The 283,175-nt window shown below is 38.7% G+C and overlaps 5 protein-coding genes across 12 annotated transcripts; 2 read left to right on the top strand and 3 right to left on the bottom strand.

Annotated features, from left to right (window-relative positions):
• The first annotated feature begins 1,149 nt into the window (after positions 1-1,149).
• CMTM7 (CKLF like MARVEL transmembrane domain containing 7) lies at positions 1,150-20,915 on the top strand. 3 transcript variants are annotated; one of them, XM_081344437.1, is made up of 6 exons: positions 1,151-1,459; positions 7,478-7,651; positions 11,835-11,933; positions 12,815-12,836; positions 13,123-13,204; positions 14,466-20,915. In XM_081344437.1, exons 1-5 carry the CDS (start codon positions 1,316-1,318, stop codon positions 13,188-13,190), a joined length of 507 nt encoding a protein of 168 aa, XP_081200563.1. In that variant the 5' UTR covers positions 1,151-1,315; the 3' UTR covers positions 13,191-13,204; positions 14,466-20,915. The 3 variants fall into 3 exon arrangements, with proteins under 3 accessions (XP_081200564.1, XP_081200563.1, XP_081200562.1); XM_081344436.1 differs by lacking the exon at positions 12,815-12,836 and having other exon boundaries at positions 1,170-1,459; XM_081344438.1 differs by lacking the exons at positions 11,835-11,933; positions 12,815-12,836 and having other exon boundaries at positions 1,150-1,459.
• Positions 20,916-57,390: 36,475 nt separating this feature from the next.
• On the bottom strand, positions 57,391-77,351 carry DYNC1LI1 (dynein cytoplasmic 1 light intermediate chain 1). 2 transcript variants are annotated; one of them, XM_081345078.1, is made up of 14 exons: positions 77,222-77,351; positions 76,924-77,029; positions 76,552-76,625; positions 71,541-71,657; positions 69,956-70,186; positions 67,149-67,318; positions 66,599-66,692; positions 65,473-65,608; positions 64,932-65,043; positions 62,645-62,704; positions 62,485-62,529; positions 61,117-61,237; positions 60,769-60,927; positions 57,391-58,786 (listed from the first exon to the last, which is right to left on the bottom strand). In XM_081345078.1, exons 2-14 carry the CDS (start codon positions 77,025-77,027, stop codon positions 58,674-58,676), a joined length of 1,536 nt encoding a protein of 511 aa, XP_081201204.1. In that variant the 5' UTR covers positions 77,028-77,029; positions 77,222-77,351; the 3' UTR covers positions 57,391-58,673. The 2 variants fall into 2 exon arrangements, with proteins under 2 accessions (XP_081201204.1, XP_081201203.1); XM_081345077.1 differs by lacking the exon at positions 77,222-77,351 and having other exon boundaries at positions 76,924-77,202.
• A 16,785-nt stretch (positions 77,352-94,136) lies between these two features.
• On the top strand, positions 94,137-128,273 carry CNOT10 (CCR4-NOT transcription complex subunit 10). 3 transcript variants are annotated; one of them, XR_014028649.1, is made up of 19 exons: positions 94,137-94,354; positions 96,313-96,404; positions 97,083-97,244; positions 99,091-99,241; positions 99,589-99,731; positions 101,945-102,028; positions 103,032-103,115; positions 106,690-106,807; positions 108,600-108,749; positions 109,649-109,851; positions 111,808-111,929; positions 112,684-112,857; positions 114,736-114,816; positions 118,628-118,741; positions 119,801-119,931; positions 122,581-122,616; positions 123,197-123,293; positions 123,925-124,000; positions 127,987-128,273. XR_014028649.1 is itself a non-coding variant. In XM_081345562.1 (19 exons), the coding sequence occupies exons 1-19, from the start codon at positions 94,333-94,335 to the stop codon at positions 128,139-128,141; spliced, it is 2,223 nt and encodes a 740-aa protein (XP_081201688.1). In that variant the 5' UTR covers positions 94,137-94,332; the 3' UTR covers positions 128,142-128,273. The 3 variants fall into 3 exon arrangements, 2 of the variants coding, with proteins under 2 accessions (XP_081201688.1, XP_081201687.1); XM_081345562.1 differs by having other exon boundaries at positions 114,739-114,816; positions 123,197-123,324; XM_081345561.1 differs by having other exon boundaries at positions 123,197-123,324.
• A 7,543-nt stretch (positions 128,274-135,816) lies between these two features.
• TRIM71 (tripartite motif containing 71) lies at positions 135,817-182,838 on the bottom strand (the record flags this gene model as incomplete). Its single annotated transcript, XM_081345713.1, has 4 exons — positions 135,817-137,268; positions 140,518-140,652; positions 152,104-152,271; positions 181,930-182,838. 4 exons carry the CDS (start codon positions 182,836-182,838, stop codon positions 135,817-135,819), a joined length of 2,664 nt encoding a protein of 887 aa, XP_081201839.1.
• Positions 182,839-243,661: 60,823 nt separating this feature from the next.
• TCAIM (T cell activation inhibitor, mitochondrial) lies at positions 243,662-268,324 on the bottom strand. Of its 3 annotated transcripts, none has more exons than XM_081343643.1 (11): positions 268,231-268,324; positions 266,938-267,002; positions 266,228-266,351; positions 263,526-263,679; positions 260,036-260,288; positions 257,292-257,414; positions 253,455-253,552; positions 252,658-252,749; positions 251,507-251,739; positions 246,213-246,344; positions 243,662-245,734 (listed from the first exon to the last, which is right to left on the bottom strand). In XM_081343643.1, the coding sequence occupies exons 2-11, from the start codon at positions 266,964-266,966 to the stop codon at positions 245,509-245,511; spliced, it is 1,464 nt and encodes a 487-aa protein (XP_081199769.1). In that variant the 5' UTR covers positions 266,967-267,002; positions 268,231-268,324; the 3' UTR covers positions 243,662-245,508. The 3 variants fall into 3 exon arrangements, with proteins under 3 accessions (XP_081199769.1, XP_081199770.1, XP_081199771.1); XM_081343644.1 differs by lacking the exon at positions 268,231-268,324 and adding an exon at positions 267,159-267,349; XM_081343645.1 differs by lacking the exon at positions 257,292-257,414.
• Between the last annotated feature and the right edge of the window lie 14,851 nt (positions 268,325-283,175).

Raw genomic sequence — 283,175 nt, 5'->3', positions numbered from 1 at the left:
AGGTAAGGCTCTATAATTTTTGGCACACCTTGAGAAATTCATTTCTTGAATTCTCAGCTTTAGTTTTAGCTATGTCAGAGTCCTGAAGCTTTCAGATGCCACATACAATGTAGTGAAAATCAGTAAGGGAGCATTGCCAGTACATATGGAGTTCCATGACAGTAAGATGGGCAGGTGAATAAATTTAATAAATAAACCCCTATAGCTGACCATACACATTCATTGTTCTATCTTTCTGCAGACTGGCCACTTCCAAAAGTATGACTGCAATTCCCAGAATCTGTAGCTATTATGTTCTTTATAATTGGAAAATCCAAAGCTGGAGAAGGGGCAGATCTAATTTGCACTCTGTGGGATCTGCTTCAACATTGGCACCTAATTATATGATAAATCTACTCTTAACTTATACTGACTTTTCTTTTAAAATAAAGGGCACCACTTGAAATCACTTCTAGATTTCTTGGTATTCAGAACTATTTGCTTTAGATATCTGATTTGTACTTATATTGACAACTTCTATAAGACATTTAGAAGAAAGATCCCTGTTAACATCTGCATTATAATTAACTTTTATATGAGCTATTCTCGTTTATTTGTCCCAAGAGGCTTAAAGATACTCTATAGGACAGTCTGAAACTTGCAGAATGCAACTCCAACCAGCAGTTTCTTTTGCTCTGAAACTTGCAGAATGCAACTCCAACCAGCAGTTTCTTTTGCTCTTCGTTTTGCTTTGCACGAACATGAAGAATTCTTTTTTAAAAAGTGTTTTCATATCTTATTAGCCTAATAATGTACTTCTAGTTTTTATTTCTCCCCAGCTCTTGCTTTTGTAGAATAGGTGGTGCCCATCCTCTTTCGAAAGCCTTTCGTAGCAGCAGCAGCCCCAAAGCATTTCACCACCTCTTCCCTCGCCACCAATTTAATGGACTTCCTGTTTATCGTATATGTGTGCAGAGAGAGGAGGGGGCCTTTAATCTGCCACCTCCTCCTTCCTGTTTTACCTTCTCTCCCTCTTCGCTTACCGAGCACCGACGCACCACTGGGTTAAGGCTCCAGAAGCCCCCTCCCCGATATGATCTCTTCCCCGGAGTAGCATCTCCGCCCTTCCACCTTATTCCCGTGGCTTCAGTGAGGCGCTGGCCCGGGCCTGTCTTCCCGCCCGGCTCGAACTGCACAAGAGGATCCTAGGCAGAGTTGCCGGGCCCCGCCCCGCACTGTCCCGCCTCTGGAGTTAAGGAGTGTCGCAATAGTTCTGGAGTGGTGGGGGGAGTAAATTGCACCCATTCGTTCAGGAAGGTGTCGGATATACCACGGCATGCGGGTCATCCGTACAGATGCCAGCAGTGGGGGCGCTCCCAGTTCTTCTGCTCCGCCACCCGTTTCCTACGGGCCGGACACAGGACTGTTCGACCGAGGCTACGCGGGCTCTTGCTCTGCCATGCTGAAAGTGGCCCAAATGGTAAGGATGAGACGGGACAGGCGGTCCCAGAGACGGGTGGGGGGAAGTTTGAATGTTTCGCCAAACTGCGGGAGCAACTGCGCCTCCTGTCCGAGTTTTGCTAGGATTTGTTTGCCTGTTGGGCGTTCCCTAGGAAGATTTTGCGTTGCTCAGCCAACTACAGCTGGCCCTGCTGGCTGCGTTTCTCAGGGCGGGCAACGCACTGCACGTGTTACCCCAGTTCCCGCCTGGAATTGATTGGCGACAAAGTCCCCCTGAAAGCAGGGCGGGTTGAGGCGAAGAGAGGCTCCAAGAGAAGCGCGGCTGGGCGATCTGGGAACGGTCCCTTCCGACTCTTCAGAGAGAGAGAGGCAGCGCTGCTCCTTCGTGTAGATTTTGGCCAGTCAAGTTCTGTTTTAATTCTATCTTGAGTCTCTCCGGGCAGCTCAGAACAATGTGCCAGACTTAGCTCACCCACTTGAGAAGAGGGCCGCTTAAGATTTTTAAAGGAAAGCTAATAGAGACATTGAATAAATAACAAAAGAAATCGCAGCAGAGGCAGAATTCCCCAATTTATTATACCCTTTTTTAATTATTGCAGTCCTCTCAATATGAGTTATTATTTGTAGCCTGCATAGATTTGTTATTTGTTTATTTGACAAATTCATCTTGAGAACTACATTGAGCTTTAGAGACTTGTCTTTCAGGAGCTGAAAATATAATCTCTAGGGTTGAATTACCGTAGAAATATAACAATTTTGAATGAATGAACCTTTACAGTCAAAGTACAACCATGTATACGTTGAGATTGGCTGAGCCTCCCTTCGTGCCCCCACCCCCAACTTACAGTGACACAAACCCTCCGCATCTTATTATACCATGTGAGCTAATTGCACAACACACCAGCCTCGCAAGTCAATCATGCATAAAGTTTATAAAATTATATCCTGTTCAAAAGCCTAACAGCCCATGGATAAAAGCTGTTCTTCAGCCTGTTGGTACGGCTGGCTATACTCCTATATCTCCTACCCGATGGTAGGAGAGTAAAGAGATACTGTCCAGGGTGTGAGTCGTCCTGAGAATTTTCCTCACTCCCAAGGCAGCGAGCCCTGGCAATGTCGTCCAGTGGTGTCAGGGAACAGCCCACAATGTCTTGTGCTGTGCTCACCCCCCTCTGTAATGCTTTCCTATCTGCGGCTGTCAGACCAGCATACTAAACCACAATGCAGTACGAGAGGACGGGTAAAAGAGGGTCATTAGCCGTTGTTCTACCCTGTTCTTCCGCAAGACCCTGGACAAGTAAGTAACCACACAAATTGCACACTAAGGAGTATTTTAAAAAGGTGTTCAGCCATCTCTGCTTGATTATCCTTATTTACCAATTTCCTTCATTTAGATCTGAAATAAATAGGGCATTTTAGTATTCCATTAACATTTCAATCACCTGCTTGAAGAAAGGGCCTGTTAACTACTTCCATGCTGCAGAGGCTGTTCCCACTTCTCTCTGGAAAACGTCTGGACCTGCACACCCAGTGGCTTCCCAGCAGGAAACAGAGAGGATTGTTCTAGCCCAGGGGTAGGCAACCTTGGCTCTTTTATGACTCGTGGACTTCAACTCCCAGAATTCCTGAGTCAGCATGGATGGTTCAGGAATTCTGGGAGTTGAAGTCCACGAGTCATAAAAGAGCCAAGGTTGCCTACCCCTGTCCTACACACTGGAAAGTTCATACGTCATTCTAAAATATGAACTGCTTAATTATGGTTGATTGAATAAGCTTATGCAATATTTCAAGCAGCATCCAAACAAATACAACTATAATTTAAGTCTGGGATAGGCAGGCAACTCCGAGGCCACAGGGGCGTATGGGTCCCTTCATTGCATGCCTCATAATCTTCCATTCACTACTATTGAAAAGTGATGGCAGTTTCCCACTATTTTATGATATAGAACTCACCTAGAGTTTTTATTTTCTAATTGATTAAACATGATTTATGAAAGAAACCCTATACAAAGAAATACTGTAGCTGACAATGGATTAATCTTCCAACAAAATGAATGGGAGATGGAGTGTAAGGGGAACGGATGTGAAAGTAAGTTTGAGTTTATATCAGACAAGTAGTACACAACCTACACTTCTTGTTTTTCAGGGAATCACTGAAATGTATTACAAAGATTCATGTATATAAGTAAATTTTTATTATATCATGAAATATAGTAAAAATAAAGATTAAGGTGGGTGCAGGAGGACAAGAAAAAAATAGTAAACAAAAAATGTTTTCTGACTATTTTCCAACACAGTAAAATATTACTGAATTACGACCTCGACTTTTTACACTACTTAACAATTATTACAAACCAGTTCTATAACTACACAATTATTAAATCTTCAAGTTCTGATTTCATTTTTTATTTTAAGCCTAAAAAACAGAAGCCATATCCCATTATAAAAATATATAAATAAAAATAAATAAATAAATAAATAAACAAGACCAAATAGAATAAAATCTCTTTCATTGAAACAGTTTGCCATCTTAACCAAATACAAACCAATTTTATTATTTTTTTAATTTTTGTCACAAACCTTAGTTCATTTTGAGCCTTAGCTTTTCTGATCTCATTTTTACAGATTTGGGTATTTGTTGCTATTTTGCCTTAGTTATGTGGTCTTTCCACTTTTTATACTTGCCCTTTTTGTCTTTCAGTTTATCAGAGAGTTCTTTGTGCAGCCATGCTGGTTTCTTTTGAGATCTCTTATTTTTCTTCATTGGAATTGTGATAGACTAGGATTTTATACTCTCACTTTTAAAGTTTCCCAAGCTTCTTGGATTGTTTTCCTCTTGAGAATTCTCATCCATGCAATCCTTCCCAAGCTCTCTGTAAGTTTATTGAAATCAGCTCTTTTGAAGTCTAAGACTCTAGTTTGACTTTGTTCTATTGCTTGTGCTTGCATAAAGTTGAATTCCAACATTGCATGGTCACTCCTCCCAAGTTTCCTGTAACTTCAACGTCTTCTATTATTTCATCTCTGTTAGTGAGAATTAAGTCCAGTATGGCTGACCCTCTAGTTCCCTTTTCTACCTTTTGGGTGACAAAAGTTGTCTGCTATGCTTGACAGGAATCTGGTCTTATTTACAGCATTTGAAAACTTAACAACATTTCAAAGTTTCTGCATTACTATCCCAAAAGCTAAGACTTTGTCAGTAGAGTAAAATTCCTGATAATTTTCTCTGATTGTTATCAAGTTCAACTTGTGGTTAAAACAAGAAGCTTGAATATGTGTTTCCTGTTGTAAAGAAAACTAGAAAGTGAGAAATTTTATATTCAGCTACTTTCTCTAAAACTAAACAAAAAAACAAATGGCATTGCAAAATCTAAAGAAACACCATACTTGGCATTTTTAAGAATTCAATCTCTTATTACGGTCACAGACCAGGCATTTGAAGATCTTGTAATTATGTGTTGCTGAAAATTATAGTTATCACATTATTACTGTCTTATTGAAAATCCACATTACTATGTGTCCTGAGTTACGTTCAGCCTCTTCAAGATTGAAGGAATGAGTGAATTTCTCCAAATTCCCATCTCTTTCAATTGTTTTAATTCCTCCAATAAAATGTGCACAGCAAGTGACAGCATCTAACCAACTTTACTTATCTTGAAAAAGTTCAGCAGGATTAGCGATGATGGCCCTTGAATGAGAACATCTGAAAATCTCATTGTTGTGAATTAGATGGAGAAATTTAAATAACAATTTTGGAAGAGGACAATGTCACAATATATGAAAATATGTCCATCTAGTCACTGGGATCTCAGTGGTTCTTGGGTAGAATCTTTAATAAAATAGAATAGAATATCCCACTTTTTCTAAATACCTTTGTTCAAAGAGGAAAAAGAAACATTTTGCATCCCTATCATGTCAATTGAGAATTAATTAAACATCATTCTTCACTAAGTTGAATTTTGTTAAATTTGCAGGATCAATGAATCTTAAAATCTCATATAAAAATCTTAGCAGTTAACTTAGGATTTTCCATGAACTTTATTATACAGGTACTTCTCGATTTACAACCACAATTGAGCCCAACATTTTGGTTGCTAAGTGAAACAGTAAGGGTGTTTTGCCCCATTTTATGACATCATAAAATGGGGCAAAACTATTTAACAGCAATGGAAAATTTGGGCCCAGTTGTGGCTGTAAGTCCAGGTTTAACTGTAATCAATTTAAAAATACATTGAATTTCCATATTTCCCATCACCCATCAGACTTTCTAAAAACTTAAAAGGTGTTTGGAGCCAATACTCCAGGCCAGAAGTATTGGATATCCCCAAACTTATGGATGGTATTAGATTTGGGAAAGCTGGATTCATGATATTCCATATTTAAAACAATGCAGTTATGTCTTGGGTTAAACCAGTAATTTCTTAACTAGTTTTTTAATAGATATTTTATTGGTTTTTAATTATAACAATCTCCAGTGCCAGGTGTACAGTGTGTTGTCTTGGTTTATATTTTAACAAGAAAAAAAAGGACAGTAATAATTAATAACAGTCAGTAATGATTAAATTTGATAATTCCATAATTAATGTATTAATTAATAATACATTTCTTTGATCTTCCCTTCTCCCATTTGTATTTTCCTTCTTCAACCTTAGCCAAAATATAATTCTTAATATTTTCAATATATAAATGATTAAGTAGAGGCACTTTTTATATTTATAGAAATAATAATTTCTGTATATAACATTTTTTCAGCTTATATTATTCTCATAGATCACCATACATCCTATTTTTATAATTTTTGTTTGCTTAGATTCCCTTATATTCAATCCAATTCTTATCAGTCATAGTTTCTTCATATTAGTCATCTCACTGTCTAAATTTTCCCCTTTAGGTACATCATCTCTTTATTTTATGTCATGCATTATAAAAATACTATACTTTTTATCTGTGTTATAAGATCTACATATAACATCCTTTTAAATCAGTTTATATTTTACTTACATATTAAAAGTTACATCAGCCTACTATTTTAACCTTTAATATATTATAAAACATACTATATTACTTAAATCTCATTATCCTTGTTATAAGGCCCCTTTATGTTCAAAATTCTCTTAATTTTTTTAGCCATATTCAAACAAATGTTTATTCTCGTAATAGTCCATTTTAAGAAATGTATAAATACCAACTTGAGTTTTCATCGTCTTCAACAACCTTATTCATCCTTATTATGTTGAGCTTTTTTATTTTTATTTTATTACTTATTCACAAAAATAAATATTCTCATTATTGCTTTCTAGGAAACTCAAAAAAATTGCTCACTGCATTGAGTCCCTATGACTAATTATGTATTTCTTTACTTCTAACTTATTATTTCCACTGCAGGTAGTCCTTGATTTACAATTGGTTGTTTAAGTTACTACAGGCCCTGGAAAATGGAGTTATAACCTGGATTCAAAGTTCTGACAATTACACACCTTCACATGACTATATTTTGGTCACTCGGCATTTGGCCATTTGCAGTGACATAGCTGCAATTTACGGTGTTATTCCCAGAGATCTGAATTTATTTTCTGTTGCTAGTGAAAAATGCCCCATAGCAAATAATGTGTCTGCTTAGTGATACTCACAGAAAATGACAAAAAATCAGGCACGATCATGTGATGGTCTGCTTTATGACTATCATAACTTATAACCAAAGACGCAGGCTCAGTTATGGCCAAGGACCACCTATATACCGATTATCACATAAGAACATCTTATAAGTAGATTACTTTTTATAGCACACTCTTTTTAATCCAGAATGAGAACTAGTTAGAATGAATTCTCTAAACGTTTAAAAATCCATTCTGATTTGGAAGTATCTGAATGATTTCTCTTCTCCAGTCCTGAATATTTTTAGTCTTTTACCTGGAATTGGGTTTTTTTTTATTTTTAAAATTGTTAATTCTAAACAATTTATTAGTCTTGGAATGCAGTCTTTCATGCCATCTTCACACAACCTTTTTGTTTGTTTGTTTTGCTATTTGTCTTATAGTTACTGCTGCTGATTGGATTCATTTGTATAAGATCTTCACAGTGGACCGATCACAGTGCATACAGCTACTTTGAAATTGTCTGCATATGTGACTTAATTATGATCTTCATCTTTTACATTATCTACATCTTTAGAGCCTATCGAAAGTTGACTTGCATTAGCTGGCCTCTTGCGGTAAGTTCCTATCCATAATTAAAATATTTTTTGTCAACTTCCAGAAAAATTACTGTTTACATTAAATTGTTCTGTTACACTTGTAACTGAACCGCAGAAAATCCTATGTAGCATTTTTACTTCAGATTTCCACTAGAAGCTATTATTTAGGATTTCAGCATCTGATGATACATAGTTTCCAGTATCTAAAGAAAATAGTAACATACAAACAGGAACCACTGAATGTCTTCTTTTCCTTATAAAGTTGAAATGGCTGAATTTTTATCAATCTCTGCAACCTGCATTTTTAGCAAGGTATTGGGAATAGATATAATACACACTTTGCTACTCATAATCTGCTCTGGTTTAGTTATCATCCTTTCAGCTTGCTGAACATAATCGCTTAGATGTGTAATGGCCTCTGTATTTCCTGATTTAGTTCTATGTTTTCCACTCCTACCTCTCTGCATTAGGCAGACATACCCACCCACCAGGGACAAGAGACACACTCACTGCAGTGGAAGATCACCAAATAAAAGGGGCACTGTATCTTGCAGTACAACATGTAGAATATCCCAGCCTTAGACCCATACATCTCTAGACAGAAAAACCTGAAAGGCATCTGGCCGTGACTATTAAATTCTTAGGGACGCGGTGGCTCAGTGGATTAGGATGCTGAGCTTGTCGATCAGAAGGTCGGCAGTTTGGCGGGTCGAATCCCGAGTACCGTGTAACAGAGTGAGCACCTGTTACTCGTCCCAGCTTCTGCCAACCTAGCAGTTCGAAAGCACATAAAAATGCAAGTAGAAAAATAGGGACCACTACGGTGGGAAGGTAACAGCGTTCCATGCGCCTTTGGTGTCTAGTCATGCCAGCCACATGACCACGGAGACGTCCTCGGACAAACGCTGGCTCTTCGGCTTTGAAACAGAGATGAGCACCTAGAGTCGGAAACGACTAGCATGCATGTGCGGGGGAACCTTTACATTTACTTATTAAATTCTTAGCCATCTCACCATCATAGAAAACAATGTTCTTCCAGGGTGTTTTATCCAAGATTTATTGAAAGAGGGTAGGAGATAAATCTCAACACCTGTATTGTTTCACTTCTTCCCCCCTCCTCCTTTCCATTTATTTTCAAGGTTCCTAAGGCATAAACGTAAATATCTGACCGTTTCTTACTCCTGGTTCCTGGTTGAATTGGTGAGGAGAGCGGTATCTTAACTGATAAGGGAGGAATGGCCTACTTGTTTGAAAGTGAATGTCTATCTCCTTATAAAAATACAGTTACATTTCATCACTGGTCAATAGGCAAATCTAAGACAGATACACCAAGTACAAGACAACTTCATATTTTCTGAAAAGTCTACCATGCTGAATGCATAACTTTTAATTTATATACTACTAAAATCTCATATTTGTAACCTTTAACTAGGCAAAACATTCTGAACCAAGGCACCTCAAATGAGCTAACTTACAGAATGCTTCCAAAATCTGGGACCCATGACTCCTGTGGAACATTTAACAACATAACAGTATCATAAAAGAGTTTTTATGACATAATACAAAATATCATAAAACATTTCTTGTAGTTAGCTCCTGTTGTTTGCTATATAGTTCAACATGGGCTATTTCCAAGGCATACATCTTTGAATATTTCCTTGAATCTTAAAAAAAACACTTTTCAAATAAATAAGAAAACATGCTATTTTTGAAGGCATTGAGGAATCTTGTAAGGAAATATCTCTGCAGTGATGAACCAAGGGAACATGGGTTGTTTGATGATTTCATAGAGTAGTCATTGGCAGAGGCCCAGTAGTAACTGTCCAAAAAAAGAAAAGTGGTGCATGCTTCTATAATTTTTTTAAAACTAGGCAGTGGGGTAACAATCATATCCATTTTATTAGAATGGCATTTTTTTCCTCCCGTCTTTCATTCGAGAAAGGTTATCTAGAAGAAAATGAAAAAATAGTTTCAAATTTGCCTTTTTAAATTTATTTGCCACCTATCTCACTGTGGAGCTACACCAGGAGACTTAGAACAGTAAAAAGGAAGAAATGAAAAGAGTGTAAACAAAACAGAAAACTAAGTAAGAGAACAAGAAAATAAACAAGAGGGGGAGGCAGAATTTGGCGGGTCTTCAGGCTCCTGAAGAAAAATAGAGGATGGGGCAGATATTACTCTAGACAGTAGGATGTTCCCAAGGCTAGACGCTAGCAGAGATGGTGCAGAATTCTTTGATTGACAGTATCCAAAGTAGGCCCTCTCTGCCAGCACAAGTAGGAGAGACTTGTCTTAGTGGGATGACACAGTTCATCAGGTATCCTGGATCTGTGCCATTAAGGACTTTAAAGATTACAATCAGCACCTTGAACTGTACTTGGAAGCAGACCATTATCCAGTGAAATTTGTGGAGCAGAGATGGATCATTCTAGGGGCCCTAAAGACTGCTTTTGCTGCCGCTCTTTGCCCCAAATAAAGCTTCTGAATGGATTTCAAGGGTAGCCCCATTTAGAGTACATTGCAGTAGTCCAGATGAGATGACTAGGACTTGAATAACTGAGCACAGGGATTCATGATCCAGGAAAGTTTGTAGCTGGTGCACAAACTGCAGCAAAAGATCTCTTAGCCAGGCCTGCTACCTGCTCTTTGAGCAGGAGATGTAAATCCAGGAGAAACCCTAAGACCCAAGTTACGACCTGGATCTGAATAGATAGTGCAACCCCGTCCAGAACTAAAGATGACAAAAACTCAGATCCTGAGGATCTATTCACTCCAAAGGCATTCGGTCTTGCCAAGATTCAGTCAAACTCTGTTATCCCCATCCAGGTCACTTCAGGCATCATGAGAAGGCAGAAACAGCATAATTTGAGTCACCAGGTGTAGAGCTGACTATCATCAGCATATTGATATCTAAACCCATGGTAACTGATGATCTCACCCAGTAGCTTCATGTAGATGTTAAACAGGAGAGGAAAGAATACTGAGCCCTTTGGGACATACCAAATGAGCAGTTGGGGGCTGGATCTTAATCCTGTCAACACCAATAGGGACCAACCTTGGAGAAAGGAGATGAACCAGTGCAAAAGTGTGCCACCCAGCCCCAGCTCACATGGCTGGCCCAAAAGGATATCATGGTCAGTAGTATCAAAGGCTGTTGAGGTCAAGAAAAGCAAGAATGGTTGTTCTACACCCATCCCATTCCTGCCAGAGATTGTCCATTAATATGGACAAATCTGTCTCTGTCCCAGAGCCAAGCCTGACTGAAAAGAGTCTAGGAAATCTGTTTCATCCAGGATCCCCAGAGCTGCCAAGCAACTACCTTTTCCACTACCTTCTCCTAAAAAGAATATGGGAGACTGAATAAAAGTTCTCCAAGCAGATGGGTTACGGTGAAGGTATTTTAAGGAAAGGACAAAGCAGGGATTCCCTAAAAGGTCCTGGGAATGTTTCCTCTTGCAATGAGGAATTTTCATTGCCTGAACCCATTTGCTGATCACCATCCTTCAGGCTTTCACCAGCCAGGAGGACAAGAGTCTAATTGACCAGAGGTTGCACTGACAGCACACAGGGTCATATGAAGAACCGTTGCAGGAATTGGGTATGTGTAGTTCATGGGTAGGCAACCTTGGCTCTTTTATGACTCGTGGTCTTCAATTCCTGGCTCAGGAATTCTGGGAGTTGAAGTCCACAAGTCATAAAAAAGCCAAGGTTGCCTACCCCTGGTCTAGTTTAATGAAAAGAAGGACTAAGGGTGACATAATAGCAGTGTTCCAATATCTCAGGGGTTGCCATAAAGAAGAGGAGGTCAACCTATTCTCCAAAGCACCTGAAGGCAGGTCAAGAAGCAACGGATGGAAACTAATCAAGGAGAGAAGCAAATTAGAACTAAGGAGAAATTTCCTGACAGTGAGAACAATTAATCAGTGGAATGACTTGCCTGCAGAAGTTGTGGCTGCTCGAAAATGGAGGTTTTTAATAAAAGATTTGACAACCATTTGTCTGAAATGATGTAGGGTCTCCTGCTTGACCAGGGCATTGGACTAGAAGACCTCCAAAGTCCCTTCCAATTTTGTTACATGAACTCATTAGCTATACCTGGGGCTTCAGTCACACTGAAATGTTCCTGTGATAACCTTCTGATGGAAAGTACAGACTCTATGTAGCTTTTCTTCTAAACTGCATTGTCTTTGTTTCATTTTAGGAGTTTCTCCATTACCTAATAGGTACTATTCTGCTTCTTATTGCATCCATTGTGGCAGTTGCCAAAAGCTCCAATTCAGCAGGCCTGGTAGCTGGAGCGGTGAGGCTGTTTGCCATTTTTTCTTACATATAAGCAACATTATTTATCAGATCTTAAGATATATTTCAGGGGTTTTTTTCCCCATAGTAAGCACACTTTAAAAAAAGGAGAGTTCATATATTCAAATGTACGTATTGACTGAGGATTGGGTATGATAAATCTTAAAAAATAATGGCAAAGATATTTAACATTGCTTTTTCCCATTTTCTAATTCTCCATTATCAAAACCTATGTGTATCTTTTTTATTATGTTATTTTTACATAAATTATAATAACTTAAGCAAGCAATTATTCAGCTTAACGTGCTGTAGGTTGAGGAAAGCTTTATTAAGTTCAGTGGAATCTGCACAAGAATTCCGAATAGATTATTTTCACATTGCTGGCCTTATACTATACATTGGGCTGTAATTTTGGCCCAAATAAAACAAAGGCATTCTTTAAAACTCCATTCTATTACCAGATTCTGCAATATTGCAAAGGGTTTCTGAAGTCATGAAGATTTCAAAATTTCTGAGTAACAGCTATTTGTGGCTTGCTCTTTTACCTCAAATGTTGTTTAATAGCAGAGTACATGCAATATTCATAAAACAGCTAAGTTTGAACTCTACGCTTAATGTTTAATGAATCAGCTTGCTGACTGCATGCTAAGTAATCATTGGTACTGGACACATTTTAAAAACAGATTTACAACAAGAATTGCTCTAGTTGCTGAGCAGCCTGTTACAGGGTTCTCATGCCCTCAATTTTTTACTCATCCCAGATAATGGAAACAGATTAATGGAAAGAAATTTCTCTCTTGTCTTCTCCCATCCCTCTTGATCGCTGTGTTTTCATTACATTATAATGAAAATGCATTCTGCCATGCTTTACACGGAAAAAAGAAAGAAAATCTGTCTTGGAAAGGTAATGGTGGACAAAGCTCACTTTTTCCAATTACTACTGTACTTAAAATCATTTGTTGTAAATTGCAAACAGTGATTTGCAAGCAGATTTCTTCTGGTTGGAATAATAGAGAGTGGGAGGGCAAAGAGGTATGCATTTGACCAGTACCTGCAGTAAATGTCTATTTGGGTTTCTATTACTAACCTCTTATTACAATTGATCACAATATTATTATTTAGAATCTATAGAATTTTAATGTAATATATTTTTGAGTATGACTCCATTGCTGATGCTTTTTTTAAAATAGGTCTTCGGATTCTTAGCTACATTTATGTGCTTCCTAAGTATATGGCTTTCTTACAAAGTCTCTTGTAACACTCAGTCAGCAGGTAAGATCCCAATGAATCAGTTTCACCAACCATTTTCCTTACATTATTTAGTCCATAGACAGATCCATTATGTTATTTTTTTCAGACTGTGATCTATTTATATTTATCATTTAATCTGGGGAATGGTGGGGAATTGTAGTGATCTGTTCCACTTACATATTTATTAGATCTATAGAGCAAATGAAAGTAACATGTTCTTTGCTCAGGCAGCTAAGGGTGGCATGCACAGTATTTTCTCTTTCAATTTTAAAACAACCTGATGGGAAATATTGAGCTAAAAGACAATGACATATATAAAGCCATCCAGTCACTTCCATCATGACTGTGTGATATGTATCTGGACTTACTAAATTCTGACTTGGGATCCTAACCATTATTCCAACTTTGCTCTTAGGATAATAATCAATGGAAGAAATACTTTGGCAATGTTATATAGATTTTCATTGCTGATTTGGCCAGAAAGATTTTCTCTCTAGGTTATATTGTAGTCTGGCAGTGACACTATAAACTGTTCTGGTCTAAGAAATTTGTTCCTATTTCCTTCTACTCTATGCAGAATTCTGCAGTCTTCTTGTATGTTCAAAATTTACAAAACAAGATTGAAGTAGGCACCCTACGTTTGATGGCTGTAAAATTCAAGAAGTAGCCTTATTGCCAAGCAAATTATACTTCATTTGTTGGTTATTCAAAACATTTGCAGTTTCTTCACTGATATCCTTTAGGTTAAGATTTTCTTGACTGACCAGGATTAACTCATATCCCAAATTTCCCATCTCACATATAGCTAGCATTTTTTTTTATTTGCAATAATTCAGCAAGTGATTATTTATTTTATCAATTAAAGTATATTTATGCATCAGATGTATTGAGCCAGGACAAGTGGTCCAAAAAGATTAATTTAAAAAATTGATTTACAGCTAAGTGGCTAATCTTAGAACTTTAAGATGCATTCATTTTGTCTTCTCGTAATATTAGAGAAAGCCCCATTATGTTTTACTAGTTAAATATAGTAAACATTTCAGGTGCAGACATCACATTTCTATCGCATATTTATGGGCTCATCACACTCCAGATTTTAATGCAGGCAAAATTCATATTTGGCTGATTATCTTTCACCCACCCTCCGATTTGATGGAAGGCATGTATGCTACTCTAAAGTTTTGCTATATGAGGTAATTTGGAAGCCTTAAATTTAATGAGACATTTACCATTAAAACTCCAGTGTGTTGATTTTAGTCCTTTCTCTTTTCCTATTATTTAGATGCTACCGTGTGAGTCTTTTCTACTTCAAAATGTGCACACCTGTTGATGGAAGAGTTTAGGAAAAAAAACACGCAAGGTGGAATGGTATACTGAGATACAATGTCTGATTTCAGTGGCTCTGAAAAACGTTCTTACTGGGCATAGAGTGCCCTCTTCTGGCACCTTTGAGCTACTCCTTGGGCTACCGCAGCCTGTTCCATCTGCTCGTATTTCTTGGATCCTCTGAGATCTCTGCAAGAAAAGATCCTGTGGGAAGGAAAGGTTGCGTCTTTTAAACAAAGAAAAATGATCCTCTTTTAATTCCAGCTGCCAATATTTCATGTATTGTAGACCAATTCCTTATGACCACTAAGGGGAATCCAAATTAAAAAATCAAAATGGAAAATATATTCTGCGTCAATCCAGCTATGACTGGAAAAGTTGGAAACAGTCACCATGAACCAACAACCGTTGCATGTCAGAAATTATTTTCTTACCTCTTTGCATTTCCTGCCTTTTTTTTCTAGCTCTTAAAATGGGCCTCTCATTTAACCAGCCGTGAATATGAGTTTTCTTTTTATGCTTAATAATATTGTTCAAGATGGTTCCACCCCAATGTTTGGATTGTGCTGCCCATAATTAGTATGAATTTCTTTTTTGGTGTGAAATTTTAAATGTTCTTGTTCAACCATACAATTTAAATTGTACATTCTTTTGATTTGTTTGGTTAGTTTTCATTTCTCTTACTATGTACAGTATTTTTATTATATTTTTATAACCGGATGCCTATCAATATAAGATCCATTGAGAATGAAGAATGTTTACTAAAAATCCACTACGTTCTAGTCTTCCTTTTTCATATTGTGATACACTATAGTCAATTTATACTTATTTTATTACTAATGTACATGAAAATACAATTCTCTATTATGATCACAGAAGCAGTATCAAATTATCTAGAGTGGGTGAAAGAAGAATTCAATATATATTAGTGGAGCGAATGAAAAATAGCTATATTGATTTATTTTTTAATACTATTATGCATTTATAAATCTACACATAATACTTAGGGAAATTTCTAGTATACCTATCTTAAAGAAAGTACCGTAACTCTTCTGCAAAATACAATTTTACTAAGAATGCTGAATGCATGAATGATTGTTTTGGCATTAGGATGTGTAGATTAATTAATTTTCTTTTTCTAATGATTTCTAATGATGAAATTCTTTAGCTTTGGAATAAAATAGCACAACGTATAGGGAAGACTGGGTAAATGACAGTCTGCAATATGCTGGGAGAAATTTAAATTTTTCAGTAGATAATTAGCTCCACAAAATTTAGAGAGCAATACATGAAAAAAGAGCCATACATAAAACAATCCCTGTCTGAAAGAACAGAAGCATCCTTCCATCTTTCCTTACAGCTTTAAAAAGGGCCTGCCTAACCTTGAGGCTTTGGGAAGAGTCAGGCTTTTAAAGAATGATTACCTGCACCAGGGTAGTCAAGTCATTGCCTTTTCTCCATTCAATACAATTAGTATTTTGATTCTGAATGGCAATAATCCTAGTTTATATTTTTATATAGGTCCAAAAAAAATTCTGACAATTGAAGCACCAGGTGCCTTAACTAAATGTAGGATCTCTTTTTCTGTGTGTGGCTGCCTAAGTAACATACAATGCAAAATGTGTAAAACTGTTTATTCAATTTTATGCTAACTTTATTGGTTAACAGTTAACTGGCCAAGTGCTTTTACATATTGTGAGTTAGCCAAATGCTCTTCAAAGCAGATAACATAGGTCCTACCTGATGACCTACAAGTTAGTTTGATTTAGATGAAGCTGAGGTCATAGGTTATAGAACTGGATGCCTGATTAGGATTCCAGAATATCGATAATGGGACCAAAGGTTTTATTTATATCACTAAAAACTTACTATCTCTGGGAAAGCATTGCATTCCAGAAGCTAAATTCCATCATTCTGAAGGAAGATTTTAAATTGGAGCCCAAGAGTATTTCAAGGATAAATAATATTTCAGCCTCAAATATCCTTTAAACACTTTTTGATAGTAATTTTATTAGACATTACAAGTGGAAAAAATAAATAAAAACTATAGATGAAAAAATAAATGAGCAAAAGAAAAATAACACAAAAAAGAAAAAATGGGAAAGGATGAAAAAAATATAATAAAGAAAAGAAATATATAAAGAAATGACCTATCCCTTCATCACAAGATTTAATAACTGATAAGGTTCTAAGCTATTAAGATACCTTAGCTCAAAAAATATGTATAGTTCGTTAATTATTTGAGCAACCAGGGACCTACTATGTATTTAACTTTACACCTGCCAAGCAAGTTTTATGTAAACATGATTCACAAGTAAACTGAAACTTTATAAAGAAAAAGATGGATATCCAAATAAACATAAAGGGGGAGGAAAAATTGATTAAAAATTCTGTTAATATAGCTAGATTTTATTAGTGTACATTATTAAATATCAAAAGCAGTAGCACTGTTCCATAATGTTTTACAACACTGTGGGCAGTTTACAGAGTCAACATATTGCCCCCAACGATCTTGGTCCTCATATTACTGACCTCAGAAAGATGGAAGGCTGAGTCTACTTTGAACCCATCAGGATCAAACTCCAGGTTATGGACAGAGTTTGCCTGCAATACTGCATTTATCCACAGCTCCATTTAGTGCTTGGTCACTTCATATATAGATAGAAATACAATAAGTCTACAATAGACTTATTGTAAATAGATTTTGCATTATGCTTGTATAATAATAAAATATAATAAAATTCACTTCTTAGTTATGAGATTTTGTCCTACACATACTCCCCTTCTAAGACCCCAAAAAGCGCACTTCATTTATTTAATTTTCTTTATTTTTAAGTAATTCATTTTATTATATCTTATTAAAGACAGATGCATTCACAAAATGGTGGCTTCCCATTTTTCTCTAACAGCTATTATTCAAAAGGCTGATAATCTTCCAAATGAACAGACCTATCTAGTAAAAGGTAGGAAAATGCTCTCTGTGGAAGAAAAGGCAAAGCAAAAGGCATGAAATGTAATATGCTAAAAAGACTGCTCACTTGTCATACTAGAACAGACATGCCAAACTTGTGACATCACGTGACATCACGCAACATATCAGATTTGTCATTGCCGGCAATGGGGTGGGTGCAGCTTCTGGATGACGTGTCTGGCCTGCAGGCCGGCAGTTTGACACCCCTGTACTAGAATGTTTCCTCTCTTGATAAAGTGGTCCAGCAAATATTCACACACACAAAAAGAGAATATAGTACTTTTGTTATTGTAGACATATTGCTCTGGAGTCCATAACCACATAGCAAAACAGGAGGTACAATATGTATTTTAGGATTACAGTATTAACAGAAAATTTGATGGAAACTACCAAGATTACAAACAGTGCCACTCTCTTGACAAAATTGTATACAAAATGTACAATGTAGCCTTCTGGAATTCAAAACAATTGAATCCTGCAGGAGTTTATTGCAATGTTGACAAGACTTTCATATTAAATTTCAGCAACATTAATTCCAGTTTTATTACTGGCTGGGAATTATAGAAGTTGTATGCACAGGAATTCAGATTTCAACAGTTTGACAAACATTTGTCCCTAAGAACTAAGATGCATTGATCTGCAGGAATCCAGTAGGTCTTAATCCTGAGTTAACAGTTCAGTTTTGCACTACCAGCTGATTTACTGTAGATGGTCATCTTGCTTCCAGAATAATTAAAAAACTGATTTGAAAAGTTTGGGACTATGACAGAAAAAATGTCTAAAAATCCCTAGGGCAAACAACGTGCTGTGCCTTAGATGTTCGTCACAATTATAACTCTTAATTTCATCATAATGCAAGAAACATTTTAAACAACTTTATTAATAAGCTCTGATAAGTTCAAGGACTTCTAACTTTTGGAGGCAATTTCTTTTGGAGGCAATCTGTAACAGCCCTGCCCTTGGAATCTTACCAAAGCTAAAATAAATTGTCACAAGTAAATAATGATTATTGATTTCAAAGAAATAATTCTAGCAGCTTTCCTTGTTTTTGGGAAGAGGAAATGTGTAAACATTTTGTCCTGGTTATTATAATTTTCCTATTACAAAATATTGTAAGACCTTTACCTTAGCGTGTTCTAATACTGTACACTGCCATAGCCCTCTTGGGAGATACTAAATAACTAGAAAAGTTTTGTCTCTGTTTGGAAACATTGAAATTGTGTCTTATTTGTTGATGCACTTCCATCAAGTTCTAATTTTTATTTCTCCTCACAAACCATAAGAATGATGTCACTTTTAAAGTTTCCAGATTCTATTCCAGGGTTTGTATTAGTAGGAAGCAGATGGAAAAACATTATTATGCAGTTTGGCTCCAAACAAAAGACATAATATGACAACTTTACTCAAGTTTATGTCATTTTCTTCCACTTTATTTTATAATTATGTGTTCTTTTACACTTTTGCAAAGTAGTTTTACAATGTTTAGCTTTCTAATTCACGTTACAGTACTCCATTTTATTTTAATTTTTTCCTAACTGATTTTTTTAATGTATTTCTTTTCAAGTTCTGTAAATTCTTTACATAATTTTATACTTTTCTGGTTAGTTATTTTGATAAATATGGTTTATTTTGATGTAATTGGGGAAGAGCTTACTACATTATACCCTATGCCAGGGCTTTTCAACCTTTTCACAGTGTATCACTTTTAGAACATTACAATATTCGACTACCCCCGTGCTTAGCAAGGTGTCAAAAACTTGATGACTAAAAAAAAGGGGGGGATTTTGGGCTTTACTGGTTAGATTAATTTGTTATAGAAATGGCTTGTTTATAATATTATGGAAAAGTAAAAAGTTGAGGTTCAATGTTAATGCTTCCTACTGCAACAGTGGAACTCAGAAGTCAATGCCTTTTCTTTTTCCCTTCTCCAACTCACTTTTCCCTTTTTCTCTCACCCTTCACTCACAACCCTCCTCACCCTTTGCTAACAAAAGCCTCTAGCTTGCTCTCATTCACTCACACATTGCTCATACAAGCTTCTCTCTTGCTCCATTCTCTCACACATTGCTCGCAAAAGCCCCTCGCTCGGGCTCTCCTCACCGCTTCACTAACAAAAGCCTCTCCTCTCCTCTCCTCTCTCTCCGTGTGTTTTTTTTTCTCTCCCCCACCAAAACCTGCTCTTTTTATAGCTTCTCCTCTCTCCGCCTCCTCTTCCTCCTTTTCTCTTCTGGGTGTGCCAAAAGCTCCAATCAGCATGCAGCCACAGCATGCAGATCCTGGGGCTTCTGCCCCTGCAGCTTCATCTGGTCTCCTCCAGGTCTGTGTGGTACCGCTTTAGCTGGTTGCCTGCTACACTTGGCTAGGGGTCGCGTACCACCTGCTAGGTGCTAAAGTTGCTGTGTCATTGTTCAGTATGGTTATTTCTTTTCACCCAAAACATATATGCTGCATTCCTACTTATTTGGTGGAATGCTTTTAAATGTATTTGGTTTAACTGTATCACAAATGAGATTATTTTCTTTCTTCCTTTTATCACCCAAAAAGCTATGGGATAAGTACTGTAGAAAGAACAATGATTACTGACTCACAGTCCATAACTCAGCTGGGAACTGAACTTGAGTCTATCTAGATCTACGATATGTTGGGTGTTTACTGCACTAGTTGTCAATAATAATTTTATTCTGTAGCTTAAATGGTCATGCTTTCCTTTTTATCATATTGATCGCACTTGTGTTGATATCCTTATAAACTATCCTGTATGCTTTAGTGGAAGAGACAATTTTAAAACCAAACATACATATTTTAATATCTATAGAGTCATCTCCACAGCTGTGGAAGCTGTCGCTTCTGTAATGAGACTCAGATCGAACAGGTATAAATCTGCTAGAGATAATAGTATGATAATAATGCTGAATCAAATCCTGACTCAGCTGTTTATAATGATCCTTCCCCACCTGGTGCTAATCATAATACCTTACCAACCATGCTGGCAAATTGAAATCTAAGTAATTTTGAATAACATTTAAAGTGTGGAAAACTACTATTATTGTTGTATAAGTAATATATGACATACAGAGGCCTATTGATAGCTTTATACATGTTGTGGACAAGAACCATTAGACCTTGAGTGATTGCTAATGTGGACCCCCAGATTGTATGTGAAGTCTATCGGTTCAATGTATCTATTTGGAATCAGATCATATTTATTCATAAATGAATGTAATATTGTATCTTTTTAATTTTTTTCATTTTTATGACACATTTTAACGCAGATTTCATTATTCTACAACAACTTTTATTTCTGCAGTTATGGATTTATGGATTTAGTACTGAAATTGTGAAATGTATCTCCTCTGGGGAAGTGTAGACAGTATCCAACATATGTGTGAAGAAACCTTTAAATACATTGTTATAATAAACCCACCTTTATCAAAATTTCAGTGATTTGTCTTCATTATTCATTTGTGTTCATTTTGTTGTTTGGATGTTTGTGGGTATTATATGCATTAAGATTACACTAGAAGAAAGTCTGAATGCAAAAGATTTAGGAACAACTGGTTTAAACTGAAGGAAAAAGATACATTGCAGAGTTTGGCATATAAATCCATAATCACTCCAGTATTCTTTGTCCTCCATTTTCACCTTTAAAAATACCTCTGCAATGGGAAAGTTGGAATATCATAGGGAATACAGCAAATATATCCTTGTGAGTTTATTCTTCACTGGTATTTAATTCATCTTTTATATTCTGCCTTTGGGGTCGAGGCAGTTTCTGTTTTTCTCATCATTTGCACCATTGGAGAATTCAGCTAAGCACTTATTAAAATTCTTGTAATTGTAATTACCTGGTGTCCAGTAATAGCTATTCCCAGTCAGTGGCGTAGCGTGGGGGGTGCAGGGGGGGCCGGCCGCACCGGGCGCAACATCTGGGGGGGCGCGCTCGCACTCGCAGCTCTCTGCCCCTGCCTGGCTCACTCACTCTCTCTCACTGCAGTGCTGGCTGTGCGAATCCGATCCGAGCCGCCGGATCGCCGCCCACTGTGGAGGGGGGGGGTGCCAGGCGTGCGGTGTGGTGCGGAGAGAGAGCGAGGGACTATCTGGGGGAGGGACAGTGCAGCGGCCGCCCAGCGCAGCGCTGAGCGCGGGAGAGAACCAAATTACTTGCCTTGCCCTGGGTGCTGACAACCCAAGCTACGCCACTGTTCCCAGTTAAGTTTTAACCATGGTAATTTTGTGGAAGATAATAAAGAACATATATAAATTGAATAGTGAGTGAGTTCCAGATTGCACCATTTTTGTATTAGATAACTGCAACCCTAAAGCAAGAAAATTTAGATTCCTTATAATGCTTCTTACCCTACATTGGTGTCTACCTTCATTCCAGCCTACAGGAAGAACTGCTTTAAGTAATATTTTCCTTCCTGGCATTTTTTTTCTTGCAGGCGCTGGGGATTTTTTTTTTTAAATCAAACATGAGCACCCAGTGCTTCCATGCCTAAAGAAGGAAAAGAAATCATTTCCTGGTCTGTAGTTTTAACCACTGGACCAGCCACAATACTGATGGGAATTTGAACTGGAATCAACAGAGTTAATTAAAAACTATTTTAATTTGTTAAAAGTTCTTAAAAATAACTCAGAGTTGTTTGTAAGACATTCTACTGTATGCTGTTGCCATAGGTAGACAATTACACTGCAGTATGTTACCTTTTAGGATCTTGTAATTTTTTCCAACATAATTAACACATAATTATAACAGAAAAATAATTGTGGTCTTTAAAAGCCTAGTCACATTTATACCGTTCCATTTAATTTTAATTTATTTATGCAGCTCTTTGATGATATTTTTAAAACATTTAAGCAAGATTACATTCTGTAATTCTAGATGGAATTTTCAAATCAATGGTGCTCTGAGAATTACTGGAAGATCCTGGGAATCTTGGGAAATAAAATTCTAAAAGAATTAGGGGAGTTTCTATAACAAGCACCAAATAACTCCTCCTAAATGTATGCAAGATCAGTAACTGTTCTGCACAAGGTTTTCAAGGCTGCTTAGTCTTTCTACTTCATTACTTTTAATGGTGAACAGAGAACATCAGGAATCAAATAATCTCTAAGACAGAAAGGTCCCAACTACAACCAGCAGGAAATCCTGAGGCACCAACTTCCAGGATTCAATTCAATTTATTATTACAGCCAAAGGCCAACACATAAATTAAATATTCAAATAAAACAAAACTAAACAGAACAAACACAAGAAGACATAGCAATATATTACAATTAATGATGTAATCAGTGGGTGAACAAAGTCTGCCTAGTTTTACAGACAGTTTAACAAAAACTAGCTACTTTCAGAAAAACTGAATCATACTGACCTGACAATAAAAATACATTGAGTATAGTCTAATGCTAGATAAAACACGTAATAAAATTAATTATAAAAGATTATTAAAAATATCTAAAATGTTTATTTAAGTTTCTGGTGAATCCCCAATGCTGCTGCACAGAATCTAGCCACCTGCGTCTTGATAACTGCCTGCTCGTCCTTAAGCAGCCACTGGAGATAAATATTTTCTGAATGACCAGGATACCTATCAATTATGGGGAGGATATGGTTTTTCCGAATAGCTCTATAGAAGGAACATCCAAGGAGTACGTGTCCAATGGTTTCCACCTCTCCTGAGCCGCAGGAATAGAATCATTTTTTTTCTAAGTTTTATAATTCTTGCTTTGTAGACAGTCCACAATGTTTTCTTTTATTGCAGCTGTTCTTTGTTTAGTTAAAGCTTTGAAGGTCACAATAAGTTTTTTTTCTGGGCTGTATATTTAGGGCAGTATTTTCATCCACCACTAGATGTCAGCACCAGTTCATTTTTCAGTTTTCAAAACAAATAATTACCATTTATTTCCATCAATAATCTTTTGCCAGGAGAATCTTAACAAAATCCATCGATTTCACACTTTCCAAGTTTAAGTCTTATATTGATTTCATTTCTGTATAATTCTATTCCCCATAAGTTTAATTTGCCATTTCCGTCTAGAGGAGGGTGGAGCAGAAATCCCCTCCCCTCACTTTCAGAGGATTTTTACTTCTGGGTTGTTGTTTTTTCAAGATATCAATCAGGTAGAAGAGAGAGAATCAGTATTCTTACCCAGTTCAATCACGCTATTTACGATCATGCTTAATTTAGTACTTTTTGGCTTCGGCTGCATGTAGCCTAGGCTAGACTCACAAATGACGCTAGCCTTTCTTCTGATGGTTTCTGGAGAGCTTTCCCCAAATGTCCAGATTTACCGCTGTCTCTCCATGACTGGCAGGGCTTCTTTCCTTCTTTGCCACCTCTTTGGGGTGGCTTTTGGCCCGTTTAGGGTCCCCAAACAGAGAAATCAGTCATAGGGTGCGGAGCCTCACAATTCCTCAGCTGTTGTGCTAACTGCACAAAAGCCTCAGTAATTAACTTTCATAATCAATTGTATTAATAAAAATATTAATTAGTATTTTTGCTCTAGAAAGTTCAAGCCATTCAAAATCAAAATGCTAAGTATATTGAGTGGAAATAAGGCAAGGAGTTGGCTGCATTGCTGCAAGCTAATTTTGATGCCTTTCCTCAGCCTGAGACTATTTAGGCAAAATATACTGTAGCTTTGGATGCAGTGCAGTTCCTAGTTTAGGCACAGGGATCTTGTTGTGCTTTGGAACATCATCCCCTGGATATTCATATAGGCCCCACCTTGCCTGCCTTTAACCACTCTTTAAAAGCCTGACTCTTTTCCCAAGCCTTGAAACTGGGCAGGGCCTTTTAAACTGGAAGGAAAGGTGGGATGATGCTTCTGTTCTCTTGGACAGGGGTTATTTTATGTACAGTTCTTTTTCTATGTATTGCTCTGTAAATTTTGTGAAGCTAATATCTCCTGAAAAATATAAGTTTCTCCCAGCATATTGCAAACTGTCATTTACCCAGTTCTTCCTTATATATTGTGCTGTTTTATTCTAAAACTAAAACATTCCATCATTAGAAAAATAAATTTATCTATACATTCGAATGCCAAGGATAGTCATTCATGCTCTCATGTAATAGTCCAGCAGTGAAGTAGCCGAAGGACCACTCGGGACGACAGGCTACTTAACTAAAGGTTTATTTAGAGCAAGGCAAAAACAGAATAACTCGCCCGGCTTTTATAGCCGGCAGCTGTCAGTGAGGGCCAATCAGGAACGTTCATTTTGGCGCCGCGTCTATCCGGACCAATCCGCGTCGTCTGCTCTTGACAGTTCAGGCTTCCGCATGGTCCGGTATTTTGACAGCCGCGAGCTGTCAGTGGTTGCGCCTGCGCCGTGCGGGGAACTTTGACAGCTGTCAAGTTCCCGCGTGTTCTCCTGTCAGATTGTTTCCCCTCATTGAATAGCCAGAATAACTTGTTAACTTATATACATTCATGCTGTTTACAGATATAATACACCCCTTACCCCTCCCCTGGAGCGTTCCCTCCCCCTTGGTTGTTGGAACCTGCCCACTGGTAGTCCTTTAGGTAGGCGGGGGCTCTTCGGTTCCTGTTGGAACGACGTGGAAGTGGGGGGATGTCTGGTTCTGGTAGTACGTTTCTTTGCTCCTCTTCCTCTTGGTTTGGTATTGGTAGTATTTCTGGGGGGGGGTTGCAGATCGTGTTCTTCTGGTTGGGGTTCTGGGTTATGTGGTGGTTGTCTGGGTCTGAGCTGGTCGATATGGCGGCGTAGATTGCCGTGAGTTTTTGTGGATATTAGGTAGGAAATGGGTCCTGTTTGTTTTAGTACTGTCCCTTGGACCCATTTGTTTTTATCAGTGTATGACCGTGCCCATATCATTTGCCCTGGTTTGAGTGTGCGGTTTGGGTGGGGGTGCTCATTTTCTTCCGGGTATGTGTCAGGATGTAGTCTGTCGAGCCGCGTTATCAGCCTCCTCCCCCATCTTAGTTCCGCCGGGGATTTGCCCGTTGTTGTGCATGGAGTTGCGTGTTGTGACATGAGGAACTGGCTGAGTCGCCGCTGCCAGTTCCCCTTGACGAATTTTTTTAAAGCTTCTTTTGTGGAACGCACCATAATTTCAGCCATCCCGTTCGTCGATGGGTGGAACGGCGCAGACGTGACCAGCCTAATACAATTCTTCATAGCGAACATCTGAAATTCACGAGAGGTGAATTGAGGTCCATTGTCTGAAACTATGGTGTCTGGAAGGCCGTGTGTGGCGAATATTTTCCTTAGGGCTTGTATAGTGGCTCCTGACGTTGTTTTTCTAAGGGGAGTGACTTCTAACCATTTAGAAAAGCTGTCCACTACAATTAGGAAACTCTGTCCCTGGATAGGTCCTGCGAAATCTAAATGTATGCGTGACCATGGGTTTCTTGTAGTTTCCCATTTGTGAATTGGTGCTTGGGGTGGCTCGTTCCGTGTTGCTTGACAGGTGTAGCACCCTCCCACATATCTTTCTATCTCTTTATCTATGCCAGGCCACCAGACATAACTCCTGGCCATAGCTTTCATCTTGACAATGCCTGGATGTCCTTCGTGTAAAATGTGTAACGTTTGATTTATGTTCTTATCAGGTATTATGACTCGATTTCCCCATAGCAGGCATCCCCTATGAGTAGATATTTCATTTTTCCTGCTAAAATATGGCTGAAATTGGGAGTGTGGGTTTTGTGCTGGCCACCCTGTTGTGGCCCATCTGAGAATTCTGCTAAGTATTTTGTCCTTAGCTGAATTGTTAGCTATAATCTTTGCAGACAGGGGACAGTCTGGAAGTTGAGAGATGGCTAGAATCAGTCCAGCTGGGGCTGGGTCTGAGTCCTTGCTTTGAATTGGCAGTCTGCTGAGGCAGTCTGCGTGTCCTAATTCCTTCCCTGGTTTATGTATTAACTGATAGGAATAGGCAGATAAGAATGTGGACCACCGTAGGATTCTCGGTGAGAGAATCTGTGGTGTTGTTTTATTCCACGTGAATATTCCCAGTAGGGGTTTGTGATCTGTAAATATGGTAAAGGGTCTCCCATAGAGGTAGTCATGAAATTTTTTAACCCCTGCGACTATTGCTAGGGCTTCTCTGTCTATTTGTGCGTAATTCCTTTCTGCTTTTGACAGAGTGCGTGAATAAAAGGCTATGGGTCTTTGTGTGCCGTCCTTGTATAAATGACTTAACACTGCCCCGATTCCATAGGGAGATGCATCGCAAGCGATGCATATTGGTATGTCTTCTCTGAAAAGGGTGATCGTTGAACTGTTACAAATAATCTTTTTTAATGATTGGAAGCTATTTTCATGTATTTTGGTCCAGGACCAGGCAGTTCCCTTGTCCAGGAGCCTATGCAGAGGCTCTGCGATAGTGGCTTTATGGGGAAGGAAGGCATGATAAAAGTTTAATAATCCTAAAAAGGCTTGGAGTTCTTGTTTATTCCTTGGGCTTGGCGCTGTTTGAATAGCCCTTAGTTTTTCTGTGGTGGGGTGGATGCCTTGGTCGTCTATTTTGTACCCTAGGAATTCTGTGGATGTGACTCCAATGGAGCACTTTTCCCGTTTAAGTTTGAGACCGGCTTCTCTGAGCCGGCTCAGCACAGCTGACAGCCTGTCAGCTAAGTTTGCTTCATTTTCTCCGGCGATGAGAACATCGTCGAAATAGGGGCAGACCCCGAGTATTCCCTTCAGGGTTTTCTCCATGATACCCTGGAAGATACCCGGGGCTGCCGATATGCCGAATTGGAGCCTTTTTACTTTAAAGGCACCGTGGTGGATGACAATTGTCTGGGCTTCCGCGGTGTCATTTGTGACAGGCAGTTGCAAATACGCCTGCGTAAGATCAAGTTTAGCAAAAATGGCACCGGAGCGGATGGAAGCAAATACGTCCCTTACCGCTGGCACCGGGTAAGCGTGGGGGCTGAGAGCTAGGTTGAGGGTCGCCTTATAGTCCGCGCATAATCTTATTTCCCCGTTAGGTTTAATAGGGGTGACTATTGGGGTCTCCCAGCTTCCCCCCTCCGTAGGTTCGAGCACCCCGAGACCTATGAGGCGTTCAAGTTCATTTTCTATTTTTTCTTTAAGGGCAAAGGGTACTCTCCTAGCTCTTATCTTTATGGGTTGGATTGCTGGGTTTAATTGTAAAGAGATGGGGGGACTGGTGTATTTTCCTAACGTGCCATCGAAGACGTCTGCATACTTGTTGCAAACGGCTTCTAGGCTGGGTGATTGGACTGTATTTACCCCCGTTATGGCGATCCCTAGGGGGCCGAACCAGTTCAGCCCTATCAGGTTGGTGCGATTCCCTGGCGTTACTAGAACTTCTAAGGGACCCTTGAACTTTTTGTACTCCACGGCAACCTTAGCCCTCCCTTCCAGAGGAATAGGGGTTTTTTGGAAATCTGCTAGGTGGACCTGGGTTTGCCTCAGAGAAATTTTTTCCTTGCTTTGTCGGCAGATCTCCTGATACGTTCCAAATGAAATTAAGGAGACTGCTGACCCTGAATCCACTTCCATGAGGCAGGGCACTCCCTGAATTTTTACCCTGATCCTCACCTTTGAGCTTAGGCTGTGTACCCTGTCAATTGTTTCTACTAGGGCCCCTGGCGTTTTCCCTCTGTTGGCCCGGGTAGCTGGCCTACCTGGGGAATTGGTCTCCAGATCATTGATGTTGTCGCGGCCCCGGCTGCGGCACACCGGTTTGATGTGGCCGGTCTTTCCGCAATTGTGGCACTTAGCGTTTCTGAACCGGCAGCTTCCTCGGGCATGATTGCCCCCACAGCTGGCGCAGGCGGCCCGCTGCTCGTAACGCGGCGGTGGCGGAGGGGGGTTCTTGGTTCTGCGGTGATCCGATGAGTCGCTTCTCCTCTGTTGTCTGCGTTCCATTTTTCGCTGGAGGGCTTCCCCGTCAGTGAAGTCCACCGACTCGTCGCTGTCGCTGAGCGTTGCGCTCTCTTGGTATACCGTCGCTGGGCTCTCAGGGGTCGTGGTGGTCGGTTTCTTCTTGTGGCTATACTCGTATGCCATGATTTCTCGGGTCAATTCTGCCAGGCTCATGTCGGGTTTGGATGTCAGCTTCTTCTGTAGCCTCTCGTCCCTCAACCCGATCACCACCTGGTCTCTGATGCGGTCTTCGAGGTCGGGGAAGCAGCAGTTCCGCGCGGCGTGTCTGACCCCAGCGATGAACTCGTTGGCGGGTTCGTCTGGTCGCTGTTTCTTCTGGGCGAATTGTACCCGCCAGTACAGTTCTGAGCGGGCCGGCATATAATACTTATTCAGCTGGTCTACCAGGTCCGCGTAGGAGACCTCTGTGATGGGCACCGGGCTAAACAGCCCAACGGCAGCGTCGTATACTGGGGGTCCGCTGATGTACAGTAGAGCGGCGGCCTTTGCTCTGTCGTCGGTGATTTTGCTGACGAGGAGAAATCCCTCGACTTGCCCCAGGTGTGATTGCCATCTCTCGGGATGGCGGGTATCGAATTCCCTCACACGCCCGAAGTTTGCCATGTCGTCCGGTCCTGGGTTGCTCCTTTGGAAGTTAAAACTTCCAGTGACAGCTCTTGCCGGGAACTCTCTTCCTCGGCCGTGACTTCAGCTCGGGAACTCTCTTCCTCGGCCGTGACTTCAGCTCAGGAGCGATCCCACCTTCGTCGCCAGTGAAGTAGCCGAAGGACCACTCGGGACGACAGGCTACTTAACTAAAGGTTTATTTAGAGCAAGGCAAAAACAGAATAACTCGCCCGGCAGCTGTCAGTGAGGGCCAATCAGGAACGTTCATTTTGGCGCCGCGTCTATCCGGACCAATCCGCGTCGTCTGCTCTTGACAGTTCAGGCTTCCGCATGGTCCGGTATTTTGACAGCCGCGAGCTGTCAGTGGTTGTGCCTGCGCCGTGCGGGGAACTTTGACAGCTGTCAAGTTCCCGCGTGTTCTCCTGTCAGATTGTTTCCCCTCATTGAATAGCCAGAATAACTTGTTAATTTATATACATTCATGCTGTTTACAGATATAATACAAGCAGCATCATTTGAGGGGGTGAGCTCCCATTACTTGGCCTAGCTGCTGCCCACCTAGCAGTTCAAAACTTGAAAATGTGAGTAGATAAATAGATAACACTTCGGTGGGAAGGTAACAGCATTCCATGCACCTCGGCATACAGTCATATGACCATGGAAGCATCTTCAGACTATGCTGGCTCATTTGGCTAAGAAGTGGAGATGAGCACCGCCCCCTAGAATTGGACATGACTGCACAGAGGAAACACTCACCATTTTTAAAAATCCCTAGTAAAATCGTATTTTCTTTAAAACAGATGTATAGAATTTTCCCTAAGTATTATGTGTAGATTTATAAATGCATAGTAGAATTAAAAAATAAATCAATATAGCTATTTTTCATTCTCTCCACTACTATATATTGAATTATTCTTTCACTCATTCTAGATAATTTGATACTGCTTCTGTGATCATAATAGAAAATTGTATTTTCATGTACATTAGTAATAAAATAAGTATAAATTGACTATAGCAGACATGTCAAAGTCACAACGTCACATGAAGTTGCATGACATATAGGGACTGTTTTGCCATTGCCGGCAATGGAGTGGGCGTGGCTTTAGCGTGATACGTCCAGCCTGCAGGCCGGCAGTTTGACACCCCTGGACTATAGTGTATCACAACATGGAAAAGGAAGACTAGAATGTAGTGGATTTTTAGTAAACATTCTTCATTCTCAATGGATCTTATATTGATAGGCATCCAGTTATAAAAATATAATAAAATACATAGTAAGAGAAATGAAAACTAACCAAACAAATCAAAAGAATGTAAAATTTAAATTGTATGGTTGAACAAGAACATTTAAAATTTCACACCAAAAAAGAAATTCATACTAATTATGGGCAGCACAATGCAAACATTGGGGTGGAACCATCTTGAACAATATTATTAAGCATAAAAAGCATATTCACTGTTGGGTAAATGAGAGGCCCATTTTAAGAGCTAGAAAAAAAAGGCAGGAAATGCAGAGAGATAAGAAAACAATTTCTGAGATGCAACGGTTGTTGGTTCATGGTGACTGTTTCCAACTTTTCCAGTCATAGCTGGATTGACGCAGAATATATTTTCCATTTTGATTTTTTAATTTGGATTCCCCTTAGTGGTCATAAGGAATTGGTCTACAATACATGAAATATTGGCAGCTGGAATTAAAAGAGGATCGTTTTTCTTTGTTTAAAAGACGCAACCTTTCCTTCCCACAGGATCTTTTCTTGCAGAGATCTCAGAGGATCCAAGAAATACGAGCAGATGGAACAGGCTGCGGTAGCCCAAGGAGTAGCTCAAAGGTGCCAGAAGAGGGCACTCTATGCCCAGTAAGAACGTTTTTCAGAGCCACTGAAATCAGACATTGTATCTCAGTATACCATTCCACCTTGCATGTTTTTTTCCTAAACTCTTCCATCAACAGGTAAGCGCATTTTGAAGTAGAAAAGACTCACACGCTAGCATCTAAATAATAGGAGCATGAACCAAAATAGCAGTCACTTCAGCAAGGCCATTATGCTGCCCAGTGATGAACTGCTCCATTTGCTTTCTTAATGCTCTTTGCAGAAAACTCCAGAACGTTTCACAGCTCTGTGCAGATTCCATTAGTGAAGCAGAATAGGTCACTTTATTGCTCATGGAGCATGCCATGGGGCATGATTCTGGAAGCATCCACCATATTTCCAGCTACCAGAATTCAGTTTGGCCACTGAGAACATGATGGCTGCTTCCAGAATTGTGTCATGCCGCTGTAGGAAGAAGCGATCTGTTCAAGCACTGTGGAAGACACTGCAGCCCTTCAAAAAGTAAGTGAAAGGGAGGGTGTGGGGCCTGGTGAAATGGAAATCAGGCCTAAGAACTGCAGGGAGGCCCTGGGGAAGGGAAAGGTATGCAGGGGCCTAGCTTGAGGGGAAAAGGCCTGTGGGGATTCAGTGGGAGGTTGGGGAGGAGATAGGTTAGTGAGCGCTGCAGTGGCTGTGCAGTCCATTTTTAGGGGAAATGATGGTAGGGGAGCTCTAATGACCATAACTTCAGCCCTGGATCATAAGTAATTTTTCAGGGAGTAGGCCATAACTTTAAAAGGCCATTAAATGACCAGTTGTAAGTTGAGGACCACTTGCATAGATTTTTAAAATTGATTAGAAGAAAAGGAATAGCATAACATAGCTCAAATCATAAGTTCCAGAAGCAGATTACTTCATGATTAGTTTAATGCTGATTGAGTTTTTAGTACTATGACCTAAATGGATAGAGTATGTGCCAAGAAATATTTTTGACTCTTATCGATAGATAGATAGATAGATAGATAGATAGATAGATAGATAGATAGATAGATAGATAGATAGATAGACAGATAGATAGATAGATAGATAGATAGATGTGTGTGTGTGTGTGTGTGTGAAAGAGAGAGATGAGAGATAGATCACCTTCATTAGTTTGTTATATATTGTAAATAAATTGGCAGCATTTAAAGTGCTAAAATCAGATGGAGTTGGAATGAGAATTAGGTTCTGAAGAGATAGTCTCCTGTCATTGCACACTGCCCAGAGGCTACCATAATTTGTGCAAGAACACAATTGAGCAGTCAAATGAGGAGACCCCAAACTCATGCTAGAGCCCATCCTCAAGGAATTTCTCTGTACCAGAATGTGTATATTGGGCTATTCTATGCGTAGTATTTATGTGGTGCCTGTTGATTGGGATGTTGATGACCAGGTATTATATTGGATCCTGTCCTTCCCTGTTTAAATTACAGTCCAAACAATCTCTCAAAGAACTGGCTTATCTGCAGTTGTTTGGGAAAATGGTTTGCTGAGATGACTGATTTCATTCACCACCTTTCCAGTATAGTACACAACCAGGATTCAGATGCTTAAAATAAAGGCACTGCGCCTGGCAGATTCAAAGTCCAGCACACCAGGTGCACCACTTTGTGGCTTCTTCAGAAACAAAGGTTAGGAAGGAGAGGAAGTGTTGGTAAAGAATAAAAATGATCAAGGACTCAATCATTTATTGGATGACTCAATTCTATGTAACAAATACTCCTTTGTTACCTTAGAAGGTACTTTTAAAGAAGTACTTTGTTTTAGATGCTGGGCTTCAAGAGAGGAATTTTTTTTTTATTACATTTATATCCCGCCCTTCTCCGAAGACTCAGGGCGGCTTACAAGCTTTGTACATATTTATTGAGAGTTCAGAGGGATGTGGTGGCTCAGTGGGTTAGGATGCTGAGCTTGTCGATCAGAAGGTCGGCAGTTTGGCGGGTCAAATCCCGAGTGCCGTGTAACAGAGTGAGCACCTGTTACTCGTCCCAGCTTCTGCCAACCTAGCAATTCGAAAGCACGTAAAAAATGCAAGTAGAAAAATAGGGATCACTACGGTGGGAAGGTAACAGCGTTCCGTGCGCCTTTGGTGTCTAGTCATGCCGGCCACATGACCACAGAGATGTCCTTGGACAAGCACTGGCTCTTTGGCTTTGAAATGGAGATGAGCACCGGCCCTAGAGTCGGAAACGACTAGCACGCATGTGCGGGGGAACCTTTACCTTTACCTTTATTGAGAGTTTAAGATTATGTCAACATTTATGTCAGGACTTGAATGACTGAGTTATAAATATACTTACTCAATGTGATATATTCCTTCCATTACTATCAAACTACAGGCATTATCTTTTCCCTTCACCAGGTTTTACTTGAATCAAAGTGAAAGTCAGAATACAAATCTCTTAATTAAGTTGGCTTGTCTCTTTCAGGCACACAAACAAATAAGTATTTGAAGGTGACGTGCAGAAAGAAATACTGGAAAGAAATACTGTTCATCAGAACAGGTCCGTACAGCAAAAAAAAGTTCATTTGATCAGTTAGGCAATTAGAGAAGAATAAACAATATTTATCCTTTCAATTTTATCCCTACAACAGCCTGACAAGAGAGGCTGGGCTGAAAGGGAGTGGCAGATGTAAAGTCACCCAATCACTTCTATCATCCTTGTGTGAAATTTGAATCTGGGCTTTTTAGATTGCGGTTTAGGATCCTAACATTTGCAGTTTTTCTCTTAAAAATAACATTTAATGAAGGAAGAAACACTTTGAGAATCTTACATATGTCATCATTGCTCATTTTACTAATGTAGAGGATAACCGGAAAGATGAAGGTTTTCTAGCTAAATTATGCCTATAGTATGATGGTGAAATTGCAACTTGGTTCTGTCCCTAAGAAATTGGGTTTTATTTCTTTCTGCTCTATGCAGGATTCTTCAGCCTACTTGCATATACAAAGTTTATGAAACAAGACTGAAGTACGCACTGTATATTTGATGACTGCAGAATTCAAAAAGTAGCTTTATTGACAAGCAAGTGTTGCTTTCTCAAATCTGCAAGAGAGAGACCTGAATTTGTGCTTGTTCCCTGCTTCAATAACAATTCTGGCAATTTCTCAAAGAGCTGGTTGATAGGGAGAAAAACCTGCATTGGTTCAGTAAGATAATTGACTTCATTCGCCATCCATCCAATAAGAGCTGCAGCATGGAACAATGCTGTACTGGCCTTGCTGCACAAAGCTGACTAAACAAGGGGCCAGAGTAAGTGCAAGTGGCATGTGAGATGACCATGGTATCAAAAACACTCAAATTTGGATAATTTATTTCTGTGTTTGTGCCTTCAAATCAATTTTTGACTCCTAGCAATTAGGTTTACTAGTCCCTGCAGGTGTTTTAGCAAGATTGCAGAAGTGGGGGTTGTCATTGTCTGCTTCCTAGACTGAGACTAACTGGCCCAAGGTCACGCAGCTGCTTTTGTGCATCAGGTGTGCTAGGACTCACAGTGTCTCACTTTGTAGCCTGATGCTCAAGCAGTAGAAGGAAACGGTTTTGTATATGGGATTTAGGATTTTTAAAAATGATCTGGGTCTCATATTTTAAATTGATAGGGCAAAATATATTTGCACAATAAGAGTTTGAAGCATAAATATTTTTCTTTATAAAACGTCATTGGAAGAAAATGTGTAAAAAGCAAGAACAAGGACTCGACCATCAGAGGAAGATAAGATGGCAACTGCTGAAAGAGACAAGACACAACAAGTGGGCCAGTGTTACAAAGCATACTTGGGTGGAAGATGTATTGAAGGAAAACAACTGCCTCAAATGTATTCTTAAATTTAGTCACCCAAGATTTTGCAATGGATCACAAAGTATGAAACAAGACCAAAATAGGCAGTCTATATTTAATGGCTGCAGAATTCAAGAAGCAACTTTATTGCCAAGCAATTGCATTTCATTTGTTGCTTTCTTAAATTATGAACTGAAGCAAGAGAAAGTTCTGTAAGTTATCCTTTCCTGCTTCAGTAAGAATCCTGGCAACCTGGCAAAGAGCAGGTTGATAGGTAGAAAAATCTGCAGTGGTTCAAGAAGATGATTTCTTGAGATGATTGACTTCATTCGCCATCCATCCAATAAGAACTGCAGCATGGAACAAGTGCTTTGCTGTGCAAAGTTGACCATACAAAGGACTTTGCTGCGCAAAGTTGACCATACAAAGGACCAAAGCAGATTACAAGTGCTTGTGAGATGACCATAGTGTCAAGACACTCCAATGTACATAATTTATATTTGTGTGTTTGTGTGTGTGCCTTGAGATCAGTTTGTGACTACTAGCAACTACATGAATTTCTCCCACAAAGTGTTTTAGCAAGATTGCAGAAAGGGAATTGTCATTGCCTGTTTCCTAGGCTGAGAGTTAGTAACTGGCGCAAGGTCAAGCAGCTACCTTTGTGCTTCAGGTGTTTTAGGACTCACAGTTTCTAGCCTGATGCTCAACCAGTAGGAAAAAAAATGGATTTGGTTCTTTTAAATAGATAGGCCACAAAAATCTGCAAAACAATATTTTGAAGCATAAATATTTTTATTTTTATTTATTTTATTTTATTAAATTTATATACCGCCCTTTCCCGAAGGACTCAGGGCGGTTTACAGGGTACTTGAAACATTGATACAAAAATTAAAAACAATTAAAAAGATTAAATTTAATCCCTGAAAAAAAATATGTTAGAAATTCATAGAAATATGTTTCTATGAAACATCATTGGAAGAAAATGTGTAAAAAACAAGAACAATAACTTGACCATCAGAGGAAGATAAGATGACGACTGCTGAAAGAGATGAGACACAACAAGTGGGCCAGTGTTACAAAGCATCCTTGGGTGGAAGATGTATTGAAGGAAAACAACTGCCTCGAATAGAGTCTTAGATTAGGACCCAAAAATCATCCAAGGTTTTGCAACGGATCACAAATTTGCAGTAGCAATACTAAGCCTTTTCCACAAACTTTCACAAGTCTGGGTAATCAAAGTTAAAAATCTGAAGCAACTGTCCATAAAGATTCTACGTAAAAGATATGCAAACCAGTAAAAATGTGGAACTAAAGAGCAGAAAATGGTTATGAATTTACAATTGCAGCATTTTCAGTTGTGCTTGTAATTGGTTGCAGAAAAAGAAGGGGGGAAAAAGATAACCTGGCTGAATGTCGAAGATGGAGCAATGGCTGGAGGCAACTGAGAAAGACCGGCTGAGCACAGAAAGGCAGTCAAAAAAGCAAGGCAGAGAGGATAAGTAAGGAACAAATTAAGAAAAAGAAGGATAGGGATGAATTTTTAGGCAGAGAGCAGAAAGCTAAAAGCAAATCCCTTGTTGAGGAGAAAGCAGCCTTTCTCTTCGTTAAATAGCCCTATCTAACATTAACTTTTAACCTCAATATAAACTGGAAATTTTTTCTCTTAAAACCAAAGGGCATACTACCACATACTTTTATCTCTACCAAAATAACAAGGCACAAAACCAAGCACGAACAGGCAGAAAAAAGGACAGAAAAAAATAGGCCTAACTACCTAGAACAGGGGTAGGCAACCTTGGCTCTTTTATGACTCGTGGACTTCAACTCCCAGAATTCCTGAGCCAGCCATGCTGAGGGGAAAGGGAGAGGTTTCCATGCTTAACCATGCTGGCTCAGGAATTCTGGGAGTTGAAGTCCATGAGTCATAAAAGAGCCAAGGTTCCCTACCCCTGACCTAGAACAGAGAAGCTAGAAACAAGGCTAAGAGCAAAGCACATCCACCAACCAAAAAGAGGGATTTTCAAACAACAAACTCATGGAACAGGTGATTGATACTATTGTGGTATGCAATACATTTTCCATTTATGAACTTATGCTCAAAGAACACTCAAACTATAGATGCATTAGATGTAAATTATGTGAACTACTACAGGAAAAAGTAAGGAACTTATAGGCAATTCTAGCCAAACCCCAACATACAAAAGAAAGTTCCACCCAAACCGAACCAAATAATGAACAAATAACTGCCAGAGGATTTCACCCTACTGATGAACCTTTGGAGGAAGACAAATAGAGGTATGTCACATATAGAAGGAAACACAATACTCAAAGAAAGAAGAAGCATACAACTAACAAACCCCTTCTGCCCAATCCAACCCAACCAGAAGCAACCCCACTAAAACTGAGTAATTGATTTCTCCCCTAGATGGAAACACGCAGACTTATAACCTCCCCCTCAAAGAATACATGCAGACGCCTAGCAAAGAAACAACTTCAAATATCCCTAAAAAAGTCACTCCAAAGATCCCTAAAAATGTCACATCAACAAACACACCTTAGATAAATAGAAAACCATCCCAAACTGCAGCCCCCCAAAAAGTAAGGCAAGTTTTGGTAATAGGAGATTCTATCCTCAAAGGAACAGAATCATCCATCTGCAGACCAGACATATGATCCAGGGAGATATGTTGTCTCCCTGGAGCAAAAATCAAAGATGTGGCTGAGAACCTAACCAAAATAATTAGGCCCACAGATTACTACCCCTTCCTCCTCCTCCACATTGGACAAACAACACAACAAAGAACCTGAGTACAATATGAGAGATTACAAACAACTAGGCAATAAAGTTAAGAAGCTAGGACCACAAGTAGTGTTCTCATCAGTACTCCCAATGAAAGGTCAACATCCATTGAGGGAAAAAAGAATTTTAGAAATAAACCATTGGCTAAAGGGTTGGTGTCGCCAAGAAAACTTTGGTTTCCTGGATCATGGACTGAATTTCCTGCGTGAAGGACTCTTGACAAGGGATGGGCTGCACCTCATGAAAAGGGAAAAAATATACTCAGAAAAAGACTGGCCCAACTCATCAGGAAGGCTTTAAACTAAAATTATGGGGGAAAGGTGACAAATCTCTAGAACCCGAAACCAATCACAAATCCCAAGAAAACAAATCAAACAACGAGGTAAGCATTGATGAGAAAAAAACCTCAAACAACAATCAGGAGATGCAAGAAACATACCCACAGACAGGCATAAAAGTCTTAAATGCTTATATACAAATGCTCAAAGCTTGGGGAACAAACAGGGTGAACTAGAAGTGATAGTACCCGAGGGAGGGTATGACATAATTGGCATTACAGAACCCTGGTGGGACGAAACCCATGAATGGAATGGACTTATGAAGGATACAAATTGTTCAAAAGAAACAGATCTATGTGAAGAGGAAGGGGAGTTGCACTATATGTAAGAGAACACTGCATATTTACAGAAACGCACATGATCAAAAATAAAATCTCTCCAGAATGTATATGGGTCAGTATAAAAGAGAAAAAGGGACATTACCATAGGTGTATATTACAGGCCATTCAACCAATCAGAAGAAATAGATGAACTCTTTGCCAACCAGTTAACATGTATGTAGGAAGCATACCACAGTAGTAATAGGAGACTTCCACTATCCAGATATCAACTGGGAGACAAACTCTGCAGTGACTGGGAGATCAAACAGATACCTAACCAACCTAGCCGACAACTTTGTCACCCAAAAGTTAGAGGTGGGAACTAGACGTAAAGCTATACTGGACTTAATCCTTACTAATAGAGAAGAAGTGATAGAGGGAATTGCCAGAACCTTGGGTGAAACTGACCATGTCATACTGAAATTTAACATAATGTAAACACTAGCAATAGAAAACAATCCAACCAGTGTCTTAAACTTCAAAAGAGCTGACTTTAACAAACTCAGAGAGAACCTAGGAAAGATCCCATGGATGGAAATTGTAAAGGGGAAAACAACCCAAGAAGACTGGGAAACACTGAAAAATGTGATCATAAAAGCCCAGATCAGCACAAAACCACTAAAAAAACACAAACAAGAAATTCAAGAAGATACCATCATGGCTGCACAAAGATTTCTATGACAAACTGAAAGACAAAAAGGATAAATACAAAAAATGGAAAGAGGGGCACATAACTAACACTGATTATCAGCAGACAGCCAGAAGATGAAGTCAAGAAAACAAAGGCTCAGGAACGAACAAAGACTTGCAACAGAAATCAAGGATAATAAAAAAAAAGTTTCTTCCAAAACACTATCAACAAGAAAAAAGTAAAAGAAACTGTAGCTCCACTAAAGAGAGAAGCAAAGAAATAACAGGCAACAGGGAGAAAGCAGAGCTGCATAATGCATACTTTACATCAGTCTTCACACAAAAATAAACTATAGCCCAACATACCAAAAAAACAAACAAACACTGCAAAAGATAAACTAGAAACAAAAATTAAAAGCAAGAAAATGGTAAGAGGATACCTATCCAACCTTGACAAGTATAAATCACTGGGAACCTGAAGGAGCTGGCAGATGTTATCTCAGAACCATTACACCACATTTTTCATAAATCCTGGAGCACTGGGGAAGTACCTGAGGATTGGAAAAAGGCTGATGTGGTTCCCATCTTCAAGAAAGTAAAAAAAAAACCAGACCCAGGAAACTACAGACCAATCAGTTTAACATCAATACCTGGGAAGATCCTAGAAAAAATAATAAAAAAACAGATCTGCAAACAACTAGAAGGAAACAAATTTATAACTAGTAGCCAGCACGGGTTTGTTAAAAACAGATCATGCCAAACCAATCTTACTTACTTCATTCTTCAATAAAGTGACTAAACTAGTAGACCAGCGAAATGCTGTGGACGTAATATACTTAGATTTCAGTAAAGCATTTAATCAAGTAGACCACAACCTACTCCTTGGTAAGCTAGAAAAAGGTGGAATAGACAATATCAACAAGAGATGGATCTGTAGCTGGCTGGCAAACCATTCTCAACGAGTAGTCCTCAATGGCACCACAACCACATGGAGAGAAGTAAGCAGTGGGGTACACAAAGTTCCATCTTAGGCCCAGTACTCTTCAATATCTTCATAAATGACTTAGATGAGGGAATTGAAGGGGAACTCATCAAATTTGCAGATGACTCCAAACTGACAGGAGTAGCCAACACCCTGGAAGACAAATTCAGGATCCAAAAAGATCTTGACAAACTTGAGCAATGGGCCCTATCCAGCAAAATGAGTTTCAATGTGGAGAAAAGCAAAGTTGTACATTTAGGCAGGAAAAATCAAAGGTACAAGTACAGATTGGGCGGGACCTGGCTCAAAAACAGTAACTGTGAGAGGGACCTTGGAGTCCTAGTAGACGATCACTTCATTATGAGCCATCAGTGTGCAGCAGCAACCAAAAAAGCTAATACAATCCTGGGTTGCCTACTTGCATATACAAAGTTTATGAAACAAGACTGAAGTACGCACTGTATATTTGATGACTGCAGAATTCAAAAAGTAGCTTTATTGACAAGCAAGTGTTGCTTTCTCAAATCATGAACTGAAGCAAGAGAGAGACCTGAATTTGTGCTTGTTCCCTGCTTCAATAACAATTCTGGCAATTTCTCAAAGAGCTGGTTGATAGGGAGAAAAACCTGCATTGGTTCAGTAAGATAATTGACTTCATTCGCCATCCATCCAATAAGAGCTGCAGCATGGAACAATGCTGTACTGGCCTTGCTGCACAAAGCTGACTAAACAAGGGGCCAGAGTAAGTGCAAGTGGCGTGTGAGATGACCATGGTATCAAAAACACTCAAATTTGGATAATTTATTTCTGTGTTTGTGCCTTCAAATCAATTTTTGACTCCTAGCAATTAGGTTTACTAGTCCCTGCAGGTGTTTTAGCAAGATTGCAGAAGTGGGGGTTGTCATTGTCTGCTTCCTAGACTGAGACTAACTGGCCCAAGGTCACGCAGCTGCTTTTGTGCATCAGGTGTGCTAGGACTCACAGTGTCTCACTTTGTAGCCTGATGCTCAAGCAGTAGAAGGAAACGGTTTTGTATATGGGATTTAGGATTTTTTAAAATGATCTAAAATGAAATAACCACTTAAGAGAATCCAAATTAAGATTCCAAATGGAAAATATATTCTGGATCAAACTAGCTGTGACTGGCAAAAGATGCAAATATTCACCATGAACCAACAATCATTGCATTTGATAAATCTTTTTCTTACCTCTTTGCATTTTCTGCCTCTTAGTTTTACTCTTAAAATGGACATCTTAATTAAAGTATTGTGAATATGACAGTGCTTTTTATGCTTAATAATACTGTTTAACATGGCTGCATCCCAGTTTTTCAGTTGTTCTCCCACTGTTAGTGTGAATTTCTTTTTTGGTGAGAAATTTTAAATATCCTTGGTCAACCATACAATTTAAACTTTTGATTTGTTGATTAGTTTTCATTTCTCTTACCATTAATATACCTCTATAACTATATACCTATTGACATAAGATCCATTGAGAATGAAGAACGTTTATTAAAAATCCACTATATTTTGGAGTTCCTTTTTCATTTTGATTTCATTTCATGAATGTTGCCATTTTTCAATAGATATTAGCTCCACAAAATTAAGAGAGCAATACATGAAAAAAGAGCCATACATAAAATAACCCCTTTCTTTCCACCTTTCCTTCCAGCTTAAAAGGGCTTGGCCAGCCTCAAGGCTTGAGGGAAGAGTCAGGCTTTTAAAGGATGGTTAAAGGCAGGCAAGGTGGGGCCTATATGAATATCCAGGGGATGATGTTGTTCCAAAGCATTGCATCCAGACCTACAGTACATCTTGCCTAAATAGTTTTAGGCTGAGGAAAGGGATTAAAATTAACCCGCACCAGCATAGCCAATTGCCCTATTTCTACTCAATATACTTATCATTTTGATTTTGAATGTCTTGACTTTTGTATAGGAAAAAATATTAAGATTTTAGGTGAATCAAAACATTTCTAGTATTCTAAACACCAGAGGCCTTAATTAGATATAAGATCTCTTTCTTTTCTGACTGCATAAGTAATAAACAATCTAAAGCAGACATGTCAAACTTCTGATGTCACATGACGTCGCACAATGTATTGGGATTGTTTTGTCATTGCTGGCAATGGGGTGGGGGCAGTTTGACACCCCTGATCTAACTTTGCTTATGTAGTTAACTGGCCAAGTGTTGTTACAGATTTTCAGTAGGCCATATTCTATGCAAAGCAGATTACATATGTATGGGTACAAGCTAATAAGACTTAGGTGAAGCTCAGAACATGTCATAAGCCACAATAATGCACGATTCAGGATAATTTTAATAGTTTAAGCCAGACCTTTTCAACCAGTGGTTCATGTGTGCAAGTGGCGTGTTTTGGGGGGAAGGGCTAGCAAGCGAACGGCTCCTGCCCAGATCACTTGTGGAAAACATGCTGCTTGCTAAGTGAAGCCCCAGGATCAGTGGGCTAAGGCTGTATCAACTGTAGCCCAGGATCAGCGTGTGCAGCTACAGCTGAGCCACGCTTCTGTGCCCAGAGCGTGGCTTCTGAGTGCTGGGCGGCTTCTGAGTGCAGAGCGGCTTTTGAGTGCCCCACATGGGCAGCTTCTGAGTGCCAAGTGGCTTCTGAGTGCCAGGTGGCTTCTGAGCGCCAAGAGGCTTCTGAGCATTGCGGGCTTCTGAGTGCTGGGCGGCTTCTGAGCACAGAGCGGTTTCTGAGCGCCCCATATGGGCAGCTTCTGAGTGCCAAGTGGCTTCTGAGTGCCGGGTGGCTTCTGAGCGCCGAGCATGGGTGGCCTCTGAGCACCAAGAGGCTTCTGAGCATTGGGGGCTTCTGAGCGCCGAGTGGCTTCTGAGCACTGGGCAGCTTTTGAGCGCTGAGCATGGGCAGCTTCTGAGTGCTGCACATGGGCGACATCTTAGCACTGAGCAGCTTCTGAGTGTGGGTGGCTTCTGAGCGTAGCTCAGCTGTAGCTGCACACACCAAGCCAGGTTTTGGCAAGCGGTGGCACATTCTCACCACACAGAGCGGCCAGTGAGGTGAACCAGCGACATCCCAGCCCTGCCTGTGTGCGCACAGAGGCTGAGGCGCATGCATTCTCCTCTGCCTCTGCTCACGCACAGGCAGGGCCATGATGTCACCAGTTCACCTCACTGGCCACTCTGTGTGGTGGGAAGGAAGGAAGGAAGGAAGGAAGGAAGGAAGGAAGGAAGGAAGGAAGGAAGGAAGGAAGGAAGGAAGGAAGGAAGGAAGGAAGGACAATGAGAGGGAGGGAGGGAAAGAGGAAGGGACAAAGAGGGAGGGAAGGAAAGGAAGGAAAGGAAGGAAGGAAGGGACAATGGGAGAGAGGAAGGGAAGGAAGGCACCCACCCCAGTCCCATCCCCCTCCACCAGAGACCCACGGATTCCCCCCCACAGGCACCCCGCAACCTGAGTGATGAGGAACCACACACACCCCGGCCTTTGATCACATGACCCTGGGACACTGAACATCATAAGTATGAATCAGTTGCTAAGCATCCGAATGTAAATCACATGACCCTGGGGATGCTGCAACAGTCATAAGTGTGAAAATGGTCATAAGTCACTTTTTTCAGTGCCATTGTAACTTCGAACAGTCACTAAGTGAATTGTTGTACGTTGAGGACTACCTGTACTTTATCATTTTTTTCCTTTTTTTTGATCATCAGGTTTTTGACACCTTGCTGGGCGACTGGTGGTACTCAGATATTGCCTTATCCTAAAAGTGGTACAATGGGTGAAAAGGTTGAAAAGCCCTGCTTTATAGGACGGAAGTACTTGCAAGTTCCACCCCTGCTACGGCGAGGAGAAGCGTCTGTGTCTTTGCCCAGGGGACCAGGAGAAGGAACCAGAAGGGTGCAGTGGCTGGCTGCCTTCTGGCCCTCTGGATTCGTGGTTTTCCTTTGATTGGGGGAGTATGGCCTGACCCTGGCTTAAATGCAAATTCCTCTCTAAGCAGAGATTGGGAGGAAAGGCCTCTGACTTTGTGGTCATGAAGTTCTGAAATCCATGGGCTGCTGCTAGGGAGGAGAATCAGTATAAGGCAAAACAAGAGGAGTCCACCATGGTTTTTTGATTGCAGATTTCCTTGGGTTTTCCTTTCCTGGGCTATTAAAATCACATTGGCAAGGTCTGTACTGAACACCTGGCTACAAACTACTCAGCCGGATTTTAGCCTAGCTCCCTGGGCAATCCCAGGCCACATTCTGGAGGTAAGAGGATGTAGTAACAGGAGAGAGCTGCAAAATTGATGTTATTTATTCTTGCCTTTAGCAGCAATAACTACATTGTATGACAACTTTGCTAGCAACCTGCAGGCTGTGAACTTTCCCCCTTGGGGCAAGAATTCAGGAGTGCTAGATTTATTTTTCCTGCCAATTACAGTATACCTTGTGGGTTTTTTAAGGAGCTTATGAGAAAAAGATGTATCTGAAAATTAAAGGATGTATGGATTGAGTTGTGAGACAGGGAAGAGAAGTCCATGGACTTATGCACTTCCAGTTGCTGACAGGTGTGCCACTAATAGAGCACTATTGTGTGCCACTAAGAGCCTTGGTGGAGCAGTGGGCTAATGCCTCCTTAAGTAACACCAGCTGCCTGCAATTAGTGCAGGTTCGCATCCCACCACGCTCAAGGTTGACTCAGCCTTCCATCCTTCTGAGATAGGTAAAATGAGGACCCAGATTGTTGGGGGCAATAAGCTGACTTTTTAATAATGTCGCTTGGGGGGGGAGCCCTAATAAGCAGGCATATACATAGAATGAAGGCTATTGCTAAGCACATTGATTTGTGCTTTAAAATTGTAAGCCGCCCTGAGTCTTCGGAGAAGGGCGGGATATAAATGGGATTAATAAAAATAAATAAAAAAAATAATATTCTGACTGGATACTTGCCTGGTCTCAGGGCCCAAAGATTATCTTCATTCTTCATAGGGCGATACTGTGGATTAACTAAACCATTCTGATTTTAAAGTGAATGTCCTGAGCTATGAAGGCCTTTGTTCTTCTTCTTAAATACATAATAAAATAATGAGAACTAAAGGCTCAGAGGGAAGGCAGATTAGAAAGAATGAGAAGTTTTGGGGTCTTCAGTTCCCTTCCTGTTAAGAGTTCATTAATAAGGTTTGCTCTTCCTTCCTAAAATCAATAAAGGCGGGGGTTTTTTTCCAGAAAATATGTGAACAGCTGTAATTAGTAATTTAACTACGTTTTATTTTTGGCTGTGTTTTATATAATGTATGTTTAACTGAGGTAAAAGTAACCAATATGGAGATTGCACCTTGCCCTCCAGATCTCTGTCTCCCCTGCAGATCTCTGGAGAGGAGGAGGGGGTAGCAGGGGAGCTGTGTGAGGGAAGGCTGCCCCCAAAAGCCAGCATCCTTATACCACACGATTGGAAATGGGAATTCCCTTTCAAGAAGGGCCAGCCTTGTGCAGGACCTGGGAGCACTGCTCCCCTGCTGCCTCCTCTTGCTTTCCAGAGATCTGTCAAGACAGAAGTTGGACTTGGAGAAAACTGCTTCCTGCAAACATCCTCCACTTCCTGCTTTGCCAGGAGGGGGCACCAGACAGGGAAACACCAACTATGTCTGGGATTGGGAAAAGAGCATCTCTAGTGTGCTATCACACACACACACACACACACACACACACACACACACAGAGAGAGACACACATTCCAAGGTTGGAGACTTGTATCCATATCTGAGCTAGTAAATTGGCAATCATGCCTGGGCTTGAGGAGAAGGCCCTCTCCTTCCTCTGTGGATAAAAGTCCACAAACCTGGAATGCGGTGTGTGTGCATGTGTGTGCATGCACTTGGTTGCTAGCAGTTTGGGGAGGCAAGGAGTTTGTGGGGCACTGAATTGACCCATCGAGTTAGCCAGTGCGACTTGTTTCGTTCCAACCCAGCTGTCTTGAGTCAGCTGTGTACAGTGAGTGGCGACAAGCAGGCCACGCCCACCTGCTAGGCCACAAGTGATACTCGAATATTGCCATATCCTAAAAGTGGTACAATCTCTGGCTTAAGCTATGATTAATGGAAGCTGAAGGCTATCAAGAACTGGATGACTAGTGACAGAACCAAAAACCTAGATGCATACATTAAAAATCCTAGTTATGAAGAGAAAATGTCTAATTATTGGGAAGGTAGAATGGACATACTTCCTGGAATACTGAACAGGATATACCCTGCAATTTTTGATGCAGCTTCCATTTGTATTATAGAAATCTTACTTTTCAAAATATTGACCATAAAACCCCATTATTTTTTTAAAATTTTAAGATGACTGATGTGATTTAAGAAGGAATAATAAAATATTTAGCGGGTAAAATGTGGGAACATCTATAGGTACAGTAAGGTTAAAAAAATTAAAATATAAATTTGAATATGAATGACTACACCAAACTGTTCAATGCATCTTCTCTATATTTATTGTGAAAAGCAATGCATGCAGATTTAACAATCTGTTAAAAATTTTATTTTCCACAGAATATATATATATGAAAAGTAAAATGAGTCCAAGCGTTCAGAAATTCAGAAATATGAATATAATATAGTATAGTATATAGTCTGTTGAATAAGGTTTATACAGATTAAGCAAATACAAAACTGAAATAAAATTCAGTAATCTAGATACAAGTAGTCCTCAACCTACAACCAGAATTGAGCCCAAAATTTCCATTGCTAGGCAATTGTTAAGTGAGCTTTGCCCCATTTCGATATTTTTGCCATAGTTGATGAATGAAATAATATAGTTGTTAATGGCTTCCCCATTGACTTTGCTTGTCAGAAGATTGCAAAAGGTGATCATGCGCAAGCAGCATAAATACATGCCAGTTGCTAAGAGTTGGAATTTTGATCCCATGACTGTGGGGATGCTGCAACGGTCATAAATCTGAAAACGGTCATACGTCAACTATTTTCAGCACTGTTGTAACTTTGAATGGTCACTAAGCAAATGGTTATAAGTTGAGGACTACCTTTACACCTTAAAGGACAGTATCTCTTCAACTATGATCAGCATGCAATATAAAGCCATTGTGGTTTATATCTTAGACCCGCTGATTATTTAACATTCGAATCTCGCGTCGATCACGATCGCGTCGATCATGTCGATTGTGTCGAACTGTTGGAATGGTCTCCAGCAGTTTCTCTTCAACGATACGCTTCATGATTATTTGGGCAGCATCCACAAGAAATAATGTACTTGCGCAGTAACCAAATGTCTGTTGAATAAAAAAAAACCAATCACCTATGCATCATCCCCTTATATTGGCTTGCACGTACACAGAAACAATCCAATTCTTGGTCTTTTTCTTTGAAAATGTTTTGCTTCTCATCCAAGAAGCTTCTTCAGTTCTAACTGACTGGTGGGGAAAGGAAGGAAGTATATTCCCTGCAGTAATTTGATTACTGCAGAGTGCTCAGGCCTTCAGAGTGCTAAGGACCAGATGACTGCAAAGAATATAAATCCTTCCATTCCTCACCACTCAGTCAGAACTGAAGAAGCTTCTTGAATGAGAATTGAAATGTTTTCAAAGAAAAAAAAACTAAGAAAGTCCATTTGCCATTTGGTATAGAAAAAGAGAGAGAAATCAGAATTTAATTAAAGCTTGTAGGTACAGGAGGGAAGGAAAGCGCCAATTTCAGAATGAAAAAGGTTTTCTAACCTTTTCTAAGTGCTAAGGGTCAAAATAGACCACCTGAGATTTTTCAGGTTTGTTTTCATTGCCGTCAGCCCTGGGAAGATGCCTAGCTCTATTCTACATGAATGACAATAATTTACTACTATTTTATCAAACTACAGTATTGTTCACTCATTGACTCTTTTTTTGTTTCGTTTCATTTTTGTACTCCTATCATCTTCCTTTATTCCTCTTTAAGACTTACGGCCAGAACTTTCCCAAAACAACCCCAGCTGCAGCATTTACAGGAGAAGCTCTGGAATATAGATGAGTTTCCTCTCCATACCAATGGCAATACTGTACATTTCCAAAATGTACAAAATTCATTGTGATATGTATTTGTGGTTCTCTTTAGGCTGCAAGCAAATCTTGTACAACTTGAGTTACCCTATAATAATTTTTTCCCTGAAAAATCTCAATTTTTCATTTCCTTACATACATTTTGTAGTGCTTCAAACATGCTTTGATCTTTCATTTGGCTTCTTTCCTCATTTTCATTGCAAAGGACCAATAAATAGCTTTGCTTGCTGCAGTGCCAGACTACAGCGCAAATGAATTTCCATTTCTCTTACATAGTAATTGGTTTTATATTATATGGGAACAAATTTATTTTTAAAAACAGGTGAAGATTTTTTATAGTGCCAATTTTATTCAAAGTAAGATATGTTCACACTAGTTTAAATGCTGAATTCTCTATTTGTATGTGCAATAGCGTTAAGAAAAAAAGGAAAAATTTTAGGGGCACAAACACCTAAATATATCTGCTAATGTGGCATTTTAAAAATGATTTGAAGAAAAGGAGTAGTATAGTACAGCTTAAATCATAATTAAATCATAACAGAGCCTTGGTGGAGCAGTGGGCTAATGCCTCCTTAAGTAACACCAGCTGCCTGCAATTAGTGCAGGTTCGCATCCCACCAGGCTCAAGGTTGACTCAGCCTTCCATCCTTCCGAGGTAGGTAAAATGAGGACCCAGATTGTTGGGGGCAATTAAGCTGACTTTGTAATAATGCCGCTTGGGGTGTGTGTGAAAGCCCTAATAAGCAGGCATATACATAGAATGAAGGCTACTGCTAAGCTTGTAAGCCGCCCTGAGTCTTCGGAGAAGGGCGGGATATAAATGGAATTAAAATAAAAATAAAATAAATAAAATTTCCAGAAGCAGATTACTTCATGGCTTGTTTACTCCTAGTCTTTGAGATTTTAGTACTACCACCTCAATTGTTAGAGTATGTGCCATCAAGTAATTTTTTATTTTTAGTGACAGATGATAGATGATAGAAACACACACACACAGACAGACAGACACAGACAGACAGACAGATAGACAAGACAGACAGATAGGTAGATAGATAATCACCATTAGTTTGATGCATATTGTAAATAAATTGGTTAGATATTAAGAATATACACTGTGAGTATATACTACCTAATGACAAGCTGAAATAGTGATGAGAATTAGGTTCTGAAGTGATATTCTCCTCTCATAAAAATGCAAGCACCATTCTTCCCCATTTCTACTTCACAAGACAGAAGTTATTTTATGCCTTTCCACTTCAAAACCAATTAATTGAAGCAAGAGTAAGACCTGTAACTTGTCCTTTCCTGCTTTAATAACAATCCTAGCAATCTGTCAAATATGAACTCACAATTGCAGTATTTTCAATCAGTTCCTTCTCAGCAGTTGCAGTAAATATAATTGAAGCCAGGAGGAACAGCAATCCTACTATTGCAGCAACAAAGAAATCCTACAAAAGAAGAAAAAGTAAAAGCATCATACATGTCAATTTTTCTCCTTCATTTTTATCATATTAATTACAGGTAGTCCTCAACTTACCACAGTTTGTTCTGTGACCATTCAAACTTACAACAAAAAAGTGACTCATGACTGTTTTTCACACTTACAACCATTGCAGTATCTTCATGGCCATATGATCAAAATTCAGATACTTGGCAACTGATTCATATGTATGATGGTTGTGGTTTCCTGGGGATCATGTGATCACCTTTTGTGCCCTTCTGACTAGCAACAGCAATGGGGGAGCCAGATTCACATAACAGGGCTACTAACTTAACAACTGCAATGATTCACTTAATGATTCACTTTTACGACCTGTGGCAAGAGAGGTGGTAAAATGGGGCAAAATTCACTTAAGAAATGTCTTGTTTAACAATACAAATTTTGGGTTCAGTTGTGGAAAACTGAGTACCTATATTCAAGTAACATTTTTATAATCTAAATTAATCAACACCACATATTGCTGGTTAGAAAGTTACAATAATGATATAAGTGTTTGCCCTAGCTCAAAATCACCTCTCACTCATTTTCTACCGAGTATCTTTTTTATTGACGTGTGAGATAAGCTGAGCATAGATGTGAAGCAATAATTCCTTGCAAGCAAAATAAAATAAACTTCTGTAGGTCTAGCCTTGATGCAACAAAGTTATGAAAAGAATGGAAGGAAAGACAGTTGTTTGAAATCTTTAAAATGAATCACTGCAATTCTTCTCTGTCGACCATATTCAATTTTGTGCTTCTAGTTTCTTACAAAAATGAAAAGATGCCTCTTTACCACACAAGTTACTCTGTCTTCTCCAGCCTTTTGATAAAGAGCAGTACAGTATAAAACCAGGATTGAGATGCTTAAAATAAAGGCACTGCAGCTGGCAAACTCAAAGATATAAAGTCCAGCACAGGAGCTGCACCTCTTCACAGCTTCTTCAGCAACAAAGGATAGAAAGGATAGGATCTGTTAATAAAGAATAAAGATTATTATTATTATTTATTAAACTTATATACCGCCCTTCTCCCGTAGGACTCAGGGCGGTTCACAAGGTTTTTTTTAAAAAACTACAAAAATTACAAAAATTAAAAACAATTAAAATGATTACATTAACCTTGAATAAATAAAAATCCCAATTAGAATCCAATTAAAACCCCAATTAATACTCTCGGTCCAGGCCAGAAAGCTCAAAGAGCCAGGTCTTCAGGTCCCGGCGAAATGAGCGAAGGTCAGGGGCAGTCCTAAACTCTACAGGCAGCTGGTTCCAAAGGGCAGGCGCACCCACAGAGAAGGCCCTCCCCCTGGGTATTGTCCGCCGGCAATCTTTTACCGGTGGTACCCTGAGAAGACCCTCCCTGTGGGAGCGCACAGGACGAAGGGAGCTTGATGCCGGCAGCAGGTGCTCCCTCAGATATCCCGGACCCAAGCCATTTAGGGCTTTATAGGTCATCACCAGCACCTTGAATCTCACCCGGAGGGCAACCGGAAGCCAATGCAGCTCGCGGAGCAGAGGTGTTACATGGGAGTATTGGGAAACCCCCATCACAACCCGCGCGGCTGCATTCTGCACCAGCTGAAGCCTCCGGGTGGTCCTCATAAAGATGATCAAGCAAGCAATCATTTATTGGATTATTCAATTCAATGTAACAAATCCTTCTTTCTTATTTTAAAAGACACATTCTTGTAAAGAAGTGCTTTGTTTTAGATCCCAGGCTTCAAGAAAGTAATCTGCACATTTATTGATAATTCAAGTTTATGTCAAAACTTGAACAAGGCTTGAATGACTGAGTTATACACATATCTGCTAAACTGTATGTTTCTCTTCTATTACTATCAAACTATAGCCATCACCTTTTCCTTTCAGCGGAAAGGAAAACAAAACAAATATTTGAAGGTGATATGATATGGGAAGAAATACTGCTCAGCAAAATATTTCAGCACAACAAAATACTTCTTTATTTAAATTTATTTAATTTATTTAATGGATTATTATTTAATCCATTTATTACTGATAATCAATCACCGAAGCCACCCTAGGTGACATGCCGGGTAATAAACAGTTAAAACTGAAGCAAAATCTGTACAACAATAATTAGAAATATAAAACGTTATTATCAGAGAACAAGGAATGCAACCTAACATTCACCAAGCGAGTGGATGACAGGACTTCACTGCTTCAGGTTTATTTCAGAAATCGCACTGTAGTGGATTTATGACATAGCATTTAGTTACTACTCTTTAAAATAGTTGTATCTTTAAAAAGACTGCACAGCTGGTTTAAGAAATAGCAGGCAGCTGCTATATTCACACCTTTGTGCATTCTGAAACAATTTTCCTGAGTATTGCAGAAATCTATGATTTGTATTACTGACTGTGTAGAATGCCTATGAAATCTATAGAATGTGTGACTTTTTAAGCAAAGTATGAAATGTCTGTGTTATTTCAACATACTGTATATTTTCCCTAGGCACTGTATATATTACCTAGGCATTATGCAGAGTGCAAAGTACTATTTAGGTGAAATATGGACAACGCATAGAAAAAAATCAACTGCCTAGCGCAGCTTCTCAGAACAATGTGAAAACAGACCCAAATAAGCCGCACGAACGGCAACTTCAGATCTGTAACACCAGCGATGGCATAAACGGCCCAGAAAGTGTCACTTGTCTCAGAACAAAGCTATCCAGAATCAGGCGGACAAGAGTTTGCAACTTTACAGGTTTACAGTTCACATTTTAGATATTCGATGAGGTGCCAACAGGACAGTAGCTGTTTTCTCTCCAGGGCCCTCTGTGTACACATCGATAGTGAGACGGTGAGCTCCACCAGAATTAGTGGAGTTTAAAAGGCACAAAAGGGTCAGTTTGGTCTGCTGGTTAAAGCACCAGGTTAGAAGGGAGGATGGTGAGTTTAGTCTAGCTTTAGTCCTTAAGGTCAGCTGGGGGGACTTTTGGGTCAGTCACTCTTTCAATCCCAACCCATCTCATAGGGTTGTTGTGGGGAAAGGAGGAGGAGGAAGGTGAGTTACATGTGTTCATTTGCCGCCTTAGTTGTTTGTAAAAATAAACGTAAAATAAATAAAATTCCGAAGTCTTCCTTGCCTAAGAGCTGCTGAAAACAAAGACAAGATAAACACATAGAATGGAAGACGGCGCCAAAGGGAAGGTCGGCTTCCCCCCCTGCTCGTTCGTTTCCTTCCTCCCTCTGCCTATTCATAAAACCCAACTTACCACTTGCGAAAACTTGAGGGACAGTCGCCAGTTGCTCAAGTTCTTGAGAGTGCACTGCTCCATGCAGGGCCACTTGCTCGTTTCGGACAATGCCCCTGGTTGTTCGTAAAACGGCACCCCGTTCTCCATGGTCACGAAACAATGGAACGATCGGACGAAAGCAAATTCTGCAAAAAAGTGAAAAGAAAAAAAGTCACGGCCTCAAACTGTCCTCGGGCTGTTCTGCGCCAAACCTTGAGAAGGAGGAGGAGGAGGAGGAAGAGGAAGAAGAAGAAGCGGCGTGGAACGCACCTCTGTCTCCAAACTGGGCGAATAGCCCCAAATTTCTCCGCGCCTATGATAAAACTGCACCGGGGGAAAGAACAAACTTCCAGCCAATCAAAGCAGCAGGGAGGTCCTAGCCAAGTTCTGCTCAGGACCAAATGCTCCCCTCAAAGCTTACAGCGCTGAAGCATCAATTTGGGAAGGGGATTGTGCCCAGAGAAAGAGGAGGAATCGCCCCCCACTTCCTCCTATTTTGCAAATTTCTGAGTTTTTAATTATCTTCCATTTTGAATAGCTCTTGAAACTGAAGACACACAACTGTAAAAAGTTAGCTTTTTTAACTAGGGCAAAGCACATTTTGTACAAGTCTAAAGGAAAATAAACACTTTCATTGTAGAAATTAATTTAGATCAACTAATCCACAAGTATTTAAAAGGCTAACAAAACAGTAATTCTTTATTGTGACAACACTGCATCTTAAAGTGGCTTTCTATTTTCCATATCCTTTTCAGCATCTGAAATAGCCATATATGATTAACACGTTTATATTTGAATTACAACCTTGGAAAAATGCAAAAAATGAAAAAAGGACCCTTTTTGTTTTAAACAGCTTTTAAGAGACAGTTCATTTGCAAGAGTTTAATATTCACTATGAAAATGACTGGGAAAGATATATTATCAAGGTCCATTTGCTTTAACAAGAATCAGTCGTACTACTTAACTTTGGAGAAAACAGAATAACAGATGCAATTTACTAATACAGAATTATTTTCAGTCAAGAATATATTTATATTATTCATGCATCACTATAGTTCCATTGTTCTTCATTTAAAATATGAAACTTCATGCTTCCATTTCAGTTTAATTTCTAAACTATCCTTTTTACATTGTATAATTATATAACATCCCTGCTGCTTTATTTTTTTTAAAGCAGGAATAGAAGTGTAGCAAAAATCTCTAATTATCAAAAGATATAGATAGTAAACAATTCTTGCATACATATTAGTATCTGACAAACAACTATCCATAACCACTTTGAGCAATTACAGATTTGTTTAGTCATATTAATCTTTAAAACTGTACTTTCCATGAATCCCTCACAGCACTGAGGATGAGTTGATGAGTTATTTGTTGGCCTTTGAGAAAGTACCACAGTGACTTAACTACAAAGTTTTATTCAAAGCATGCTCCATTGAACTGCAGTGTAACTCACTGTCAGGCAAACATATATGTAGAGCATAGGATTAGTTCACGTCTGGATCCCTGAAGCTAAAACCAGGCATTCTACAAAGAGGCTTTATCATTTATATTTCATAACTATGCCCACAAAGCATTGGAAAACTTTCCTAGTATTTAAATGTTGTTTTAATACATTTTGTGCTAAATCAGATTTTAAAATCATACTTTATTGAATTAGCTGTAAAATTTCAGTTGGTACATTCTTACGTTTCAGTGGCTTTATACAGTGTATGCATCTAAACCATTAATATGGTTTTGTTCCATGCTTCAATGTATGGTAATCTAAGTTACACTTGCCTATATAACATGGGTACAGATTGTATTTATATGAAAGCTGGTGGGGGTAGTTTTCTGGTGGCAAATTGGGTTCAGTCTGAAAAGAAATATGCAAGTAATATGTAGGATATTTATGAAGTAAACTATTGAAAAAATAATAGTTTGGTTGTTTACTATTTCTGACAGTAATTTATACAAAGATTGCTTACGAACTTAACAGCTAGATAGGTAATTCTTATACACAGGTTATATGTGAAGATAAGGTATTAAAACGTTATCTATTACTGCCCTCTTGTGCTTACTTTGGAAGGTTGCAGGGAAGCTTCCTACTGCTTACAAATTCTCAGGAATAAATTTAACATCAATAACTAGTTAATGAGCACATTAATCACTTTCAATTATTATTTTTTTCGTACAATTGCATTTGATTCTTGGAGACTGCCTGGTCAGATCCCTGCAATTTTCTTGGCAAGATTTTTTCACATGTGGTTTGCCATTGCCTTTTTCCCAGGGCAGAGAGAAAGTGATTAGCCGAAGACCATCCGACTGACTTTGTGCCCAAGGCAGGACCAGAACTCATGGTCTCCCAATTTCTAGTTTGATGCAAAAGGGCTACATCAAACTAGCTCTAAATTTCTGTTTACTTGCTTTTAAAGAAAATCCCTGATATTTGGGAATTGTTACTTATTTTTTATGAAATTATTAATTTAAGTTCAAAATGTGCTTTCAACCTCCACTAGAGTAAACTGCAACAATTAAAATGCAAAGTGCTAATCCAGATAGTCATTTGTACCACTTACTAAGTCTTACCATTGTAATGCTGCATATCTGTTTGTTTTTGGAATTTTTACTTGATGTAACTGCACCACTAAGAAAAGCTGTTTTCTCTGGCTGCCAAATATGATCTTAATATTTATTTTAAAACACTGAACAGCTAAAGCCCACTTGAAAGATTGCCTCTGCTCTTAAATCTCACAGCAAGCTTTGATTAGACACAAACCACACACCAAACTGAAAGGAACAGAGAATGACATTTGCAGTGGTAGCTATACAGTACATTTCCCAAAAGGGCAAGCAGAACACATAAATGTCCATGTAGTTGATTTTAAGTATATGCTGTATATAAAAATTAAGCTACTGCACTTTACATTAGTGTGTTATCTACTTTGATTTTCAGGTTTTTTTTTAGGGCTATTTCCTAATCAATCCAGGTCTTTTCTTCGTGAGATTTCACTTCTGGCATTGATATGACTTCTCATCTCTTTGCCTTTTTAGACTTTTTTCCTATTAAAATCTAATTAAATATATGAGCATATAGCACAGAAAATATTTTTGCTGGTACCTCTCTATAAGACAAATATTCCCTAGTTTAATATATTAGCCTGTTTCATTTGCATATTCTGTCAAATTATAAGGCTTTTTCTGTATATGGCTGTCTAGTCATATATGACTATATAGAACAGTGCTCATCTGTTTCCTTGCAGAGGGAGCCAATGTTGTCTGAAGATGCTTCTGTGGTCATGTGGCCAATATGACTACAGGTAGCCCTCAACCTATGACCACAACTGAGCCCAAAATTTGTTGCTAAGCAAAACAGTTAAGTGAATTTTGCCCCATTTTACAACCTTTCTTGCCATAGTTATTAAGTGAATCACTGCAGTTGCTAAGTTAGTAACATGGTTGTTAAATGAATCAGGTTTCCCCGTTGTCAGGTCATAACAGGTGATCATATGACCTTGGGACAGTACAATCTTCCTGAATATGAGTCAGCAGCCAAGTGTCCGAATTTTGATCATGTGACCATGGAGATGCTATAATGGTTGTGTCATATTCATTTTTTTCAGGGCCGTTGTAACTTTGAATGGTCACTAAATGAACTGTTGTAACTTGAGGGCCACCTATATGCCGAGGCGCACAAATTCTGTTCATCCCATCATGTAGTGTTTGGGAGCTGCCTACCTTCCAGTTTGCAAGCCCAAAATCTCAACCACAAGGCCACCATGTCATCTTTTCTAAAACTTTTGTTATAAATTAAAACAAATAATAAAATTAAACACAAACAATTCAACTTTTAATATATAAATGACTGGAAAGATATATTACTTACCTCTTCTGTAGTATAAACTTGTGTAAATCTTAAATGCACATCCAAATGTTAATACTGTGTTTATTCTGTTCAAAGGTTCAATTTATTTAATGTTTTCATTATAAATGAAGAAAACTTCTTTAAAGAACCTTCTGTAAATATGTTCGTTGTTGGAATGAGCATTTAGAGTTAGATCTTAATGATGTAAAACAACTGTAGTTTGAGTTTACTTCCAAGAAAAAGCCTTCAAGCTGATTATCTATTCAAAACATTGTCTAAGAATGTGGAATATATTCGATAAAGATCTTAATGTTATATGAAGTTTTTAAAATAGCACTTTCATGTATGCTATGATGTTATGTAAGAATTTGTATTTTTCTTACCTTGCTGACATACTGGCCAATGACCTGAGTTTAGCTATCATGTAATTATTTAAGCATGCTTTGGATTTGTTAAACATGAGCCCCAAATATTGCATGGCAAATTACTTGTGACAGTAGAATTTCATGAGACAATGTTTAAAAGCTTATGGATGGACCCATAGTATTCAGAGTACTTCTACACTGTATAAGACCACCAAAATCTAATCAACAGTCTAGAACAGGCATGTCAAACTGCTGGCCTTTGGGCATATGCGTTACGGCAAGTGTGTCCACTCCACTGCTGACAATGGGGAAAGTCGCAATACGTTATGTGACATCATGTTATGTTGCGAGTTTGACATGCCTGGTTTAGAAGATAGCCTATTAGAATTTAATTTATCAAATTGAAAGAGCCAGTTTGGTGACTTTAGTCTAATGGTTAAGGCACCAGGCTAGAAAGCAGAAGATTGTCATTTCAAGTCTTCCTTAGCCATGAAAGCCAGCTGAATAACTTTGGGCCAGTCATTCTCTCTCAGCCCAATCTACTTCACAGTGTGGTTATTGTGGGGAAAATAGGATGAGGAAAGTATGTTGGATATACAGTAGTGGCCAAAATTGTGGAAACCTTTTTTGGGAAAAGTGTACAGTAGAAATGCCACCTTTGGTTAAGTTTCCACCAATTTTTCTTCTAATTTCTTTAAACTGTAGCCTTGTTCACTTAATAATACTATTTTACATCGCTTTCTGGGCAACAAGTCAATTTTTCGCACCATTACTTTATTACATTTTACAAGCTCACTAAATGAAAGAACCCCCAACAAACTTGATAAGAGATCACATAACACACTGACAAATGTCCTCCTCTCAGCTTCAATACATGACATCAATAACTGAATCCTGTGTGATCTGATTGGCTCATTGCCAAAACAAGATGACATCTGAATGGCTCTCTAAACACTCATGCTCATTGGCTACAATCAGATGAAGGAAATTTACCTGATATCAACCTAAGCTGTGCTTCCTTCTTCTGGTTATTTGGCTATAACTTTTCATAGAATACAGTACAGATAATTGAAGAAATTATGTTGCATTACATTCTTGATTAAATTATCCATTGATATATAATTTTATGGTACTACTCCAAAAAAGTGGTATTGTTAGCCATCAAACCTCAAAAATACACTTTTCCCAAAAGATTTCCACAATTTTGGCCACTGCTGTATTTGTTGCCTTATTTGTAAAAATAATAAAGGTGGGATACAAACAGAAAGACAGATGTGACTTTCCCAAAAGCAAAGAAATGGGCACTATAAAAACATGTGGAAATCTGTATGAAAGATTTTAAATGAGATTTCTACCTAAACACAAAAATGAGTATTAAGGTTTTAGATGCAAAACAGATCTAAGCATTTTATTATTATTAATTTAAGAATAATGTTCACATGTACATCATTTTTCAGAAATTTAGAATTCCAAAGTGCCCATGCCAAAAATTTGAAATGAATCCTTAATACTGTAGCACTCCTTAGTTCAAACAGTGTAATGCAGTTAGATTTCAAATGAGATCAGCATAATCTGAAGTCATATTCCAAATAGTGTTAAAATTTGAGTTAATTGAAGGTGCACAAAAGAACAATGGTCGATTAACGTTTCTCCAACAAAATTAGATCTTTCCCCATGAGGATTTGTAAAACTGAATTAAGCTAAAATGGGAGTTCAGTATAAATTAAGTGCCCATGTTTCTTGCATATCATTTTGCCAACTCTTCAATCAGCTTTATGATTTCAAATGATTAAGTGGACACTTTCAAATTTACAGAATGGCACTGACTTTAAGGAGTAAGCAAATCTGAATATCACACTGAATAGCAGTATTACATTGTGTAATAATTTTATCTATACAATTCCCTTTTACAATGTTCAGCAATACAACAGTTATCATCTGCTTGTCCTTTTCTGAAAACATTCCAGTTTTCCAGTTCCAGTCATTGGATGCAGAGACAGAGTCAGTTAAACTATCCCATAAAACTGAATAAATGGCTTCATTTGGTGACTTCAAGATGCTCCACTTTCTGTGGGGGACGTAGGTGTTGTTGGAGAAACTAAATCTGGTTTTTGTGAGATTCTATCCAATTCAGCTTGAACATCAGTCAAAACAGGTTTTTGCCCTATAAAAAAAGCAATAATTTTTAAATAATTTTTCACGCAAGCATTATATGCCAAGCATGCTTTTATTACAGAATTTAACATTACTTCTATTACATATTTTAATTAATACTAAAATGCATTTCACATAATTTTTTTCAGATTGAAAATACATGCTGTGGACTTAGTTTCATAAATGTTATCTTGTAATGGTATCTTTACCTGATTTCTTTTGGGTACATTTGTTTTTTCCCCTCTAATTCTCTTTGGTGAAACAAACTGCTTTCCCAAAGTTGTGTTCTAATAGCCATATTCAATTTAACAATTTATCTTACTATATTTTTAAAAGCCAATTTCATCTCTAAGGTACTGTCCGTAATGTTTGGTGATGTTAAGATAAGAATTGGGGAGAGAACATTTAAAGTAAAAAATTAGTAGTATGAGATGATTTTTAATGTCATTACCAGTTATGGAATGAGGAAACTGACAAAAAAGAACTGGCAAAATCTTAGGATGAGTGTGACAAGAAAAGATATTGCATAAAAAGTCTAAAAAATCAGTATCACAAATAGACACATCTATACTTATATATTAGAAAACAATGTATTGGTGACAGTAATTTCCTATACTAGCTTCCTATCAATGTACCTTCAAAATATTATAAGAAAACAGAAATATACATATTCTAGGCTGAAGGAGAGGGAATCTGCCTGTAAAGATAATCAATACCTCACTTATTCCCATTAACACGCAAAAGAAAGGTAAGAGAGACAAATATCTACTTATGCTGTAGCAATAATTTAGTTCATGGCAGAGTATAGAAAAATATTGAACAAATATAACTGGAGCATTAACAATAGTATAACTTTACTGTTACAAAGATAGTACATTATTCATCTTGATGTCAGTTTGCCATAATGTATCTCTCTCTCTCTCTCTCTCTCTCTCTCTCTCTCTCTCTCTCTAACTGTTATCTAAGCAGTCTTTATAATATGACTTGAAAAAAACATAAACAACAGGGAATCAATATGCACATGTCCTTTGGAACATAGTGCGCCCAGGAATGAGGTCGGCTCCAACCCTCCTGACCTTCCACAAAAGCCTAAGGACCTGGCTTTGCCAGTTACCTTGGGGCTCTAATGCGAGAATCTTACAGTGGAGGGAGTTGATAGATTAATAACAGATTCCATCTGCCCCGTATCCTACCCTGCCTTCCCCACTTTTAATTGGGGTGCAGTGTTTGGTTCTTCAAAGTACTTTATTTATGTCTTTTAGCTTTTCTTCAGGTAGTTGCCGACTTACAATAATTCATTCAGTGACCAAAGTTACAACACTGAAAAAAGTTACTTATGACCATTTTTCACCCTTATGACAGTTGTAACATCCTCATGGTCATGTGATCAAAATTCAAATGCTTGGCAACTGACTCACATTTATGACACTTGCAGTGTCCAGGGTCATGTGATCACCTTTTGGAATTTTCTCATAAGCAAAGTCAATAGGGAAGCCAGATTCACTTAACAACTGAATTACTAACATAATAATTGCAATGGTTCATTTAACAACTGTGGCAAGAAAGGTCATACAATGGGCAAAACTCACTTAACAAATGTCTCACATAGCAACAGGAATTTGAGGCTCAATTGTGATTGTAAGTCAATGATACCTAAGCCACCCATAGTTACTTTGTAGTAACATGGTGCCTAATAATTTTTACAAATAAAGAAATAGTTTTTTGTTTTGGCAAAACCACATGCAATAAGTTTCCGAAAAAACATCCTTTTAGACTTTCATAAATCCACAAGTTATAGGCAAGAAAGGGTCAAAGTTAAAGCTCTGTAGAAGAATTTATGAGCTTGTACATTGGACTATTTGTAACAATGAGGAAATCAGTCAAAATACAAATCACTAAACATAAATGTTAAATCATTATATGTTCTTATACTGTATTTACAGTAGTTGATTGACTTTAGTTAATCTAAATTCAGTTGAGTTAAATTTTTACCTGACTTCTTTGCAGACGGTGGCAGATTACCATTGCTACCACTTCCAGTGCTTCCTACTCCTGGACTACCAATGTTACTGGATCCACCAGGTGTTCCAGTTTTCTTACTCAGCAAACTGTTGAAGAAGTTTGCCAATACTCCCTCACTTGTGGCTCCAGCTGAAAAATTTCCATGACACGGTGATAATGTATTGTAGTTCAATTTTAAATGTTTAAACATAATTAAACGTTGTTATACAATGGATACAAATATAAATGTTGATTATATAGAAAGGCTTGCCTCACCAACTGAGTATTAAAAAAATCTCAAACAATTACAATAAATTAATAATATCTTCAGTGTTTTACCTTTCATACTAGGATCTATTTTTTTAGATCCAGCAGGGATGGGTGTAACACTGGTAACATTGGAGGTTACAGATCTGTTTGGTGTCCTGGGTGATCCTCCAGGGACCCTTGGTGAGGTGTCCTATACATAACATGAACCTAATGTAAATTACTTATCCCATGGACATAAGATCATCTGGAAAATGTTAAGATGTTAAAAATATTCTGCTTAGATTAGCTGCCTATAGAAAAAAAAATCCTTTAAAGTTACGAATTAGGTTATCTATCAATGATTAGAATAAATGGCATTTCATCTCAGGTTAGCAACTTGAAAGGATGAAATTAATCAATTCCTTCTTTTTTCCTACAAAACAAGTTTTCTAAATAAAGTTTTTTTATCAGGTGTGTTAACAAAGATTAGGAAAAGGGGGAAACCTTATGTAAATACAAAAAAGAAAAAGAGATTGTAATTTAAGGCATATAGATTGATAGAATGAACAAGAATAGACTGATGATTACTGAATCCTACTACAATGGATTAGGTAACACTTTTTAATGTAATACTTATTAGGAAGAAAAAAAATATGAGGTACATTATAAACTTCTTCGCTGGTCTATGACCAAAATAAAAATGTGAGTGATTTACTGAATATTAACTTCCACCATCAACACCTGAATAGCATTCACAACATTGGAAAACTTTGCTAACTAAACATCTCAATTTTGGCATATATCTCATGTCCTCAAAATCTAAAAAATTAAACTTATTTTTTTTCATCAGTGGTATTCTGGGGTTATTTTTTAGAATAACAAATGATTCATAATTATATAGTAAACTAGAGGATAAATGAAGACATAGAGTCCTTTTAAAATAAAATTAATCTACCACATATAATAATACACCAAAATAACTATTATTTTCTCCACTATCTGAGGTAGAGATTAAACCAGTAATTTAAAAAATGACAAAAAGTAAAACCCAGGATTAGATGGGTTCCCCAATGAGTGGTATAAAGCATTTATAGATCTATTGGTACCAAAACTTTGTCAAGTTTGAAGAGGTATCTGATAAGGAAAATTTAGAAATGGCTTATTAGTTATACCAAAAGCAAGAAAAAATCACATACAGTGATCTTCATTGATACAAAGAATTAAAAAATGTAATGAAGAAAAGATAGGATATACAATTTAGCAGAGGTCCCACTGAATTCAAAAAGTTGTTAGGTATGTAGATTTACAAGATATATACAGTCTAAAAGAATCAAAAGGTTGAAGATTTTGGGTACAAAATGCAGAGACAGTGAAATACTTTATTAGAAATGTGCCACTCTATCACATTAGAACAAAATCTTTGTAAATTATGAATAAGTTAATTTTATTTTTACTAACCACTGGTCGTCCAGGTGTAGAGGGTGGCTGTTTGGCTAACAGAGTCTAAAAAACACAATCAAACATGCAAGAGCATAAACATTTCACAAACACTAAAATATATATGAAATTAATTCTAATTCAAATACATTTAATGATTATGAAAAATACAGATTAATACCTGTTGCTTCATAAGAAATACTTGATCATCTTCTGCTACTATCTCCTTTTCATGTACAAACTGTAACAACAAAAACTTATTAAAATGAGTGTAGCAAAGTATGAGATACATAAATATCAGAAAGCCATCTTCCCAGCGTTATTGTGACCTTTTAACATTCTTAAATAGCCTAGGTCTCATTTAATCAATCAAATCTCCTAAATAATCTCTTATCTTTTTGTTGCTTATCATAAAATACTTATGACTCAGGGATGAATTTCTCAAAGCAGTGGTTTTGCAAGTTCCAATTGCTAAAAATTTTATCAAGCTATCATATAAATTCACAAACAACTACCAACTTCAGTATGAATTAGGTATCTAGTATAAAATAAGAACTTTCATATTCAAAGATAGCTTAACTCTGACAACTAATTTTTGGACAGAAATGAGATGGACTCATATCTTCATGCTATGGTATGATCTTTTATGAGTGACTGGGCTATTAGAAGGAAAATATGATTAACACCCAAGAGAGCTCTGTAAAACTGCATTATTAATTTTGCTATTTAAGCACTATTATAAAAATAATAAAGGTGGTATTAAAATCTAATAAATAAATAAATAATAGAATTGGAGTTAAGCACTAATTACTATAGATATTCAAGAATAGCATCCAAGAACACTTCCATGCTTCTGTTGCATTCATGCAGAAAATGTAGCCTTTTGTATAGTTATCTGCAATGTTGCCTTTTTGAATATGTCTGATTTAGATATCATCTTGATTACAGCAGAAAAACAATATATTTTATAAGATAAAAAACCCATTCAATTTATGTATTTATTAAAAACTTTTGCAAAACCACCATCTATAACCAACTCTGGGTGGCATTCAACCAACATTATTTGACAAGCTTTATTTCTTTGGCAAGCAGAAGTTCATTCATTTATCTGAAATGACATTTACATTAACAACATAGGATAGATTTTGTGTCTTAAGCATGATATCAAGGCAGCCAACAGATATCATGCTAACAGAAGAAATAACTATTTAAAAGCAACTTCATCATAAAATATTCCTAACATTAAAAGATGAGAAAATTTGTCTAAAACAATTTTATAAGTAAAATTTATAACTTTAATTTTATATCCTACTGAAAATCTAGTTTTAAATGATATTCCCAATTCTACTCTTGAAATATACCACAGCTATGGATTAAATGATTGATAAATGAACTGATTTTATGTACTTCTATCCTAGCAATTCAAAAAGATTTCTCTAGTTTACATAGAATAATTAATACAATTAAGACACCCATAGGACAATTTAAAAACCCAACGTTCATAAATAACAATAATAAACAGCACAAGCCAAAAAACATAATACCAAGAAAGTAGAAAATACAAAAATAAAAATGGAAAAGGGTCTCTAAAACAGCTCAGTTTTCACCAACTTTTTTAAAAAGATCAATACTGTAAAGAGGAAGCTTGCCTAACCTTGGAATTAAAACCACAGCTTTATTAAATGATACCGTATTTTTCGGACCATAAGACGCACCGGACCATAAGACGCACCCAGTTTTTAGAGCAGGAAAACAAGAAAAAAAAATCTTTCTCCTTCTCTCTCTCTCCCTCTCTTTCTCTCTCTCTCTCTTTCTCTCGCTCCCTCTCCCATTGTCCCTTCCTTCCTTCCTTCCCTCCCTCTTTGTCCTTCCCTCTCTGCATTAGAGCAGTACCCCCAGAGGCAGCCCTGCAACCCGGCTTTCTCTTGCAGAAAGCAAGCTGAAACGGAGTGAGGGAGATTGCCAGAAATGCGAATCGGCCGATCTCGCGCTCCTGCAAACTCCCTCGCTCGGTTTCAGCTTCCCTTGCTACAAGAGAAAGCAGGCTGAAACAAGGCAAATTGCAGCAGCGCGAGATCAGCCAATTCGCATTCCTGGCAATCTCCTCACTCCGTTTCAGCCTGCTTTCACTTGTAGCAAGGGAAGCTGAAACCGAGCGAGGGAGAGTGCAGGAGCGTGAGATCGGCGTTTCTCAGCACGTGCCGATTCGTGCTCCACTTGCAGAGGTTGGGGCTGGCCATACGGATCACCTTCGGACCATAAGACGCACCCTCGTTTTCCCCCCCACTTTTGGGGGAAAAAGTGCATCTTATGGTCCGAAAAATACGGTAATTAATTCTAAATATGTTAATTACAATCAAAGAAGAAATTTGAGTTTTATTTCAAATAGATCACATTATTCTTGCTTAAGATTTTCTAAGCTTGCAAATAAACCAATATACTAATATGACTTTTAATTAAGCAATTACCTTTCTGACAGGTGGCTTTATAACAATATCTTCAAAGTTGTCACTGACTTTTAACGTCTGAAAGTTCTCATGTAATATTCCTATCTTTTTTTCATTGTCCCATCCTGCAGGACTGAAAGCAAAACTCTATCACACAACAATTTTTCACTTTTCATTCTCTGCCAAACAAAATAACTGTTCTTTTCACATTAAATCTCTTGAGACCCTTTAGAAATTTAAAATAAAAAATTCACATACAAATGCACACACAGTGTTTATTTATTACTCTTTTGAATATACTTTTCCCCCTTAACCCAATATAGAGTAATGAAATACTGCAGTTGTAAGTCTTTTATAACATAGGACAAAAATTGGAGGTTTCAGTGCGACAAGAATAGTGTTCTGCCTTGATGTTCCCCTCCCAATGAATTCTAAAAATTACTTCAGTGCTAGTATTTCAGAAAATGGAAATACTTATTTAAAACTCATTTAAAACACTGAAAACAAGCAACAATATTTTAAAGGTGTGATTATACAGAAATCCTATTACTAAATAACTTACATAAATACTGCATCTTTTTCCACGACAATAGGAGGTATGTTGAAAGGAAATCCATACAATTTCTGGACAATATATTTATAAACTAAACCAATATTCTTATTCTCTTTTACTGAAGTGTAAATAAGTGCTGCACCATCTGAATTATTTGTTAAAGAAAATCCTAAATTTTAATTTTTGCAAATCTACATACTTTGAAAATATTACCTTAGATATTTATTTATTTTATTTATTTATTTATTTGTTTTTATAAACCGCCCTTCTCCCGAGGGACTCGGGGCGGTGTACAGAGTAAGGTAGGTAAACATAATGAAACAATACTGAAAAAACAATAGTCAAAACAAACTGGGACCCCAATTAGAGCTATATGCTAATATCCACCAAGTTTAAAAATCTAAAATTAGTTTCATTAGTGTCATAATTATGCCAAATCTAAGAATTTAATAATTTGCTATAAAACATGCTTTTATCATATAGATAAAAGTGAGTGTCTCATTCAGTGACTGTTCAGAATTATGGCATGAAATTATAGTGAAAAAGTAACTTTGGGACCAATTCTTGCATTTACAACCTTCTCAGATCTTTAAAGCAAAAAAAAATCTGAAGTAGGATCATAATTTCTCTTAGTGATCAATTAATTAAAGACTGAGTTGCTGATTCCAATTGTGGTCACTAAACAAGAACTGCTGATATTTACTTGTATACCACTGTGAATGATTATGTCACAACTTAATAAAACAAGAAAAAGCCATCTGGCCACTCATATAGACCCTTTATTCCTTCTTTTATAACACAGGCAATTAAATATACAATTAATAGTTTCCTGCTTTTCTTACATAAGACTCGATAGCAACTGTCTTTAGAATGAACATAAATAAGGCCAACTTCAAATTATTCTTCAACAACTTTTCTCTATTAAGATGATTAAAAAATAACTCCTGGTTTGATTGTTTGGAAATGGAAGGAAGAACAAAGGCTATATAAAGGTGAAACATTTACTGATATTTCAGTCTATAAGATCAATATAGAATGTTATCACCTTAATCATTTTTCTTTCAGCAGGGAGGGTGCAGAATGACCTTTACAATAATCTAAATTTAAAGTTAATACTGTATCTCACAAAGGATACACGGTAAACAAAATCGGCGGATATATGACTGAATAAAGTCAAAGTGTTCGTCTCTGTAATCATGTTCTTTTTCCAAAAGGTTAATGGCATCACACTGGAAAATAAGTAAAATAATTATTGTTGGGGTTAATAATTGGTTGTTGGGGTTGGGGTTAATGTAAAATATTGGGGTTGGGGTGTAAATAGTTGTAGACATTGAGCTAATGTAGATAGTTGTGTTTAATATAAAATTCTATTTTTATTTGCATGTCTAGAAATTCTGAATATATAAAATAAACAATATTTACATTAATAGTCTGGAGTTCTAATGTTTCCAAAATCATAATTAGCAATGTAAAATACATTTAAAACCTACATGCAAAGATCTACACATTTACTAGTTTACAATATACTGAGAGTAAAAGAAATAAGAAATGACTAAAATAAGAGATTTTTTTTTAAAAAAAGCAATATATTATTTTCTCTTAAGGTGTTAATGAACCAACCAATTAATTTAAAGGTTTAATTAAATTATTTGAAGGCATATAGCTTTAACCAAAATGGAACAAACCTTTGTACAAACTACTACTACAGGAATGCCTAAGTTACATGTTAGTGTATCTGCACCCAGAGGTAAAATAACACTATCATCTTTGTTTTCTTGTGATGAAGTATTTCTCCTTTGCGGAGAAGCTGGAAAATCTTCTCCTGGTTCTGTATATTCTTGGAAATCTCTAACAACTGGAAAAAAATAAAATAAAATAAATTACTTTCTTTCTAAATAAACTTTGCATTTCTATCAGAAATATTACAAATAGTCCTTGACTTATTACCATTCACCTAACAACAATTCAAATAACAATTGACCTGGAAAGGGTGTTTTACAGCTTGTAAAATGTCACATCTCTATCATGATCTGAGTGTTTGACAACCAGTTCATATTTACAAAATGTTGCCATGTAATCACTATCTGCAATCCTCTCTGTTGGCTTCCATAGAATATCAGTGAGGAAACTGACAGGGAAGATTGCAAGTTGCTGCACTTGGCAAGAGGACTCCCTCTGGTGTTCTGGACTGGCTGAAAGAGTTGCCTGCTGAAGGATTTCAGCTCCTTGCCTGCTGGGATTTCAGCAATCCAAGCACGTATGGCGCTGAAAACCTTTGGCAGGGAATCCTTTTGCTCTGTGGGCTGACTGAAAAAAGCTGTTTGCCAAGGATTTCGGCTCTGTGCCTGCATGGATTGTTGAAATCCAAGGAGGTAGGGAGATAAATTCCTTTGGCAGGCAACTCTTTCAGCCAGTCCAGAGACAAGAGGAAGTCAAAATCCAAGTAGGATTTTCCTTTATGGAAGGCATCACAGTAAGGTAAGAGGGCTGGGGGAAGAGACGCTGTGAAGCTGTGTGCAAGTGTCTCTTTGCTCAGTGGCTTGCTAAAGCCTTGAAGAAGCCTCTGAGATGGTAAAACGAAAAGCAAAAGCAAATCCTACAAAATATCTGAATTAAAGATTAAGATGGTTAGAAGTAAAAGGAAGAAATATAAAGCTGGTTTGTTTGACCATGGTTAAAATAAAACATATTACTATAAAACTCTAGTAGCCCTTTTTGTTGACACCTGGTTTAAAAAGTTGAGGATATATAATTTGCATATAAATTCAGTATGAGTTCAGTATGAGTTACAAGAAGAAGAGATATTTGTTTATAGGGGATGAAGAGGTCTTAAATTTGTTTATACAGGTAGTCCTTGACTTATGCCTGATCACTTATTGACTGTTCAATGTTACAACAGATCACTTCTAAACTACTTACAATCTGATTTCAAAGTTACAATTGCTGCAATACACCTCCATGGTCATGACGGCAATTTGGGCACATGGCAACTTGCTCACCTTTATGATTATCTATAGTGTCCCATGGTCATTACTACTTCCCAATTTTCACTTCTGGTTTCTGGCAAAAACACCATTGGGTAAAATGGATTTGTTTAACAACCATGGTGTTCACTTAATGACTGCATTGTTTAACAACTGTTGCAAAAAATGCTTACAAATTGGGTCCAGTCATGTGATGTCTCAACTTATGACCAAGACAACTTATAACTGTAATTCCAGGCGCAATTAGTCATAAGGACTACCTGCACTGGTGATGAAGATCAGAAATCACATCTTTAAATATTTCTTGTCTTTTTCTTTAAATTTCTTTCTTTTTTCTTTCTTTGAGCTTTTTATTCTATTTCTATTTTTCTTTCTGAGTTTAGTTTGTATTTACTTTTATTAATGTAAAATTTTTCAGTTAAAATTATTAAGAAAAACAAATAAAAGTATCCATAGTCCTAATTAAAATTAAGCATTATTTTTTAAAAAATGAGTGATTAAAAATATGAGGTATAAATAAATAAATGAATTATCAACAGAAAAGAGTAGTAGACTTTGAACTGAAGAATCTAGTCTATTGTTTAGAAACATCCTTTAATCCAATAAGTTATCTACTCTTTCCTATAACTCATAGATTAGGAATAACCTGCACATTCAAATCCAAAATCAGTCTCTAGGACTATCTTTAAAAAAGGCCAAGCTTCTATCACTCAATCAGCATCGCTAACACTTTATAAGCTAAACATCTGAAGAGCACCAAATTATTGATTCTTGGTTGGCAGCACATTAAAGCTGATCTAGTAAAACAAGATACCACAGCACCTTCTTTATAGTTAAGAAGTTCTTATTTATATTAAAAGTAGGATTTAGTGGATATAATGGAGAAGTCACATCTCTGAGTAACAATGGAGTTCATCATTATGGAGCAGGACACTAATATCAGAAGTATATTTTAGTAATCTTTATTTTCAGATGTTTGACCCAATTGCGTTTCCTTAAGACCATTTTTAGAAACAGGTGAAAAAAAGACATACACCTGCCTTTAAAGATTTTTTTTAAAAAAATTCAATTAAATGATATGTTCTGAACAGACACACTGATTCTACAGCTTTATAATGAATATAACTATTTTAAGAATATTACATTGAATTGTTTATATGCTAAACTTACTATTTCCAGGAGAGACTGTAAAGATAATCTCACATATAATGGCTGGTAGGCTTTTTAATTATAATAAAAATATAAATATATTTAGAAGGTCACTATAAAATATTAAAAATCTTAATTTTCAATTAAAAGATAAAATTTATATTACCTCTTAAGACAAAGTCTTCTCCTTCAATTAGTTTTTAGTATAAAAATGGATGCTACATCTAAAGTCACCATTAGATTTTGATAGAGAAGACTGACAATCATAATAGCTAATATATTCAGAATGGAAAAAGATGCCTTTATAATTAAGGCTATAGATCATGTATTAAATACCTAAGCATTTATATACTACTTACTTTTTTGCTCCATTTCTTTCATTTCTTCAGGAGGAATTTTTAATTTGTCAATATGTTCTCTTACAACACTTGCCCACTTTTGTAATGAATCTAAAGCAGTCCATGGTTTAGACATATCTACTACCAGCATAATTAAAGTATCCTTTAGAGAGGTGGCTTCTATAGCAAATTTCAGCAGGCCTTTATGATACAGATCACCATCCAAAATCCATACATTGCATCTTGTCTGATCTGGAAACAAAGCAAAAGTCAAGTAGCACATTAACAGAAATTATAACAATAAACCATAGACCTATACATCACAATTATTACACTGAATTTTAATAGCAAATATTTTCTAAAATAAAAGGGACGTGGTGGCTCAGTGGGTTAGGACGCTGAGCCTGTCGATCAGAAGGTCAGCAGTTTGGCGGGTCGAATCCCGAGTGCCGCGTAACAGAGTGAGCGCCTGTTACTTGTCCCAGCTTCTGCCAACCTAGCAGTTCGAAAGCACGTAAAAATGCAAGTAGAAAAATAGGGACCACTACGGTGGGAAGGTAACAGTGTTCCGTGCGCCTTTGGCGTCTAGTCATGCCGGCCACATGACCACGGAGACGTCCTCGGACAAGCGCTGGCTCTTCGGCTTTGAAACGGAGATGAGCACCGGCCCCTAGAGTTGGAAACGACAAGCACGCATGTGCGGGGGAACCTTTACCTTTACCTTATTTTCTAAAAAAATTTCTTACAAAAGAAAACATGATAGCACCTTTCATTAAAAATAAGGTATGAATTCTTATCTGATCAAATATATTTTAAGTAGCTAGAACTAAAAACTTCATTATGATTCACAACGAAATAGTTTTTGTTTTGTTAGCAGGATGCAAAATGTCAGGTGAATTTTGACACTGGCCACTTTGTAAGAGCTTTTGTTTGAAAAACAGACAAAAACAAGAAAAAAGAGACAAAACAAAAACAAGTAAGAAATACAGACATTGAAGGAAATGGCACACTTTAATGTTAAAAGCTCAGTATGAAAGTTAAACAGTTGGAAAAATAATTAGAAACGATGGGGGAAAATGATGCAGAAGTTATAGGTTTTATAAATGCTTTTTGAGAGAAAAAAATAGCAAGTAGCAGTAATTAAAGATAATGAAAATGTCTTACCTCGCATAGTTACCTTCAACCAGTCATCACATTTTCTACAGTGTAAACCATACTTTCAAAATTCACTTTATTTCCTACCAACTCCCATAGATATGCAGAGAGCCTAATATATAATAGACGAGATACTCTAAGGCAGCAGTTCCCAACATTTACAGTTTGGTGGCCTGGTATGTGTGGGGAAACCAGCTCGCTCAAGTTGAGTTCTGCATGAACATGCATGCTGGGCTTGAACTTGAACTGCGCATGTATGTGCACTGGCCAGCCGCTCATGCGGCCCAGTTCCCAACAGGCCACAGCCTGGTAGTGAGCCATAGTCAGGGGTGTGTGGACCCATGTACTAAGGAATAATTTAATAGTTGATTAATGAAGATGACACACATTTTAAAATACGCAAGGTACCCCAAATAAAAATATAGTATATTCATGTCTCAACTGTACTTACCATCTCTATCTTCATCATGAACATTTAGGTACAGATATTCCATTCCTCTTCCTTTCTTGTATTCCTCAATTCCTTGAAGTTTTCCAATTAAGCTAGTTTTACCTGCTCCATCTTCACCTAAATTTAAAAAACAAAAATTGAGCATTTATTACCATTACTTCTAATATATTTCACAAGAGTTTACAGAAGCATAGCAGCCTTCTACAGCAAAAATAGTTTTCATGTTAGATGCCAACAATAAATAAACTTTTATATATATTACAGTCCATTTCATGAAATGTAAAATAATAACAATATAACATTTCTTCATGCTCTCCATCTTTTATCTTTATTTCTTATATTTTTTTGGTTTTATGATTTCTTTGATTCGATTGTGATGAGCTCATCACAATCAATCAAAAAAATCATAAAACCAAAAAAATACAAGAAATAAAGATAAAAGATGGAAAGCATGGAGAAATGAAGAGTCTCAGTATCCCTTGATGATGTTCTTCACAGCTCTTTTAAATAGCTGTCAAGTGGAGCCATCCAGATCTTAAGTGGAACCTTTTTCTAGAAAGCAAACATAACATAAAGAAGGTATTTATTTGACTGGAGAATACTAATCTTGTAGGATTGAAAGAGTTTGATGGATATTATGGAAGACTCAAGTAACTAAACTCTATGCTATGTAGGGCTTTATAGATAACAGCCCATCCTTTGAAACAAACAGCTTGGCAAAGCAGAAATATTATATGGCATACCAAGGCATGCCCATTACTGCTCACACCACTGCATTCTGGAAAACCTAATGGTTTTCAAGGTCAGTCCCATGTAGAGAGCATTGCAACAGTCAAGTCATGAGATGACTAAAACAAGTCTGACTGTCTAATGGGTCTCCTGATGCATCAAGATGGAATTGTGCAAACACTTCCTGGCTACAATTGACACCTGCTCTTCAAGTTGGAGCTGCAAGTTCAAGAAGACTCCCAAATGTATACCACCCCATCCGAAGTTAAAGATGGCATATCATCAGATTTGGGAAGTCCAAACACCCACATCTGGCTAAGATTGAGTCAAAGACAGTCCTTCTGATCCATACCTGAGAAGAGAAAGGATTTATTTTTCTCCTAAAGATGAGATCTGTATGTCTACTATACCCAAATACAAATCCTATGTCTCAAAAGATAGTATACCATATAATGTTTGAATTTTTTTTAAAAAAGTTGGCTTATGGATATTATTTCAAGGCTACTATGGAAAAGAATATAGTTAATAATGGCAGTCCTGTGCAGTCCCACTTGCTACTGTAATCCCAATATGGTTGTTAAGTAGGAAGAGGCATGGTTAGTTAAGGAACATAGGAGTGGCATGGTAGGGTGGGGAAGGCCTGGGAAGGCTGGTGCAAGCAATCATGAGTCATATATAGGAGGATGCTACGGGCAGAAGAAAAGTGGGAGCAATTTACTGGAGTGATTTGCAACCTTTCCTGCTGGCTTCTACATTGAGGTTGCTTATGGGAAGCTGCTAGGAAAGGAAGCAAATGCCTAGGATTCAAACTATTATTACTGTTATTATTAGATTTGTATCTTGCTTTAAAAAAAGATCAACCAATTCAAGCAACCAAACATACCTACTATTCCTGTCTCTTATTTTCCATACAACAATCCTGTGAGGCAGATTGGGCTGAGAGAAAGTGTCTGGTCAGTCATGCAGCCGGCTCTCATGCCTGAGAGAGGCCTAGAACTCACAATCTCCTGGTTTCTAGATGAGTACCTTAATCACTATACTACACTGACTCATATTCGAGACATACAGAATATTTTTTTCCAGTTCTCTTTATGACATTCTCTTAAGTCTTCTCCATACAGTTGACTGATGTTGCAGAACAGCAGTCAACAAGGTACAATTGTCTTAAGAGAATGGGGGATTAATATACAATATAAGGATGTGTACATTTCTCAGAATGTCAGGTAAGACTATTTAATATGTAGATAAAATATCAAAAATAAAGAGGTGATATGCTTTTAAACTATTTTTTTATCAAGTAGCCTTCTGCATTCCATATTCATTTACTTGATAAACATTTATAACTTATCTTTTAGAGTACAACTACCAAAAAAGGTCTATGGAATAAAATATGAAACAATTAAAACCAAATTTGCATTAGCCAAAAATAACAGTTAAATAAATTGATTTAAAATAAGTAACAATGTAATACTGTAAAGGATGAAAACTGTAAAGAACTTCTGTATTGGCAGCAGTTTTTGTGCAAGTCTGCAAAAAATATTACTGTGTTTCCCCTAATATAAGCCCTCTTCCAAAAATAAGCCCTAATTTTGGGGCGAGGCACACACTGAAAAATCAAGCTAGGATAGGGGTGGAGGTGTGAATCTGCCCCATATGCCCCACAACCCCTTACCTTGCAGCCATCTCTCCTCGCTGGCCTTTTTCTGAGGCCTCATCTACAGCCAGGACTGCATCTCTCAGTCACAGGCCTTTCCGGAAGGCCACTGCAGCCAAGAATTCAATCCATAGTTTGGAACTTGGCTGCATAGGCCTTCCAGAAAGGCCTGACTGCAAAATGCAGGCCCGAATGCAACTGCAGAATGTAACTGCTCCTTAGGCCCCAGAACAAATGGACCAGCTGGGCGGGGCTGTTGGTGCCGGAGGTGAGTATAAAAAACATCCCCCGAAAATAAGATCTGGTGCCTCTTTTGGAGGCAAAAAAATAAATAAATAAGACCCTGTCTTATTTTCAGGAAAACATGTAAAAGATTATCTAGGACAGTAGTCCCCAATCTTTGCAGCTTGGCAACCTGGCTGGGGAGGGGGAGAGGGAACTGGGCCACATGAGCAGTGAACTGGCACATACAGCTCCATTCACCCAGGACTAAATAGAAGCCTTTGGGGCACGGTCTCGACTCCTTCAGGCTTCTCCACACCAAGTTTTTGCAAAGGGACAGAATGCCTGAAGCAGTGCAAGTTTGCTCCAGAAAGCCTTTCTTCCATTTCAAAAGCTTTTGGCATGGAGAAGAGAACCCCTTGGGGGCGCTCTCTAGTGCTCCTTCAAATTCACCAAGGCTGCCTGATGCTCCAAAAGCAGATTGGGTGTCCTGTGCAGGTAGCCTTGGTGAGTCAGCAAAGCTGAGCAGGGCATGCTTGTGCCACTCAGCCTCTGCTCTCACCGCTCTGCTTTTGGAATATCGGGAGCAGGTAGCTTGGTGGCCTGGCTGGGGGGAGAAGGGACCCAGGCTGTGTGAGTGGTGGGCTGCCGCATGCACAGCTCCACTCAAGCAAGACAGAAGTCTTTGGGGCTTCACAAGTGCAAGTGGGGCAGTGAGAACCAGGACTCGCTGCTTGTGGAAGTGGGATTGCACATGCGCACCAGCCCACCAGTCAAGCTACCCAGTTATGAATAGGCCATGGCCCAGAGGTGGGCTGCAGCCCACAGTTTGGAGACACTTGCATTAATAGTTTATTATTACAGATAGTCCTTGACTTATAACCATTCATTTACTGACTGTTTGAAGTTACAATGGCACTGAAAAAAATGACTTATGACTTGTTTTCACACTTATGACCTCTGCAGCATCCCCACAGTCATATGATCAAAGTTTGGGTACTTAGCAACTGGCATGTATTTATAACAGTTGCACTGTCTCATGGTCATGTGATCACTGTTTGTAACTTTCCCTGCTAGGTTCTAATAAGCCAAGTCAATAGGGGAAGCCAGATTCACTTAGTGAACACATTATTCACTTAACAACTGCCATGATTTGCTTAACAACTGTGGCAAAAAAGTGGCAAAAATGCAGCAAAACTCACTTAACAATCATTCAATGAATCCATTGAACAAGCAATGGCTGTTTTTGCTGGAAACCAGAAGAAAACCCTGATTTCTAACAAAAAATGTAAGTCATAGTCAGAGACTCTGCAAACAACCACAAATGCAGGCCCGTTGCCAAGCATCCAAAATGTTATCATAGACAGAGAAGCCTTTGACAGAACTTCAAATCCAAGTAGTAAGTAGTCCTGGTAAGGTCCATCATAACTTTGAATATTTGTTGAGCAATCAGTCATAAGTTGAGGACTACCTGTAAAGAGACAGAAACCAGAGCACATACAACCATATATGCTGAATGCTAGATTGCAAAATAATTATTTTTTAAAAGCCATTTCCATATGGTTGCCAAATCAATTTGAAGAATGCATTATTTTTTATCTAGTAATTAGAAGCCCAAGTGATCTGTGTCATTCATCTTTACAGTCAATATTTTCATCTATCATTTCTACAACTTAAATTAACTAACCTAAAAACTATTTAAAGTAGCCATTTGAAAGCTAACCCAGAAGGGTCTTGATATCCAAGTTTGTATTTCAAGAAACAAGTTTACTGCATCATCAAAATAGTAAACTTCCATCAGTAAATAACACTAATTGTTCTAGGACTTTATGAGGCTCCCCACACCCCAAGACGTAATTGCTGGTTCAGATAAATCTTGACAACCTGAAGTATCAGTTACTATCAAGCAATTCAGCTATTTGACTATTAACAAATAGCAAAAAAAATGTTAAGATAATAACTGACATCTAAGAGTTATAATGAGCATAATGCTGATAAATCATTCATCAAACATATTTGACAGGTCTTAGACAAATATACAAAGCTTTTTTTCTCAGCTTCCCCATCAATCAAGACATACGAAGACCACAAAGCAGACCCTAAAAAACAGTGTTAACATTTACTTCATACATACTACTACTGTTTAAGGAAGACAAACACGCTCCAGCGACGCATTTGCGTTTAACACAAGAAAATCTGTTATATCATGCGAGGGGCCGAGGATGAGGACGAGAAAGTAGAATGAAAGATCAGCGTGAATCACTGGCGGCATCCACCTCTCTCTTCGACACAAGCGGCGTTCTGAAAGGAAGCGTGAAGCGGTCCAACCCCGATGAATAAGGAAAAGCCACGAGAGAATAATCCAAGTACAGAATAAGCAGGAAATAGAAGAAAGGGACCACTCACCCAACAGCACGACGTTTTTCCCAGAAGGTAGTTTAGATCGGGAACGAGTAGACACCTCGCTGAGAATGCACGACCTGCCGCGAAACAAGGAGAGCCGTGAGGAAGGGCAAGGCCCGGGAAGAAAAGGATCCACTCCTGTCACGGCGCGGCAGCAGTGCTGGGCGAAGGATGCGGGAGGAAAGACAGAACTTCCCTGGGACAGAACATAAGGGATCGGGACGACGGTAACATGGCGGAGGACCTTTCCGGCGAGACCCCCAGCCCACCAAAGAGGAGTCCGTGAGAAGGAGCGGCGCAGGGGCAGCTGCTGGGCGACCGAGAAGAGAGGGGAGATCTGGAGCCGGCAAGGAAGAGGGAGACGGGTTCAATTACCAGAGATTCTGTCCGTCGTCCTCGTCCACTCCGGCGCGTGTGTCTGCACCGCTGCTGTTCGTTGTGCCGAGAGCGGCAGCGGGAGCCCCGTAGCCCGAGCTCATCCCTGACGAAGAAGAGGAACGCAAGGAGCCGGCTCGCCCTCCCACCACCGCCGCCATCTTCGCTGCGCGCACACACACACACACACACAACACCGGGAGGGAGGCGGAGACAAGCCCGGATCCCCCTCCTGTCCCTTTATGGACGCCACCCAGCAAATCGCCCTTACTGCTGGCGCCGCCGCTAACTTCTTCACCTTTCTCTTCAATGAGAGGCGAGGCAGAGAGCCACCCGGGCGAGCGGCAACGGCAGGCTTAGAAGCGTGGTCGAAAACCCGGATGTTGAGGCCGAGGCGCGAGGAGAGGGAGGGCTCCCTAGCGCTTGCACGCGCCCTATTTCTCGGTGCTTCCTCAGTTCTCGCTGTCGCCTTGGTCTGTCCGTTTTTCCTAGTTCCTCTCTATTATCCCCCCTTTCATGGGCCGTAGGTATTATATACGGTTGACGAAAAGCAAAAGGGAAAAGGTCGCTTGACACGTTAGTTGCAAATGCTCTATTATGACGATAATCTCTCACCCCACCCACCGCAGCTCATTACCAGCCACGCCCATGGCAGGTTAACTGAGCCAAATCAGGTCAGTAAAAGGAGAGAATCGCGTTTTTTCAACTATGTGCCTGCAAGCAAAATTCTTCGATAGCCAATGATTAAAAACTTCTTCAAAGAAACCTGTTCGGGTCGTAACTGTCAGTTTCAGCGTGTGGCCTTTAAAAGGAAGTTGTTACACCTGATAAAGTAACTGTATGATGAATGTATTTTCACGATGTCTTTGATCATGATTTATCAATTAAAGCTTTTATGCACACTGAGAGCTTATGCACTGAAGACAAATTCCTTGTGTGTCCAATCACACTTAGCCAATAAAGAATTCTATGTTCTATATACTGTAAAACATTTAACAGATTGATTAAAATGATACAGTTTTATTTTTTTATTTTATTTTAATTCCATTTACATCCTGCTCTTCTCCGAAGACTCAGGGCGGCTTTACAAACTTAGCAGTAGCCTTCATTCTATGTATATGCCTGCTTATTAGGGCTTTCACACACCCCAAGCGGCATTATTACAAAGTCAGCTTAATTGCCCCCAACAATCTGGGTCCTCATTTTACCTACCTCGGAAGGATGGAAGGCTGAGCGGAAGTAAAAGAAAAGTTTCTTTCGAATTGATCTCTGCTCCTAGTGGCTTAATGGAACAATTACCACAGTAAATCTACCGTGCACATGTAGTGGGGATTAAATCCACATCTTCCTAAGCAAACAAGCAAACAACTTTCCCAAAAATATCCTTGAAATGAGAGAATTTATCTTAGGTTAGATAAGAATAAATGGCAGTTTTCTGTGTATAATCTCTTGAGAGGTTGAAGCTGGGTTTAAACTCAGGAGGATCTTTCAGGATAAATGCATATTTTTGTCTTTATGTTATGCAATTGCTACTTCGTTAGTGAAAGACTAATTTTGTAACTCACTTGTCTTTGAATAAACTTCATTGGTGTTACTTCTCAATGGACATACAAAACTTATTGGGAACTATTTATCTGGAAATATATGTCATATGAAATCATTCCTTATGTCTGATATCTGATATACAGGTAGTCCTCGACATACAACCATTGTTTAGAGAGCGTTTGAAATTACATCAGAAAAAGTGACTTGTGGTTGTTTTTTCCACTAATGACCATTACAGCATCCCCTAATTTATTTATTTATTTATTTAATTGATTTTATATACCGCCCTATTCCCGAAGGACTCAGGGCAGTTTACAGGACGAATTAAAACAATACAAATAAATACAATTAAAATAGAATTAAATTAAGACTAGCCCACAATTAAAACAAATTAAAATTTAAAATTTAAAGTTAAATTAAAAGCCCCTCAGTCCAGGCCAGAAAGATCAAATAACCAAGTTTTCAGGTCACGTGATCCCCTTTTGCGACCTTCTGACAAGCAAAGTCAATGTGGAGGCCGGATTCACTTAACAACCGTGTTGCTAACTTGGCAACTGCAGTGATTCACTTAACAATGGTGGCAAGGAAGGTCGTAAAAGGGGGCAAAATTCACTTAACGACTGTCTCTCTTAGCCACAGAAATTCTAGGCTCATCTGTGGTTGTAAGTTGAAGAGTACTCTTATAGTAGTGCAAGAGTAGGCAACCTGGGCTCTTTTATGACTGGTGGACTTCAACTCCCAGAATTCCTGAGCCAGCCATGCTGAGGGGAAAGGGAGAAGTTTCCAAGCTGAGCCATGCTGGCTCAGGAATTCTGGGAGCCGAAGTCCACCAGTCATAAAAGAGCCACGGTTGCCTAACCCTGTAGTAGTAATGCAGTAAGCCCTAATGCAGGGCTTTTCAACCTTTTCACCCATTGTACCACTTTTAGGATACGGCAACATTTGAGTACCACCTAGCAAGGTGTCAAAAACTTAGATGACCAAAAAAAAAAAAAGGAAAAAAAGTGATGAAGTACAGGTAGTCCTCGACTTACAACAGTTTGCTTGGTGACTGTTTGAAGTTACAATGACACTGGAAAAAGTGCCCCCCAAGCCACAGCCGAGCAAGACACCTGCCTGCCCATCCGGCGGCGCTCTTCCTCCTGTCCAAAGTTTTCATTGTTGTGAACATTTCTGTTGAGGATTGACAGCGGGGGTGGGGTGAGGGGGTGTTTGGTTTTTATTTCCACCCCTCTGCTGGGTGGTTGCAGCAGGTTTTGGTTACTTCACATGACCCTGGATCACTGTGACCATCATAAATATGAATCAGTTGCCAAGCATCTGAATGTAAATCACAAGACGCTGGGGATGCTGCAACATTCCAGCTGATTGGCGCTTCTTCTGGGCTCAGCAAAAGCACCCGGATCAGCGCCGAGTTCCAGCTGGAGCCTGGCGCTGATCCTGGGGCTTCTGCTGAGTTCTGACAGCCCCGAAGAAGCGCTGATCCTGGTACTTCTGCTGAGCCCTGACAGCCCTGCAGCTCCAGCCATCTCTCACTCAGGCTTGTGCAGTGGTTCAGCTCATTCCTTTCCCCCGCTACCACTTTTCTAGGATGGTCGCGTACCACCTGCCAGGTGCCAATGTACCACAGGTGGTACCCGTACCACTGGTTGAAAAGCCCTGCCCTAATGACCATTACAGGATGTCCATAGTCACATGATCAAAATTTGGATGCTTGGCTACTGGCCCATATTTGTGATGGTTGTGGCGTCTGCAGAGTCATGTGATCATTTTTTGAGATCTTCTGACAGGCAAAATCAATGGGGAAAACAGATTCACTTTACAACTGTGTTACTAATTTAACAGCTGCAGTGATTTACTAACAACTGTGGCTTAAAATGGGGCTAAATTCACTTAACAGACATTTTAGTATTTGAGAAAATATTCCAAACAAACCATGTTCCACCTCCTTTTTAAAACCCTCTGACTCCAAGACACTATATCATATTTTCTAGAGGATATAAAGAGCCTTGGTGGGGCAGTGGGCTAATGGCTCCTTAAGTAACACCAGCTGCCTGCAATTAGTGCAGGTTCGCATCCCACCAGGCTCAAGGTTGACTCAGCCTTCCATCCTTCCGAGGTAGGTAAAATGAGGACCCAGATTGTTGGGGGCAATAAGCTGACTTTGTAATAATGCCACTTGGGGTGTGTGTGAAAGCCCTAATAAGCAGGTATATACATAGAATGAAGGCTACTGCTAAGCTTGTAAGCCGCCCTGAGTCTTCGGAGAAAGGCGGGATATAAATGGAATTAAAATAAATTAAAAAAAATATTTCATAGAAAATATAAAAGGGGAAATCTAGGTATATCATGCAATTACTTTCAGACAGTGGAATCTGGGATGAATCAATGCAGGGCAAGATGATGGTTGTGGCATTATACTTGAACCCCTTTGTACAAGCATTCAGTGTCACAATATAAGAATGATGGTTTGGATCACTATTTTCAATATGAGCTTATAATGATTGAAGAAAGAATAAGACAATCAAATTAAGTATCTAATATAAGAAAGGGAAATATAGCTAACAATAACTCTCCATTCCAGAGCAGATTAAATTGGAGCAGCATATAAACCTTAATATTATCCTATCCTTACAGTGCAAATCCTTACTTCCTTCATGTCCACACACTGATTCAAATATAGACATTTCTTGGGCTTCTGGTTTGTGTGCACGGTGCTTCCAGACATGCAGGGACAGTCTGTCTCTTGCCGTCCGATCTTTCTTTTTTGGAGGACCCTGAAAAGGGTCCAAAATCGCCCTGGAGGGGCGACTACCATGAGGAGGACCTCCCTGGGATCGCGGAAGGGCGGCAGCCCTCTGCTGGAATCCGGGATCATCTCCTTTGGCCCGAAGAAGAGACCGGCCATAAAGATGGCAGATCACTAAGCTGCTCCCTGCCGAAAGCCAAAAGTACTACCTAGCACTAAATATAGACATTTCTTTAAACTTTCATTTTCAAGATTTCATAAATTTCAGTCAATCATTATGAGCTAGCAGTGTACAGCAGCAACCAAAAAAGCTAATACAATTCTGGGTTGTATAAACAGGCACAGAATCAAGATCATGCAAGGTATTAGTACCACTTTATAAAACCTTGTAAGACCACACCTGGAATACTGCAACCAATTTTGGTCACCATAGTACAAAAAAGATGTTGAGATTTTGGAAAAAATTCAGAGAAGAGCATCTAAGATGATCAAAGGCCTGGAGACTAAAACATATGAAGAATAACTGCAGGACTTGGGTTTGGCTAGTCTAAAGAAAAGAAATAGGGGAGACTATGATAGACCCGGTGGCTCAGTGCATTAGGACGCTGAGCTTGTCGATCAGAAGGTCGGCAGTTTGGCGGGTCGAATCCCGAGTGCCGCGTAACAGAGTGAGCGCTTGTTACTCATCCCAGCTTCTACCAACCTAGCAGTTCGAAAGCACGTAAAAATGCAAGTAGAAAAATAGGGACCACTACGGTGGGAAGGTAACAGCGTTCCGTGCGCCTTTGGCGTCTAGTCATGCCGGCCACATGACCACGGAGACGTCCTCGGACAAGCGCTGGCTCTTCGGCTTTGAAACTGAGATGAGCACCGGCCCCTAGAGTCGGAAACGACTAGCACGCATGTGCAGGGGAACCTTTACCTTTTTTTATGAAAGCAGTATTCCAGTATTTGAGGGGCTGCCACAAAGAAGAGGGGATCAAATTATTCTCCAAAGCTCCAGAAGGCAGGACAAGAAACAATGGTTGGAAACTGATCAAAGAAAGAAGCAACCTGGAATTAAGGAGAAACTTCTGACAATAAGGACAATTAACCAGTGGAACAGCTTGCCTTCAGAAATCGTGGGTGCTCCATCACTAGAGGTTTTTAAGACGAGACTAGACAGTCACTTGTTTGAAATGGCATAGGCTCTCCTGCTTGAGCAGAGGACTGGACTAGAAGTCCTCCAAGGTCCCTTCCAGCTCCTATCCTATCCTATCCCATCCCCTCCCACCCCACCCTACCCTACCCTATTTTTTTTCTTTATCTTCACCTTCCACTCAACTCTTTCCTCTTTCTTTCATATGCTTAGACTGACTGACCCAAATGTAATCCACATCCATCTCAGGACTATGCCTATTAGACCAGGCAGTGAAAGAGTCTCCAGCAGATGACTGGATGAATAGTAATAGAGAGGTGTGTTTGGTTGATGATTCATGGTAATGTTTTAGCGCACCCCCTCCCATTGTTAAGTGTTTAAATGCAGGAGCAGCAAGCAAAGTATAGTATGGTGTATTATGGGAATAAGAGTGGAGATTATTGGATTATTCAATATCCTAAAATTGGAGCAGTGCAGACAGGATGGAATGGGAATGGACAGACAATTCTATCAAAGGCAGAAGAATGGTGGGAAGCTGAGGGTGGTTAATTCCTGTTGACCATGACACCAAGCATGACACCAAGCATGTTATCCTTGGTGTCCCTGGAATCCAACTGCTGTTACTGAACATACTGTATATAGTAACACCACTTTAATTCTTGGCCAGATTGTGAATGAGACAGCTCACTTAGTGTCTATTAAGATTTAGGTGGGCCCAGGAACTTCCCTTTAAATTTGGCATTAGTTGCAAGCGCAAGATGAGGAAGGGGGTGGCAGTTGTCATCTCTAGGAGACTGCTTCTTTCAGAAACTGCTGCAAGAAACTGGGCTTGAAATTTTCTGGCTGAAGCTGACCTCCAGGGTACTATTGGGTTGTTGCTGCTGTACCAGCTTCCCATCTGTGCAACAAAGTCTCTACCTGAATTGCTAGATTCTGTCATCAGACTGGCAGTGAAATATTTGAGATTTATGGCTCTTGGGAACTTTAATCTGACCTCAGGTAGCATTTAAGTCTGGTACAGCTCAGGACTTTATGGCTACATGGACCTGGCTTTAGTAACTGGGGTTGGGATTGGACATTATCTGATTTGAGGTTGCACATTATCTGATTTTGGGGTTGCACATTATCTGATTTTTGTCATAGGGCAATTGCAATGTGATTTGAGAGTAGAAATTATAGGTCTTTTGCTATAAACAGATTATTAATTTTCAAAATATGAAATACAGAAATTCAAAGACAAGTGAAAATAATGGTAAAATAGGGAAGGGAAATGGGAAGTGAAAAGTGTAGGGTAGAGGGGATAAAGAAAAAAAGCATTGACTTCTGACTTCTTTTGGTGCAGTAGAATAAAGTATTAACAAAATCTCAACTTTTTATTTTTACATAATATATGCCAGCTATTTCTATAACAATAAACCTATTTAATTGGCAAAACCCAAAATCAAAATTTCAAGCACAAAGCACAAAAGCGGTTTCCAAGTAAAAACAAAATTAATTGTGTTCTTTTCTTTAATCAAAGCAGTCAATTTAGGCATCTCTGCTAATTCCATCAAATTTTGCAGCCTTTTTTCCATGGTGGGGATCACAATGTCATTCCATTCTGTGCATAAAGTAATCTTACTGCTGTCAACATATATAACATCAAAGTTCCTTTTTTTTCAAGTTCTTTGTCCATTAGCCTAAAAGAAAAGCCTCTGGTAGAATAGAATAGAATAGAATAGAATAGAATAGAATAGAATAGAATAGAATAGAATAGAATAGAATAGAATAGAATAGAATAGAATAGAATAGAATAGAACCTTGGAAGTCTTCTAGTCCAGCTCCTTGCTCAAGCAGGAGAACCTATACCATCTCAGACAGGTGATTGTCCAGTCTCTTCTTGAAAATCTCCAGTGATGGAGCACCCATGATTTCTGGGGCTAAGCTGTTCCACTGGTTGATTGTCCTCACTGTCAGGAAGTTTCTTCTTAATTCCAGGTAGCTTCTCTCTTAGATCAGTTTCCAACCATTGTTTCTCATCCTTCCCTCTGGTGCTCTGGTGAACAACCTCTGACCCACCTTCTTTGTGGCAGCCCCTCAGATATTGGAATACTGCTATCATGTCTCCCCTATTTCTTCTTTTCTTCAGACTAGCCAAACCCAAGTTCCACAGCCATTCTTCATATGTTTTGGTCTCCAAGCCTTTGATCATCTTAGTTGCTCTTCTCTGAATTTTTTTCAAACTCTCAACATCTTTTTTTTTTATACGGTGACCAAAATTGGCTGCAGTATTCGAGGTGTGGTCTTACTAGGGGCTTTATAGAGCGGTACTAATACTTCGCTGATCTTGATTCTATGTATCTGTTTATACAACCCAGAATTGTATTAGCTTTTTTGGTTGCTGCTGCACACTGCTGGCTCATAGTTAAGTGATCATCCACTAGGACTCCCTCTCACAGTAACTGTTTTTAAGCCAAGTCTCGCCCAATCTTTATCTGTACCTTTGGTTTTTCCTGCCTAAGTATAAGACTTTGCTTTTCTCCACATTGAATCCCATTGTTTTGGATAGGGCCCATTGTTCAAGTTTGTCAAGATCTTTTTGGATCCTCAGTTTGTCTTCTGGGGTGTTGGCTACTCCTGACAGTTTGGGGTCATCTGCAAATTTGATGAGTTCCCCTTCAATTCCCTCATCTAAGTCATTTATGAAGATGTTGAAGAGTACTGGGCCTAATACGGAACCTTGTGGTACCCCACTGCTTACTTCTCTCCATGTGGATGTAGTGCCATTGAGTATGGTTTGTCAGCCAGCTACAGATCCATCTAGTGGTGATGTTGTCTATTCCACCTTTTTCTAGCTTACCAAGGAGTAGGTTGTGGTCCACTTTGTCAAATGCCTTATTGAAATCTAGGTATACTATGTCCACTACGTTTCACTGGTCTACTAGTTTAGTCACTTTATCAAAGAATGATATAAGATTGGTTTGGCATGATCTGTTTTTAACAAACCCTAGCTGACTACTAGTTATGACTTTGTTTGCTTCTAGTTGTTCGCAGATCTGTTTTTTGATTATCTTTTCTAGGTTCTTCCCAGGTACTGATGTTAAACTGATTTCTCTGTAGTTTTCTGGGTCTGTGTTGTGTCTGTAAATAGTTGCAAACAAGGAGAATAGCAGATTGCAATATAGCTGGGTTTAGAGCGGGAGATTCCGGTGCAATCATTGGTTACAATAAACAAGAAGCGGGAAAATAGACTCCGATGATTGGTTACAGTTCAAACAGTTCCACTATAAAAGCTTGCAACATTTGACAGTTGACAGTTGACTTATGTGTATTCAATAAACTCGTTCATTGTAAAACCACTCTGAGTCCTCGTCTATCAGAACCAAACAATTGGCGACGAAGGTGGGATAGACAGAAGACCAGAGAATCGGCGAAATTGTTGCGCAAAGGCGGCAAATTCGAAAGTGTGTCACAGTCAACCGAGCGGCCGCGGCGGAATAAGAAAAATTCTCCGAATGGCGCAAATAGGGTCATTGAAAGAATTCGACCCAAACTTTCCAGAGGATTGGGAAGAATACATCGGACAAGTCGAAGGGTTCCTGCTAGTGAACGGAATCACAGACGACCGGAAAAAGGCGGCAGCATTATTGACAATTTGCGGCACACCGGTTTATCGAATCGCTGTCGGACTGTGTCAACCGCAGCCGGTCTCAAGCGTGCCATATGCCGACCTCCTAGCCAAACTAAAGGTCCACTTCACACCTAGGAGATCCAAACTCTTCTGGCGGTGCATTTTTGAAAAAAGGAACCAGAGACCGGGAGAATCCATACAAAAATTCGTTGCTGCCGTCAGGGAAGCCGCAGTACGATGTAAATACGACAATTTAGAAATAAGAATTCGGGACCGAGTAGTACTGGGCTTGCGAGACGAGCAGCTGCAAAACAGAATAATCGCCAAACCCACCGGCGATCTGCAGGGAGTGCTGGATGAACTTTTAATGTACGAATCCACCGGGTATCGCGACCCCCCCCCACAGTAGCATGGCAGTGTCGGCCGAGATCAACCAAGAAGGCTATGTGGACTGCGGGGAGGTGGACCAGCAGTGGGAAGAAGATATCGCTGAAGTCTCCAGACGATTCGGAAAATTGGCGCCTAACCCATCCCGAAGTGAGGGGCCGGAACCTAACCGCCGTCACCAATCCGCAACACCGCAAAGACAAGCGATAGGGGCCCAACGACCATGGAGGGACACCACAACCAGACCGCGCGACAACGATAACCAAAACCGGTGTGGCAGCTGCGGAGGCAACCATCCCCGCGCCTCTTGCCGATTCCGTACCGCAAAATGCAGAGCGTGCGGGAAGACCGGCCACATCCAGGCCATCTGTAGGAGCCGTGCTCGCGACAACCGCCTTCACGAAGTCGATGTGTGGCCCGAAGGTAAGGTAACCCCTTACTTTAGTGGCAAAGAGACCCCTAGACCCAGGGTTAAAATTCCAAATCTAGGGGAGGTGGCGCGTGTCAATCGCAGTAGGAGAGGAAAAAATAGCAATTTTCCAGAAGGAAAATTAAAAATCATAGTCCATCTGCAAGGGGTTCCTTGCAGAATGGAAATAGACTCAGGGGCTTCAGTGTCAATAATATCCAGTGAAACCCTTGAAAGGATTGAACAAATAAGTGGAAGGAAAATTCCACTTAGTTCAACAAAAATTCAATTAACCGATTTTCAAAAAACCCCAATAAAAATAAAAGGAAAGATTAGCCTTAGTGTTAAATTTAAGGGGTTTAAGGGGGTTTTAGATTTAATAGTCACTGAGGGACAAAGGACTAGTTTAATTGGCCTTAACTGGTTCCCAGCCCTGGGCATTTGGATCGGGGGAATAAATTCAGTAATTAAAAATAAGACCCTCGAATCAGTCTGCAATGAATTTGCAGACGTATTCGATGGATCTCTAGGTAAATACAAAGGGCCCCCAATTAAATTTAATCTAGACCCCTCAGTAAAACCTATCAGGCTTAAGGCCCGAAGGGTACCTTTCGCCCTGAAGGGAAAAATCGAGGCCGAGCTCGACAGGCTTGTAGGCCAAGGCGTCTTAGAACCTGTTGAGGGTGGTTTGTGGGAAACGCCGATTGTCACACCCCTCAAACCCAATGGGGATGTGAGAATCTGCGCTGACTACAAGGCCACCCTGAACATTGGAATGAAAAAACATGCTTACCCGGTCCCGACGGTGAAGCAGGTCCTCGCCACGATCCAGGACGGCGCCATGTTTGCCAAGCTAGACTTGGCGCATGCGTACTTACAATTGACTGTTTCTGAAGAGGCTGCAGAAGCACAGACGATTGTTACCCACAAGGGGGCGTTCCGAGTCCACAGACTGCAATTTGGTATTGCAGCAGCTCCAGGCATCTTTCAAGAAGTGATGGAGAGGACCTTAAAGGGCATACCTGGTGTATGCCCTTACTTTGATGATGTCTTGATAGCTGGAAAAAATGAGGAAATGTTAGTGGAGCGGCTTGAACAGGTATTGGGAAGATTTAGGAGGGCTGGATTGAAACTAAAAAGGGAAAAATGTTGCATTGGGGTTAAGTCCACTGATTTCTTGGGGTTCAGGATAGACAAAAATGGAATCCATCCTACCCCTGACAAAATTAAAGCAATTAAATGGGCTCCTGAACCAAGGAACAAGGCTGAACTACAAGCCTTCCTTGGCTTAGTAAACTTCTACCATACATTTGTGCCACACAAGGCTGCCATTGCAGAACCCCTCCATAGACTCTTAGATAAAAAGACTCCTTGGCAGTGGCTGAATAAACATAGAGTTAGTTTCCAAACTTTAAAGGACATTCTTTCCAGCCAATCAACAGTAACCCATTTTATCGAAAATAAACCAATTTATCTAGCGTGTGATGCTTCACCTTATGGTGTGGGGGCTGTTATCAGCCACTTAGACAACCAAGGGATACAAAGACCAATCGCATATTATTCCCGGACGCTAACCAAAGCAGAGCGGAATTATGCTCAGATAGACAGGGAAGCATTAGCAATCGTGGCAGGAGTAAAAAAGTTCCATGACTACCTTTATGGTAGGAACTTTACCATACTGACTGACCACAAACCCCTATTGGGACTGTTTACCACGGATAAACAGACTCCCCAAATCATGTCACCCAGAATGCTGAGGTGGTCCATTTTCCTCTCGGCATATTCATTTTCTCTCCAATACAGACCGGGCAAGGACATGGGACATGCTGACGCCCTTAGCAGACTGCCATTAAACATCACTGAGGAAGACCCTGCCCCTGTGGGACAAATAATGTCCCTACAGGACATTCCTGACTGGCCTTTAACCGCTAAAGATATAGCTGTGGCAACAAATAATGACCATACTTTAAAGAGAATAATGGCCTGGGTCCTGAGCGGGTGGCCAAATGCCAACCCTGATGCCAAGTACATTCCCTATTTTAGAAGAAAAGATGAACTGTCAGTTCATTTGGGATGCTTACTGTGGGGAAACCGTGTGGTCATTCCCGAAATCCACAGACCAGCTATTTTATTAGAGTTACATGAAGGGCACCCAGGAATAGTACGTATGAAGGCGTTGGCTAGGAGCCACTTGTGGTGGCCAGGACTGGACAATGACATTGAGGAATGTGTTGCCAATTGCCATTTGTGCCAACGTTCTAGGCCGGAACAACAACACACTCGTACGCATAAGTGGGAGTTAGCTAGGAATCCTTGGTCCAGGATTCATATTGACTTTGCTGGACCTTTCCAAGGGTTAACATTCCTGGTAGTAGTGGACAGCTTCTCTAGATGGCTAGAGGTAGTACCAGTCAGTTCATTGACTTCAGGTAGAACAATACAGGTATTAAGGGGCCTCTTTGCCACTCATGGGTTACCGGATGTAATTGTGTCTGATAATGGGCCCCAATTCACCTCTGTTGAATTCCAGGATTTCCTCAAGGCCAACTCGATTAAACACAAGACATCAGCACCCTTCCACCCATCCACCAACGGCTTGGCTGAACGAAATGTGAGGACCACGAAAGACGCCTTAAAAAGAATCATTCGGGGCGACTGGCACCAAAGACTGGCCGAATTTTTGCTGACCCAACATACGACCCCATGTACAGCTACCGGCAAAAGTCCAGCTGAAATGAGGTGGGGAAGGAGACTAACCACCAAATTGGACAGATTACACCCTGACAGACTCCTACCAAGTGCTGAACTGGACATTCCAAATAGAACATTTAAAGTGGGGGATTTAATCTGGGCCAGGAACTATGCACAAGGGGACAAATGGATCCCAGGGGTGGTTACTGAAATATTGGGTCCCCTGTCTTACACTATTGAGGGGGAAGGGAATAGGATCAGCAAAAGACACATAGATCAGCTGAGAAAGAGAACTAGTGGATGTGTGCCAGTAGATGGGGATCAAAGTATATTTGGGGGGAACTTTACATCCAGGTTCAGTGATAACAACACGCCAGATAGTGGGGTAGCAGAAACGCAAAATAACTCATCCCCTGGTAACCAACAACAACAATTTAGTCAAATTGACTGGGAAATACCCCTGCGGAGTAGGCCAGCGATAGCTGATCTTCAAACACAAACAAATCCACAAAACAGCTACAGGGAAGCGTCAGAGTCAGGTAGCCAAGAGTCCAGGTCCAACAGAGGCAATCAGCCACGCAGACAATCAGAAAGAAGTGATCCTAGCAGCCAGAGCAATAGATACCCTTCAAGAGTCCATAGGCCACCAAAATATTTAAAGGATTTTGTATATAAATAACAACAACTGGGGGGTAAGGGGTGTTGTGTCTGTAAATAGTTGCAAACAAGGAGAATAGCAGATTGCAATATAGCTGGGTTTAGAGCGGGAGATTCCGGTGCAATCATTGGTTACAATAAACAAGAAGCGGGAAAATAGACTCCGATGATTGGTTACAGTTCAAACAGTTCCACTATAAAAGCTTGCAACATTTGACAGTTGACAGTTGACTTATGTGTATTCAATAAACTCGTTCATTGTAAAACCACTCTGAGTCCTCGTCTATCAGAACCAAACAGTCTGGTTTTTTTCCTTTCTTGAAGATGAGGACCACATCAGTCGTTTTCCAATCCTTGGGTACTTCCCCTGTGCTCCAGGATTTTTGAAAGATGTGGTGCAATGGTTCTGAGATAACATCTGCCACTATTTCAGAACTCTGGGATGTAATCTGTCAGGTCCTGGTGATTAATAATAATAATAATAATAATAATAATAATAATAATAATAATAATAATAATAATAATAATAATAATAATAATAATAAAAATAATAATAATAAAGTTGGAAGGGACCTTGGAGGTCATCTAGTCCAACCCCCTGCTCAGGCAGGAAACCTTATACCATTTCAGGCAAATGGCTGTCCAGTCTCTTCTTAAAAACCTCCAGTGTTGGAGCATTCACCACCTCTGGAGGCAGGTTGTTCCACTGGTTAATTGTTCTGTCAGGAAGTTTCTCCTTAGTTCTAGGTTGCTTCTCTCCTTGACTAGTTTCCATCCGTTGCTTCTTGTCCTGCTTTCAGGTGCTTTGGAGAATAGCTTGACTCCCTCTTCTTTGTGGCAGCCCCTGAGATATTGGAACACTCCTATCATGTCACCCCTCACCCTTCTCTTCATTAAACTACACATACCCAATTCCAGCAACCGTTCCCTATATGTTTTAGCCTCCAGCCCCCTAATCATCTTTGTTGCTCTTCTCTGTACCATTTCTAGAGTCTCTACATCTTTTTTACATCATGGTGACCAAAACTGGATGCAGTATTCCAAGTGTGGCCTTACCAAAGCATTGTAAAGTGGTATTAGTACTTCACTTGATCTTGATTCTATCCCTCTGTTAATGCAGCCTAGCACTGTGTTGGCTTTTTTGGCAGCTGCAGCACACTGCTGGCTCATATTGAAGTGATTGTCCACTAGGACTCCGAGATCTCTCTCACAGTTACTACTACTCTCACAGTTACTACTATTGAAGAAGGTACCACCTATACTATACCTGTGCATTTGATTTTTTCTGCCTAAATGTAGAACCTTACTTTTTTCACCATTGAATTTCATTTTGTTAGATAGTGCCCAGTGTTCGAGTCTGTCCAGATCCTCCTGTATCTTAAGCCTATCTTCTGGAGTATTGGCTATTCCTGCCAGCTTGGTGTTGTCTGCAAATTTGATGAGTTCCCCATCTATCCCCTCATCCAAATCGTTGATGAAGATGTTGAAGAGCTGCACAGACCTCTTCTAGGTTTTCCTCTTGCCTTTCCGAGTTAACTCCTTGGTCTGTCATTGAGCAAGAATTGACTTTGTAGGGAAGCATATTATCATTTGAGGTATATTTTAACATATGTTCTACCTTTATTTACCAATTATATAATATTTGTATGCAATCCACATGGTGAGGTTTGGGGAAACTTACAATAGAAAAAATATATTTTTAAAATCATAAGATTAAAACATTGCCTGGCCCGCACCACCTCCGCTGCCCGCATTGCGCAGCCCCGCCATATAGTGGGCTCTGCTGCTCCCACAGCACCAGCCGCGCTGGCTCCAGCCCCAGGGAGGGGAGCCCGCCGCCAACACCCTTTGCACCTGTGACTGCAGCAGCACCACCACCCCACCCCGCCTCCTGCGCCCGCCAAGATGAGTTCCGGCACCTTTTTTTTAGAAAAAAAGCACTGTGTGGGAGTGTGGATCTATACATATGTGTATATAGTATGGTTAGGTGTGTGTCATGTATGTGTTCCACTTTGAGAGCGGACAACTAAATTTCATTTTTGATGTGTGCCCACAGTAAAAAAATGACAATAAAGGTTATCTTAGGTCTTAGGTCATAGTCCTGTATTCTTTTCCTACAGCTGCCAACCAGAAACCTCTGAGCAGGATATAGATGTGCTAATATCTACCCAAACCTAGGCAATTTTGGCTCTGAAAATGCTAAGCACAGTCAAGTCTTATTGATATCTGGAAGGAAGACTATCAGAATATCCCAGGTTATGAATTACAGTTTACAAAAATAAAGTAAATGTAACAAAATACAAAATCCAGAAGGCACTATTAAATCACTCTTATATTGTGGCCAAAGAATTACAAATATGTGCCTCTAAAGTTTTTTTTAAAAAATCCCATTTATATCCCGCCCTTCTCCGAAGACTCAGGGCGGCTTACAATTTAAAGCACAAATCAATGTGCTTAGCAATAGTTATCAGAAGTTGAGCTCCAGTTGAATACGGGTAGTTATAATCACAAGTGAGGCCAAAATTTATGTTGTTAAGTGAAACATTTAAGTGAGTTTTGCTCCATTTTATGACTTTTCTTGCCACAGTTAAGTGAATCAATGCATTTGTTAAGTTAGTAATATGGTTGGTAAGTGAATCTGACTTTGCTTGTCAGAAGGTTGCAAAAGCTGATTATATGACCCCAGGACACTGCAGCCGTCATAAATGTGACCCACTTGCCAAGCATCTTCAGCTGGTGCAGAATGCAGCCGCGCGAGTTGTAATGGGAGTCTCCCGATACTCCCATGTAACACCTCTTCTCCGCGAGCTGCATTGGCTTCCAGTTGCCCTCCGGGTGAGATTCAAGGTGCTGGTGATGACCTATAAAGCCCTAAATGGCATGGGCCCGGATTATCTAAGGGAGCACCTGCTGCCAGCGTCAATTTTCCATCATCCTGTGCACTCCCACAGGGAGGGCCTCCTCAGGGTACCGCCGGTCAAGGATTGCTGACGGGCGATCCACAGGGGGAGGGCGTTCTCTGTGGGCGCGCCTGCCCTATGGAATCAACTGCCAACGGAACTCCGGACTGCCCCCGACCTTCGTTCATTTCGCCGGGACCTAAAAACCTAGCTCTTTGAGCTATCTGGTCTGGACTGAGGGGTTTAATGTTTTTAAATTGTGATTTAATTTTTGTAGCTAGACTTAATTTATTTTAATTTTATATTGGATTGTTTTTAAATTTTGCCTTGTAAACCGCCCTGAGTCCTTTGGGAATAGGGCGGTATATAAACCGAATAAATAAATAAATAAATAAATAAATTTTGATCATGTGACCCTGGGGATGCTGCAACAGCCATAAGTGTGAAAAATGGTCATAAGTCACTTTTTTCAGTGCCATTATAACTTTGAATGGTCACTCGGTAAACTGTTATAAGTTGACTACCTGATCAGGTTCCTCTAACTCGTGCTGGCTATGTCACACAATGTACTTAATTTAGAACTGATCAACTTTCTGGGTTGACGCTGCACCAAGGTAACCAACATAAGCTTAGAATGTTGTGCAAGCATTATATCTTCGTTAAACATGCTGTCTGAGTACAGCTACTGAGTGACATACTAATATACAGCGTGCTAATATGCAGCCATTGTGATTGATAGCCATGAACAGGCTCATCCCCCACAAACGGGCAAATCGCATTTTATTTGCAACCAGCAGCCGTGAGGATCACCATACCGGTTTCTATCCGAGATTACTTGGTTATTTCACCGGGAAAGAGATCCCGAAGCCTAATATCCAAAGGGCATTCCTGGCAACGGCATCCATATGGGGCAACTCATTATCTCAATATTTCTCAACATTGGCAGGCAACTTTTAAATCTGTGGACTTCAACTCCCAGAACTCCACAGTCAACACTACATCCTTCGCTGGCTCCGCCCCTTAGCGTGGAAGATGTCCTCCCCCTGCGTGACGTCTCTAGGCTGAGGGCAGCGAGAGGACGCTTGGGCCCGCGGTTCCTTTTCCTGTCACCTAACCCGGAAGCAAAAGTAAAATCCCATCGGAAGGTGAGGGAGCCCGCACTAATGTGTGCGTTTTTTCTTCTTCCATCCCTCTTTTTTCTCAAGCCGACGCTTCTGAGGCTGGGCTGTTGAGGTACAGGTGGAGATCGCGCCTGTCGGGAGTCTTGCCAGTATCTATATCAATATCTGCAAAGGTATTGATAGATTGGTTCCCGCGGCATCAATGGCAGCGGACAAAGGCGGAGGTGAGGACAAAAGAGCTGTCTCGTAGGGCGAGGCAAGGGTTCTCAGCTAGCCGCTCTCTCCGATGGTCCACTGGAGGACTTTGTGCCGCCATTGGTTGGAAGGTGTATCTCCATATATTTTTCTGCACGTTGAGTGGATGCCGAAATGCTCCTTTGCTTAGGGGCATCAGGAGACGGGTAGAGTGGCTTCACTCTGTGGAATCTCACCTTTCTAAGAGAATGGGTGCAGGAGGAGGACGTGGCTTCTTTTTTCCTCTAAAAGGGTTGTGTGTGAACATTTTCTAAAATTTGCATGTGTGCATAGGTAACCTTATATCATTGATTTTAGGCTAGGATTTAAATAGCATTCCCTTCTGTGTGATACTGAGATCTTTTGTAAGGGGGACTGATTTCCTCTTGTGGCAAGTTTTTAAAAAGCCATAATAAAATAATATTGTTTCCATGTCTCATTTGCCTTCCGTTGTGGATTCTGTAGTGGTGGGCACTGACTTAATAGACTATCCTGATTTCTTCTTGATTGTTGTAATATACACGTAGACTATTTCACATGATGAAATGTCTGGTGCTTGGCAACCACCATGTATTTACAAAGGTTGCAGGGATCTCAGGGACTATGATTTTCAATAATTTGCAGGGAGCTTCTGACAAGCAAAATCAATAGGGTATGCCAGATTTGCTTAACAACTTTATGATTTACTTAACAACCCTAATGATTCAATTAACTATGGCAGAAAGGTCGTAAAATGGGACATGATTCACATAACAATTGCCTTAGCAACAGAAACTTTGGGCTCAGTTGTAAATATAAGTGAGGACTATATTTTCAGACAGGGCAATAGGAGTCTCTCCATAAATCTCTAATTGCAGCGTGACTTTTTTCATAAATAGAAGGCTAATATAAAGAATACAAAGGACTAGTACATTACTTTTGTCTTTCATGTTACTTTTTGTGAAACCAGCTCTCTATGGTAGTCTATGAATTAGCAGAATATGAATTATTTTCTTCTTGGTATCAGTAAATGCATTCTATCTTTATGTCTCATATATTCCCAATCTCTAACTGCAGTACAGAAAGACTGTTGATTTTTCCCTTGTGTCTATAGACTGAATTATCTATAGAATACAATTATCTATGCAATGAACTAGATTATTTTAAAAAAATATTCAGTATGTCAAATAAAGAATTTTATGTAAACTGAAAATCCAAGCAAACTCTTGCCCTACTCCATCCACATTATACATAGCATAGTTGCAGAGCAAGCTAAAATGAATATGAGCAGTATCAGAAGCAATTAACCTATTGTCCTGTGAATTTTAAAGTTGATGTGAGCAAACACAGCATACGGGATCTATGTATTTAGAACTCTGAAATCTGTCAACTAATCAGAGTTGCTTATTCTTAGAATAAACAACTCTCAGCCCAGAAATTTCTTTTGGTACCACTTACTTCAACTTCATTGTGAGAAGAGACAAATAGCTATTGCTTTTTTCCTGGAAATCTTCATGCTATTGCCAGTCATTCAGTACATTTAGCTAGATGCCTTTTTGTCTGCCCCAGATATTATATGCCATATACACTGTCCCAATAAATTTTAGTGTCATCTTGGATAACTTGTTCAATCTTATCTAAATACTGAACTGTTTACAAACTGATAATATTGAAAATATTATCAAGGAATAGTCATTTAGAATCTTCACAGGTTTAAAATATTTCAGTATAGAGTCAGTTTATTGTGGTTATTAAAGACACTAGGCTAGAAACTGGGAAACTGTGTTTTAGTTCTGGCTAAGACACACAAAGGATCTTGGGCCATTCCAACTCCTAGGAATAAAGCAATAGAAAATTTATTCAAAAATGTTGCCATATGAAAACTGGAGAAGTCTGACTGAATAGTGAATAAATAAGTGGCTTGACATTTCAGGTAGATTTACTGTTGTTTCTAACATTTATTTTGTAGATCAGGGAACAGAGAAACATGAAGGAGTAGGTACTTCTGGAATTACGGATCAAGAGAAAGAGTTATCAAACAATGCACTACAAGCCTTTTTGGTAAGATAATTCTTGACATAATATAGATCCCTTACTGCATTCTAAGGGATTATTTAGCACAGATTAAATATCTTAAGAGTATTGATAGGAAAATAAAAATGTGGTATCTAGCTTTCATTTACAAATTTGTTTCTTGTGTTTTATATTTTTACGTGTGAAGGAAAAGGATGATGTGTGGGGAGGGCAAAGGGAAGAGGTGTTACCTAGGAAACAATTGGATAAGAAAAGCAGGAGCTCCCATTGGATTAATAGTCAGAGGAAGAAATTTAGGAAGGGCTCGCTCTAATTGTTAAGGCAATTAAAAATAGCCGTGGGAAGTGTGTACCTTCAGAAATGCAAAAACGTGTTAATGTAGCCCTATAGTAAAATAAAATTAGCTTATCTATTCTTGTTTCCTGTTTGATTTATCGGGGAAAACTGACAGATGCTGTGCTGCTTTAATTTTGACATGTCTTATTGCAATGTTCCACCAGCTTGTATCTTATTTTAATGGAAGCAGGTAAGTTGTTGCTTTTTTAATGGAGCAAGTATAATATGCATAACATCACTATGGATTTAAATCCCATTGAAACAAAATTAATTTCATGCAGTGTATGTACTTAATTAGCATTTCAAATTATTAATTGATATTAAAATATATATGCTTATGTCTTGTATTTTTTAAAATTGATTTTACAGGCTGGAAACTATGATACTTGTCTACAACACCTTAGCTGCTTACAAGAAATAAACAAAGATGATTACAAAATAGTTTTGAACATAGCAGTAACAGAATTCTGTAAAAGTAATCAAACAACAACTGATAATTTGAAGCAAACACTGAATCATCTTAAAAACCAGGTACTGTTTATTTGTTGAGTTAATCACGTATACTAATCTTTAGTGCTTGGTTTCTTGTGTTAGGCAGAGTGTTATTTTTCTTTTTCTTTTAAATTGTAATTTCTAATTTATATTTTTCCTTTAAAAAAGACAGGAAAGACAATTTTCTATTACCACTCTCAAAAAATTTATTTTCAAGGCTGGAGAATATTTAGTTGATTATGTTATCTGGCTATAGTTGAACAAATAAAAAAAATTAAATGGATTTCAAATAATAATATCAGTCAATGTAGTATATTCAACCACTGTGCTTGAAGTTACCAGGCTAGAAATGATTGGTTTTAGTCCTGCTTATGCCTTAAGCCAGCCATTTCTGAAAATCTTGCCATAAAACTGCAGTGACTTATCCAAGGAGTTGCCAAGAGTCAACTTGAAGGCACAAAAATACATGAATGATGTGTAAGTAAAATCTATGGAACATTAAAAAATAGTCATGGATATGGCAGGCTGCATAGATTGAAACCCTCTATTCTCTCATTTTCTAGTCCTATTAAGGTCTTAAAGTTTCTTAAGGACTTAAAGGAATTTGTTAAGGGGAGTAACTACATATCATTATCCGTAATGATTTGTACTTGCAAGGCAATAATACTGTATATCCTGACATGCTATTCAAAGGCTGTCTGAAGAATGTCTATGAATTTGATTCTGCATGATGAATCTTAAGAAGAAAAATTGAGTCTCAAACCTCTTGATATTTATCTTAAAATATAGCTGAACTGTCCCAAAGGTGCTTTTTTTAAACGGCAACTGGACTTTCTTGTTCTTCATTGAAGACATTATGCTTCTCATCCAAGAAACTTTTTCAGCTCTCACTGGCTTGTGGGGAATGGAAGAATTTATATTACTTGTAGACAGCTGGTCATTTGCATTTTTTTAGAGAGTCATCTGGAGGTTTATCTGTGTCATAAAGGTCACCTGAGTCATTGAGAAATTGGAGCTTGGATGAAAAGCAAAAAGGTCTTCAAAGAAAAACAAGAAAGTCCAGTTGCCTCTTGAAAAAAAGAAGCACCTTTGGGACAACCATAACCTGGATGACTGAGAATCTCTATAGATACTTGAATTGTATTCCATTCTGTAGGAAATGGTTGGGTCTTAGTTTATTTTGTTGGCAAATAATTTCTTCTCCTAGCAGACAATATCAGTATTTTATGATCAAACAGCACTTAAAGGTAAAAGGTAAAGGTTCCCCCGCACATGCCTGCTAGTCGTTTCCGACTCTAGGGGCCGGTGCTCATCTCCGTTTCAAAGCCGAAGAGACGGCGCTTGTCCGAGGACGTCTCCGTGGTCATGTGGCCGGCATGACTAGACGCCAAAGGCTCATGGAACGCTGTTACCTTCCCACCGGAGTGGTCCCTATTTTTCTACTTGCATTTTTACGTGCTTTCAAACTGCTAGGTTGGCAGAAGCTGGGACGAGTAACAGGCGCTCACTCTGTTACACAGCAGTCGGGATTCGACCCGCCAAACTGCCGACCTTCTGATCGACAAGCTCAGCGTCCTAACCCACTGAGCCACCGCGTCCCTTAAACAGCACTTACCATATGCTAAATGTTTATGGTATTTCGGTTAGTTAAGCAGAGGGGAAAAAATCATTCATAACTTGCCCTGTCCTTACTTTTAAACAGGTCTTTTCAGCAAAATTAATGGTTAACCAATGTTTTAATTATACAGTTATATTTACAGCACTTGGGTCCGTTTGTAGTAGAGTCTGTTGCATTCAACTTCATTGTCATTTGATAATCATTGTTGAAAAATAAGTTAACAGGGATATATTTGGATCTCCTTCCTTTTCTTCCCCCTCCCAACAGGTTCATTCCGCTGTTGAGGAAATGGATGGTTTAGATGATGTTGAAAACAGCATGCTCTATTATAACCAAGCTGTTATTTTATATCATCTGCGGCAATACACTGAAGCAATAATAATTGGGGAGAAACTTTATCAATTTATTGAACCTTTTGGTAAGATTATAACTGAAAAGGTCTGTTTGTTTATTTGTTCATTCAGTTTATATGACTATTTTTCTTCCTCCTTTACTGATATTATACAAACTTCTGTTATGACAATTGATACATGCAATTCATTTAGAATAATTACTTTAGTATAAATATATGTTTAGTCACAAAAACTTCAGTAACATAGAAGTTGTCCTAAGCATCTTGTTCTCCAATTCTTATAAAGATGCCATTTGAGCAATTAATTAACTATATAACACTTGTATGAAAAGCCTACATTTTTGCAAGGGTAATTTGCAAGAAATATATCCCATATGTTGACATGTTTGGAATATCTTTTGTGTGTTTTTTAGAGGAAAAATTTGCACAGGCAGTGTGTTTTCTACTAGTTGATTTATATCTTCTGACTTGTCAAGCTGAGAAAGCCTTGCATCTTCTTGCTGTGCTGGAAAAAATGGTTTCACAAGGCAACAATAACAAAAATGGGAAGGCTGAGGTATTTGTTTTTATTCGTTTTATCTATGTTCAATTTATATGGACGTCTATCTCAAACTCTTAACTTGGTGGCTAATGTTAAAGGCATGAAAACATAAACAGTGAAAAACAGCAGTAAGTATATGATCTTTAGCTGAAGTAAAATTAAATCACAACACAAATCAGCACAGCTATTGCATGGCAACATTAATATCCAAATCCCCAGGTTTAGTGACAGAACAGTGTTTCTATATCCTTACAAAAATCCAACAAGGTGAGGGCCAATATGACTTGTAGAAGAAGGACATTCCAAAGGGTGACAGAAAAGGCTCTCTTCCTGAGCCTTGCCAGACGGCACTCCCTAATAGATGAGACCTGGAGTGTGCTATTCCTGCTAGACCGAATGGGATGGGTAGATATAATTGGGGGAAGGTGGCCTCTCAAATAACACAGCCCCATGCCATGAAGGGCTTTATAGATTACTATGAGCATCTTGAGTTCTCTGGAATTGTTGCATAACCACCTTCTTTACAGTCTTTTCTTAAAAAAAGGGAAATTAAAGACTGGATAAAAATTGTTTAGCACTATTAGCAATGATTTCTCTAGGAAGGAACAAACTACTGCCTTAAGAGATAGGAAATACAACTTTGTCTCTCAAAATATTTACCACTAATTAAAGCCCATGTGGGTTTTATGTCACCTCCTGAGAAGCATAATTAACCAGTAAGGACATGGAACTAACTAATAGAAGCTAACTATTATGAGAACCTTACTCACTTCATCAAAACCAACAGGGTCAAACGTCTCCCCGGAATCAAATTACATTGAGCCTTAGCCCACCTCCATAACTCCTACAGCAAGCCTAAAGTCCAATTTAGGATAAATCCAAGCAACTTTATCCAGCAGATGTCTAGCACATAATTCACACAATCTTTGCAGATAGGCTTTGGTACTAACCCTTCCCAAGAGGTTGTGGATTCCCCTAAATAAAACTGCTGGACAACTATCAACCAATGCAATAGGGTGAAGAAATACTGACATTTTACTTCCCTTACTGCTATTAAAGCCTACTTAATAGAGGAGGCGGTTCGGGTCTGGATGGGGAGGAACAGACTTCAACTCAACCCTGACAAGACTGAGTGGCTGTACATTCCGGCTTCCCGAGACACCTGGGATGTTCCACCTCTTTCTATGGGGGGTGAGCTTTTACCCCCTGTGGATAGGGCTCGCAACTTGGGAGTCCTCCTAGATTCACGACTCACTTTGGAGGATCACATAGTGGCCGTGACTAGGGGGGCTTTTGCCCAGGTTCGCCTGGTGCGCCAGTTGCGGCCCTATCTGGACCGGGAGGCCTTGTGTACGGTCACTCATGCGCTCGTGACCTCTCGCCTAGACTACTGTAACGCTCTCTACATGGGACTTCCCTTGAAGACTACTCGGAGGCTCCAACTGGTACAGAATGCGGCCGCGAGAGTTGTCTTGGGAGTTTCCCGGTACTCCCATGTTACACCTTTGCTCCGTGAGCTGCATTGGTTACCAGTTGTCTTCCGGGTAAGGTTCAAGGTTTTGGTTATGATCTTTAAGTCCCTACATGGCATGGGTCCGCGATACCTCGAGGACCACCTGCTGCCGGCGTCGACTCCCCTCCGCCCTGTGCGCGCCCACAGAGAGGGCCTCCTCAGGGTGCCTCCTGTCAGGGAATGTCGACTGGTGGCCCCCAGGGGGAGGGCCTTCTCTGTGGGTGCTCCGGCGTTATGGAACCAACTGCCGGTTGAGCTCCGGATGGCATCAGACCTCCGATCCTTCCGTCGCGGGTTGAAGACCCATTTATTTGAACTAGCGGGTCTGGCCTGATGGGGGTACTTGGGTTTTTTATAGGTTTGTTTTATTATTCTGGTTTTAACTTGGGCATTAATTTAATTATCTTTTAATGTTTGTACTGTTGTTTATATTTATGCCCTGTGAACCGCCCTGAGTCCCTTTGGGAGAAGGGCGGTATAAAAATCTCAATAAATCTAAATCTAAATCTAATAGCAGATTGACTCTTGCTTGATCACATAGTTGGGAACATATGTCATAATTTGAGCTTCTGAGTAAGACTTATGCTATTTCTTTAGTTATGCAAAAAGGAGAGATAATAGAATGTCAGTTTCAGGGATTTCACAATATAAGATCAATTTAACAAATACTGGTTTCTAAAACAGGCAGCTATTTCATTTTTTTATTTGTAATCAGACAGGTAATAATGCTAGCAAGGAAGCTAACAACAAGTCTGAAAGTGGAACTCTAACAGAAGCTGCAAAATCAAAAATACATCAGGTAAAACTAAAGACTGGGTTCTATTTAAATATTTCTTTTAGAAACTTTGTCCATTTTCAAACTCACCCATAGTTAGCTGGTATATATGAGTTTCTTTTTGTAGATCTCTCTGTAATATTGTAATAGTATGTGGAAAAACCTTGGGAATGGGGCAGAGATGTTGCCAAGGGAAAGATCAGATAAGAAACAGCATAGTTCACACTTGGATAGTGGGTGTAAAGGAAACCATAGATGAGGAGGACAAATGTAATTTCAAACTTGCAAGATTCTGTCCTTCTAGCTTTACAGTAAAGTAGGATTAGTTCATTTGGTTGTGATTCCTGTCTTGTTTACCCTGCAAAGTTGCAATTGTTTTTCAAATAACCAATGTCTTGGAGTGTGGTGGCTCACAAAGTTAGAATGCTGGGTTGATGATTAGCAGGCAGAATGGATCATTAGTTGGCATAAAAATGTTAATATGCTATTTTAATTATTAGCATTGTGTTGGACATCAGCTCTTAAAACCAGTTCTTTTACAGCTATATTGTTCTTTTAGAACAGACATGTCAAACACAAGGCCCAGGGGCCGGATCTGGCCCGTGAAGTGGTTTCATGTGGCCCGTGAAGCCATCCTGGAAACAGTGAGGGAATGGTCCCCACTGCCTTGGCCCTGGCCCAGAGACCCTCCTTCTGCCAGAGAGCCTCAGATCTGTCCCACTCCTGCCCAGGCCCCCATAGGCACCCTTGATGTGAACGATGTAGAGCTGGCCACGCCCACCCAGTAGGCCACGCCCACCCTGGCCATACCCACCCGGCCCCCTGAGGGCAACCGCAATGCTGATGTGGCCCTCAATGAAATTAAGTTTGACACCCCTGTTTTAGAATAATTTTAAAGTTTGATCAGTATATCATATTACGTCCAAATTGTAATGATAACATCTAATGTTTATATTGGGACCAGTATAGTTTCTGAATAGTGAAATATTTTTATTGTATAATGAAGTTTTATGTTCGTTTTTACCAGTATAAGGTTCGAGCTTATATTCAAATGAAATCTCTGAAAGCATGCAAGAGGGAAATCAAATCAGTTATGAATACAGCTGGAAATGTAAGTACTTAATGAATGGATAGTTCTATGATCTGAACTATCTGATATTAGCATATTTTTCTTCAGATAGTAGAATTCTGCTTTATTCTTATATCTACTGTATAGATCTTAATTTGTTTTAATAGATTCCCCTTCAGATCTAAGGTGAGGTGTGGAAGGATCCATTATTTTGATAGATGTTGTTCCATAAGCATATAAACAGGTTTAGCATTAGGTACATCCTATTATGAAATAGCTCTACAATAAGAGATTAAAATAGTTAATTGTTTTCCTTAATTCTCTTGCAGTTTTTGGATTGTTATGCTACTTTTCATATTTATCATGTCTAAAAAATCTGTTCATTTCAGCCTTGAAAAATCAATTACTTATTAAAAATATTATGTAGAAGAGCCTTGTGAGCATAATATGGCAAAAGAATCAGGAGTCTGGTTGAACCTTTTCCAATTAACTCACAATTATTTTTAAATAAAATTATTTAGTTTGGAAAGGTGTATCCAGACTCCTGATTAAATATTTAAGCAATTTTTACTTATTTAGGTTTATAAATTGTTTTGGACCATATTATTTTAAAAAATATACAGGGAGTGCAGAATTATTAGGCAAGTTGTATTTTTGAGGATTAATTTTATTATTGAACAACAACCATGTTCTCAATGAACCCAAAAAACTCATTAATATCAAAGCTGAATATTTTTGGAAGTAGTTTTTAGTTTGTTTTTAGTTATAGCTATTTTAGGGGGATATCTGTGTGTGCAGGTGACTATTACTGTGCATAATTATTAGGCAACTTAACAAAAAACAAATATATACCCATTTCAATTATTTATTTTTACCAGTGAAACCAATATAACATCTCAACATTCACAAATATACATTTCTGACATTCAAAAACATAACAAAAACAAATCAGTGACCAATATAGCCACCTTTCTTTGCAAGGACACTCAAAAGCCTGCCATCCATGGATTCTGTCAGTGTTTTGATCTGTTCACCATCAACATTGCGTGCAGCAGCAACCACAGCCTCCCAGACACTGTTCAGAGAGGTGTACTGTTTTCCCTCCTTGTAAATCTCACATTTGATGATGGACCACAGGTTCTCAATGGGGTTCAGATCAGGTGAACAAGGAGGCCATGTCATTAGATTTCCTTCTTTTATACCCTTTCTTGCCAGCCACGCTGTGGAGTACTTGGACGCGTGTGATGGAGCATTGTCCTGCATGAAAATCATGTTTTTCTTGAAGGATGCAGACTTCTTCCTGGACCACTGCTTGAAGAAGGTGTCTTCCAGAAACTGGCAGTAGGACTGGGAGTTGAGCTTGACTCCATCCTCAACCCGAAAAGGCCCCACAAGCTCATCTTTGATGATACCAGCCCAAACCAGTACTCCACCTCCACCTTGCTGGCGTCTGAGTCGGACTGGAGCTCTCTGCCCTTTACCAATCCAGCCATGGGCCCATCCATCTGGCCCATCAAGACTCACTCTCATTTCATCAGTCCATAAAACCTTAGAAAAATCAGTCTTGAGATATTTCTTGGCCCAGTCTTGACGTTTCAGCTTGTGTGTCTTGTTCAGCGGTGGTCGTCTTTCAGCCTTTCTTACCTTGGCCATGTCTCTGAGTATTGCACACCTTGTGCTTTTGGGCACTCCAGTGATGTTGCAGCTCTGAAATATGGCCAAACTGGTGGCAAGTGGCATCTTGGCAGCTGCACGCTTGACTTTTCTCAGTTCATGGGCAGTTATTTTGCGCCTTGGTTTCTCCACACGCTTCTTGCGACCCTGTTGACTATTTTGAATGAAACGCTTGATTGTTCGATGATCACGCTTCAGAAGCTTTGCAATTTTAAGAGTGCTGCATCCCTCTGCAAGATATCTCACTATTTTTGACTTTTCTGAGCCTGTCAAGTCCTTCTTTTGACCCATTTTGCCAAAGGAAAGGAAGTTGCCTAATAATTATGCACACCTGATACAGGGTGTTGATGTCATTAGACCACACCCCTTCTCATTACAGAGATGCACATCACCTAATATGCTTAATTGGTAGTAGGCTTTCGAGCCTATACAGCTTGGAGTAAGACAACATGCATAAAGAGGATGATGTGGTCAAAATACTCATTTGCCTAATAATTCTGCACTCCCTGTAGAACACTATTTTTAATATTGGAAAACTATTCTGAAATATCCCTTTGGACTAGAATCCCTTTAGAAAAATACTTCTGCACCCCAAGAAATGTTTCTATTAGTGTCTATTAATTTATATTTCATTTACTTCCTTATAATTCTGAATGAAGATTTCTCCTTCAATATTTCTATTTATTTCTGTACTAATAAACTCTTGTTGTCATGACCTTTTAACTGGCGAAACGATGCATCATACAGCAACCCTTTTTGAACCAAGGTATCTCAAATGTCCTAACATACAGAATGTGTCCAAAATCTGGAACACATAACTCCGAAGGGAATAAAATGTGGGAAGGTTGTGGCTATTTCAATGTTATTGACTGTTTCTGGGTTGTGTGAGCTTGATTTTTCAGGTTCTGTGACAGTTTCCCAGCCAGTCTTACAATCCTCACTCCTGCTGTACTCAGTAGTAGCTACTTATCAGCCTGCTGGAAAGAGAAGGGAAAGGAAGGGAAGGGGGAAAGGAAGGAAGGAGGGAAGGAATATTTCCAATGTTCTTGGTCATTGCTACCTTCAATTGGACAAAATGATGTATCCTGGGGTAACAATTTTTGAATCATGTATTCAAATTGATTAGGGACGCAGTGGCTCAGTGGGTTAGGGCGCTGAGCTTGTCGATCAGAAGGTCGGCAGTTTGGCGGGTCGAATCCCGGGTGCCGCGTAGCAGAGTGAGCGCCTGTTACTCGTCCCAGCTTCTGCCAACCTAGCAGTTCGAAAGCACGTAAAAATGCAAGTAGAAAAATAGGGACCACTACGGTGGGAAGGTAACAGCGTTCCGTGCGCCTTTGGCGTCTAGTCATGCCGGCCACATGACCACGGAGACGTCCTCAGACAAGCACTTTGAAACGGAGATGAGCACTGGCCCCTAGAGTCGGAAACGACTAGCACGCATGTGCGGGGGAACCTTTACCTTTACCTTTATTCAAATTGATTACAGAACACATTCATGATTCTGGAGCCGTGACTCCTGTGGGACTAAAACTTGGCAAATCTGTGGCTGCTTCAGTGCTACCGAAGCCACTTTCACAATTAGAAGCAGTTACATAGTTGTAATTTCGAGTGCTCCCTGCTAGCTTCTTACAAGGAAAGTCAATTGAGAAGCCAGCAGGAAATTGGAAGTTGCTTTTGTTTCCACTGCTTTTTGCCTGCCTGTGGTCATTCTGTCTCTACTAAGGAAATATTTCTGAAATGATGACTCAGTGGGACACAGGTTGTCTAATATTAAACAAACTGCTTTCAGAGCTATTCAGACCACTAGAAATTGTAGATTTTAGTGGTACTTTTCTGACAGTCAAAGCTTAGACGTTCTGCAACTTTTTTTTCCAGGTGTTATTTAGTCTTCTAACTGCTCCTACAAGGTGCCAGTAACTTATTTTTTTTATGAATTTCACAGTCTGCACCTTCACTTTTTCTGAAAAGCAACTTTGAATATTTAAGGGGCAATTATCGGAAAGCTGTAAAGCTCCTAAACAGCTCAAATATTGCTGAGCATCCAGGATTTATGAAAACAGGTACAAATCACTTTTATAGTTTGATATTTCTTTCACTGATTTGATATAAAACATTGTTTGGATGACTGTATCTCTGAGTTTCATATTTTCTGTTCTTGGAATTATATTTATTTCTATTTGCAATATGTAAGAATATTTTATTGTTGAACATCTTATAAATTCCAAATATTTTATCCGGGAGAGGTGTCACTTCCATTGATTTATTAAGCAATCAAATACATTTATTTATTTATTTATTTATTTATTTATTTATTTATTTATTTATTTATTTATTTATTTATTTATTTATTTATTTATTTATTCATTCATTCATTCATTCATTCATTCAATTTATATACCCAATTAATACTCTCAGTCCAGGCCAGAAAGCTCAAAGAGCCAGGTCTTCAGGTCTCGGCGGAATGAGCGAAGGTCAGGGGCAGTCCTAAGCTCTACAGGCAGCTGGTTCCAAAGGGCAGGCGCACCCACAGAGAAGGCCCTCCCCCTGGGTATTGAAAAGTTTTGTCATACATTTTATCTTTGACAGTCCCCCCTACCCCTCCCCTATCCCTCCCTCCTTACCCCTCCCCCCCTCCCCACCCCCCACCCCGACTTCCCAGAGCTAAGTACAAGGTATAAAAAACAAAAAAAGAATCATAAACAACCATATGCTAACAACCATAGACTCTAAAATCTATCACTCTCTAGCTCACATAGGATAACTACAAACACTATTAATATAGAATATATATAAAAAAAAACAGAAAAAAAAGGAAAGGAAGACTTATTCAAATACTACCTGAAACTTCTTAATCCCATATTTGTTCTGGATATACTCAATCCATTCCTCTTAACAGTTTAATAGCCTCCTTAGACTTCACAACCTCTAAATTCAAAATCCAAGCCTTTTCTTTTTCCTTTATTTCATTCCCCAATTCTTCCCTCCTAGCTTCCACAGCACATCTATGTTTATTGTTCATATATATCAACACCCCTCTCAAATAGGCCTTGCTAGCATCCCAAACCATATCCATAGAGGTGCCCTTATTCATATTAATTTCAAAAAAAAAAAACCCTTCATCAGCGGATGAAGGCCCTCCCCCTGGGTATTGTCCGCCGGCAATCTTTTACCGGCGGTACCCTGAGGAGACCCTCCCTGTGGGAGCGCACAGGACGAAGGGAGCTTGATGCTGGCAGCAGGTGTTCCATCAGATATCCCGGACCCAAGCCATCCCGGACCCAAATACATCTTTAATTAATTAAAATACATCTTTTAATTAATTAAGTCTTGTAAATGTGAAAAGGTTTATAGTATACTGTAGGTGTCAGGAGTTTCACAGTGGTTAAACTATCAGCTCCAATTACCTTTTAAAGCCATATGAGGCCTGGTTAAACTAAGTCCTTTTTATAACAACAATTTTAACTTCATCGTTAAAATTAATTGCATCCAGGTTAAATTTTGTAACTTACATTGTTGTTGCCTTATCTGTTCAGGTTAAAGTGTTTCATTGAGTCAATATGAATTTAGTTGAAGTTTTCTCTTCACAAGTAATGCAAAAAAGCTTTTGAAGGAAAGACAGAACATTTGGAGTTTGAGAAAGAACACTGGGAGACTTTTAGTGGTCAAAGCAGGGCTTAGTATTGTTGGACATGAGGATGAACTGTCACTGCTGGTTTGCGAAAGACAACGTGAATGAAAGAAAAGAGAATTAAATGGTAGTCTTCATAGTTGAAAATAAATGCACAGGAAATCAAATGTTGCCCATCTCCCTTAGAAAGTCCATAATTTCATTTCGGTATTGCTTTTTCTTAGGAGAATGTTTACGGTGCATGTTCTGGAATAATCTTGGTTGCATCCATTTTGCTATGGGGAAACACAACTTAGGGATTTTCTATTTTAAAAAGGCTTTGCAAGAAAATGATAATGCCTGTGCACAGCTTGGGACGAGTGGCACAGACCCAGGTAAAGTAAGCAAGTAATAAATACATTGTAAGGACTAATGAATAGATTAATAAGATATAAAATAAATTCATAATTTTGACTTTCTTAATTTTTGAAATTATATTGTTAGGTTTCTTTTAATATGCATGGGATGCCTTAGAATTATTTTTCTATCTGTCTGCAAATAAGGAATAAAATACAAAAAGTAGAATTATATGTAGCATAATATATTAATTTCTTTAAATATAAATCTTGAGTGATACTAAAATGATATATAGATCATATTTTATGGTAAATCACAAGATCCCAAGAGCTTTGTTTGTTGAATTGACTTCATCAGCTGCAAAAATATTTATTAATGGGTAAGTTGAAAAAGGCAGTAATCATAAACCTCACGCTTAAAAAAGAAAATATACAATGGTGACACAGTTCTGCTGGATTTAAATTATAAATTTTAGAATAAGCTTTGTATGGATTAGAATTTTTGAATTGAGTTTATATAATCAGAAAGGACACACAGTAGAGGAGAACAATAGAAAAAAGGAATAATATAGCTGGTGAGCATATTGATACTTCAAGAGAAGGCAGTTTTTCCTAGAAATTGTCCTGTCTGAATCTGATAACATTTGAGTTTCTACTCAAATAAGAAAATTTCAATTTTTTTATAAGAAAGGGATTACTAGGAACCAGGATTTTGAACTCTTATTTCTTATACTACATTTTTGATCTATAAATTTTTTTGATAACATTCCAAATAAAGCAATCAACCATAAAGGAAGTGATTGAATTGTAGTGATGTTCATTACTGATATTTGTTAGCTTCTCTGAGTAGAGGACAAGTTAAGTGGTTCTTGTCTAATAATATCCCTTTGTAGCTGTCCTCTTAAATTGCATATTTAACATTCAGTTTTTAATCACAGGTAAAAAGTTTTCAGGACGACCAATGTGCACGTTACTCACCAACAAACGTTACGAGTTATTATATAACTGTGGCATTCAGCTTTTACATATTGGGAGGCCACTGGCTGCTTTTGAATGCCTGATAGAAGCTGTCCAGGTTTATCATTCCAATCCTCGCCTGTGGTTGAGAATAGCTGAATGTTGTATTGCTGCCAATAAAGGGGTAAGATGGTTTTTTTTCCCCCAGTGGTCTTTTTCTACTGAAAATTAAATTTAACTTTACTGCCTTTTAAAATTAAGCATGGATTTTTAATAACCTGGCTTTTTGATAACCTGGCTTTTTACTATTGAAATTGTTCGTTTTTTAAAAAAAAGAATTCAGTTTTTTCCTTTAGCCCTGCCTGAACAGGAGCTCAGGAAACTGCGGTGTGATTGTGAGTAGGGAAATCAAAAGTATATGTTTTTAAATTAATTAGAGTTGTTCCTGTCTGAGCTATAAAAAGTATAAATGAAGAGCTCTGAGTGGAAGGTGGAAATGAAAGCTAGCCTGATTTTTCCTTAAACCTGTGCTAAAAGAAGAAAGAAGGGAACAACCCTTTTTGTTCACTATGGCCATATATTACCGATATCTAAAGATTCGGTAACTAGAGGGTGAAGATGCCTTCATTTTCTCCTTTGGCCATGTCTCCTTTTCTTTCCCCTAAGAAAGAAACACATCTCTATGGTTTGCAGTAAAGCAGGGGTGTCAAACTCAATTTCATTGAGGGCCACATCAGCATTGTGGTTGCCCTCGGGGGGCCGGGTGGGTATGGCCAGGGTGGGCGCAGCCTACTGGGTGGGCACAGCTGGAGTGCGTATGGCCTACTGGGTGGGCATGGCCAGCTCTACATCATTGGCATCAAGGGTGCCCATGGGGGCCTGGGCAGGAGTGGGACAGATCTGGGGGTCTCTGGCAGAAGGAGGGTCTCTGGGCCAGGGCCAAGGCAGCGGGGGCTGTTCCCTCACTGTTTCCAGGATGGCTTCATAGGCCACATGAAACCACTTCGCAGGCCAGATCCGGCCCCCGGGCCTTGTGTTTGACATGTCTGCACTAAAGAATCCTCCCATACATTGGCACCTCCCAGGTGTAATTTTATTTGCCTAAAAGAGAGGGAGAGAACGACTTACTACTACTGCCCCTACGCAGAAGAAGTTGACAACACCTGCTTTGGTGAATTGCAATATACCTATACCTAGGAGAGATTTTGAATAATGTAACATAAAAAATGCAACTTCATTTTGTGCTTCAGTGATCATGAAAAATTGCTCAGTGTGAGAGTTTATCCAGGATGATAAGCTTTTATGTTACATATTAGAAATGCACCACCTGAAATCAGAGAAAAACCAATCACTGTTCTGGCATCCTTCAACTCAAAACTAGAGAGAAGCTGAAAAAGCTTTCATTGTTTTGGATTTTCTTTTTTCTCTCTGTAGTCAGCAGACATAGAGCTAAAATAAATAGGTATGCACTGATACTTCAGCCTGAATCCACTTTGCCAATTTCTCTTTGAGAAAGTGCATGTGTGAGACAACATAATTCGCTGATGACAATATTATAACTGGTTTGCATACATTTGTATAAGCACAAATTATAGCCGACAGAGTCAAACATTTTATATCAGAAGCAAACACCTAGCAACTCCTGATTGACTTCTCACCATACTAAAGGCAATAAATGATATTATGCAGCCATGATTAAATTGTGTCTCAGATCAGAAAAAGTTAATGACTATTGATTTTCAGTTGTTATAATTTTGGGGGAATTTCCTTATGATCATATGAATTAATAGGGCAGCTATATTTGGATGGCATTTTAAGGTGAATTAAAGTGGTGATGTTGAATGTAAGCAACATAAGAAACTCAAAACTTAATTTCAGACAGGAACAATCATTACCTTTCTTCAGTTGTGGTCAGTTGTGTAGGAGTAATGGAGTGAGCCCCTGACTGTAGTTTTAACTATGAAATTGGTGGTTAATGCAGGCTGGCCTGCTTGGAACATCAATTAGCAATTAGCCCTAGTCCTAATTGCAGCCATAATGTTGAACATAAGATTCCATGACCTAGACTGGAAATAAAATTCTGGATAGCAGCAGAAAGAGAGTACATCAGCCTCTTGATGTCCTTAATGTTTTTTCCTAGAGTTTGGAACAAGAAACAAAGGGCCTTCCAAGCAAAAAGGGGATTGTACAGTCCATTGTAGGTCAGGGCTATCATCGTAAAATCGTCTTAGCATCACAGTCTGTGCAGAACATTGTTTATAAGTAAGTACTTTGAGATAGTATTTTATTTCATTGTAAAGATGAGTAATTGGTTAGAAAACTTATTAACTGTTGTTGTATTTTGCTATTTTTGTTTATTAATCTTAAATCATTGGTTTTAGAGGAAATGTTCAAAATCATGGGATTCAATTTTTGGCTTGCCTGGGCCATTTTGAGTGAAGAGGAATTGTTGTGGGCCAGATATAAAATATGTAATATAGTTAATGTATATAAATCACTTAATAATGTTAAAAGTTTACCATCTTGTGGGGCTGCATTACTAACTGTCCAGAGCCGCATGTGGCACATAGGCCATGGGTTGGACACACCTTCTGTAAATGTTTGCAAAAATGAATGTAAATGGGGAAAAACAGGCCTAACATGTTTATCGTAAGACTTTTTAAATATGAAATGGAAGTATATCAAATTTAGTTAGTTATAGGATACTCTTTACAATTAACTATGAAAGTAGATGCATTTTGAAACTGTCTTTAAGCAGTGTTGTGTAGTGGTTAAAGTGCTAGACTAGGGATACAAGAGAATCAGTTTCTAATCCTCTCATAGGCACAGAAGCCATAGGATACCCATGGGCCAATCACTGGTGTCTCAACTTCAAAACAGTGTCAGACTCTGTGACAACTAGTTGAAGAAAAAGCATCATGTATTGCTGATTTCACTGTGTGAAATAGGTATAATGCAAACAAATGAGATAAAAACGTGGAGGGAAAATTAATACATCTTTTTTTTTCTTTTCAAGTGATGGCCAATCTTCAGCTATTCCTGTAGCCAGCATGGAGTTTGCAGCAATTTGTCTAAGAAATGCTTTGCTCTTGCTTCCTGAAGACCAGCAGGAGCCGAAGCAAGAAAATGGATCTAAAGTTGGTAATCAGCTGAGTGGGAATGAAAGCAGTGAGAATAATGAAGCTTGCAGGTAAGTGACAAATGTGGATAGAGTTTGAGGGAAAAATTACTTTGTACAGAAACAGTAAGCAGAAGTGCTATTGAAAGGAATATATTTCAACTGAACATTGAATGATGACTTAGGAAAAACATTTTTGTTCACAGTATGAAAAATAAATGCAAGATATGCTTAAGAAGCCATTACAAAAGAAATGCATGAAAAATTGACCAACAATTTATCTTTTTTATCAATTGTATTGAAAAAAAAAGGATTCTAGCTTATGAAAAAGAGAATGGGAAACATCTCCTTGAAGTCAGGTTCAGTTCCTGGAAGTTTTATAAAAACAAATATTTTTCTTCGGCAACAGTAGAGAAATGGTTTGTTGTTTTTTCTTGGATATTTTTCCAATTTCCCAATCTAGTCTTCAGCCTGGGGATTTCCTAGTGGTTCCCCATCCAAATACTCACTGGATTCAATCTCCCTAATTTTTCAGCAAATGTCTGCTACGTGCAGCCAACTAGTTGGGTCTCAGTCAAAGACAACATTATATATTTTTCTGGCATGAAGAATGAAATCTGTTCAATTTTTTTCCTATCTCTTACTTTGGGAAACTGCTAGTTGTAATACAGTAAATTTGTAAATTTGGAATCAAGGTCCTGAAACATCAACTTCATTTTAAAAAACTGGAAAATTATCATAAAAATGAGTTTTTAAACATTATAGTTAAAAATTTCATTTTTTCCCCAAGCATTTTCGCTGTTCTTCCCTTCACATATTGGTATTATGTCATTAGTAAAGCACAGGAATGGTTCAATATTTTTTTTTTATTGAAAAGTTTTAACATACAGTTTATCTTTAACAGTCCCCCCTCCCCCCTCCCTCCCTCCCTACCCCTCCCCCCTCCCCCCCCCCCGACTTCCCAGAGCTAAATACAAGGTATAGAAAAAAACACAATCATAAACAACCATATGCTAACAACCATAAACTCTAAAATCCATCACTCTCTAGCTTATACAGGATAATACAAACCTTAATGATATTAAATATAGGAATGGTTCAATATTTTAAAGACTTTGCTATTTCATAAATGTCAGTAGTATAGAATATACTATAATCTTAGCAGGATATTTAGTGCCATAAATTTGTTAAAAAATACTTGAATGATGGTTTGTATATTCTGAACAAAGACCTAAAGACTTAAGAAGTTCAGTGTCAATCAACATTGTTTTTATTTCATATTTTACATTTTGTTTTTGGAGAAAAAGCTGCTGAATGGTTTTTAAGGTGTATAAAAGTTTAACAAGCTGTCTTGGACACTTAACATTTTAAAAAATATCCTTTTACTCATTTCAGTTTTAAATTGGCTTGATGGCATCTCTCTTTTGACTTCAAAGGAAAGGGGAAATTCTTCTACCATATAGAATCATCATTCACTGAAAAATTAAAATACATCTTCTTTGGATGATATTTAAAAGTGTGACAGAAGAATGAAGAATTTTTAATCAATTTGCATTTGTAGAAGAGTGTTTTGGATATAAGTGTTTATTGTAGATATTTATGTTTTGCTTACTTAGGCTTAGGAATATATACATATTCAAAATTGTATTGGCTTTTTTGTATAGATTTTTTGATGCATATATAGCAGATTTATTCTATTTTAGTGCTTTGCAATGAATATAAATCAAGTTCCAGTTTTCTACAAAGTGCCTGTTGTGATATTAAGTTTTAAAAATATTTTTCTACTAAAATTCATTTTTAAAAGCTGTTGCATCTTTTTTTACTGTGATCATAAAGCTAACCCCTTCTTATTTGTATTTAAACATGCTCAATTTGGGTTTACTTAGTAACTAGAAAGTGCTGAACTTGTTATGTTGATCCTTGATACTAGTCATGATGTCTTTATTTCAGTAGTAAAAGTCATGAAGGAGACAAATTTATCCCTGCTCCACCATCTTCTCCCTTGAGAAAGCAGGAATTAGAAAATCTAAGGTAAGATTTTTATCCAGGATGAGCTAAAAAGCATACAATTCGTTTCTGATAAATAGTCATGAAGTTCCTTTTTTGAAAAAATGAACTTCTATCTTTCATGTCTATGAAGAGATGACAATAAGATAATTAAATTTTAGTTTGTTTTATATTAAACAGCTAGTCTTTGTTCAATGAGTGCACATAATTGCAGTGAGATTTTCGTACTTGGTTGAAATTAAGCAGGAGGACAAGTTATGATTTAATAGCACCCATGGTAGCTGGAAATGTAACAGTCCAAAACATCTGAAGTCTTGTTTGGAAAATGCTAAATCTGCAGTTAGAAATCCTAGTCACAAACTTCTAGTTTGTAATATCCTAGTTCTCCTCTTTGATACAGTTCATACTGCTGCACGTCCTTTTTCAGTCTGCTATGTGAATAATGACAAACAAAATCTCAGCTATATTCCAATATCTTCAGGGTTTTCAAAGATTTTTATTGTCACATATGAACTCTCTTATTTGGAGGTATAATTCAGTAGTTCCATTGAATACTAATGAATGTTTTCAAAACCCAAAGAAAACCTTTGTGAACTGGAGCTGCTGATAAAAATAAAAAAATAAAAAAGAGAAATATTAATATTTCATCAAAAAGAGCCAAATATGCTGTATCTTCTTAAGGGAAAGCTAATGGTTATTCATTTATAACATTTATATTATGATTGTTTCTATAGTATGTTATGTTTAATAAGCATTATGTTAAGTTTATAGAAGTCTGAAAGTTGTTTCATGCAACTGGACTTATTTTTTTGTTAGTTTTAGACCTTTCACTGCCCAAACAGTTTCTTTGGTCAGAGCAAATTGGTTAGGGTGAGGAGGCAGAGAGCCATTGGAATGTACCAACTGCTTTTGTATGGATTCTAACCATGCCTTTTGTCGGGTCCTAACATTTGGGATTACAAACAGCCTATAACAGACATGTCAAACACAAGGCCCGTGGGCCGGATGCAGCCCAACATGTGGTTCCATCCAGCCCGGGGACCTGCTCTGAAAAGAGCAAAGGACTTGCCCACTGCACCTCGGCCCGGCCCAGGCTGACCAGGCACTGATCTACAACCTGGTTGCATCCATCAAAGCCAGAACGCGCTCAGCGTTAAATCCACAGGGCAGCCCTGCCCCGCCCCCTGCGTGCACGCGGAAGCAGAGTCCAGTGTCCCTGCTGGCTGTCTTGTTATGCATGCTGATTTCACCCAGGGTGCCGGCGCTGTCTGTCTGCTGTGTGCACACTCGGGGCGGGACAGAGGTGGCAAGGCAGCTCCTTGCTGATTCCAGTGGATCTCAGGCTGAGTGCGTTCTGACTTTGATGGACGCAACCAGGTTGTAGATCAGTGCCAACCCCCACCAGCACTTCCAGCCTTGCAGCCATGAGGCATCCCTTTCACTGGGACAGACCCCCCCCCATGTGGGATAACAAGACTGGCAGCAACATGGCAGCGCTGGCAATCTCTCCCCTTCCCATCACCCCTTCCTGAGCATGGAGGAAGGAAAGAGATGAGAAGGAAGGAAGTGTAGCGGAGAGGGGAATTGGGGGGATCGGCACTGGCTGGGAGGCTTTGCCAGAGCTCTGATGTTTCGACAGAGAGATCAGCAGCTCCAGAGGCCTCCGTGGAGGCTGGGGGTGGGGCAGGGCTCTTGGGGAGGGATTTTTAAAAGGGAAGAGAAGATTGACTGGGGGAAGAAGGTTTTAGTTTCTCTTTTCCGAAGAGACAAGACAGAAGGAGGGAGAATGAGGTAGAAGGCAAAAAGGCTTTTTATTCTCTCTCCAGAGAATAAACTTCCTACCTCGCTCTCCCTCCTTCTGGCTTGTCTCTCTGGAAAAGAGAAACTAAAATCTTCTTCCCCCAGTCAATCTCCTCTTCCCCTTTAAAAATCCCTCCCCAAGAGCCCCGCTCCGCCCCCAGCCACCGCAAGGCCTCTGGAGCTCCTGACCTCTCTGCTAAATCCCCAGAGCTTTGGCAAAGCCTCCCAGCCAGCGCTGATCCCCCGCCCAATTCTCCTCTCTGCTACACTTCCTCCCTCCCTTCCTTGTCTCCTCATCTTTCCTTCATCCATGCTCAGGAAGGGGTGGTAGGAGGGGGAGAGATTGCCAGCGCTGCCTTGTTGCTGCCGGTCTTGCTCTCCTGTGTGGGGAGGGGGGTCTATGCCAATGAAAGTGATGACTTGTGGCTGCGAGGGTGGAGGTGCTGGTGGTGGGGGGGTTGGCGCTGATGTACAACTTGATTGCATCCATCAAAGCCAGAATACGCTCAGCCTTAAATCCACAGGGCAGCCCCACCTCACCCCCTGGGTGTGCACACAAGTAGAGTCCGGCATCCCTGCTGGCTGTCTTACCCTGCAGGTTGACTTCAGCCAGGATGCTGGCACTGGCCGTCTCCTATACGCACACCCGGGGGGCAGGACAGAGGTGGCAGGGCAGCTCCTTGCTGGTTCCAGTGGATCTTAGGCTGAGTGTCTTCTGGCTTTGATGGACACAACCAGGTTGTAGCTCAGCACCCCCACCCACCCCCACCAGCCCCTCCATCCTTGCACCCACGAGGCATCCCTTTCAACAGGACTGCCCCCACCCACCCACATAGTATAGGAATGGCCAGCAGCAGCATATTAGTGCTGGCAATCCTTCCCCCTCCCATCACCCCTTCCTGAGTGCGGGGGAAGGAAAGAGATGAGAAGGCAAAGGAAGGGAGGGAGGGTAGGAGGGAAAAAGGGAGGGAGGAAGGAAGGAACAGGGAGGAAGGAATGGAGAGTGGAAGGGAAGAAGGAAGGAAGGGAAGAAGGAAGGAACAGAGGGAGGAAGGAATGGAGGGTGGGAAGGAGGAAGGAAAAAACAGAGGATAGGAGGGAGGGTGGGAGGGACCATGTCCCGGCACTTGCCCCGGTCCCACCCTCCTCTGCCGGAGACCCTCAGATCTGCCCCAGTACTACCCAGGAACCCCTGAAGCAAGTGATGTTGAGCTGGTCACGCCCACCCAGTAGGCCACGCCCATCCTAGCCACACACACACACACACACACCCCGAGGGCAACCACACTGCTGATGTGGCCCTCAGTGAAAATGAGTTTGACACCCCTGGCCTATAATGCTATGATTCTTTGAACATTTCCGGACAGTGGGAAAAAAAGACTGAGAAAATAATAGAGCTTACTTGATTTGCATATTTGTTCCTGCAGAATATATCTGGCATAATAATGGGTCTATTGATATAAAATACAACAAAAAGTCTATTAAGAAATGTGCATATGAAACTGTGAACTTGATATGTTTGGAATTGATTCACTGCAAAATCTTTATGGCTTGGTTTCTATTGAATATATCTACAGGAACAATTAGCCCCCAATACATAGCCCCTGTCCTATTCCTTTGGGTATTTGCAACTACTGCATGCCTCTTTTCCATGGTAAGCTTTTCAAGAAAGAGATTTGAAATTATATTTGGGTATGGTACAAAGGAAATGGGGAGGGGGCAGTGGAGAAGCTTCTCATGTTGCTCGTCTATAATTAAAGAACATGTCCCCTGGGACCCGGAAATAAAGAAACTCCAGATCCTGCCATGAATTAATGTAACTTATTACTGAAGCTAAAGTGGGCTTGACAACTGCCAAAAGCAATATAATTATCTAGTGTCTAGAGAGTTTAAGTTCTAGAAAACATCAGATCTGTTAGATCAGGTCTAATATAAGTGTTTTCTTTTGCAAATTTTCTTAAAATATGTTAAAATATAATCATCCTGGTAGCTATAAGTATACATAAAATGAATATCCCTTCTTTTTCTCTGTCAGATGTTCCATACTTGCCTGCAGTGCTTATGTGGCTTTGGCCCTGGGGGACAACCTTATGGCTCTTAGCCATGCAGATAAACTTCTTCAGCAGCCCAAACTCTCAGGATCACTTAAGTATGCTTATCCCTACTGTTACATATTATTACTGCTGTTAATATTAATAGGATATTTTTATATATATATATACACAATATAGGTAAAAGGTAAAGGTAAAAGTTTCCCCGCACACGCATGCTAGTCGTTTCCGACTCTAGGGGCCGGTGCTCATCTCCATTTCAAAGCCGAAGAGCCAGCGCTTGTCCGAGGACGTCTCCGTGGTCATGTGGCCGGCATGACTAGACGCCAAAGGCGCACGGAACGCTGTTACCTTCCCACCGTAGTGGTCCCTATTTTTCTACTTGCATTTTTACATGCTTTCGAACTGCTAGGTTGGCAGAAGCTGGGACGAGTAACAGGCGCTCACTCTGTTACAATATAGGCATCGCCTTCAATGTAATCAACAATGGATAGTGAACAGATGCTTTGATAAGAAGCTGTTTTATTACCATTGTAGACAGTGTTTCCAATTCAAAGGCAGAAAGTACTTTGCAGTACATAAGGAAAGTCACCTAGCTCCAGTCTGCATCTTGTTCAGACAGCCACTCTTTTACTATTATTGCTGTGTTACCCTCTTCAGCTGTAGGATGATCTTTAAAAAGACATAGGACAATGTTATGTTCATACCGCTACACCTTTTGGGCGTTTAAACCACAACCCTGGTTTTTATTTTCTTGCTCTTTCATTTTAAAGTAAAGAAGAGTTTACAGTGAGGGAAGTGAGGAATACTAATTAGGCTTGGAATTTGCCATTTGATATCCAATAATGTATTTAGCAAAACAATATTTTGACTGGCAGCTGATCTTTACCAAAGCAGGCAGTTAACTCTAGTCATGATTAGATTTGTAGGGATAGCTGGGGACTAAGGAAGAGTGGTGAACAATGCTTAAATATATGAGCAGTTGCCATTTCATGCAGGTATCTCTTTCTACTGAATTTGATCTCCAGATTAGATACCACGAGGCTTGTAGTAAGAGACGAGTCCACATTCTCTGCTTTTCATTAGTTACAGTAGTTGCCTGTATGATGCACCTTGTTACCAGGTTGATCTTTTTCACTGTGCTCTTGGTGTTTTAGGTTCCTTGGTCATTTGTATGCTGCAGTGGCTCTTATTTCTCTGGACAGAATCTCTGATGCTATTACTCACTTGAACCCTGAGAATGTCACTGATGTGTCCCTGGGAATTTCTTCAAACGAGCAGGATCAAGGTTAATGAGTTTGTAGTTTATTAGAATCAGTTCTCTTTCAATTGACTTTCCATGTTACTTGCAAGGGTTCTTCCTTTTAGTAGTACATTGTTATAAAAAAAACATTACTTCTTCCTATATTTTTTTTAATGTAATGCATTCATGTCAATCATTAGAATAAATATTGCCTTCTTTGGATTAAGTTTGTGTTTGTTAAATACCAAATTAAACAGAAATTAATGTGATCAGCTTGTAATTCTAACGCAGGCATCCTATAAAAACATACAAATGTATGTAAGACTGAAAAATTGATCTGCAATTCCTTCAAATTAGAGGTGTGCAAAATGTTCCAAATTAGAAATGTTGGTGCTCATAAGGGGGTATTTTAAATTTGAAACAAATTAGCTACATTTTTAAAGTTTGTTCCAATAAAACAAAATGCAGTGATTGATTCAAGTTGTTTTAAGCATTCTTGCTGTTCCTAGTGCTGTGAATGCAGGAAGACATTGCTGTTTTGAGACTTCTTCCAATCTATCCAATGCGAGTAATCCTTGACTTGCAATCTAGCCAATCAATGCAAGTTGTCTTTGACTTAATAGCCATTTGTTTAATGATTGTTCAGATTTACAGTGGCACTAAAAAAGTGACTTATGACCGGCCCTTGTAATTATGAACATCACAGGGTCCCCACAGTCATGTGATCAAAATTAATCCTGCATGTACTTAAGAATAATTGCATTATCCTGGAGTCATGTCATTGCCACTTGTGACTGACGAGCTTTCAACAACTAAATTCATTGGGAGAAGTCAGATTCACTTAGCCACTATGTGATTTACTTAATGACCACATTTAAAATGGGTGCAAAATTGGATATGACTCACTCAGTGATTGGCTTGCTTAATGATGGATATTCCAATTTCAATTCTGGTCATAAGCTGAGAACTACCAATATAGGAACAAGCTGATCATGTGTCTCCTTCGATTGGATGGAGTAGTGGCAGAAAGCAGCACTTATTTAAGCCCTTACCTCGGGACCTGAAAAGCTATTTATATCCTACTGTACTTCAGCAGAGAAAGGATTGCTTCTGACAAATTTTACTAGAACTGACATATGCTGCTGCTGGAGCTTCATTGGTGAATATCTGGCTAAATGCTTTGGGCAGTCCCCACTCTGCATCTTATTTTAATAGTCATTTATTTATCTTATTTCCATGCTGTTAAATCTCTGAAGGACACACTGATAATTAAAAGATTCATAATACAAATTAAATTTAAAATATCAATTGTAAATCAAGTAATTTACAACTATTAATATTAAATCTACCTTACTTAACACTGACACCAGTCTAGAAACAAGCATAACCATTCCGTCTTTGCCTCCTTCTAAAATCTAATTGGAAAATGATAATCTTATTGTAATCAAAGAATATTCCATAGAACCAAAGCCATATCCCAAAACTGAACCTTCTAGTTTGCCACCTGTACTGTGCTTTAGTTGTAGAAAAAATACTGGAAGAATTTCCCTCTTCCCCCTTGTTTTTCAGTTCACCTTCCTTACGACTCATCTTCCTTCTAACCAAAGTCTACATGCTTATTTGGGAGAAATTAATTCTCACAAGTAGAAGTGGGTATATCCTAATCCTGATAATACTGCACATCTATTAAATTATTACTGCCTTCTCACTTTAAATCAGAGTTCATTTTTAGAGTTTTTTTATGCCATCCATAACGAAGATTATTTTATTTATTTATTTATTTATTTATTTTAATTCCATTTATATCCCGCCCTTCTCCGAAGACTCAGGGCGGCTTACAAGCTTAGCAGTAGCCTTCATTCTATGTATATGCCTGCTTATTAGGGCTTTCACACACACACCAAGCGGCATTATTACAAAGTCAGCTTAATTGCCCCCAACAATCTGGGTCCTCATTTTACCTACCTCGGAAGGATGGAAGGCTGAGTCAACCTTGAGCCTGGTGGGACTCGAACCTGCACTAATTGCAGGGAGCTGGTGTTACTTGAGGAGGCATTAGCCCACTGCTCCACCAAGGCTCTGTTATGGCTAGCTAGATACATCCAACATTTCATTCCACCAATTGTGTCTTTGGAAAGGTAGAAGAATCAAAGGCTCGACTGGGAAGAGGGGAGGGCAGCAGCTGTTACATTCTGTTATCAGCTACTAGTGATCACGTAGATGTATATCCTTCATGATGTTCTATTCTTAAACTGGCCCTTCAGCTCTTCCAATGGTGCCCCATTCACCATAGTAACTGAATCCTTCCACTTTGCTATTGGTCATTCTCTTTCCTTCCACTTTTTCTAGCATTACATTTTCCCCCCAGAGAGCTGGATCTTTGCATAATGTGTCTGAAGTAGGATAGTTTAAGCTTGATTGTGCCTTGATTAAGTGCATTTATGCATGCGAACGCACACACTCACACGTGCGCATGCGCATGCACACACGCACACGCACAAACACACAAAACTAATGGATTTGGATATGCATCATCATGTCTTAAATATTATGCATTCTACACGATTACTTTGGTTGCTTTAGTTTCATTTTTTCTTCAAATTAATAGTTAGCCCCTCAACCCAGATTATATTTTTGTCAACATCACACTTTTAATGCATTAAGTGCTTATTCTATCTTCTGATTTTTCTTTAGGTTCTGAAAAAGGAGAAAATGAAGCCATGGAATCATGTAAGTTTGTGCACTTCTGTAAATTTTCCATTTATTGTGTAGTGTGAAGTAATTGAAAAATTACTATTGTATTGAATTTATTTAGAGTGACATCAGATCACAGCATTTTATCATTTTACCAGTGGGTTTCATAAAGCTGTCAGCACTTAACTAATAATAAGTTCAGATTGAGATATTCCACCTTTTTAATAGCTTTTTGCATTTACAAATGCAGTTTTATTAAGCGTTTTTAAATACTTTTAAATTTGAATGAAAACTGTTTCTACAAATACAAAACATAACAATTTTTGGGCATCTATAGCCCATACAGGTGATCCAAATGCTGAGCAATGTTTTTTCTTCATATTGTTAACACTGATTGAATCTATTTATCAGTTTAGCTACAGTTTAAAAACCCATCTGCATTTTTTGAGAAGCTAATACTTTCTGCTAGGTTACTCTTCTATTTCTGACTGTTGATTAGTCTGTAGATTTATTCCCCCTTCTCACATAGTTATTTTGTATGAGATGGGGGGCAAATAAATGTGATTAATAAAAAAATTGTATTTTAATGTCAGCAATCTTATTAATTTTAATCTAGCTGGCAAGCAAATACCCCAGTGTTATCCCAGTTCTGTTACATCTGCACGAACCATGATGCTGTTCAATCTTGGAAGTGCCTACTGCTTAAGAAGCGAGTATGACAAAGCCCGGAAATGTCTGCATCAGGTTAAAAAAAAAGGGTTTCTTACATAATTTATTGGAAAAACTTTTAAAATATGGCCAACTGCAATATTAAAGCAAGATATAGAATCACCTTTGCTGTTTTCATTGGAGCAGTGTTTGATCCTAACAAGTTGGAAGACAGGACTCTTTCCTCAACTGTGGAAGTTAAGCATTCTCTTGCAGATTTTTGCAAATATGTATTGTCCTCTGTGCAAGTCCCATAGACCAAACCAAAGAAATACTGTCATAATTTGTAGGTTAGAAAGCTTGAACAATGTTCCCTGTTGAACACACTACGTCTTTGGAAAAATCTCATTACAGTATAGAAATGGTCTGTTTAAACATTTTCTTAAAGTTACTTAATTTAAAAGATGTTTTGAGAGGGAAGAGATGCCCAACTGCATCTTTGTGTCAATTTATGTAAGCACCAGTGATGTAGATCAATGCAAATGATGTAATCATATTAATTAACTTAGTTTAACAACTTGTTTGGGGGATGAAATCTGACATAAAATACTTTGTTGCATCAGAGGCTTAGTGTGTTCTTTTCTTATTTTTTTTTTGTTAATTTACCTCTTATTTCCTTTTTGGTATTGATACAAGGCTGCCTCACTAATTCATCCAAAAGAGATTCCACCAGAAGCTATCTTACTGGCTGTATATCTTGAGCTTCAAAATGGTAAACATTTGCTCTTTTTTTACTTATATTTTTATTAAGCATTTTTAAGGCATGAAGAAAGGGGAAAGAAAAAAGACACACAAAAAAGGAACATAATAAAAGGAAAAATAAAACACAAAATAAATAGGGAGTTTACAGGTGTCATAGAATTATGTTAGAATTTTCAGGATTTCATTAATTGGGTTTAGATAACTGAATAAATTACAAATCATTAGTAATATCCATTATATCCAATATATGACTATCAATAGTAGCAGTCAACACAATATATATCATAAAAGGAGATTAATAATAATAGTAATTTCTATCCAGGCAATTAAAGATTTGGTGTCAAGAGAACACAAATTTTTTTACTTCTACAAACCTGTAAATAGAGATGGTTTTCAAGTTGGAGTAAATTCTGTGTCAGATTGTGAAATAATGAAGTTATTTTGGACATCGAGGCTTACAAAGAGATTAATTAGCCATTTTTCTGCAGAAGGATTTATGAGTATCCTCCGATAAGAGACGAGATTGCAGTTAACTACATATAGACCTAGTTCAGTATACTTGGTGAGAATATCAGATGTAGCAATATTTAATATAAAAAGAGGTTGGAAAGGAAATTTTATTTTTTAATTTGTTTCTATTGCAAATCATTTTCCAAAATTGTTGAACTTTATAATATTGCTACCAAAGATGGAAAAATGACCCAATGAGATCATTGCATTTCCAACAATTTTTATAAAATCTCCCCCTCTCCCTCTCTCTCTCTCCTTCATCAAAATTCCTTTATTGCATAACAATTCTTGAATCTAAATTCAGCACCCATTTAGTTATAGTCTTAATCAGTTTCAGATTCATATTTCACTGTTGCGATACATGTTTGTGATGAAAGCATTTACTATGAATGTTGATTTCTTGTTCTTTATTAAAACTGTGTCCATTTAAATAATTTAGAACCACATTTCATCTTCGGGATTGTTAAGCATGAAAGACCATTCCAGATTATCAAAAGTGTTCAGTGCATTATGGTTGCCCTCTCATATTACTAATACCATTCAAGATATAGCTGACATTGCCTGTTACCTATTTCTTTGGGACAAATCCAGTTTCATCAAAAAATATTAATTCAGTTTTTAAAAATTCCTCTTTTTGCAAGTATTGGGATCTCTATTCGTTAATGAAGTACAGAGAGGGGGAAAATTATTTGATCCCTGCTGATTTTATACATTTGCCCACTGACAAAAAAATGATCAGACTATAATTTTAATGGTAGGTTTATTTGAACAGTGAGAGACAGAATAACAACAAAAAATCCAGAAAAACGCATTTTTAAAAAGTTATAAATTGATTTGCATTTTAATGAATGAAATAAGTATTTGACCCCTTCACAAAACATGACTTAGTATTTGTTGGCAAAACCCTTCTTGGCAGTCACAGAGGTCAGATGTTTCTTTAGTTGGCCACCAGGTTTGCACACATCTCAGGAGGAATTTTGTCCCACTCCTCCTTGCAGATCCTCTCCCAAGTCATCAAGGTTTTGAGGCTGATGTTTGGCAGCTCGGACCTTCAGCTCCCTCCACAGATTTTCTATGGGATTAAGGTCTGCAGACTGGCTAGGCCACTGGCTAGGACCTTAATGTGCTTCTGTTTGAGCCACTCCTTTGTTGTCTTGGCCGTGTGTTTTGGGTCATTGCTATGCTGGAATACCCATCCATGACCCATTTTCAATACCCTGGCTGAGGGAAGAAGGTTCTCACCCAAGATTTGACAGTACATGGCCCCGTCCATCGTCCCTTTGATGCAGTAAAGTTGTCCTCTCTCCTTAGCAGAAAAACACCCCCAAAGCATAATATTTCCACCTCCATGTTTAACGGTGAGGGTGTTCTTGGGGTCATAGGCAGCATTCCTCCTCCAAACATAGCGAATTGAATTGATGCCAAAGAACTCAATTTTGGTCTCATCTGACAACACTTTCACCCAGTTCTCCTCTGAATTATTTAGATGTTCATTGGCAAACTTCAAACGGGCCTGTACATGTGCTTTCTTGAGCAGGGGGACCTTGCAGGCGCTGCAGGATTTCAGTCTTTCACGGCATAGTGTGTTACCAATTGTTTTCTTGGTGACTATGGTCTCAGCTACCTTAAGATCATTGATAAGATCCTCCCATGTAGTTCTGGGCTGATTCCTCACCATTCTCAATGATCATTGAAACTCCAACGAGGTGAGATCTTGCATGAAGCCCCAGACCCAGGGAGATTGACAGTTATTTTGTGTTTCTTCCATATGCAAACAATTGCACCATCTGTTGTCACCTTCTCACCAGGCTGCTTGGCGATAGTTTGGTAGCCCATTCCAGCCTTGTGTAGGTCTACAATCTTGTCTCTGATATCCTTGGACAGCTCTTTGGTCTTGGCCATGGTGGAGAGTTTGGAATCTGATTGATTCTGTGGACAGGTGTCTTTTATACAGGTAACGAGCTGAAATTAGGAACAATCCCTTTAAGAGAGTGCTCATTACCTGTATAAAAGACACCTGGGAGTCAGAAATCTTGCTGATAGGGGATCAAATACTTATTTCACTCATTAAAATGCAAATCCAATTTATAACTTTTTTTGAAATGTGTTTTTCTGGATTTTTTGTTGTTATTCTGTCTCTCACTGTTAAAATAAACATACTATTAAAATTATAGACTGATCATTTGTCAGTGGACAAACATATAAAAACAACAGGGAATCAAATATTTTTTCCCCTCACCGTATGTCTATACGATTCTGAATAGATGTCATTTTCTTTCCTTGTAGATCAGAGAAATGAAAGCTTGTTTCCATAACATAGGGAGTTCTTGACTTCATTAATTACCTAGGAGAGTGAGCTAACCAACAATTCCTAGAAAATCTTGTAGTATATTATGGAGATATCATCAAATCTGGGAGCTTTATTTAATTTCAGCCGATTGCTTCCATAGTTTTGTTTATGTGTTAAGAATTTCATTTTTGTTGATCTATAAATTGTAATATTATATTCAAGTATTCCTTAATCTTTCTGGATCAGATCTGTTTACTATATAATCTTTAATTATATTTAACAAATTGCTCCATCATATCCTTGTTTAGTTTGCATTTCTAGTTCAGTACCAAATAGAAATAATAGTTGTTTGGTACTACTCATTTCTCAGTTTGGCAAGTCAACAATTTGCTTGATTAGGTGCCTTGATCCTGTTATTGGGAAAAAAATCAGCTTGATGCCAAAGTTCTTAAAAAAATACTTTAGTAGAGTCCCTGTGGTACAAACAACCTTAAATTGATTTTGAAGAAACTTAATTCCTCTTGGCACTTTAAGTCGAAGTCATTCTGTAATAATAAAAGTTTAAGTCTCCACTTCTTTAGTCTGAAGGGTCCTCTACTTAATCTTACAATTATTGTTATTATTTGCATATGTAGGCCTGTAACTTCTTGTCTAGGAGATTAATGAGTTAATAATCAAGCACATATCTATTCTAAAATAAGTTTATGAACAGAAGACTAGGATGTGTATTTTTATCCATGTTTGTTTATTGGAGGTCATCTAGTCCAACCCCCTGCTCAGGCAGGAATCCCTATACTATTTCGGACAAATGGCTGTCCAGTCTCTTCTTAAAAAGTTCCAGTGTTGGGGCATTCACTGCTTCTGGAGGCAGGTTGTTCCACTGGTTTCATAAATAACTCAAGGCGGTAAATGTATCCCACATGCTTTTTTCTCCTATTTTCCCCACAATAACCCTGTGAAGTCTATTTGTATCTTTACAAATTGAAACAAGATAATAGTGACATATTCTTCATATTTTGAGGCAATGGTTCCTTTTAGATAAAACAGATGTGTCTATGGGAAAAAGTAACCCAAGAAATACAATTATTCCCTCTGCAATTTCACAAATTTACTGGAAGTTGAATTTGGTGAAGTGTGCCTGATGTTTCATAGACGTGTCACATATCAGATCTTAATAAATTTTGAAATTGTTTTAGGCAATACTCAACTGGCATTGCAAATCATCAAAAGAAACCAGCTTCTCCCTTCAGTGAAAATGCTCTCTGAAATACGAAAGAAACCTGTATTCCAACCTCCCCACTTGGTTCAACCTATTCAGATGCCAACATTCACCACTGTTCAGAGGAAGTGAACCTCTATAAATAGAATGGCCCTTTTGAGGGAGCACTTAAGATTTGTTTTGTAATTTTGAAAAAAAGTTTTAACTGCATATATCATACATTGGTGTTTTTTTTTTCATTTTAAAATAAAATCTGTAGAAAGACACGACTCATTTAATTTTGTTTAAGATCGTTACTTATGATATTCATTCGTACTTTTCTTTCGAATCTCTTAGCAAAATGGTCCAAAATGGTATGGCATTTTTGCATTGTTGCCAAGAAATCTGCTTGGATTTTTTTCTGTGAAACAATTAAGTTCAGTTTGAGGGAGCCATTGCACAACTGTAGCAAATATAGTTATACTGTAATAAAGATAGCCCTCAATTTACAACCACAGTTGGGATTAGATTTTTGGTTATTAAACAGTGCAATCATTGAGTCGTCACATGACCTAACCCAATTTTATGACCATCTGTAATGTGGTCATTAAGTGCATCATGTGTAAATCTTGTTTCCCCAGTTGACCTTACTTGTCAAGCCAACTAGGAAAGATCAGAAATAGCAATAATGTGACTGAAAAACATTGCAACTGACATAAGTGTGAGCCAGTTGCCAAGCACTTGAATTGAGATCACGTGACTGGGGATGCAGCAACAATTTAACTTTAAGAATGGATCACTTTTTCCAAGGCCATCATAACTTCTCACCATTGTTAATTGAACAGTCATAAACCTAGGACTACCTATATGGTGACAACTCTCTCAAAATGGTGACTGGCATGTAAAAATAACTTCTAATAAAGCCAAACTTTGGCACTATTAAAAAGGATTTTGCAAAAACAAAAAATAAAAATCTGATTTTTCATTGTACTGGATCTATCCTTGTCAGAACCAAATATTCTGCCATGTTTAGCAGTAAAAATCAGCAGAAATAGCATTCTTGAATCATTTCAGAATCGTAGGATATCTAAATGCTCTGCTGATTCATGGAAAGAAGCTTTTGAGCGTACTAAAAATGTTGCCCAGACAAGAGTGAGGAAAAAACAGACACATCACCAGCAACAGCTACAGAAGTGCTAAGAGGATTAGAGCAAGGGCTGTAGGGAGAAAAACATGTACCGGTTGTACCCTACCAGTCCATAAAATGGCAGGTTCCCTTTATCCAAAACCCAGAACCACAGCTGATCCAAAATGGCTTGGCAAAACTTCAAGAACATGGTTTATTCTACAACTAAAACAGAAGATTTTCTATTTCATGCAAGCCCCTACTGATTTGTTGAAATTCAGTCTAGTTACATAGAATTTATGGTCAAAATTTTAAATGTTTTAACTGATGGTAGTTAAGCATATACTTCTTTAACTATAAGAAGCAAACTTTCATCACTTTGTCATCACAACCTCATACAATTGCAGCTTCACATAAGAAGTACAAATACTTCAAATTAAAAAGCGCTGTAATTTGTTCCAAGTTATATCAGGCATGAATAAAAGCATTAACAGGGAAAGAAACAGGTGTTACCTATCTCCACAGAGATGAAAAGACACGGGCAACTACTTTTGGAGGAGGAAAAAATGACAAACCACATTTGAAGTGAAACTCACATTTATTTAATTAAACAAAAATAAAATAAACTGCATAGAAACATTTTAAAGTCCATGGAGACCATGACTTTGTTTTAAGGCTGCTAGTAGCTGATACATCGTCTCCTTGCTACATCCTTCAGCCTTCTCCATGGACCACAAAGATACATTCAGAAGCCCATTTGAAAAAATCACAAGTTCTAACATTTTAGCTTGTCCAAATAAAGCTTGTGCCTCACCTTTCTCACATCACTCTGCAGTCCAACAGCAATAGTTGGAGTGACCAAATTTTAAAAATTAACAGCTTTCAATTGAAAAAATAACCTTGGCCAATCCAGAAATTACACAGAAGGGGTTTGTTCTATAAGAATCTATATTTTCCTCTAATAAAATAAAACCGATTTGTGTTTGGCAGTATTTGAACCCCTAAAAATTCAACTTGCTTTTAAAAAATAGTATATTTTTCAAAGCTGGGCAGAATCTTAAGTAGTTCTGCAAATAAATGAATTCTTTTAAAAAAAGGGAGAAAATGGATTTATAAGATGTTAAGGCTAATCAATAAGAGGATTTGGTCTGCAGAGTTTCTATGCTGATTTTTTTATATATATTTTTGGTCTTGGACCAACCACAGGGTTTAGGCACGGAAAAATACTGGAAATGCTTTTTTCAAGAAAATAATCACCAAGGCATGTCGTACTACTGCTACTTTAAAAAGAGGGGTAGGGAATTAGCACTATATAAACAGATATGTAATAGGTGAGGCACAGTACAAGGAATATCACATACAAGAAACAAGATCTCCCTTGGGAAAGAAGCTACATGGACTTAAGAAATCTATAATGCTACAAAAAGAACTTACAGGTTTGGTGACTTAAAGAATAACACACCCTACTACATACACTAAACACTCAGTGACCAAAGCTCTGCAAGGAGCTTCCCAGAAAGTAAAAAGTCAACCTGAGTGTGAGTTGATACAATCATTGAAGCGGTCTAAGACCATGCAGGTACACAGACATTTTTTAAAAAATTTTTTCCTGAAGAATCATTACTTGGTGGTGGTGGTGTGTGGGGGGGGGAGGGGAAAATGGACCTAATGTTGTCAAGCTATAAAATCACTTAGAGGAATCCCAAAGACATATTCCATTCAAGCTCAACTAATTGCAAATAGTTTTCTGTGCCCATTTCTCCAACTTCACTTATAAGCAAGTTGAGGAAATGGTGGTAATCCACAAGGTGTCCACAGTGTGCTTTCATTGTGTCTTTGCAGCATGTGGGAAACAATGGATGAAATAATCCAATCTAAGCTGATTTGGGTGAGAGCCCTTTCTGCCTAAATAAGCTATGTGAAAATTTGCAAAACAAAAAATCAATATAAGAACCCTAAATCTCCTTTCACCCTGTGCTAATATAGGAGAATGTCAATTTCCTTTCATAAACTCAACTGCTTTGGACAATTAACTAGGCATTTTCAGATCTCCAGAAGATGGCTTTTCTATCAGCTTGCTATAAATGAAATGTATTTTCTTTTTGTCAGAGAGAAGGCCTATAACTACAGTGACACCGTAAATAGAGTTAATTCATTATGCCAACCAGATAGGTTAAGTATTGAAATAGAGGTAGGGTTGTTCCCTAGACATAAGGTCATAGAGAAGGATGATTAATAGATTTCCTTGAGGTGTCCATTTTTAGTTCAGATGGCCTAACACACACACACAAAACAAAAACAAAAACAGCCAGGTTAGATTCCAGGATGTATTGCTCTTTGGAGCAGGAACTAAAAAAAATGCTACCTGACTTTTCCAGTGGTTTTCCTGCCATGCTGAATACCCAATTTCTCCTTTGACATCTGGAGGCTAACTTTGAGGTAGATGCTGTGCTTATAAAATTAACAGTGAGGTAGGAATTTAAAACATGTTTATTCAAGCATCCTGTACCACAGCAAATTGGGGCTTGCTGATTTCCCAAGGACTCAAGGATTATGAACAGTATTGTCTAAGTACCAATGTTTACTTTTTATACAGCTTAAAACTATGTGTGGAGGTAGGGTGAGGTATCTAAACTTTTTTTAAAAAAACATGACCTTTTGACACCATCTGGATATGACCATTTAAAAGAAAAAAAACCCAATACATAAAATGCTTTGGAACTTATTTTGAACCAGAATAAAATATAAGAATCTCCTAATCTTCAAAAGAAATTAGAGATGTGGGTAAAATCAAACAGAGGTTTTTCTTCAATAAATTAATTTTGAACTTAATTACTTAAAAGTGACAGGATCAAATCATGCAATTCCAGCTGGATGCCGTAAGGAAGTACCTCCTTTAGTATCAGTTCTGATTAATCTTAGACAGAGTATCATTCATAGGATTATCAAATGCCGTTAAAGTTTCCCCAAAGTTTATCTGAGAGTACACTGGTTCAGTTTACTGTTGAAGTGCCTGCTATTTAGCAGCACCTTTTGACTTCCTATTGGGCTCTCAAGAAAAAAAAATTAATTATAAAATTACATAACTAAACAGATTATTTCTTAGCCAAATTCAAATATTTATAGCACAACCAGTCCCTAAATTTAGGTTAACTTTTTAAATATTTTGTAAATGAGATGTATTATAGTTTATTAGCCTTAAGCTGAACAATAAACACATTTACAAGCTTTCAAACCTTTGTTCACTTAGTATTAATTTGTACTCAATTTCTGCCAGTCAGGAACCCAGTAAGTCCATCACAAATAAAACCAGGCCCCTAGGGGGCATTTTACATTGACATTTTTTTTCTATTATACTATTTAAATTCATTGTATTATAAATACTCCTGTGAGAAGCATCCATAAAACTTTAAAGTGAGATAACTTGTGCTTTGCATTACCTATTGCAGTAACTGAACAATGTAAATCTGGCAGTGAAGCAGCAACATATAAAAATTAAAAGCTTAATAACACTAACAGGAAAAATGTACGAAGATGCTATTTTTTTTAATTGTTTGCTTCGTGCCCAAATAGCAGATATGTATACATCTGTAATAGCAGTGAAGAAAGTATTTGTGGATGAAGAAATACAAAACATATACCTTCTTCCCCTGATAGGGTTCATGTCTTTGCAATCTTGCATAGCCCCTTAATGTAAGCAGGTAGGTGTGCATATAATATGTCTTTCAAAAAGAGAACTACATTAATCATCAGTTTTATGAGGTTAGAAAGAATGGCTGGCACACTGTTACTGGACAAAAACTTCTAGAAATAGTGTACTTTATGATAAGCCTAGCAGAAAATAAAATTGGAATCAATGGAAATAACAGCTTCCATTAGAAGAACATCAAGAAGTCTGTCAACAATAAAGCTTTTAACCAGTTATCTTTGGTAGCTATTTTGGAGAAACTAACATTACGGTTTCAAGTGCAACCAATCTGAAATGCCTTCATAGGTTGTGCACTGGTCTTACATTAGGTTTTGCATCAGGATAGATAAACTTCTATTTCCAGTGACAATGCTCAAACATTAACCTCTTCATCAACTCCAGTAACAGTTTCTGACAAGCACAATGTGATTTATATGGGACAAAACTTTTTTATGTTGTATCCTGCCTTTATTATTTATTAAAGGCAGGGGAAGTAGAATTCCCCTCCCCCCAAAATAGAATGAATCCAAGAGAAGAACATCTTTTCAAGCATCACGATATGTAATCTTAAAACATTAATACCACCTCCATCATATATAATATTGGTCTGCCCGTGGTTAAGAAGGCAGTCCTTAGTTTCAGATATCGTAGTCTTTCCTCCCTTAGCATTGAAGCTCCTTGGCAACTTAGCTTTATATCAGTTGCGGCAATATTAAATATTGAAAGTAGCTTATATTCTATCAACTCTACCCCAAGCCTTATTTGAATCCTTGTACTCAAGAGATATTGGTGGTGACTAAAAGGAGACCATTGGGTCTGCCCAACTGACTTATATAGCATAAGACATTAGAAATGCTAAGATTGTTCAGTGAAGGATTATAAAATTGAAAGATGGTGAACTCCCTGAATCTCTGGGAGAACGATATAGTAATTAATTATTCATTTTATCAATGTAGCCATCCAGCTCAAGGATGAACTCAATTTCATCACATCTAGAAGGTAATGCCTTGGAAAATGCAAAAAAGTGCAGCCATAATATCTTGTTCTGGTCAAAACATTCAAGGATAGATCTGCCAGTAATGAATACGTGGTTGGGTAGGAAGCATTATTTTTCATTAAAGAGCATTTCAGTCACTACATGAAATGTTCATATTATCCCCTTCTGATTATTCAGTTCTAAAAAGAGGAGGAATCTCTTTGAAAATTCTCAGATTGCTGATTGCTCTTTCAGTATCAGATCTCCGAGCAGGATCCTAAATAGAAGACATTAGGTTACATGACAGACATGACTCCAAGCACAGCCTTAGCATAGAGACTAAGCACCATAGCAACTCAGCATACATTTGCTCAAATATCAGTAAAGGTATATAAGGGTTAATGACAAAGCAGGGAAGGAATTACATTCCTGTGATTTGATATAAAACTTGAGTTACAGAGCTTCTTGGAGAAGTATAAATATTCTCAGTATTTTCAGTGCTAAATGTGGCTGATTGAATTCAAGATATTTATTAGTTTTGGTTTTAGATATGCACCCCCATTTTACATGGCATTCTTTGGCGCTGGAGCAAATGAGGTAGGGTTTAGGGTGGTTCACTTTCCACAGTCTTTATCCCAAAGAGGGAGGGAGCTACATGGCCATCCTGTCAGGATAAATTTACCATGTAAACGTTCCATTTAATAGGGAGGGGGTGCCTGAAAAAGGCAGGAAACCATCCACTCAGATTACATACTATAGTCTATTTTCCTTCCTTATCACTAACTTCTGATACGCACCCTGAAATTCCAAATTTCAACTTCCTGTGATATATATATATATATATCTTGATAATGCTACATTACAAAAAGCTAATTTCTTTAACACAAACTTTCAAAACAGAAATAATGTATCATGCCTAAACATTTGACTCATTGTAATGGCAATTCCCATAGTCATGTTTGTTACACATATCTAAACACATACCGTCAATATGTAAGGGAAGTGACTTAAAAGAAGAAAGAAGAACCAGAAGAAAGGTTATGAGAAAAAACACTAGCCTAAGAGGAAATCCTCATTTGCCTTGAACATCCAACTATATCAAAGCTACATTCGAAACATATATTTTTGAAGTCAGAAGCTACTTGGGGAGACACATTCTCACCCATGTAGCAGCTCCTTAGACAACAACAGAGGTAACTTCTAAAGTTTCCAAGTGTAGAGAGCAACTTTGCCTAGCAGATAAAATAGCTGTTTCCAGGAGCTAGTAGGCTCTCCAGGGCATGGATGGGTGGTTTTGCCCTGCGGCCCTTTGGGCCAAAGTCCAAACTACCAAAATAAGGTTGAACACATCACAACATATTGTGCATTCTCAAACATTGTTTTGGTGTTGTGAAATTACTGCATTTTTCAAAATGCACATGCAGAAAAGTACCAGTGACAAAGAACCTAGCCTTTTTTTTTGGCCTGGTGATTTCCATCCCACTTCAAAAGAAAAGATGCTACGTGGAACAGTATATCAAATGCACTGAGGTATAAAAAAAAGAACAAAGAAAAGATTTCTCTGCTGCAGCAGCATCTAAAAATACAGCTCCCTTCACCTTCTCCAATTTTAAAAAAAAACACAGTACAATCTGAATATAAAACAATTAAAAATCTAAAACTACTGATTTTTTTTCTTCTTTTTTAAGATGAGTGTGCCTCTTTGGCAGAATCTACAAAATTTATCACACAACCAGCTAATGTGCACAGAAACAAGCTTGTGCATGAGTGTCCCATTTAGGGAAAAATAGGCTTAATTTTATACTGCACCGTGTATACTGTGGAGGTAAAGGAACATAAAGATAATGAGGTAGATTAAGAGTTCATATAATCACAGGTTCAACCCCTGCAGATATAAAGGGAAAATACATTCATCTATAAAAAAATTAAAGATGAGGTAGGTTTGAACTATCATTGGAATATTTGTGTGATTATGTGGGGCAAGATCTCTTTAAAGGATTTTCCCTGAGACAGTTTCTTCTTAGTACACATACACAGATTAGAATATGAGAATTCGATTGTTTCCAAAGTCCACCACAACTATCATGCCATCTGGGGTGATGGTAATACCTGAAGGACGGTCCATCTGACCAAAGCCACTTCCCTGAGTGCCAAATTTGCATAAAAAACTACCATTCGGCTCAAAGATCTGTACTCGATGGTTTCTGGAATCTGCCACAATAATACGACCTTCCTGATCCACAGCCACACCCTGTGGGCGCAAAAACTGGCCATTATTTGTGCCTTCGGACCCAAGGAAACGGGCTGACTGACAGTCAGGACGAATGACTAGAAGACGATGATTGTTGAAATCAGTCACGACAAGATGGCCCTCGTGATTGAATGTCACACCTCGTGGGGAATCAAAGTGCTTCCAGAGTGCTCCTTCAAAACCATATTTATTCAGGAACACTCCGTCAGGTCCAAACAATTGAACCCGATGATTCCTTGTGTCGGACACCAGGATTTTTCCCTCAGAGTTAACTGCTACATCCCATGGATAATTGAACTGCCCATTCTTGGTTCCCTTCTCCCCAAACTTGAGAATGAACTGGCCATCAAAAGTAAAGATCTGGATGCGATGATTGTCCTTGTCTGCCACAACAATCCTTCGAGAGGAGTCACAGGCAACACCAGCAGGCCTATCAAACTGGCCAGGTCTGACGCCCAAGGTGCCAAACTTGTGGTGAAAAGCCCCACAAGGTTTAAAGATCTGAATGCGGTTGTTGCTACGATCAGCAACAATGATATAGCCTTCCTTGTCTACACTAACACCCCAGGGGCGGCACAGCTTTCCATCACTATCCCCCTCACTAGCAAAACAGAGCCCCGGCAGTCCAATGCCAACATAACTGCGCCCTGATTTGACCATGACTTTAAATGGGCTGCTTTCTATATGCTGGTTGCACATCATGACTGAGATCAGATGTTCCCCTTCCATCTGTGGCCTGTAATTTACCAGATAAGTTCCATTCTGCTGGTCACAAATATCACCACCAAAAAGATTTCCATCTGGCCCCATTACAACAGCTGAAATCATGTCTCCCCCAGAAAGGCGAGGCTCACCATCATGATCATAACCTATCACTGAGAAAGAGGCTACTTTGCCTTGCAATGCACGTTTGAGACCCTCCCCAGTGGCTTTGGTCAGAGGAGCAAAGGCCCCACTGCTGACAAACCCCATAGACTTAATGGCCAAATACAGTGCCTGATCAGGAGGAGTAAACATGACCCTGTCATCCTCTTGAGGCTGCAGGAAGCCTCTTACATTCTTCATTTCCTGCATCTGTGCAAGCATCCGATCCCGTGCCAAGAGGATATCCATGTTCCGGCCCTCTTCTAAGACTTGCTGGACTGCGCTGATGGTGTTATCTAGCTTATTGAGATTTTGACGTAATTTCTCAACTTGCAAGTAGAGGGACTTGGCTTTCACTTGGCGGATTTTTTCCACCTAAAATAAGAGCAAGCAAACACATTTAGAATTATCAGTTACAAATACTGTAGAGGATGGGACAGAATATTTGAATGTGCAAAAGTAAAATATGCAAAACTGTTAAAATTAATAAAGAATTTTAATACTCCTCCCAACTTAACATTTACCTACTTTATTTAGATGTTTATTTATTTATTTATTTATTTATTTTATTAAATTTCTATACCGCCCTTCTCCCAAAGGACTCAGGGCGGTGTACAGGGCAATAAAATGCAACATACAAAAGTTAAAAAGAAAATTGAATTAATTGGCCCTAACAATAAATAGTTAAAATAAACTCAAACACTTAGTCCAGGCCGGCCTGTTCAAACAACCAAGTCTTCAGGTCATGGCGGAAACAGCAAAGGTCGGGAGCCGTCCGGAGCTCAACAGGCAGTTGATTCCAAAGGGCTGGCGCGCCCACAGAGAATGCTCTCCCCCTGTGGGCTGCCAGCCGGCAATCCCTGACCGACGGCACCCTAAGGAGGCCCTCTCTGTGGGAGTGCACAGGACGAAGGGAAGCTGACGCCGGCAGCAGGTGCTCCCGTAGGTAGTCCGGACCCATGCCATTTAGGGCTTTATAGGTCATCACCAGCACCTGAATTTCTACCTAAATATTCTTGGAAAGCCAGCCCATAATTGTTTACAACATAGTATTATATAATAAAGTAACTAATAAAGTTGATATAACTACAAAATAATATATATAAAAATCATGTAAACATTGCTAAAAATAGCCATCAAGCAAATTGATGTATTTTTAATAGGGAATGCACTATTATCTCTTTTAATGCAGATGCTATTATCCTAGAGAAAGGATGTGGTGAGAATAGAACATATTTAATAGACATTTCCCAACCAGTTCTATGTTCAATAAACATAGGCAATAACTCTTTTTCAGCCAAGCGCCTTGTCAATTGTGAGAGGTCTCTGGTAGTTATAAACCTCTGAGACAATCTGAGAGATTGATCACAGCCAAGATGTTGAAGTTTCCATATGCCAACAACTTAAGAGACTCCAACATTGGATTAAAGACAACTCCAACTATTCAGGTACAGAGAATATTGGGCTGAGGGCTGCCTGGTACACAAATAAATGTTCTCTGAATTCGAGATACACTCACACAGTTCTGTAGCCTGACGAAATTGTGGTCTGTCGCATCATGGTCTGGAAGAGGAATGGAATCCTTAGCAATGAGGGCAGGACCTTTTCCCTGCCTTCAACCCTTCAAATCTGGGCTTAGATGCTGTTAACTAGCTCATCAAATGAAGTCTCTATTACACAACCAAGTTAGCTTTTCCAACCTGAACACAATCCCAAGAAGTTAATTTTATTAGCCACCAATAGCAAAAAGGAAAGACTTTGAGAAATTACTAAAGTGTCTGGCTGTCCAAAATAGGTTGATGGCTGGCTTTAAAGAAGTAACACTACCTGCTTAACTTACTCTCTCCTGGAATAGCCTGCTTTAGCTGTATAAGAGTAACTCCCTGTACCTTTAGGACTTCAACATCTGTTGCACATTCCCCTGAAAATTCCTAACTAGATTTTCCTAATGTCAATCAGGCTTATTTCCCAAAACCCATCTCCAAAAATTTATCTGAGTATAACCTTTCAATATACAACTAACCTCCCTGTGATTACTTGAATAAATTAATATAGTATCCTAGCTCACAAACTTAGATCTTACAAGAAAACAATGTTGTAGCATGAGAACAATTCTTCTCAATTAGGGGTGGGGGGGCAAGCTTTAACTAGCCAGCCCTACACAAGTATTGCAGCAAAAAACATAGGTGGGCAATCAAATGATTGTTATAAAGCACCAGTCAGCAGCAATAATGGTAATTAATAATGGTAGCAAGTGACCAGCAAGACTCTCAACAAGATATTGGGCAAATAGACACTTCAAGAATAACAATCACAGTGGACAACGATGCAGGATGAACACCTGAATAAGAAATAGTTACTTTTCCTAGCATCATTGCTTATAGTCTGCCACTTCCTTCTACCTTTGTATCTTTCTTCTCTGCTAGAATTCCAACATTTGATATCCTAAATCAAAACTTTATATAATACTTTCTTCTTCCACAACAAACTCAGTCTGCTATGTCAAACTTTATCATTGTATCAATTCTTCTTTGATTTACTCCTTCATATCTGTTTTCTTCACTAACAATTAGTGCTCACTCTCCTTCACAGAAATTTCTTCATACATTCTCCTTTTCTGGCACTGTCCCAACACGAACTCTCCAGTATCATCCCTATCCTGTTCTAATAGTGACACAATATCCAGCTCTATTTCTAGTTGCTGTTCTGACCCAGTTCACTAGTTTTTTCCATGCAACTTTCATGCATCTTTTTAATTAGATCTTCCACAAATTATCTTTCATAATAACAAGATATTTATAGTTTAATTGCAAAATTTTATCCCAGATGCCACCATTTAACTTGTGCCATTTTAAAAAATACTTCCATACAGAGATAAGTTTAGGGATTTCTCAAACTGTGGGATGCAGTCATTTTCATTTGACTCTTCGTATTAAGATGTATAGGGACGCGGTGGCTCAGTGGGTTAGGATGCTGAGCTTGTCGATCAGATGGTCGACAGTTTGGCGGGTCGAATCCTGAGTGCCGCGTAACAGAGTAAGTGCCTGTTACTCGTCCCAGCTTCTGCCAACCTAGCAGTTCGAAAGCACGTAAAAATGCAAGTAGAAAAATAGGGACCACTATGGTGGGAAGGTAACAGCGTTCCGTGTGACTTTGGCATCTAGTCATGCCGGCCACATGACCACGGAGACGTCCTCGGACAAGCGCTGGCTCTTCGGCTTTGAAACGGAGATGAGCACCGGCCCCTAGAGTTGGAAACGACTAGCACGCATATGCGGGGGAACCTTTACCTTTATTCAAATTGATTACAGAACACATTCATGATTCTGGAGCCGTGACTTTACCTTTTTTTATTAAGATGTATAGCTAACAAGCCATACAACTCCAGCTGGATCTGTTTAGACTTCTGTTCTAAGCAGGAATTCTTTGCTTTTTGTAAAAATGAAGTTGAAAGAACTTTGTTTTAAGGGATTCCCAATTATAACAACTTTTGTTTGTGAAGACAAACAAAAAAATTAATTCAGAATATGGAAAAATTACCATCTTTTACAAGCAACTTTCCTTCCATAGATAATTTTTTTAAAAATATAGTATGCCACTGAAGTTCACAGATGTACTTTTTACCTTCCACAGCAGCTCACATTCTCTTTCTTCTAAAGCCTTCTTGTGTCTGGAAGTCACAGCCTTCACTTCAGATTGTACCATTTTTGCCTTCATTTCAACTTGTTCTGCTACAGCTTGGGCTTGCTCAATACTCAACTATAACAACAACAAAAATAAATACTTTTTAGTCAATTAATTGTACAGAGCATTTATTAAGCAATTCATTTTATTTTTAGAACTGAAGCACAAAATAATCCAGTCTACCAAAAATACAAACATAAGGTATTTAGAGCATGTTCAAATCTTGACCAATATAATCAGCCTTTGAAAGTGGGCTGGCAATAGCCAATTGAACACTTCCATTATTAGCATCAGAGTAGTATTAAAATCTTGTGTGAATTAGGAACTAGTAAAACAGACTGTTTTTCTCAGAAACAAAGTGATTTATCCAAAATGGTATATTTCCCCAAATCAACATCTCTTGCTCAAATAATGCATATATCTTCTACTGCCATGAACTTTGATTTAAGCTACTATGCAGGAATCTCCATTCACATATATTCAGGGCTTTTTTTCTCATAGAACACTCAGAACGGCATTCCGGCACCTTTTTGTTGCAAAAAAAAAAAAAAAAAGCTTTTGCAAAAGCTGTGCTGCTATTGGCTTAAGCCTATTGCAGGCTTTGCTCTTTTATGACTCATGGACTTCAACTCCCAGAATTCCTGAGTCAGCTATGCTATTGGCTTTTGGAAGCCAATAGGAATTGCTGCTGAGCTTGCCAAAAGACCCGGCAGGCAAATATTGTAGCGAAGGCAGGAACATTGCACTCCATTGTACAAATACAGAGCCTATCATGCTTTTATATTTATATGGAACAGATACATTACCTGAAATTTTTAGAATGTGCAAAAATTTTGAACCAGCCCAGAAACTCATTTCCCATTGTTTGTGTATATAGAAAGTAAACCCTGAAATAGATTTGGAAAGAGCAAGGACTTTGATTAAATGGAAATGTTGCTAAGCATAGAACTGTTAATTTGCAGCTGTTTCTGCTGTTTTCTTTTTATGTGCTTATGATTTTACATCACATTTTAAAATCAGCCAAATTGAATAGGAATAAGATTGTGACTGAAAGACTACTAATTCTGAAATATAGTATCTTTAGTTAAATTTAGCTTTAGTGTAATTTGCTTGTTTACTGTAGCTAAAACTGGAAATTATATTTCTAAAGCATTAGTTTGGATCATTGGAAAGAAAAAAGATTTAATATTTATGATTCAAAAATATAAATATGTGAGAAACATGGTGGAGCAGTGGGCTAATGCCTCCTTAAGTAACACCTTAATGCCTCCTTAAGTAACACCAGCTGCCTGCAATTAGTGCAGGTTCGAGTCCCACCAGGCTCAAGGTTGACTCAGCCTTCCATCCTTCCGAGGTAGGTAAAATGAGGACCCAGATTGTTGGGGGCAATAAGCTGATTTTGTAAAAATGCTGCTGAGGGGGGGCGAAAGCCCTAATAAGCAGGCATATACATAGAATGAAGGCTATTGCTAAGCTTGTAAGCCGCCCTGAGTCTTCGGAGAAGGGCGGGATATAAATGGGATAAAAAAATTAAATGTATGTTAAGAATTGAATATATAATTGTTTAATTATATAAATATATAAATAAAATTATATAAATAAAAGATTAACAAGATGAGAGTTCCGGCACCTTTTTTTTTAATAGAAAACCCCCCCTGCATATATTAGACCTTGCTTCTTTTAATCCATTCACACTATGTATAGTTACCACATCAAGTTTTGTGAAAAAGAGAAGCCTTGTACTTGCCTATCAAGTCATATCCCCATCAGCCTACCTCATTCAATTCAGTGAACTACTGGAAATATCTGTACTCAACATAATAGCATGGACCAGCCTCTGCCTGCATCCCAGCAGGACACTTTACAGTAGATTAAATCCAGCCATTCAGGATTTTGAGTGTGTTCCCCTTCAATATGCCTTGCAGTTCTCTGCTCTTAATTTCTGTTTGTTCTTTCTCTTCTGTACCACCTTTCAGTGGCAGCAAGACTTAAAGTAGAAACGTCATGAATCCAAATTCAGTCTTCCCAATTTCTTAATACATTCAATAATATCATTGATGATTTCATTTAAACATGATCAGCACATGTTGAAAACGTTTCAAAATAATTTCATTCTTTCTAGCATTGCTACATCTTATCAACTAAAAAACATGTTTTTGGACTGTATGAATACACCCACAGGCATTTTGCCCTGCAATAACTGAAAACCATCATGAAGAAAATGCTTTTAATATTTTAGTAAACAACCATCCGTTAATACACTTGTGAAAGTGCATAATTTATTACCGTATATACTTGAGTATAAGCCGAATTTTTCAGCCCACTTTTTGGGCTGAAAAAATCCACTTCGGCTTATACTCCAGTCAACAAAAAAAAAAAGAACTTACCGAGGACTTGCGCGCGGCCGAGCTACTTTGCCTGATGCTGCTGGGGTCGCCCGGGCGCCTCTGCTCGCCCTCAGCAGCACCTGGCCCGGAATCACATGCGAAACAAGCCCGGCAGAGGAGCCGGAGCGGCGAGCAGAGGCGCCCGGCCCAGATCCTGCAAGGCCCGGCCGAGACACGCCCCCAGCAGCGGAGCTGCTCCGGCTCCTCTGCCGGGCTTGTTTTGCATGTGAGCTACTTTGCCTGACGCTGCTGGGGTCGCGTCTCGGCCGGGGCCTTGCAGGATCCGGCCCGGGCGCCTCTGCTCGCCCTCAGCAGCACCTGGCCTGGAATCACATGCGAAACAAGCCCGGCAGAGGAGCCGGAGCGGCGAGCAGAGGCGCCCGGCCCAGATCCTGCAAGGCCCGGCCGAGACACGCCCCCAGCAGCAGAGCTGCTCCGGCTCCTCTGCCGGGCTTGTTTTGCATGTGAGCTACTTTGCCTGACGCTGCTGGGGTCGCGTCTCGGCCGGGGCCTTGCAGGATCCGGCCCGGGCGCCTCTGCTCGCCCTCAGCAGCACCTGGCCTGGAATCACATGCGAAACAAGCCCGGCAGAGGAGCCGGAGCGGCGAGCAGAGGCGCCCGGCCCAGATCCTGCAAGGCCCGGCCGAGACACGCCCCCAGCAGCAGAGCTGCTCCGGCTCCTCTGCCGGGCTTGTTTTGCATGTGAGCTACTTTGCCTGACGCTGCTGGGGTCGCGTCTCGGCCGGGGCCTTGCAGGATCCGGCCCGGGCGCCTCTGCTCGCCCTCAGCAGCACCTGGCCCGGAATCACATGCGAAACAAGCCCGGCAGAGGAGCCGGAGCGGCGAGCAGAGGCGCCCGGCCCAGATCCTGCAAGGCCCGGCCGAGACACGCCCCCAGCAGCGGAGCTGCTCCGGCTCCTCTGCCGGGCTTGTTTTGCATGTGAGCTACTTTGCCTGACGCTGAGAAGACCCGCTTGGGCACTCGGGTTGGTGTCAGTCTCCGCAGGCCCTTCTCGTTTCCAGGAACGTCAAGCGCGCTTGGCTCCCCACCCCCACGGCAGGGCAGGGCAGAGACTTGCTCGCCCTTCTGACGGCCCTGAAGAGAAACGAAGGGCTTGCAAACTCCCCGCGAGAAGCTGGGCGAAGCGCGCGGCTGGGCGAGTGTGTGCCTGCGCGCGTATTTACGAAAGAAACGCTCCGAGACTTCTTCTTTCTCCGCCCCCTTGGGGGGAACTCTAGCGACTGCTGTAGCCGCGCTTCTCTTCTCGGCTCCGAAAATAGGGATTTCTACTCTCTCTCTCTCTCTCTCTCCCCTCCCCACCCCGCATTCTCCTGCCTCTTCGATTGCGACAATAAAAGGGCGAAGGGTGCGCTGGTTTCTTCCTCCTTCCTCCCCCCCTCCCCTCCCCTCCCCTCCCCGATTGTCAGGTGAGGCAGCTGGAGGTCTGGCCGGGAGATTGTAGCCGTTTTGAAACGCCGCGTCTTGAAACGCCCGATCAGCTGATTTTCGGGTGGAAGAGCCGCGGCTTGAATCTGTTTGCATCTGCCTGAATTAGACCGAAACGGCCTGAATTTGACCAGAGTTGCTTTGTAATGGCTGGAGGAACTGCAGAGGAGGTCTTGCCGGGAGATTGTGGCCGTTTTGAAACGCCGCGGCTTGAAACGCCCGATCAGCTGATTTTCGGGGCGGAAAGAGCCACGGCTTGAATCTGCTTGTATTTGTTTGAACTTAACCAGAAACGGCTCGTAATGGCTGGAGGAACTGCGGAGGGAGTGAATGCTCCAGCCTGGAATATTTGGAAAGGCTGGGGGAACCGGATGAACTGCAGCTTAAGCGACTGTTGCCGGAGGAGCCATGGCTTGAAACGCCCCAGTTTTGGGGCAGCGTTTGCTTGTTCCGGGTAGAAAAAACGCTGTCGACCCCGGCATCTTTTGCGGGGATTTCCCATTTCCCGTTGCGAAACCAGCCGAGCCCAAGTCCACCCTTTCTTTTTTTTCCACGGCACGCTCGGTGCCTTTCCCACGATCGTGTCTCCTTCAGATCTTACGCAAGCTCCTCGATTTCCTGGTGTGTGTGTGTGTGTGTGTTTCTTTCTTATTCCTCCCTTCTCTGGTGGTTGGAAAGGCGTGTGACGCGCTTCGACAACAACTCTGCTGGCTCTCTCGGTGGGAACCTCCCATCCTCTATATACCCCCATTTCGGCTGCTTCGCAAACTGCTTCCTCCACCCCACCCCACCCCACCTCACCCCTCCCCGCAAAAGATGCCGGGGTCGACAGCGTTTTTTCTACCCGGAACAAGCAAACACGCAGGCAACCCTGCACTATTCAGCTCAGTGAAGTCACGCTTGGTTAAAAAACAGATTTAATAATAATAATAATAAGAAGAAGTTGGGCTGATCAAATGTTTCAATAATGACTGAAGGAGAGCTGCTTGTACCTTGGTCTTTGTGCTGGTGTCTTGACATGCCAGTGTTTTTATTTATTCCATTTATTCCATTTGATCAGCCCAAAGTACAAAAAAAAAACCCAAAAACAAGGTCTAGTTTCACGGCGATGAGCGACCGGAGTGCCAATCAATTAGTTAACAGACTTCATCAGTTCCAAAATCAAGATCACACCGGCAAGCTTTGTCAGTTGTCACTCGCGGCAGTACAAATACACTAGTACGGAAAGCTGCCGTTCACTTTCGGGGGGAGGAAAAAAACAACAACACCGCATGCTTTCCGCCCCGAAAATCAGCTGATCGGGCATTTCAAGCCGTTTCAAGCGTGACTTCACTGAGCTGAATAGTGCAGGGTTGCCTGCGTGTTTGCTTGTTCCGGGTAGAAAAAACGCTGTCGACCCCGGCATCTTTTGCGGGGAGGGGTGAGGTGGGGTGGGGTGGGGTGGAGGAAGCAGTTTGCGAAGCAGCCGAAATGGGGGTGTCAAGCCCTACGGGGACCAGGGGAGCACTTCCAACAATGCCCGCGCAGCACCGAAGGCCCATTGGCACCCGCACCCCCCAACTGTTCGGCGGGCGAACGCCAGACCCGCTGCTGCACTTACAGCTGATCGGCGGCCGGAGGAGATTGTGGACGGGCGCAGAGGGTCCGCGTCAGCACAGACAGCTGATCGGCGGCTGAAGGAGACTGCGAGCGGCTGCGGAGGTTCCGCGCCGGCACAAACAGCTAAGGGGCAGCCGGGGACGTCTACCGGTGGTCACGCAGCGCGATCAACTGAGCGGCAGCTAGAAACAGCCGCCGACGGTCGCACGGGCCTCACGGGACTTTTCGGGTCCGATGGCGGCTTGGAGAGTGTGGGTGGCTGCTTCGCAGACCTTGCATGCCGCTACAACCGCCAGGTCTGCGAAGCAGCCACCCACACTCTCCAAGCCGCCATCAGACCCGAAAAGTCCCGTGAGGCCCGTGCGACCGTCGGCGGCTGTTTCTAGCTGCCGCTCAGTTGATCGCGCTGCGTGACCACCGGTAGACGTCCCCGGCTGCCCCTTAGCTGTTTGTGCCGGCGCGGAACCTCCGCAGCCGCTCGCAGTCTCCTTCAGCCGCCGATCAGCTGTCTGTGCTGACGCGGACCCTCTGCGCCCGTCCACAATCTCCTCCGGCCGCCGATCAGCTGTTGATGTGGCCGCGGAACCTCTGCAGCCGCTCGCAGTCTCCTTCAGCCGCCGATTAGCTGTTTGTGCCGGCGCGGAACCTCCGCAGCCGCTCGCAATCTCCTCCGGCCGCCGATCAGCTGTAAGTGCGGCAGCGGGTCTGGCGTTTGCCCGCCGAACAGTTGGGGGGTGCGGGCGCCAATGGGCCTTCGGTGCTGCGCGGGCATTGTTGGAAGTGCTCCCCTGGTCCCCGTAGGGCTTGACACCCCCATTTCGGCTGCTTCGCAAACTGCTTCCTCCACCCCACCCCACCCCACCTCACCCCTCCCCGCAAAAGATGCCGGGGTCGACAGCGTTTTTTCTACCCGGAACAAGCAAACGCTGCCCCAAAACTGGGGCGTTTCAAGCCATGGCTCCTCCGGCAACAGTCGCTTAAGCTGCAGTTCATCCGGTTCCCCCAGCCTTTCCAAATATTCCAGGCTGGAGCATTCACTCCCTCCGCAGTTCCTCCAGCCATTACGAGCCGTTTCTGGTTAAGTTCAAACAAATACAAGCAGATTCAAGCCGTGGCTCTTTCCGCCCCGAAAATCAGCTGATCGGGCGTTTCAAGCCGCGGCGTTTCAAAACGGCCACAATCTCCCGGCAAGACCTCCTCTGCAGTTCCTCCAGCCATTACAAAGCAACTCTGGTCAAATTCAGGCCGTTTCGGTCTAATTCAGGCAGATACAAACAGATTCAAGCCGCGGCTCTTCCACCCGAAAATCAGCTGATCGGGCGTTTCAAGACGCGGCGTTTCAAAACGGCTACAATCTCCCGGCCAGACCTCCAGCTGCCTCACCTGACAATCGGGGAGGGGAGGGGAGGGGGGGAGGAAGGAGGAAGAAACCAGCGCACCCTTCGCCCTTTTATTGTCGCAATCGAAGAGGCAGGAAAATGCGGGGTGGGGAGGGGAGAGAGAGAGAGAGAGAGAGAGTAGAAATCCCTATTTTCGGAGCCGAGAAGAGAAGCGCGGCTACAGCAGTCGCTAGAGTTCCCCCCAAGGGGGCGGAGAAAGAACTCTCGGAGCGTTTCTTTCGTAAATACGCGCGCAGGCACACACTCACCCAGCCGCGCGCTTCGCCCAGCTTCTCGCGGGGAGTTTGCAAGCCCTTCGTTTCTCTTCAGGGCCGTCAGAAGGGCGAGCAAGTCTCTGCCCTGCCCTGCCCTGCCGTGGGGGTGGGGAGCCAAGCGTGCTTGACGTTCCTGGAAACGAGAAGGGCCTGCGGAGACTGACACCAACCCGAGTGCCCAAGCGGGTCTTCTCAGCGTCAGGCAAAGTAGCTCACATGCAAAACAAGCTCGGCAGAGGAGCCGGAGCAGCTCCGCTGCTGGGGGCGTGTCTCGGCCGGGCCTTGCAGGATCTGGGCCGGGCGCCTCTGCTCGCCGCTCCGGCTCCTCTGCCGGGCTTGTTTTGCATGCGAGCTACTTTGCCGGCCGCTGCTGAGGGAAGATCTCTGGAGAGGAGCATAAGGTGAGCTGCTGCATTTCCCAGCCTCGGCTTATACTCGAGTCACCAACTTTTCCCACTTTTGGGGGGTAAAATTAAGGGTCTCGGCTTATATTCGAGTCGGCTTATACTCAAGTATATACGGTAATTAAGAGGAGAGTAAAAATACATGTTCTTTCCACCACAATGTCAAATGATTTCCATGAATATACCAATAATAACCTAAAAATAACAGGAAGTTATGGGTCAGTATCATTCCCATTTAGCCTAATGTATCCCCAAAAGAATCAGGCTTATGACAGAAAGAAATACACATTCTTAAGCATACATTACATAGCTCAGGATTTTTAAGACTATTAACATCACTGCTGAAAAAGACCAAAGGTTGTGCTTTAACATATTTTCCATTGAAATCTTAAGATTTATGAACAAAACATGGTTAACATGGATATGGTAGTGTTTCTCCCTTTTCCTCCATTACCCTAAACTGCTTAACAGAGAGTTCCCTTTGCCTAATGCAGGTAAAACCTGCACTTTAAATGTCCTTGCTGTGACTGAGAAATGGGTTCAAAGAAAACACACTTATTGAGCAGTGGGCTTCAGTAGACCAGCATAATTACAACTTTATTTATTGACTCAAACTAGAACTGGAGAACTGCAGGCAATTGCCTGTAATTTATACTCTGAGCCCACAGGGCCTTAACCAATCACAATACTTGAAAAACCTGCCCAAATATGAATGTTCAAAGTTTCCCTCCAAAACAGTTGGAGTTAACAGTCAGGGTCATCTAAAGGTTAGTTTCATTTTAGCTTTACAGGCAGTTGGAGTTAAGTTAGTTTCACTTTAGCAGGGAGATACACAAACACACACACACACACACACACACACACACACACACACACTCATTCAATACATAACACACTTTTGGGCTTCTATTGTGGATGAGTTTTCTAAAAGAATGATTTACTGGGATAGCAACACATCTGTTTGCATTATGGTAGCTGTAAGACAAGGGTGTCAAACTGCCGGCCTGTGGGCCAGACACGTCATCTGGAAGCCACGCCCACTCCACTGCCGGCAATGGCAAAACTGTCCTGATATGTTGCTCGACATCACGTGACGTCACGAGTTTGACATGTCTGCTGTAAGACATGGATAAGATGCAGGGGTGGGAAGGAGAGATCATCAGCAATGGAAGCAATAAGTCCTGGAGGATATCTCCAGATTTCAGATTATACTACTTTGTAAAGTTGTCTTACAAAAACAGGAATTTCGTAATGTTCATGTAATATCTCTTGTCCATCAGTATAAGCAACACACATTTTATTGTGGGCCCAAGCTAAATTTATTCTTCCACTTCCAAAAGATAGGGCAACTGGCATCCAGGCAACCACTCTTATTCTTTTACTACCATTCAGCGACCAGGTAGGCTTTTATAATAAAAGGTCAAGATCTTCTACATGAATTTCTGCCTTTCTTTGTATTGCTCATACCAGGCATAAACAGATTTCTGATTTATTGTTGCCGTTAAAACACCTGTTTTGTCTCTGCCAGTTACCTAATTAGGTATAGATGGTCCTCACCTAACAATCCTAATTGGTATCAAAATCATTGACAGTGGGGTGGAGAAAGAGCGACACTGAAGTGGATCAGATCACATTACCACTTGCTCAGGGTTCCTGAATGAATGGTTAAAGGATGATTACCTGGAGTTGGGTTTGGTCCAAATGCATGGTTTTCTGGCAATAGGAAGCCAATAATTCATTTGCTCTCAAATATTCATTCAATCAGAAAGGAGGAAAGATTGCATATATAAGTCTAGGAATCCTAGAAGACTCAGCTGTCTTTTAACCTGTTTATAAGCTAGTGAGGTTGTTCCCTGCTGCCTACTTTTTTTTAATTCATCTTCTGTCACAGACGTACTTATTGTCACATTTTTTCTAGGTAGACAAGACTCAAACATAAAAGAAGCACCAATACTGGAGTACCGTATTGAGCACAGAGGATTTCCTGTAAATAAAGATGATGCTACATGCTATTTTCTTGTACAAAGCCATTTATGTATTATTTTACCAACAACAAAAATTTAAACAAAGAAAAATTTACTAGCAGCCTTAATTTTTTAAAAATAATAGTTTACTTCTATGGCAAGTAAGCTCTTTCTTTTTTATCTTTCTGATATCTTTTTTTCTTAAAAGTTTTTTTATGTCTTAAAATCTTCAGAAAGGTTTTTTTTTAAAAAAAAAAAGACTTGGATGCACGATCCAAATTTGTAACATCTTTCAAAAATCAATCTGCTAGCTGAGGATTTTTCAGAAAGATGTAGGGTAAAGTATTTAAAACCTGACAGAATGCCAACAATCCAAGAAGTAATGCTTCTGTGACATTCCAGACCAGGAAAAAGACCCACAAGCTTAGCAAAAGACTCTCCTAACAAAATTTGATTTTGAGATGAGCTGGACTTGCTTAACTGGTTTAATGGCATCTCAGAAAATGCTTGTCCAAAGATAAACATCTGCCACCTTGTGAATATTAAAAACAAGTTGTATTTTTGGAAATGGTTATCATGCACCAATTATTGAGTCACTGATGCTATTAGATCAAAGCTTTTAAGAAACCACTTTCTAGTAATACTTTTTCCCTTTAGCCAGAAGTACCAATTTAATTTAACTGACCCAGCAATGAGAGTGGCTTATGTAAAGTTTTCAGAGAACTTATGAAATCTTAGATTATAGGATGATAAAAACCAAACAAAGCAGCTTGATAACATTTGTGTAATGAAGAACCAAAACTGAAATTTTAAATATCTCCCTCATTTTATAGAAAGACAGAAAGATCAGTCTAACTGTGACCAAATGTCCAAAGACTCTCAAAAGCAAATATATATGCTTATATGTACATGTAGACCTTAAGATAGCTTTAAATGATGCATTGGGGTAAAATCTTGAAACAGCCTAAGGAAAAATAAGTTTTAGATACTTAACTACCAAAATTTAACGTTAGGAGTCTTTCCACAGAAATTGTAAAAGGACATAACCCCAGTTGCTACTTTATAATGGCTTGTTCCAGAGTGATCCTCACCCTAAATTCTGTTTCTCTGCCTCCCCCCTCTCGCACGCACACACACATTTCTATATTTGGATTTTTTTTCTTTGATTTTTTTCTGTTTTTCCCCTTCTTTTAAGGAAAAAAGGACACAATAGAATGGCAGATTTTAAAAACAATAATGTATTTACATATATTTCATTAACACCTCTGAAGTAGATTTAAAACCTATATTCATGAATCCAGGTGTCACACAACGTGACACATTTCTATATCATTCAAGAGAGAAGGGCATTGCAGAATGTATACAGAAATGTTTTATAGCAAATCTAGTAGTTTAGCTCAGTGTTTAGCTCAATATATCAACTTAAGCTTTAGCTCAATATATCAACTTAAGCCTAAGGAAAAATAAGTTTTAGATACTTAACTACCAAAATTTAACGTTAGGAGTCTTTCCACAGAAATTGTAAAAGGACATAACCCCAGTTGCTACTTTATAATGGCTTGTTCCAGAGTGATCCTCACCCTAAATTCTGTTTCTCTGCCTCCCCCCTCTCGCACGCACACACACATTTCTATATTTGGATTTTTTTTCTTTGATTTTTTTCTGTTTTTCCCCTTCTTTTAAGGAAAAAAGGACACAATAGAATGGCAGATTTTAAAAACAATAATGTATTTACATATATTTCATTAACACCTCTGAAGTAGATTTAAAACCTATATTCATGAATCCAGGTGTCACACAACGTGACACATTTCTATATCATTCAAGAGAGAAGGGCATTGCAGAATGTATACAGAAATGTTTTATAGCAAATCTAGTAGTTTAGCTCAGTGTTTAGCTCAATATATCAACTTAAGCTATATTGACTCGACTTCCAGAATTCCCCAGCCAGAGCTGAAGTCCACCCATTGCTGAGATTGAGAAACAATGGTTAGCCTATCAATGATGATTGTCCCACAATAGACTGAGAGACTTCAAAAAATATCAGTCCCTAGTTAAGCTACATATTTACCTGAATAGCTTGGCGGCCCTGTTGTGCATCTGCTAGCAGCTGAATAGTAAGGGTTCTGGAGTCTTGCAAAGCTTCTTGGAGGTAGATAAAGCTATGGCCGACATGGCGTCCCATGGTGCATTCCCGACAAATGGGAACAGAACAAGCATCACAGTAGAAATGCAGCACCTGAGACAGACAGAGTATTGAATAATATGCATGTCAACAGAGGATTTAAGATATATTTGTTTTAAAAGCTGTTTCCTAACTGGGCAATCTGTAAAGTACACTGCAGAGGGGACAGCAGAAGTTACTTATTGTTTTAATTCAAGGTATGAGAACAACTTTTTTCTTTTGTTTATATTTTTTTATAAATTATATACTTTGAAGTGCCATTAGATTTATATAATTCCTTCCAGTTAAGCTCTTAATTTACTATTTATTTAGATAAAATGTTTTAGTTAATAACCCTCAAACAGACTCCAGTGAACTTTGCCAAAATATTGTGTCAAGGGATTACCTGATTTATTCATCAGCAAATAACAAAGCTCTTTTCACATTTTATCCAGCAGAGGGAAGCAACAGAGAGCTGAGAGTGCTTCTCATTTAGGTATTAAGAAAAAACTCAGTATTTATACCATCTTTTACTACTCCACAACAGTTTTATATGTTTACCTCTGTAGAACACAAATAGTTCAAATTACAAGAAATGTAATACTATAATTGTGTTCTATAATTATGTAAAATACTAGCATTCATTGTTTCTATTTTCTTGGCATATCCTCCTTCGTTATTCTGTAAAAATAACCATGATATTCAAATGTTCCAATTTAACAACTCATATAAACATAACAATCCATCAACAAAAATAATGAGTTTCAACATTAATAAAACTATGTTTGAATGTCACTTCCAAAATCGTTAGTGTGCCTTTCAAACAAAATGGAATATGCAGTTTGTATATCCAAGCCTACTGTCAGAATATTGGGCAATTCAACTATTAATCACGCACACATTAAAATCCACATGACAAAAGTTGGGTATCCATAAACTAAAACTTTTTTTTAAAATGAAGACAATGAATCTGTAGAGTCAAAAATAACTATCAGTGTTGCTATTACCTGGGATCCCGTAAAATTCAACATTTGTGCTTTAGCAGAGCACAGCCACATCCCTTTATTTTCTATCTGGTTGCATTTTATTCCCAAAATAAATAGTGTGCTCATTAAAAAAAATCCTACACAGAAAAAATCCTAAAAGCACAGAAAGATCATGCAGGCCACCTATGGAGTCATGTTAATATCACAGTTGTTGTGGTGGTTAGAAGCATCGCCCCCCCCCCCACCTTTGGCTTAAAGGGGCCAGCAACCCACAAAGAAAATGGCGTCAATAGGAGCAAGAAGTCTGCTTCAAGCTAAAACCTACTATTAACCCTCTGAAACAGTTAATGCCAGAAGCAAAGCTAGGTCAAAGGCCAGAGAGCAGTGCTGTCATGCAGATCCAGATGCTACTTTCCACAGGAATACAATGTGGGAGTCATCAGTGCACACAAACCACAAAAGAGAGGAAAAAGTAATCAAACCAATTAACAGATCATTAAAGAAAGCCTCTAGTTCAGCTGACTATAGTTTAAAAAATGGCTTGGTAGCAGTAGGAACTACCTAATGCCAAACAAGTCATTTTTTTATTATAGAATACAGAATTGATATGCAAAATAATATTTTTAGTTTTTAACAAGTAAGATTAAGCTTACAATTGAAAAAATTTCTACCCAAACACTATGTTGCCAGAAGAATCATTAATGAAATGAAGAGCCATTCTTTCCTTTCACTAGTTTGAGGATCTTGTGCTAACAGATGTTGATGTTAAGATAATCTTTGGATTGTCTTTTTCATCTTTAAACTGGTTGATACTCTTTTTAGTAGTGTTCTCTACTGTTAGTCCTTGAATTACAACTGTAATGGAGCCTGCCTTTTAGGGTCGAAGTGAGGAAAAAACATTAAATGAATTGCCTCAAGTAATGACCAGCCATCCCTGCTCTTGCCAGGGCATTCGTTAACTGAATGTGTGAATCATTAAATGAAGCACAGGGTGCCTCAGGAGAGATCCTGGGAGGTCTAGTGCCAAGCAAGCTCACCTTCCTCAGGGCTTCAAGGCCTCTTCCAACTCTGAGATACCCCATGTTGTCCCCATGAAGTCCTAGCTGCCAGCTTCTATCCTGTTTTTAGCTGTATGTGGCTGCAAAACTTTCTGAGATGAATTTTTTTCTGCAGCTGCTAAAGTCAAAAAACTACAGAAAGAGTTTCTTTGCTTGCATCCTTCCTTTACTCTTCAGCCTGGAGTAAAAGTAAGGTTTTTAAAAGGGATATTGGTTAGAAAGCAGAGATGGGAATTTAGTTTTAGCACCTAATTTGGGAGAAGGGGGGAGAGAAAAAGATCAAGACATCTTTCCCCTTCCAGCTTTGTTTTCTTTATTGAAGAAATGTGGTTTTTTTGTAAGGGGGGTTAAAGCAAGGGAAAGCTTTTGGGAAACTCATCCTGAAGCTGCTGCCTTAGTATGCAGGGTCTGGTTTCCCAAAGCCAACAAGAAGCAGAAGTTTGCAGCTGATCTAGGTAGAAAGCTCTGAAAGCAGCCTCCATTTTCTTCAAGAAATTGTCAAAGAGCTGAAAATGGTGGCATCGATAGCAGGCCCAAGCACTGAGGTTGTGTCAAGGTGGCAGGAGAAGAGAGGTGGGGCTGCTGCAGCATCTCCATGGTCGGTTGTATGGGCGAATGACCATAGGGGTGATGCAGCCATTGTAATTTTGAAAGAGAACCATATATGTAGTTTTGGGGTGTCTGTCATAACTTTGAACATTTGTTAGTTAAACTATCTTATCTAGAGGATTACCAATACTGTCCTTTGTCAATATGGGTTTTCCAGTGGGCAGCACCAGTGACATGAGATAGGAATTATAGTCTAAAAGTTGTGCAAGGTACCAGTCTTTACAGTTTTACCTGCCTAGTGTGAGGTAACAAAATTGTCCCTTTTCTTTCCTTTGTTCAATATACTTCCATTTTTGGAGTGGTGGTGATGGTTGTGTAATAATCAGAGCTTTTTTTCTCATAGAACGCTCAGAACGGAGTTCCGGCACCTTTTTTGGATGGAACCTTGTAGAGTAGGCAAGGTGGGTTGTATGACATGTGTGAGTTCCGGCACCTTTTTCTTTTACAAAAAAAAAACACTGGTAATAATAATACTACTTAACTACTTCTTACATTAAAAAGCATGAAATATATACTGGCTATTGTCCTATAAAAATGTATTCTGTCTATCTGCTGCCATATAACACTAAACAGTTGTTGCTTGCCAACGCTTCTTCTCCCAGCTGTTCCTTGCCATGTCCCTCTGACTAAGAATGTGCAGTTACACACACAGACTGACAGCAGCTTTTCACTCCCAAAAAGGAATTCAATCTGACTGGTATTTTGTTCTGCCTAACAGCATTCTCTCAATTTCCAGTTCACCTAATCATGGTTTATGATGACACCAAGCTGGCAGGATGACACCAAGCTGGCAGGAATAGCCAATACTCCCGAAGATAGGCTTAAGATACAGAAGGATCTGGAGAGACTCGAACACTGGGCACTAACAAAATGAAATTCAATGGTGAAAAAAGTAAGGTTCTACATTTTGGCAGGAAAAATCAAATGCATAGGTACAGTATAGGTGGTACCTTGCTCGATAGTAGTAACTGTGAGAGAGATCTCGGAGTCTTAGTAGACAATCACTTCAATATGAGCCAGCAGTGTGCTGCAGCTGCCAAAAAGGCCAACACAGTGCTAGGCTGCATTAACAGAGGGATAGAATCAAGATCAAGTGAAGTACTAATACCACTTTACAATGCTTTGGTAAGGCCACACCTGGAATACTGCATCCAGTTTTGGTCACCACGATGTAAAATCGATGTCGAGACTCTAGAAAGGGTACAGAGAAGAGCAACAAAGATAATTAGGGGGCTGGAGGCTAAAACATATAGGGAACGGTTGCTGGAATTGGGTATGTGTAGTCTAATGAAGAGAAGGACGAGGGAGGACATGATAGCAGTGTTCCAATATCTCAAGGGCTACCACAAAGAAGAGGGAGTCAAGCTATTCTCCAAAGCACCTGAAAGCAGGACAAGAAGCAACGGATGGAAACTAGTCAAGGAGAGAAGCAACCTAGAACTAAGGAGAAACTTCCTGACAGTTAGAACAATTAACCAGTGGAACAACCTGCCTCCAGAGGTGGTGAATGCTCCAACACTGGAGGTTTTTAAGAAGAGACTGGACAGCCATTTGCCTGAAATGGTATAAGGTTTCCTGCCTGAGCAGGGGGTTGGACTAGATGACCTCCAAGGTCCCTTCCAACTTTATTATTATTATCAAATAAATTACAACAGTGGATATTTATTTATTATTGAAAATGTGCTGTGTCAATTGCTAACTGAATTGTACCTTTATTTCCATTTGTTGCAGAGATGAGCATGCCAGGTTCTATGCACAATATAAAATGTTTCCAGCAGAAAACTAATTTTGCATTATAGAGTACTCCAAGGTTATTCAAATTTTGCAAGGAAGTTTTAAGAAAATAATGGAAGATTCTGATTCGAAAGTGAATTTACACTCTCAGAAGCAATGTGCTACTTTTCTATGTCCTGGCCAAACTTTGTTGTTGTTGTTATTCACAAAAAATAAGTTGATAATTAGATATGACATATTAAACTTACCCAAAGTGAAGTTGTCCAATTATCTCTAATGTAGTATATTACTGTATGTATGTATGTATGTATGTATGTGTCTATTTCAATAGATGATAGAATTTGGCTAGTCATATTTGGACATGGAGGTTAAATAAGGTAATTATTTAAACACGTAACCCCTACAAGTAGTACTCGAGTTACAGCCACAATTGTGTCAAAATTTCTGTTGCTAAGCGAGACAGTTGTTAAGTGAGTTTTGTCCCATTTCACGACTTTTCTTGCCACAGTTGATAAATTAATCACTGCAGTTGTTAAGTTAGTAACAAAGTTGTAAAGTGTATCTGGCTTTCCCATTGACTTTGCTTGTCAGAAAATCTCAAAAGGTGACGGTATGACCTTGGGAGATTGCAACTGTCATAAATATGAATCAGTTGCCAAGCCTCTGAATTTTGATCATATGACAGTGGAGATGCTGCAACAGTCGTAAGTATGATAAACAACCATTGTCAGTTTTTCCAGTGTCGTAACTATGAGCAGTCACTATATGAATGGTTGTAAGTCAAGGATAGCCTGTAGCAGGAATTCTATGGCTGTAGACAAGATTGCACGAGAAACCTGTTTGTATTAGATGTCCCCATACTGTTACTAGGATACAAACTGTTTGGAATGCAAAAGAATGACATTTCTAGGGACAGTGGGGGAAAAAGACATACTAGTTACATTATAATAGGGAGATAGCACAAAAACAAGAACTGCTACATGCATGAAGCCCACTTATTTGCTTAAAGGCTGGTTTTAATTAAAAGCTCCACTTTGCAGGTCATTCATGGAACATTCCTAAACCTGACCCCAGATGATATCGGCCCCATCTAGCCAATGTCTACTTATTTACTAGTGTTTGAAAAAAAGCGAAACTTGACACAGAAATGGAGACCAAAGGTTCAAATCCTGAAATGCAAATATTGGGAATGATCTGGAATTATACTAAAATGTTTATTTAGAATTTTCATTATTATAGAAAATACATAAAATAGAATAGCATTTCAGATTTCCTGATGATGTTTTTTAAGTATTTCAGGCATAATGCCAGAAAAGTTTGATAAACAAAATGTATATTTAACATTATATATATTAAATTCAGTGAGAGTTGTATTTGCACAACACTGGAAAAATGAGACAACACCATTGGAGGAAGCGATAATTAAGAAAATATTGGACTGTGTGGAAATGGACAGACTCACACTGAGAATCAAAGGAAAAGAAGATACAGTATACTTTCAAACATGGAACTTATTTTATCAATGGTTGGAAAAGCAGAATATAGAGTAAGAACTTAATCTTTATGACTAGACAAAAATCACCCAGACCAACACATTGTTTATTCAGCACAAATAAATTGTAATGATAGAAAACCAATAAAATACTTTTTTAAAAAAGTATTTCAGACCAAACTTAGGAAGATTTCTTAAGATCATTAACAGAAGCAGGAACAGGAGTTAATGACAAAGAAGTAGCGCATATTTGTGCTAAGAATTATTTGCGAATGCTAAAGCTATTCTCATTCAAGACTTGCATTAATGCTCATTTCCTCAGACAGGAGGAAATGTTTTTTGAATTACTCATGTGCATTCACACAAACAAGCAAAACTCTATCTACAGGAACCTGCTACATTTTCCAAAGCTGTAAGGTATATCACATGGGGCTATTCGTCTTTTATAGCCACAGCAGGCAAAGGAGTAACACAGAAAGGCTATAAAGTTGATTGCTCTAGGATAGGACTTTACAGTGCACAGTAAAACAAAAACAAAAATGTTCAAATGTCTTACTCCCTTTTTGGCCTATCTGCTTTCAAAGAGCGAGGAGGGGGATGGGTAAGTAAAATGTCTCCAAGGATTGCATAGCAATCAACCAACATCTGATGAATGGCCACGAGAGTTAAACTCTGACCTGAATAGACAATTCCTAAACCAGTTACCCTCCCCCACACTGTCCCCAATATGCCCCACCTATTTGCCTCCCCTTTACAAATGTTTTAAGTACCAGGCACAATTAACAAAAGCAATGGAATGTGGATGCAGTTTCCATTGAAAGCTGCAATGCAAAAACAAAACAACATCCCACACAAAAAAGCTGGGATTCATTGGGAAGCCAATGGAGACTTATGGCTTAATTGTACTGCTTTGCCTTATTATTCACATATGAAGATAAGAAAGGGCTTGATTGTTCTGCTGTGATTAAGATGACAAAACAAATAGATTATGAATAGTTAATAACACTTCCAAATATGGATTTCAAATGGAACATAAAACATGAGAATAAGTGATAAAAATGTGTAATATTTTGGACATTTTATATAATTGCATGGACTCATGGCACTACAGAATCTATTGCCTGATATTCTTTTTTAAATAGGGGTATTGGAATCCATTTTATTTTCCCTTTTCTAGTGAATTATCCAAATCTTTATGATAATTCTATTTACAAATCATCTTTTGATTGAAATAGACTTTGCCTCCCTGGATATTGCCAAATTTTGTAATGCTGCCAGCGATAAAAATTCAACTAACATCTCCACAACTCTAAATATGGATAGAGACTTTACTTTTTGCCTATTTCTGTCTTAATTTCTTGGATTTGTGTTGTAATATTAACTAAGACAAATAACACTTTGATTCTAGCTTGAGATCCAGTTTATATTAATAGCTATAGTAGCAATAACAATATTCTAACTTTTTAGCTTGTGCTTCATATCTGACCTTCCTTTCTCTTGTACTTATAGTGTTGATTGTTTTGTTTAATAGTGTCTTTGATCAAAATAAACTTTGAATTGATTTACTGAATTGAATTTATTCCTTTCATTTCACTTGATCTATACCATACTCAAAAGGGTTATGGGTGTGCTAGGGGTGAATAATCAATTTCAGATTTAAAGGATTCTAGCTCACATTTACAATTACAAAGGCTTTTTCATCAACACTACACAACTATTTAATAATTCTGACACTGAAATTGCTGCAATGATCTGAGATACAGTATTTATTTACTTAAGAGTAGAACAATGGCTTGCCCTTTAGTTTATTGGCTGATAAAAGTTAAATGGCTTTATTTTAAGTTCAGTTTTCGGCTAAGAGCCTATTAATTTTCATGGCAAACTATATATTTGCTATAAGATGATGAAATTGTTAACTTCAAAATTACCTTATAAGATGCCAATCAGCCACTGGTACAAGGTAAATAAAAGTCTGGAAGAACCAACAAAAGGAATAAACTCTTAATAGTTTAGTTTTTTCAAAATATTCTCATTCAAAGGACCATTCCATTTAAATTCAGTATTTGTTCTGCAGATTATACTGGCTCAGATTGTGTGTGTGTGTGTGTGTGTGTGTGTGTGTGTGTGTGTGTGTGTGACACATTACTATCAGAATTTGAAATACTATGTTTCTTTGGGGCAAGATTATAAACTCTCCCTAACTGCAGACCTTGACTCATCTAACTGACAAGTTCCATTTCATTTATTGAACTTTAGAGTATAAGCAATGCCTTCTTTATTGTAATGGAAAACTCCAAATTTGTCAGACTTTAACCCTGTTTCAATAAAGGTTATTGAAAAATATGGCATTTGTGGCTTCTGGTTTTGCGCAGTAGCACAGCAGACGAGGGATTGTGGGGCTCCGCACCCTATAGCCAATTTCTGTCTGCTAGGGGACTCTTGGAGGCTAAAGACACAGCATGGCCTTCTCCAATTCAAAGACACACTTGTGTGGCAGGGCTGGGGCAAAGAATCAGTCCTGGAACCAGTGAAATCTGGGGGCTGGACAGGGGACAGATTGTATCTGCCCTCAGTGTGGAAGGGACTGCCACTCTCGAACTGGCCTTTTTAGCCACACGAGATGCTGTTTTAGGACCTCTTTCCAGAGCACGATACCATAGTCTCTCGAGACTGAAGGATGCCAATGAGGGGAATGGGCCTGAAATTTCCCCTTAGAGATTTTTATCTATCATGGAAAACCAGAGATTTGTAGAAAGAATACACCAAGAAAAAACAAATACTTTCCAGAAGGAGATCTATGCTATGTTGCAACTAATCCAAACAATAATGATCTCAAACCACAAGGAAATTAACAATAACTTTGAAAATATAAATGAACACATCTCCAATTTAACCTTACCACACAAAAATTCTCAGAAAATAAAAAACAGATAACTGAATACAAGACAGAGGAGAGAGATTTCAAGATGGAACTTAACAACAGAAGAAAGTATGACTTAACCCAGATGGGAAAAAAACTACAGGAAATACTGGACATGGAAATGGTAACCTGTACTCTAAGATTACAAAATAAGTTTGAGGACAAGAAAAGATTTGACAAAATGGATTCTGCCAAGAGAACTATGAGAACTTGAGACACAAAAAATGATAAATAAAATCAAGAAAGAAAGAAAGAAAGAAAGAAAGAAAGAAAGAAAGAAAGAAAGGAAGGAAGGAAGGAAGGAAGGAAGGAAGGAAGGAAGGAAGGAAGGAAGGAAGGAATTCTCAATGAATATGAAGGGGCGAAAATGCAACAACATTTTCAGATTATGGAAAGATTCTTCGATTCAGTGAAACATATTAATCAGGAAAGATGTTTGGCAAAAAAAACCTGGCTAAAGTGAGAATTAAGAAATTAGATGATGGGATTTACCAGAGGGAATATTTAAAAATTAAACATCTGTTTGAACGTGGTTAAAGAAATTGAAAGATTTTGGATATAAATGAAGATTAGTTTAAGAGGGATGAACCCTTCAGGTAACATAGTATTTTTTCTTTCTTTTTTCCTTTGTGTTGTTTTTTGACATAAGAAATATAAAAATGTTGGGATGGTTTATATAAAAGAAATGTTTTCTGTTTTTTTAAGATATGAGAAATGTAAAAAGTGTTGGGATGGCTTGTATGAGAAAAACGACTTAAATACTTAAGTGTAACTAATTTTGAGAAAATCTTAACCTGTAAGAATGCTTTGAAAACAAATTTAAATAAGAATTCTGTAAACAGGATCTATGATGAGGCAATCAAGATGATCAATTAGAAAAGAAGCTTTATATTGATATGGTTATTATTTGCAGAAACATGAGAAAAATGTCTATATTTAATTGTCATTTATTCAAATAATAAGAATTGTATTAATTTAAGGTTGGCAAAAGAAAATATTATTGGAAGAGAAAATCAAGCAAAGCCATTATATGGACTATAGAATTATAGAAATTAATTGTTATTGATTGTTCTTTAAATACTAACCCAGACAACACACCGTTTACCAAATATTAAAGTGATTATGTTAAAAATCAATAAAACATATTTTTTAAAAAGAAAAATATGGCATTTGTGGTTTACTTTTTGAGTAGCAATTCAAGGTTCCCTAGGTAATTTCTATATGCACAGATTACACAGTATGAATGGAACTCTATTTCTACCTCATATCCCTTTTATCATATTACAGTTCACATCCAAAAATGTTTTGTCAAGGTTGCCCGGGGATAATGAAAACTGATTTAAAATAAAGGTGGTAATTACTTTGATGCTTTCTTTTGGCTTCAGTATAACTTTAGACACCAGATTATATTTATCTTGGCTCTTAATATGAGCTTATTAATATTAATAAATCTTAATATCAAGGTAAATTTATCATTTAATCATATATTGACAGAAGTTACTGTACTTCAATCTCTTTTAACAGAATCACACTCCAAATATGATTAATCACAAGATACACTGAATAATTGATATATGATAGCAGCACCAAACCATTTTGAGATTTAGAAACAGTAATTCTGAACCAATTTCTTGAAGCATCACATCCTGTTGAAACTCTATTGACATTATCATCAAATATCCTCCAAATAGTTTGGTGTTATAATTCATTCCTAAAATATGAGGCTTTATTTAGTACTCTTTCTCCTTAAAATAATCACTGTTCAGCAAGGGCAGCAAATAATTACATGTTAAATTGTGGAGTCCTTGGTGCTTCTATAAGCTTGGTAGTTTGTTTGCAGACATTTCATTACCAGAATTAGCATAATTAAAATCAGCTCCACAGTTTAACCTGGAGCTAGATATACTCTTTTTATTGGCTCATGTTAAATCATGGATATTTTTTTCTATATTGCATGTATATGCAAGATCAGATAAGCACAATTTAGACTTTCATACCTCTGTTACAGTAGCACTGTAACACTGGCATTTTCTCTACCCTACACATTTAAAATTGTATTCATCAGTTTAGTAAAATAGATGGATATCAAGTCATGTAAAAATATATATATTCAGGAGATTATGCCTTGTAAATGGGTTTGCATGTTTTGAGGTATGATGAAAAATCTCTCTCTCTCTCTCTCTCTCTCATCCATCATCTATCAAATTTAGATGGCTGTCCATCACACAAAAAGTTACTATGAACATGTAAATAATAAATTAAAACAATAAATATACCAAACCAATCAACTATTAAGAATATAAAATAATTATTACTAAAATATAAAAACCACAAGACATAAGAGAGAGTGAATATTAACTGCAGTAATGGAGCCATCTTAGAATCTTACCTGCCCGATGCATTTCACTTTTCTTAAAATCTATATAATTCAAAGGAAATACATGCTTGTAAGATAGCTAAAAATAGTCATAAGCATTGTAATGAAGCAATCTCCAAATAAATATTAGAATATGTTTTAATGTGATGTTCAAAATCATACTTAAAAACAAATTTATTTTTCTACAAGGCTAAAATGAAGGTAATATATTGCCTAAACCCTTTCCAATAATAAAATACAATTAGCTTTGAAGCTTCCTTGGAGGCTTGAAAGAGAATAAAGAACTGAAGCTGAGGAAATACCTCTTCAAAGGGGAAAAATGCACTTTTTCCTCAAGTCCCCTGGAAGACATCCCAGAAATCACAGTACGTATTACAAATCCAACAGTACTTGACACTGACAGCAGCAAGGGGTTAAGGACTTGAACCAAAGATGACCAAAGAGAACTACAGCTATGTATTTCCCTGGGTGACTTTAGGTAGCAGTCAACAATATACCGACAGAACTAGGAATCTTATGGGAAAAATAAAAAGTCATTTCAAAAACAATAGTAATTATTGTTAAATCATGTTCTATTATAGTTATTACATTTTAAAAAACAAGAGTGTACTTATGGATATACACTTTTAAGGATATACACAATTATTTCATTATTGTGTCACAAAATGAGAGGGTATAATTGCAGAAATAAAATAAAGGAATGTGTTTATTGGGAAGAATTGCAGCAGTGAAAATGAATGTTTTGCCGAAATTTCTATTTTTATTTCAAATGATACCTATTCTTAAAAAGGATTCAAACTTGGAGGAATGGCAAAAGGGTATTAATAAATTTGTCTGGGCAGGGAAAAGGCCACGAGTTAAATTTAAGATTATGCAGGACATGCGTGAGAGAGGTGGTCTTAAAATGCCTAATCTTAAACTATACTATAAAGCTGCTGCTTTGTCAGCGATAAGTGATTGGATTAATTTAACACAAGTGAGATTATTAAATCTTGAAGGTCATGATTTGCTATTTGGTTGGCATGCATACCTATTGTATGATAAGAAGGTGGATAATGCGTTCAAGGTGCATATTTTAAGACATGCTCTGTTGCGAGTTTGGAAAAAGTATAGACATAAGCTAAATTATAAGATGCCTTTATGGGCAATACCGAAACATGCAATAGAAAATATAAGTGTTGGGTTTAAACATGATGTGACTACATATAAGGAAATTTTAAGTTTGGAAAGGAATGTATGGTATTTGAAGCCGTATAATATCTTACGAGAAGGAAAGATTGTTCAAACTTGGTTTCAGTATGGGCAATTACAGGCCAGGTGGAAACAAGATCAGAAAATTGGTTTTTCAATGACTGATGAAAATTTGGTAAAGCAAATTAGAGATCAAGGTCAAGCACATATCAAACGGATATATCTTGCACTGATAGAAATTGATTCAGAGACAGAACTTGTTAAAGACTGTATGATAAAGTGGGCTCAGAATTTTCAAGAAGTCATTACAATGGATACTTGGGAAAAGATTTGGGTGAGAAATGTAAAATTTACGCAAGCTCAAAATTTAAGAGAGAATTTTTATAAAATGTTTTATAGGTGGCATTTAGATCCTAAAAAACTAGCAAGTATGTATCCGAACTGCTAGCCTAAATGTTGGAGGTGTGGTGGTGAAGATGCAACGTATTTTCATATATGGTGGACCTGTAAAAAGGTTAAAGCATTTTGGATTAAAATTTGGTGGAATATGCAGAAGATATTTAAGAAAAGGATAAAGTTTTGTCTGCAATTGTTTTTACTGGGCATTACTACTGACACTACTGTTGTGGACACTAAGTTGATGTTGAATTTAATTACGGCAGCAAGACTTTTAGTAGGGCAATATTGGAAGAAGGAAGAACTGCCGACTATAGAAGAATGGACTTTAAAAGTTTCCAACCTGGCGGAAATGGCAAAGATCTCAGCGTACCTGAAAGACCATTCGCAACAGAGATATATTGTGGAGTGGAAAAAATGGATTGATTATATCCAGAATAAATATGGGACTAAAAAGTTTCACTTAGCATTTGAATAAGTATTGATGTGATATTTATATTGCTTGTAGTTATTTTATAAGAGTTAAAGTGCGACAGATTTAATAGTTATTGTTGTTTGCATATGGTAGATTATGATTGTTTTTATTGTTATACCTTGTATTTAGCTCTGGGAAGTCGGGGAGGGGGGAGGGGGAGGGAGGGAGGTTTTGGGGAGGGTTGGGAAGAGGGGAGGGGGTTGGGAGGGGTTTTGTTTTGTTAAAAATAAAATGTACTGTAAAACTTTTCAATAAAAAAAAATAAAGGAATTTGTGTGCAGTAAGATTCTGTATTTGCAACAGAGGTTTAAGTCCCATTGCTTCTTGAACATAAGATTTAACAATGATCACACTTTTGTGCAGTGCTTTTTTTGTAAAACAAAAAGGTGCTGGAACTCACACATGTCATACAACCCGCCTTGCCTACCCTACAAGGTTCCATTCAAAAAAGGTGCTGGAACTCCGTTCTGAGCGTTCTATGACAAAAAAGCCCTGCTTTAGTGAATATCTTACAAACACCAATGTTTGGTTCCTTTCTCCATCCTAAATAACATCTACCTTTCACTTTTTTTCTTGTACTATTTCTCAGAAACTGATTATACTTGTGCTAAGAAATTTCTGTTACCGTATTTTCCGGCGTATAAGACGACTTTTTAACCCCTGAAAATCTTCTCAAAAGTTGGGGGGCCGTCTTATACGCCGGGTCGTCTTATACGCCGTAAAAAAAACTCCGGCGCGGCTCCGGGACACGGCTGGGCGGGAGCGTCGGGCGGCTCTCCCCACGCGAAGGCGGCGCTGCCCATTGGCTCTTGGCCCGAGGGGAGGGCCTCGCGCCCGCCGGACTCACCTGTCACCAGCACCGCTCTCCCCCCCACGGGGATGCGCTTCTGCCGGGCGGTGCTGTCAGAGACGAGCCAGCCTGGTGGCCGGGATCGGAGCTGCGCGCCGGACTAAGAGGCCGTTTCGTGAGGCGAGAGGGCGGCGGGAGGGGGGAAGGAGGAGGAGGAGTCCCCAGACGTGGCAGCTCTTCCCGCTGCCCGTGGAGCGAGGTCGGTGTCCTCATCAGCCGCCTTTGCCTTGGCCAGAGGGATGCAGGGTGGGCACTTTAAGAGGCAGGCAGGCGCAGCGTCCCAGGCGGGGCGTGGGTGCGGCAGTCGCTCTCCCGGTTTGGCAAGTTTCCCGGCGGGTGACTGAAGAGCAGCCTCTGCCGGCGATTACTCCAATGTGCTGCAACTAGGAGTGCGAGCCGCCAAGGAGGGAGAAGCAGCCGCTCGGGCGCATCAGCGCAACCGAGACGAGCCAGCAGGCAGCCAGGATCGGAGCTGCGCGCCGGACTAAGAGGCCATTTCGTGAGGCGAGAGGGCGGCGGGAGGGGGGAAGGAGGAGTCCCCAGACGTGGTAGCTCTTCCCGCCGCCCGTGGAGCGAGGTCGGTGTCCTCATCAGCTGCCTTTGCCTTGGCCAGAGGGATGCAGGGTGGGCACTTTAAGAGGCAGGCAGGCGCGGCGTCCCAGGAGGGGCGTGGGCGTGGCAGTCACTCTCCCGGTTTGGCAAGTTTCCCGGCGGGTGACCAAAGAGCAGCCTCTGCCAGCGCTTACTCCAATGCGCTGCAACTCCAATGCACGCCCAGTCCAGCTCCATGAGGGGCAGGGCGGGAAGCCGGCCGGGAAGAGGGACCGGGAGCCCGGGCCGAGCGCGCCTCGGCCGACGGTGAGAGGGAAGCGCACGAGTTCTAAAAAAGAGGCTGCGGGCGGAGCTGCCCCGCCCTGCGCCCAATGGGAGAAGTTCAAGGCCTGGGGAGGGAAGCAGGAGGGGCGCCGGCCATGGCGGGGTGGCAGCTGCCCTCCGGCGCTGCCTGCCGCCTGGGAAATGCTGCGCCTCGGGGGCCGGCAGAAGCGCGGGAGCAGCGGGAAGGCCGGCGGGGCCAGTCGGGCCTTCGCCTCCTCTGCGACGAGCAGGGCATGTAAGTATTTTCCGGCGTATAAGACAAAACCTTGAAAATCTTCTTAAAAGTAGAGGGTCGTCTTATACGCCGGGTCGTCTTATACGCCGGAAAATACGGTAACTTCAAAGTTCACAGTACATGCAGAATGCTCTTCCTTTGCTTCTTAAAAGCTCCAATCTCTTGCCTCCCTTAGTGGGTGCAATGGCCTAGCTTGTCAACCAAAGCAGTTCAAGACCCAAGCACTGCAGGACAGGATGAGCTGGACAAACTACCTTTACTTTTTACTTCTGAATTCAAACACTTTATTTCATATCATAACAAATATGGTAAGCATGTTAAAAGAACACAGAAAACATATTACTTCAGTTATAACTAATAAACCTGTAGTACTGCAATAGATCTATAACTATTAAAGATAAATTCTCATATTGTATCAAAAAATCATGCTTTTTTCTTTCTAAAATAGTTTTAGAGCAATAAGGCATACCTAGTTTAGTAATAAATGATGAGGTATACCTGGAAACAGACCAAGCCTAGCACATTGATAACTTAAAAGATTGGGTCAAATTCAAATGGATGAGTATACCAAAGGTGAAAATCACACTAAATCATTATTTTTTGTAGCTGCCACCAAGGCAAAAGGCTAACTTTTATTTTTTATATTCTATGATAGGATTATATTTAAATCAGCTAGGTTCCAACATTGGAATGAGGATAAAATATTCTACTAAAACATTTCTTAAACAGATTTAAATGTATGGATACAATACAAGAATGAAAATAGCTGACTTTCAATTATTATATACAGTGGCTTTGAAATGAACTGTAGTTCAACACAGCAACAGACTCTGAGAATTACAGTTGTAACGCAAATGAATCAAGCTGAATATAAATCAAACTGAAGCCTATGTTTGATATTTCTTTGGATAATTTGCACGGGCTTCTTAAAAACAATTTTTTAAAAAAAAAATCACGTAGGAAAAATAACAGTCCTTAATTAACCAAATTAAAACAACTTCCATTAATCTAACCCTAATCTTTCAACATCTTGCAACATTTGCCATCCTTACTAACCTTGCCAACAGGAGGCTGAATGTGTTATTCTCAATATGTATATGATGGACTATTCTCAATTTTTTTAAAAAAACAAACAAAACCCTTCATATTTTGAAAAATACAGGCAACATGAAGGAAAGTAATTAAATGTTTTGGGTAGGAACATACAGGATAAAGAAGCACAAGCTACATAACAGCCAATATAGGCAATTCATCTGCTAAAATGAAATTATTTCTCCGTGGTCCTCTTAAAAAATGAAAGCTGTAGTAGGAGTACTAAATAGTAATGAATGCAACATGTCAGAAGGTCAAAGAAAATTATTCATGCACTGTAGATAACACTACAGTCTTATGATTGGTTCATCACTCCCTTCCTAAAATACTGCACAGTACATTTATCTAACCTTTGAGGAATATAAGCTGTAAAACACACATTTAGAGGACTCTTAACTATCAATCAAAACTATAATCAATATGTGAGCTTCAATTATTAATCATTTGGTACAAATATTTGCTGATTGGCTCCTTAGAACTGAAAGTTTCAGTTCAATCAATAACATAGCCAAGTCTTGATAAAAAATCTTGATCACTATTTGCAAGTAGTTGACTTTAGGCGGCACTTGTCACTAGTATAATTCTGCCTTGTATATAGTGATTTCCTTAGCTTAATTATCCAACAAATTGCAAGTTAAAACTACGGGTGACAGAGTATAGGTATGAATTATCCCACAGTAATCAAAGATTTTTGCTTAAATATATATGGATGTTATATTATGTTCCAATAGTAACAGAGGAATGGCTGAGATATAAAAAGGGAAACTTCATTTTGGACTGTCCTCTAAACTTTTGTATTTCCTAAAAATATTTTTATTGCATCAGAAATTTAGTTTGTCACATTGAAAATAACCTGAACAGGCTGAACACCCATTTCTTCTGAAATTCTTTGGATTTCTATTATCTTTCATACATTTTGCCTTATTCATCCTAAACATTAATGCTCCAAAAAGGGAGTAGTTATGTAAAAAAGGACATTCCCATTGAATTAAAAACTTTTTCAACATATTTGAGAGCCAGTTTGGTCTAATGGTTAAGGCTCCAGGCTAGGAAGCAGGACACCATGTTCAAGTCCTGCTTTAGCTATGAAAGCCAACTTCATGACCTTGGGTCAACTAAGTTCAACCCACCTCACAGGGTTGTTGTTCTAGGGAAAATATGTTGGCTATGTTTTGGCTATGTTCACTGCCTTATGTTATTTGTAAAAATCATAAAGACAGGTTCTAAATAAAATAAAAATATTTCAACATACATATTTTGATCTTCATGTCAAGAATATTGATATATAAAGGGATATGTTAAAACTAATATCATGCACCATGCAAAGAAAGAAATGGAGAGCTCTAAAATGGTCAAAAGAAAGCCCAGATCTAAATCCCACTGCGATATAATTGTGAGTTGATTTGACATATGCTTTGCATGCAAAAACCTCTTCAAATATTGCACAGATGAAAAAAATCTACATAGAGGAATGGGAGAAAAACTCTTGCAGTTGATGTAAAGCCCACTTTGGGTTGTTTCTATCCTAGGGGGCAATGCCAAATATTAACGCCAAGGGTGTACTTACGTTTTCTAAAGAAGGGGGGTAAAAGACAGATCTTTTAATTTTCTTTTATTAAATGACTGCAAAGTCAATTTTATAGGCTTTATATAGTGATATATTGTTTGAATAAAGGTAAAATATTGTTATGTCCACATTGAAAAAGAAAAAAACTTTACGCGGGTGTACTTTTTTACATAACTGTAAGTGAAAAAGTAAATTTTCTTCATTAGCAAATCTATATAAATAATTGAATGAATACTCATTTATATAATAATTGTTTGTGAGCTCTGCTTTACGATCAAGCTTATTTCAGCAAAGGCAAGGACACAAAATAAAAAAAACCTGGCTTTAGGGCATTTTCTTCAGAATTCCCCACAGAGTAGCTAGAGAAAAAACTGGAGGGTTTTGGAAGGAGTGTGGGATTTTAAGAGGCAAAATAAGTGCCTTAAGGGCACCCAATTTAAATCACCTCAAACTGAGGACTGGCACCAATCAGGGTGATGTGTGAAATTGCATTAAACTTCTGCTGAAAGTGACCATGCCATGGGCTATTCCTACAAAAAAATGGCTCAAGAACCTATAGTTAATAAAACCAAAGACATATATCTTTTTACATCAGAAAATAATCAACTATTCATGACTGAGTTTATTTCATTTTCAGAAATATAAAAGTACAAGGAAACATGCAACATTCTAAACATCAAACTAGACAGGTGAATCACCATGTCAATACAATTGTGCCTACCAATCCAACACTGGCAGCAATATGCCTATGAATATGTCCTTTTGTTCAAAAGTGGTGGAAAGAAGAGAAAATTATGAAGGATATTTTCAATCTAATATAAGCAAGATCAACACTAGCTTCAAAAACATGTATGGGTGATATTCTTCACAAGCTTCATAGAACAACTATTGTCCCTCACAAAGCCCACTCAAGCTTTTTTCACCCCAACTATTATTTATCATTTGTCTTCTATTGTTCTATAAACAAAGGAAAAGAAGGGAACTCCTGATTTTTATTTTGGTAAATCAGCCTGGACTGCAAAAGTCAGTGAGCACAAGATGGCATGAAGTAGTTACTGAAAATTCTATTTGCTACTTTGCGTTAGTGGTTTGAATTTTTGGAACCCAACAGTTGAATTTATGCTACAACCCAGCAGACATGCAGAAAACTACATTAGAGAATACTATACTAGGATTTCATTATGTTCCTTATTTAATGAATTTGCTCAGAATTACCACAGTTTAAAACCAAGCTTAAAGAAAACCAATGGACAACAAAGAACTACCAATATTCTCAATATGTAGAGTAAGTATAAGAGCAAGGAGAGCAAGATAGGATGACAATAACTTAAAGATGAAGCTAATAAGCAATTAAAGGAATCTATGTTGTTGGTATGTAAGGCTCACCTCTATTATTTATTTGAATTCCCAATGAAGACTGAGAATCACAATAGTTCCTGAAGTTAATTTATGGTCTTGCTGTAGAAGAAATAAGATAAGATGATATAAATGAGAAGATACAAATTTATACTTCCACTCCAAAAAGTTTATGTTACAGTTGTATCAGGCTCAGTGAAATAAAACATTTGTCAGTAAGGCTTTTTTCTGCTATTTTTGTTAAGTTGGATTTTAGTACAGGTAGTCCTCGACTTATGACAATTGAGCCCAAACTTCTTGTTGCTAAGTGAGACATTTTTAAAGAGACTTTTGCACCATTTTACAAGTTTTCCGGTCCGTGGACTAGTACCCAGCCATGGCACGCAGACAGCACAGAAAACCACACCCCCTCCAATCCATGGAAAAACCTCTTTCCACGTAACCAGTCCCTGGTGCCCAAAAGGTTGGGGACTCTGAATTACTGCACTTGTTAAATTAGTAACACAGTTATTAAGTGAATATGGCTTCTGCATTGACTTTGCTTGTCAGAAGGTTGCAAAAGGTGATGATGTGATCCCTGGACACTGTAGCCATCATAAATATGAATCAGTTGCCAAGCATTTGAATTTCGATCATATGACCATGGAGATGCTATAATACTTTTAAGTGTGAAAAATGGTCATAAATTACTTTTTCAGTGACATTGTAACTTCAAATAGTCACTAAACAAACTGTTTTAAGTCGAGGACTACCTGTCAAAGGGAGGAAATGGATCTCCAACTATTAAGAATAGTCCTTCAAGAGAGCAAATAAAGTTCCCTCCTTCCCTAAGATATTACCCAATACTATCTCACCTTAAAAAAAACAAGTTGTTATTTAGCCAGCCTGTTCCTGCCCAACAAACCTTCCTTCCTGCAACTCTTCCTTTCTTAAACTTTCATCTTACTCTTTATCTGACTTCTAGGTCCTCATCTCTAGAAGTCAGTTTCAAATTATGCATTCTAAAATGACAAAGCTGTGGCTATTTTTCCTCATCTTTTTCACAATATCAAAACAGAGATTATATAGAAACTGTGTTCACACATAATACTAAGCCAATATTTTTAAAATCATAATTAGTTAGCAAACATGATTGGGTAGTGTACCAGGTTGGGTGAAAGTCCAGATGGTCACTCACTAGATGGCAGCAAAGACAATTTTCAGCTTCTCTTTGCTTCTGGCTATTGCCCATCTAGATTTTTGTAGCCTAGATCTTATGGACCTATGGTTGTCTCACACAACAACGACAAGCAAACGCGCTCATCATTTCTTTGTTCCAATATATATCCTATCTTTCTAATCAAATCAATTAACAAAGATAAGAAATAAAATAGCACTTAAAGTATAGTAGTACTTTAAGGTACTATAAGTAACAATCTGAAAATGCTAGCTAAGAGAAAGGTCTAGATCACTGGTCCCTCATTCTTCCGGCTGCATAGAGCAGCAGCAGCAGGGGGAGAGGGGATCTTTCATATACTTGCATCTGATACTTGCGCAAATGGAGCTTTACATGCTCAATGGTTCCCAAAGGGCTGTGGGCCAGGGCCAGGCCCCAGACTGGTGGCTTGGTCTGGATCATGGCCATGGTATGTGTGTTTGTAATAATGAAACAAGAATGACAATGTCATCACACAAAAGCTGTAACTTATGAACTTGCTTAAAACACCAGGATTCAAATTCATAATGACATTTGGATGACACATGTCATCGCTTTGATGTCATTGGGTTCTGCTGAAGATATTTCTGGTCTCGCTGATCTCTTTTAAAAATTGAAAGGAGAAAAATTATTTACAATTCTTGAGGAAGAAGAACTCGTAGTTTGAGAGTGTACAGAAGAAGCCTTTCCCACAACCCTAGTTGATGGGCATTAATGATAAGATGTATAACCAGTTTTGGTTAGCATCCTAGTTAACCTTTTGCCCAACTCAAGTGTGTGGATATTCCTCAAGGACAGCACCATGTAGAGAGTAGTAATCAAGATGGAATATAATCAAGCCCTAAGTAATTTTCAGGTCTGATTGATTCAGGGATGTAACTATCGGTGCACTAAGTGTCATTATTGCAAATACATTATTGCAACTGCTGCTGCTCCTCCCTGGGAATTCAGAGGTAGCCAGCCATAAGACTAAGAGTATCTAAAGATTGCTTTTGCAACTTCATCTATAAAGGATCAACCCCAATCTTGGAGCTTTGTTTTCTACTGACCAACAGTACATCCATCTATCTTCTCCATGCTTAATTTCAATTTATTCTCTCTCATCTAGTTATTTTTCTTTTAAACAATGATTGTCTCTCCTGGAATTGAGTTAAAATTAAATGGAAAAGAACTGGAATCTACACCTCACTCCAACAAATCTGGATGATTTTTTCCGCACTATAATGTAAATATTGTAGAGCCCTTATGGAACTTCCATAGGCTAACATTATGGAAGAAACCTACTTTATGGGCACTGCCCTACCGTAGTTCTGAAAGCATTGTGAAACTATTTCTCTCAAAACCCAGTTCCATCAGGCTACCTGGAATAATTCTGTAATAGCTTTCATGTTGTGTGTTAAACAGGTCAGCATCCATCTTTATAATTTTCTCTGTCAGCCAACAATGTGGCATTAAATCATAAACAATTATTGTGTTATTACTCTTCTTCAACCTTAGCAATTTAAAAATGTGTGTACATGCTGGCTAGGGATTCTGAGTTGAGGCCGATGCGTTTTGAAATTGTTAAGGAACACTGTTATATGAATATATCACAAGGGAGGACAGAAAACAATCTGGATAGATAGGAAACTCTCTCTCTCTCTCTTTATACTAGTAGTTAAATTAGATGAACACAGCAATGGAGGTATCATATGGCAACCTTCTTCATCCTGATATGTGCCACTTCAAATATTAATTTCCAAAGTGAAGAAGATTTGTCTAGTTTTAACACAGGTATTTATTTGCAATAACCCAAATGCAAATATAAAGATGCTGGCCACAATCAGTATAATAAAAATTACCTGGTATTGATTATCCTTTGCTAAGTTTCTCACTCAATTGCCTGTACAAAGAATAGCACACAGCATAGATGCTGCAACCGTTGTGCTTCATTGGACAGCTGGGCTGTAGCTGCTGACACACAACTGTTAGGATAGATTTCATTTTAACTCAATAACTATTGAAATACTACTCTGCAGAAATACAATACTTCAGAAAGAAAGATATTTTTAAACAGGATTACATTCTGCCACTCTCTTCACACCAAGTTAAAGTTAAAGAAAAGCAACAAATGATTTTATTCCACTCTGAATTAAGTTTGCCAAGAGTTTTCAATTGACTTGTTTGTTGAAGACAAATGGCAAACTGATCAAGAGTGGGAGAAATTTAGGCCAATGTGCACAAAGTTAGATCTGAATCCATTTTACTAGACTTTGATTGGAAGTATGTGGAATCAAGAGCCCATCTTTCTTCTTCTGTTCTGTCCTCTCTATATAACAGCTTGGCTTGTTGATCTCTGCATCCCACCCCACCCCCCCTCAACATTCACAGGAGCAACATAATGGGCTGCATTTGACAACCACTGGGATTCATCAGTGCCACTACTTGGTTTCTAAGGAAATGTAACTTCCTGGTTTTCATTTGAAGCAGAATTAAGATGGCAGGCTTTTAGAGGCAGAAGTATATGCTACATACCAAGATGATGTTGGAAGTATAGTTTTTCCACAATTAATATTCCTAATAATATTGTTCAATAACAGTCTTAAATCACAAAGAAAATTCAGAAAAACAGAAAAACAAGTAAATCTAGTAAAATACAATAATTAAAATTGGAGAGTTTTAGTTTTACAGCAATTAGTATACATTAAACAGGAATAGTGTCAATCAAGATGTTCTCACCAGGTCATTTGTAAATTTAATAAAAGGTCATGTTACTTTGACAGGACAGGAATATAGATTCCAGGAAGTTCAACAACAAGGATTTTTTTTTCTTGTTCAAAATGCCCCCAAATTGTTCTCATTTTGTGCAGCAAGTACTGATTCATTTATCAACTCATATAGAAGGAATTTCTTGTGCAAGAACTTCTATGTGTCACTATAGGAAGAGACTGAATGAAGAGGCTTGAAAACAGCTGAAGTTATTTCATCTGTGAAATCAAATTTCATCTAAGATATTAAACAGGTTACAAATTTACACAACAATCATTACTCTTCTTCAACTCAACTGCCACCACATAATTACATTTCCACATAATTCTTTTTATCACAAAAACATTAGACTTTCCCTAGACATAATAACAAGTAAAACATGCTAACTGCTTTAGTCAAAACTGACACACAGGAAAATATGCCACAATTTCCAAGACATAATACAGGTATTTATACTCAAACAACATCCTCTTATTTTACAGTGCAAGCAAGCAAACTACACTAGTGTACAACAATTTTCATACCCTGCTGCATTTCTTGTGTACAAACCTGTGGCACTGTTTTATCGATAGAGGCAACTCTAATCCATTACTTTGTCTCACAAACAAGTAGTACAGTGCCAACTCTCTCTGGTTCACTAAAACAAAGCAAGACCAGATTTTTAGCACCAGGTTGGAAAAAAACTGTTTAACTCTTAAAACTATTATTTACATCGAGCACTTGTAAAATGCATCACCAGATGTAAAATATGTCTCTACTTGAAGAATATACAAGAAAAAATCAACAAGGCCACAAATAAATAACCTCATAAACTCATATTCTATAACAGACACGTCAAACTCGAGAAGTCACATGATGTCGCGCGACGTATCACAGCTTTTCCCCCCATTGCCGGCAATGGAGTGGGTGTGGTTTCCTCGTGTCCGGCCCATGCACCAGAAGTTTAACACCCCTGTTCTATAAGGGTAAGTGCAAATCCAGCTCTGTATGTTTAAAAAGATTTCAACTAATTCTTTTTAAGAGATGAAAGTTATCTCACAGAAACAGTTGTTAGAAATAATTACAATATAGGGAACTTAAATATGGCACAACCATTAAAATTCAACCTTGCTAATCCATGAAAATCAATACTTGAGGTAGTAAGTTTGATGCATTTTTAGTTGTAGGTCTTTTCCCTCTCCCCCTTCCCTACTGCAAAGTCACTGTGTTCAAAACTATTTGAGCCTCAGGGAAATGTTTAACTCTCTCATTTTACAATCTCCAGAGTCAAATAGTTACTTTTTCACTAGTGGTGTTTTGATGTGACCATTGGGATCACTTGTTATGATAGCTGGCACCATGCAGTCTGTTGTTCAAACTTTTTCCCAGAGATAGTTAAACCTTTTAAGTAAACAATTTTTATTATTCAAGTCCTGTGGTACTGGCAAGTGAATTAAAGAAGCACTTTGTAGATGCCCTGAAAATATATAATATAGTTACACAACCAAAACCTAACATTACAAGGCACTTAAAATATTTTTAACACTGAAAATATAAAGCTTAAGAAAAATCCTCAAATGTGCACAGGCTTCTTCCACCATTTCCATCCATAAATGTATCTGAAATACACATTAAAGTATGCATACTGAGACCCCATCTCTCTCTCTCTCTCTCTCTCTCTCTCTCTCTCTCTCTCTCTCTCTCTCTCTCTCTCATCCATTGAATATTATTTTTGAATAGAATAGAATAGGAGCTGGAAGGGACCTTGGAGGTCTTCTAGTCCAGCCCCCTGTTCAAGCAGGAGAACCTACACCTATATTCTAAACTAGAAAACTAATAACTACCTCATGCAGCACACATAAAGTACAATACACATACAATGAATAAGCCAGGGAAGAAGAAATATTATCCCATCCCATTTAAAACAGGAATCTTATCAGAAACCTCAGATCCCTGATGTTAGCTGGAAACACTATTTCATATAGTCTGAAACTCATTCAGGCCAGGCAAAACAATTTCTGAAAACAAAGTAATCAGAGCACATCTCCGAAAAAACTAAATTATCCTATAAGAACATTCATAAACAAGTGGTATTCCAATCCCTTGGTCTTCATTTTTTATGCTCCTGTTTTAACTTCTTAATCCAGCCAACTAAGTTTAGATGAACATGTTTGCATCTTGTTTAAAAAGTATCTCTCCTGTTCAAGGAGAATTCCTTACTATATCCATCTAGGAAACGCAAAAACAGGAGCAGCAAGTACACTGTCACGTGCCAAAGAAAAGGCCCAATAGACTAAACCCCCCAGAATTGCAGAGTTGCAGAGGACAAAAAATACGGGAGATCAACAAATTGGAAAATATGAATAGCAATATGCACTCTTTAAGAAAGGTAACAGTGGCTACCAAAATTATAAAAAGCATAGAAATTGCTTCTAATTTCTATAAAATAGTTTTGGGTTTGTGATATTTAGATGAACAGGTTAAAAAAAGTCCCAAGATTAAAATTAAAGTTCTGAATAGACTTATTCAGAAGAAAATTTCACTAATAGAATTTACTTCTAAGTAAACAAATAATCGTAGCGTTCTAGAACACAACAAGTGTACAATGTTTCAGGAAAATCTCCAAAATGTCAACTACATACATAAGCAGCTTTTTGCAACTGGGATTCTCCAAATGCTCTCTTTCAGAATTCTGGGAGCTACAATCTCAGCCCATTCAGGCATTCAGTTGGAAAGCACTGCTCCAAAAATGTTAGAAAACAAAAGTGAAAAACCTTTGCAGGACCATTGTTTAGATAGATTTATGTGATCTTTTTTCCCTATTGCTTTTAGTAAAACAGTCAAATATTTTCATTTTAAGCTTGCATGATTCTGTAAAAATAAAGGCCATCATAATGACTTTCTTAAAATAGAATGAATCATACACAGCAAGTCTGCCCATGTCATAACAGGTATTCTGAAAAGCTGCTAGTAATCAATGATGGAAAGAAGTAGCTGAGATCATGTAGCACTCTTGAGAGGTCTGCCAACATAAGTCATACCCCAGGTCTGCTTTCATGGAATCTCTGAGTCAGAGATAAGTCAGAAGTAAGACTCTAGTTGAAATTCCACATTGGCTGAAAGTCAGATGGGCTGCCTTCTTCAATACTTCCAATTACCACTCTTTATGCTTGTTATGGCAGCCCTTGGGTTAGAATAGCACACCATTTCAGAAAGTTTCTCAATCCTCAATAGCAGTTTTAGGGAATCCAGGAGGCTGTAGTATGCTAGCCCTTTGCAAGCAGAAATAGTGCAAAAATATCTTTGGAATCCCTTTCTCTCATAAAAATCTTGTATTAAGTAAACAATTGTGTTAGGTTTTTATTCCCTTTACACAGATTCAATTTTCCCCCCCCCCAACAAATACAAGACTTTAACATACAATTAGGTTTGTTGTTGTTTTATCAGAAATGGTCCCCATTCTATTTGCTAGTTATTTCTATTTAGTTATTCCTAAATAATCAAGCATAACAAGCAAATAGTATTGTATTAAGTGAAGTTGTACTAAGAAGTTACTGATAAACTATTTGTTCCAAAAGAACTATCATAAACAAAATACATGTATTTTGCACTACCATAATATGATTTTTAAAAAGACACTTGTTATGTGAAGTGTTGAAATAATGTTTTTAAATGTGGGAAGAATTTAACAAGCACTGCAGAGTACACATTTCTGTTTTTCAGTATCCCAACACATCACATTATTTGAAGTGCAAGCACTATGATAAAACTGAATTACAATACTTTAAGAACAAAGTATTTCCCCTGAAGAATTCCTATAAAATGAATCCAGTGAGTATAGGGAAAACAGAACGAGGAAGAGATGGTTGGAAGATGTTCTTTTATGTAACTCCTTCAGGATAATAGAAATATCCATGCACTTACTTATACTGTCATTGTAAACAATATACAATTTACTTTTATCATTCTAAATCTTGTATTTGGAGTTCCAACTTTCCTTCAGATTGATAAATATTCCTCCTATACGTTTGTGGAAAATGCTAGAAAACTCAGTGGGAGATAGCCAAGTGCTAATAAAGAGATATTTGCATTTCCTCAAACTCTTGCAAAAACGCTAATAAAAATTCCTTTCTAAAAAGACAAAAATAGATATATTTTTCCATTTTTGAAATAACTACACAAAAACAGGCAAAAGTCAATTAGATGTAAACTTCCATTCATTTTCAAAACAGATCACAGAGTATTTTTTCCCCAAACTAGGGAGTATCTAAATAGCAATCATTTAGTTCCCAAACCTGGTTATATTTCAGTAGTAAGGATCAATCAGGAACTGTAGCATGGAGTAAGCTATTCTCTAACAACGAGGCTAGTGGAAAATTCCACTGTGGTCTATGCAACCAGCAAAAGAGATGGAATGTCGGCTTACAAGTTGAACTTCCAGTACATTAATTCAGTACAAGGTATTTATTTCTTGGGATTAAAGCAATGATTCTCCGTTAGAATAACTATTTCTTAAAATCTATAAACAACTGATTTTTTAAGGAGTGGTACTCTCAGGAAATAAATGCTTGGACCTACTCTCAACACTGATGTTAAACCTTTTATTAATATATTATATGAGATCATTCAATATATTAATATCATCAGGTCATTCAACACTAAACACATGCAATCTCAAAGTATAATTATTGAGAGAATTATAATCAGTACAGATTCTCAATTCACTTTTTTGCTAAGCTTTTCATTTTGCTTCTGCTATTCTTTATCGATCCTATCTCTTGAAAATAGAAAAAACATGTTAGAATAGTTTTTCAGATGTTTATACATGGGTTTTGTCCAATTTTTAAGAAACACAAGTATTATAAGAAAATACCTTGTGTGCAAGATGTTCTCCATCAGTTTAGAAACTTTCAACATAGGCATAGCACTAAATCCTATACAACAAATTAAAGGTTTTGTAATGTTCAAGCAAGATCAGAAACTCACATAGTCTGCCCCTAATCCTGAATGGGAATTCAAGCAATACTTCACACATGCTCAGAAGCATCATCAACTTCCACAGCTGACTCAAGTCACACTTCTAGATCCTTCATTCATAATCCAACTCTGGAAGGATACTTATGTTTAACCCAAATCCTATATGTTAAAAGCTTCTCAATGCCTTGCTTCTTCATTTGTAGCAGTCTAGAATTGATCTGTAATTAGCAGCTAAATCAAGTAGAGTGGCAAACATACTGGTCTGTTTACTTAAAAATGTAAACTAAAGGGGAGAGAGAGACACCAGGAAATCCTTACTGAAATCCATCTCAAGGGCATCTTAGTCCTGGGAATGGGCACAAATTGGCAGAGGAATGTGCAGCAAAAAAACAGAATGATGTCCCAGGAATTGGGATTGCCACTTCTCACATTTACGTTTTCCATCTTGGCATTCCCGAAGAGTATGTACTTACTCTCCAAAGCACTGCAAGAGGAAACAGCATCAAGCCCCCCCCCCAACACACATAGTTAGTGCTGTTTTTAAATGGCTCCAACTATCTCTGCCCCCTGCAGCACATGGAAAAGCTCTGCTGCTTGTAAAGAATTATGATTTACACCAGTTAAGCTTGGACAGCTCCATGTGAACAAAGGCATGGAAGAAAAGAGAAGTAGGACTGAAAGATGCAGAGTGGACCACCTGAGTAAAGGGAAAATCTTAAAAAAAGATTATAAAAGGAAATTGAAACCTGAAAGGTAATTCCTGTTCATGGGGTTGAGAGACTGGTTGACAGTCTCAGGGGGGTAGAAAATCATATGTGTGTCAGAGGAAGTACAACAGGGTTCTAAGAAATTTATACTACATAGCCACAAGATGAAAGAACTGCAGAAGCGTCTTGCTCAGTTATTAACTATCCAAATTCTATAGAGTACATTGTAGCCCTCAGAAACACCAAATCCCACCCCCACAAACAAGAAGTTCTGAGGAGTTTAGCAGCTTTGAGCAACTTCCGATATGTATAGGACACTATAATCCAATTATTTTGAGACTAATACAGTAAAAAAACTATCAACATATAGGTGAATGAAATCCTAGGGTATCAATCTTGAAATCCTAGTGTATCCAATGCCCATTTTTATTTAGCTGTCTCTTAATCCATCCAGAGTATCACCACTGGACCCAGTCCCAAAAGTCTAAGAGTCAGCCCTTACTACAAAATGGTTTTGTCTATTTGACAAAACTTCTTCATTAGGTACTGCCACAACCAAAACGTACTTTGCAAACCCACTGGAGCTGGTGGTTTTCACAGAGAAGAAAGCAAAAAGAGTCACGTGGGATGGTCTCCCCTTCCCAGCTAGAACCAACCACTTTCTGGCCATTTAGGATGGATTTGAAGATAGGACTCACAGGGTTCTCCCTATTCCTCCCCACCTGTTGGCATCCTTTCTGCTTTCTGGCCTGTGACACTGCCCCTCCCCAAAAGGTAGGGGAAGAAGGAAAAGGCTGCTACTTTTAACTCCCAACCTTTCTGGTGCGCAAGGTGACGAGCCAGGACTCTTTGAGGACCAGCCACTTAACATGACCGGTCATGCTGCGAGGAGGGGGTTGCTCAGAACACTCACCTCGTCGTCGTGATGCTGGCAATAGTTGACTCGGTCCGGGAAGACGGAGAGAATGTTGTAAGGCGCGGCGGAATAGGGCGGGCTGAGAGCAAGCTGGGAGGCTGCCGAGGCGGGGCCGGTTCCCGCCGAGGCGGGCGGCCCTGGGCCAAAGCGCTCGATAAAGTGGTCCTTCGTGAGGCGAACGCGCTGGTGGGCGCGCACGCAGTTGTCGCACAGGTGCTCCTGACAGTCGAGGCAGCGGGAGCTGGCGGTGTTGCCTTCGTCGCACGAGCTGCAGCGGGGCTCGCCCTGTCGGCTGTGGGGCCGCCTAAGCAGCAACGCTGAGCCCCCGCCTCCCCCGGACGGCGCCGAGCCGGCGGCAGAGCCCGGGGAGGAGCCGCCCGCAGGGGCGCGGTGCTGCTGTTGCTGCTGAGCAGGCTGTTGGCGGGGGTGAGGGTGCCGGTTGTTGGCATTGCTGTTGCTCCCCGCTCCGCCGCCGCTGCCTCCTCCTTGGCCGCTGCCGCCGCCCGGACGGCCGTTGTTCTTCTGGTCTTCGGCGGCGGCGGCCACGACGACCACGTCGAGCAGGTTGCTGAGGAGAAAGTTGGAGGAGGGCAGCGCGTCCATGCCCGACGGCTCCGAGATCACCACCTTCTGGTCACAGATGGGGCAGCGCAGCTTGAGAGAGTCACCCGCGGTTGGGTGGCGCTGCGCTTCCAGGCACTGGCGGCAGAAAGCGTGCAGGCAGGGCAAGACGTGGAGCCGCCTCGACGGGGTGCAGGATGAAGACCCCCCGCCGCCTCCGGAAGAGTTTGAAGTCTGAGAAGAGGACGACGAAGTGGACGAATTAGAGGAGACTGGAGCCGGCGAGCCGCACATCTCCTTACACAGCAGACAAATCTGGAAATCCGACTCGGGGAACGAAGCCATTGGGAGGGGTGGGGGGAGGGGGAGGGGGCAGCGCAGCGAGCGCGGCTAGTAAGGAGGCGGCAGCAGTAGCAGCATGAACCGAAGCGAGCGACGACGACCCGCGTTGCAAGCCCTGGTGGGTGGCATCAATTAGTCGCTGTGTGGGGGCGCTGCAACGATTTCTGCTACTCCAAACCACTATTCGCGGGCTAGGCGAGACGGGAGCAGCTTCAGCCGGCGTTCCTCTCGTTTTCCCCTTCCTTAAGTAGCTTCAGGAGGAACACGCTCCTCTGAGTTGCCCCCTCCCTCACGTTGCTTTTAAAGCTTCTTCCCATCCGGGACAGCGCCTTCTTCCTACTACGCCGGCTCAGCGTTTGTCGGACGGCGAGGCGGAAGAACGAGGGTTTCCTGAACAGAAAAGTGCACCGGGCCCTACTCCTTAAAAATCCAGCGCGAACTGGATCCGGTCGTGCGGCTGTTCTTTGCTTCCTTCTAGGGGAAAAACTGAAGGAGGGGGGGGGGAGTTGAAACCTTCTCTTTAGTTGGTGTATCAGAAGAGGCGGGTTGATGGCGAGGGAATGAGGAAAGAGCTCGGTCAGTGGAAGAGAAGAGAGGCGAGAGGGAATGGCGGGACCGTTTGCTTTACTTCTCCTTTCTTGGGGGCTTCGGGAGGCTTCGGGAGACACGGAAGTTGTCCCAGTAGACTCCTCCGGCACCGATCCGCCCCTGAGGGCTCCACCGCCGCATGTCTTGAAAGCGGGAAGCAGAGACGGCGATCCCTCCGGCGGAGCTTTCTGGGCAGGCGGGCGTCCGAAAGAAAAAGGGAGAGTGTGGGTGGGTGATGCGTGTGAATGAATGAACGAGCGCGCGATCTTCCGCTCCAGAGATCGTCTTGCTCGCGGGTCCACGCCTTTCCCAGGTCTCCAAGCGGATCCCCCGGGAAGCCGAGTGAGCGCATCGATCAGGTCCCTTATTCTTTCTCGGGATTTCCCGAATTTGCTCCCCTTTGCTGCTGCTGCTGCCGCCACTAAAGCAAGGGCGGCAGCGACACGCACGCGGTCTCACTGCTTCCTGTAGCTCGGGCGCACACGCGTTTAAACCGGCAAAACGAGCCGCCTGAGAGAAGGACGGCGGCGGCGGCGGCAGGTTCCGCCCGGCCTTTCTGAATTATTCATGGGGGGCGTATTAGGTTCGCTTGCACAAATTGCAACAGCGGTGTAACACTTTCCCCAGGCTGCAATCCGGCGGCGCCCTCCTTTTGCTCCTCGCTCCCTAATCACTGCGATCACGTTTCCTTTGTCATTTCAACTCTTCGCGTGGTCTTGCTGGAATAGTTGAAAACGAAATCTTGGTTTTACCCTCCGAAGACTTAAAAAAAAAATCCCCGAGGTGGTTATCAAGAAAATCTAGGGGGGGGGGGAGAGTTGGGGAGCGCCCGCCGCCCGAAGGTTTAAATTAACAACAGTAATGCAAGAACGTGTAGATCCCATTCGATTCCGGCGTAGCCATCGTGCCGGTGAATGGGTGGTTTCGCTCCCTTAGGTTGCTCTGAGGGGTTTTGCACCTCTTAAAAAAAACAAAAAACCTTTCCCCCTCCCCCCGACCCGATTTAGCTGAGCCTGATTTTTGCAGGGCGCCGAGATGCTCGCATTCCTGGTCCACCTCTTTTGGAGCGCCTGTTATTGAAACCGATCGAGAATTCGGAATCCTTTTAATCTCCAAAGGAGCGAATTCACTTCCGCCTGAGCTCTGAGGGGGTGGTTAGAGGGAAAGAGGAGGAGGGGAAGAGGAGAGCTCAAAAAAGCAAACAGGAAACATTAACCCTCTGGGTACCGCTGCCTTTTATGCGGGGCTGCGTCTTCTCAAGCTAAAGTATCGAGGTTCTGAAAGTTCTAGCAACCAAGCGGGTTACATGGTGGAAAAAGCGACGACCCGCAATGAAATGTATGGCGGGTCTTTTTTCAAAACAGCGGCACAGACGTGGGAGATTAAGAGTTAGCGCCGGGGAAATTCGATTTCATTAAAGCTTCCCTTTAAAAGCGTTAAAATCTTTAAAGATCTTAAACTTTGCTCGGGATGAAAAAAAGCCCAATTCAAGCCTAAACCGGTTTACTCAGTTGTACGCCCCAGTTTTCTAGTAGAATTCTCTTTAAGTAACTTAAATCTTGCAACGTGAGACATTGAAAGAATGTTAGTTTTTTTATTAACATTTGGACAAGACCATGTCGCTAAAACCTGTTTTAAACAGGTACAATTAAAAGGACAGTCTTGATCTTTACATATTTATTCTTTTTAGAATAAAACATTTACTCTTCAAAGAAGAGTTTATCCAGGTTAATGATCAGGAACCTTAAACAGTTACAACTTTAAGTAGCGTTATGAAACTGCTTCTGAATCAATTTCCGGAGTGAGGGATTCGTTATCTTGTTCCTAATTAAAAAATTAGGAATACCCCCGATTAAATGACCCATAGGATTTTTCAGTTGATTGACTAAAGCAGCTAATTAAGCTATATGTATTAGTGAATAAATTGATCGTGAAGGCAGTGAAAACCATTTTTTGATTAATAACCTGCATACATTTTTTAAAGAGATCTCGAGGGATACTCCCACACATGTCAATCAATGCAAAGAGGGGAGATTTCTTTAAGATGGTGATGGATGTACCGTAAGTTGTTGGATTCAATGTTACTCCATAGAATAGATCTGTTGTTGAATTTTGGATCCAACTATTTTTAAACACTGTATGTAAAATTATTTAACTTCATTAGTTGGGGTTTAATCAGAAGGTTGTTGATCTGATAAACGTTGAAACCCAGCCCTACTGATTTTTGAACACTAGTTAGGGATCAACTATGTTTTACCAAATTTTCTTTTTAATGCAAGAAATAATTTTGTGGAATTTAGCTTTAAGAATATTTGCTTTTCATAAAATGTTTGTAATGTAACAACTTACGGTATATCAGCAAAGCTGATTACAATGCAATCCTAAATATACTTACAAAAGAATAACCTCCATTGAGAATGGTGCAACTTAATAAAAATGTGCTGATATTTATCATTTTGAGTGAAAAATTTAAATTACAAAATGCATAGTTTACATTCATTGACTGTTTTCAAACTAAAGTTTTGATGCACTATGTTAGAAAATTATCAGTCACAAGCAATTATTTTTATTCCTATGAAATACACAGAAGTGATTTGTTCATTCACTGAAGCCAGAATAAAGACTGAAATGTGACACTAAAAATGCAAACTTTTGGGGAAAGATCACAGCACAGTTGGAATATTTGATGTGCAAGCACCAGAAATTTTAACTGCAGAAAATTTTCTCTTTACTAGCCTTTGCCTTTAAAAATAAAAACAAGATTTTTGATTTCTCATCCTATGATCCAACCATGTGATTGTAAATTCCTAAAAAGAGTTTGTAAAATTAGGAATCGGATTTATTTTAAGTAATATTTTGATGAGTTGTTCTATAGAACTAAATTTGTCAGATGGACTGCTTATGAATTAAACATAGATGTATGTTATCTAGATAATTTTTGTCAGGAAGGGTTTGTGAAGATCACTCAGAAAGTGCTGTAATTCATTAGACCCCAAACATACTCCAAGCTCCCTTCCTGCTGCTTAAGTGCAATTTTGTTTCTTAGCTCTTGATGATTTCCAGGAAACAATATTTGGGAACCACCCATATAGATTACTTCAGTGTAGTCTTCTACTTGGCCTTTCTAATTAAATGGATTACAGATCCCATCATAATGAGCTGTGGGGATGCTTTTGAAGACAATTCAGGAATACAACAGATCTTATATGGAACAAACATGAATATATGACACTATTTTTCTTCCTTTTTATAAGCTTAATAATAATTAATTTCCAGGCTCACATTTTGACCTGAAAAGTTGTACCTGGCTAGAAACCTAAGGAAACTCTGCTCCCAGACACTGAAATCAAAGCTTATCTTCATGAGTAGAAGGTAGATCATAAATTCACAGGCTTTTACTTGTGACTGCTCATTTTTTAATTTATTGTGTTATTTGTGAGTCACCATATATCAATAGACACCTTCGTTATGTTTGCCATAGAAGCATTTGTCCAACAATTTACAGTTTTAATTTTGATTACTGTTTAAAATATCAGCTGAATGCTTCATTTTTAATATTTACAATGATCTTTAGTTCTCAGTTGTGAACATACTTGTTATTCTTATGCACGATTCACTATTCTGTGCTGGGCTGCTGTTTCCTTAATTAACTTGTCCTTTACAATCTCAGACTGGCATAACTTTGTCCCCTTTTCTTAATAAATTCAGCAAAGCATATTCAGATTATTTAAGATTTTGAAATGTATGCATCTAAGAAAATGCAAAGTACTGTTTAAAAGATTTAAGTTCAAATTAAAAAACATGAGAAACGCATACTGCTTTACATAACATTACACATATTAAAAATGCAACCCTGTATATATTTATTGTTCACTTCCTTAACAGATCCTAGAGGTAACTCTCAACAATAATTTTGCTAAGCAGAAACATTCCTTTTTGTCTTTTTTGTCATATATTCATGCTACAAATGAGACAAACAATAACACTTTGCAGGAAAGAATAAGCCAACCAGATACTTTTCCAGGATGTTTTATTGCAGAATTTGCTTGGTGATCACTGATATTGTATGTCATCCATCCATCCATCCATCCATCCATCCATATGTAAAACTTGGTTTTCTCCATCAGATAGCAGATTCCTTTTCTTGTTTGTGGCTGATGTTCAGAGAAGAAATTCACATTTGAAAGTTATGATAATCAGGAATTAATTGCGGCATGGCCTTGAGCTTACTCTGCATTAACTCCTTACTGTTTTAAAAACGTAAAAAAGAACTATAGATGTAACAAAGGGAAAAATATGCAAAGAATCTCTCCTACATCTTCTAACTGGTAAAGAAATACACCTGAGCAAAATGAAGATACATTGCCTTACCTTCTTTTGGCATTTGTAGCCCTTCCTTGTAAGCAGAGGAACATAAGACATTAGTTAATGTCATGGAAACTCGATGCTCAGGGCGGAAGATGAAACTTAAATATTGCTCAGGTAACCCATGTTTTTGACAATTACTGTTTTGGTGGACAGTGAGGTAGAAGCTGGTGCATTGGGACAATGGGCAAGAATTGTGTATCCTGCCCGTTAGAAGATAAATTAATATATATGATGGTCAATCATTTCATTCTGTTTTTGAAATTATTTACTCAGCTGTCATGCAATTCACTACTATTTTATGTATAGGGAGGCTAACTTTTCTGAAATCAGGGGAGACCTGCAACAAGAAAAGGGCATCTGTCTTACATTTCTGTAAAGTTATGATATGGAATAGAATATAAATTTATATATAACTGGATAAATATTGTGAATAAATATAATCATGCATATTATGGCTTCTACACCATCATAAATTGACAGTGGAATTTCACTTCTGTGTTTATTAAAAATTTAGTCTTTTTAGTTTAATATTCTTAAGAGTAATAATTAATTTTCTGAAAATGAGGTTAGATTTAACAAAAATGAGAGCCTGAAATAGTAACATAATGCCAATGTGACCTGACAAGTTTATTAAAAGGTGTTTTGCTTTCATGGCTCATTGTTACTTTGGCCTTTTGATAGACCATGCCAATTTAAGTTATGAATATGGTGAGTGTGGGTATCACCCAACAACTTCTTAATTTATATTTAAACTTAATACCAAGCAACAAATTGCACAAGAATACATTTCTATAAATATCATATTTTTAAAAAGAAAACTGAAAGTGTTGAATTTTTAACCTAAAATAACTAGTTTTAGTTCTATAGACCTACTTTCCGTCTACATAGCAGCAAAATAAACAAAATAGAACAAAAGGCAAGGAAAGAGCACATTCAGATATATAACAAAGGTCTTCCTAATGTGGTGTGCTAGTTCCCAATGTATTTTGTGGTTTCCTGCCCAAAGGAAAACTTTTAGTAAATACCTTTTAGTCAAACCTACAAATCTACCACTGGGCAAAAGAATGCATCTCTAGCAAGTCCACAGGCTAAAAACTTTTTAATGGCATTCAAATACTTGTTTATGAAGCATTTGGCTTGCTTTCTCCTTTCCCTTCCTATTTCTCCAAGTGTTTGAATTATATAGTGCTTTTATATTTAATTACATTTAAATTGATGGATTTAATATACGGTAATTTTCTATTGTGTTATGTCCCCAGGGGCAGATTGACACAACATGCTAAGCTATTATATGCTTGATTTTGATTCAACTTAGCATTAAATAAGTTAAATAGGTTTCTCAGCATTACGTAAGAAACTAATCATACCCTCTGCCGTGTTGATAAAAATTGCACAGAAATAAATCCATGTGAATTGTTAGTTACATTTAGCTTTTATTAATTTCAATATATATGTTCTAAGTTCAACTGTTTAAGTTCTAAGTTCAACTGTTTTTGTTGTTTTTACATGTGTTTAGAGTTGAATTGCTGAAGTTCTTGATGGTTTTATTTTATAACAAAATTTAAATCTAAAAATATCTAGACTAGGATTTACTGCACTTTTTTTTTACTTTGTCGACACCTACCTACATTTTTGTGAGTTTCTATTATATGACCATTAATAGACAAATTTTCTTTTATTGTTTACCTTCCTTTTAATTTGCAATTAACCTTATTGTTTACCCATATAACTATAATAGTTCTTCAGGGCATGATAATAATCAAAATTGTGAAAACTTTCATACAGAAAATACTTTTTACTGAAAATGATGTTAGGAAACCATTAGGTTTATCTAGAGATATTTATGATTATGATGGTCCTCAGTATATATAATTATGTATTTTGTTGGTGGATGGTGACACAAAGCCACAACTAAGTGCCACCAGAGGTAGTGTGAAATTCTTAAGCAGAGACTGGAGCACTATCTGTTCAGAAATGCCAGAACTGCGTCTTAATGCTAGTAATCTTAGGTTCTGGTTTTATATTTTTGGATACAGTCATGAGAGTTTCATGTTCTTGTGAAACTTAATATTTTTTTCAGCCTCCAGAGATTTGGTGGTGATAGATTACATCACTAGTTAAGGTGGAATTGACATTTTCAGTCCTTTTTAACTGTGTTAATGTTGAAATCTTTTTAAATGTTCAATATTATTGAAAGTAAAAACTTGGTGATGCAATTCAGGAGCTGCAAAACATAGTCTTTAAGTTGCCCACCATAATGCAGACAACAGCAGTTTAGTCAACTGATTGGAACATGATTTAATTGAAAGAAAAATGTGAGAAGGATAATGCACATCCAATAATAGTCTCATTAAGTAGATTGGTGAACTACAATTCTAAACTCATTAAGGGCCCAATCTATACCTTATGGGAGGGCTTTTGGGGGCCAAGAAAACCACTGGAGTTCAGTGCTTAGTGGAAAAATACATATTAGGGGGCAAGCAGGGACAATGGTATTAAGGCTTAATTGAATTTAGATGGTTACAAAGACCTTCATATCAGTGCCTTGTTTGTATTCCATTTCCCAGCAATTATCAAGTATCCCTGATCAATATAGCAATATCCTTTTTTAAAGGTGAAATTGGCCACAACATCATATGGATAAATAAAAAAAATATGGTGGGAGGAGCAAAAAGTAGTGAGTGGCTGGTTCCTGACTGCTAGTGTATCTTACTGTTGTAGAAGGTTGCACAAAGGAGAGTCTTAGGAATTAGGAATTAGAATTAGTGATAGGAATTAGGAATTAGTGTTAGAATTTCATCAAAGACGCCTTCCTTCCACAGCATAAAGTCTGGATTTATAGTTTTTTTTAAATTTTTGGGTTGGGTTTTTTGTTTTTTGTTCCCATTTGAGAAGCCAATAATAATTTTCACAAAATATGTGTACCGCAGTATATAAAACATTTAAAATAATTCTATCACTGCCCTGTTTCCCCTCCTCCACCTACTTCCATCAGGCCAACAGGATTATCATTAAAATGCAACCAGCACATTCAAGCTCTAGGGCATCATAACATTGGAACTCAACCCACTTAGTAGATGTCCTACAGGGCCATGGTTAGCACTCATCTTGGAAAAGGCTGTTGTATCTAAATGCAAATGTAACTAAGTATCAGTTACTTCCTGTTATGTCTTTGCTTTGGAGTTCTAAAGAACTCTACATTTTGGTAAATGTTCCGCCTGGCAGCATTTTTTCCCAATAATAGCAAATCCAAGCACTCTCTTTAGAAGGTAAAATACCCACTTCTGAACTGTCTCCCCTGTGTGTTACTGCTTTCAGTTACATATAAGGACCACTGTCCTCCCCTTCTGGCAGAAGTAGCAAGAGTAGGGTCACTGCACTATTTTGCTGCTTAAATTGAAAACTAAACTACCACATTTTAGTGTAAAAATGTGGGCCACTAGGAGAAGGTGTGAACCAAGATTATCAACTAGATATATGAGGAAAGAAAAAATATAACTTGGTTTCTATTTACACAAAAAATGGTTCTGCAAAACATCAAGAATCTAGCATCAAAATTTAAATATCTTTGATGCCCTGAGATCACTGTTAAATTAGCTATATTAAACACAAAAGTATTAAAATTCTAATATCATCCAAAATAGGAATTCTTTGTTTCCCACTACATAGTTTTATGATATTCTACTCCATTTCCTATATGTAATTCAGTACAGTACTGTATATTGAATCTAATCGGATCAAAATTTAGTTATATTTTGAAAAAGATCCAACAATGTGGATTCCACACAGATTTCCTAACTTGTTAGAGTACAGCCATCATATCTAGGGGAAACCAATCAAGGAGAGATGCAACTTAGGACTAAAGAGAAATTTCTACAATTAATCAGTGGAACTGCTTGCCTTCATAAGTTGAAGGTGCTCTGTCACTGGAGGCTTTTAAGAAGAGACTGGAGAACCATTTGTCTGAAATGGTATAGGGTATCCTTGAGCAGGGGGTTGGACTAGAAGACCGCCAAGGTCCCTTCCAACTCTGTTATTCTAGTGGAGGGCAGCAAAACATTAGTATTTTTGGTTATTACTTGCTACCATCTTTACAGCCAAATTGGTTATTATAACAGTTTAAAAATACAACCAACCATAAACTAAGTTGAAATTAATACTGTAAGTAGATTGATAATTGAGTAGCAGAACAACTGACCTTGGAAAACCCAAGTTTGGGTCCCTATTTAGTCATCACAGAGCTTACTAGATACTTTAGGATTGGCATTTATACCAGCTCAAACCAATCTGATATATTTCAAACTCTCAACTCCCCCCCCCAAAAAAAAAACACAGGAAATATATGAAAGAAAATAAAATGTTGATTGAGCAGCATGCTGTATTTAATATTTGCATCTGAGATTAATGAAAATACTGAATTGCCTTTTAAAAAATAATTAAATTACATTAAAAGCATTTTGCTGTTAATATTTAACATGTCTAGCTGTGAAAATGTATAGAAATACTCAGTTCATTGGATTCAGGGATAAATTATCGTCTCAATTTTCCTCTAATGCTTTCTTAATATGCAAATATAATTTATTTAAATGTAATCAATGAATTGAGGAAAAGCAGATGATTAATCAACTTCAGATCTTTATCTGGCAGGGCATTCTTGTTGCTACAGTTATTAATTCATGCTCAGATTGCCAAGTGAATTATTATTGCTATAAAATCAATTAATGGAACAGACCAAGAAAATTACTATTTTATATCTAATGCAAGATTTCAGAGAAAGAAATAACTAGCACTGTCCTGGAAAAAAAACAGTCTAAAGCAGGGGTCTTCAAACTTGGCCCTTTTATGACTTGTGGACTTCAACTCCCAGAATTCCTCAGCCAGGCACGCTGGCTGAGGAATTCTGGGAGTTGAAGTTCACAAGTCATAAAAGGGCCAGGTTTGAAGACCCCTGGTCTAAAGAATAACATGAAAATAGCAGAAAAGCCTATGGCAAGGAATGGTTCAATAGCAAAATGCACCCTTCAGGAAATCTCCCCAAGACTGAGAGTGATGCCCAACCACAGAAGGCTAGAAAGGCAGGAAATGAAGAAAACAGATGGGATTAAATAAGAGGGAGAGAGAAGGCAAAACTGAAAGAAGTAATCTGGAATGAAAAACCCAAGTTCATTTTTCTTCTTCCTCCTTGTTCCTCAATTCTCATAACCAAATGCATGGATACTCCATTCAGCATTTGCAAATAGAGTTGCAGTGGACTCAATGGAAATGAACCTGTGTATTATTTATTGTAGCAAGAGTATACCTTTCTCCAGCTAAAAACCATAGTGACCTAGGAAAGACATGCTGGAGACAGCATACAAGAAGTTGTTAGGGCCAGAACAAGAATTATATTATGCAATTTAAGTCAGTTTAATACAGGGGTCTTCAAACTCGGCCCTTTTATGACTCATGGACTTCAACTCCCAGAATTCCTCAGCCAGCATGTTGTGATTCAGGGTCAGCCTGTGGGTTCGGCAGTTGGGTTGGACGACTCAGAGGAGGAGGAGGGGGGTGTTGAAGACCTTGCTGAGGGGGTTGAAGATCTTGCTGATGAGAGCCCTCAGCCAGGCCCCTCCCACTTGGTCACCACGGAGACCCAGCTGTGTGAGCCTGACAGCGTGGATGAAGATGACCCACAGCTGGCCCTGTTCAAGGATGCCCGACGCAGGAGGCAGTCAATTAGGAGTAAACAGAGGAAGGCAATGGGGCTTCTCGGAAGGAGGCAGAGAGAAGCCACGCCCTGAACTCTATATAAGGGGAATGTGTGGGGAGGGCTGGTTTGCTGAAGGCAATCGCTTGGATAGTTCGTGTTTCTTAAAGTTCCTGTTTCTTGGTTCATGTCTTGTTTGTTTTTGTAGCTATAAATTTGGCAGGCGTAATTCCAGCCTCTTGCCGTTTGTAAAGGGGTTGTCCCTGCCTTTTCTGCAGGGCCGGTAGCAGGCTGGTACAGAACACAGCATGCCTGGCTGAGAAATTCTGGGAGTTGAAGTCCATGAGTCATAAAAGGGCCGAGTTTGAAGACCTCTGGTTTAATACAATTAGCATGTTTCTACTCCTTATTTAATCACTTCCCATTTTGGTTATGTTAGAAATTACAATTTGGCTACCACCTTCCAAGCAGGGGCATCTGCTGTGGGTCCAAAAGTTCAAGTTGGCATCCATGAGTGTATAATCAATGTTGCACCTTTATTACCTATGTTGCTCTGCATCTAAAGGGGAGGGAGATGGAACTTAGGACTGTGTGATTGCCACCACCATCTTGACTATTGTACCCCACCCCCGATGAACACTATCCTTTCAGTGGTCTTCCAAGATCACACTAGAACTGATGGCATCTCTGATGGATATGTCAAATCATGGCAGGTAAATCAGTTTGACCTTATTTACTTCCATGTACATTTTGCACAATGATTGCACACAGATATTAAGGGATTTTGGAGACATACACTTGGACATTCTCTGTAGCTGCAATTATGAAGCCAATAATATTTACTCAGAGTTAAACAATTGCAGCCTTAGAAGGAGAGAGGCAGGATTTGCCCTTCACGTTAGGTTAAAATATGTTTTGCCCTTTTGTGTATCTTAGGCAGTTACATTTGGTTAATGTCATTCAGTTAATCATGCTTCAGTTAACCATGGACTGACATTATATGAAAATATAGCCAGATACAACGGTTGAAGCTTGGTTCAGGCAACAATAATCGTCATGAACAAAGCAGTGACTTTTTCCTGCCTCTCCTTGGTCTTTTGTAGACGGAATAGAGAATGGCCTTCAAAGAGAGGATGAAGAGTCACTACCAAGGCAATAGTTACATAAGCAAGGCTTGAGTCTCAGCCAAAAAACTAATTTGAAAAATTGTTTCAGACAAGCCTCTCCGTAATTTACAGGAAGATAAAGTGGAGGGATGAGGGAAACACACTCAGTCTTGCAAGATTCTGTGACAATGGCTGTTATAATAAAAGCAGTGCTGACTTAAATGGCATTGGTTAGTTAGTCTAGTCTATCTTGCAGGACTGACATCTGTACCTGTGCATTTCAGAGGCCTCATTGGGATGAAGAGAAGTTGTTATGTGTGCATTTGGACAATCCATGTTCTACAGATTTTAATTCTTCTTGCAAGCTGATACTGTTGATTGACGGGAATATTACACTTGGTTATTATAAACAAACTCTATTCCATACCTACAGATTTGTAGGATATATCCAAAGTGTGTATTTTCATTATCTGTTAACTAGGTAGAGTAACTATACAACAACTATATATAAGGTTTCTTCTGTTTATTAACAGAAAGGGAGAATATACATCCTGTGGTAACTTAGCATTTGCTAATTCATTTCAATGTCATAAGTAATGTCTATGTCTATCACTATGTTTTAAAGGTTCAGCTACACTTTGAAAAGCTGACTTTAGCAAGTATTCAGTGCTATGTTTGCCTGAAAAGGGTCAACAATCTGTCGCAACTATTTCAGCCAAAGCCTACTAGTGGACCAGAGGAATGCTGTAGATATAATTTACTTGGACTTCAGTAAGGCATTCGATAAAGTAGATCACAACCTACTACTTGATAAGATAGAAAAATGTGGGTTAGATAGCATTACCACCAGATGGATTCATAGTTGGCTGACAGGCCGTACTCAGCGTGTGGTCCTCAATAGAACCGCATCTACATGGAAGGAAGTGTGTAGTGGGGTGCCCCAGGGCTCTGTTCTGGGCCCAGTGCTCTTCAATATCTTCATTAATGATTTGGATGAGGGGATAGATGGGGAACTCATCAAATTTGCAGATGACACCAAGCTGGCAGGAATAGCCAATACTCCAGAAGATAGGCTTAAGATACAGAAGGATCTGGAGAGACTCGAACACTGGGCACTATCTAACAAAATGAAATTCAATGGTGAAAAAAGTAAGGTTCTACACTTAGGCAGGAAAAATCAAATGCATAGGTATAGTATAGGTGGTACCTTGCTCAATAGTAGTAACTGTGAGAGGGATCTCGGAGTCCTAGTAGACAATCACTTCAATATGAGCCAGCAGTGTGCTGCAGCTGCCAAAAAAGCCAACACAGTGCTAGGCTGCATTAACAGAGGGATAGAATCAAGATCAAGTGAAGTACTAATACCACTTTACAATGCTTTGGTAAGGCCACACCTGGAATATTGCATCCAGTTTTGGTCACCACAATGTAAAAAAGATGTCGAGACTCTAGAAAGGGTACAGAGAAGAGCAACCAAGATGATTAGGGGGCTGGAGGCTAAAACATATAGGGAACGGTTGCTGGAATTGGGTATGTGTAGTTTAATGAAGAGAAGGGTGAGGGGTGACATGATAGCAGTGTTCCAATATCTCAGGGGCTACCACAAAGAAGAGGGAGTCAAGCTATTCTCCAAAGCACCTGAAAGCAGGACAAGAAGCAACGGATGGAAACTAGTCAAGGAGAGAAGCAACCTAGAACTAAGAAGAAACTTCCTGACAGAACAATTAACCAGTGGAACAACCTGCCTCCAGAGGTGGTGAATGCTCCAACACTGGAGGTTTTTAAGAAGAGACTGGACAGCCATTTGCCTGAAATGGTATAAGGTTTCCTGCCTGAGCAGGGGGTTGGACTAGATGACCTCCAAGGTCCCTTCCAACTTTTTATTATTATTATTATTATTATTATTATTATTATTATTATTATTATTATTATTATTATTATTATTATTATTATTATTATTATTTATTATTATTATTATTATTATTATTATTATTATTATTATTATTATTATTATTATTATCCCATTTTTAATGGACAGGGCTTGGGTTGCACAGTTGTGGCTGCCATCTTGAGGTTTTTTTTACCTAGAACACAGTGGATAACCCTGAAATTACAGCTGATCATTTTGGATTACAATCATGTCTTGTCTTAAATTATTTACTCAGGAGTTACTTGCACTATGCAGGCTAGGTGTCCTTATTTAGCTTAGGCCTTGAAGCCCCTAGGATGCCCTGAATAGTCCCAAAGGCTTCCAGAAGATCATTAATAAATTTAATGAGAATAATCACATTTATTTTTAATCAACTCAAAACGGATATCAAATCAAATCAAGTGTAGTTTGGTTCTAGTTCCTAACACTGACGCATGCATGTAAATACTCGTATAAGATCCTTCATGCACGTGTTAAAAATTAGCCAAAGGGGAGTGGGAGAACCATCTTCATTAGAAACTGAGTTTTCAAATGATCTAAGCCATAAATCATGATTTACGGATCTCCATGGTTGGCTTTGCATGGCATACTAGCCAACATCATCTGGTTCTGACATACTGTGTGGCTCCTTTCATTTTGCTTTGTCATGATAACTGAGTCATTCTGCATTGTAAATCAAGTTTGATGCATTATTGGTCTGTAAGCCCAGCCAGTTGTGGGAAACTAAAGAAACCTTGGGACAGTGTATAGGCCAGCTTGCAGAGTAGCATTTGTAGCAAACCATGATGAAATCAAAATGATAGTGTATGCAAGTATAAAGTTATAGCATTGACATGGTGACATCATCACTCCCAGTTCATGCTTTGTCTCCCTTAATTACTCTGCAGTCATTCACCTATGCACCAGATTGAGCTATTAGGTTCTGTAAACACCTTGGGGTTTTCCATCATTTTCAGTAACTGTAACTCCCACTCCAGCTCTCACCTGGCAAAATAAGATTTTCCCACTTGTCTATATTTAGATGTCCAGTAAAAATTGATTTTAGTACTTTCAAAGTTGAAAGTAGCATTTTAATGCCTATTTATTTATCTATGGTTTTCCAGATTTAGCCCTCCATGCTATTGTTTGCTTTATGTTTCTTTTTTATTATTCCACAATCTTAAGGACAGTAACTTTTTGAATCTTATGAACTCCTTTTGGGGGATCACGTCAGTAGAAAGACTTTAAAAATCAAAGGAGGAATGGATCACCTTTCTTTTCAGAAAAACAAAAGAAAAAGATAAAAATAGCAAAGATTAACTCTGAACTATGTTAAGGAATACTGTCAAGTCTGCATCAATTGAGGACTGACTCAGATAGCTGAAATATGGCTTGTTATAGAATAATAAAAAAAAGTTGTTATAGAATAAAAAAACCCTGTAAATTACAGTTTCAGTCACTTTCTTGGATGTGTGGTTTTTAAAGCATGGTTATAGCTTAATATGGAACGTCAACCCACACAACTGAAATTTAATAATAAACAGACATTAAGCAAATCCTGGCCAAGCAAGTATGCAAGCTTAAGTGCCTTTAAGGAAAGTGAATTGGATCAAATGCAATTAAATATATTTGTATTTAATTGAAATCAGTGAAAATTCAGTTGTTACTATAAGTGGAAGTACTTCTAAGAAGATGTTCTACATCCCACTGCAAATCTATTTTTTAAAGTATAATTGTTAAAATTCCAGACTGATAATTGATTACAGAATTCAATAAATCTGAATTAACAATTTATCACTATACCTTATTATCTCAAAACCTCAATTCTTCATTAAAATAAGCTTTATCTCTTAAACCTAGCAACCAGTCATATTAAAATACTTACAACATGTTTCATTTTTGGGTAATCATAAACTACTGCAAATATTTAATCACTTTAAGCGGAGAACAAATAATTACAAAACTTACACTTCAAACACACACACATACCCCATTAACATGAAACTGCTGACAATAATATTGTGTATCCTATGTTTAAGAGTTATGTGCAATTTAGAAGGTTTTATTTGCGCTCACTAAGTGGTTTGTGTGGCTTTAGCTTTTCATGTTGCCTGGGGAGGGAGCTTAAGCACACACACCTTCCATTTTTTTCTCCCCCAAATCCTAAATTGTCTTCCACTTTCTGTGTGTGCTTTCATTCTGAATGTCTTACGCTGGTTGTAAAATCAACTATTTTGCACTGTAAATCATTATTTAGGACAGTTGCAACATCCAGAGCTAAAGGGAAGCTTACAATACCTGAACTATTATTTTTGGCCTTCAGAGTCTTCTTCTAGCCCAATATTTTAAAACCAGCAGGATATTTCACTGTTCTGAGGAAGGAAATACAAAAACTTCATTAAATCAGAAGCCAGTAATGCAGCAGAAGCAGCAGCAGCAAAAAGAGTTCTCACAAAATTCAAGTAAAATAAAGGTTGTGTGTTCCAGCACTTTGGTGACATTTTCCCACCTCTGTTGAATCTTCATTTTTTAACGACTGTTGGATATTTGATCTTCCTCATCTTATATAATTAAGGGTGATCGAAAGATTGATCAGTCTCTGGGCTAAAGAAAATGTAAACAATGAACTGATCACCAATCACATTTAAAATCACAATTTGTCATGATTTGTGATGACAATTGCTAGTTTTTTTAATAACAAAGAAAAAAAGACAGCATATAGGGAAAAGGGATTCCATTTCATCATGTTGTCTTCAGATATGTGGGGCCCTTCCCGTTGTAGAAACATTTACTGCATTGACAGGATTTAGTTTTGAAACTTTTATAATGCCTTGACCCATTTTACAAATATGAATGGTTCTAATGCAAAACAAATCCCTCCCCCAATTTTTATTGTTGGAATTTGGTTCATTGAAATGCAAGCAAACAATATGAGCATATTTAAATTCATAATGGGATCCTAATAAATTTTAACTATTAAAAATCAGTCACATACTTATTTTGGGTTCGTTGAAATAGACCTGAAAGTTTCTCAGATCTTTGTTGTGAGCAACTGGAATATTTTCATATCTTCTTTCTAACATTAACTTTAATAAAGCATTATTTAATGGACATACTCCTGTTTCTTTTGTTAATTTTAATTTATGATTCCTGATGATTTTTTTATCTGGATAGACACTGATGTTTTTAGTGCAAACTAAAAGGACCCATCACATCACTCTGCAAAGCCTTGCATTCTTGTCTTTGAAGCAACTTGACAACATTGCAGTTATTTAGTGAACAATTAAATCTCACCCTGTGAAACAATTTGCATTTGCAAATCCACAGATGAAAACATTCTATTTTGATTTTATTGTCTTCTTCCTGAAGTCACAACTCTGTTTCCCACCCACCCCTCTTTTAAAAAAAAGTGAAATAGAGTTGGGAAGATTCACTTAAGGCTATTGAAAAACTCAGATCAAGTGATCAATGAAAAAGACTGTAAAATGTCTTCTTATCCAAATGGCTATTTTCATAAACCTATACTAATAATAATTGAAAGCCTTGATTGAGCTATGCTGCAGTTTACACCAACTAATCTGAACCTTCTTTTCCTCTTTTTTTTCTTGGCAAAACAATCAATTGGCTGGAACCATTTAATTTAGGATGAAACCCAATTTCATTTCATTTCAACCAATCAGATGGTTTGAATGAAAATGGAGAGTTGGGACATGGTAGGTGAAATTTGCATGTGCTAATGGAAACTAGGATTTAATCTGAGCTGACATTCAACAGGGTGCTAAGAATTATTTCTCACAAAGCAAATATCAACTTTAAAATGTAAGGTAGGAAAGACTGAGATAGATGAAGTAAACCATGGTTTACCTCATGGTTTTTAAACACACAATTGGCTGAGTGCACTATGTATCCAACATTATAAAACATGATTTTCTTGATTCCTGTAGTATTCTAAGCAAAAAAAAAGAGTGGCCACATTATCTTTTCATATTACGATGAGTAAATTCAGTGCCTATACCATAAAGTTGTTTGCTTTAGCTAAGCATGTTGCATGAACTGAACATGTTTTGAAATCATAGTTTTTCACAGTTCATTATATCACTTCAACCATATTATACAAATCATGATCTATTACCGTATGTGATCTATACAGAAATTTAAGAGCTCTACTTTTCTTTTGCAGCATTGATATTCATAGCAACCCATAAATTTATTTATAACCTAAATTCAGTTAATTACTTGACTTTTATCCTAATTAATGTTTACAACAGAACTTCTGAAATAAATGGAGCTTAAGTTATGATAAATCCTAAATACTTAAATAGATTTATTCTAAGATGTATAACATAAGGGTTCATGGGATTTTTTTTACATACAACTACTGTCTTGCCATTACCACTGCTATGTGTGACTCTTTTAACAAAATCTTAGATAAGCTAGTTACTATTCTAGATGGGCAAAACTGAAATTTGGGGTTTTGCAAATATGCAAATGAGTCTGAATAACATAGTAAACCTATGAGACAGGGAGTCAATATGATAGTGGATGCTTATGTGGATATTATAATGTGATATAGTGTTATATATATATATATATATATATATATATATATATATATATATATATATATATATATATATATATATATATATATATATATATATATATATATATATATATATATATATATATATATATATATATATATATATATATATATATATATTATAAAATTATAAATTATTTATAAATATTATAAAAAAGTTTTATAATATCCCATCCTCAACCCACCCATAAACCCCCCTCCCCCTCCCCCACTTCCCAAAGCTGATTACAGGGTTACAAATATATAATAATCATAATCTAACTAACATTGATCAGCTATATAAATAACCAAATACATAATACACTTTAACCCGCCTATAACATTATTACAAACACTCTAAAAATATCCAACTTATACTAATACAATAATAATATCGTATAATATAAATATTATTATAGCTAATAATAATAAAAAAGAATTTAAATTATAACAATCTAAAATTTACTCATAAGCTAAATGGAACCTTTTAGTCCCATATTTTTTCTGAATATAATCTATCCATCTTCTCCAAACCGAAATGTATCTTTCTTGTGAATGATCCTTCAAGTAAGCAGAAATCTTAGCCATTTCTGCTAAATTTGACACTTTAAGTGTTCATTCCTCCATAGTAGGCAGGCAGTCCTTCTTCCAATATTGCCCTACCAATAACTTTGCAGCTGTTATCAAATTCAACATCAAGTTAATTTCTTTAGTATCACAATCTGTAATAACACTCAATAAAAATAATTGTGGGGTAAACTTTATCTTTCTCTTGAAAATCTTTTGGATGTTCCACCAAATTTTAATCCAAAAAGCTTTTATATTTCTACAAGTCCACCAAATATGAAAATAAGTAGCATCCAAACTACCACATCTCCAACATTTGGGCTGTAAATTGGAATACATACAAGACAGCTTTTTAGGATCCAAATGCCATCTATAAAACATTTTATAAAAATTTTCAGTGTGCAATATGTGTGTGTGTGTGTGTGTGTGTGTGTGTGTGTATGTGACTAAAGCTAAATTTAACCCAATTTTTCAGTGACTTAAGACCAGCTATCATGCTTACCACCCTAGACCTTGATGTCCTCATTCTTAGACTAGCACATCACACTGGCTCTCATATAGATTATTCACAGTGTTTAGTTTAGATGGTGCTTTAAACTAGAGATGGGGAAATATGGCCCCTTTATGACTTGTGGACTTCAACTCCCAGAATTCTAAGAGTTGAAGTCCACAAGTCATAAAAGGGCCATAGTTCCCCACCCCTGCTTTAAACAGTCTTCTAAATAATTTTAAATGTATCAGTAGAGAAAGAGAGTTCAACAGAATATTACTGATTGAAATTATAAGTATTGACCAAAATATAACATGTAAAATTTAGAATTTACTGTTAGCTTCAAACAATTATGGTTTTCTATTACATTTAGTTATTTTTTCTTTTACAAAGGAGTCTTAATAGTTTAGTTAAACTTTAGAAATCTACATGATTGTTTCTTTGACTTATTCCCGAACATGTTTTTAAATATATTTAAGTAAACTCAAGATGGTAAATATTAGATCAATTACATTGTCCTGAAAAAACAAGCAACATAATGCTATCACTAATTCTAAAATATATTGTAATTAATCTTGAATAAATTTTGGCCAACAAATAAATGGGAAAAAAACAACAGATCAGTATACTGTTTGCTAGGATAAGAACTACTGAATGACATAAACTCACGGGCATTTATGTTAGTGGTATATCTTGGGATGAAAGCAAAGCTACAATGTAAAATGTGATTTCAGTTTCTGCATGTAGTGCACTCAGCTATAATACACCCGTTAATTTGTCATATATATGCTTATTAATATTCGGCATTACATTTAATGACAAAAGCACAATACCCCAATTTTAAGAATGCATTTGGTATTTTTATATCTTTTAATATAAGTTCTCCAGTACTATCTTTTTTATAATTTGGCAATTTCATATGATTTGTCCAAAAAAGGATTTATGCTGCAGAACAGTGTTGTTCTATCTTCTGAGTCAGCTTTCTAGTGGGCCTTGGGAAGGTGCTGGATTTTGACAGACAGCTAAATGTGCCAGTCTAGCCATCTATCAAAATATCAATGGGTGGATTGTTTGCCATCTGCTGGCGCCATTAAGGAGAAAAGCCAGGATAGTTAATGGCTCTGCTGAACATACCTTGTATAACTCTGGAATCAGGATGCCTCTATCCAGTGAAAAAGCCAGTACAGAGGCTGTAGAGGCAGGATAGGGATTGGAGATGGAGATAGTAAATGTTATGCTGAATATCAAGCAGACACTGTACCATTGGGTCTTTCTAACAGTGTCTTTCATTTTGGATCCTTTGTGAGCGTTGTTGGGAGAATTGCTATGAAATATGGACTGGACATTATTTGTAGCAGTGCCCGGTAGAAAAGGATACATTTGATCAGATTTAGATCTCACCAGGGGTAGCTGCAGAGCGTGGCCAAAGTGATTAAATTGGGTGCCACAACTGTGTGACCGAAGCTTATCTTTTTTATGTGTCACATATGTATATTTATCATTGATCAGCTGATAACATATTGGTTTGTTTTACTTATCTAAAACATTTATATAGTTATCTATCTTAAAGCTAACTCTGAGGGCTTATATCAAAACTACAATATAATTATAAAACATAAAATTAAACAAAAAGACTTGATATTTTACAGAATAACAGAGTTGAAGGGACTTCGGAGGTCTTCTAGTCCAACCCCCTACTCAAGCAGGAGACTCAATACCATTTCAGACAAATGGCTGTCCAGTCTTACTACCTCCCTCTAAATGCTTTAGGCTGTGTATCCCAGGGGTGTCAAACTGCCGGCCCACGGGCTGGAAGCCACGTCCACCCAATGGCAAAACCGTCCTGATACGTTGCGCAACATCACATGACATTGTACTTTTGACATGTCTGGTGTATCCAGTAAAATATACAATAAGATGATAATAATTCTATAGAACACAGAATAAAACCATCACTGCAATAATATTTTCATCATAGTGCAAATCTTACTCTGCTGTGTAAGCTTCAAAGGCATTCAAGGAGAGGCAGCTCTTAACCAAGTTCCAGAAGCTTTGAAGGCTTTCCAAAATGAAGGAAATAGTCTTCCCTTCCCTAGGTTTGGGATGGGGCTGGGAAATTCAGGATAGGCAATTCAACTCACTTGCCAAAACTTTGGATTCAGATTTCTTTGTCTTTTTGAACAAATGGTTACTTTTCAAAAGGGAATGTTTAAAAATATAATCTCCCTTTATTAATGGTTGTGCATGACTTGCTTGGACCATTTCTTCATTGGCCAAAAAATCTCTAAAAAGCATGAATAGGTTGTCTTTACAAACCAAGGACAGCAAATTGAAGATACACACTCCAATGCAAAAAAATGTAAACTAACAGATAGACTGATAGACCATCAAAAAGAGTGTACGAAAGTGATAAAGACAAAAATAAAGAGTGATAAGCTGTTCAAGGAGAAGAGTGATTTTGAGATTAATCTATCAAATCACTTTGCTCTATTGCAAGATTTGGAAGAGATGAATATTATGGGCCAAAATGAACAAATAGCCCAAAACACCCTTGAATTGCTACATCTTTAGCACTGCTGGAAAAACACTTGGTATAGTCAAAAATCTCTGATGAAATTATTGATTTAATGAAAAAATGATGGATAATGAAGAATACCAGATAACTAATTCAATAATAAACTGGAGTATGTTGAACTTTGCAAGACCATAAGAAAACTTATCCAAGAAGAAACGTGTCAGTTTAACATGAAGTTTATGAAAAAGGCAAATGAAGAAAACAGAAGGATTAATAGAGCAAAATGCAAGCTTACAAATACAAAAAAGGTTTTTGCATTAAAACATGAAGATGGCTCTGTGTGTAGAACAACATAGGAAATGTTAAAAATAATTGGAAAATTCTATTCAGAGCTTTACAAAGAACAAGACCACTCAAAAGTAACGACACCCATGAAAGATGAAATGCCAGCTATCCTAGTGGAGGAAGTATCAAGTGCCATAAAATCAATGAAAAATGGCAAAGAGTAAGGAAGTGACTGTGTTGATTGAAATGCTGAAAGCTGGTGATCACAGTGTACACAAGATATTAGCAAAACTATACTTGAGATGCCTTATAGAAGAAAAATACACGATGCATGGAAAGATGCTGAACTGATTCTTATAAATAAGAGAGGGGTCCAAGATGATTTAAAGAACTGTCGCCCAATAAGCCTTCTTTCTGTCATCTACAAAGTTTTCACCAAGATAATATCAAAAAGAATATTGAGAACATTAAATGATGCACAGCCAAAGGAGCAGGTTTCAGGTTTCAGAAGTGGCTACAGCACAATGGATCACATCCAGGTTGTTTAGCAAGTCATTGAAAGGCACAAAAAGTACGCCATGCCTCTGTGCTTTCATTGACTACAAAAAAGGCATTTGACTCAGTATTCCAGCAAGCTCAATCTATGCTCAATCGAGGCATAGATACTGCTTCCATAAGCTTACTTCAATCAATATATGAAAAAACAATGGCGACAATTTGCTTGAATGATCTTAAAGTGGAAATCAAGATAGAACTAGGTGTATGACAAGGCAATACAATATCACCTATTCGTTTCTCAGCCTGGCTTGAAGAAGTATTTCACAAACTAGACTAGGCAAAAGATGGAATAAAAATCAATGGTGCCTATTTAAATCACTTAAGATTTGCAGATTTCTCACAAGACCCAGAAGAGCTACAAAGACACATACGAGAGCTGCACAAAGCAGGAGAACCATTTGGATTAAAAATAAATCTGAAAAAGAGCCAGGTTATTTGTAATAAATTTACCAGTTTTTTTTTTAAAAAATATATATCTGGAGCAGAACTAGATGTAGTAGACCACTACCGATACCTTGGCTAATGGATCTCAATGGAAGCTGATAGAATAAAGGAAAGTGTACAGCATGTTAAATGTGATTGGCAGCATTTGGCAAGCTAAGCATAATTTTCAAGAACAGCCCCCCTCCCTTTGCCTGAAGAGAAAAGTTTTCAATCAGTGTATACTACCTGGTCTAACATATGCCAGTGAAACATGGACACTAACCTCACAATCGATATAAAAGCTAGGAGTGGCGCAAAGAGCCATGGAAAGATTACATGCTCAGCATTACAAGACAAGGTAGAAAGATCTGCACATGGATTAGAAAACAAACAAAAATATACAATATCATCAAGAGAGTAAAAGAATTGAAATGGACATGGACTGGTCACATAGCAAGAAGAACTGAAGGCAGGTAGACTAAGGCAGTCATAGAATGGATCCCACTTGAGAAAAAGCATCCACGAAAGAGGCCTAAACCAAGATGGATTGACGATATCAGCAAGTATTGTGGGCCAAGCTCAGGACTGGATAGGTTGCAAACCTGCGAAAGAGGCCTTCATCCTGCAGTGGATAGACAATGGCTAAAATGATGATTCCTGGGTAAATAAGTACTTTGATCCTTTTCCAAACAGCAATATATTTGAATTCTAATTAATTTTCCATTGACTAAAGTGTCACAAACAGGATGGATCCAACACAAAAGTTTATGCTTTATCATAAGCTATGATTTGGTTTAATATACTTCAAATAAAACACATATTCATACTAAGTTTACAAATCATCTCATTGGCTCCTTGCATTCATCAATAACAAGAAAAACCTGAATTCAGTATGAAGGCGATGTGTGAACCCAACTAAATCTCTTAATTTCTACAAAGGAATCAATCCTTTGAGAAAGATTGAGTACCATCCTCAGGGCTTTTTTTCTCATAGAACGCTCAGAACGGAGTTCCGGCACCTTTTTTGGATGGAACCTTGTAGGGTAGGCAAGGCAGGTTGTATGACATGTGTGAGTTCCGGCACCTTTTTCTTTTACAAAAAAAGCACTGACCATCCTCAAATGAAGGCCAAAAAGATCTTTCACTTCTGCATTTTTTTCTTTTTTATTTCATTGGCAAAAGTTGTGAAGCAGCATGAATACCCAATATATTCCCTGCATGGATTGAGAGGCAGTTATGTGGAATTTTGGGTGGGGAAAAAAAAGAATTATTCTTACTGTAGGACAAAAATGTTTTTGGAAATATTCTTAATGCCTTTCCGTTTTGTTTATAGGAAACAACACTGCCCCTTTGTGGCTATATTTTTAATCACAGGAATAATTCTCCTGATTTCATTATCTAAAATGGAATGAGGATGACTAGGCTTCACCTCTGCAATACCTCTTTTGTTTTTCTCAAATGCCAACACCCCAAAACCAGTTGCAAAAGATCCAGATTTGTGAAGTACATTTTATGGAGCTGCTAGCAAAATCTTCAACTGCTTTAAAAGGCTTAAGCAGAGGAAAGAGTAAAAGAGACTAGTTTGAAAAGTGTGGTGGGTAATTAGCTTATTTTTCATTTTATTTTTTTTGTAAAAGTTTTTATTGGTTTTTTTCCCATACACTCAGTAATAATTTTTCAACAAACATGCTGTCTGAGTTTACATTTGCTAATGCATATTTAATTCCTAATCCTTTATTCTTTCCTCTAGCCATTGATAAAATAAATCCCAAGTTTGATAATATTCCGTTTCTTCTTTTTCTTTCAGTCTCATAGTCAGTCTGTCCATCTCTGCGCATTATTTTTTTAATTATTTCTTCATCTGATGGTATTCCTTCGTTTTTCCAGTATTGCACGAATATACAGTAATTCTTGCTGCTGTTGTAACACGCAAAATCAAATATAAGCTTTGTTTGTTAGTCTTTTCTGGCATTATACCTAATAAAAAAAGTTCAGGTTTAAAATCTACATGTTTTCCCAACATCTTTTCTAGCCAGGTATGTGTCTTTTTTCAGTAACTCTTTACTTTGTAACATGTCCACCAAACATGATAATAAGTGCCTGACTTATGTTTACATTTCCAACATCTATCTGACATGTTTTTAAACATTTTTGCTAGTCTTGCTGGTAGCAAGTGCCATCTATGGAACATTTTATATAAATTTTCTTTGTAGGAAGTTGACATTGTCAGTTTGTAATTTCTTTCCCATAAATTTTGCCATTTTTCTAATTCTATATTATATCCAAAAATTTTCACCCATCTTATCATTGTTTCTTTAACTTGTTCACTTTCCATTTTCAAAGTTAATAGAAAATTATACATTTTCTTAATTAATTTCTCATCTGAAGTTAACCATGTCTTATCAAACACAGTTTGTTCCTTAAAAAATCCATACAGTTTAACATCTTTATCATAGCTTGCAATTGTAAATGTGCCCACCATGGTAGATTGTTACCCTGATTTTCCATTTCTTGTTTAGATTTTAAATTCCCTTCAGAGTTTAGAATATCTCTATATGTCCAGATTTTTTTTTCAAGGTTCACTAAATTTGGGTGTACAAATGCTTTCATTGTTGACAACCACCCTGGAATTTTCAAATATATTTTACATTTTATTTTTCCCTATGTTGTTAATAATGCATTTCTTATATAATGATTCTGGAAATATTTATAGACTTTATTTTTCCTGTACCATAAAAAAGCATGCCACCTCAAAAGTTCATTGCAAACGTCTTTCAATGGTTCACTTAATATATTTTGTAAAGCTTTATATAACTCCACTGGTAGTCCATCTGGCCCTGGTGTTTTCTCATTTTTTGTCTTTTTATAGCCTCTGTTATTTCCATCATTGTTATTTTTTCCTCTAACATAATTTTACAGGTTTCTGAAATTCTTGGAAGGTTATTTTCTTCCAGATATTGGATCATTCTCTCTCTTGGAATTTCTTCTATGTCATACAGTTTCTTGTAATATTCTTTATCTTTTTTATTTCTTCATTTTTAAGTTGTAGGCAACCTTTCTCATCTACTAAATTATTTATCTTTTTCTTCTCCTTCTGTTTTTTAAGTTTATAAGCTAACCATCTTCCTGGTTTATTTGCATTTTCAAAAAAAATTGTTTTGCTCTTTTTATTTGCTGTGCCAAGTTTTCTGAATCCAACAGGTTTAGTTTGTGTTTTATTGTTTTCATTTCTCTTTTCAGAATCTTCTTTTGTGGATTCATTTGCAGTTCTGATTCTAGTTTTTCAAATTTTTCTTTTAATAGTACATATTGCTGTCTTTTTTGTCTGTTTGTTTTTTTGCCATGTATGTTATAGCTGTACCTCTTAAAGTATGCTTGGGCTGTATCTTTTTTGTTTTCTTTGAAGAAAAACTCCATTTCTTTTTTTGCTAGTTCTATAAATTCTCCTTCTTTTAATATAGATTGGTTCAAAGTCCATCTTGATTTTTTTTTGTATTCCTCTCCACATCACTTTTAAAGGGTTGTGATCTGCCCATGTACCTGGTTCTATCTTAATTTCCTGCATATTTGTCCTCAGTTCAGATGTCATCCAGATCATATCAATTCTGGGCCAGGATTTTTGGCTGTTTGAATAAAATGCATATTGTAATTTTCCTGGATTAATTTCCTTCCAGACATCTTGTACTCCAATTTTTTCTATCATATTAAAAAAGGTCTTAGGTAATCTTCTTCCAGTTTTTCCTGTTTTACTACTTTTATAGTCTAATGTCCCATCCACTATCGCATTAAACAAATATTTTGGTACTCCATTTCTATTATTTTTCTATGAAAAGTTTGATAGAATTCTTCTTGGTTATTATCAGATTACTACAGTACTAACAATGTTTGCTTTTGATGTAAGTATATTTGTACCATCACAATTCTTCCTTCTTCATCTGAATAAATCATTTTAGAATCTATTGTCTCTTTAATATATACAGCAACACCTCTTTTTTCTGTTGTCCTGGTACATGATAAAGTTTCTCAATTTTGGGGTATTCCAACAGCTTATAATATTGTTTTTATATGTGTCTCTTGCAGACAAATTATATCCATATTTAATTTATGTAGTTTTCTAAAAAATTTGTTTCTTTTTGATGGGGAGTTTAGTCCATTTATATTCACTTGGATATCTGCTTTAAGACCACAATTTCTTTATTTTTGTGTTGTAATGGTTCATCTCTAATTTTTCTCAGTATTTCATCTCTTGTTCTTTTCTTTATAAATCTTACATGCACTTCTCAGGGTAGCTTGTATTTCCTTGCGTAGCTTGAATTCATTTTAAATATTTCATCTATCTCCATTTGCATCTCTGCTCTGTCTGCTATCAAAGCTTCTGCCAGGAGATCAATAATCACAACTGCTATATTTTCTTCTCTGTCTTCAGGGATATTTTGAAATCTTAAGTAGTGTTCTGCTTTCTCCATTTCTAAGATTGCCACCACTCCTTCTAGATTTTGATTTGCTTGTTCTAATTTTTCATTTTCTTGTATTAATATTTCCATTTTTTGTCAATATCATCTGATTTATTTTCCATTTTCTGAATTCTTTGTTCATTTTTAACAATCATTTGATGATGAATTTCAAATTGTGTCTTTATGTAATTTAATTTATCAAAATTACTTTTTGTCTCTTCATGATTTTTTTGTATTGATTCTTGAATTAATTTTAATGTAGTTTGCATCTCATTTTGAGTGCTGTTTATTTTCTTATGCTGCAACATTGTTTCAATAGATCCCTGGGTTGTTGGGCTAGATGTTCCAACAGAGGGTCCAGAGGAAGTCTTTTTCATAAGTCTGGTGAGATTTGATGTACTTATTTTTCCAGTCAACTGTCTTAGGCTAAAATCTGTAAAACTGTAAAAGGAGCCAACTGTAAAAGGAGCCAACTACTTCAATACTAAATCCAGTATCTCAAGGAGAGAAAACAAAATAAAACAAGCAAAAAGAAAAATAAAGAAAAAAAAGCCAACTATCTTAGGCTAAAATCCAGCCAAAAAACCCCGAACCAACTACTTTAGGCCAAATCCAAATTCTCCAGTTGAGTCTCGGTTGTAAAACATCCACTGTCTCCAAGTAATTCCTGTTTTGGTTATATCCAGAGTCAACAAATATAACTGTAGAAAGTCTTTTCACTTTGTAAACTCATACAAAGGCACTTTGTTTACACCAGGTGTTGCTTCAAGGTCAAACACTTTCAGATTCTTTTATTATTTAGTGTTGCTGTAGTATCTTCTTTCACCACTAGATGTCTTTGTACACTGTTTTGTCAATATCTGGTTTTAAAAGATTATTACAAAGTTTTTCTTTTAAAGTTCTTTATAGATTACCCTAGGAATTATATCTAAAAAAATTTTTCACATCTTGTAGGTTAAGTAGTCTTTCTTTGAGTCAGTCTAAGTTCAATTTTTAAGAGTTCTTTTATATTCCTTAAAATCCTTCCCCCTTCTGTAGTTGCTCGCCGCTTTTAACTCTCTTCTCCCCTAGTCCTTCTGGGGTCTTTATGTATAGCTCTTTTCAATCAGGGGACCAATATTTTTAGGTCCAAAAGGAAAAGGAAAAAGAGCAGGCTCACCCAGTTTCAGCATGCTGTTGACAATCAGCTGTTTAGCGGAGCACCGCAGCTCCTTACTTTTCTTCTGGCTGGTGACAACTTGGGCTGTCTAGGCTTACCAAGCAACCTTTCCTCCATCCTTTTAGAGGTTTCTTCAATCCGTCTGGACTGACCACCGTCTGGTCCGGACTCCTGAGGCATCCCTCTTTCTTCATTGCCCCTCCAGGCAACTTTCTGACCCATTGGGGTCACCAGGCAGAATGAAATCAGGCTAAGAAACCAGAGTCCCGGCTTCTTCCATCCGTCTTGTCAAACACTAAACCGGAAGAGTTTATTTTTTATTTTTATTCACATTCTTAAGGTGCCATAAAAGGATGACATTGTGGATATTTTAACAGAAATTAACAGAATAACAGAGTTGGAAAGGACCTTAGAGGTCCAATCGCTTCTTAAAAACCTCCACTGTTGGAGCATTCACAATTTCTGGAGGCAAACTATTTAATTGGTTAATTGTTCTCACTGTCAGGAAATTTCTCCTTAGTTCTAGGTTGGTTCTCTCCTTGATTAGTTTCCATCCATTGCTTCTTGTCTTCCCTTCAGGGCCTTTGAATTGGTTAACTAGCTTTTCTTTGTGGCAGCCCCTCAAATTTTGGAACACTACTATCATGTCACCCCCTACATCTTCTTACTAGACTAGACATACCCAATTCCTGCAGCTATTCTTTATATGTTTTAATCTCCAGTCACATAATCATTTTTGTTGCTCTTCTTTGCACTCTTCCAGAATCTTGAACATCTTTTCTGTAATATGATGACCAAAACTGGATGCAGTATTTCCAGTGTGGTTTTACTAAGGCATTATAAAGCAGTTGTCACAGCCGTCCACACTGAAAGAACGACGACAACGTGGTACGGGTGACGACGAGGTTTTCTTTACTTCAGAAAAGCCTAGCAGATACAAAGTCAGCGTTGGGAGCTAGCCGTCCCAACGCGTCTTTTATACATTGGGGGCGATTAGCCCCACCCCTCCCCATGCAAACCAGCATCCGGCTGAGTCTGCTCAAAACCCGCCCCCTTCCCAGCTCTCCGCACGTCACCCCGCCCTTTGTGCCTGAGCTCCCACACAGACTCCAGGTGAGTGTATGCCCTTAACCCCCCTTTCATGCTCCCCCACCCCTCCTCTGTGCTCCCCTCCACCGTCCAGTGTGTCAGTGTTACAGCCCCCCTAATAGCTCCCCACAATGCCCCGCTGTCCAGACTTCGTTCTGAGCCGCCCGACGCCCCCTCTGAGCCGCCCTATGCCCCCGCCGAGGAACAGGTGGCTGGATAATCCCAGGACGAGCTGCGGCTGCCGGTCTGACTGCCTGTGGGTCCCTTCAGCAGCTCCGTCGACGCAGACACGCCAGAAATCCCCGGAACAGCTGCCCGTCGGTGGCATGGCCATGGGACTTGTGCAGCTGCCCATGGTAGCTGGCGGCCGTTTGACTGGTGGATGTGCTGTTTGTGGGTGGCTCCGGCAGGAAGGTTCGGGCAGGTGGTTTGCGTGGCATTTCCTTTGCTCCCCTCGTGATGTCGAGCCCACGGGGCTTGACAGGCGGCCCTTCCTACCAGGGCACCACCTGGAAGGCAAGAGGAAGACTTTACACAGGTACCAATATGGGCTACGGGTTCCATCCGACCCCCCCAGGTTTGTCTGGGTGCCTACGGTGGAACACCCTATGCAGCCGTGGTGCTTGGACGTCCCGCTCCGCCACCCATGATGCCTTGGACGCCGGATATCCCCTCCACAATAGCAGGTACTGTACCCTTCCCCTCCGCACCCTGGAGTCAAGGATGTCCTGCACTTCATAGTGCCCATTACGAACAGGTCCGTGGCCCCCCTTCCCCAACCCCACAGGAACGGATGCTGGTTTCAACAGACTGCCGTGAAACACCGGGTGTACCTTGCCAAGGAATTTGGGTAACCTGAGTCGTACCGTTACCGGGTTGATGACCTGGGTGACCTGGAACGGCCCTATGAATTTGGGGCCCAGTTTCTTACTTGGTATCTGTAGATGTAAATATTTGGTGGACAGATACACCCAGTCCCCGACCCCAGGGGTGTGAAAGGGTTGGCGCTTCTTGTCTGCCTGTTCTTTCATAACACCGGCCGTATTTTGTAGTGCCTCTCTGGTCGCTTTCCACACCCCTTCCAATTGCAATATCCACTCCCTGGGTTGGCAGGTGCAGGTGTTGTTGCAACCAGATATCCTCTTTTAGAGCATCCTTTAAGCGTTGCAACAGGTCGTTGACGGCCCTGGATTTCACGGCTTGTATCACCTCCGATTCACACGGGGGAAGAATAGCCTGCACCACCTCCTCCCGCCGGCTATCGTATTGAGGGAGGCGTGAGAGCGCATCTGCCAGAAAGTTCCTCCCCCCTGGGACATATTTCAGGGTGAACTTGAAATGCCTGAAGTACAGCGCCCACCGAACGTGCTTTGGAGCCAGCTTCCTAGGTGACTGCAAAGCCTCCAGGTTTTTGTGGTCCGTCCATACCTCAAAGGGCTTCTCCGCCCCTTCCAAGTGATGTCGCCACGTTTCCAACGCCCACCGAACAGCGAAGGCCTCCTTTTCCCAGATGGCCCAGGCCCGTTCGGTGGCTGACAGCTTCTTGGAAGCATAGGCACATGGTTGTAGTACCCCATCACTATTACGCTGCAAGAGAACGGCCCCCCACCCCCACATCGCTGGTGTCCGCTTGAACAATGAATAGTACGGTAGGGTCGGGGTGCAACAAAACGGGCTCTTTGGCAAACAACTCCTTTAGCGTCTCAAAAGCCCTTTGACATTCGGCGGTCCATGCCACCCGTAAGCCTGGACGCGGCTTCACTGTCAGCTGTTTGGTCTGCAGCAGGTCCGTTAAGGGCAGTGCAATCGTGGCGAAGGACGGTATGAACTGCCTATAGAAGTTGGCAAATCCCAAGAAGCTCTGCAGCTGCCGTCAGGTTCCTGGGGCTTGCCACTGTTGTACCGCCTCCACTTTCTTGGGATCTATCACGATTCCGGCTGCGGAGATCCAGTAGCCCAGATAGTCCAAACGGGAGGTATGGAACTCGCATTTTGTGAGTTTTACGTAGAGTCGAGCTTCTAGGAGTTTCTGTAATAGCTGCCGCACTAAAGTGACGTGCTCGTCCATGGATTCCATGTAAATTAGTATGTCGTCGAGATACACGAGGACCCCCCTGTACAGATGCTCATGCAGTACCTGATTTATCAACTGCATGAAGACCGCGGGAGCCCCTTGGAGCCCGAACGACATCACATGAAACTGAAAACTGCCGAGTGGGCAGTTCAACGCTGTTTTCCATTCGTTGCCTTCTTTGATGCGCACTCGATAGTACGCCTCCCGCAGGTACAAGCGAGTGAACACCCTCCCACTGGCCAGATGGGATAACATGTCCTTCATCAGAGGCAGTGGGTACAGGTGCTCAATGCACACTGCGTTGACCCCACGATAATCCACACATAGTCGTAGCCCACCGTCCTTCTTTTCTCTAAAGAGAACGGGTGCTGCCATACGTGAGCGAGCGGGCTGGATAAAGCCCCGTGCCAGGTTCTTGTCTATGTAACGCCGCAGCTCCAGCATCTCTCGCGGTGCCATGGCGTACATTCATGGCTTGGGCAACCTGACCCCCGGCTCCAGCTCAATCGCGCAATCCGTGGCCCGATGGGGTGGCAGGACGTCACACTCTTGTTCACCGAAGACCTCCAGGAGGTCGGCATATTCTGGCGGAACCTACACCTCCGATCCGGCCCTGCAGCCTTCTTCTGTCCTTCCTGGCTGTCTGTCTTTCCCCACGTGTTCGTGGTCAGGGGGTTGGGGCCCAACCCCAAGTCGAAGGTGTCGGCATCCCCCCTCCCACCAGATGGTTGGGCCCCACTTGTCCAGCCACGCGAGACCCAGGATCACCTCCTCGGTCATGGAGGGTATCACAATGAACCGTAACCTCTCCCAGTGCTCTCCCATGCCCAGGCGTATGGGTTTTGTTACATGCGTGATGGGCGCTCCCCCCAAGAGGGAGCCATCCACCTGTTGGAAGCGTATAGGGGTTTCCAGTCGCACCACCCCAACACCCACCTTGGCCACCACCTCTTGACTGACAAGACACCTCTTGACTGACTCGTGTGCTACCCGAGTCAATTAAGGCCCTGAATCCCAGTGCCTCACCCGTGTTGGGGTTCGTCAGTGTTACTGGGATCGTGAAAGGGCAGATCGGTGCACTTACCATAGGGTCTTCCTCCCGTCCATCACCGTTCCCGTAAACCTCTAGGTCCATGTCCGTTGGCCTCTCAGTCTCCGCTTGGTTGTTTCTCCTGGGCGTCGTGTCCAAAGCCTGACGAGTGGCTCGGGAGTGCTTCAAAAACCGTGGGGAAGTTACACCCCATGCTGGGGTTGCTCCCGCCACCGCCCGGGGCACCGGCATTGGACAGTCAGCTACACGGTGCCCCGGCTGGTCACACCGGAAACAGTGGAAAGCGGCCCGGGGCAGTGGTCCTGTGGGTTTCTGCATCGGAGATGCCGGTTTTTGCCCCTCCCCTTGCGGCTTCGGCGGAGCCTGTCGGGGGTCTGCTGGAAGTCTTGCACGCCGCTGGCAGCCCTGTAGGCCGACGTCCAGCTCAACCACGACCCGGAACCATTCCTGGAGTCTGGGAGGGATGCCGCGGACGATACAGGCCCTCTGGAGGTGGTCGTCCAGCCCAGCCCAGAAATGATGGATCAACATCCGCTCCGGCCACGAGCTAAGTTTGCCTGCCACCTCCCTGAACTCCCGAACAAACTCCGTTGCTGGCCGGCCGTTTTGTCGGAGCCCAACTATCTCGGCTTCAGCCCGCTGTACCCGGGTAACATCTTCAAAGCGGACTCGCAATGCCTTGAGGAACAACCCAACATCCCCCAGCTCTCTAGCACGGTCGCTGTACAGGTTAGCGACCCACGCCACAGCCTCCCCCTGCAGCGCTGTTGTGACCGCCATCACCATTGCCCACTGAGAGGCATACACAGGGTCGTACTTATCCAGATGATGGATCACGTGACCAAGGAAGAGGACCAGGTGGTCGGGGTGGCCATCGAAAGTCATGGGCAACGGTGGCGGGCCCCACGCTGCTGGTGCTCCCCAGAGCCCTGCCGGAGCACCCGATCCTTGTGCTATGGGCCCTGGTTGTGGCCAACCCAGCATTCCTGCCGGTGGCCCCGGGCGTAGCGCAGCACCACCGCCCCCCGTAGCACCCACCCGTACGGGCCCTTGACCTGGTGCGGCTGCGGGGCCCGGCAATGAAGGTGCAGTCCCCTGCGGGGTGCCGGAACCCTGCAGAGCCCGAAAACGGGGGCTAGCCAGGCAGAAATGGGCCTGGCTCTGCTGCACAGGGCCAGCCCTGTCCTGAGACCAATGGCCAGCGTCTGGTTCGGGTTCGATGGGGGTCCATGGCCGAGGCTCCCCGAACCTGTCCCTCAGGGCATCCATAGTATAACTCCCTGGAGCCATGGAGTAGCTCCACTCCTCCCCTTCTTCGTCGGTAACGCGACGCTCCCTTCACTCCAACAACGGCCCCCTCTGCCTGGGTGGCCGCTCCTGCCCAGTCTCCAGTTGTCCCAGTACAGAACTGAGCCACCATTCCCCAGTCTTTGCTTGAGCAGTCGTCCCCTGGGCCCCAATGCCTTCAGCCGCTGGGCAAGGGTCCCGGACCTTGGGCTGAACTACTGGTGGGGCCTCTGCCAACTCCCCCATGTACAGAGGCACTGTAGCCCCAGCCGGCTCCTCTCCCTCAACAGTAAGCACAGCCCCCTGGGTTCCCTTGGCCATGTCAGTTGCCTCGAAGTCCAGAGCAGAACACAGCAACGAGGAAATGCTGTAAGCAACGCTGACTTACTGTCACAGCCGTCCACGCTGAAAGAACGACAACAACGTGGTACGGGTGACAATGAGGTTTTCTTTACTTCAGAAAAGCCTAGCAGATACAAAGTCAGCGTTGGGAGCTAGCCGTCCCAACGCGTCTTTTATACATTGGGGGCGATTAGCCCCACCCCTCCCCATGCAAACCAGCATCCGGCTGAGTCTGCTCAAAACCCGCCCCCTTCCCAGCTCTCCGCACGTCACCCCGCCCTTTGTGCCTGAGCTCCCACACAGACTCCAGGTGAGTGTATGCCCTTAACCCCCCTTTCATGCTCCCCCACCCCTCCTCCGTGCTCCCCTCCACCGTCCAGCGTGTCAGTGTTACAGCCCCCCTAACAGCTCCCCACAATGCCCCGCTGTCCGGACTTTGTTCTGAGCCGCCCGATGCCCCCTCTGAGCCGCCCTATGCCCCCGCCGAGGAACAGGCGGCTGGATAATCCCAGGACGAGCTGCGGCTGCCGGTCTGACTGCCTGTGGGTCCCTTCAGCAGCTCCGTCGACGCAGACACGCCAGAAAGCCCCAGAACAGCTGCCCATCGGTGGCATGGCCGTGGGACTTGTGCAGCTGCCCGTGGTAGCTGGCGGCCGTTTGACTGGTGGATGTGCTGTTTGTGGGTGGCTCCGGCAGGAAGGTTCGGGCGGGCAGTTTGCGCGGCGTTTCCCCTGCTCCCCTCGTGATGTCGAGCCCACAGGGCTTGACAGCAGTAACAACACTTCACATGGTGTTCTATCCCTCTGTTAATACAGTCTAAAATTGCATTGGCTTTTTAGTGGCTGAAGCACACAGCTGGCTCATATTTAAGTGATCGTCCACTAGGACTCCAAGATCCCTCTTGCAGATATTGCAACTGAGGCAGGTTCCACCTATTCTATACCAGTACATTTGGTTTTTATGCGTAAATATAAAACCTTACTTTTCATACCATTGAATGTCATTTTGTTAGGTAAGGTCCAATGTTCACGTTTATTGAGATCCTTCTAGATCTTGAGCCCAACTTCTGGGTCATTAGCTATTCCAGCCAGCTTGGTGTTGTCTGCAACTTTGATGAGTTCCCCTTCTATTCTCTCATCTAAACCATTTATGAAGATATTGAAGAGTCTTAAGACTGAAGCTTACTTACCTCCATATAGATGCAGTTCCTTTAAAGATTACATGCTGAGTGTGGTTTGTAAGCCAGTTACAAATCCATCTGGTGGTGATGCTTTCTATTCCACATTTTTTTAATTTAATCAAGAAGTAGGTTGTGGTCTACTTTGTCAAATGCCTTAATGAAATCCAAGTATACTATGTGCACAGCATTTTGCTGGTCCACTAATTTAGTCAAGTTTAAATTAGTGTCTAAAAAATAAAGAGATGCTTTTGGGTAGCATCTAGGATCTTTAGGGGTATTGTAAATAATAATCCTCTATTTTACTGATTCCATTGGTTTGTTTCAGCAGAGTAACTTAGAATGGTTATTTTTTGTTGCTGCTCTGACTAAGCAGTTGCAACATTTGGTAGAACAGAATAGTCACAGTTGTAGAACAGCTGGAAATTTACAGCATAGTATCCTGAATTAGGTTTGTCCTCCTTCAAAGTGGAAATGTCATTATATGGATATGACCAACTAAATGAAAAGAATTTAACTGTAAGGCAGAATCTACACCAGTGTTTCTCAACCTTGGCAACTTGAAGATGTGTGTACTTCCCAAATTCTCCAATCAGCAGGGGAAATTCTGGGAATTGAACTCCACACAACTTCAGGCTGTCAAGGTTTAGAAACACGAATATAAACTAAAGAAGATGGCAGAGCAAGATCAATTCTAACAGTTAGGTTTTGTGAATGAAGTTGCTTCAAGTAGCATCTTTTCTGGGAAACCTAGTAACATAATTCTGAGAGACAATAACTCAGTCTTCTGACACCAAAATTCAGGAATGCAAAGCCAAACTTATCTTAGGAACTTAGTTTGCAGATTACAATAAATGGTAATTCATGTTTTACAGGTCAAATAGATTGTGTTCACATAACATGCAAACCTAAGCTGAATAAACTACTGTGCTTCATGGCTTTGTATGATATGAAAACTAAATGTAAAAATTCCACTTAGGTACCTGCATGATTTTATCTGATTATTACTTATGGTTTGGGAAGGAAAGGCCCATGAATAGAATTTCTGGCTGAGATCACAAAAATATTTATTGTTTGTTTAGTCAAAATTCATAAATAGATTATAAGGGGGACTGTAGAACAAGTTAAGCCAAGTGTAGTCAATGTGGGAACATGGCTGGATCTAGAAAATTCCTTTGATGTCCATCAGGATCTCTACCTCAACTCACATTGTTGAAAAATTATTGGAATAAATTTAAAATGTTAGCAGGAAATAAATATCCTTCAAAACTTTTTTGCATTGTAATTATAGGAATGTCTTTAGACGTTTTGTGATGATAATCTTGAGGCAGAGGGGTGTTACTAATAGCCATGTTGTGAGGGTGCTGATCAGATTATCTCTAAAAATTTCCAGATTTTCTGAAAAAAACACAAATGAAGAAATATCTTTATGGTTTGTACAAAGTGATTATTAGCCATGGATGAGAATGAAAACTGCTGCACAAGTGGCAGAGCTGAATTTAGCTATACCATTAACACAGGCTTTATGGTGGGGGTGTCTACCATTTTAAAGGTAAAGGTTCCCCCGCACATGCGTGCTAGTCATTTCCAACTCTCGGGGCCGGTGCTCATCTCCGTTTCAAAGCCGAAGGACTTTGTCCGAGGACGTCTCCGTGGTCATGTGGCCGGCATGACTAGACGCCAAAGGCGCACGGAACGCTGTTGCCTTCCCACTGTAGTGGTCCCTATTTTTCTACTTGCATTTTTACGTGCTTTCGAACTGCTAGGTTGGCAGAAGCTGGGACAAGTAACAGGCACTCACTCTGTTACGCGGCACTCGGGATTCAACCCGCCTAACTGCCGACCTTCTGATTGACAAGCTCAGCATCCTAACCCACTGAGCCACCGCGTCCCTTGTCTACCATTTTAAAAGCCTTTAAATTCACTCCTGCAACCATTTAAATTAGAATGTGCTCAAAACTGCACTGCTGCAGCTCAGTGTTTAATGTAGTGGTTTGATGTTATGTGCTTCAGTTTAGGTTTAGTGTATTCTGACCCCATATTCAGTGGCTCAGCTAAGACATCATTTCCAGCTCTATGGTTCTATGCTGGGATAAGATCTCTTCAATGTGCTTAGAAGAGGATCCTTGAGAAATTCTATGTTGATTTTCATCTAATCAGTATTGTGGTTGATTACACAGTTAACCAGATCTTTAGACTGCATTTGGCTTTTTTATTTGTCGATAGGCATTTGTTGCTGTTTGGTTGTATTAAAGGTATTGTCACAAGATGTAAACTGTTTCAAGTAAAGTTACCATTGCATTTGACTGGTGCTGACTGTCAATGCTGATGGAGTTCAAGTGGTGCTCCAGATGTTTTAAGATTGCACCCAAGGCAATTGCAGGACAAATTCAGTAATAAGATATAAGATTTTTGTACCCTGTGTCTGGTAGCTTTAAATACCAAAAGAGAGTAAATGTTTATACCAAAGTATCCCATGTTTCATCCAATCCTATTCAAAAGAAAACTTAAAGTAAACATTTCCTTTCTAAAGTTATATGCCCATTATTTTCCCTACTATTTGCCAGCATTGTGAAAATTAATTTTTGTATCTGGCAGTTGCAACTGTTCTTGGATTCCTCACAATATCACATATATACTCAAAAAATAAAACTCAGCCAGGCAGAACAAAGTTTGTTACATCATTTCACAACATTATCCATTAACTTCTAAACTACATGACTTTTGCTACATTATTCCTCTTTAAGTATTACTGGTGGAGTAAAAGTTCATTTTTTCAATATGTGAAAGGGGATAAGGAGGGGTTACACACACACACACACACAAGAGAGAGAGAGAGAGAGAGAGAGAGAGAGAGAGAGAGAGAGAGAGAGAGAGAGAGAGAGAGAGAGAGAGAGAGAGAGAGTGTCTTTCATCATTTATTAATTATGTATTATATTTTCATAGCAGGAAATATTGTTGGTTGGCAAGGATGATAAAGTTGCAGTACTTTAGTTCATAAGAAATCAGCATCCACCACATAAGTGTTACATTCAAGATGCTAACAGTATATCTGCGCTGGTTGAGATTGCTGAAAATGTTGTTTGGATCTGAAAGGCTGGAATATCTGGATGTGCATATGTCAAAAAAGTCAATATGGCCACTGAGAATGAGGATTGAAACCTTTCCTCCTTTTAAAAATGCATTTTATGGGTCTGTTAGAAGGTTATTTGTTCCCGATTTCTGGAGAATGAGAAGTCTGAATTCAAAGACCTCAGCCATTAATTCATCTGTCAATTAATAAAAATGATTTATCAAAATTCCTCAAATGGTTTGGTGCTACTATGTTTATATACTTATTTCCTTATTATTTTTATATGTGTGCCTATCTTACTTTATCTATATATCTATGTAGGTCTACACCTTTGTGTATCACTTGAGGGGATATCACCCAAAATGTATTGTAGATTTATAATCTACGAATTAGAAGAGGGGAATATTGATGCTACTGGAAAGTTTCCTTAGGATTCGTGCTATCAAGCTGATATCATGACTGAGGGCCTTTACTGCCTCCTGTCAACACCCAAGCTGTGAGTAAGGAAGTCATATTGGCTGCTAGTGATGTGATCTCACTTTGCTGACATTTTAGTTCAAGGCAGCTGTCAAGTGGAGGCAGAAAGGTGAGTAGGTTGCGGAAAGATCATCTGGCACCATTCTGATTAAACCACAAAAAAGAAAGAATAAAGCATTTGCTCCAGTCTTTGCTCTCAGTAAACTGGATATCAAGGGCTCCCTGATAAAGACTTAGAGTAGTTAATCAGTATTAACTAAATATACCACACTGACTGGTTAAATTTCTTGTTTATTTTTCCTTTCTATCTCGGATGTAAGAAATGAAAGAAATAAATCTTGTGACTTGATTGATTGTCTCCCACCCCCACCCCCATGAACAATATATAAGCATAGAAAACAAAGTAAAACAGTAGAAATCCGAAACTCAGCCATGGCTTAGAGTGATTAGAACAGTATTCACACTGGTATCGTTTGATGAAATCCTATTTCAGCATGTTTGGAAGACAAAGATTAGAATTCAGTCGCAACATTAGATCAGAAAGTCTGTGATTCAAATTCCTGCTCAGCTCTGAAGACTCTTTGTCTCTTGGGTCAGTTGTGATATTTATAGCCTACCTCTGAAATAATTGGAGAAGAAAAGTCTTAATAGGATCCTCTCCTGCTTAGATAAAAGCATCATTTAAAACAATTTTAAGGAATCTATAAACAATACTATAACAAAGGTTCTGTCAAACTGGGGCTGGATTCTAGCACCACACCATGTGCTTTGTCTTTTAATCTGCTGTTGTGAAATCAGCCACGATATTTAGAAACCAAATTCATGGCTGAATGCATTGTGAGGACACAGACTACTTTGTAGCACAAAAAGTACGGGTAGAAAAACATAATCACGTGTGCATCAGATTTGTATGTATTCATGCCTGCATTAATGATTGTATGTATGTATCAAATTATATATGTGTGTGTGTGTGTTTCAGTATTTTACTATCAGAAATATCGTGATTATATTTTCTTTGAAAAAATAAAAGACAAGCCTGAAATGGGGGCAAATCTGAAAAAAGTTCATAAAGATAAGAAAAATTCTTTATTACTTTACTTTGTGAAAGTAAAATCAATATCAAGGAAAAAATAATTAAATTATATAATTCTAAGGACAGTTTTAGGAAATAAAGAGTTGTCCTTTATAGCAGAAGATGTTCACATGATTGTGCATGCATTATCATAAGCCTTTTGCCGATGTATGCAACCTCTTACGATGGGGTGAAGAGTGAAACCAGCTTCACCTTCAGCCAGTTTCCCATTCTGTCTGCAGCAGAGAAGGATGCTTACCAGTTTGTTTCAGATGTAGTGTGTAAATTGGTAAATTGAGATGGGAAACTATGGCTAATTAGGGGTTTCCTGGGTTGCTTGCTTCAGTCCCACCCCCTGCCCCGAGGCAGGAATGAAGGGGCTGCACAGCAGACCAAATATATGTGCATATGTCTTAACTTAAGAATGACCCTCCAGGTATATAGTTTTTGCAATCCTCCTTTTAAAGCTCAAATAAATGGAAGACAATTACTAGTGACTCTTCTACAGGAAAGGTGCTTAAGCACAGGTCTTCATTGTGGACTACAGTCACATTAAAAACAAACTCAATGACAGGCTGTATTGAAAGTGATTTTCATCTTTTGGTTAAATAATGACAAGTAATGGTCATAGTAAGTTCTCACTATGAACTGGGCCATCCACTGTCAAAGTGTGACATTTTAAGAGGCTCCACAATGTTTGGTGCAGCTTTTGAGCACATGGAAGGTGTGCATTCCCATTTTACAACAAGGCTGTCCAGACTTTTTTTGTGTCAGTTGCTCAAAAGCCAACCAGGATCTATATTTCAAACAATGAGTGTGGAATCAGGCTGAATTTGCATTTGATAGGATTCCAAAGTAAATACAAAGAATATTAAATGAATTCATCAGGGCTAATGTGCATTTAATAAATTTCCTCCTTTGTTACTACTAAGTATTACAGTGGAAACATTTAAGAGGGTTTTATAATTTGGTCCAAAGCCTGGAGGTGAAACAGGTAGATTGCAGGCAATCCTGTGGCTCAAGTTGTTCTCCTGTTATATGGGCCAGTGCTGAAAAGTTTTTCTTTGGGGGGGGCGGGGTGACCAGATGTATCCCCAGGAACAATCTAGGAACACAGATTGCTTTTTGTCTTTGTAAATTCCAATGATCTGTTCCTGGGAAAAGAACATGAGTGTGCAAGTTTTGTCAAGCTTCAACAGCTATTATTGCAGAATGTGGAACAAGTTCCTGCTGAATGTGGATCAATAAGCCAGATCCATTTTTTCCTGGATCATTTTCTAGACATGCCTATGATCCTATTAGAGAAACTTGAATTAGGTGTCTGATCCCAGCTCAGTCCCAGGAACATGAACTGGACTTTATTGTAGGAACTACCACAAAATCATCTAGCTTCTTAATACCTGAGGTCCACATGTGCAACTGTGTGTGTGTGTGTGTGTGTGTGTGTGTGTGTGTTTGTGTGGGTGTGCCCACATATATCTTAAAGTTACTACTACTTCGTTCAACCCTTCGGCAACTGTGAAAGTTTGGAGGAGTACTTATACTGAATCTGGAAGTAGCACTGGCCTACCAGAAATTATCAATCTTCAAACTAGCATCAGGTCTATCTAGGAGAATGAATAGCCATTTCTGTATTCTTTCTACAAGCTCATCTTTGTTAATGCAGTTTGTGGCAAGGTCTTGTCAGAGACAAATATAGGACATTTTCAAGCCTGTAGCAGCTGTTCAAACCAATTGAGAATATAAGTATTGCCACCCACCCCCTCAAAGTTATCATGTATCCAGAAGGAATCATTGCGGTTCTTATTCTTTTATTAGGATACTACATTTTTTTTACACCTCAATTCAGATAAAAATAATTTGGAATAAACAAAACAGTTTGCCAGGAGGATGTCAGGAAATGTTAACATTAAATTTGAACTATTCATTGTGGCTTTTAAAATTGTTATTTATTCTTGTTATTATTTGTAAGAAAAAAACCAATATGAATAACACATAGCCATTTGTAACTTTTCACATTTTTTTGTCTGCTAATTCGTGTTCTGGATCTGGTAAGATGTTGCCTAACAATTTATTGTTATGGTGTAGAAATCACTTCAACATATTTAAACAGTTGCAGTCCAGCAGAACTAATGGGCAGCAAATAAGGGAAGGTTGCTATTTATTAGTCAACAAAGGATGGACAAAATATCTGAGGTGTGATTGGACTCTCCTTTATACCCAGGAAAAATTGTTCCTGGTACACAAAGAAAGTAAGAAGATTCACAGTACTACCTTCTATACTACATTTAATCCACAAGTTACTAATGGAAACCTGAAATGTAAGCCTCAGTGAGAGATCATGCTCAAGTCCAGTTGCCATAGAAACGCCTGCATCCCACATCTTGAAACTCATTTTGAAAATGCAGTTCTTTTTCTTGTTTTACAGGTTAATTTTTTTCCTTTGCAGTAAAATGGATGGACAGAGAAGTAATTGGATGGGAACAAAAAGTTTTGTTTAGAAGTTGTTGCACATTTTGAGACATTAAAATTCAAAAATACAGTATACTTGTGGGAAATGTCTAAAGGTGAGTAAATACTATGGTTAAAAATAAGAAACTACATCCAGGGGAGATTTTGCTAAAGAGGCACATGAAGTTATGCCAATTTTAACGTATGAGGATATTTATTATTATGCAACTTCCTACAGAACAGAGCACATAACTAAAGTTTGGTGATTAATTCATGAATCACAGTCGCACCCAAATTATTTTAATCTTGTATTCACAAAAGAATATTTTAGTATTTTACTGCCCAGTGATTGTAACTGTTTTTTAACTGGTTGATTGCTCACTTATTTATTTGCAACTTCTACAGTTTTTCAACTGTTAGTGAAGAATATTGTTATTAAAAGCACCTATTGAAGAAGCTTTAAATTGCAATTCTGAAGAGATATAACTCCTAATAAACCATGTAGAATTCAGTGGGAGTTATTTCTGAGGAGTCATCATAAGGAGCAAGCTGTTAACTGCTCTTTTTAAGTCCCTCTTGCTGTTATATACAAAAGCTCTGCTGGACTAGGCCAACCAAGGCTCATTTTTGTTCAGCATTTTATTTTTCACAGTAGCCAACAAGATGCCTTTGAGATACTCAGGAACAGGAGATGGAGACATAACCCTCACATTGTTTTTATCTTGCAACTGGTATGCTAAAATTTAAATTGTAAATAGCTTGGGGCAGGGATTAATGATGCCTGCATGCTTTGTAAAGTGCTATACAAGGATAATTAGCATTAGGTTGAGACATTTTGCTGCCTGAAGAGAGGTCCAAATGGTGCCTCTCCAGAAGGTTGATACTTTGTAAAGCTTCCTGCATCACCCCCACACAGTTGTCTTTCTGCTTTTTCCTCATGCCATCCAACCAGATTGCATTGTTGAATTAGTCCCAGCACTGATATTGCTACCTAAATAAAGCTCATCTCTCTGTGTACACCAGTCTAACTCTGCATTTCAGTATTTTCATATTGTTGTTGTTGTTGCTGTTGCTGCTGCTGCTGCTGCTGCTGTTGTTGTTGTTGTTGTTGTTGTTGTTGTTGTTATTATTATTATTATTATTATTATTATTATTATTATCCGCACAGTCAGCCAGATGTTCAGACTGGGTTTGGCATTTTTGTTTACCTGTCAAGTCCTGGGATAGGCAGATCTGGATGTTAGATGGTGTTACAGATATCATTGCAGAATGGAAGCTGTTCCCAGTAAAGCCTTTTGCAATTGACTGATGGTGAATTTCTCAATGCCAGGGGTGTTCAAATGGTGCTCCAGTTGTTTTGGGGATTGCACCCAAAGCACCTATTATTATTGGTACTACCTTTGCTTGCTTTTGCCACAGTTGTTTTATTTCTATTTGTAGGTCTTTGTATTTTCTTATCTTCTCTAGTTCTTTCTCTTCTCTTCTGCTGTCCAGAATTTTTTCTCTTTCTTATCGACAATTAAGTCCAGTGTGTCTGTGGATGGGTTTCCCAGGCCCTGCCCATGTGGAGCCAGGGTAGTAAAGGGAGTTTTGAGCTCAAGGGCTGCTTTGGAAAGAAGGTGAAGGTGAGGGCCTCTTAACTTTAAAGCCCAGGGGAGCAAAGGAAATGTTTGTATGTCTGTGTGTGTGAGTGAGAAGACCCTTTTTCCCAATCATAGTTGGACTTTGCTCCCTCTGGTTGTGCTGCCGCCATGTGGCTGTTTTGGAGAAATTACAATGTGGGCAGTCAGACCCTCCTACCCGATGATGTATTTCCTCTTCCCTCCCCTTTCTGGGATGGACTTCCTCCTCCTTTGTCCCTGGAGATTTCCATTCTCCATTAACCAGCAAACGTGATAACAGCAGACATGGGCTCCCAGCAGACATGGGCTCCAGATCCACGTGCATTCCTGCAAATTCCAAGAGGAGGGAACCAGGCCCCCCTCAGGTGATTTGCAATTCATATGCCCTGACTGAGGAAGTAGCAGGAAAGAGATCTCCAAAGCTAAGCCCTGAATATCTTGCACTGGTGGACTCAGATTGGGAACCCTAGGGCTCACTATGTGCAATTTAAGAAAATTTAATAGTCTGGCTTGCATACTGGCTAATCTCAATTGGACATTACAAACCTGGATGCACTGAACTAAGAACTAAGGCAGGAAACAACCCTTGGAAATGGGCAGGCAGTGGTTATGTACTGAGGCAAACCATGGATGTGAAGAATTTTGGGAGGAATGTGCAAACCTGACTGGATGCTCAAAGTGACATCCAACATTTGAAAATAATTGGCACAGAATATTAACTATAAATTTCTTTTCCACCTAACAAAGTTTTGCCCTCACTTTTAGAACTTTATGGGTTGGAAGCTCCCCTTTTGGGAGCCACTGCAGGGATCTTTTTCTACTGCCTCCATTAGTGTTCCCCCCCTTTTTTTGGCTTAACAGTTTAAAAGCTTGTTTACCAAGTATTTGATCAGATCAAATTTACTTTTGTGCCAGTAAGTGTGTCATTCAGGCACTTATGGCACAAAGGTGGGATTGTGGGAAATCAGCTCGCCAGAGAAGGAAATATAAAAAGGGCAGGAAAATATAAAAGGATCTTAAAGAGGCAGAAAAGCATGCCCAGTTTTTCTTGATAGCCCCAGGTCTCCCTCCCCCAAGCAGAAACTAGCTCTGTACAAATGCAGATGTAAACCATCCAAGAAGGTTGGAGGCCCCAGCCAGAAGCTTAGGAGGACAAAGACACCTAAAGTCTACACACCCTACCCAAACTCTGACAGGACATAATAGGATTAACCCACAGATGCCAAAGGGCAAACCCAGACTCAGGTCAGAATACATGACATGGGAAATAGTCTCAAAACAAGAACAGGAAACAACTCCAAACAAAAGGCTCCAGAGGGTATAAAAACCCACTCCCTACATGTGCCTTCTCTCTTTCTGCCAGAGCCATCTTCCTGTCTGGCTCTCCTCTTCAATAAACAATTGCCATGTTTATTCCCAGCTTGGACTGAATCACCATGAAGACTTTTCTTCCAACAGTATCTTGCCTATATATATGGACAGTGTTGAGCAGCATGAGATTTAATAATAATAATAATGTTGGAAGGGACCTTGGAGGTCATCTAGTCCAACCCCCTGCTCAGGCAGGAAACCCTATACCATTTCAGACAAATGGCTGTCCAGTCGCTTCTTAAAAACTTCCAGTGTTGGAGCATTCACCACTTCTGGAGGCAGGTTGTTCCACTGGTTAATTGTTCTAACTGTCAGGAAGTTTGTCCTTAGTTCTAGGTTGCTTCTCTCCTTGACTAGTTCCCATCCATTGCTTCTTATCCTGCTTTCAGGTTCTTTGGAGAATAGCTTGACTCCCTGCAATTATATTTCAGATGATGTTTTTCCATATAGCTTCAAATTGTCCATGTAAAGGAGGTGGGATAGTCTGGCAGATGTTTTTGATGTTTGATAGCCACGGCCTGAGTTATTCAGTATTGTTGACAGAGGAAACAATGCAATGACAAATAGTACTATGATAGTGAATCTCCTTGAAATATTCCTCTCTTGATATTAACCTCTTCCAGTCTCTTACTATTGACCTCTAAGGGTGTCTTCCATTGTGCCAACAATCTTTGCACAAAGTTTTGATGTTTCTACTGACTCCTTGATTATCCAGTTGTGTGGCAGAGATTCGAATGCCTTTTTGTAGCCAATCCATGCTACATTTAATTTGGTCTTCTTTCTTTTGTAGTTTTCCAAAATAATTTTGTTAATTAAGAGTTGATCTTTTGTTCCCCTGCTATTGGGGTGGTTTCCTTTCTGCTCAGGTGCAAAGAAATTGTTTTCAACTAGATACTGTTGGATTGCATCAGTTACCACAGCAGTTAGCAATTTGAAAGTTGTTGGTAAGCAAGTAATTGGCCTGTAGTTGCCTGGTGCTGCCCCTTTTGTTGGATCTTTCCTTATCAGGTAAGTTTTCCCAGATGTTAGCCACTCTTCAATTTCCCCTCCTGATAGTATGTTATTAAACTGTTTGGCAATGAGTGGGTAAGATCAGTTAGATGTTTCTACCAAAAAACCATGCAATTCATCCTCTCCTGGTGCTGATTAATTCTTGATCTTCCTTGTTCTTTCTTCTATCATTTCTGCTGTTATAACTAGTTTTCTCATTTCAACTTCTTTTTTATTCTTATCCACCTCTCATAACCAAGCTCCATCCTTGTTGTACTTCTTTGGGTTATCCCATATCTGTGCCCAGAACTGCACACTTTCTTTCTTGTCAGGTACTGATTGATTCACTATAGTTTCTCCATTGATGGATTAGTAGAAATGTTTTTGATTGGATTGAAATTGGAAGTTCTGACTATAATTTTCAATTCGAGTTTGTATCTGCTGATCTTCTTGGCTATAGCTGTTATTTACTGCTTTATTATTTCCAGTGCTTCCTTGATCTTCCTTGTTTCTAAATGAATTTTTTTTATTAGATATTCTTTGGTCTTCTTGCTTTTCCTTCATCTGTTCTTGCTTGTTTGAGTCTGATCTCAGCTTGCTGATCTTGCTAATCTTCCATTTTTGTGATGCATTGTTCAGTTTTTTTTCTTCTTTGTTGATTTTTTATCCCAGGTATTCAGTTGTAACTACAGCTATTCTCTACGTTAGCTGGTTTGTTTCTTTCAGTGAGTTAGTGCTTATGCTTGATATTGCAGTATTTGTATCTTTTAATGCTTGTGCTTGATGTTTCTTTGGAATAAGCTTCAATGCAGACAGCCTTATTCTGATGTTTTTGTGCTGTTCTAGATGCTCAGTTATTCTTTGTTTCAATTCTTTTACTTTTTAAAAGAGTTTGTTCTTACTGAGGCAGAGGAGATGGTGCCTAGTTTCCAAATGGATTCCTCTACTGCTAACTCCCCCTGTTTTGCCTCTACATTATGAGTTACGTCTGGCAAGGCTTTGATTTCTTTGCCCTGGGTAAACCTTTGCAGTTCTTCCAATTCTGCTTCTGGAAATACTTTATTTCATATTATAAATCGACAATCTGCTAGCCTCTATTCTGTTATTTTTAATTCTGGATGTTGTTTTTTCCAGAACTGGTACATTCATTTCAAATATCCTCTTCTTGTTGGACTTGATCTGTAATAACATATCATTATTTCTTTGTTTTCAATCATTGTATCTTTGCAAACACCTTTTCTTCCAGTTTTTCCTGCAGCTACTGGTCCTGGTTCTCACTCCTTTAATAAATAATAAACCTTTATTGTCAAAGTACAACATGTGTACATTGAGATTAGCTGAGCCTCCCCCCCGTGCTCTCTCCCCCCAACACACAGTGACAACAAACCCTCCATCCCACCACACTATGTGAACCAACTACACCACACACCGGCCTCCCAAGTCAATTCTGCATAAGATTATGTCCCATTTAAAAGCCTAACAGCCCACGGATAAAAGCTATTTTTCAGCCTGTTGGTACTTTTTATGGGGGAGACAGTCTGTGTCTGACTCCTTTGATGAGACCTATCCAGTATGGTTGAATCTCTGGCATAGTTATCATCTTCCTCAGAGCACACAAGCTCCACAACTACATCAAGATAGTGTCTCACTGGGGTTTTCGTTATTATTATTATTGATTAAATCTTCAGTTTGATTAACAATCTAGGACTGGTAAAAACTTAACAGTTCAAGTCCTAACCAAGGACCTAAGAATTGTTAAGGTAATGTCTGAGTATATAGACAGTTCCAAGTAAGGTGTTTTTTTGCAAAATCAGAAAATTCAGGTCTGATAAGTTAAAAATTTCCATGTATCTAGGCAATCCTTTGGATATTGCTTCAAGGGCTCCTATTTACTATTGGTACAACCATTGATTTCTTCCTCCATAATGGTTCAACTTCAATTTGCAAACTCTGTTATTTCATTATTTTTTCTAGCTGTTTCTCTTCAATCACCTAGTACTGCAATATCAATGAACCACACTTTTTTTTTCTTTTCCACAATAGTGATGTCAGGAGTGTTGTGGGCCAGATGTCTGTCTGTTTGGATCCAAAAGTCTTTGTCAATTGGGTGTTCCCAGTGATTTTTGCTGCATTTGGCCCCAAACTTTGGGCAAAGCTTCCAATGTATGATTTTCGCAACTTGATCATGACGAGTTTGTGAGATTTTGCTGCAACCACTGATAAGGTAATCCACTGTTTCATCTTTCTCATTGCATAAGTGACATTTGCTATTGTTACTGACATGTTGAATTTTTGCTTTCATGGGAAGCTTATTGCAAGGTTTATTCTTGGGCAGCCAAAATGAAGCCTTTCTTTCTTCAGCACCCCTGATCTCAACCATCTCCATGGTAGTTTTGTATATACCTTTCCTTCAGTGTCCTTCAGGTATTGACTGTGCATAGGCTTCTTTTTCCAATTAGAAATTTGTGCTCAATTGTTTCCTTTCAATATTCTGCTTACAATCTCATTGTTTTCAAGAGGTTTCCCTTGTTCACCTCCTTCAGCAAAGGCTCTTTTGCTTTTTTATGTAGAGTTTTAAGCCACATTTTTCCTTTTCCACAGTTTGCTTCACCTATAAGAGTCCTCTGCCACCCTGAGATCTAAGCAAGGACAATCGATCAATATTACTTTTGCGGCACAGAGCATGGTGCATTGCCATTAGTTTTCTTGTCTTTTGATCGAAGTTATCAAGTTCTATCTACAGTAAGTCCAATCAATTATTTCAGATGATGATGATGGGGATGATGATTTAAGATTTAATCTTCAATTCGATTCACAGTTTGGTACTGGTAGTTAGGTCACATCCTAATCAGGGACCTAAGAGCTCTCTGAGTATATAAGCAGTTCCAAGTCTTTTTTGCAAAATGAGGATATTCAGGTCTAATAAGTTCAAAAGTTCAAAATGTCCATGTATCTAGACAGACCTTTGGGTATTGCTCCAAAGGACCCTATTACTTGGTTACAACCATTGATTTCTTTCTCCATAGTCGCTCAAATTCAATTTGCAAATAGCAATATTTTGTTATTTTTTCTAGCTGTTTCTCTTCCATTCGTGCATTTCCTGGTATTGCAATATCAATGAAAAAATCAATTTTTTCCTTTCCACAGTAGTGATGTCAGCCATGTTCTAGGCCAGATGTCTGTACTACTACTACTACTACTACTATTATTATCATTATTATTATTACTATTATTCAGTTTAAAATAGCTTATTACCTTTATTAATGGGTGGTCGTATAAATGTACCACCACCAGCAAATCGTCACTGATAGCATCTGTAATAAATTGTCCTAAGGTCAAATAATGACTCACACGTGATGATCTTATCAAATAAATGCTATAATTGGATACTTACATCATGATGTCTGCTGGCCACAAATGCTGCTGCTGATGTTGATGATAATGATGATGACATGGCTTTAATGTTAACCTATAGTTGTAAAGAGAATTTTTGTTGGACTATCCCAGTAACATGCAGCAGTTGCAATTAGTTTGTTGGTTGGATATTCTCAAACTTCCAGAGTTCTCATGAAAAATCAGTTGGTTACAGATTTGTTTATGGAGGGACAACAAAATCACATGCTGATTGAGGAAAGGAAAAGTCACAATTTTATTTTAATTCAGTATCCGCCCCTTTTCTGCATTCCAACTGCAAAATATAGTGTAACAGCTTGTTGATTTCTGAGTGTGGGTTTGAAGGCTGTTCAGATGAAATCATTAGCATCCAGTGACTGAGAGAAATTCAGAAGACTCTTCTGCTTTGAGACACTGAGAACATTTGACACTCCTTGAATGGATTTATCTGGGAAATGTACAATTTTGCTTCCTCATCCTTGCTTCCAATTATTACTTGTCATCACCTCATTTAATTGGATCCAAGCCTGTAGATAAACATTATAGTCAAGGGATAGGCCTTGCAGGAAGAGTGCTAGCTTTGACCTATACAATATCTAATGATCCTTTGTTGCTGAGAAAGGAATGTAACCCTGTAACCCTACAACATTCATGGGTGACAAAGGACTGTTACTCAGGGAACCACCGAAGTAGTGCAGGCATCTAGCTTAATGTTGCCTAGCAACTGCTAAAAAGTGGGGAGGGGCAGGGAAACAAGGTTTACTGCAAGTTGAGATGATATTGACAGAATCTTCCTTTCAGGATTTACAAAGACATAAAAACTGGGATTCTTATTTTACCAATACATCTTACATGGTTTATAATTGGTGCTAACCCTTACCCTATTCTACCCTCTTCATGAGTGAAGATTACACAATAAACTCTTTACAGAGAGAAATGTGTTTGGTGTATGTGAGGATGTGCAGGGTGGGGGTGGGAGTGGGAGTGGGAATAGAGGTTGTGCCCAGCAACAGTCCCAGCAGCAGCTTGCTTTTTTCTTAGGATGTAGGCAGGTCCAGACCTGCTTTAATCATTCTAACCAACTCTTTTGTTAGGAGTCTCTTGCTTGCTCCATGCACATTTAAAGAACAGGGTGCCAAATGGAATGCATGAAACTGGACCTACTGCTTAGAAGAGCTACTCTTTTAGGACATCTAAAATCTCAAGGAACTATCTTTGCTTTAATTACAGTTAGTTAAAATCTTCAGATTTTTCTTCATGTCCAGAAGCATCTGACAATTTCATCTGAAGTGAAAGAGCGAGTTTGTCTGGAATTATTTCTTGAAAGTAGGTTCCTATTGATTTTGGTGAAATGTTGTTTTGGGCAAAGTGAGTTCAAATGTCAGGACTGAAAACATAATGGAATACTGAATAATCAAGAACACCGGGGAGGCAGCTGTGAAATTAGCAGTGTTTGTGCTATTAGGAACGCTTTTGAGCTTGAAGGTGTCCTGGTCTCTTTATTTCATGGAAAGATTTCACATTCAGTTAAATTATTCCATTGCCTCTTTCCTGGGTCTCTATATTTCTGCATGTGAAAGTTAAGCTCCATAAAAGTTTTACCAAACTGAATATGACTGAAAATTCTTTGGAACTCTCTGTACTTGCCATTTTAGGGCAAATTTTCTAATACAGAATAAAGCTGTAGTTTATCATGTTTATGTGTCAGGGCAAAACAACTGGGCTGCAAAATACAGATGATCACTGTAGAAACAAAGTTTTCTGAATATCCTTGTTGAAAAGATCTTCAGGAGTTTTCTAGCCCAGGCCTGGTAGCCTTGTTGTATATAAGAAGCCTAATATTTAGATTTAAGATGTCACACACACACAAAAAAAAAACCTTTATGAGAAATCTTGTTCAGGATACGGGGAGCAGGAAACAAGAAATCGTTTGAATATAGTTCCCAAATTGTTTTCAGTTACAAGGAATCTTTGTAAAAAAAAGCCAGCATGGATCATTATGTTTTTAATTTTACCTAGTAACTCAGGACAGAAATAGGTGAAGCATGAACTAATTTCCTCTGTCTGTTTTCCTACTAGATTGGATATTGGGAACTTATCAACAAAACTTAAAACCTTATTTTGTTTATTTCTTTCCTAAAATTGGATTATATTATTATCAGTAAGAATGGATAAGTATGTCTATTCAAACCAATTAAATACATTTAAGAAAAAAAATACAAAAGTCACTTCCGTAGGAGAAACTACACAGTGATCTGATTGTTGCATGTGTATTTTTCCCTAGGCTAAAGGCTTGATCCAAGTGTTTCATACACTTAGGCCAGGCAGCATATATTCATGCCACTAAGCACCCACTTCTGTGTCAAGGTTGGTTAAAGATCTGACAGAGCTAAACTATGGAAGAAGCCTGTTTTCAGCATCAAAAGACAACCAAGGGTACAGGCACAAACCTGGATTACCTTGTGTGACTTGAATGAGACATAACTGGATCAGGAAGTGCTCTTATACTCTATCCTGTTCAGGAAGATAAAATGATTAGCTTGGAAATAAGTTTGGGACTTGACTTCATGGAGAAGTTGCTTTCAGCAATTCAACAGCTCCTGCATTAAAAAAAACCCAACAACTTAGATATATTCAGCAGTTCTTGATAATTTGGGTGAAATAAGTGGGAGGTCTTTTTTCCCATACAGAAGTAGATAATTTACAGAATTCAATGCAAATAAAATTATTAAATAAAACACGGTATTAAACCGTACATGATTAAACTATGGTGAAAAGAAAAATGGTAATGACTTCTTAAACAGAAGAATAGAAACAAAACAAGTATTCCTTTCCAAGAAGCCAGCATATAATCTGATTTTAACTTTGATGCCAGAAGGACCAAAACATTGCAGTTTTAAAGAGGATGCCTAATGTCTACTCAGGTTAGATTCTTGGACCCTGATCCTAATAGAGATTTACACAGCCACAAGTAGAAGATTCCTCCAAACAATATTGCAAAAGCTTAGAATACCAAGTGAAGAAGTTGGCCCTTAAAAATATCTATATCCCAAGCCATATACAAAAGTTAGAATAAAATCAAGAGCTGAAATTTAATACATTCAGAGGCAGAACCATAGCATCTTATTTTTGTGGAGGGGTTAAGGTGGAATTTAATCACTGAGCCTTCACCCTTGTAACCATAAGTGCGAAAATGGTAACTATCAAAGATCTAAAGTCATGTATACAAGCATCACTTCTGATTTACAATACTGTGCCTGGCTGAATTCCAGCTCTGAAAGCAGCAATTGTGACTCTTTTGATTGATATTGTAGCCTAATCAGATACCCAATAATGCTAAATAAAACTATCCCTCAACTGGAATAATAAAAAAGGAGTCAAGAGCATCCTAAGAAGATGGGTGGGAAGTAAACCAGGAATTGACAATGATCATAATAATTAGCTCCAAGCATAGGCCATGGAGATGGATTCAGCATCTACAAAGGGCTATTTGCTGCTGCTGGAAGAGGCCCAGTTAAGGAAAACGGGGTTGGAGAGAAAAGCTGTGTTGGAATAGAGTTGAGGTCATGACATTTGACCTTTCCATTCCTTTTCCTCTTTGAAACCTGATTATCTCTATTTTTAGGCGCATGGATGGGGGAGGAGCAAGGAAGCAAGGGCAGCTGACCCTGGTATGCTAGGCTCACTCAAATTTTCTAGCCCACTGTAACCCCATTGTTCTCAGAGTACTGTGATCCAGGCTCCTTCAAACAAGCTCCAGCTGCTGCAAAAGTATAGCCTCAGTTTAATGCCATAGGTTAGCTTCTTGGAACCTGTCTTTATGGTAATCTTTTGCAGTTCAAAATAAAGGAATAAATAAGTCTCATAATCATTTGATACTTGTAGTGTTATGATTCTAAACTTGAAAAATAAAGGAATAAATAAGTCTCATAATCATTTGATACTTGTAGTGTTATGATCCTAAACTTGCCCTTTCCAATGACTTTAGGAGATAAACTTCTGAACTTCTGCAGAAGACAAAGCTGCAAGAAAAGAAAAAGCAAATGGTCACATTAGAACAAGACCTTCACAAAATAGAGATCATTTTATCATCTCTCTCTCTCTCTCTCTCTCTCTCTCTCTCTCTCTCTCTCTCTCTCTCTCTCTCTCTCTCTCTCTCTCTCTCTCTCTCTCTCTCTCCCCCTCCCTCCCTCCCTCCCTCCCTCCCTCCCTAACCCTAGATGGTGCCTGAACAAATGGACTAGCAATTGTCGGCAGCCAAATAACTACTTTGTATTAACAGTATAGTCTCCAAGCTAATGCAAGATCACCATATGCTAAATAAATATAATATAGATTATATTATAGATATAGATCTATTTATCATCTTTCTCTTTTTCCCTCCCTCCCTCTCTCTGTCATCTACTTATTTATTTGTAAATTTTATATGCCAGCGCATCTCACTCAAAGTGATTCTTGGCATATACAATAAAATCAAGAATTAAAACATTTTGTAATCCCCTTAAAACAATAAGCAGATGAACAAGACTATGAGATGGAAGATGTTCATATATAGCATAATCAGTATGCAGGCTCCCTATTGCTAGGGGATCCTTGTTGGAAAACAAGCTTGTTCACATTTGGGGAGTCTTGAAATTAAATTTTAAAATTTTATTACCAATTGGAATTATTTCTACTTCAGGTAGCTCAGTGACTATTCGAAATTACAATGATGGTGAATGAATGGTACTGATAACCAGTTCCTTGGAGTTACAGCTGTCACAGTATCCCCATATGATTATTATTTTTGAGTTCCCTGCCAGCTTTCCACAAGCTAAGTCAATGGGAAAGCCAGAAGAGTTGGAAGTTACAATCATGTAAGGTCTTTGCTTAGTGACCCATGTGATCCTCGCACTGTTGCCACCAATATGAAAGCCATTTGCAGATTTTATGCAGATGGACAAAACTACCAAAATTATTTTTGTAAAGTTTTAGTTTACTATTTTTTTCTTATAACAGGCAATTAGACAATAACATTCAGTTTTGATTGAATTATTGGCTTATTGTTCATAATGTGTTTTTGAACTTGTCCAGGTAGAATGAGGGAAGAAAATGGAAGAGTGAAGGGAGGGAGGGAGGAAAGATTGATTTTCATTTCATTCATTTTTTGCCTGCATTCATTCTGTTTATTTATTTAGGTAAGGAAATATCTCTGAAACAATAACCCAAGGGGGCCCCATTTTTGAGTCTGTCCTATAATTGTAGCATTGTATTTGGTGCATGTATTCCTGTGAATATACAGTGGTACTTTTTTCAAATCATGTTTAGGTCATATTTATATAAAAATATTGAAAATTCAAAAGAATTCACAAACTTTTAAGCATCACTGTATAAGTGCACGTGTGCTCTTTAAATTTCCTTTTACTTTCCTGTTATAACAACATATATTGTTATGTAGCACTTTATTGCATTACGAGCTCAAAATATAGAATAATGTTAAAGTGTGATGAAGTACATTTCTATGTTATTTTGCAAATAAAATGGGTTTTAGCAAATAAAGACTAATTTTGTTTTGGGCAATTATAGCTCCTAAAATTAGCCACATTAGCCATACAGGGTAGCAAAGTTCTGGACATTCACATAAACAATAAACTGAAATATTCTCACATCTAATTTTGTTTTTCCTAGAGAGCATCTAGGCTCAGCTTTTTAATAAAAGCTGTCTAAGAAGTATCTCCCAGGAACAGTTTCCATTCTTTGCTGAGAATCACCAAATTAGCAGGGTATATCTGTTTACCACATCCTTGCTTTTCATCATGTATGAGCTCTTCTAGTTTTGAGATCACAATAAGACTATATGAAACAATTGTTTTCCATAGGAACATGACGACTGGAATGCTACAACATAATACAATCTACACACCATAAAAAAATTAGGTTTTGACATCTTAGCTCCAATAATTCTGCAGCTGTAAGATAAAATCATTTTATTAAACACTGATAGGCATTAAATAGTACACACTTACCATATCTTTTTTGGATGTTTTAGCAGCCATAAGAACACAATAATTAAAAAAAAATATTAATGCAAAATTAACTACCAACCTACCCTCTCTGAAAATGGCACTATCAACAATTTTGTTCTCTAAGAAAATTAGATATTGATATCAATACTTTAAGGTTTATTTTCAGAAGATGAGGCAGCAAGAAACTTGGCAGGACGACGGTACAGAAAGGACGACTGGACTTCACCTATGAGTCTTTTCCAGGGAGAGCTCTACTTTGCAAAGTTTGCCCTCTTCTGATAAGGCCAGGAATAACATAACACAATTCTTAAACCAGTTGGGGGGGGTTGAGCTTTCTCAGATTGTGAAGATGGAAAGTCCAGTTATTATTATCTTCCTATTCTAATACACCACAGCATATTCTGTGAAATAAGCTGTCACCATGAAATTATCATTTGCCATAATGCAGCCTAGAAACCATGTACCTTTCTTCTTCCTTCCTGTCTTTCTCTTCTTCCTCCTGTCTTTCTTTCTTCCTGTCTCTCTTCCTCCTTCCTTTCCTCCTTCCTCTTCCGTGTTTCCTTCCTTGCTTGTGTCTCTCCCCTCCCCCTTCTTTCCTTTCTCCTCTTTGCCTCCCCCTTCCCAGCAGATAGGTAAGTGGCTAGTGCTGGATAGGGGAGGAGGCAAGGGAGTGCATGAGTGGCAAGGAAGTGCCTGACAAATCCCCTTTTTTTTTCTTTCTGCAATTTTTATTGTTGCCAGCCTAGAACATGGCAAACAAAATAGTTACTCAGTCTCTGCTAGGAAACAAGCATGTTTGGCAAAATGCACAATGAAGACTTTTATAATCTACCTTCAACTACTGGGTCTATAAATTTTGGGAAATTATTGACCTCCGAGATAAAATGTGTTAATTTTTACAAATTTTGATTAGATGAATTAGAAAACAGGTGGTAAAGGTGCTGGTTGGCTAAAGCTTTCAAGATATTTCACAATATAAGATTTATGCACAGGTGAGTATATTTGCCTACAAGGAAGGGAGATGTCTAATGATCACGTCTTATAACTTCTTGACAAAGTATGATAGAGCAATGAAAATGGTACCATGTGGAAGTGTATAAATTTATCTTTACTTTGAGGCTAAAGATTATTACCTACAGTTGCAAGAAAAAGTATGTGAATCCTTTGGGATTACGTGGAGTTTTGCATGAATTGGCCATAAAATGCGCTCTAAACGTCATGTAAGTCACAACAATAGAAAAACACAGTCTGCTTAAAATAATACTACACAAACATTAGCTGTTGTCATGTTTTAATTGAACATAAGATGGAAACATTCACAGTGCAGGGTGGAAAAAGTATGTGAACCTTTGGACTTAATAACTGGTTGACCCTCCTTTGGCAGCAATAACCTCAACCAAACGTTTCCTGTAGTTGCAGATCAGACCTGCACAACGATCTGGAGTAATTTTGGACCACTCCTCTTCACAAAACTGTTTCAGTGTAGCAATATTCTTGGGATGTCTGGTGCAAATCGCTCTCTTAAGGTCATGCCACAGCATTTCAATCGGGTTGAGGTCAGGACTCTGACTGGGCCACTCCAGAAGGCGCATTGTGTTCTGTTGAAGCCATTGTTTTGTTGAATTACTTGTATGATTTGGGTCATTGTCCTGTTGCATCACCCATCCTCTGCGGAGCTTCAGTTGGCGGACAGATGGTCGTACGTTTTCCTGCAAAATGTCCTGATAAACTCTGGAATTCATTTTCCCATCAATGACAACAATCCGTCCAGGCCCTGAGGCAGCAAAGCAGCCCCAAACCATCATGCTCCCTCCACCATGTTTTACAGTGGGGATGAGGTTTTGATGTTGGTGTGCTGTGCCTTTTTTTCTCCACTCATAGTGTTGTGTGTTTTTCCCAAACAACTCAATTTTGGTTTCATCTGTCCACAGTATATTTTGCCAGTAGTGCTGTGGAACATCCAGGTGCTCTTTTGCAAACTTCAAACATGCTGCAATATTTTTTTGGACAGCAATGGCTTCCTCTGGAGTGTCCTCCCATGTACTCCATTCTTGTTTAATGTTTTCCTTATTGTAGATGTGTCAACAAAAATGTTAGCATGCGCCAGAGATTTCTGTAGGTCTTTAGCTGACACTCTAGGATTCTTCTTTACCTCATTAAGCATTATGCGCTGTGCTCTTGCAGTCATTTTTACAGGATGACCACGCCTAGGGAGAGTAGCAACAGTGCTAAACTTTCTCCATTTGTAGACAGTCTGTCTTACCGTGGACACATGAACATCAAGGCTTTTGGAGATACTTTTGTAACCCTTTCCAGCTTCATGCAAGTCAACAATTCTTGATCATAGGTCATCTGAGAGCTCTTTTCTGCGAGGCATGGTTCACATCAGACAGTGCTTCTTGAGACCAGTAAACCCAAAACAGGTGTGTGTTTTTAAAGGGCAGGACAGCTGTCAGCAACACATCCAATATCATCACACTGATTGGAGTCAAGGTTGGCTCACTCCTGGCTCCAATTAGCTCTTGGAGAAGTCATTAGGGGTTCACATACTTTTTCCACCCTGCACTGTGAATGTTTACACGTTATGTTCAATTAAAACATGACAACAGCTAATATTTGTGTATTATTTTAAGCAGACTGTGTTTTTTTATTGTTGTGACTTACATGACCTTTAGAGTGCATTTTATGGCCAATTCATGCAAAACTCCACGTAATCCCAAAGGGTTCACATACTTTTTCTTGCAACTATAACTGTAATTTATTGTTTTATTGCAATGCATATTTGTCTTGGTCAGATCTATGCATCATATAGTTACATCTGGTGGCTTGTGAAAGTGTCATTGCCTAACATTTCCAAGGAACAGTTGTGTGATATTTTCCCTCAGAAGCAAAGACGACTTGAAACTATGTAAACAATGTAGATACCTTCTGCTACAGTTGTAATGAGGTAACATCTGCATCTCAAAAATGCAGTAATTGACAGCAGTGGTAAAAAAGGCATACCATCTATATTTTGAATGCAAAATAAGGGATCAGGACAAGAGTTGGGACCCTCATTATTGTTGCATTACATATGCAACTTATCTGCGCCATTGGCTAAACAAGATAAAAAAGTCCATGCCTTTCATAGTCCCAATGGTGTGGAGGGAGCCCAAGAAATCATAGTAGCGACTGCTATTTTTGCAAAAGGGAGCTCAAGAAAGAAGTGGGCTGGGGAATATCCAAACATTCCATCTGCACTGCCTTCTGTACCCCATGGTGAGAATTTGCCAAGTCCATATCCACCAGAATCCTACTCTCTGGACTCAGATGATGATAAAGACATGCAGGATGCAGCTGATACGAGGCTGTCTACGTCAGCGGACCCAAACTTTAGCTCACCGTGGACTCCTCCTAAACCACATCTAATTTCTCAGAGTGAACTTAATCAGGGCTTTTCAATCTTTTCACCCATTGTACCACTTTTAGGATATGGCAACATACCAGTATCATCAGTCGCCTAGCAAGGTGTCACAAACTTGATGATCAAAAAAAAAAAAAGAATGATGAAGTACAGGTAGTCCTCGACTTACAACAGTTCGCTTAGTGACTATTTGAAGTTACAATGGCATTGAAAAAGTGCCCCCCAAGCCACAGCCGAGCAAGACACCTGCCTGCCCGCCCAGCGGCGCTCTTCCTCCTGTCCGAGGTTTTCGTTGTTGTGAGCATCTCTGTTGAGGATTGACAGCGAGGGTGGGGTGGGGGTGTGTTTGGTTTTTATTCCCCCCATCTTCTGGGTGGTTCAAGCAGGTTTTGGTCACTTCACAGGACCCTGGGACACTGTGACCATCATAAATATGAATCTTTTGCCAAGCATCTGGAATGTAAATCACAAGACCCTGGGGATGCTGCAACATTCCAGCTGATCGGCACTTCTTCTGGGCTCAGCAGACACGCAAGTATCAGTGCCGAGCTACAACTGGAGCCTGGCGCTGATCCTGGCGCTTCCGTTGAGCCCTGACAGCCCTGCAGCTCCAGCCGTCTCTCACTCAGGCTTGTGCGGTCTGCCACTGGTTCAGCTCATTCCCCTCCCCCAATACCACTTTTCTAGGATGGTCGCGTACCACCTGCCAGATGCCAATGTACCACAGGTGGTACCCGTACAACTGGTTGAAAAGCCCTGAACTAAATGACCTGGTCAGGGATTTGGAATTGCCTAAGAGCAAGGCAGAGCTACTGGGCTCCAGATTACAACAGTGGAATTTCATGCAGAGTGAAAAAGCATGAAAATGTTACATGAAAAACCAATAAATGAATGGAAAGTTATGTTATTGGTATCAATAAAAAGATAAATATGATTGGTGTGGCACCATTCTCGTTGCTATGTCACATTTTGTAGAAAAGTTATGGAGCATAATTGCACATCCCCCTCATAATTTTGAATTATTTTGATGCAATTTTGACCTGAAGCTGTAACTTGAAACTGGAGTCAAATAATACTCAGGACTTAATTTTCCTTTATTAGTGACCCAATTCTGGTAGAATTTAGCTACATTATTTTTCGAGACTTTCTCCTTGTAGACCATTCAGCCATAAAAAAGTAGCATACTCACTCATATGATTTTAAGATTCTGCTTTATTTTTAGAATACACAGATATCTCATTATGAGTGATTTAAACATTTTGGCACAGGTCAGTAAGGATTCAGATTATTAACATCAGATAACCATAAAAGATGTACCCAAAGTTTAGGATTGTTTTTTTCAGAATCTGCAAGATCAACAGCTTTTAGTTAGGACAAAGGTACTCCATCATTTTAGGAATTAATACTAACATCTGTCTTGTATCAAGATATTCAGCCATTTTAGACAACTTGTAAAATGCATTTTTATGAAAGTTATTGAAAATATTAAAATTAAAACAACTTTAACATTTGACTTCAATAATATTCAAAATAGCGTGGCCTACTCAAATACAATTTGTTTTTAGGTAAGACATACATAAACTCAGTTAAGAACAAGTATGTCACAATCTCTTAGCAATCAATTGCTGTTGGTTCTCTTTTCATGCTAGCAAAATCAATTGGTAAGGTTGCTATCGATCTAATACATATGACTATCTAGGAATGAGCAATCTATGGACTCTAAGTAACACAGATGTTTATTCCTATCACCTTTGTACACTGGCTAGGGGAGCAGAGGTTGATGGGAACTGAAATGCAAAAATCTGCAGGGCCATAATTGGGTCACCTGTGAATTATTCATATATGTCAGCCTCTCCCAACTTAGTGCAAAACTGAGTGGCCTACAATTTCTATCAACTTCAATTAGGATGTTAATTGTGTCTGAAAGATACAGTACTCAGTTGGGAAAGAATGATCTTTCTAAACACCATAAAACATGTGGTCAGCATGCTGCTTTTTCCCACAGGTCCAACCCTAGTCCCAAACACTGGGAACTTCTATGTAAGGTGGTCCTCCTCACTAGCTTGCATCCCTAGCAATTAGCACAGATGGATTTCTCCTCTGCCATAGTGAGTCCTAAAATATTTTTCTTCAAGTACCTTTTACACAGCATCAATCATATACGCAGATGGATTCTGTAAGGAAATATGTCCACATTACTGATGAAGTAGCATATAAGTATATCAAGGCTGCCCAGAAGGCTTCTTAGGGCTAATCAACCTGGATCAGATGTGAAAATATATGACTGAATGGCAGCAAGCTAATAAGACTGCCCAGTGGCTGCACTCTGTAAAGGCATGAGGTAAACTGACCTAAAAGTCCCACCCAGGAATATCTACTGAGGTGCCCATAATGAAGCACATATTACTATCTTAATCAAAAGGAGAAATGCTTAAAATTCATGTTCAGAAAGAACTGACCATATACAGAACTACTTTTATTTACATGAAAAAATATAAAGTGCAAGATCTAATGAACAAAACATTTCAACAGACAAAAATCTTCTGAAACAAGGTGTACAATAATTCTGCAAAATAAATACAGTATATCAGTAATATTTATCACTAGGGTGCTGCAGAAATATTTATTTTCAAGGAGAACATATGCACCACAGAATAATTTCAGTTACCATCTTTCATTCTGAGAACGCTTCTCCAAACGCAATTTGTGCATACTGAAATCCATATGTTCATGTATTACATGGGAATATATATATATATTCACATGTAAGATTCACATCTGTGTGCTTCTTGGATTACATTCAAAGTTTGTGTACCTAATTTCCCACCACATAGTTTCATTACAGGCTTGAAATCCAGTCATATGCAACTTAGTGGAGAAATTCATCGCCCTTTAAAAATATTGTCTTGCCAAAAAAAAAGTGCACACATAATATTTTTGCAAAATTCTGAACAGGAGAAAAATCCAGGGAAATACTATGCCTTGCTTCCTAATACTGGCATGGAATTTTTGTTCATAATTTATTTTGGAAAATATTAAATTTAGTAATTTATACTAATGCATAAATAACCTTTCTCTTTTGCATTGAATACAGTACCATTTACTTTCAATTTTTCCAGTTCCAAGGGATGCAGAGGTCTCCATCTTGAAGAACAGAAAAGAAGTGGGAAATGCAGAGATGCATACCTTGCAAATATGGCAATGATTCTTCCAGTAGCTTGCTGCATGAATGAATCATTTGTGCACTGGAAACACTGGGTTCTTTATATAGCCGTTGAAGACAAAATTTCTCTGTGGTAGCCTTGATCAGCTTCTTTTCTAGCAGTATGAACCTGAAATTTTAAACGTTCCATGCACAGCTTAATCTTATAAAAAACAGAAGAAGATGCAGAATATTCTATCAAAGGCGAATTTAAGGGAATATAAAAATATATAGCAGTTGAAGTTACTTCACGTTATCTTTTCAAGTACTTTCTCAAGTGTCTTCTATTCCACATTTTTTTGCCAATTCAAATTCAATTTTATGATTAATTTGAGAGGTTTGCTTGACAACTTCTAATACTGATTTAAATTAATACTACCTCTGAAGTTTATTATTCCCTTAAAATCTGATTTATATGTGCGTATCTGCATAATAAGTACATACATTTAAATGTATGTTCACTACCCCATAAGTTAAAACTCAATAGCATAAGAAACGTCTGGGTGCAAGAGAATCTTGTGGACTAATATTCATTTTATGGAGTGTTGCCTTGGAAACTCTCAAGTTATCAAGTAGAGAGTGGAATGTCTGTTTTGAGTAATACTTACTCTTCCTTTCTTTTCAGTTTTTCTCTTGCTTGTTGAGTTTTGTCCATGATAAACCACTGGAGAGCTACTAGATCACACACTACCGGGATGACGAAGTGACCAAGTTCATGAAGATTTGGTGCATATCTGTCACTGCATAAAAGAACAAACAAGTTGATCTTGCTATATGTATCCAAATTATGTAATGTTCATATCAAATAAGCTTAACTCAAAAGAAAATGAGCTTTAGAAATTTTGGGAAATATACAATGATTTAACATAATATAGCAATATAATCTCCATTCAATTAAAGATATTAAACAAGTTACACCCCAAGATTTTACATTTAATATTTTAAAAGATTCTTATTTACCTAGCACATTATAGCAGCTTTGATTTCATAATTAGCAGTCTTTTGTATTTATCATTTAATCTTTCTAACTTCCAAGTTTGCTTTGCATATTAGAACAGGGCTTTTCAACCAGTGGTACGGGTACCACCTGTGGTACATTGGCACCTGGCAGGTGGTACGCGACCATCCTAGAAAAGTGTAGTGGGGGAGGGGAATGAGCTGAACTGGTGGCAACATCGCACAAGCCTGAGCGAGAAATGGCTGGAACTGCAGGGCTGTCAGGGCTCAGTGGAAGCGCCAGGATCACCGCCAGGCTCCAGCTGGAGCTCGGCGCTGATCCTAGTGCTTCTGAGCCCAGAAGAAGCATCAATCAGCTGGAATGTTGCAGCATCTCCAGAGTCTTGTGATTTACATTCAGATGCCTGGCAACTGATTCATATTTATGATGGTCACAGTGGAGTGACCAAAACATGCTGCAACCACCCAACAGACGGGGGGAATAAAAACCAAACACCCCCCACCCCACCCCCGCTGCCAATCCTCAACAGAAATGCTCACAACAATGAAAACCTCAGAAAGGAGGACGAGCGCCACCGGGCAGGCAGGCAGGTGTCTTGCTCAGCTGTGGCTTGGGGGGCACGTTTTTCAGTGCCATTGTAACTTCGAGCAGTCACTAAGCAAACTGTTGTAAGTCGAGGACTACCTGTACTTCATCACTTTTTTTCCTTTTTTTGGTCATCAAGTTCTTTCTGTTAGGGTTACGAAACTATAGAACCATGCAATTTTCTGCATGTCCTAAAATACACATATGAGATGAACTTCCATCCTCAACTTTATAGTCTTCTAATACAGGGCTTTTCAACCTTTTCACCCATTGTACCACTTTTAGGATATGGCAACATACGAGTACCACTAGTTGCCTAGACTAGTGGTACTCGTATGTTGCCATATCCTAAAAGTGGTACAATGGGTGAAAAGGTTGAAAAGCCCTGTATTAGAAGACTATAAAGTTGAGGATGGAAGTTCATCTCATATCATGTGTATTTTAGGACATGCAGAAAATTGCATGGTTCTATAGTTTCGTAACCCTAACAGAAAGAATTATCTTCTACCAGTTTATTTCTGGAATAAGAGAAAATAATTATCCTAAAGGAACTCAAGGCTCTATTTTAGGCCCAGTACTTTTCCACATCTTCATCAATGATTTGGATGAGGGGATAGCTGGGGAACTCATCAAATTTGCAGATGACATCTAACTGGCAGGAATAGCCACCATTCCAGAAAATAAGCTTAGGATACAGAAGGATCTTAACAGACTTGAACATTGGGCTCTATCTAACAAAATCAAATTTAATGGTGAAAAAGTGAGGTTCTACATTTAGGCAAGAGAAATCAAATGCACAGGTACATTATAGGTGGTACCTCGCTCAATAGTAGTAACTATGAGAGGTATCTTGGAGTCCTAGTGGACAATCACTTAAATATGAGTCAGAAGTGTGCTGCAGCTGCGAAAAAAGCCAACACACTCCTAGGCTGCCATTAACAGAGGGATATAATCAAGATCACATGAAGTAATACTGTCTTGGTAAGGCCACACTTCAAATACTGCATCCAGTTTTGGTCACCATGATGTAAAAAAGATGTTGAGAATCTAGAAAGGGGATCAGGGGACTGGAGGCTAAAACGTATAAAAAACGGTTGTTGGAATTGGGTGTGTCTAATTTAATGAAGAGAAGGACTAGGGGTGACATGATAGCAATGTTCCAATATCTCAGATATTGCCAGAAAGAAGAGGGAGTCAAACTATTCTCCAAAGTACCTGAGGGCAGAACAAGAAGCATTGGATAGAAACTAATCAAGGAGAGAAGCATCTTAGAACTAAGAATAAATTTCCTGACAGAACAATTAAACAGTGGAACTTGCCTCCAGAAGTTATGAATGCTCCAACACTGGAAGTTTTTAAGAAGAGATTAGACAACTATTTGTCTGAAATGGTATAGGGCAGGGGTAGGCAACCTCGGCTCTTTTATGACTCTTGGACTTCAACTCCCAGAATTCCTGAGCCAGCATGGCTGGTTCAGGAATTCTGGGAGTTGAAGTCCACGAGTCATAAAAGAGCTGAGGTTGCCTACCCCTGGTATAGGGTTTCTTGCCTGAGCAAGGGGTTGGATTAGAAGACCTCCAAGCTCCCTTCCAACTCATTATTCCATTCCACTCTTTAGAGAGTTTTTTGTATTGCTAACTATTCCAGTCTATAGAATGTGGTTTGAAAAGTATTGTATAAGAGAGAAGTAGAAAATGCATTGTTTTTAAATGATTTACATTAATTTTTATTTGTAGCCTGTTCTTCCTTCATTTTAAGTGAATGGTTTTTATTGCTCTATTTTTTAAGAAAAGATCTGAGGCAGGAAAGACTTTAATTAAAATAATTATTCAGCATATAAAATGCCAGAATGTTTTGAAATCATCCTTTTTAGAAGCTCTGCAATAGAAATCCATATAAAGAAATCTGAAGCTTTATTTATTGAAGACTTTTCCTAAATTCAGTCACAAATGCACATTGATTAATCAGTGACATTTATTAAATAAACTTAATAGTAGTCTGATAAATAATCTAAACAAGCATAGAAAAGAACAGAAATATACACATTATTAAAAAAGCTTTAAGTTTCTAATATTCTGATGATGTGCCTAAAACCAAGTGAATCATGGTCGCAGATATCCCATCCATAATAATAATTTTGTGATACCCGGAAAATTAATAAGAATTTCTTAAAGCCTAATATTAGAACTCTGCCAATTTTCAACACATACATGTCTTTCAAAATGTGTCTTGTGATATAGCCATGCCTTTAATATTATATGTCTTCAAGTTTGTAATAAAATTAATTAGTCTATTTGTCCCCAACTACAAAACTGCCTGCTAACATACAGCTCATTTGTTCTACAAAATAGGCATTTCTTTTTGAAAATGGGAAGCTGGCTTGAATTGATTTCTGTGGATCACATGCTAAGTATTCCTTTTAGAACTTCTTGCTGCTTGAGTTATTTTACAAAATATATCACCTTAAAAATATTTTGCTTTGCACATAAGTCTTCTGAAGCAGGGAATCAACATAAAGAATTAACCTGAAATAATATAATGGCTATGCATTTGTAGGAAATGAAGCAATGGAAACAGATATAGTGAACTGGGTGACAAATATGATGTTCCAGATTAAGACTGATCTTACTCATGAATTTAAAAGCTTTAAATAAAGTTTTAGGTAAAATGTGAATAACAGTAGAGATCTCCTGTGATTTCAAATGAATGTAAAGTATTAAAGCACAGCACCAAAGTAATAGTATGTGCATGCATGCAGGTACTGTATATTTTGTGTGTATGACAGAAAATGAGAATGACAAAGAGAGAAAGAAAGAGGAAAAAAGTTAGGAAAGAAATTTCCTTCTGATTATAGCTATAGCATTTCACATGAAACACTCTAAAAGATGATGCAGAAATACTTTCCAATGAAGCTATGCCATGATCAGGCTGCCATTTAAAGAGGGTGAAAAATATTATACTAATCAATCTCGTCTTGATTCAAAACTCCATTAAGTTTGTACTGATGTTAACTTCTGAAGTTTCATTTTATTGCAAATAGCTACATCAAACAGAACAAAAATGTTTGCTGCTTATGTAAAAGGATATGTTAGAAAGGAAAGAAAGAACAACAATTGGTTCAGTGATCGAAAGGTCTGTCTTTATTCAGAGAGATCTTTGTAATCAGACCACAATCAGTCATCCCAATCACAGCATGAAGGATGGGTGACAAGATCACAGGAGGCAAAGAAAAAGACTGCTCTTCTAGCTGGAGACACTGAGTAATAATGGGAAAATGACAGGTCTGTTAATGATATTGGAAATTCTGGAAACACTTTGGAAGCAAGTAGTAAAGTTTGGATACAAAAACAAAAACAAGACAAGCGAGGAATATTCATTTGTCAACAATTATAAGATAACCCAATCCTGAAAAAAAACACCCTGTTCTTAATAAAATATCAAGATATCCTGAAAATTTAAATAAAAATATATTTTGGACAGGGAAAGGGAATTATGCCCTGGTGGTTACTCCCTGAACTGTGTAGCATGATATATCTGACATGATGTCAGATTTAAGAAAAAAGGGTTTTGGTTAGTTAGGAAGTTGCTACTGTAAAAAGTAGTACCAAGAAATCCAAGAAAGTGATTTGGATTGAAACGTTTTCTCCTTGCGCAAATGACCAGTTCATTCCTACTTTACAGAACTGGAGCAGCATGACTATAATGCACACAGTCAAAGGAGATATAGTTTGGTATAGTGTCGAAGATGCTGGATTAGAATCTGAGATACCACAGTAAATTCTAATCCCATGTTAAGCATGCAAATCAGCCAGGTGATTTTGCCTTCATGTTTTTATCCCTAGGTACTTTTAGCCCTAGGAAGAAGTTACAGCAAAGTCATTTTCAAAAATTTTATCAAGGGAATTGCAGGGGCTTGTCACCAAGAGTAAGGGTGCAACTACATTAATTGGAGAAAAGAAAAAAAAACAGATGACCAAGCACAATAGTTTGGGGCAATCTCCTGAATTAAAACAGAATGTTATTGTTGGGTTTTTTCCCTAAATTATGCTTCAGGACTGGAAATAAATTAGAACATATTACTCCTAGAGCAGCCTGGGAAGACTGGACCATTCTCAAAGCATGAGATTCAGCCCTTTAAGTACATTAGGTGGCTTCCTGCACAGGTCTCTTTTCCAGCAACTATACCCAACAGCAGAAACTAAAATGTCCTTATGTTCGAGCACTCCCCCCCCATTTCCCCACCCCTAGAAGTGCTCCGATCTTAGCCAAAGTAAGTATTTCAGAAAAATCAACTGACTATAACATAACTACCATTAAAGATAAACTTGGGAAACAATATCTACTTCTTTAGATACACACCTTTCTAGAATCATTTGCAATCCACGCAGACTATTAGGGTGAAATGGAAGTCTCTTACTATGGACTTGATCATAAAAGTTGTCAAGAATAGAATAATACTCTTCAATTGTCAACATTGGTTGAAGCTCTTCAATATAAATTATTTGTATGCCTCCCAAAAGTTGGCTAATGCGCTCCTCTAGAAACAGCACTTTTTTTTGAAGTGTAGAGTAACTTGGCAACCTCTCAAAAATCTGCACAAAATGAAACATTTTCTTAAAAGTTCATGACAGGATTAAACACTTTCAATCCTCCAAACTAAACAATTTTAAATAATATCTCAGCATTAAACTGTTTTTTAAAAATGTACACACCAGTTTTTCAGTTGTTACTATAGTGAACACTGTTATATATTCAATACAATTTGCCCAGAATTTGCTGTACAATTTTCACTTCTACCCATTGGAAACTTATTGGAGAAAGCTGGTGTAATTTTTCAAAATAAACAATATAGACAGGGGTCACTAGTATTACTATACTCTACTTGCTATTTTAGTTCTTATATTATTTGTGCCCCAAATAATATTAATGTGCAGAAACATGAGAAGTCATACTTGCAATTAACTAAAGTGCTGATGCATATGTCAGCTTTCCTTTGAAGCAAAGGAAGAGTTCAGAAGCCAATCAAAGAATATATGCATCCCAACACTGCCCCCCTTACCAGGTTAAGAGATACATTGAAACTAATTTCAATCAGCTTCCACTTATTAATTTTTTTACATATTAAATGGTAAATATAAACACTAATTTATCAATCTATTATTAAGATTTCTAGGTGACAATTTTATGCATCTAGGTGTGATTTTTCTTGCTTTCTATAAATAAATATTTCAGAGAGCATTCTGTGCAGGGAATGCCATTGTAATTGAAGAGTTATCAAGTGGGAGTGGTTGTTTAGAAGGGAGATTAATGATTATTTGGTTATGTGACTATTTTGTGTGTTTTTGTGGTAGATGAAAGCCATCTAGTGTGTGTAATGCATAAAATCTCAGGTAATAAATAAGGCAAAAGATAGGTAGGCAGGTAGGTAGACAGACAGATACAGACAGACAGAGAGACTCATGTGCTGAATACTGAAAGAAAAAAACATTAACTCAGTTTCCAGATCTTACTTTTGTCCAATGGTGATGAACATCCATTGTTCCTAGCATAACATAGCCTGTTGCATTCATTCCTGAGCGGTCTGTAAATATCACCGTTTGTCCTATTGGAAAGAGAAATTTGTAATCTCTATCATAGATCAGGGTGGATATGGGAATGGTCATTTCACAGAAAAGGGAACAAGTAAGCTAGAGAATGAAACTTTCTTGATTACACATATTTTTTCCCCAAAATGAGTCAAATGTATACATGATACATAAAAATATGGGTTGCTGGGAAGATAAAATAGTATTTCAATCCTCTTTCTCTATGGAGCAGGGGCAAAGATATATTTTTTATTCTAGGAGCTGCCATTGTTCCAAAGTTAGATTACTGAATTAAATTATTTTTTTGTACTCTGTTGGTTAACTAGAAGGAAACTAATTAGCTCGAGCTTCTCTATCTATTTCCAAAATTTGAAAGTCAGCAAAAGAGAAAAACAATCAACATTGCTGAGGAATTAGTAGTGTAAATAAGAAGTACAAATAGTGCCATGTGGAAGTGTTCTAAGTTAGACAAAGAGCTTAAGACCATAGTAAGGAATATTCTTAGTTATTAGAATTTAAGATAAACTGCTGAGGAAAACTCTGCTTACAGGTGTATAAAGACTGAGTTTCTTTAGGACAAACATAGCACTCTAATTTCTGTCTTGAAGGAAAGCTGGCAGATTTACTAGGTTGCTGTTAATATGCTTCATATTAGCTTAATGTTCTGAATTATTTTTGTTAATGAAATTACAACTAAAGGAAATTGCCATAGGAAAATTTACCTTTAGCATTCTTAGGTGCTTCTGGGCTCTGGTGTGCTAAGCGACTTAAACTATGTAACTGGCTACATCGATGAGCAATACCCCAACTCCTCTGCCACCTAAAAAAAATAAATTCAAAATTTTAATTATTTGAAAATTTTACAGCCATACGTAATACTGATACTTGATTGAAAAAACAACTTTAAAATGCCACTGCAATGTAAACAATTCCAATTTCATATATATCATACACTTTCTTTATCAAATCTAAATGGAAAACAGGAAACTTAAAAAATGAGAAAAAAATTAGTTAAGTGATTGTTTAGGAACAGTTTGCTTTTACTTAAATGGCAATAATGAATTAGACCATAGCTATAACTTTCTGCATCAGTATATTTACTACTTATAATATGGGTCGGCAAGCCATGGCTCTGGGGAGGGAGGGAGGGAGGGAGGGAGAGAGAGAGAAAGAGAGAGAGAAAAAAAATTGTTTTCTTTGTAGCAGTTCATTGACTTCATAAATGCATCACACTATAGTTTTTTTTATACATAGCATAAAGATAAAAAACAATATATGCAGTGTTATCTTCATTTTAGATGTCAAAAGGGTTTTGTGGCTCCCAGTGTTCTTTTCGGTGGGAAACGGGTCCAAGTGGCTCTTTGAGTGTTTTAGGTTGCCTACCCCTGACTTATATTATCTATTTATACTATAATTTAGATATTACAGATAGAAGGCATTTCACAAAGTAAAATCTTGCTACCTGCTAAATGATTATAGTTGCTGGCCTTGTTGAGAATAGAGTACAGGGCTAAAAAGGCTTTTGGATTGAACTAATTATTGAAAAATTGAAAAAGTAAGCTAATGGAATGTAATAGTACTCACTCATAGAAATGTATAAAATTTGGCTAAAAACATTTCATTATTAAATACTGGAGGTTTTTCTTAAGTGCATCAAATACAAGAAAATGTATCACACTTGGATGTCCTAAAGGTGCTTTTGCAAAAGGCAACTGGACTTTCTTGTTTTTCTTTGAAGACATTTTGCTTCTCATTCAATAAGCTTCTTCAGCTCTGCCAAATGGAAGGCAAATGGAAGGATTTATATTCCTTGCAGACAGCTGGTCATTTGCATTCTTTTAGAGAGCTGTTGAAGCCACTTGGAAACTTATCTGTGTCCTCAGGGTCACCTGAGTAGTGCAAATGGATGTGGAGCCTTCTTGGAACTTGTGAACAGACTGTGTTGTAGATTGGAGACAGATGTCATATCCCTCCCCCTCTGTTGTGAGAGGGCCATTCAGTTTTGACATAGATGGCCTCTTTGACCTCTCTTTCAAACCAGCAGTCCTCCCTCTCCAAAATGTGGACTTTGCTGTCTTCAAAAGAGTGGCCTTTGTCTTTTAAATGCAGATGGACTGCTAAATCTTGTCCTGATGGATTTGTTCTCCTATGTTGTGCTATGTGTTTATGAAGTGGTTGTTTTGTTTCCCCAATGTACAGATCTGCACATGTCTTACTTCACATACCGTGTTGCTCAGTTTGGATCTGGGTGTTTTATCCTTGGATGGACAAGCTTCTGCCTTAGTAGTCTTGGGTTTAAAAGAGGCCATCTGTGACAAAATTGGAACAACTCTCTCTCAACAAATGGGGAGGGATACATCATCTATCTCCAGTCTACAATACAATCCTTTCAGCAATTCCCAAAAAGCTCCACACACATTTGCACTACTCAAGTGACCCTGAGAGTTCCGCAGCCGCTTTTTGTATGTTTTGGTCTCCAGGCCTTTGATCATCTTAGTTGCTCTTCTGTGATTTTTTTCCAGTCTCTCAGCATCTTTTTTGTGATATAGTGACCAAAACTGGCTGCAGTATTCGAGGTGTGGTCTTACTAGGGCTTTATAAAGTGAGACTAATACTTTGCATGATCTTTATTCTATGCCTCTGTTTATACAACCCAAGATTGTATTAGCTTTTTTGGTTGCTGCTACACACTGCTGTCTCATAGTTAAGTGATTGTCCACCAGGACTTCAAGGTCCCTCTCACAGTTACTGCCTCCAAGCCAGATCTCGCCCTATCTGTTATTTGTTCCTTTGGTTTTTCCTGCCTAAGTGTAGGACTTTGTTTTTCTCCACATTGAAACTCATTTTTGGGGGCCCATTGTTCAAGTTTGTCAAATGTCTTATTGAAATCTAGGTATACCACGTCCATTGCGTTTTATTGGTCTACTAGTTTGGTTACTTTATCAAAGAATAAGATCAGATTGGCTTGGCATGATCTGTTTTTAAGAAATCCGTGCTCGCTGTTAGTTATGACTTGGTTTGCTTCTAGTTGTTCACAGATCTGATTTTAGCTTCTAAAAATCCTCAGTTGCTTTAGAAATACTAACTGATCGAAGGTACCAAAAAGATTTAATGATTGAGCCTAAATTTCTCCAGTTCAAAAATTGTTTCATTTGTTAAAAATAATAACAAAGGCTACTTTCTTTTTTTAAAAAAAAAACATATTTGGAAAACACTATCTGTAATTAATATAAACACTTTTTTCAGTGATGGCTTTTGCTGGCTATTCTTTCATCTGCCCAGACATTCAAAACATTTTTTACATGACTTGGTAAGTAGAAGCTGAATATAGAACAGATTTCCTGATGAAAATGTTCCTGTACAAAGAGGAAGGACTGTTGGGTTGACATTAAGTACTTAAAAACTAAGGACAGAAGAATAAGCATTAGAACTTTGATAGAATAGGTATAATGGCAGGCAGCATGTAAAAGTAGATCTAGACAGCAATGGCTGTTGAAAACTTATAGTTTTAAGAAAGAGTGCCCAACCTAAATTGGTCTGAGCAGTGCTAAAAACTGGTTGGTTTGTGCAATTTCAGAAAAGACTGAAGAGAACTGTTTGGTAAGATCCTGCTTTACAGAAGAAGATGAAGATACACCATGGAATTTTTTTTCTATTCAATGCAAGGGATTTCTCATAAACTGATGATGTTCTGCCAGTAAGAGTCTAGGCTATAAGCCTCTGTGAGTCTAAGAAAGAAAAATACTGTCAATATATTCACTTCTCTTTTAAACAGAATGCGAACATAGTAATCAGAAATAGTTCATTACAGCTTGAAAAAGTCAAGTTAGAGTAAATTTAGGCTGTAATCTGTGCAGTACAAAAATATTCCATTTCAGTACTTATTAACCTCAAATCACTCTATTGGCAGAAAGAAGAGGAGGAGATGGCCTTGTGCCTATCTAGTGGTAACTTGCTAAGAAATCAAAAGCAGTTTGCTTACCTTAATGGATTTTCTTAATAAATTCCTCAAAATATAAAAGCTACATTTACATTATGTCTTTCAATAAATCCTGTGAACCCTCAAGAAAACTTGGTCATAGGCTAATTACAATTTAGGGAAAAAATGCATTTTTGAAATAACTTCCTTTGGAAGTTATTGAACTAGTAGTTTGTAGTCAAGAATAGTCTTGTGTTTTAGTATTTTTACTAAAACATTAGATGTTGTATAATTAATTTTATGCAATACATATAAAAATAAAGAGAAACAAAACAATACCTAAAATACTTGGAGCATTATAAGCATGACATAAAAATTGCATCCACTACTTTACAGAAAAACTGAGAAAGCAATTATTTCTTGGAAAAGCACTTGTGATACAAATAATGCATTTTTTGAAAGTAAGAACTATTTTTAGCATACTTTATATATAATTATATTGAATAGATCACATGTTTTAGCATAATTTAAAATGTATTTGCTAGGGCCCCTTTATTTTAGGTCTATTTTTCTTATTTATCTTGAAACCTATATAAAAAGTTTATATATATAAAGTTTCTTCAAAAAGTTAATGTATTACCTAATATCAGAGAGCTGCAACTGCTGACACAGTTCACTTTTCAAACGATCTAATTCTTTTCTGAGTGGTAAGCTGTCCTTTAGCTTCTTCGTGGCACTTTTTTCATTATTATCTAACCAGGAACTACATGGGTAAGAGGTGGTAAGAAACAAATACAGATTACCACTGCATTTAAAAATTAGCACCACAATATATAAGTAAAACATTATTATTGGGAGTCTGCTATTCTCACGTAAGTTAAAAATCATGAAGGAATAGAAGAATATCTAATGGATATTAGCGCACTAACAATATATAAGTGTTATAAAGTTAAGACCCAGTACAGAATTGCCTTTATATAATACTGAACTGGGAATAGTTTTTTTTGAGCATACAAGTCAGCTACCCTTTACCCTCTCCCCAAGATTCTCTAGTCCCCATCTAGTTGTAAACATGCATTTGATTCTAATGCTACATTTATTGCATATAGAGGGATTATATTTCTTTACAGCATTTTCTCATACAGACTCTTCTCTATTCATGAAATGTTAAATGAAAACGCATCCCTGTTTGATGAATATATTTTTAAAGAAATTTAAATCTAAAAAGCAAACACTTTCACTTCACTTTCCATGTGAAAAGTAGCCAGCTTTAGGGTTTTGGGTGTTAACATAAAGGGGGGGACCTCACCTGGAGTGCTCATGTTATAGCATTGGTTAAGAAAGCCCAGCAGAGATTATATTTCTTGAGACTTCTCAGGAAACAACTACTGAATGAAAAACTGCTGGTGACTTTCTGCCGCTGCTCCATAGAGAGCATTCTAACCTATTGCATTGGTGTGTGGTTTACCGACTGCAGATAGGAAAGCGCTCCAGAGGGTCATTACCATCGCCCAGACTATTGGCTGCCCTTTCCTCCTCCCCCAGACAAACTGTACAGTTCCCCCTGTGTTAGGAAAGCTCAAAACATTCTTAAAGATCCATCTCATCCCGGATATTCTTTTTTTGAACTATTACCATCTGGCAGATGGTGCAGGGTAATAAAAACAAAGACAAATAGGCTGAAAAATAGTTTTTATCCCAGAGCTGTAACCATATGAAATACTACTGTATAGTGCATGGGTCTGCAACCTATGGCTCTGGAGCCGCATGCGGTTCTTCCAGCCTTCTCCTGCGGCTACCAGTTTGCAGAGAGAGACAGAGAGGGGGGGGGAACTTGTGCTTTCCTTCTCTCTCTCTCTTTCTGTGTAACACACGGTGTTCTCGGAGAAGCGGAGAAGCTTATTGGGCAGGGCTCCTACCTTTGCTGCGTCTCCACAGGAAGCAGGAAGCAGCAGAAAGCAAGGCAAGAGAGCCAGCCCAATAGGAATGTGTGTCCGCTTGTCCAAGAGCAGCGTGAAGCCAGCTTGCCAGGTGAGCAGAAGATCTGAGAAAGGGAGGGGGGGAGAGAGAGAGGGAGAGAGAGAGGGAGAGAGAAGGGAAGTGCAAGTGCCTCTCTCTCTCTCTCACACACACACAGAATGGGGGAAAGAGGACTGGCAGACTAAGAGGACTGGCAGACTAAGGCAGAAAGAGAAGGAGGGAGGGAAAAAGAGAGGGAGGGAGGGAGAAAGGAATATATGTGGTTGTCCTTACTGGAACGTTTAATGAAATATTTTGATGTTTGTTTTAATTAAGAGGTGAGGTATGCAGATAATTATGCTGTATTTAAAGATAGTAGATACGCTACTAAAATTGTTTTTACCTGTTGGGATGAAGGAGAAAGGTTTTTTCCCCTCTTTCTCCTGTCCTTTTTTTTCCCCTGCAATTTTTTTTTACTTTTCTGTTTGTAGTTTTTATAGTTTGCACTGGCTTTTTATTTCATAAATACGAGGAGGACTCAAATAGACATTTGAGTATTTTATTTGAAAGTAACCTTCGATCCAGCGTCTTTTTTTTGGGGGGAGTTCAAAATGCTTTTGTTGCATGCAGAAATAAAAATTTGTTTTTTTTGTAGCAGTTCACTGATTTCATAAATGCAGCACACTATAGTTTTTTTATACATAGCATAAAGGTAAAAAAACAATATATGCAGTGTTATCTTCATTTTAGATGTCAAAAGGGTTTTGCGGCTCCCAGTGTTCTTTTCGGTGGGAAACGGGTCCAAGTGGCTCTTTGAGTGTTTTAGGTTGCCTACCTCTGGTATAGTGCAACATTGAAGTGCAATATTAGAGGCAGCGCAATGGTGAATAGAATGTGAAGGATATTTGTATATAATGTATGTTTTTACTTGTGGCTCTTAGTAATGTGTAGTGTGCACTGTGGACAGCACTTTAATTTCGTTGTGAGATACACAATGATAATAAAGATTCTATTCTATTCTATTCTATTCTATTCTATTCTATTATTCTACTCTATTCTACTCTATTCTACTCTATTCTATTCTATTCTATTCTATTCTATTCTATTCTATTCTATTCTATTCTATTCTATTCTTCTATTCTATTCTATTCTACTCTACTCTACTCTATTCTATTCTATTCTATTCTATTCTATTCTATTCTATTCTATTCTAATTCTCTGCACTGAAAATTGGAGGATATAAAAATATTTGACTCAGGTGAAGACATATTTTCTATGCAGAAATTGTGTAGTTTGTTGATATCAAGTTTAAAATCTAAAAGTGCATGGTCAAAGAAAGACAATGGGCTAATTGGCTGGGAAAGATCTCTGCCTTAAACAGAATAGTTTGTAAAGAAGTCAACTGAGATGTTTTTACATCACTACCTCAGGGTGGTTTCCATCCTCTGGGCTTGCTCCAGTTCTTCCTCAGGATCCTTGAATCCAGTAAAAGAGTAGTATGTCTTGTCCCATTTAATAGGCCTGTGAAACATTCTTTTGGTTTCCTGAGCAGACTGAGCATTTGCACTGCCATTCAAGCTTTGAACATGATCCGTAGATAAACTGCAAGAGTTCAGGATATCTAACACTGTGCTTAACAAATCTCTGGTGTGCAAAGTAAAACTGACTGTTCGAAATCCTATGAAAGGCACAGAACAAGATTATATTTAAATGAATGCAGCATTTATATTGTTTCTATACTTGCTTTAAAACAGACAATTCAAATCAGAGCTGGAGAGTAAACTTCTATTGTTAGTTAATCATAATGCTAAACCTGAGATTACTATAAAGATCTGATTTCTACTGAGAATACACTCCTGAATTCAGAAGAACTTGTACCAAGACTGACAGCAATAGATTTTCCTATGAAGAGCTTTACTAACCTTTTTTTTTGATAATTACTATGTTTGGTCAGATATTTGATGTGCAAGAGCTTGATAAAAATATATAAATGTACAGTGTTTTTATGTAAGCCACACAGCACAATAAGAGTGTGGCAACATATTAACCTTCTAAATAAATAAAGCTGCTATCTGTATATAAACCTAAGTACAGACATTTCAAAATAATTATCCATTTTAGTCATAATTTATCCATTACTGTATTTTGCAACCTTCTATAATTCTGTTGTCAGTTAAATGGTATACAAATGGAATAAAACAAACAAACTGGACATTAATCATTTACAGCAATCTCACCAACCTGGTGCATTCAAGATATCTTAAAGCTGAAACTCCTATAATACTCAGACACCACGAAGGACACTAGATTGGAGAAGAATATCTTATTTTTTCCCCCAAGGTGATTTTCAATTATGCATTCTCGGGGATTTTTTCCTTTTGTTTAATCATGTCTGATTCTCAGAGACTGCCTGGATAAATCTCTGTAGTTTTCTTGGCAAAGTTTTTAAGAACTGATTTCACATTGCCTCTTTCCTAGGATTGAGAGAGTGACTAGTCCAAGATAATCCAACTGGGTAACTTTGTGATGAAAATGAAACTCATGGTCTTCCAGTTTCTACCCTGATGCCTTGACCACTGTACAAAGCTGGCCCTCACAAGGAAAATATTAATAACAGAAAAAGGCTAAGCCCCAAAGTACCATTTGGAAGTTCAAGGCTGTATGTAACTTTTAGTTTCAAATGAATCTCCTACTGTTAAATCAGGCAAGATATTATGCAGTTTTACAGGTAGTCCTCGATTTATATCCATAATTGGGACTAGAATTTCTGTCACTAAGCAGTGTAAAGTCTGACTGCATAGCTTAGCAATATCAATCCCTGCAGACCTGGTTGACATCATTAACTGAATCCCAAAGTGGTTAGGCAACTTCTTGCTGGCTTTCCACAATCAAAGTCAGTGGTGAAGCCAGCACAAAGTTGCAGATTTCAGCCCAGCAGGCAAGTAAGTAGCTGCTGGTAGGGAATGGAGTAAGGGATGTGGAGGAAGTCAGGAAAGGTACATGGAGCTACCTGAGAGGTGCCATGCAGATCAGGGAGGGTATGCAGGGATGCGTAAGTCAGGGGAGGGGGCATAGATATGTTCAGCACCATTGTAACTTTTAACAGTTATTGGATGAATGGTTATAAGTCAAGGACTACATGTATATATTGCATTTACAGGGAGTGCAGAATTATTAGGCAAGTTGTATTTTTGAGGATTAATTTTATTATTGAACAACAACCATGTTCCCAATGAACCCAAAAAACTCATTAATATCAAAGCTGAATATTTTTGGAAGTAGTTTTTAGTTTGTTTTTAGTTATAGCTATTTCAGGGGGATATCTGTGTGTGCAGGTGACTATTACTGTGCATAATTATTAGGCAACTTAACAAAAAACAAATATATACCCATTTCAATTATTTATTTTTACCAGTGAAACCAATATAACATCTCAACATTCACAAATATACATTTCTGACATTCAAAAACATAACAAAAACAAATCAGTGACCAATATAGCCACCTTTCTTTGCAAGGACACTCAAAAGCCTGCCATCCATGGATTCTGTCAGTGTTTTGATCTGGTCACCATCAACATTGCGTGCAGCAGCAACCACAGCCTCCCAGACACTGTTCAGAGAGGTGTACTGTTTTCCCTCCTTGTAAATCTCACATTTGATGATGGACCACAGGTTCTCAATGGGGTTCAGATCAGGTGAACAAGGAGGCCATGTCATTAGATTTCCTTCTTTTATACCCTTTCTTGCCAGCCACGCTGTGGAGTACTTGGACGCGTGTGATGGAGCATTGTCCTGCATGAAAATCATGTTTTTCTTGAAGGATGCAGACTTCTTCCTGTACCACTGCTTGAAGAAGGTGTCTTCCAGAAACTGGCAGTAGGACTGGGAGTTGAGCTTGACTCCATCCTCAACCCGAAAAGGCCCCACAAGCTCATCTTTGATGATACCAGCCCAAACCAGTACTCCACCTCCACCTTGCTGGCGTCTGAGTCGGACTGGAGCTCTCTGCCCTTTACCAATCCAGCCACGGGCCCATCCATCTGGCCCATCAAGACTCACTCTCATTTCATCAGTCCATAAAACCTTAGAAAAATCAGTCTTGAGATATTTCTTGGCCCAGTCTTGACGTTTCAGCTTGTGTGTCTTGTTCAGTGGTGGTCGTCTTTCAGCCTTTCTTACCTTGGCCATGTCTCTGAGTATTGCACACCTTGTGCTTTTGGGCACTCCAGTGATGTTGCAGCTCTGAAATATGGCCAAACTGGTGGCAAGTGGCATCTTGGCAGCTGCACGCTTGACTTTTCTCAGTTCATGGGCAGTTATTTTGCGCCTTGGTTTCTCCACACGCTTCTTGCGACCCTGTTGACTATTTTGAATGAAACGCTTGATTGTTCGATGATCACGCTTCAGAAGCTTTGCAATTTTAAGAGTGCTGCATCCCTCTGCAAGATATCTCACTATTTTTGACTTTTCTGAGCCTGTCAAGTCCTTCTTTTGACCCATTTTGCCAAAGGAAAGGAAGTTGCCTAATAATTATGCACACCTGATACAGGGTGTTGATGTCATTAGACCACACCCCTTCTCATTACAGAGATGCACATCACCTAATATGCTTAATTGGTAGTAGGCTTTCGAGCCTATACAGCTTGGAGTAAGACAACATGCATAAAGAGGATGATGTGGTCAAAATACTCATTTGCCTAATAATTCTGCACTCCCTGTATATACTGACCAAAGGAATAGTAAAGTCACCATGGATATAGAAGGAAATTATTTTATTATTTTGATCCAGCACCTTTAAGGGGCTATATTGAAGATGTCCTAGCATATAATGTAAAAATTTTGCAAATACCAGAGGAGTGTCAATTATCCATAATCTGTCAGTGATTTAGTAAAATTCCAAATGTTAAAATTACCTGCAGCATCAAATGGTTCTTGGACACTGGAAGGGCTTTGTTCTCTCTCTCGTACATAAAAAGTGAGCTGAGTTGGTTTAAATGATCTGAAACCTGGTTTTTGGAGATTCTCCAAATACCCATTTAATCTTTTCAGAGAATTTTCATTGATTTCCTGAAAATAACAAAATACCCAAACACAGAGGCTGGTTACATTAAAGCAGATAACATTCCAAGAAACAGATTACAACCACCTTGCTTAATAGAATATATTCCACATGATCAAATACTTTTATTAACTAGATTTTTTTCAATTACACTGAAAAGATGTGTGGTGCATTTTTTTAGAATATTGCATAATATCTAATAAGGTAAAAAGTAACACATTATTTCAATGATAAATGAAGAAAATTCACCTGTGCCAAAGAATCCCAGCAATCATTCAATTAATGAAATGTTGCTTACTTATGTTTTTTACATGTTTATTTTAGTAGAATTATATGCTAACTCCAATCTATGAGATTTTATACCTGAATAAATATACAGAATTCAAACAACATAAAACTAACAAAAACCATATAGCTATCATGCAGCACCAATCAAATAAAGAAGTTATTGCCAAATTGCCAAAAAAAAAAAAACTCCAAATGATGTAATTTCCATTCTTCAAGTCTGCCAAAAAAAATCAAGTTTGAATAGCTTTTCTAAATCTAAGGTTAGGGTCAGCCAAATTCCAAGTGAACATTGTTTTACAGAAAGCTCCAACTAACTGCATACATTTTAATTTCTTTATTATAAGTAAGCAATATTGTTCTCATATCCAAGTTCTTTTTGAGTGTGTGCTCTTGGTAATATTTTCAGGGCCATTTTCTTCTTCCTAAGGCTGAGAGGAAGTGGCTCAAAGTAACCCATCTGGTTTTATGCATACATCAGGATCAGAACTCATGGTCTTCCAGTTTCTCCCAGGTTTTAGCCTGGTGCTTTCATTCTTACACCAGTCTGATTCCTCCAATCAGTTTGATCTGTAAATACATGTATATATCCTGAAAGGTCAGGTCCACCATCACCATCCTGCGCCTTGCTGATGTCCTGTCATTAAGAAGGAGGGAAGGGGTTTATTGGGTGCTATTGCTGAAACTTCAAACAATCCTTGTACCAGGTTCTTCAACGCTGCTTGTCCTGAGAATGGACTGTAAGCAGTTTGACACCTTAGAGTTTCTCAAAGCATCTTACTGGCATTGCATTGGCCGACTAGGAAGACTGGTTATGGGGGCAGAGAGTGGGAAAGGAAAAGAATAGCTTTATATAGTATGCTGATGATACCCAGCTTTTCATCTCTACCCCAAACCACCCCAGTGATGCCCTTGATGTGATGTCCCGTTGCCTGGAGGCAGTTCGGGTCTGGATGGGGAGGAACAGGCTTCAGCTTAATCCCGACAAGACTGAGTGGTTGTACGTACCGGCATCTCGGGAAATTCAGTTCATTCCATCTTTAATTATGGGGGGTGAGGTGTTACCCCCCCGTAGATAGGGCTCGCAACTTGGGTATCCTCCTTGACTCACAGCTCAGTCTGGAAGACCACGTAGGAGCTGTGGCCAGGGGGGCTTTTGCCCAGGTTCGCCTGGTGCGCCAGTTGCGGCCCTATCTGGACCGGGATGCCCTGCGTACAGTCACCCATGTGCTCGTGACCTCTCAGATAGACTACTGCAATGCTCTCTACATGGGGCTGCCCTTGAGGACCACTCGGAGGCTTCAACTGGTGCAGAATGCGGCCGTGTGAGTTGTGATGGGGGTTTCCCGATACTCCCATGTAACACCTCTTCTCCGCGAGCTGCATTGGCTTCCAGTTGCCCTCTGGGTGAGATTCAAGATGCTGGTGATGACTATAAAGCCCTAAATGGCATGGGTCCTGGATTACTTACGGGAGCACCTGCTGCCGGCGTCAACTTCCCTTCGTCCTGTGCGCTCCCACAGAGAGGGCCTCCTCAGGGTGCCGTCAGTCAGGGACTACCGGCTGGCGGCCCCCAGGGGGAGAGCATTCTCTGTGGGTGCACCAGCCCTTTGGAATCAATTGCCTGTTGAGCTCCGGATGGCTCTCGACCTTCGCTCTTTCCGCCATGATCTGAAGACCTGGTTGTTTGAACAGGCCGGCCTGGACTAAGGGTTTGGGTTTATTTTTAACTATTTATTGTTAGGGCTAAATTAATTTAATTTTACTTTTAACTTTTGTACGTTGTATTTTATTGCCCTGTACACTGCCCTGAGTCCTTTGGGAGAAGGGCAGTATAGAAATTCAATAAATAATAATAATAATATATTTTGTGTGGAAACATCAGATTCCTCTTGACTTTACTGCAACCAATTTCTTTAAGTAAAAGTTCCTCTCCTTCAACCAAATGGAGTCATAAGTCTTACTTTCCTGAGAGTAGACTGGGGTAGAAGGCCTGACTCAAAGGCATAACAGAATAATATTTATCTTTTACAAAAGGATGTCTCTTTAAACAGATGAGCCATAGTTTAATAGTAAAGAATTTGCATGTGTTTTGTGCATGGAAAGTACTACGTTACAATACTCATGTCAGATTAATAAGCTGCTAGTTAAGTACAAACAGACTTCAGTTAACACAGAAGTATTAAATAGTGTGGTCTTAGGCATGTTCAAAAGTCAGATTTTTTTAATACGTAGAATTGTATCTCAAAAGATAGAAGAATTTTTTTTTACCCTTTCTCTGGGATGCTGACCAAAAAAATCTGGATGTACTGCAAAATAGAATGGTCGCAGAGCATTTATAGCATCAGCACCAGATAATGCTCTTGCCTGCAATTGTAGTTTCTTGAAACATAACCTTAAACAAGCAAACAAGCATTGTTAGGCAACCAAATAGAACACAACATTTTGCTTAGGGTAATGACATGTTACATTAAGGATGGGTAAGGCATTAAAATTAGATTGGACCATTCTAAGTTACAACAGCATAGAAAAAAGTGACTTACAACTATTTTTCATACTTATGAAAGTTTCAACTTTCCCCATGGTCACATGTTCAAAATTCAGATGCTTGGCAACTAGCTCGCATTTATGGCAGTTGCAGTTTCTTGGACCATGTGATCATCTTTTGTGATCTTCTGAGAAACAAAGTCAATGAAGAAGCCAGATTCACTTAACAACCATGTTACTAACTTAATAACTGCAGTGATTCACTTTACAGCTATCTCACTTAGCAATGGAAATTTTCAACTCAATTTTGGTCATAAGTTGAAGACTACCAATATTTTCTGACAAAAGGTACTTGCCTAACATTAAAAAAGTAATTTATAAGATTAAATTATTGAATCAAGTTAAGAATTCCAGGAACTCAATTCATTTTTTATTCAAAGGAATATAACTAACTTAAAATGGTATGTTAAAAACTGTACAACCAACCACTTTACCTTCTTACTGTCAACCAATGACAAAGCATCTCTGTTTAATCTGGATTCCAAATGGAATCTAATTTCTATAAACAAAGAAAAAAATCATTAATTCATATTTTCTAGTGCTACTTATATTTCAAATTACAACATTTAACTGAAAAATATTTGATATTAAATTATTTTAAGTAGTGGAAATTATTTTCTGCTTATCATTGTAGAACAAAAACTTGATAGCTTACAAATTGATGAAAACATGTGTCCTCAAAACAATAAATCCCAATCATTCTTATACGAAAATATTAGTTGCTTCCCTTGGCATGCAATTCAAAATTAAGATGAAATGTACTAGAAGTTCTTGCAGAATTTCATTCTGAAGAAAAATTTTAGAGGAACATAAAGGATAAATGGTATTGAATAAGAATTATTGCTGATGAAATGATACACTCTCTTCTCTATTATTTAATTATATGTGTACTTAAAAAATGCAAGACTACTTAAAACTGAGTTATGAACTGGTCATTTTCTTTCAACAATGCAGAAATTGTTAGGTAATGCCTTCTGTCAATATGTCTGATTTTCCAATAACTTACAGCACTGGGATTTTCTGGAATCCTCCTATACAAGGAATGATTAGATCTAAACATATTTAATTTTTTAAGATCAGCAAATGCTATCTAGGTACTATTTTGTTTAAACATTATGTCTACAGGTTACCATATTCATCAAAGATTCTTGTTAACATTGTAAAAGTTTTTCAAAAGCTTATGTAAGGCAATTAACTTCATGTACTTAAAAACCTAGACAAAATATACTTCATATGCAAAATAAAATGGTGTACAATATAGATCCATTAAGCTGTGTGGCATTCGAAAATCCATTTCTTTCTTAGCCTCTTTGGGAGTGCCTGCATTGGGTATTTACCACACACACACACACACACACACACACGGAAGGCCAACTTGGATTCAATAGTTTTTAAAGGCCTATGCGAAGAACATAAACGGAGAAAGTCGTACAACAACCCTGACAAATGCCTAATGGGTTTTCAAACCTGAAATTACTAAAGCACTGAAAGCAAAAGTAGCTCCTCCAATCCCGTCAGACTAAGTACCAAACCAGGAGCTTCCATTCTCTTCCTTTCAGTCGTGGTTTCTTAACACACTTCAGTCCTGCCTTCCTTCCAACCCTTTTACTTACAACCCAGTCATTAGGCGCTTGGGGCGTTACACCAATACTTTCCCGTCACAGTAACCGCTCCGCCTGCTGCCGCTCCCCACCTCAGCGGTTCCTTGAAGGGACCGGGATACATACCATGGCTTCACGCTGAAAAGCCCAAGTTGCAGACGACCTGATACAATCCCTCCACAAGCAACCTCCTCCGCCCAAGACCTTTTGAGGTGTAGCAGGTGCTCCGCCCACCGAGCAACGTCAACGTATTACTGCCGCCCCTTTGACGTCACCACCACCACCCCTAACAGCCCCCCTCGCCACGCGCTTTTAAAGGCGGAAGGCAACGCCCATAATTCTGCGCTGCTGCCGTTTCAGGAGGTCGCATCACCTAGTAAACGAATTCAGCTGAAGCGGTATGCAGAGAACTGCATCCAGGTCCCTTTATAATTCCGGTTGAAAGGGCTCGGCCTTTAATTGGAACTGGAATTCAGCTTGTCTTTATTTGGGGGATTCGTGGAGCGCATGTACAAGCACTAGCCCTCAACCGGCTGGCAGAAACGTTCTCCGCAAGCTTATAGTTCAGGGCTAGGCAACCTTGGCTCTTTTATGACTCGTGGACTTCAACTCCCAGAATTCCTGAGTCAGCTGACTCAGGAACTCTGGGAGATGAAGTCCACGAGTCATAAAAGAGCCAAGGTTGCGTAGCCCTGGTATAGTTCATTCATTCTAGACTTCAGAGTAGACATAAGTCTGCGACCATCTCTGCTGCAGAAACAATATAATTCCCAAGACCAACCATTGCAGCTACTGCACAAATACTTGTAAAATGTTATCTTGTAAAATGTTCTCCAGCTGGCCTTGACCAATGGCTGCTATAAGGACACATCAGAAATCTAAAGGCATCAGATTTCCTGAGCTGAATTTTATTTTGTCAAATGTGATGGAGAAAATGTAGTTTGGGATGCAGTTGAGGCCTTTTAATAAAATATTTAATCTGAAAAAATAGTACCAGAACCTTGATTTTTGGCCACTATAGTCTAACACAGCTGTCCTAAATGTCTCTGTGTGTGTCTGTGTGTCTGTTTGAGAGAGAGAGAGAAAGAGAGAGAGAGACCCTTTTGCATTCCTACAAGTTTTACTTCCCAATTTAATCTATAATCTTCAGATTTCTTGATGGTCTTCTATTAAACAAGTAACAAGATCTGACCAATTGTTTGGCCAGGTGCTATTGTGACATTCAAATAAGGTAAAGGTAAAGGTTCCCCCGCACATGCGTGCTAGTCGTTTCCGACTCTAGGGGCCGGTGCTCATCTCCGTTTCAAAGCCGAAGAGCCAGCGCTTATCCGAGGACGTCTCCGTGGTCATGTGGCCGGCATGACTAGACGCCAAAGGCGCACGGAACGCTGTTACCTTCCCACCGTAGTGGTCCCTATTTGTCTACTTGCATTTTTACGTGCTTTCGAACTGCTAGGTGGGCAGAAGCTGGGACGAGTAACAGGCGCTCACTCTGTTATGCGGCACTCGGGATTCGACCTGCCAAACTGCCGACCTTCCGATCGACAAGTTCAGCGTCCTAACCCACTGAGCCACCGCGTCCCTTATGACATTCAAATATATAACAGTAAATTTATTGTTGAATTAGTTAAGGACTAAATTGTAATGTATTGGCCTTTTGTATATATTGTGTTTGCTCATTTCTTTGATATTTAGATTTGCTTCACATCTCTTATAATAATGAAATAATTCATGGTCCTGAAAATAAGAGTTGTGTGTTAAAGAATAATTACAGAATTAACATGCACACATAATAGTTGTCCATGCCTTCAAACCTCAAATTTGAACAAGACAATGCTTGGGTACTGATTCAAACTAGGCTTTATGAGTGTGGTATAATCAGCTGGTGTTAACCCAAAAGGTGTTTCAAACTGAGTATCTGAAGGAGTATCTCTTCTTAAATATTCTTTCCTGAGGAATATTTAACTCCCTATATGATAAAGGTGTCACAAAAACAAAAAACAAAAATGAAGAGTGATAAGCTGTTCAAGGAGAACGATTTTGAGATTAATCTATGAAATCGCTTTGCTCTATTGCAAGAGTTAGAAGAGAGGAATATTATGGACCAAAATGAACAAATAGTCAAAAACATCCCTGAATCTGCTACATCTATAGCACCAACGGAAAAACACTTTATACCGTCAAAAATCTGGTGTAACTATTGATTTAATGAAAAACAGACAATGAAGAATGTTGGAAGTTTCACTAATAAACTGGAGTACCTTGAACTTTGCAAGACCATAAGAAAACATATCCAAGAAGAAATGTGTCAGTTTAACATGAAGCTTGTGAAAAAGGCAAAGAAAACAAATGGATTTATAGAGCAAATGCAAGCTTATAAATAGAAGAAAGGTTTTTGCATTAAAACATGAAGATGGCTCTGTACATAGAACAAGACAGGAAATGTTAGAAATAATTGGAAAATTTTATTCAGAGCTATATAAATATCAAGATCACTCAAAAGTAACAACACCATGAAAGTGAAAATGCCAGCTATTCTAGAGGAGGGAGTATCAAATCACTGAAAAATGGTAAAGCTTCTGGAAATGACTATGTTGAAATGCTGAAAGCTGGTGGTCACAGTTTACACACGATACTAGCAAAACTATACTTAAGATGCCTCAGAGAAGAAAAAATACCCAATACATGGAAAAATGATGAAGTGATTCTTATACACAAGGAAGGTGCCCAAGATGATCTAAAAAATTATCGCCCAATAAGCCTTCTTTTAGTCATCTGCAAGGTTTTCACCAATAGCAAAAAGAATGAGAACATTAATGACTAAGGCGTAGACACTGCTTAAACTTACTACAATCAATATATGCAAAAACAATGGCAACAATTTGCCTTAGTGATCTTAAAGTGAAAATCAACATAGAACGAGGTGTGTAACAAAGTGATGCAATATCACCTATCCTTTTCTTAGCCTACCTTGAAGTAGTTCACAAACTAGACTAGGAAAAAGATGGAATAAAAATAAATGGCGTCTATTTAAATCATTTTAGATTTGCAGATGATGTTCTCCTCACAAGATCAGAAGAGCTACAAAGACACAAACAAGAGCTGCACAAAGCAGGAAAACCACCTGACTTAAAAATAAACCCAAAAATAAACCCCCAAAAGAGCCAGGTTGTTTAATAAATTCACCAAAGAAAAAAAAATGTATATCTGGAAAAGTACCGTACTAGATGTAATAGACCACAACATGCATACCTTGGCCTATGGATCTCAGTGGAAGGTGATACAATAAAGGAAATTGAACAGCAAGATAAATGTGGTTGGCAGGCATTCAGCAAGCTAAGCATAATTTTCAAGAACAACCTACTCCTATGCCTGAAAAGTTTTCAGTGTGTACTACCTGCTCTAACATATGCCAGTGAAACATGGACGCTAACCTCACAATCGATCCAAAGGTACGAGTGGTGCAAAGAGCCATACATGCTTGGCATTACAAGACAAGGTAGAAAGACATGCACATAGATTAGAAAACAAACAAAAGTATATGATATCAAGAGAGTAAAAGAATTGAAATGGAAATGGACTAGTCACATAGCAGGAACTGATGGCAGGTGGACCAAGGCAGCTATAGAATGGATCCCACCTGATAAAAAGCATCTACGAGAGACCTAAAATAAGATCAATGACATCACCAAATATTGTGGGCCCAATAGGCGAAAGAAAGGCTCAGAACCGTAGTGGTTGGAAACATGCAGAAGAGGGTCTATCCTGCAGTAGATGTGGCTAAAATGATGATTACTCCCTACATTTAATATTAGACATCTTCTCATTATGAAATATTCTTTAGGAAAAATCAACTGAACACTCAAGAGACCTTTTAATGCTATCAAGCCTTCTAGCCCACTTTGATCATGCTGTATCAAGTAGATTTAATGGTACTAAATGGTACTAATGGTACGACCTACCTACCTAATCTTGTATGACATTAGATTAGTAAATAGGCTTGATCTAGACATGGCATACCACTAGCCAACACTAGAATAGGCTAGCCTGAGAAGCAGATTCAACAGGGAAATAAAGCAGAAGGAAACTACTCCTTTACTGTTGCAAACCTACAGACATGTCTGTAACTAGAAGCTGAGCTCAACTCAAGACTATCTTTTATTTAATGATTTCATTGCTTTGAAGCTTCTGCTTATGTTTAGTTCCTTTTAAAACCTACCTCATTTAGTTTGAATAGTGGATTATATATTATGCTGAGCTATAAAATCAGTTTCTCACAATAGCCTTCTTTTCAGATAATGAAACCTCAAGTTTTAAACCTAAATTAGAAAAATATTTTAATATAGGAAATATTTTCATGAAGAACTGGCCCTTCTTGTCACTAGAAACATAAAGATACCTAAACATAAATAGTTAAGTTGTGGTGATATTTTGGAATTTTTCCATGGAGATTTCAATGGTTTTATGTACAATTATGAGAAATTTTAAGTAAAGGATTTAGTTGAACTCTGTATTACAGAATTTGAAACAGAATTGTGTACAAATTAAGAATATATTACTGCTAAAAACTATAAACTTACTAAAATTTGAAATGGAAGAACAAGTGAAAGAATGTATGATAAAATGGGCTAAATGTTGATTATAATATACAAGTGGAACAATTTGATAATATGTGGATGAAAGGATTAAAATTTACATTGTAACCTTAGAGAACTTTTATAAAATGATGTACTGTTAGTATTCATCACCAGAAAAATTGTCTAAAATATATAAAGATACTTCAAATTTATGTTGGAAATATAAAACACGAGGGACCTTTTATATGGGCATGTAAAAAGCCAGTTTTAGATTCAATTACATTTAGAAGATTTTAAAGATTAATGACTGGCATCAGAGATGTTTTTTGGAACTGATGGACAAACAGAAAAAAAATCTTGGACTTTGCTCTTTTGTATCATAACAGCAGTGCTTATATATACAGGTGGTGGAAAAAATTGACATTCACTACAATGGAAGAATAGATAGTAAAGATGAAGGTGGCTGAGACTGCAAAAATGATAGCTTTGATTACAGAAGACATCGAGTGAATTTTAAACGCTGACTGGAAGACCCTTTTCGGCTTTTTGTGTGAACCAGAAAAATAAATGGTATTATGATATATGGTTTTATATCATTATATCTTTTATAAAAAAGACTGATTCTTCTATATGATCACATTAGAAAGCAAATTTCTCTATTTTCTTTTGTTAGAAACTAATATTGAACAAAGTAAGAGTCTGAGCATAATACAAACAACCTTTATTGATTCATTTTAAACAATTATTGTAATGAAAGTCTTTATTGACTAAAAAAGTCAACCATTTATATGTCCCAAACTATAAAATTTTATTATACACTGTCCTCAGAACTGTAAACTATTTGCACGGCAACAGCCTTGTTTTTGAAAGACAGTAAAGATTATGAAACCTCTAATTCTAACCCTGAACTGTGAGCATATTTTGATGCAGAAAAAAAGTAAATGATCACAAACTGGTCCTTCTGAATGACCATGCCTAGAAACCCATATTCTAAATTATTTTTTTCATGTTAGAAACAGAAAAACTGAATTATTAAGAGTCTGAACACAACAGAAACAACCTTTATTGATTTATTTTAAGCAATGATTACTGTAACCAAAGTCTTGACTAAAAAAGCCAGGCTTTTCCTGCCCATTTCATATTCTCTTTCAACCATTTAAGTACGGACACATGCTCCAAACCATAAATTTTGTCCTTATTAACATTGATAGTCAAATGCTTTATGAAAAGCTTTGGATTAGATATCTGAGCAGCCTGAAACAGTCTTTCTGTAGCATTCTGATATTCTTCATTGTTTCGAATATTGTTACCTTCACATCTGGAAAAAATAAATAAATAACAAGAGTTATGATTAGCATTCTATTGTTCTGGAAGACTTTCACTAGCAACATTTCATTTCTATGACTGGAAGTGTCAGCAGAGTTTATGTTAGTTTTATTGTCAAATAAATATCTAAATAAATAATAATACATCTTTTGCAGGGGATAAATCAATACATGAACAACCTTTTCACCAGTTTAGACATGCTTTTTGAATATATACCAACCTTTTTAATACTATTTGAAGTATTTGACTGGAAGCCCCAGGACTCTGAATACTACTGGCATTTGAAACCAAAAAAATTTCAATTGCTAATAGCATTTCAACTTCACTCATATAAGAAGGAATCAGTAGAAGTTTACGATAAAGATTTCCCTCAGGTGATGGATAGCAACCCAATGCTAAAGCATCTAAAAATGACAAGAAATAAATGAGAAGGTTTAACATTAGCAAAACATGTATCTCTGGTTTCTGTAGCTTATTACAAATTTTAAGGTTACTACAATATATAGACAGCTCTGAATTTTCTCCATTTTTGTACTGTTAATCCCTTTGGATATTTTGGTAAGTGGAAAAGAAAAGAAGAATCAGCAATCTTCATAGCTTATTTAGAATGCTCAAAAACATTTTAGATATGCCAGTAAACTAAGAAGCTGCAAACCAACTTTAACATTCTTCTACTAATTCTTAAACAATCTAGGACTTGCCTAGGGATTTTTCCTTTCTAAAAAGAAGCAAAGTTATATTGCCTAAGTATTTTTTTTGCCTTAAATCTCTTCTAAAATAACCCAATGTGTGAAATTGAAAAAGGATCTACCTGAAAATATATATATCATATTTTGAATCATAACAGACAGACAAGATCTAAATGTTAATAATTATTGGTAGAAATATGTTTTGCTATGAGCTCAAGCTATCATGTTCTAGACATTTTGTTGAATTGTTTCAGATTGACTGTAGTTCATTATAAATACAACCTGGAAAGTAATGGTTGCTTTAGAAGAATCCCCAAGTAATTTTACAGGGCAGGTAGATTATTACTACTGTATGCTGCCTGCATGTAGGGTTAGCATGCTGACCTGCCTGCTTGCTACCAGACCTTCTCTGTGCCATGCTTTAGTGCGACCATTGTCTATACATGTGGTCTCCAAGAAACTCCCAGCCTTGGTTTTACTGCTCTTTACTGTGTTCAAACAATTCCAGCCCCAGAACAAATGTGTTTTAGTAGGTATTTAGAATAAAAGAATCCATTCTTCCCAGAAACAGACCAAAACATGTTTTAATTTGGGCATGAAGCATCAAAAAAATTCTATTCCATGCACAGAATGGTTACTTTGGACATGTCTTACACAATGCTTTTAATAATCTCAAATAATTTTACTATTTGCTCCTCAGACTACAAGATTTTGTGTAATCAGTTGTTTCATAAATTTAAAATGACATGTGAGTACATGTCTCCAAAATTACTCTGGACGGTATTCAATATTAATGTAATCATCATAATTTTTTTAGCATAAACATTTCCATATGAAGTTGGTCCAACATAAAAAAACGATGCATCTTTAAGAAAGCTTACTTTTATAATGTTTCCTGGCCTTAAGCCACAAACAACTTCTTCCTAGTGCTGTGATTAATGCTCGAAGTAAATTAAATTCAATAGGAATATTTCTTGCAAGTATGAATTCTACTACAGTAGATGATATTTCAATGTTTCTGCTTTCTGAACAAGCACTTAGCAGTTTATTAAACAAAAGGCCATACTGGGATACATCCAAAGAGTCTGTAAGAGAAAATTTAAGAATATCCTTCATCTATGAAAACATTTTTCCTATTTTTATATAAGAACAATTAAGAAAGTTATTTTTTCTCCTTCAATTTCATTCAATTTCATTAAATTTTAAGAGCTGGGCACATTGCAAAATTGTTACATATGTCTTATATTAAGAAGTCAAATAAAAGGGCTATAGTAAATCATATATAAAGTACTAAATCTCTCCTGTCAGTCTGTATCCTTCAATTAGCCAAAACAGCGCATCACAGGGCAACAATTTTTGAACCAAGATACCTGAAATAGCCTAATTTAAAGAATGTATTCAAAATCTGGGACCAATTACTCAAGTGAAATTTAAATTTCAAGGATATTCAGACTTGTTGTACTGGAAAAGTTCATCATCACAGCACTACTGCCAGGTGATCATGAATTCTGATGCTCCCTGCCAGCTTCTCACAAACAAAGTCAAAATGTAAGCCAGCAAGAAGCTGGAAATCACTCCTGCTCCTACTGCTTTTTTTACTCACTATAGCCATTGTTTATCCTTTTTGATAAGTAAATATTGACCGAGGATGACCAACGTACTATAGATTTGTGTAATACTATTGAAAATACATTTTATGAAAATATAACTTTTATGAATAACTGTAAACTGTAAAAAGGGCTTAAAAATTCCAGATTTCTTAATTATTTAAGAAAATAAATTAATTTCCTTAAAGGATCCCCAGAACATAGAATACAAACAAAACAAAATAGTTCATATGAACTAAACAACAGTTTCCTCTTACTGAAGGAAGAAGTGTTGCCAAGCTTATGTTAGTAAAATAAGATATCCAGAGGAAACACTAGAAGTAAAACAAAGATACAATTTTATGTGTAAGTGATCCCCATTTTCTATAGATCTAATTTTTTACTATTTACTATTTCTAAAAAATCTATATATTATATTTTGTTATCAGTTATCTTATGCACACAAAAATGGCACATGAGCTTTTATGCATGCAGATGCATTTTTTAAAATTTCAAGATCTCATTCAGGGTAATTGTTATCTAAATTTATCTGGCCATCCATCTTAAACTAGTAAAACTGGGCAGTTAAAAACAATGCACACAAACTATATTAATAAAAAAATCAAAATAAAATAGTACAAAATACAATCATCATTATCACACTATAGCTAAGGTTTCTCAAAACAAGTCATAATACCAACTTCCTGTAATCGGCATGGCAAGTGAACATATTGCTAGTTTTTTGCTAGCTAGCAAGGCAGTTTTGCAAGAGGAATCACTCCTAAATGATGGATTTGATTCAGCATAACCTAACTGAACAAAGGAGATATCACTGAGATTATCCATACAACTCTGCACAGCTATTCCTCATGAGTAGACTGGAAACTGTCATTTTTATGGTTGATTTCTGATTGGAATATCTGAGAGTTAGGATTTAAATCAAGCTCAAACTTAATCAGAGATTAAGGCACTTCAGGTTGGTAAGATTTTATTGTAAATTGTATAAATTTATTTTTTTTTTATTTTAATCCCATTTATATCCCGCCCTTCTCCGAAGACTCAGGGCGGTGTACAATTTAAGCACAAACCAATGTGCTTAGCAATTTAATTTTAAGAAATGTATATGACATTTTAAGCTATGCAAAAAGGGTGTTTATATAGGGAGATTTGGAATTGTAACTGTAAATTATTAAGAAGATACATTCTTATGGACAAAATGGAGAGCCAGAGGATAAAGAAAACAGAAATCCATAGTGCAAACTTTTGATACTTTTCAGCTAAGCTTTTGTATTAAAAAATTGATAAAACTGACACAGCATATTCTAATGAACTTGTAAAATAAGAATGAGCTGCAATTGATGTTTATAACATTAATTTGAATGAATTTAAATTTAATGCAAATGATATGATGGATGACATATTCCCTAAAGGAGATGAACAGACATTAAACCAGGATAATTCCTTTCTCTCTGATAAAAAAAAATAGCTTTGCTAAGATTTGGAGGGCCTTTTTTAGAAGTAATAAAAAGATAATTTTTAGTTACAGTTTGGCTACAAGACAGATCTGTTAAAAGTTCTGGAGGATTTTCACTTTAAGACACAAATGAACAGCAAATTACTTTTGAAACTCTTTTTAAAGGGTTAATATTTTTTTTAAAAAAAATCGGAAGATTTATAAGATTGGTTTATTCGATCATGGTTAAAAGAAGAAAACTTATCTAGTTATCTTTACTGGACTTTTGCTGACAAAGATTGATGTAGCATTTTGATTTTATTTTCCTTACTTAAGAAATGAGCTATGGGGAGAGATTATAAGTCCCAAAAATAAATAAATAAATAAATAAATATTCAGACAGTGAAAATCTATTAAAAATTATTTTTACCTGCTTGGATGGAAGAGAAAGTTACTTCTTTTTCTTTCCCTTCCCTTTCCCTTTTCTTTTTCACACTCCCTTTTTTGTGTTTTTTGTAATTTGCACTGACTTTCAATAATTCTTAATTAAGCCTTGGTGGAGCAGTGGGCTAATGCCTCCTTAAGTAACACCAGCTGCCTGCAATTAGTGCAGGTTCGCATCCCACCAGGCTCAAGGTTGACTCAGCCTTCCATCCTTCCGAGGTAGGTAAAATGAGGACCCAGATTGTTGGGGGCAATTAAGCTGACTTTGTAATAATGCCGCTTGGGGTGTGTGTGAAAGCCCTAATAAGCAGGCATATACATAGAATGAAGGCTACTGCTAAGCTTGTAAGCCGCCCTGAGTCTTCGGAGAAGGGCGGGATATAAATGGAATTAAAATAAATAAAAAATAAAATAAAAATTATTTCAAAAAAGAATAGGTCATAATACTAATAGACATATAGATCATTATAATATCCTTGCCTTAACATCTTAGAAAAAACATGATCTTCATAGCCTTCCAAAAGGCCAAAAGGATCCAGGCCATTTGGATCTCATGGCATTTCAAATGTCAGGTCCTGTGGCAGAGAAGGCACAGAACCTCTATGAATAAGTAGAGCTACCTATATTAGTAAACCTGATTTATTAAGTGACTGAAAACACTTAATAAACACTGATTTTACATTATTTATACATTCCCAAATTACAGCACGTCTGGGTAATGAAAATTGCCATGATGTAGATTCAAATTAAAGTCTATTATTTTAAGTAATACGTAACAAGTAATTAACAACTTACCACAAGTATTCTGAAAACCTGGGAGATTTTTTAAGACTTCGAACGTTTCATCATACCGTTTTTTTGTCATTAATTCCGATGCTACAGCATATAGCAAATTATGTCGATTGAGGACATCCATTCTTTCACAAGGCCATGCTGCTGTATTTATTATCCATTCTGACCCTGTGGGAAGTAATGTTTTTTTTTTAATTGTTAGAACATGAAGCAAAAAACAAAATTATGGGACTAATCTCAAATATTAGGCTTTCTAAATGGCCTTTAGAAGAAATTTAGGTTCTTAATATTCCTTAAGCTATATTACATAGTTTGAGGGAGCGTAGTAATATCCTTACAAAAACAGCAAGTCCTTATATTTGATTCTTGGAATAGTTGCTGAAAAAATTCCATAAGTATTACTAAAAGCAACACATCACAGGGCTTGGATACAAAACAAAGGGCATATCTGAGTGACGTTATAAGTTGTTATGTAATATTTTTGAGGAGCAAATCCTTCATTGCACATAAACTAGGAAAAGCTACTTTATTAAAATAGAATTAAAATAACAATTCTCTATGAAGTAAAACAAAGTTAGGTGTCTAACTTTAGATATCTCAAGTTGTGTGTGAATGTTCAAGAAAGATGTGATATTCAATCTTGCACATGTAAAGATTTTAGCTTTTGTTCATTCAGGGATTGATGGAAATACTCAATTTGATGAGGGAGGATGGTACACTGTATTTATTCTTTGAGACTCATTAAATAATGAAAAATGTAATTGAAAAAATAAACCTTTTATCACTATTTAATACTCTTTCTGAATTTTGTCTTTTAGATTTTAAGTCTGCTAATAAGAATATTTTTTTAGTAATTATTTCAATTATTCTTTGAAGATACCCTTTTGGCTAAATAGTTGAATAAAAATGCTTTGAATCTAGCATATGCTTGTTATGACATTATTCTAAATACATTCCAAAATCAGGAACTAAACATGTCTTTCCAAAAATGATTTTTTACGATATGATAATCTTTATTGTCATTGTCCCATACAGAACAATGAAATTGAAAAATCCACATCAACCCCACAAAAACAACAAAATACATATCAACATACCACCCACCCCACATATACACATTTAACCCCTAGAAACACTCTAACACTCTAAAAACTAAATACAGAAGTTCTCTCAGAAACTGCATTCTGATGCATTCAAAGCCAAAACCGCTTTTGGATAAAAAGTATTTCTCAGGCGGCTGGTCCTGGTCTTAATGACCCTACACCTCCTTCTAGAAGGCAGAAGCTGAGAGAGATCATTTCTGGGATGCATGCAATCCTGCACAATCTCCACAGCTTTCTTATAACACCTGGAGGCATAGATTTGATCTAAAGTAGGAAGAGTACACCCAATTATTCTCTCCGCAGTCTTTACGACCCTGGACAGCATTGTTTTTTCCCTGACTGTACAACTCCCAAACCACACACACAGACCATAGGTTAACACGCTCTCTATGGTACAGTGGTAGAATGCCAACAACAGGTCCTTTGAGAGATTATGCTTCCTGAGAATTCTCAAGAAGTATAACCTCTGCTGTGCTCTCTTCATCACAACTTTGGTGTTTGCTCCCTATGTCAGATCATCTCTTACCTGTTCCACATAATTCCCTTCAATAATAAGTGGATGAATGTTCGATTTGAATTTCCTAAAGTCCACAATAATCTTTTTTGTTTTTTTTAAATTGAGGAATAAATTATTTTCCCTACACCAGTCCATCAGCAACTCAACCTTCTTCCTATAAGCTGACTCCTCTTCCCCAGCAGTAATCAGACCAACCACCGTTGTGTCGTCTGCAAACTTAATGATCTTATTGCTGGGGTAATAAGGAACACAGTCATATGTGTAGAACGTGTACAAAAGCTGGCTCAACACACACCCCTGCGGCGTCCCTGTATTTATACTGAGATCCTCTAGGCTTATGTTAAAATAAAACTATAAATATATAAATAAATGTAAAAAAAATCACAATAAAAATACAGGTTTATTTATTTATTACACTTATATGGCTGCCCATCTCACAAGAAGTGACTTTAGGTAGCATACAGCATCAAAAATATAAAAACAAACTCACACAGAGAGGGCCTCCTCAGGGTGCCGTCGGCCAGACAATGTCGGCTGGCGACCCCCAGGGGGAGGGCCTTCTCTGTGGGAGCACCAGCCCTTTGGAACCAGCTTCCCCTTGAGCTTCGGATGGCCCCGGACCTCCGGTCCTTTCGCCGAGACCTCAAAACTTTTCTCTTCCATCAGGCTGACCTGGATTGATGATGGGTTTTTAAATGTTTTAATTTTTAACTGTAGTTAATTTATTTTGGGGCTGTTATTTAATTCGTTTTTAATTTTTGTATTGTTGTTTTTTATTGTTGTAAGCCGCCCTGAGTCCTTTGGGAGATAGGACGGCATATAAGTCCCAAAAATAAATAAATAAATACATAAATACATAAATACATAAAGCATACATTCAATCAGCAACAGAACCATCTCAAGAACTCACAGGTCCCCTAAGAGCCCAGGCCTGATGACAAAACAGATCTTAGGGACTTTGGGAAAACAAGGAGGGATAGAGAGGGAGAATATTCCAGAAGCTAGTGCCATGGTAGATAAGGCCCATTTTCTCAAGAGTTGTCAAGCGTAGCTCCCTGAAAGACAGGAACCATAGCACGCCTTTCTTGCTGGATCTGATGGATGAACAGATAGAACTGGGGAAAGGCAGACCTTCAACTTGGCCCCATGCCATGAGGGGATTTAAAAGTCAAAATCAGCATCCTGAATTGGACCCAGAAGCAAACTATAAATATTTACATAAATGTGATCAATAAATCCAATTTTGTTAATTTAACTTTACCTCTCAATACCCATAGTACTCCATCAAGTTTCCCACATTTGAGAAAGATTTCCACAGCAACATTAACCATTTGACATCTTGATACTGACTGCTCTGATTCAAAAAGTCCTTTAAGAAGTGTGAAGTGTATCTTTAAAGCATGAAACACATCCAGAATCTTCTTGGCCTAATATAAAAATGGAAAAAGCAGGAATGAAAATTGCAAACAATTTCATGCTTTTTAACATTAGTTCACTTGTAGTTTGGTTAGCGTCTTTATCTCAAAGAGAGCACAGTATACTTTTTCTCATCTATTTATTTTATTTTTATTTTTATTCCATTTATATCCCGCCCTTCTCCGAAGACTCAGGGCGGCTTTACAAACTTAGCAGTAGCCTTCATTCTATGTATATGCCTGCTTATTAGGGCTTTCACACACCCCCCAAGCGGCATTATTACAAAGTCAGCTTAATTGCCCCCAACAATCTGGGTCCTCATTTTACCTACCTGGGAAGGATGGAAGTCTGAGTCAACCTTGAGCCTGGTGGGATGCGAACCTGCACTAATTGCAGGCAGCTGGTGTTACTTAAGGAGGCATTAGCCCACTGCTCCACCAAGGCTCTTTACCAAGAATTAGCTTCTTGAAAGAAATTGTGCACTATAATTAAGGATATATGTAGCTTTCTTTTCCCAATTACAGGTTCTGCATATAATAGGTCCATGAATCTCACTGAAACTAGGATTTTTTTTAAAACTTAGGCAATATTGCTCCTTTAGGCATTTTATTGCATTATTGTAAAATTCTGATATTTCTGACACATTTCAGAATAAAACACAAATTTTGAAATACTATATTTTCTAAGTTTGAATTGTTAATTAAGCACAGACATTGACAAAATTTTCCATCTTTTAATATTAAGGATATTCAAAACATAGCCAAAACTAGAATTCAGCAATGAGGAAGTTATTAGTGTAACCTTTTAGGTATTTTTATCGGGGCAAGATTGGGAAAATATATAACTGATTTCTTCATCCCTACAATCAAAATATGCATCTATGAGAAATGATCCAAACATTTCACACTTATCCATACATATTGGCACCAAGTGAGAGAAATGTTTAAAATATCTTTACTTCAAACTTTTGTTTTATACAAATATCTCGATTTCACTTGCACAAAGAAAAATGATTTAATTCCCACTATATACTTGAAAGAAAATACGAACAGTAATTTATTTCTAATTCAACCGATGATCTCTTAGTTGATGGCTATTCAATAGGAAAGCATGTATGGGCTTGCAAGGCATGTACAAATATATAATTTGTTGCATCTATGGCCCACCC

Source organism: Vipera berus (assembly GCF_964194415.1).
Source record: "Vipera berus genome assembly, chromosome: Z".
Classification (NCBI taxonomy): Eukaryota; Metazoa; Chordata; class Lepidosauria; order Squamata; family Viperidae; genus Vipera; species Vipera berus.
Note: the sequence above shows the minus strand (reverse complement) of the source record. Positions and strands in the feature narration are given on the sequence as shown.

Bases quoted from the DNA above. Each gene is read 5' to 3' on its own strand.
- DYNC1LI1 (XM_081345077.1), bottom strand. From the start codon at position 77,084: ATGGCGGCGGTGGTGGGAGGGCGAGCCGGCTCCTTGCGTTCCTCTTCT. The intron at 71,658-76,551 runs GTGAGTGGTCCC...TTTTAAATTTAG, and splicing joins GAAAAACGTCGTGCTGTTGG to GTGAAGATGGAGCAGGTAAA. The intron at 62,705-64,931 runs GTAATTGCTTAA...TTGTTGTTACAG, and splicing joins TAAAGCCACCTGTCAGAAAG to TTTGTACATGAAAAGGAGAT.
- TCAIM (XM_081343643.1), bottom strand. From the start codon at position 266,966: ATGCTTTGTCATTGGTTGACAGTAAGAAG. The intron at 257,415-260,035 runs GTAGTGATGTAA...TTACCCATGTAG, and splicing joins AGGATGGAAACCACCCTGAG to TTCCTGGTTAGATAATAATG. The intron at 245,735-246,212 runs GTAAGTATTACT...TTAAAATTTCAG, and splicing joins AAACTGAAAAGAAAGGAAGA to GTTCATACTGCTAGAAAAGA.
- CMTM7 (XM_081344436.1), top strand. From the start codon at position 1,316: ATGCGGGTCATCCGTACAGATGCCAGCAGTGGGGGCGCTCCCAGTTCT. The intron at 7,652-11,834 runs GTAAGTTCCTAT...GTTTCATTTTAG, and splicing joins GCATTAGCTGGCCTCTTGCG to GAGTTTCTCCATTACCTAAT. The intron at 11,934-13,122 runs GTGAGGCTGTTT...TTTTTAAAATAG, and splicing joins CAGGCCTGGTAGCTGGAGCG to GTCTTCGGATTCTTAGCTAC.
- CNOT10 (XM_081345561.1), top strand. From the start codon at position 94,333: ATGGCAGCGGACAAAGGCGGAG. The intron at 109,852-111,807 runs GTAAGATGGTTT...GTTTTTTCCTAG, and splicing joins GTATTGCTGCCAATAAAGGG to AGTTTGGAACAAGAAACAAA. The intron at 123,325-123,924 runs GTTAAAAAAAAA...TATTGATACAAG, and splicing joins CCCGGAAATGTCTGCATCAG to GCTGCCTCACTAATTCATCC.